This window comes from Pelobates fuscus, chromosome 9 (assembly GCF_036172605.1).
Source record: "Pelobates fuscus isolate aPelFus1 chromosome 9, aPelFus1.pri, whole genome shotgun sequence".
Lineage (NCBI taxonomy): Eukaryota > Metazoa > Chordata > Amphibia > Anura > Pelobatidae > Pelobates > Pelobates fuscus.
The window spans coordinates 103,190,912-103,479,269 of NC_086325.1; the positions used below are offsets into that span (position 1 = coordinate 103,190,912).

General features: G+C 41.3%; 2 protein-coding genes across 3 annotated transcripts; both read left to right on the forward strand.

The window, feature by feature from the left end:
- The first annotated feature begins 28,135 nt into the window (after positions 1 to 28,135).
- On the forward strand, positions 28,136 to 182,395 carry NHSL2 (NHS like 2). 2 transcript variants are annotated; one of them, XM_063432244.1, is made up of 9 exons: positions 28,136 to 28,869; positions 124,287 to 124,427; positions 146,341 to 146,492; positions 147,530 to 147,725; positions 155,399 to 155,446; positions 160,669 to 160,854; positions 177,172 to 179,448; positions 181,066 to 181,195; positions 182,060 to 182,395. In XM_063432244.1, the coding sequence occupies exons 1-9, from the start codon at positions 28,806 to 28,808 to the stop codon at positions 182,373 to 182,375; spliced, it is 3,510 nt and encodes a 1,169-aa protein (XP_063288314.1). In that variant the 5' UTR covers positions 28,136 to 28,805; the 3' UTR covers positions 182,376 to 182,395. The 2 variants fall into 2 exon arrangements, with proteins under 2 accessions (XP_063288314.1, XP_063288315.1); XM_063432245.1 differs by lacking the exon at positions 155,399 to 155,446 and having other exon boundaries at positions 28,137 to 28,869.
- A 72,359-nt stretch (positions 182,396 to 254,754) lies between these two features.
- On the forward strand, positions 254,755 to 262,840 carry PIN4 (peptidylprolyl cis/trans isomerase, NIMA-interacting 4). The gene is made up of 4 exons (XM_063431036.1): positions 254,755 to 254,867; positions 257,081 to 257,148; positions 257,983 to 258,102; positions 262,462 to 262,840. Exons 1-4 carry the CDS (start codon positions 254,831 to 254,833, stop codon positions 262,618 to 262,620), a joined length of 384 nt encoding a protein of 127 aa, XP_063287106.1. The 5' UTR covers positions 254,755 to 254,830; the 3' UTR covers positions 262,621 to 262,840.
- Positions 262,841 to 288,358: the final 25,518 nt, after the last annotated feature.

A 288,358-nucleotide genomic window follows, 5' to 3' on the forward strand; every position in this document is an offset into this window, starting at 1 on the left:
GATTGTGGGTATATCTGTGTATGAGTGTGGGGGTCTGTGATTGATTGTGTATGTTTGTGATTGTATTTGTGTGTGGTCTGTGGTTGTGTATATATATCTGTGTGTGTGTGTGTACATTTGTGATTGTGTATGTATGTGACTGTGTGTATAGGTATGTGATTGTATGTGTGTGTTGGTGATTATGTGTGTATAGATTTGTGACTGTGTGCAGGGCCGCCATCAGGGGGTGACAACCATAACGGTTGTCACGGGCCCAACGGCCCTGGGGGGCCCGGCCGCCCGGGCCCCACGTGTAGCAGCGGAACTGCGGCGCCCGCACGCTGATGGGGCCCATCGGGTGGCCTTAGGGCCACCCGATGGGCCCCATATCTTCAGGGGCCCGGTCAGCGCTGTGGCCGTGGTATAGCACGACCGGGCCCCTTTAAAAAATAAATTGCCGCAGCAGCGCAAGTGCTGCTGGGAGGAAGTGGTCACTTCCTCCCAGTTTTCACTCCGCGCGGGAGGAGGGAGCGCCCGCCCGCCCGCCTGCCCGACAATGAAGAGGGAGAGCCCCGCCTGCCCGACAATGAAGAGGGAGAGCCCCGCCCGCCCGACAATGAAGAGGGAGAGCCAGCCGACTGACAGTCCCATCAGCCCCAGCCAGCCACCCTCCTGCAAAGACAAGGTAAGAAACAGGAGGGTGGCTGGAAAATGAGCTATGTGTGTGTGTGTGTGAATGTATGTCTGTGTGTATGTCTGTCTGTCTGTCTGTGTGTATGTCTGTCTGTGTGTATGTCTGTCTGTGTGTATGTCTGTCTGTGTGTATGTCTGTTCGTGTGTATGTCTGTCTGTCTGTGTCTGTGTGTATGTATGTCTGTGTGTATGTATGTCTGTCTGTATGTATGTCTGTCTGTATGTCTGTGTGTATGTGTGTATGTCTGTCTGTCTGTGTGTATGTCTGTTTGTGTGTATGTATGTCTGTCTGTGTGTATGTCTGTCTGTTTGTGTGCATGTATGTCTGTGTGTATGTCTGTCTGTCTGTGTATGTCTGTCTGTGTGTGTATGTATGTCTGTCTGTGTGTATGTATGTGTGTGTGTGTATGTCTGTCTGTGTGTATGTATGTCTGTCTATGTCTGTGTATGTCTGTCTGTGTGTCATTATGTGTATGAATGTCAGTGTATGTATGTATGCATGTCATTATGAATGTGTGTATGTCTGTCTGTATGCATGTATGTCTATGTGTATGCATGTCAGTGTATGTATGTCTGCATGTCATTATGAATGTGTGTCTGTATGAATGCATGTATGCCAGTATGAATGTATGTCATTATGAATGTGTGTATGTATGGATGTCAGTGTCTGTATGGATGCCAGTATGAATGTATGTCTGTATGTATGTATGCATGTATGTCTATCTGTATGCATGTCATTATGTGTGTATGAATGTCAGTGTATGTATGTCTGCATGTCAGTATGAATGTGTGTATGTCAGTATGAATGTCTGTCTGTATGTCATTATGAATGTGTCTGTGTCTGTATGTCCTTATGCATGTGTGTCTGTATCTATGTTAGTATGTGTCTGTCACTATGTATGCCTGTGTGTCTGTATATGTGTGTATGTCTCAGTATTTGTGTGTCAGTATGTATGCCTATATGCGTATCAGTATGTGTGTCTGTTAGTATTTATCAGTGTGTGTGTGTGTGTGTATCTGTGTCCTTTTGTATCAGTGAATGTGTTTGTGTCTGTGTGTGTATTCCTGTGGGCGGGATTTGGAGACGGTCTCTGTGGGCGGTTTTGGAGGCGGGCCCCCAGGGGCCCAGACCCTGAGCTCAGTTAGGGGCCCCAAAATTTCTGGTGGCGGCCCTGACTGTGTGTAAAGGTCTGTGATTGTGTGTGTGTATTTGTAGTTATGTATGCATACGTATATACATGTGTATTTTTTTAGTAGATAGCTCCTTAATTTTATATCCTTAAATATGCTAATCCGACATAAGGATAACAAATAAGGGATCTACTAAACAAATGAAATATCAAAATTAAGAAAAGGGCTTTTAAAGATATATTACTTATATACATTATCTATAATCTATATGATATATTTGATGTGTGGCACAAGACAATTCCTCAGCGCTCAATGCGGCCCAGGGAAGTCAAAAGGCTGGACACCCATGTTCTACATGATATAAGCTTCCAAGGGATCTATTAACTAAACATTGACATGGAGTGATACAGAACAGCCAAACTGTGATTATAGCAGAATTGGAGATTACTTTACAAATAAGGGATTTTGGCTATATATTGCAGTTTGAGATTTAGTGAATAAACCCATACTTGTTCTTTACTATAGGGATATGCATCACTTTGAGACAACTGCATCATTCTAAAGCTTTAGTTGTGAATTAGACAGTTGCCTCACTATGTAAGCTGAAAAAATCAGGTAATTATGATTTATTTTTCATGTTTACCTGTTTATTCTTTCTTATTCTTTCCCCACCTACTCCTTGTAGGACACCGTTCTAACCAGGCTCGGACTGGCCATCGGGCACAGCGTGCAAATGCCTGGTGGACCACGGTGGCCATGGGCCGAGGCCGGCTGTGTTCCATGACAGGCTGGTGGGGATATTAGAGATCTCCCTCACCGGCCCACATGTAGTGTATTGCGGCCGCCGGCGGGGGGAGAGGGGGGGAGACAGGAGAGGACCCGGAGGAGCTCTATCTTGCTTCTCCGCTGGGTTATTCCAGCAAGATTTGGAGCATTGCCATGGCAATGCTCTGGGTCTCGCAAGAGTGAGCTCTAGCCCCACAGGCTAGAGTTCACTCACCACTAGCACCACCAGGGATGGCAGCACGGTCCCCTCAGTGTCCTATTCTTAAGTATGCTGGAAAAGTGCACTAGGCATGCCTGACAGATTTGCACATGTGCAGTTGGAAGATCTCTTCAACTTGCAACATCATGGCAGGGAGAGAAGTGTGATCATGCAGAGTAGGCGCCAATGTTAGGTTTTTCTATTCTACTGCTGCCCTATGATGCCTTGGGGGGGTAAGTGGGAGGGGGAGGCTGAAGACACTTCCCTAGCTGAGAGTTGTGCCCTACAATGCATTCTGACCAAATTTACAATACGTTTATAAACATTAATTATGTACTTTTCAAAGTTTTTCTTGCTTTATTCATCACATAGAAACATAGAATGTGACGGCAGATAAGAACTGCCCATCTAGTCTGCCCAATATTCTAAATACTTTCATGTATTTAAATGTTTCTATCATGTCCCCCCCCCCCCCCCGTCTCTTATTTCCTCCAAGCTATACATGTTAAGATCCTTTAACCTTTCCTTGTAAGTTTTATCCTGCAATCAAAGCAGTGGTAGTCAACCTTTTTCTTCATACCGCCCACTAATACATCTTTCTTGATGGAAAAAATTCCTTACCGTTCACCAGTTTTCGCGCAAGTTGCGGAATATTTTTTAGAAAGGAGGGCGTTTAAAAAAAATAAATGTACGTACATTTATCTTTTTATTTCTACTTAATGCATGTTTATAATGTTTTTAACTTTATAAAGTTTAATGAGAAAACAATAAAGTAAATTGAAATTACCTTTACTAGTGATTAATGAGATCCTTGCGGTTGATGCTGCGAGACTAAATATTTGATATCTGGTTCTCGTAAGGAACAAACGAAGGTCTCCTCTTTCGGTGATATTCAGACGACTTCTCTGTTTGCGCATAATATGATTTCTCATCTTTGCGTCAGCTCCCCTCCTCTTCCTCCTCAATTCCCCTCCCTACCTTTATTTTCCCCTTTTTTCTATTTTTTAACCTTACTTATAGCAATGCCCAGTAGGAAGGCTGAGCTAGGTAGCCCACTTACTATAGCCCACTATAACAGACAGGCACACATACAAGACACACATACAGACACACACACACACAAGACACACATACAGAGAGACATACATACAAACAGACAGGCACACACATACATACAGACACACAGACAGGCACACACACACACACGACACATACATACATACACACAGACACACACATAAGACATACATACAAAGACACACACACATCCACACAGACACAAGACACACATACATACATACACATACATAATACACACATACATACAAAGACACATACACATACACATACATACAAAGACAAGACACACACAACACATACATACAAAGACACACACACATACACACAGACACAAGACATACATACAAAGACACATACATAAGACACACATACACACAAAGACACATAAACACACATATAGACACACACAAGACATACATACAAAGACACACACACACGCAAACACACACATTATATTTACTTTCCCTGGGGTGCAGTGGGGGCTCAGGTGGATGTGAGTCAGAGTTCCCACTCTGACTCCCTGGCCTTCCTCCCGCGCAGCTCTCAGTGTTAGCTGGGAGGAGTGACGTGCAGTCACTTCCTCCCAGCTCTGTGATGTAATCACAGGAGGCCTGGTTGCGCTGTTAAAGCGCCCCGTGCTGACCGGGCCCCCTCACAATCCACAGCCATGGGGTGGCCCTGACAGCATGGGCTACCCGATGGACCCCTTGGACGGGGGCCCTGGCGGTTTGCCACCCGGGCCGGGGCCGCAAATGGTTATGGCGGTACCCGGTCGCATGGGTACCGCCGGCTCGCACCCGCCCGCCCACCCAATCTCTCCAAATGAGGAAATCCCTACCGCCCACCTGGAATCCTGAAACGCCCACTAGTGGGCGGTAGGGACCAGGTTGACGACCCATGCTCTAAAGTATCAATATACTTCTGGAGATACGGTCTCCAGTACTGCGTACAATACTCCAAGTGAGGTCTCACCAGTGTTCTGTACAATGGCATGCGCACTTCTCTCTTTCTGCTGCTAATACCTCTCCCTATACAACCAAGGATTATGCATTTCCTGCTGCTCTATTACATTGTCTACCTACCTTTAAGTCATCTGAAATAATTACCCCATAATCCCTTTCCTCAGACGTTAAGGTTAGGACTCTATCAAATATTCTGTACTCTGCCCTTGGGTTTTTACTTCCAAGATGCATTATCTTGCACTTACCCACATTAAATGTCAGCTGCCACAACTCTGACCATTTTTCTAGTTTACCTAAATCATTAGCCATTTGGCTTATCCCTCCTGGAACATCAACCCTGTTACATAACTGATTATCATCAGCAAAAAGACATACCTTACCATCAAGACCTTCTGCAATATCACTAATAAAATATTAAAGAGAATGGGTCCAAGTACAGATCCCTGAGGTACCCCACTGGTGACAAGACCATGCTTTGAATATACTGAACAAAAATATTCCTTGAGGCAGTCAGCTAGACCTCTTCTACATACCTTCCTTCTTTTGTTTTTAATCTAACTAATCCTTGTTTTACTAATCCTTGTTTTACTGACAGTGATATTTTCTCTTCTGTGTGTAATTTGAAAGCTCTTATAACTTGCTTAGCCTCTTTCTGCCTAATCTTATTCGTATTTATATAGCACCAACCAGAGGCGTAACTAGAAACCACTGGGCCCCACTGCGAAAATTGCCCTGGGACCCCCCATGTGTCCCCCCCCCTGCCACTCCATGTGACTTATTCTCCCCCCGGCCAGCCCCTCCACATGTCTCATCCCCCCGCCTGTCTCTCCACCGTCTCATTCCCCCCGCCTGTCTCTCCACCGTCTCATTCCCCCCGCCAGCCTCTCCACGTGTCTCATTCCCCCTAATTCCTCCACATGTCTCATTGACACACTGACAGATACACACTCACTGATAGACACATACTCACTGACAGACACACACATACACACACTGACAGACGCACACACACACAAACTGACAGACACACACACACAAACTGACACACACACTAACAGACACACACACAAACTGACAGACACAGATACACACACTGACAGACACACATTAACAGACACACATACGCTGACAAACACGCACAGACAAATTGACAGACACCACACTAACTGACAGACACATACTCACTGACAGACACACACATAATGACAGACACACAAACTGACAGACACACATACACACACACACTGACAGACAGACAGACATAGAGACACACTAACAGACACACATACACTGACAGACACACACACACTGACAGACACACACAGACCCATACACACACTAACAGCCACACACACACGCAGACACATACACACAAACTGACAGACACCACACTCACTGACAGACACATACTCACTGACAGACGCTGGTCTGTGTCCTCTCCATTGGGCTGTGCTTTGCCAGTTTCTTTCTCCTCCTGCGCGCTGTTTAGTATGCCGGTGCCGGAATGACGTCATATTCTGGCTCCTGGCATCACAGAGGGCGCGCAAGGGAGGAGAAAGGAACTGTCAGATCAGTGCTCCCTCACTGCCACCGAATGCTGCCTGCCTCCTGTCCTCCCCTTCTTATATATCGGCAGAGTAGGCACCGGCCATCAAGGTAAGCAGGTGCCTACTCTGCCTCACTGTCCAAGCGGCGCTTCAGGGGTGCCCTAGGTGGGCCCCCTGTCACAGTTCTTCTCTCGGCAGGCCCCGGTTGCAGGGGTCAGCAGGGCGACCGGGGCCCCCTGGAGTGACAGGCTCGGTCGCGCCTGTGACCCCTGCGACCATGGTAGTTCTGCCGCTGGCACCAACATATTCCGCAGCGCTTTACAATATGGAAGATGAAAATGTAACAATAAGAGGGACAATTGCAAAATGATACAGGAACAATAGGTAGTTGAGGACCCTGCTCAGATGAGCTTACAGTCTATTTGGTTTGTGCATTTGTTTAAAAGTATTTGCATGTGAGTGGATCTTACCAGCACATTGACTAGACGCATGGTTCCTGAGCTCTGGTTCAAGCGATAGTTATTAGTTATTATTCAACAACTTTTGGCAGCAAATGTAAACTTGAGAAGTTGATATCTGACATTGAGTGACATGGGGAAGCCTTCATGGAATTCTCGAGGACTGAGCGGTGATTGACCTCCTACTCTCACAACCGTCTAGGCTTAAAATGACGGACCGGCTGCCTGACTCACCTCAAAGTTGTACATTGCCCTCTGACAAGGAGGACCCGGCACCTGTGGAGCCACAGTCACAGCCCTGCAGCTGTTGGGTCTTACCACTGCGGCAATCCAAACCTCGGTTGGCCACTAAAATGGATCTAACCAGGATAATGACGGATCTCAAGGCCTTCTTTGAGTCTGAAAAAGTGGTGCTAAAGGAAAAACTGAGCATACCTTCACAGGACCACAAAGGAGGATATTCACAGCCTTGAAATTAAGCAGGACTTGGCTGCAGTTCAACAAGAAAAAGTTACTAAGACTTGAGCAGCGCTGAGTGCTAAGGTGGGGGAGCTTGAGCATAACACATGGCAATGCAACCTAAAAGTAAGGGGGATCCTTAATACTATAGACTTTGGCGAACTGCCACTGTTTATCAGGAGATAATTCTCTGCCACTTTAACAACCAAACAGGCTAAGGGACTATTCATGGATGGACTTTACCACCTACCTGGGAGATCTGCCAACAAGACATCTGTGCCCAGATATGTTATCCTGTGATTCAATTCAGGGAATGATAAAGAAATATTTTTAACAACAGCCTCTCTCACCATTTGTTTTTGAGCAACACTCATTAAGTTTATTCCATGACTTCAGCCGACCAATGCTTCAATGGAGCGCACCTTTAAAATAAGTGACCTCTCAGCTACAAGCTGCTGATATTCAGTATGTATGGGGGTCCCACTAGAAGTTGCATGAGGCGGCCAACGTTATAAGCTAACCTCATTGTTAAATGCTTACTCACTCCTGAAAACCTTTGAACTAGCTACCCCTAACTCCTCTCAGGCCATCAGACCTAGCCATCATTGGGACATGGATAATATTGCAGTATTCACACCTGCAAGCTCTACTGCTCCGGGCTGAGATGGCCCAGGGGAATACCCAACACGGCCAGATACACGTTGATTGTGTTTCTTTTCATGCTTTACATGTTTTTAGCTAATGTTTCCGTTTCTCTTATTTTATCTTTGATGATATGACCTCAGTAGGTTATTAGTATACCAGAGAAACATACTATTGTTGATTATAGACACCTGTGGCCCCCCTACCCATCTTTAGGGTAATGGAGATTTGTATTGTTGTAGTGCTTGTATTTTCTTTTTTACGCTTGTGACCTGCGTATGTATAGCCTTATATGCTCATCAGGTGATTATCCCCCAATGCTCTCTTTCCTACAGTAGAGCCTCACCTGAGACTCTCTTTGATTGTTATTATTTTAATTTAATTTTAATTATACTACTTAGAGACAGTGTCAAAGCTTAGCTCAGCAATAATATCATAATTCTCCCTTAGAGTCTGTTAGTATAGTAAACATATCTGTAAATATGGTACTGATACTGTCTCTCAAAAAAAAGAAGGAAATCCAAGCCTAGCACTCAATGTACGATATGCCATTTATTTATCTACTCTCCCTTATCCATGTGAAATGTCAGGCTAATGTACAAACTTGTACTGTGATTTCCTTGTGCCTCAATAAAAAAGTTAATTTAAAAAAAGTTTTCGCATGTCCCTTTAATATGTTAAAGCTTTTTGGCCAGGACAACACATTTAATATAGAACAGCTGTGCACACTGCATATGTTCATAGAATTATAAGTGACAATAGTCGGTTCTTTCTTAATTATTATTTTATAAGACAAATGCCAAAAAGATATTTTTGTCATGCAACAAATTTCGGTGTTACTTTTTTTTGTAGTTTAGCAGTGAACGTGTCAATTAATGGGTCCACATTATCTGAATGGATAAAGGTGTACTATGGATTGTGTTGACTGTTTTGGATCCGAGTGTTCTATATATGGCATAATAATGACAAGTTATTATTACTAATTCTTATTTTCATGTTTATAAATAAAATGGTTTATTTATTGAAAGGTCTGTTTTTAACTAATTAAGGAGAACACCATAACCACTGTAGTCTGCAGTAGTGATTAATGTGCACGGAGTCCCCTGGCATCTTCTGCCAATAATGGGTCAATCTGTTTGTGAATAGTTTGACACTTATCCCCCCAGTACTCACATTGTTCCCAGTCATTCCACTTTAGTTATTTCAATTTTGTGCAATATAAGTGATCATTTGTTGACTATGAATGTGATGCTCTCAGCTAACTAATAATCTTAAAAGTTGCACAAAACTGATATAACTAATGTGGAATGAGAACTTCTGATTAAGCCACATTGTGAAGACCAGAAGCAGCAGGAGAGCTAAGAGGACCCAGGAAAGTGTCCATCCTTAATGACAAACGTGTCGTCTGTTAACATCATCAATACACATTGCTGTCTGTAACCTTCAAAACAGTGATTTGAAGTGGTCATGATGCCTGGAGTCTGTATAAGCAGTGCTGCCAAATGTGTAACTCCACCATTGGTGCATTGGGGACGTCATTCCAGACTGTCTATAATCAATTATGTGCAAAATTGGTATCTGACACCAGCAAGACAGCCAGTGGCAGCTGAAGCAAGACAGACAATGGCGGCACAGCACCATATCGTGCCACCACAGTCCTCCCATCAGCCTGCTCTCCTTGACCTTCCACCCCATCAGAAGAAAACTGGGCGCAGGGAGAACTGAGGGGGGGGGGGGGGGGGGGCACATTCTGACCAAAAATAGCACGTGTGACCCCTTTGTATTCCCATTTTAGGTCTATTTGCTGCAGTTTCTACAGTGGTTGTGTTCCAGTTGTCAGTTCCAGTTCCACATCATCTTCCAAATATTAGTTTGTATGCTTAAACCTTACATTTATTTTAAACTAACCTCATTAAGTTCCAGGTGACAAGCATAAGCACATGGACTCACCCTTCAGAAGAAGTGGCTGTAAAGTGGAAAAACTTGCAAGTGTCTTGTGGCTCTTCAACTGAATGAAGCATATATATATAACACAAATTAGTAGTTTAACAAACGTAACAGCAAGCTGGGTTAAAGTGCAGGTTGTAAACCTCCCCTAGTGTTTCTTCCAATAAAAAACACATTTATAGGAGCGGTAAGGGCTAATGAGGTGCGTAAAAAACATGCTATGTCTGTTGTGATTTGTTCTGCAGTTTCCTCCTCCCAAACTCTGGCAGAAAAGCGGAGCGACAAATCATTTGAAAATTTTGGGTAGTTTTAGAAAAACAAAATGCACCATTCTCCCAGTATAAACCCTCAGACATGCTTAGTAGGCTCTAAGGAGTTCTTATGTTATCCATAGGGCCATCGGATCCTAGACAGGCCTGTGCATCGTCCTGTCTCGTAAGGGTGTTATTTGGTATCAAGGTATCTTGCTATCAGACCTTTTTAATGCAGTTATTGTTTTCCAAGTATATATTTATTGCATTGAACACGACAAGACTCATGTCAGCAGTGGAACACAAGGGGTTAAATGGGTAGAGGCCAGCAAGATTAAGGCAGAGTCAGTTACCATCTTTACATCACGCCAGCTGCCAAATTAATCAAACAGGATTTGGCTGACACAGGACGAATGATATCTCATTAAAGGGACACTCTAAACACGAATATGCATTCCTAATGCTAAAGTGCCCTAGTCACAGTTTAGGTAACCGAGCCAGAACTTCTAGTGTTAAAAATGTAGCCTACTTACCTTTTCTCCCTTGAAGCACCGGTTATCTCTTGAAACTCTGCCTCTTTGGTTTAGACCAGGGTTTCCTAATTCATTTTTCCCGTGGAACCCTTTGACATTGTATAGCAACAATGTGGAACCCGCCCCTCCATCCCCCCAAATAAATTGTGCCATAGAGAAGTGCCGCGCAAACCTTTCAATGAGCAGAGTGTAATGTTCTCTTTTGCTGGCAAATTCTTTTTCTATCTGTTCACAATTGTATTTGCATGTCGATTTCATTGTGAATTTCATGTTCAATTTCTGATTTTCAAGAAAATCCTTCAGTGTTAGCAAAGAGTTCAAATTATTTTGCTCAACAAAATATTAGGTCCAAAACTGCAGCTTACGAGACAGTGAAAATATTTTAGCTCTTGCATTAAAAATATTAGTGTTTTTTCCTTGGAGTGATAAACATACGTCATTTAATTTTGTGAATATGTCTGCAAGATATGCTACTTTGGATAACCACAAAATGTTTGTTAATCGATCAGATAATCCAAATTTATGATCCTGGAAATATGCACACAACTCTTTTGATGCAATTCAAACATTCTAACAAGGACTTTACCTCGTGATAGCCAACGGACTTCTGAATGCAATAGCAGAGCAGAGTGGTGACTACCCATATCTTCACAAATAATTTTAAATAGTCGTGACTGTAATGGTCGACTTTTTATAAAATTAATAATCTGGACCGATTCGTCTAGCACAGTTTTAAGCGAGATTAAAATATTTTTAGATACCAGTGTATGTCTGTAAAGAGCACAGTGATAACTGGTGCTGTTTTTTGCTACATTTCTTATTTGTGTCACAGCGCCTGCCACTTTCCCAACCATTGCTTTGGCACCATCACTGCACACATTTACACATTTGTCCCAATTTATACTGTGTGTGTTCATGAACTTCTGGATACAGTTAAAGATGTTCTCACCAGTGGTATGAGTTTTCAAAGTTTCACACAGAAGCAATTCTTCTTCAATCTATTGGTCAAAATTATATCTGTCAAAAACCAACAAAACTGAAAGTCCTGCAACATCTGTGGACTCGTCTAATTGCAGTGAGTACCAATCACATTGATGCAGTGGAGAAATTAGTTCAGTATGGATGTCATCAGCAAGATCATGAATACGGCGCAAAACTGTGTTGTTGGAAAGTGGCACAGCTTCAATTTTTTTTAACTCAAATTCTCCCTTAAAATACATGACACTATTTCTTTTGCATATGGTTTTATTAGTGATTCCCCAATTGTGTGTGCTTCTCCTGCAAGTGCTATGTTGTAGCTCACTCTGTAAGAAGCCTCTGTGGCTTTTTCATTAGCATTTTTACATTTTTTGCTCATAAACTGTTTACCCTTCTGATACTCCTTTAGCTTTCGCTTAAAAAAGTCAATGTTCACTATGGGCAGCCCACAAGGCAACAATCAGAGGAACGATAATTAGCGCAGCCAGCACCTACAGAAAACAAACACTTCAAGAACTGGAACACCACCTGACCTCCCTACGATTGAAGCCAAACACAAAAATACACCCTCCCAACCATTGCTGGAACAAATTAAAACCCACCAACAAGCAATAAAAGCCTACATGACTAAAGACAAAGCACTACAATGGACTAAACAATTATACTATGAGAAGTCCAACAAGACAGATACCCTCCTTGCACGCAGACTCTGGCAAAAATCCCTCCAAAAACGCATAGACAAAATCACTTCACCCGGGGGCCGCACCCACAACGACCCCGACCAAATAGCCTCCATATTCGTCAAGTACTTCTCCAAACTATATGACCACAGCCCCAACCACACCCACATACACCCGAATTTAGGTCAAGAAATACACAACTACCTATCGAAAATCCCCCTCCCAGCACTAACAAACCAGGAACGGGAATCCCTCGCGTCCCCGGTCACCGAAGAAGAAGTAGCCTTCACGATAAAGAACACAAAACCCAACAAAAGCCCAGGACCCGATGGCTTCACGGGCCTCTACTACAAAACTATTAGCACCACACTACTACCCCACCTGACCACACTCTGCAACTCAATAATGGAAGGCGAACAGTTACCAACGGAAATGCTCAAAGCTAACATATGCTTAATCCCCAAACCACACAAAACACACCTCGACCCTGGACACTACCGCCCAATATCCCTCCTCAACACAGACATTAAAATCCTCATGAAAACACTGGCCAACAGAATACAACGACTCCTTCCAAAACTCATACACCCAGACCAGGTAGGATTTATCCCCAACCGCCAAGCCTGTGACAACACCAGACGCACAATAGACTTAATATGGAGAGCCCAACATAGAAACATGCCCACCTTACTACTCTCAATGGACGCAGAAAAAGCGTTTGATCGCCTGCTCTGGCCCTTCCTATTCGCCACTCTACAAAAATTCCATTTCCCCGACACCGTCATTACGGCCCTCACAACCCTATATTCCAACCTTAAAGCGAATCTCCTCCTCCCCAACACTAGCCCACACGAGTTCACAATAAAAAATGGAACGAGGCAGGGTTGCCCGCTCTCCCCACTCCTGTTCGCCCTTTCCCTGGAACCCCTCCTCCAACTCATTCGCATCACCCCCGAAATCCAGGGCCTCAAAGTTAGACAGGAAGAATACAAGATTGCAGCATATGCAGATGATATCCTGCTAACCCTCACAGACCCCACTAACTCCCTGCCCCCACTACTCACACTTCTCCAAGAGTACGCCCATCTCTCAGGATACAAACTAAACCTAGATAAAACAGAAGCCCTCCCCCTCAACTTCCCACAACCACTCTTAACCCAAATAGAGCACTCACACCCATTCCAATACAACCAACAAAGCATCCACTACCTAGGGACACACATCCCAGCAGACCTCTCCAAAACCTATACACTAAACTACACCCCCCTAATCGAACGAGCCCAGTCAGATCTACAAAGATGGCAACCCATGCACACATCCTGGTTGGGCCGAATCGCGTCCATAAAAATTAACTTCCTTCCCAAATTCTTATATTTGTTCCAGACCTTGCCCATCCCCATCTCTAGACTGGACTTTAAAGCCCTCCAATCAAAAATAGACAAATTCATCTGGGCTGATAAAAGATAACGGATTAAACGGATAACTATGTACAAAACGGTTAAAACCAGAGGCCTGGGCCTCCCTAACCTCCTCCAATACTATCAAGCGGCCCAGCTAGCCCAAGTACAACACCTCCACTCCCCCCCAGGAACAAAACTATGGGTAGACCTGGAGCACGATCTCCTGGGCAGGAACCATCCCTCCCTCCTCTTCTGGCTCCCCAAAAACGACAGACCAGAACTCCCACCGACAACACCCGCCCTAACCACATCCCTACAAGTCTGGGATAGAACCAATGCATGACACCCCCTCATAAACTCCCCCTCACCACTCACCCCGATCCTCAGAAACAAGCACTTCCCTCCCGGCATGACACCACAAGACTATGCACACTACGAGGAAAACGGACTGATTAGACTTAGAGACTTCTACAGAAATCAACAACTCATACCATTCTCAGAACTCCCGCACACCACACCACTGAACACCTTCGACCACTTTCGCTACCTACAACTACGCAGCTTTCTGAAAGAACCCCAGAACATAAAAACAGCGACCACAAAACTCACACGATTCGAGACAAACTGCCTACAAGCCCCCCCACACAAGGGACAAATCTCCCTGATATACTCCCAACTAAACTCCAACTCTCCAGCAGACACGCTCACCTACACGAAGGCCTGGGAAAGAGACATAGGCCCACCAGAGGACCCATCAGTCTGGGTAAGCATATGGGAGGCAACCGCCTCACTCATCATATGTGTGAATCACAAGGAACAGGCGTACAAAACCATGCGCAGATGGTACCTGACACCCCTGAAACTCAAACAAATGGGGATAGCACACACAGACACCTGCTGGAAAAAATGCGGACAACAAGGAACCTACATCCACATGTGGTGGCACTGCCCGCAAAGCTCGCAACTCTGAACTGAGGTTGCCAACCTCACATCCAGAATATTGCATGAAGATATACCCATGGACCCATGGACATGGCTCCTCTCAAAACCCCAGCCCCATTTACCAAGAGCACAAAACAAACTAGTGGCGAAAATAGCTCTCGCCACTAGGCGCACCATAGCAGAACAATGGGGAAACCACAACACTCCTACACTAACAAAAATGATTCAAAAAACAAATGAAACCATGGAAATGGACAAACTCTCAGCCATCTTACACGACACGACAAAACACTTCCACAAAATCTGGGACCCATGGATTATGAGGCACCTAGTGGGGATGTAGGAATTGGGCCGGAGCGTGCGGCCGCTCCAGGACCTCCCTCTACCCCCCCCCCCCTTGCCCCACGGCACCAACCCCCTAATCCCCCCCCACTCATAAGTCACTCATAGTACACCCAAGATAAAACATACCCACTGAAAACCCCGCAGAACCTAATACGACAAAGGACACGCAAATTACCCTCGACTAGCTAACCAAGACGTGATTACCACCACAAACACAACACAAGCACAACCAGGACAATACCACCGCCAGACACGACCACTAGGAAACTAACCAATACGCAACAAAACAGACCCTGAGAACATAGGAGACCGCACACCCTACACAACACCAACAACCGACAAACACCACAAAACACCCAGAACACTCCCCACAAACACACTCCTGACCCGAGAGGGCACCCAAGCCCCCACAGGAAAGCAAATACCAGACATAGACCTTAATAGGACAACGACCGCACAACAACTCAGACCCAACAGGAGAGACCCGAGAAACGACCACCACCCTACACAAACTACTACCCTCCACAACACCACCATACAGGGCTATAAAACGGCTACTTCTAGCCGGAAAACTGCACCCCACCCCATATCTGAACCCTACCGAACCAAATTACATACCAAGACAAACTGTACAAAGGTAGGACAAAGCGTCCGTTCTGCGCATTGGAGACGAAGTGCACCATCGCTTGCGATACCCATCTCCTTCTCTCCTTGAAACTCCCTCAGAAAATCTTCAAAAGTAAGAATCAGTAAAAAAGGCACAACACACACGGTATGAACACACACTTAGGATACAAGGACTATACGAGTTACAAGCAGTACACAAACTACAATATGGAACAGACGCACAGACAAAAAATTAGGGTTATTACAATGTGCATACTGGACTGTTAAACTTGTCTGTTATTTTAAGTCAACTATTGTTTAGTTAAAGAAATTTGAAAAATCCCTTGGCGGATGAAGATAAAAACGACAATACTGTATGTAACGCTATGTCACAGAATGCCTCTCTCATCTCCTTTTTATTATTGTAATGATGTACATGTACACAAATCAATATGTGGCTTCTGCGCAAGCCTTCAAACTAACATTATATCACCTCGTCCGCCAAGACGGAAAAATAAAGAATTTATATAAAAAAAAAAAAAGTCAATGTTTTTATCTTTGTACTCTGCGTGGGTTTTGCTCAAAATTACAACGTAATTTAGCAGGTGCTAACGAACTGTTTGGCAATATTTTATTGCAAAGTAAGCATTGTGCTTCAGGACAATCTTCATTTCTGGCACTTGTGAATCCAAATGACAAGTAGCTATCATCATATTTTCCTTTTTTTGAGCAGAAGATTGGGTAGCATTGTGGGCTTTTCCTTTTTTCTTTGACTTGTCACTTGTCTCTGCTATTTGAGGAACAGTAGATTCAACTATTTCGGGCATGTTTTCGGGATTTTTAGTTGTATCTTCTTTCTCAGTTTCTATAAGTGCCGAACAGCTAGAAGTAGTAATAATTTTTCTCTGAATAGTTTCCTGCTTTAACCAGCTTTCCAAATTCATAGTTGTTTATTGGTAAAAAAAAAAAAAAAAAAACACTTTGAAAAATACAGATCTTGCCTCTGACTACAAAGGATACTGATTTTTATAAAGCTCTTAGAATTAACTTAAGCAGGATTTTTGAGTCAGACTTGGAGCAAAAAGATTTGAACACTTTGAAACAGATCTCACTACCTGACTAAAAAAGGATGCTGATTTTGACAAAGCTCTGAGAAAGAATTTGACGTAAATGCCTCAGTCTTGGAGTAAAACTAACACTTCAGGGGGGCGGAGCTGACCAGCGAGCTAAGCGATAGCATGCCACATTAGCTCCCGCTGCTACTTCCTAATGCCTCACCTCTGGCTGCTTTACACACCGGGCAGCGACATACCGGACGGCCAGAAGATCCACCACACCATGAGGGAACACTCCCGCATGTCACTTAAGGGCTGACCACAGATATAGGCCTGCTGCTTACTCAGCCGAGTAGGCCCAAGATGGCGGATCACAGGCCAGACTCATTCCAGGGCTCGCTTATGGCCTCGGACGATAAGGACCATTACCTCTTGGAAGCTCCAACTCTAACCCGTAAACACCAGGGACAGAGCCAGCGACAAAAAAAGCAGGGGGGGGGGGAGGGAGAGTCAGTGCTAAATAACAAGATAAAAAGCAGCAACCCAAAAAAAGGGAATCCCTCAAGACCCTTTATAAAACAAGCTAGAGGATGTGAATGGGGTAAGGGCTAATAACAGTAGTCTAAAACAATAGAAACCAGACCAAATGGTCTAAATGGATAAACAACAACAAGTAGGCCTATGTAGATAATAAGAACCGGTGGAGAATAAAAAGTCTCACTTCAAACAACAGAATAAAAATAGATAAGTCCAGATAGTAAAATATAACGTGGAAGTTAAAAAATCATATAAAAGTCTCACTAATATATCTGGATAAGGTGGGGGTATAGTCCTCGGGAGTTGATCCGTTCGGATTGATAAAATATCCGTATATGTGGAGACAAAAGATAAACACGATAAACAGCTGATATTGTAAAATCCAATGATAAAATAGATAAAATTAAGGTAATACACTCACATTTGTGAGACCTTTAACCAGCTCTGGGGTGAAGGGCGTTTAGCGGTATAATCCCCACTAAAGGATATACTGGAGAGGTGCGTCCGTCACTTCGGCCTGGTTAATTCAGTGCTCCAAGGTATATAAAAAAAACAGCAATAGTGCTCTCAGTATATCAGGATAGAGTAATAAAATATATATAAAATATACTCACAAGTATAGAGCAGGAGGTACTGCTCTATCACTACAGCGTTGGTGGAATGATCCCCACCTAGGATTTCTTGAGTCAGGATACAATAAAAGATGCCAGGGAGAAGAAAAAATAAAAAGTGCATATAAAATCCAATAAAATGAAAATTGATCCCAAAAGACTTTTATTGTTAAAATACACAATTTAAAACCATTAACGCGTTTTACCTTTAAGGCTTTTTCAAAATGTTTCAGACATCATACTTGGCGTGGGGAGTTTATGTAAGGATATGTAAATATTAAAATTGGCGCCAAAACTAGGATCAGCTAATAAAAAAACAACTATAACAATCATATTTAAAACAAGTAATGCTTGTATGGCTTCCTAGAGTTATCAAATATGTACATGGTGATATAATTATATTTTTAAAACCGAGTTTGTATAATAAGATATTTATAGAAACATGGCATGACGTGACAGGCATTATTTGGAGCAAAGCTCCTTTGGTAATGTAGTTTTGCCGGTAAACGTTAGCCGGCGAGAGGGGGGCGTGCATTACATTAGGGGAGGTGCGACGAGCGGCATGCTCTGGCCGCTCGTATCCTAGGACGACCTTCCGGGAACAGCAGGTAGCGGAGGCCATCTTGTTTGTGGCGAATTCTTGAGGAACACCAATTGGGAAACACTGGTTTAGACTATCGAGATCGATAAGCTTAGCCAATCAAATGTTTTCAAATAGGAAAGCAATGAGAAGCTATTAAGCATCTGCAGCAAACTACCACGCTATGCCATCTGATCGAAATAGCAGAGTTTTACTATGCTGTTGCGCGGTAGCGCCCCTAGTGGCTGTCAGTATGACGGCCCCTAGTGGCAGGTTACCCATACAAAGAAAACACTGCCATTCCTGTAGAATGTATTTAGATGCAAGGTTAAAACCGGGGACAAATGGCATCCAGTCCACTTTAATGTAGTGGATCTGGTGCAAACAGGCCCGGACTGGCAATCGGGCATACCGGGTAATGGGCCGAGGCCGACAGGGGAGGTCCCAGGACATCCCCTGCCGGTCTATGCAGGGTCGGCACTATCCGAGCGCCGGCCTCGCTGTTTGCAATGATGGGAAGGTGAGGGAGATCAAAGCTCTCCCTCACCGGCCCACTTGAGTAGACATGCAGCTGGGGAGGGAGAGGACCCGGCAGAGCTCTATCTTGCAGCTCCGCCAGGTTCCTCTCGCGAGATCCGGAGTGTTGCCATGGCAACGACCGAATCCCGCGAGAGTGAACTCTAGCCCGCAGGCTAGAGTTCACTTACCCACTAGGACCACCAGGGATGGTTTGAGAGTTGCTGGTCTTCCCCCCCTCCCTTCTTACCTTTAGCCTGGGAGCAGGGGAAGACCAGCAACTCTCAAACCATCCCTGGTGGTCCTAGTTGGTAAGTGAACCCTAGCCCGCGGGCTAGAGTTCATTCTCGCGAGATCCGGTCGTTGCCATGGATGGATATTATAACTGCTTAATTTTCATTTTATTTTTTACCCCCTGGCCCCCACTCCCCACACACACAAATCCTTCTAACAGCACTCTCACACCCATCACACACAGCACTCTCACACCCATCACACACAGCGCTCTCACACCCATCACACCCAGCACTCTCACACCCATCACACATAGCACTCTCACACCCAGCACTCTCACACCCATCACACACAGCACTCTCACACACATCACACACAGCACTCTCACACAGCACTCTCACACCAATCACACACAGCACTCTCACACACATCACACACATCACACACAGCACTCTCACACACAGCACTCTCACACCCATCACACATAGCACTCTCACACACAGCACTCTCACACCCATCACACATAGCACTCTCACACACAGCACTCTCACACCCATCACACACAGCACTCTCACACCCATCACACACAGCGCTCACACACATCACACACAGCACTCTCACACACAGCACTCTCACACCCATCACACACAGCACTCTCACATCCATCACACACGGCACTCACACCCATCACACACAGCGCTCTAACACCCATCACACATAGCGCTCTCACACCATCACACATAGCACTCTCACACCCATCACACACAGCACTCTCACACTTATCACACACAGTGCTCTCACACCCATCACATACAGCACTCTCACACACAGCACTCTCACACACATCACAGACAGCACTCTCACACCCATCACACACAGCCCCCACACATTACACACAGCACCATTCAAACACAGCATCCATCACACACACATACTGCACCCTTCACATACACAATAGATCCCTCACAGACACCCTCTGCACCCCTCACATATACACACTGCACCAAACACACACACACACAATACTTATTTATAATATGTGTGTGTGTGTGTGTGTGTATATATACCCGTGGGCCGAGGCCGGCAGGGGAAGGTCCCAGGATCTCCCCTGCCGGTCTTTGCAGGGCCGGCACTATCCTAGAGCCGGCCCCGCTGTATTCCATGGAGGGCCGGTGGGGAGATCAAAGATCTCCCTCACCGGCCCACATGCTGTCAAAGGCGGCCACCGGCGGGGAGAGAGGGAGGGAGCCAGCCTGCCAGCAGAGGAACCCGGCGGAGCTCTATCTTGCAGCTCCGCCGGGTTCCTCTCGCGAGATCTGGAGCGTTGCCATGGCAACGACCGGATCTCGCGAGAGTGAACTCTAGCCCGCAGGCTAGAGTTCACTCACCACTGGACCAGCAGGGATGGATGGCAGAGTGCCTGAACCCCCCTCCCACTCACCAGCGTGCCGGTCCCCCCCTCCCAGGCTAAAAGGTAAGAAGGGAGGGGGGGACATAATGCTTACTTATGTTTTTATTTTTTTTATTTACCCCACACACACACACACAATCCCTTCTAACATGTATACAGAGCACTCTCACACACATCACACTCAGCACTTACACACATCACCCACAGCACTCTCACACTCAGCACTCTCACACACATCATTCCCAGCACTCTCACACTCAGCACTCTCACACACATCATTCCCAGCACTCTCACACACATCATTCCCAGCACTCTCACACACTTCACACTCAGCACTCTCACACTCAGCACTCTCACACACATCATTCCCATCACTCTCACACACATCACACTCAGCACTCTCACACTCAGCACTCTCACACACATCATTCCCAGCACTCTCACACACATCACACTCAGCACTCTCACACACATCACACTAAGCACTCTCACACACATCATTCCGAGCACTCTCACACACATCACACTAAGCACTCTCACACACATCATCCACAGTACTCTCACACACATCACACTCAACACTCTCACACACATCACACTCAGCACTCTCACACACATCATTCCCAGCACTCTCACACACATCACACTCAGCACTCACACACATCATCCACAGCACTCTCACATCTGCACTCTCACACACATTACACTCAGCACTCTCACACACATTACACTCAGCACTCTCACACACATTACACTCAGCACTCACACACATCACACTCAGCACTCACACACATCATCCACAGCACTCTCACACATCATCCACAGCACTCTCACACATCATCCACAGCACTCTCACACACACATCATCCACAGCACTCTCACACACACATCACACACAGCACTCTCACACACACATCACACACAGCACTCTCACACACACACATCATCCACAGCACCCACACACACAAATCACCCACAGCACCCACACACACAGCACCCTCACACAAATCAATCACACACAGCACCCTCACACACCGCACCCTCACACACATCACACCTCACACACACATACTGCACCCCTCACATACACACAGAACCCCCCGCAACACTGCACCACACACATACACAATACTTCCAAACATATTTATATATATATATATATATATATATATACACACACTAGATTCCTTGTAAGCAAACACATACTACACTCCTAAACACACTCTCTACAAACACTACATCACTTATACACACACACTATAGCCTGCATGCACACTCTTTTTTTTTTTTTTTATAAATTCTTTATTTTTGCGGTGCAGGTGGTTACAGAATATAATCTTACGCCACAACAGCGTTTGTCAATACAGAAATGGAAATATATTAAGCAGTGGCTTTGAGTAAATGTGCACATTTTTTAAAGAATCAGTATTTTTCACTTTTAAACATTAAACCATATGAACAGTTGTACAGAAGTGAGAGATACGGGGTTAGTTATGATAAAAACAGGGGTAACAATGGTAAGGTACGACCTTGTGTTATCTTTGGACTAATCTGACATTTCAGTTTTGTTATTTCGTGTTATACCATCTATAGTAGGCCGGGATTGTTTCGGGGTCGTGTGTCCGACCTCTTAGTACAGGTTGAGTGTCTGTGTATCTGAATGGTGGGTCTCGGTGGAGACGTACGGTTCCCTGCTGGGTAGCGGGCCGTGCAGCCGGTCTTTCTATTGTTGCGCGTTGTGGTATGGCTCATAAGTCAGTGATGTCAGGGGTTCTGATGGTGGTCGTGTATGGGGGGAATGCTGGTGTAGGGGTTGCCTTTGTAATAATATTTGATGAGTGTGGTTGTGTCGGCAAGGCCTGGCAGTTGGGCATGGTGCAGAGGTCATGGGGTAGTTGGGTAGGTGGGTAGTGGTGGGTGCCTGACGGGTGGGGGGAGTGGGGCTGCCTCCTCGGGACCCAACCAGACCCCCAGTAGGGTGGGAGGGGTGGGGTCTAGATGGTGGTCGTTGCATCAGGCGTGGTGGCATAGCTGTATGGGATCATGGTATGTTACCGAGGAAGAGAGCTGTGTCCTTCTAGCCATGGGTCCCAGACTTTGTGAAATGATTTTGGGGTGTCATGTATTTGTGCTGTGAGCCTATCCATGTGGATGCTATCAATTATTTTAGTGTGTATTTGGGGATGGGTGGGAATGTGTTGTGTGGACCAGACTTCAGCGATTGCTCTCCGAGTGGCTAAGGCCACTCTTGCGATGAGTTTGTTTTCGTTACGGGTGAAGGTGTCCAAGGGTTTAGAGAGTAGTAGGGCCCATGGGTCTAGGGGTACAGGTTTGGTGAGTATTCTGGATAGGAGTGTCGTGATTGTTGTCCAGAGGGGGGAGAGTTTGGGGCATGTCCACCAGCAGTGGAGGAAGGTGCCGGTGTCGCCACACAGCTTCCAGCAGAGGTTAGTAGGGATTTGTTTCATTGCCTTTAGACGGCAAGGGGTGAGGTACCATCTGAAGAGCATCTTATATGCCTGCTCTTTGTGAGTGACGCAGGTGGAGATGGATTTAATGGATGACCAGATGTCCGTCCAGTCGGTTGAGTCTGCTGGGGGTCCTAAGTCGGACTCCCATGCTGTGATGTATGGGAGGGCTACCTGGGTGTGATGTGTGGTTAGTGTCGTGTATAGGGCTGATATTTGGCTTTTCCTAGTCGGTGAGCGAAGGGTGTCTCGTTCGAACCCGGTCAGGGCCGAGGTGGCTGCTATTCGAACTGTGTCTGTTGTGGCGAAGCTTCGGAGTTGAAGGTATCTGAAATAATCGAATGTGGTTAGGGTTTCTGGGTCGGGGATTTCTGCGTATTGTAGGAGTTTGCCGTTGGGGTAAAGGTGGCCTAGTCTGACTATGTCCCTGTCTTCGAAATGGGTGCTGCATGCACACTCTTGCTACATCCCCTATACACATTCTCTACAGCCCCTAGTCACATATGCATTACATTACACCAAAAACACAACACGCCTAAAACTGACCTTATAACACAATACCACACCACAATCAGCTCACTCTGCACACACACAATACCACAAGCAAGCTCCAAACACATGCACAATACTCTTTCCTGGCATTTTTGTCTCCTGGTGTCCATTTATAGAGACACCAGAGACAAGTTGCAAGGAAACACAGTGCAAGCATGTTATTAAATTTGCTTGCGCTGTGCAGAACAAATACAGGCTTTTTTCTCATGCTAGAGCTCTTCAGCAGAGCTCTGTGCATGGTCTGCCCTGGAAGAGCATTGAACCAACATGCTCACTTTGAGAGGGGGCGTGTTTGTCATTAGTGATGACAAAACACCCCTCTCTGCCCCGCCCCCTTCTTAGTGGGCCGCTGTGGTAAAAAAATGCCCGGGCCGAATTTTTTTCCCAGTCCGGCCCTGCACACAGACACACACACTATAGCCTGTATGCACACACTTACTACATCCCCTATACACACATTCTCTACAGCCCCTAGCCACATAAGCATTACATTACACCAAAACACAACACAACTAAAACCGACCTTATAACACAATACCACACCACAATCAGCTCACTCTACACACACGCAATCCCACAAGCAGGCTCCAAACACATGCACAATACTCTTTCCTTTTGTCTCCTGGTATCCATTTATAGAGACACCAGAGACAAGTTGCAATGAACCCGTTCGGGAACATCCGTTCGTCTACTTGCGTCTACAACCAGGGCCTGTGACGTACGTGAAGACTCCCGAACGGACGTCACGTACGCGCCCCGTTGACTTTGCCGAACAGCCGTTCGCCGATTAGAGTGTGCGGCCGCACACCCCTCCGTCACATCCCGTGAAACCGGAAGAGAAGAGCGCGGGCTGTGAGACCTCTCCAGCCCTCCAGCGCCATCTTGCCGATTGGGACAGCCATCTTGGGAAAGAATCACCTACCTGGAACCCCGACGCCTGGAACCTCTACCGGCTTTTCTTCTGCCACCGGAATTAATGGAATCATGCCGCAAACCAGCATCACTCAGTTCCAGACTTCTGGGAGCCACAGGTGCAGCCCTAGGACGCCTCACAGGACTTGGAGACAGTCTGGAAGGAGGCCTGCACAAGGGGAATCCACTTCAGGCACCGGTACCATGGGTTCAGAATCGGGAAGGACCCCCTCCAGCAAAGAGGCATAGGAATCAGCTCCATGGGTCCTATGGAAGGACTGTAGCAGGGTAAGTAGAGTCTCCCTAGACATATTAGCTTCACCAGCCATTGCAGAGTGGATAAAAAATAACTAGGAATATTGTAAAAAATAATTAATTAATAAATCTTTCTGACAGGGAAACTGCACACAGAAAAAGCACCACCAGGATCCCTCGGCTGTGCTATAGCAGAATAGTGAGTACTCCCAGAGTTCCTTGCACTTAGCTCCTGCAACATAACTTGTAACAATTTTTGTTACCATGACAACTACTCCAGCCAGCAGTCATGTTCCCCCCTCCTTATTCAGTCCGTGGGTTGGCCTTTAATTTTAGGGGTGTGTGTGGCCAGGGGAGAGGGGCTGTTTTGAGAATCTCTAGATCACTTGCTAGTAACAATGTATGCAACTAGCTAGAACAAGATTTACAATAAAAAAGATAGCGGCTGCTTTTTTGGGGGCATTATTGTTATAACTACTTTTATTAAATATTGGTGTCTGAGGAAGTCCCAGAGGTGGGACGAAACGCGTAAGACCATATCTTTTTTATTGTACCTTTTATACTACCAATAAACCCTTTTCAACCTATCTACCTGTCGGAGTCCTGCATGGTTCCTGACACCGGGTGATACCTGATCCTGAGAGGGAGACACTAGCCCCCCAAGACATCGTGGGAGGCACCATTAGAGTGCATATTACTTAAATTTCTTGTGAGTGCAATCTATAGCAGTTTATATTATATTTCCACTGACTGTATTACGCTATGATTCTTTAGGTATATCAGCTGAATCCCACCGTGTTTGGTACATACATGTTTGGCTTGTTTAGACAAAACACTATTTGGGAGGTGTTCGGTGGGAAGCTGTATGTGTTAAATTGATAAGTATATTAAACATTTTTGTATATCCCCTTTTGTTGTATCATATAAGTATAAACATATATATCAATACAAATTGCTCCCTGGTAAACACATTTAATTAGCAAATTCAGGGACAGGTATACATTTTAGTGAATAGTTGCAGTTAAGGGAGTTTTTCACCTAATTTGCGAGCTGCACACAAATAATAGACTACAAATTCTGACACTTGTGAATAACCATTATGGTTTCACAACAGACTTTTTTTTAGATGGCGATAGCCAGCCTTTACTATTACTACTAATGATGGAGAGAGCCACACTAGGTTTCTGATTAAACAGCTACATGTGATGCGTAGGATCAATGACATAATACTTTTGATATTTCGGTTTCCTGTAGTTTTGCCAGATGGAAGTTGTGAAATTAACATTTCCGTGACACGCCTGTATGTAAGGCATGACCGTTAAATTCATTTTAGCAGCTTAAAGTGCCAGCAATTGTGTATCATTCGATCTATCTATCCATAAATCATTATCTATCATTATCTATCCATCCATCCATCCATCCTGTCTGTAAGTCTGTCTATGTAATCTGTCTGTTAGTCTATCTATCTGGTGTACATCAAAAGTGAGGAACCACTTAAATAACTGTATAATGCTTACTGTTAGATAAATCATATAATTAACTAATATAATATTAAATGTACTTGTATTTGATCTGGTTCCTGACTTTTGACATATGTATCACCACAGTTAAAGCAATAATAATTAAATAAGTGATAACACAAACCATTTAAAAAGCCATAGGAGCAGCCCGAGCGGCATACACGCAACCCCAGCGGCACCACAGAGCGGGTGTCGGATGAACACGGACCACCCTGAGGACTGAGACCCAAGAACTTCACCCGAGCACAGCTTTCCGTGCTGCAACATGAACTCTCAGTCTGTTAAGTAATGCTAATCTGCTGTCTCCTTCTACTTACTTTCACACTGTTTTAATGTTATCGACCAAGAGCTTAGCAACTTTATTAAGGCCATTGTTACACCTAACATGATCCAACACATTTCACTACAGCCTTTAGAAATACTCACACCATCGTTAGCACATGACTCACACACACACTCTGACTTACCTGACATCCAGCCAGCATAACCAGTAGGTAAAGCACAACATGACAACTTCTGTTATAAACATGCCACTGCAGACAAAGATACCGCACACAAGCCCTGACAAATACCCCCATTATTAACTACGTAGACCCCAAACCTGACTCAGGGAGCGACAGCAACTAACCCCACGAAACTCCCCCCCCACGAGGTGGACCAAGCTAGAGTTTAACTAATTAGACCAAACGACTTATCAGAGACCAAACACTCAGATGATTATAGCCAGCAAACGTCTAACTTTATGTCATGCTAACTCCAGTGAAGCAAACTGTAATTCTTAGTCTTGCTTGTATTTATGCTCCTATTGCATAAACTGATGATACTAGCGGTGAAAACAGCTGGAGCACCAAATGCGTAATTCTCTAATGTTATCATAATATAAAAATTGTGCAGATCGTCTATATGCCATATGTGAAATGTATGTAGACACTGTGCTTGTGACTGTTATTGTCAAACATTTTCATTTTTACTGTGACTGTTATTGTGGCATCACGACCCGTTTTGTGAAATCTTGCACACAAAAAAAAAGAAAAAAAGAAAAAGCCATAGGAGCTTGTCGTTGTTGCGACACATGACATGTGTAACATGTCATGATTCCCTTTTATTCCAGGAGCTTGGTCCTTAAGGGGTTAAACCCTTGATGACATGTGACGGGTTTGCTTGTGATCACAGTCTGTGCAGATCCTGTGACAGCATGTAATGTTCTGCTTATTTATATGAATAGAACATTTAACGTTAGCACTGGATCTTTATCAACCAGTTTTTTATGATGACACAGTGACATTAGTGGATTCATTACGTCATTCTTATTTGGGTCATATCTCTTCTATATAGGACTCAATCTATCACTGTCAGGCCATTGTGTTTCTACCTGGGACTGACCCTTTAAGATCACAGGGGAGGAGAAATCGAGTGAACAAGGGAAGGGAGTATAGATAGATGTGCAGAGAGAGGAGACTGAGCAGAGGCAGGAAACCAACTGCATCTTCCAACAGTGCTCGCATCAGCATCTCCGAGACACATCCCTGCGGCAAAGCAATTCACCCCTAGTTAAAAAAAGGGATAATGAAGCTAGATATGGCACAGGGGAAAAGAGGGGAGGAAAGAGACACAGAGGTGAGGGATAGAATGAAGGTTACAACAACAGAGGAATACATTTAACAAAATAATAATACACACATGCACATATATATATATATATATATATATATATATATATATATACACAGCTATAGAAATATATTAATAATTGTTTGTGAGTGTGTGTGTGTGTGTGTGTATGTATGAACACATGTACATGCATCTGTATAGAAAGGCATGTTTAGTGGCAGCGATGTTGGGAGGCAGAATGGGAAAGAGCAATGATGAGAAGCAGAGAGATGAAGGGAGGGGGCTGTATGCAGTGGTGATGCAGGGAGGGGTGTTAGCAGATAGATGTATGTGAACAGAATAAGGCATTGAGATAAGACGGGAACCAGATACACAGTGAGGCAGAGAGACTGGACCACTGCTGACTGGCTGCTCACTGAAAGGCAAGGCCAGAAGAAGGAGAGAGGGAAAGAAACGGGCAGAAGAAGGAGAGAGAGAGGGGGAGTCGTAAGGTTAGAAATAAAGCAGGGGAAGATACATGAAAGGTGGGAGGAAGACGAAAAGGTGGGAGAAGGTGGGGAGGGAGAGAGGATAGGAGAAGACAAGAGGGAGAACGGTGCTATTAACAACAAGAACAGGGAGAGGAAGAATACACACGATTACAAATCAGCAAATAGAAAGGAAAGAGAAAAAGGTGAAAAGTAATTAAAAAATGGGAGAGCGGGAAAGGGCGAAAATTTTGGGAGGATGAAAAATGGAATGAGAGAGAGCTGAATAAGATAGAGAAAAAAAAGGGTTGGAGGCAGAGCAAGAGAAACAGAGGGAGGGAGGGAGAGATGCTGAAACCCGCAGACAGGCAGAGGTGATGTAAATACCTGGAGGGGGAGTGAAGGAGCGAAGAAAAGAGGGAAGAAGAGAGGAAGGGAGGACAAGCTCCTGCTGCAGAATGATGGGGAACTCACCGCACAAACAGAGAAGCAAAAAGCATCACAGAATGCAGCCAGCAACAGGTATCAACCTTCAGCTACCTCTACCTATTCCTACCTTATCGCCCTGTCTGCACTCTGGAGAGGGTTGTCTAGTTTGGGCTTTGCTGTAATCACAGACAGCACATTGATTAATTCACAACAGGTTTATGATGTGTGTTGGCCGTGGTCACCTATGGGAATGTCCAGATTATAGAAAATTTATTGAATTTGTTGTAAACCCATGAGATGATATTACAAGGCTCGTGATATCTGCAGGATGTACATGTATACTAGTGTCTGCAGAACCTCAGAAAATTCACAGAGCTACTGTCTTTTATGGGCAAAAGCTGCATTCTAGACATGTTATGAGAGGTTTTTGTGTAGTATGGTAGTATGGTTCTAAACAAAAGAGCCTTTACACTGGCATAAAACTGAAGCTGTAGTTACATAGTTACATAGTCTGAAAAGAGACATGCCTTCATCAAGTTCAGCCTTCCTCACATCTGTTTTTTGCTGTTGATCCAAAAGAAGTCCAAAAAACCCAGTTTGCAGAGCTTTCCAATTTATCAACAAACTATGAAAAAAAAAATCTTGACCCAAGAATGGCAATCAGATCTCTCCTAGGATCAAGAAGCTATTACCCAACAAATTAAACATTATATCCCTGAATATTGTGTTTTTGCAAGAATGCATCCAGTTGCTGTTTAAACATCTGTATAGACTCTGACAAAATCACTTTTTTAGGCAGAGAATTCCCCATCCCTATTGTTAATAGTTGCATATCATGAAATGAAATTTGCACATAGTGGCAATTCAAGGTGTAGAACAATAAAGTAGGCTTTAAGTTTGGTATTGGACCATACACCAAAGAGGCACCAGATGTTATGTCAACTATAGGGTAATCTGGAGTATTCAGTAATTACGTGCAATGTATGTTTCACTTCGTCTTTCTTCTGTGTGTATGTTAAAAATAGTACTGTTATAACATGGCTAAATTAAAAGCCTGCTTTTTTTTTTATTTTATAAATGATGCTATACATTTCTAATAAAATATATAATTTTTATGCACATAAAAAACATTTTTCTCTTACTGTAGTCCTCAGTGTTACCATTGATCTCCATATCTACCTTGCGACATCTTCTCAGTCCACTTCCTTCTAAAATGCCTATTTTAACTTATTACATCAACTACCTTTTATAATTATTAGCATGTATGTGGAACCAACTAAATATGCTCTACATAAATTCACATGATTAGGGAATATCAAAATGTATTGCAAAGACAGACAAACTGGTAGAGTATGTTTTGTCTTCTTACACCTTCTTGGCAGTCTCTTCTTCAAAAACCTTTTCATGTTTTACCCGTAACCCAACTCTAGAAACTTTCATTAAGTCTTCTTTGTTTACAGTAACTTACAACAATCCTAAACCCTTTTAAACAAATATTGACTAAAACCCATCTGCACATCTATTTGGTCCGCTGCCCCCTCTTACGTATTTTTTTTCAGACAATTAGGCTATATAATGTATTCTATAATGTCTTTTTACAGGTCATCAGCCAAAGATTCCTTGGCCAGTTTATACAACTTCAACCAACTACTCTATAAAAAATATCTTAGCACAGCTGACCCCCAAAAAGCCTTGCTATAAAACTAATAATTCAGTAGGTTTATAATGTTGGTTATTAATAATTCATAACTTCATAACTCTCTATACACTTCTTGTGTCTTTTCCTAGAAATCATCTCTAGGACACCTGAATTTGTAATTTGTTTTCTATATTTGTATTGCAAATAAATAGGTTATCATTTATACTTAGCTGTTTGTTTATGCATCCCTAGTCATACCTCCCTGCTTGCAATGTGCACAGCCTACCTAAACACTTCATGTAAAGTGAGATCTAATGTTTATACCTCCTTTATTGCATAGTCTGTTTAAGTTAGAATGTCCTACCTCCTACACTGTTAATAGTTCGCTAGACTTTACAGGAGCCTCATGTGTGTGAGTAAAGTTACATTTACAGAGCAGGAGATTAAAGTTCTAAAGTAAGTTAACATCAGATTAAAAATGAAACATTTTTTTTCATGCAGGCTGTGTGAGTCACCTGCCAGGGAATGTGTGGCTAGGGTTGGCTAGGTTTGCATGGACAGAAACAAAAGTTTAACTCCTAAATTGCAGAGAACTGAGCATGTAAAATTCAGAGGCATGATCTATGATCTCCAAAACTGCTTCATTAAGCTAAGGTTGTTTTGGTGAATATAATGTCCCTTTAACTCTGCCTTAAGGCTCAGAGCTGTCTGAAATCTGCCCCCTAAAAACACATTTATATATTCTTTTTGTAATAAATATTTTTAAAATATGTTTTCCAAGTGTACTCCCTACTCTTCTCTCTTTTTGAAACAACTATTTTCTAACAAAAAATAAAAATCTAGTCACAGAGACAAATTATATATTCAATTAAAAATTTTGAAATATTTACTCACCTCCCCTCTGGGCCAGCAATTTTGTCTAGGTATGTACCTTTTTTTTTTTTTATAAATAGGGAGCTACTGATTGGCTTAGAGCGTCTGCTGATCCCTCTAATCCAGTTAGTGGCTCTCCTACTCAATGCTGCCTGAGCCTTCTGTAATCTAGGATTTCATAAAATAGAAATATTGGGAAGCATATCAATCTGGTTCTGGAAGACAGACAGTTTGTGAACCGTTTAACCACTAAAGACGGGCTAACAATTGGAACCTCTATGAACCATAACAACTTAATGTTATTGAAGTTGTTATGGTGCTCATACTGGTTCATTAACACACAAAAAAAAATACTATTAAAATGTCTCCCTAAACATTATCATCCACCTAGAACCTGCAGTATACAAATATAACTAATCAGCCAACAATTCTCTGTTACGTAGTTATAAAGGCTCTAAGGAAGGCTCAAAGAAATAAAGGTCCAAGCACTCCTTGGTTCAAAAGAATAGGCACTTAAATGGAAGCACAGCAACGTTTCGACCAAAAGGTCGAAATGTTGCTGTGGTTCCATTTAAGTGCCTATTCTTTTGAACCAAGGAGTGCCTGGACCTTTATTTCTTTACAATATTTGGAATTTGGTGTTTGGTTCCGGTACAGCTAAACCACCCTGGCTCAGACTGATGGGAGAGTGAGTGAAGCTCCCTACATATTCTGCTAAAGAAGGCTAAAGTCCATCAAACCTTTTACACATCTGCATTACTGTTGTTGATTCACAAGAAGGTTAAACATTCAATTCAACTCAATTTGCAATTTTGCCATAAATTGGGGAACAAAAAGTGATCCTAGTTCCAAAACAGCAGTCAGATTTTTCTCAGACCAACAAGCTCTTACTCCACATACTGCCATTCTTGAATATTTTGTTTTTCCCAAAAAGTTTCCTGACGTTATTTAAAAATCTATACAGAATCTTGTAAAGCAAGCTATTTAGACAGATGATTCCATATCTTCATTGTTCCTATAGTAAAGAACTCATTCTTCTACCATGTGTAAAATCTTATTCCTTCGTGTCTAAATTGGTGACTTCATGTATTTTGTTCAGTCCATTTATAAACAGGTTACAAGACAGCTGTTTGTACTGGCCTTGAATATGTTTGTACAATGTTATCATATCCCTTCTGAGATGCCTTTTTGTCTCAAATAAACAAGTTCATGTTTTCTAGCCTTTCTTTATAAATCAAACCGTTTCTTCCCTTTATTAATGTTGCCTCTGCACTATTTCTAGTTCCATAGCATATTTCTTTAAAACATAAATTGCACCATATATTCAAGATGGGATCTTACCATTGATTTATAAAGAGGAATCACACTATTTTTTGTCCTGTGACTTAATATCTATTTTTATGCATGACAATACCTTATTGACCTTTGCATCTGCTGCTTGACATTCTCATTTTACATTTTATAAGCCAGTTGTCCTCCTATAAAACCTCCAAATCATTAATGATAGTTTTACAGGTTAACGTGGAAAAAAACATTACAAGTCTAATTCCTTGAGCAATGGGTTTTGCCTTAAAGGATCACTATAGTGTCACGAACACAAAGCGGTTTTCCTGACACTATAGTCAGGGCCGTCTTTAATTTTGATTGGACCCTGGGCAAGCATTTACTTGGGCCCCCCTGACTACATATAGATACACACAAATACACTACCTGACGCACATGCAGATACACACTGACCGCATATAGATACACACAAGAACATACAGATACACACAGACACTGACACACACATACAGATACAAACACTTACATACATGCAGATACAAAAGGTACACACACACTGACACACATTCAGACACACATGCAGATATACAGATACAAACACTGACACATACAGATACACACACACAAACGCAAATGGACAACATACAGATACAGAGACACATTCTGACAGACGTACTGACACAGACAGCCATACTGAAACACACATACACAAAGACATACAGATACACTGACAGACATACTGGCACATATACACACAGACAGATGGACATACTGAAACACACATACACTGACAGACATATTGACAAACACAGACATACAGAACCACACGGACATTGACAGACTCACACATAGACATTCTGTCACACATACACACAGACAGACATACTGAAACACATACACACAGACACTGACAGACATACACACATACAGACATTTTGACACTCACAGACAGCCATACTGAAACACACAGCCACACAGACATACTGACACACTGACAGACATTCTGGCACACATACACACAGACAGACATACTGAAACACACATACACACAGATAGACATACATATATACTGACACACACACACACACTCAGACATTCATGTAAAATTTGATAACCACCCTCCAGTTTCTTACCTTTTCCTGGATGGTGGATTCCCTGGGGTCCAGTGGGCTGGCTGGGGTGGCTGGGAGTTAAGCTCTCACTCTCTCCCGGCCTGGCCCCCTTCTGAGCAGCTGGTCCTCCTTCCTCCCGCGCGGTTCCGGTTTCTGTGGGAGGAAGTGACGCGCGGCGGTCACTTCCTCCCAGACGGCTGCCGAAAAGCAAGGGCCCGGTCGCGCTGTTAAAGCGCCATAGCGCCCGACCGGGCCCCAGCTGACACAGGCCCACCGGGTGGCCCTAAGTGCATGGGCCACCCGATGGACCCCCATAGTTTGCGGGCCGGGGCAAACGGAGCAGCTGTCTTGGGCCCCCCAGCAGGGACAGGGCCCGGGGCAGCTGCCCCGTTTGCCCCGCGTTAAAGACGGCCCTGACTATAGTGCCCTGAGGGTACCTCCTCCCTCAGGGTCCCGCTCCCGTGGCACTGAAGGGGTTAAAACCGCTTCAGCAGCTTACCTTATTCCAGCGCCGGGCTCCCTCGGCGCTGGTAACCTCTCCTCCCCGTCCGACGTCAGCTCCCTAGTGGAGCGGAATGCACAAGTGCCGCGCGCGCATTCAAAGAGTCCATAGGAAAGCATTTCTCAATGCTTTCCTATGGACGCTCTGCGCAATGGATGCAAAATTTGCATCCAGTGTCGCAGATGCGCCTCTAGTGGCTGTCCGGAAGACAGCCACTAGAGGCTGGATTAACCTCAACTGTAAACATAGCAGCTTCTCTGAAACTGCCATGTTTGCATCTGAAGGATTAAAATCTGAGGGACCTGGCACCCAGACCACTTCATTGAGCTGAAGTGCTCTGAGTGACTATAGTGTCCCTTTAAATAGCCAGTATTACCAAAATCATTATACCTTGCAAGATTACATTACTGTTATGGCTAAACACATTTTCTCCTCTTATCTGCCCCTTGTCCTCCCCCCCCCCCCCCCCCCCGAAAAAAAATCTGTAATTCAGTGTAATTGCTAATTGAGAATGACCCTCCGTATTTGTTTGTGCTATAAGACAAAATGTTCAAGTGAATGTGGTTGCCTTCATAATTTAAGCACATCTTAGCATGCACACACATATAGAGGTATACATATTCCTGATTTGCTTAAACATTTACTTAATTAAGTTACATATACCTCAGGCTCCACTTCGGCAGTGTACACTACATTTAATTATAAACAGGGTCTCTGTGGGATCTTAAATCTTTATACATATTTATAATGTCTCCCAAAGGCGAGCGATTCCTAGACTCCCTGATTCAAAAGAGGAATTTTCATGACAATGCATGGAATTTCTTACAGTAGTTCTATGTTCCTAAATTCTCAGAAAAAATAAACAACAATTATTTGTTAATTTAAAGCGTTTTAATTCTGTATTAGCCCTGCTGGAAATAGTGAAGTAATTTTAAGATGAACTTTTTTCATATAGAGTTAGCTAGAGGTAAAAACTGTGCAATTAAAGGGAAACTGTCCCTTCCAAGGATTTTTTAAATTATTATGTTTATACATTCCCTATATTTAGCAAAAATATATTTATAAAGTCAGAAAAAATTTACTTAAATATAGAAATCCACATTTCTATCCTGGAACTGAGTGCCTCCGTTTTTAAGGCACTCTGTCACTCATAACCATATACATTGCCTTTTTCTGTCACTGAACATGATAAATGGAAGAGAGGACACATAAACAATGTTCCTTTTCTTCTCCTCATATGCATTATGTGCTCTCTCTGTGTCAAGACCCAAATTGATTTTGTTGCCTTTTGCTGAATCTTTAATATAAATATCTTTAAAAGAAACACAGCATTGCATAAATAAATGTACACAAGTTATAATTGCTTTCAAATGTTTTATTCCTTGGTGTACTTTCCAGAGAAGTGACAGTTCTCATACTAATGTTATGGATTAGACTCAAAATATGTTCATGAACATTAGTGCAAATAATTATTTTAACATTACTTTGTAATTGTCAGCTATAAACTATTTCCCAAACTATTTCCTGATGGTTTTGTTTAGATGAGCCACCATGTTCCATGATGGAAACTGGGTTTGAGCTTAAAGGGTTACTTCAACCACCATGACTACTTCAGTGATATAAAGTGGTCATGTTTGTAAAAGTCAGCATGTGCAGTGTTTCAGCTTGCAGTATTTCAATTTGAGTTATTGCTAACTGTGTGCTGGGGGCTAGTTGCACCCCCAGCATACGTGACATTGGCAGCCCAGAACTCTGTTCCAGGCCTGCAATGTCAATTCTGTGCATAATTTACATGTGTTGTCAGTGAGCACTGCATGTTGATAAAAGACGTAGTAATCTACCCCTTGCAACTAGCTATTCCTTGCAGATACTTCCTCCCTGTGGTTGCTCCTTTCTACCTCCCTCCGTCACTCGTCTATTTGTTTTATTTTTATTAAAACCTGACTTCCCTCCTCTACACTAACTCCATCTGCCTCCCTTCCTTTGAAGGCCTGGAGCACACGCATTGGCACTGAGCCGTCAAAATAATCCAATCACAGGCTTCTCTGAGAAGCCTGTGATTGTCGGGCAAGTGGCACCAGAAGTGCCAGGAGGGAATGCGAAAGAGCAGCGTCAGGAGCTTCACCTGGTACTGGATTCAAGGTAAGTAAATCCTTTTTTTTTTTAAACAAGTTCTACAATGAACCGCGAGGGGTGACCTTCACCACAGTGCCTTATAGGGCCTTTTACACCAAAAAGGCCCCCCTATCTCAAAAGGGTTATAGTAACCCTTTAACTCAAAAGAAACCTAACAGTGAACTAATTTGGAAGAAGCTTGCAGATGATCAAAATATTAACAATTAAGTTATATTATAATTCTGAACATACATTATTCAATGGCCATATTTTACACTCTAGTCATGTCTGCTGTTTGTTCATTGATGCACGTGGGGAGCAAAGGAGAGCTATTGTAGCTCAAATTGCTAAAAAAAAAACGTAATGCTGACCATAATAGAAAGGTGTCAGATCACACAGTGCATCTTAGGTTGCTGTGTATGCGGCTGTGTAGCTGCAGGACGGTTTGAGTGCCCATAATGACCAATGTCCATCACAGAAAGCACTTTCAATAGAAATGTGATAATCAGAAGCCACTATCAATAGAAGAAGGTTGCCTGGTCTGATGAATCCCATTTTTTTTTTTTAGATCAGGTGGATGGCCAAGTGCATGTGTTTTGTTTGCTTGGGGAAGAGATGGCAGCAGGATGCACTTTGGGAAGAAGGCAGCCCTGGGAAGGCCACGACATGCTCTGGGCAATGTTCTGCTGAGAAACCTTGGGTCCTGGCATTAATGTGGATGTTACTTTGAGATTGTTGCATACCACGTACACCCCTTCATGATAATGGTGTTACCTGATGACAGGGGTCTCTTTCAGGCAGGATCATACATGGTGCCACACTGTAAAAATAGTCCAGGAATGGTTTGAGGGACATGACAAGGAGTTCAAGGTTTTGCCTTGGCCTCCAAATTCCCCAGATCTCAATCCGATTGAGCATCTGTGGGATGTTCTGGAGCAACAAATCCAATCCATGCAGGTCCCACCCTGCAACTTGCAGAACTTAAAGAATCTGCTGTTAATGTCTTGGTGCCTGATACCACATGACACATTCAAAGGTCTTGTAGGGTCCATGACTTGACACATCAGCGCTGTTTCGGCAGCATAAGGGGGACCCTCGCAATATTAGGCAGGTGGTTTTAATGTTGTGGCTGATCATTGAATGTATTAGGGAACTTTCTTAATCATTTCATCTATTCCCACACCCATGAGTGACATGTAAGAGGTTACATTTTACAGATAAAAGCCCAGCCGATCTGTTATTAACCAGGAGTGAACATGAAACTCCCCCAATATTGCCACACCCTTTGTTCTTTGGTTTGTGGGTTAACTTAATGGCATGTGTAGGCTTAATTATGCCTGCCTTCTCATGTCCCAACATTAAATCCCCCTACACAATGCAATGGATGCCCAGTTCACCAGCATGCATTATCAACACATTCACTTAAATACATAGCCTCTGATTTCAATTGCTGGACGTTAAATAGTGCCAAATCTCAAAGTGCCCAGTTTTGCTGGCTCAATGAGGCATTCCACCCCCAGTATTTCTACTTTGCCAAATCAAACGCCCATTTAGCATCGTTGAAAGTGCACGTTAACAAAATGAAACAATATTATCTGTTCCTCAGAAAATATATACCCATGTTTCATTATTACTGCCAATCACATTGCATTCTTTGTTGACATAAGAGTTTAAATTCCCCTTGCTACAGTATTGTGAAGTCATGGGTTAATGTAAGTAACTGTTGATAATTCCAAAATTATTTTGGAATCCACTCCTTAACTATTATTCACGGTACCTTCAAAGTGATGAAAACTGATTTTCTTCAGCATAACAGAATAAAAAATAAATTAAGGAAAACATTTAGCAAAATAAAATGAAAACAATAGATAAAATGGAATACAGCTGTCCACTATTTTTTCCCACACACATAATATAGTCAGAATTCTTTAAAACATATTTCTTTATATTTAAATGTATTTATTCAACAAGGGGTAACTAATTTTTCCCATGATTTGTCACAGGCTGGATACAATCATAAAGTTATTTGGCTAAACCTTTAAAAAATGTATTTTTAAATTTATTGAAAAATCTTTATGTATTTATTAGACATACATTATTAGCTATACACATGTGCCTGGCAGCTGTAATAAATTATGTATGACTATTAGTAAAGGCTAATAGTAATTATGGTGAATTTAAGATGAATTAATGGAAGTAAAGTTCCTAAATGCTTTGGGCTTAGTTTGTTGTAAATATCTGGCCTAGTAAATAACTCTTGAAGGGTTTTCATCTAAACAGTGACACCAACTTGCAAAATATAGTCCGAAATATAAAATGGGAGGGCCGACATCATTTGGCCTGGGGAGGACAATACAAACAAATAACTTTTTTTTAACTAGCAGATCCTAGAAAATATCCCAATTAGTCTAAACCTGGAAAACATTGAGATCATGGGCACCAGACCAAGTGCCGACAAACATCCCAAACCTCCCCCTCTTTTTCTCAGAAGAAGAACAGTTCTTTAAGGGAGAAATCCACAACTGGCAGCTAGTGGTCTAAGGGGCAGTTGCCTACTGGACACCTTGTTAGCCCTCCCCTAATATGGAACTTATGCAAGCCCTGGATGTGACTATCAAGTATATAATACTAACGAGTGTCCTTATATAATGTGGTTTATGGGCAGCTATTTTGAAAAATCTTTTTTTATTAAATGTTGATTTGAACACCTGTCTACAAAATATTCTGTCAACATTAAAGGATCACTATAGGGTCGGGAACACAAACATGTATTACTGACCCTATAGTGTTAAAACCACCATCTAGCCCCCCTGGGCCACTCATGCCTCCATAAATATAATAAAGATCTTACTGTATTCAAGCCTGAAGCTGTAACTCTGCATGCTGTTAAACTCAGAAAAAAAAGTCTGCTGACATCATCAGACGTGGTAGCCTGATCCAATCACAATGCTTCCCCATGAGATTGGCTGAGACTGACAAAGAGACAGATCAGGGGCAGAGCCAGCATGATTCAAACACAGCCCTGGCCAATCAGCATCTCCTCATAGAGATGAATTGAATCAATGAATCTCTATGAGGAAAGTTCAGTGTCTGCATGCAGAGGGAGGAGATACTGAATGTTTGGATGCATTTTAGGCAGCCATGACCCAGGAAGGATCTCTAACAGCCATCTGAGGAGTGGTCAGTGAAGTTATCACTAGGCTGTAATGTAAACACTGGATTTTCTATGAAAATACAGTGTTTACAGCAAAAAGCCTGACGGTAATGATTCTATTCACCACAACAAATTCAATAAGCTGTAGTTGTTCTGGTGACTATAGTGTCCCTTTAAACTATGTTGTCCTTTAAAGGTTATGAATATTCAACCTGAGAGAAAAACATATTTTTCTGCCATTTCAGAGGTGAAAATAAATTGCTGCTATATCTTGTTTCCACATTAGGTGTAGATGAACATAATTACCTCCAAGATGCTGACATTTGAATCACCAGAGAGCTGTTAGTATGTAACGCAATGTGAAAATGATTGTATATCTGCAGCCAAGATATATTGATGCATATTAAAGGGAACAAATTATATATGTATAACTTATTGTCAAATCACGGTGTAATACACAGTAGCACATACCAAACAGTCCCTTTATGGAAAAAATATTTTGAAATTTTAAGCTGCTTGAATGGAGTGACCCTCCAATCCAGCTGCAAGCCAGATGCTTAGATGTGTCAAATGCAAAACATCTGTCTCCGTATTCTTTATAGAGATTAGGTCTCCTACATTTTCTCATCTTGATTGAAATAATGGAAACTAAATTATTTTTAGAATATGAACCAAATGACAGCCACATTTAGTTCATAGCTCTTTTCCATTTAATGACCTAATGGGAATGTTTGCTAGATGTCTTGTTGAATAATTGCAAAATGGTCCATCATTTGGTCACCATTTCAGGAAATTGAGTTTTTGTCCCCAATGCCTTCATGTTGTATGTACAACATATATGTACATTGCACAAAATATGATAATACCAGTGGCGGAAATAATGTAGAAAGGGCCCTGTTGCATGACATTATTTTGGGTCCCCCCTTAGCGCGAGGATGTCCAAAAGGTAGATTCTCATCTGTCATACATATCTCACAAAGCTTTGCCAGCTGGGGTCTACTATTTGACCATCCTTTCAGGGTTTTATTTGTAGGTAGTGTTTGTATGTTAGTATGTTTTTGTATGGAGTATTTATGTGTGAACGTAGGGGTGTATTTGTGTGTAGTATTGGCATTTTAATGCGGGTGTGTTTGTATGTAGTGGTCGTGTTTGAATGAAGGTATGTATTTGTGTGTAGTTTTGATGCTTGAATGCAGTGGACTCCCTCTCTTTGCCTCCTCCGTCCTCCTAGGCCTCGTGGTTTGTAAGCTGACAGGAAGAGACAGGTAGTCACTTCCTCTCAGCAGCCCGCTGTAAAGGGCGTGGTCGCGCTGCTAAAGGGCCACAGCACCAAACCGGGCCCCTTATCACATCTGTCTGCTTATTAGGATTTGCCCTAAGTGGATGGACTACCCAGTAGGGCCCCAACACATAAGGGCCCTAGTGCAGCTGCATCAGCTGCGATGGCAGTATTTCTGCCACTGGATGATACGACAGTACCCTATGATACAATTTTTTTTATAAAGACTATAACAAATAAAATAAAAAGTCTACCATTCCTCAGTTTATATCAGCTTTATAATAGGAAATAACTGCAATGTTTTTGCCAGCGAATGGTCTTTGGCAAGTCACTGCCAACAGGTAATTACAGAATTCGGTCAAAACTTGGTTCGAATGATGCCATCCACATAAACTGGAGTGTTCTCTCCCAGGATAATTAAACCCAGCCTGAGGAAATATCTTGATAGGTCAGGCTGATCCAACCCACAGTCACTAGCTGCTCTATTCCATTCTGGTGGTTAGAGTGAAGTGGGAACAGCAACACAAGTGTTAAATTCCAGCATTATTTTAATAGTTTTCATTTTAGAAGATTTACTTAAAGTGGAGGAAAAATCCTTCTATTTTTCTGTCTGAAAAAGTGGCGGAAATATTCATAAATCTGTTGTCAGTGAAAAAAATCTTGCATATTAAAAATGACAGCGCACAAAAAAAGCAACAAATTAAAGAAATCTGAGAGGCTTCACAGGAAATAAGATGGAAAAGTGTTGGTGTCACTTTGATAAAGCTGCCCCCATAATTAAGTGTTCTTGCATAGCAAGACCATTTAATGTTATCTCACATATATATTATTATTCTTATTATAGCCAGATTTACCACCCTAACTCCTCCCACAGTTTTTACACTACATAGACAAAAATATACCAAAACGTGCGGATTGTTCCCGATTGGTGTGCTATTACTTTGTGGAACGTTTCGCCGAATGGTTCACAGAATATCGTCGTTCTCGAGGCAAAATTGGTCCCATAGGAATGAATGGCAAAATGTTCAAAGCTAGAGTGGGAGCTAGCAAAATCAGGACATGATTTCTAAACTGCCACCACTCCCTCATTTTCAGGCCCACCTACACAAATCTTATATCAAAACGTTCAGCTATCCCTGCTGCCACTAGAATTGTCCACGGCTAAGCCATAGTCCTGATAGTTATCACAATATGACCATTTGTTTGCAACTCACGCCTTCCATTGACATTCATTGAAACTTCACTCAAGCCAGCTCAAACTTGAAGGGCAATTTCTAAACTGCGACTGTGCCTTCATTGTTAATACTTCAGAGACATATGCATCAAAATGTAGGTCTAGGTCTTGTGATTCTCACAATACAAAGATCTTCGCTGTAGGATGTGTAGTTTTTAAAATACGACGGTTTGAAGATGGCAACCGCCACAATACTCTAACCTGTGCCAGGCTGCAGCAGCAAGTGATGTCATAGACAGGGCCTTTTGCACCTGCTAATGTTTTTATAACTGTATGTTTTAATGTAACTGTGAAGCACTTTGGGCAACAACGTTGCAATTAAATGTGCTATATAAATAAATAATACGTTACTCCGCCCACTCCAGTTGTAGACTACTGGTGGAGGCAAGAATACTTCACACAATTTCCCCAGAAATTTTAGCTTTTCTAGTTCTATTTATCCTCCTTATTTGCAGTGTTTGCACTGGCTTGCCTTGTCTAAACTGGATTATGATATCATTGCTTTGTCTGAACTGCATTATGATATCATTGCTTTGTCTGAACTGGATTAGGATATCATTGCATGTCTGAACTGGATTATGATATCATTGTCTTGTCTGAACTGGATTAGGATATCATTGCTTTGTCTGAACTGGATTATGATGTCATTGCCTTGTCTGAACTGGATTATGATATCATTGCCTTGTCTGAACTGGATTAGGATATCATTGTATGTCTGAACTGGATTATGATATAATTGCATGTCTGAAGTGGATTATGATATCATTGTATGTCTAAACTGGATTATGATATCATTGCCTTGTCTGAACTGGATTATGATATCATTGCTTTGTCTGAACTGGATTATGATATCATTGCCTTGTCTGAACTGGATTATGATATCATTGCTTTGTCTGAACTGGATTATGATATCATTGCCTTGTCTGAACTGGATTATGATATCATTGCTTTGTCTGAACTGGATTATGATATCATTGCTTTGTCTGAACTGGATTATGATATCATTGCCTTGTCTGAACTGGATTATGATATCATTGCCTTGTCTGAACTGGATTATGATATCATTGCATGTCTGAACTGGATTATGATATCATTGCCTTGTCTGAACTGGATTATGATATCATTGTCTTGTCTGAACTGGATTAGGATATCATTGCCTTGTCTGAACTGGATTATGATATCATTGCATGTCTGAACTGGATTAGGATATCATTGCATGTCTGAACTGGATTATGATATCATTGCATGTTTGAACTGGATTAGGATATCATTGCTTTGTTTGAACTGGATTAGGATATCATTGCCTTGTTTGAACTGGATTAGGATATCATTGCCTTGTCTGAACTGGATTATGATATCATTGTATGTCTGAACTGGATTATTATATCATTGATGGTCTGAACTAGATTAGGATATCATTGCATGTCTGAACTGGATTATGATATCATTGCATGTCTGAACCGGATTAGGATATCATTGCTTTGTCTGAACTGGATTATGATATCATTGCATGTCTGAACTGGATTATGATATCATTGCATGTCTGAACTGGATTAGGATATCATTGCTTTGTCTGAACTGGATTATGATATCATTGCATGTCTGAACTGGATTATGATATCATTGCCTTGTCTGAACTGGATTATGATATAATTGCCTTGTCTGAACTGGATTATGATATCATTGCCTTGTCTGAACTGGATTAGGATATCATTGCATGTCTGAACTGGATTAGGATATCATTGCTTTGTCTGAACTGGATTAGGATATCATTGCATGTCTGAACTGGATTATGATATCATTGCATGTCTGAACTGGATTAGGATATCATTGCTTTGTCTGAACTGGATTATGATATCATTGCATGTCTGAACTGGATTAGGATATCATTGCTTTGTCTGAACTGGATTATGATATCATTGCATGTCTGAACTGGATTAGGATATCATTGCTTTGTCTGAACTGGATTAGGATATCATTGCATGTCTGAACTGGATTATGATATCATTGCATGTCTGAACTGGATTAGGATATCATTGCATGTCTGAACTGGATTATGATATCATTGCATATATAAATATATAGCCATTGGCAGGATAGAAATAATTAATCTTGAGTGAAATATTAATTGTGTCATTCAAGGACTCCTCCATTTGCAGCACTTAGAGCCTTGCAGAACTTTGGCATTTTAGTTATCAAACTACTAACAAGACGAGTTGGATGCACAGGAACAGAGGGTGTAGAGGGCTTTGCTCAAACGAGTTTACAATCTAGATGGCGAATGTTCTTTTATGTGATTCGAACACCTCGAATTTATATTTTTATGCCCACAGCACTTTTTTTCTAATCTTCCTATGACCAGTTTTGTCTTATTTTGCCTATCTCAATCTTTAAATTTTTGTACCAGTCTGAGATATGGCCTTTTCTTTGCAACTCTGCCTAGAAGGCCCAGCAAACCAGAGTCGCTACTTTAATGTTGATGTTGAAACTGGTGTTTTGTGGGTACTATCCAAAGAAGCTGCCAATTGAGGATCTTTATGGCAAATGGTTTTTAAACCAGATACTCTAATGTAATTGGTCTCTTGCTCAGTTGTGCACCAGAGCCTCGTATTCCTCTTTCTATTCTGGTTAGATGCTGTTTGCACTATTCTGTGAAGGGAGTAGTACACAGTATTATGAGATCTTCTGTTTTCATCAATTTCTCACGTGGAATAGCCTTCATTTCTTAAAACAAAAACAGACTGATGAGTGTCAGAAGAAAGTGCTTTGTTTCTGGCCATCCTCAGCCTGCAATGGAACCCATAATTGCTGATGCACCACATACTCAATTAGTCCAATGAAGGGCAGTTTTATTTATTTTTTAAATTAGCACTACAGTTTTTAGCTGTGCTAACATAATGGCAAATTGTTTCTCACAACCAGTTATAAAATGATCAGTTATAAATGATAAACTTGAATTAGCAAACACAATGTGAAACTGGAACGCAGGACAGATGGTTGCTGATAATCAGCCACTGTACACCTATGTAGAAAATACATTAAAAATCAGATGTTTCCAACAATAACTTTGTAGGGCTTAGCTCACAAGTGATGCAAGTTCCTGCTTAGCGGCACCCAACAGAGACCAGGTAAGAAGTCAAACCATTTGAAAAATAGATTGACTCCTTACAATGGGGGGCCATCAGGGCACGTCTGGAAACATAACCACAGTTGCAAGTTGTAATGGTCTTGGTGCCTGGAGTGTTCGTTTAAGGCTCATAATGCAAAAAGGGATTAACTATGTGACAAGAAAGGTAATCTAAAAACAAATCAGATTAGCATAGAATAAGTTATATATATTAAGTGTAATTGCAAAATGAATTTAGCTTGTATTTGTAGTTATGGTCTGTATGTTAGTTATATATCTCCACAAGCTGCAGATACTCTGCTGTTTCATTGTTGATAGCCATGTATGGCTTAGCAGCTTCTATCAGTTCCGGTTAATGTGGATTATATAAGAATCATCTGAGACGTAGGCAAGTATCGTAAAGTAGGCATGTGCGATTCTATATGTTTTTATATAGATCTTACTGTTATGTTCTAACACAAAGCTGCCAATGATTTGTGCGTTTTAGCACTCTGACCGTTCATACCTGTATTCACAGGTGCTGTGTCTTATTGATGCAGAACTGGTCAATAATAATGCAACTAAATATGTCATACACTTCCTTGCGTATAATGAGAAACCTTCACAATTGATACAATCAACCACAGATGCAGTGCTGGGACCAGTCATTTAGGTATCACTACTAGACTTAGAGTTTAGTTTTGTTTTGTTACAAACTACAAATCATCCAAATTTGGTGATTGTCCCCAACTCCGAGACAAAATGTAGGCGAATTATGAACCAAGCAAATAGTGCAATGGACAAGCATGTTTGTTTTGGTGAGTGATCTTTGTGGTCTCCAATCTTTTTGATAGGAAAAAAATGATGATGAAAAAAGATGATGGCTAGGATGCAGCCACGGAATGTTGGATTTATCCAATCTATTTATATTATGTATGTATTTTGCAGTACACTGCACGACACATTTTGTGCACCTTTTTTTGGTTCACCTGATTCCTAAATCGTTTTTTCTATCCGAAAAGTGTCATATGGCCGTAATTTGGCCATCCTAAAAATGTTTTGGGGAAAAAATGGTTTGGGCAAAATGGATTTTATTCCTGTGCATTAGTCTCATCAATACTATATGGCTATGAATATATGTTGGATTAGAGATCATGTTTTAATGCTGCTTGTTTGCAATTGGATGTCAGTGGTGTTTGTTAATTAATATTTCATTGTAAGCACTATTACTGTAGATGCTATGAGGGAGTGTCTATTTTAAAAAGTGGTACAAAAATGTTAAAGGGGTTGAGTCACAAATGGAATGTGCTTGCTGGTTCACATTGGTTTTCATGGTGACTGCCCACTTTTTAGAATAAAATATCCCTATTGCTAAATATCCCTCTATTTATATTATATTGACAGATATGCTATATTGGTTAATGCGTTCACTATATTTGTCTTCAAAAAGTCAGAATTTATATTTTCTTAATATTTTGTTTAATTGTCTCGCTATGGATTATTCTATATGTTCTTTTCTCACTGTGAGTTACATTAAGTTAAGTGTTATCAGTTATTCCCTTGATTTATTTATTTTTTGGTCTGCTCATATCAATAGAATCTGCTATTGCTTAGCTTAAGATGAAGGGGTTGTTAAATGTCTTTCTCTAGCCCAGGGGTAGGCAACCTTCAGTCCCCCAGATATTGTGAAATGTGAATTGTATCTCTTCTGAATTGGGCTTAGCATTACGAGATGTAGTCTATAACATCTGAAGTGCCAAGGGTTGCTTAGCCATTTACATTTTCTTCCACTATGTATTTATGTTTTTTTTTTTCAGTTGTAATTTGTGATGTAAGCTATTTACACTGGAACATTTATTACTTATTGACTCTAATGGCCATCATTTTGATTCAGATTGTTCTATCCTCTTTATTTTGATTGTATGTTTATAAAGCCAATCAATTGACAAGTGCCATTATTTCACCACTGCCGACCTTCATTTGAAATGGAACTAGGGGCAGTATTGGTACTAAGATATATTTCAGTCTCTCTCTCTCTCTCTCTCTCTTTCTTTTTTTTTTTTTTTTTTAATTCTTTATTTTTGTGTGCATGAAAGTTACAAGACAGCCTACGTCGCCACAACAGCGTTTGTAAGCCTAAGCACATCATCGTTATTGTACAGTCATGGCATTGAAACAGTGCACATTTTTGTATAAAAGCTTACACATAGCTAGGTTCAGTGTTGGATAATTATAACATCGATATTTACCGGTTTGTTCTGCGCTGTTTGGTGAGAGTTATGCCTATGAGTTTAGTTCCATGCTTGCAAAGGGTTTATGTGTAGTGAGGCGTGTGATCGCTGCAAAGGGTACAAGAATACGGTATAGGTCTTTGTGATCTGTGTCGTTGTGTTGTATGTTACTAGCTAGAGTGGTTGTATCGCTAAACAGAACGCTACTGAAGTGCTCAGTGTATGTGGAGGCCGTGCAAGGTGGGTGTTCTAGTGTAGCGTGAGAGGCTGGGGGATGCAGACTTTAGGCAGGTTTAGTCACATCATGAAAAAAATATATAGTACATAACACATAAAAACATCATTGCTAACATTTGCAATTAAAACGAGTGTCGTGCTAACAGGGTTAATGCTCAAAACTTTAGATTTTGTGTAACCATGCGTAGTAGAGGTATCCTGCACATTTGAATATGTCATGTTCCAGTCACAGTGTGCAGTGCCTCGGTCTATTTTCTTTGTTGACTGGAGAGAGTTAAAATTAAAGATTAAAATATTTCTAATTAAATTACTAAGAAAAATACAAACGGCTTAACGGAGGCTTGGTGTGGGTAGCCGTACGATACCCCCAAGCTTACTGGGTAAGGCTAGGTATATTCAGTGCCGATAGTGGACATGCCTGCGCGTGTCCGGGTTAGGCCTAGGCACATTGGGAGGCTAGTGCGGGGGGAGGGGTGGGGGGGTAGTATGGTCTGTTGACCCTTCCAGTAGGGAGTAACATGCAATTCGAGATATACTCTAACTTATATACTCTAACTGTTAAACAGGTAACTTGGTGTTAAAGAGTTCTGTGGTAGTGCGGTGAAGCAATGGGGCAATCTGGGGCCTCAGGTGGGCTCAGTCCCGGTCGTGTTTACTGTAGATCTTTGGGGAACAAAGGATGTTACCCTGTCAGGGTTCCATCTGCTCTGCGGCTGGCTTGCTCCTTGGGGCTCCTCAGTAGTCAGAGCGTCCAGTGGGAGTCCCAGTGTTGGCAACAAGGCTTTGGCTTCCTGAAGGTCTCGTACCTTATGGTCAGTCCCTCCGTGCAGTATCCTCAGTGTGTGGGATTGGTGCCATTTGTAGGTGACTCCTTGTTTCTGCAGCAGCGTTGTGAGAGGTCGGAGTGACCTCTGCCATGCCAAGGTGCCCCCAGTGAGGTCAGTGTAGAAATATAAATCCATCTCATCTCTTCAAACGTGTACGGGGAGCAGTCTCTGGTCGCCGCTAGTACTGCGGTTTTGGTCGAATGATGCTGGAACTTCACGATTAGGTCTCGTGGTGCTGTGGCGGGCGCCGAGGCTGGTTTCGGGACTCTAAAGAAGCCATCTAGGGCAACTGCTTTAGTCTGCCTCGGTGGTAGCAGGGCTGTCAGAAGGCGCCTGAGCAGGTGTGGTATCTCGGCCTGTTGAGTGGCCTCCGGGATACCTCTAATCTTTACATTGTTGGCCCGGCGTGCGTCCTCCAGGGCCGCGAAGCGGTGTTCGTGTGCCTCATTCTGCCGTTGAAGCTCCTGGACCACTTGCTGGAGAGAGGTCAGTTGGTCGGAGCAGACGCCGGTGGTAACCTCCAACGCTCCCATGCGGCCTGTCAGGCCTTGTATTTCATTGCGAATTGTGGCGACGTCGGCTTGGATGGTTTTCTGAAGGTCCGCAAGGAGCGTCTTCAGCACCGCCGTAGTCACCAGAGAGGCATCCGCTGTCTGGGTTGCCGATTTCTGCTTTTGTACCGGGGTGAGGTCCGCCGCCTCTTCTCCCGAGGAGAAGTTGTCTGACATCTCTGAGTAGTTGTCCATGTAGACAGCCATCTTGGGCCTGGCGGTTTCACGTGTCTGCTGCAGGAGATCCACAATATTCGGTCCTGCCTGTCGCGGTCTGTCCTGCTTGAGTTTTTTTGTTTTTCGTCCCATTGTCTTATTTGTTGCTGGTTGTCTCGTTGGGGAGCCCAATATGCTGGTAATAGTGGTAATTGGGCAGTTTGTGGCCCGAAAAAGCTGGAGCACTTTTGCTGTGCGACCGTTCAGCTCGGCTGCTGGCTCCGCCCAGTGTCTCTTCCTTAAGGTAGATTCATTTGTATGTTTGTTGTTGCCCTGCAATGGCGTTGTATATATCTTTTCATATAATCTCATGAGTGTCAGAAGTATGTCCCTCCCAGGTGTACACACGATGTACTTATTTAATATTTAAATTGATTAGCTTGTTGTATTCATAATGTTTATATTTGTTAATTTAGTGCACGGCAAAATATGTCTTGGGCTTTAGAGCAACAATTTAGGTTTTCCCACCCCCATCTTCGAGGTGCCTGGACAATCCCAAAACTATTAACGAATTATGAAATAGCGAAATCCATTTTTGGAACTTCTGAGAAAGGAGGATTTACATAAACTCCTCATGTAACATCCATGAAACCAAGTTCCTGAAATTTTTTTCTGTAACAGCAGGGTTTATTACAAAATGTAATGGACTTTGTTCCCAATACCCTTTTTGTGGAAATTCATAAATGCATTGTGCAGACCTATATTTAAAAAAAATATATATATATATTTTAGTAGCGATGGTATAGCCAACGCAAATTACTGTATGTTTCTCCTAACTGTCCTTATATGTGCCTGGTTAAATCTCACCCTCAAACAATGAGTGGCATGGTTTAATTTGGAAGCTTGGACTATTTGGGAGAATATCCTCTCCTGCACATTGCAAAATTCTACTTGAATGCTTTTAGGATAGGATTTCTAAAGGTTCGATGACATCCCTTTGGTGAATCTTGATTTGTTAACTTGTTAATTTGCTTTTTGCTGTCAGCGATCCGATCCAGGTAGGACAGAGTCATTAAACAAGTGTTTGTTAAATGTTTTCTTACTAGCTAATTTATTAAACCTTGATCTTCTCCCTGGAGGGTTAAACCAACTGATTTTGCATATGGGAAATTTTATTTATTTCCTTGGTTAATCTACCACTTGTCAGCACCTCATCCGTCTACCGTTCCTATTCTAAATGTTCTCATCCCTTCCAGATATTTTCACTTTAATATTTCACTAAGGACTCATTTCTGTAGGTGGGGGCTTCTTTCTTTTATATCATACATAGAAGATATCAGCAAAATCACCCATCTCTGTAGCATTTGCATGGAACCAATTGAGAAACCTGCATTATTTTGCACGATTTTCTGGTGCCATTATAGAGTAAGAAGCCAAACCATTTTCAAATAATTTTTTTTTGGGGGGTGAGAAATAAATAACACCTTTCACTTGTTTATTCATAAATCAATTGTCAACACAAGATGATTATACGTGCACATTATACACATATTCATCAACTGTGTTTTGCATATTTCTGGGATACTAATTTATGGGAAAGGTAGAAACTTGAATGAGAAATAGTTTGTATAGTAAAATGGCAAGAGACGCCAGTTTGAGAGCGTGTTATACATTTCACGAGTTCTAGGATGTCAGAGTCTCCAATGGAACCCGCAATAAATAAAACTAAACTGAAAATGCATTTGCAATCCCTTTATTTACTTAAATGTAAATTGTGGTGAATTGAAAAATGTAGGCAAGAAAAACATGTGCTATTTCTAGCTTAATTTGAGCTAAAATGTAAATCAATCTCAATCTACATATCCCAAAATACTGAGAGTATAAATGCATTAAAAAGTTACATCTCAGTTATTGTGGCAATAACCTCTCAAGCCTTACCTGGATTGAATCTGTTGAATACTTCATCCACTCATTGAGCAAATTGACTGCAAAGTCAATGCAAGCGAAAGTTTAGTGGATATAGACCTCACTGCATCCACACGACAAAAGTGTATGAACATATTCAAAGCAAATCATCCCCTGCAAAATGAAATCTAAAATTGTACAAAATAAACACTAAATATATCCTTTCTGATAAAATACTTTGGTAATGATAATCAAAAAATTTCCAATAAAGGGCATAATTAGAAAATTATACAAATAGATGATTTCAGGATGGTTTATTCCAAATCGGATATTTGGAACTTAATTTTGCACATTTAATTTTTCAGTTTCACACAATTCATGGTTTAGCAATTTACGGTTTAGGGAATAGACTCTTGTGCATTATTTCTAAAGTTAAATAAAATGTAGCAGAAAAACACCTGTGTCACCTCTACTATTTATAGAAGATCTCTGTAGTTTGGGTAAGAGCGTGTGACAGCTGTCATGCTTGACAAGTTCTAAGTGTCTTTAATCGTTCTTTCCATTTCACTCAAAAAACAGGACCAAGCAGTCCTCAAGTAAATCAGGGAATGGTATATTAACCCCTTAGTGACCAGACCATTTTAAAATGTTCTTACCGTCAAGGACCAGGGCTGTTTTTACATTTCTGCGGTGTTTGTGTTTAGCTGTAATTTTCCTCTTACTCATTTACTGTACCCACACATATTATATACCGTTTTTCTCACCATTAAATGGTCTTTCTAAAGATACCATTATCTTTATCATATCATATAATATACTATAAATTATAAAATATGAGGACAAATGTACAAAAACACACTTTTTTTTAACTTTGACCCCCAAAATCTGTTACGCATCTACAACCGCCAAAAAACACCCATGCTAAATAGTTTCTAAATTTTGTCCTGAGTTTAGAAATACCCAATGTTAAGGTTTTTTTAGCTTTTTTTTTCCAAGTTATAGGGCTATAAGTACAAGTAGGACATTGCTCTTTCAAAATAAATATTTAAAAAATGTATCTATAGTGACATTGTAACACTGTTATCTGTCATAAATCTCTGAATCACACCTCACATGTACATATTTTTTTAAAGTAGACAACCAAGATTATTCAATATGGGGTATGTTCAGTCTTTTTTAGAAGCCAGTTAGTAACAAACACTGGCCAAAGTTAGCATTTATATTTGTTTGTGTATTAAAAATGCAAAAAAAAATTATGATCGCTAACGTTGGCCAGTGTTTGTGACTAAGTGGCTACTAAAGAAGACTGGACATACCCCATTTGCAATACTTTGGGTTGTCTTCTTTTGCAAATGGTATGCCATCATGGGGGAATTCTCATTCCTGGGCTACCATACAGTCTCAAAGGCAGCATAACCAATCTGGCAAATTTCAATGTGAAAAAAATTTAAAATCAAGCCTTATATTTGACCCTGTAATTTTCAAAAACACTATAAAACCTGTACATGGGGGGTACTGTTATACTCGAGAGACTTCGCTGAACACAAATATTAGTGTTTCAAAACAGTAAAAAGTATCACAACAATTATATCATCAGTTAGAGTGCCGTTTGTGTGTGAAAAATGCAAAAAACTTCACTTTCACTGACAATATCATCGCCGTGATATGTTTTACTGTTTTAGTACACTAATATTTGTGTTCAGCGAAGTCTCCTGAGTAGAACAGTACATGTATAGTTTTTAGGGTGTCTTGGCAAGTTACAGGGTTAAATATAGTGCTAGCAAATTAAATTCTCTGGACTTTCGACCTGGGTTGTCAGGCAGGTCCCCCAAATTGCAATCAATAAAATTACTTAATTATGTAAAAATATTACATAAATATGCACATAAAATGTAAATATATGTACATATTTATATATTTAAAGTCTACGTGTATATTTATGAAAATATTTATGTTGTTATGTATATGGACATATGTATATTTCGTATTAGTTTTATTTATTTATATTTATATATTATTTCATTCTAAGTGTATTTTGATATAAATATATATATATTAATATCAAAATACAGTTAGAATAAAATTAAACATATATATATATATATATTTAATTTTTTTATTATTTTTACATTTTTAATTTATTTCTTATAATATATATATGTATACACACAATATATAGTTATTATATATATTATATACGTGTGTAATTTTACTCTGTGTTTTTTTATATTAATATATGTATAAAAAATACACTTAGTATGATGTTTTATATAAGATATATATATATTTATATATATATACATATTATATATAGATATAATATATGTGTATATATATATATATATATATATATATATATCATATTATACACACACACACATATTTTGTCCTAGGAAAGTTAGCTTGTATCAACTTTGCAACTGACATGCATAATGCTGTTTGAAATTGCCTTCTCCAAAATTGGTTGTTTACTAAAGGTAATACCCTAATCCATATATAGTCAGGCTTCCCAATCGTCCAGATTTCGGTGGGGCAGCTCCAATTTTAAGGTCCTGTCCTGCCGTTCCAATTTTTTTTTGCACTTTTGTGGACACCAGAGAACTGTTTCCAGCCAGCATATTGTGAGCACAACATTAGACGCACTCGTGCTATGCTCAGAGCACTAAGGATCCGAGATAGTGCTCCCTGCAGGGTATGTTCTTAGTTGGCCGGCCTGTGGGATTGACAGGCAGACAGCCGTGCATTCACACTTGGCCGACCTGCCAGGTACGAGAATTAACCTGCTCCCTTTCTGCGTGGGTCACCATCTTTAACCCCTCTCACCAGCTTCTCGATCAATTTGGTAGAGTGGGACATTTTAGTTGACTTAGGAATAACTATGTATGGAAATAAAATGTAATTTAGAAAAAGAACAATGTGTGTTATTTACCCACACAAATTTGTAAACATTTATTAGAGTTTAAAAACACATTACTGTGAGTATTAATGTTGTGGTGCTCCGTTATATATATACACTCAGGTACATCAACAGTATGAAGAGAGGGACATACAGAGAGAAAAGAAGGACAGAGGGATTTGGGCCCAAAACAGACACTGTCCCTACTAAATATCTGTATGATTAGAGCCAAGGGGCTGGACACATCTTGTGTTGTACCTTAGGCATACATGGAGGGTGATTGTGAAACTATTATACAAGGCAAAGGAGGATCTCCAACACTATTAAGCTACTATTTAGGCCTAATACTTACTCAAAACCACAAAATATTAATGTATGTTTGCACAATTGTTTTTTTTTTATGCCGTGTCTGCCGAGTCCTTATTGGTGTTTAAATATCCATTAGCGTTTGCATGTATCCGTCACGGTTGATCCAAGACATTGTGCTACCTCAGTTCAAGGACAATATACTGCCCTTTCTTCTGCCACAAATAAAACTCCACCTCTTGAAGCTATACACAAATGAAGGACTTTCTACACTCCTTGAAACATAATAAAGCTCCTGTCACCACATTCATAATTTACTTCCCATGCTGTTCTCCCACAGTTAATACCCCATTGTTAACTAGTTTGTTCTCCCATTCTCAATGTCTCCAACATATGCTTTACCTTCAGTTGATGTGATCCATTGCCCTGCCTTAAAGTTGATATTTTAAACTTAATCCTGCCAACATCCCTAGGTTTGTTCGCCCACATCTTGTTTTCCTCAGAGATCTGAGAGACCTGCTCTTATCAGTACAGTTAAACATTTTTTAAAATTGTTGACCCCAGGAGGAGAAAAGCTTGGGGGGATTGCATGTGAACCTGCTGCCCCTAAGTCGCTGCGGTGCCACCCCATAATTTTCTGCCCTGATCCCATATTCCATCCTGGCCTCCTTATGGGCCAGTACTGGCAGAGGTGTATTCTTGAGGGAATCAGTTTGTGCGAATACAGGGCAGGATCAGTGTGTCAAAATCCAGGGGTGTATTTGCGTACCATCAGTGTGTTTGACTGCAGAAGTGTATTTGTGTACAGTTTCTGTGTGTAAATGCAGCGGTGTTTCTCTCTGTAGGGTCAGCAATTAAATGGAGCGGTGCATTCGTGTACGGGTTCTGTGGTTCTGCGTGCAGATTCTAGTAACTGAACCACTAAAGCACATTGCAGTGGCTATGTTGCCAAAAATGCCCTGCTTGTTATGGTAACAGTGGAATGGCAGATGTGTGTGGACGAAGCTTAGGTAACCTTGAACATTGAAATTCCAACAACATAGTTTGCTATCAGTGTTTTAGAATACTGAAATATTTCGTTTTTTTCCCCCGTATCCAATGACAATTACACCAGACAGCACTTCATTTTGCACCTGAGTTTTGCATTTCAACACTTGATATCTGAATATGTTTCATAAGTGGACAGTCACTGATATTTTTTCTTAATGCATTATTAAAATTCATCGAAGATGATTTATTAAAGCGTTCATTTTATACATGTCAATTGTTTTTCAAAAATTGCTGTTTTTGCATTACTTTACACAAGTGGCATGTTCTGGCACAAAAAGGGTTACTTTTATTCTGATTGCTTTCTGGCAGCTCAATAAAGTTTTTCCTGAGTTAGTTGCTAGGAAACAAATTCGATTATGGCGTGGGAGGATGCTGCACACGGACAGGGAACCGATAAGTAATCATAGAGAAAAGCATATGGAAAGATTTTATATGTTTGTTATATGGTGTTGGTTTATCCCTCCCATCAGATATGCTGACAGAAGTAGGTGTGAATGTGATGGGGATCTGTCCCTTCCAATTAAGACTTGGTGATAAATACAAAAGAAACATAAAGCCATGATGTTTAGACTTTCAAATGCAGTCTGGCATGTGGCTATAGACAAAAAAAAAAAATCTCATATGCAAGCACGGTAGGCCAGTGTAAAAAGCCATGTTTCTAAATAACAATATTAGGTAATTCTGACTACTAATTTTAACATAAAAAAATAATATTAGTAGCGGCTGCTCTCAATTTATGCACAGCTCAGTTCTAAGTCTAAGAGCTGTGACAAGGTGTGTGGCTGTGGCTTGGCTCTCTCTCAACAAGGAGGAGAGAGATCAATCCATTGTATGCATGCAACGGAAACAATTTGGCCAAAAATACACAACTTGGACAAATGTGACACAGGTAGCCCAGGATATTGAAATCCAGCTGCCTGACTGATAGCTCCTGGGGGCTGTCGGTCTTATAGGTGCAGTTAATTTTGATAATTGTTAGTGCAGAATTGAAGTGTACTTAACTTTCTGCACTGTACACATTGCAATAATTCTAACAGTGAACATTTATGCTTTATACCAGCTGATTGCAAATCTTTTCAATAACAGTTTAGGACTGGATATGTGTACCTGTATATGAAACCTTTTTGCAAGCAAAATTTCCCTGGACCCTCATAATCTCCCCTGTTTAGCGGTAATATTTTGCGTTGTGTGCAGGGAGCCATTCCCAGTACTAATGAGGCCGAGTTCACGCAGTAGGAGACAAGCTTGGCACCCTAGTGCCCCCACAAGCACCAACCAGCTGCCAGTGCTATGCAAGAGCCGACAGAAAGAGACAGAGAAACAGCTTCTAGGTACATGGGGCTGCCTCCTCAGGTGCGGAGTTATGTGTATGTTGTTATTAGGCTTGTGTGCGTGTCAGTGGGCTTGTGTATTTGTCAATCAGCCTGTCTGTGTCATTGAATGTGACTGTCATTGAATGTGTCTATGTGTGTCAGTGAGATTTTCTGACAACGAGCTTGTCTGTATATCAGTGAGCTTGCCTGTGTCTATGAGATTTTCTGGCACTGAGCAGAGATTGTTGGTGTGTGTCTATGAGATTGTCTATCAGTAACATTGTGAGTTAGCATGTTTGTGTATGTAAGCGAGTTTGCATTTTTGTCACTGAGCTTTTAGGTCAGCGAGCATATGTGTATGTGTCAGTGAGCTTATGTGTGTGTCAGTTAGCTTATGTGTTTGTATCAGTGAGCTTGTGTGTTTGTGTCGTTGAGATTGTTTGTGCATCAATGAGATTGATTATCCTTGAGCTTGTCTGTGCATATATATGTACATTGAACTGAAATTAAACAATATTTCAGTCCCCATCCTGAGATTGGGTTCTTTATCCACCCCTGCTCTCCTTTCACTTAATCTTATTGTCTTTACTCTTGCTGTTCCCAGTGTCATCTTTTCCCCTTCCTTCCCAGTGCAATACTTCAACTGTTTTTTCCCATTGTCATCTCTTCTCCAGTACTGTGCAGCAGGCACTTACCATATAGTGAGAGTTTCACCGGTGCTCTCTGCATGGTCTTGTGAGTCTGGCTGGCATTGGCTTCACCAATTATGCAATTTCATCCCCCGCTAAGGCCAGTCTGGCCTGATCCCATACCTTCTAATGTTAGTCCAGACATGGAGTCATAGCTCACTAACACAGGGGTCACAGGTTGGATGTCACGTTATAATGCCAGTGTGATACCAAGATAGATCTCAGCTATAAAATCATAGTTAGTATGTACATATATACCCTGCCGGAGCTGACGAAAGTCAGATTACTATTGTACTTTTTATAAAGAATATATGTATTTATTATGAACATTACATATTGTTTCAAGATTAAAAGCCGTTACAAAGACATAATGCTGATCCCCAGAATCTTAATCAACAGGTACATCAACTCTGTCACTGTTACAGAGATTTTGGCATATATTTCACTAAGTGTAATATAACAAAATACAACAAAATAAACTAATACTTTTTCCCAATTTAGATTATTCAGAGTTGACCTGCACAAAAGGTTTAATAAAGCAATATTGAATAGTAGAGTACAGAAAGGTTTACCAAACAATACTATTTGAATTTAATAAAAGGAAATGTCCCCAGAGTTTGTTGTTTCAAAAATCAGTTATTCTAATAAAAAAAGGTATTGAGAGATACCGCAATACAACATTATTTTGAATTTCTGTCAGTCAACTAATATTGGTAGTGTATACCTAAATTCTAATATTTCAAAGAGCACTGTTAGTACATAACTGAGCACACACAGTATAATTCTATGATGCTCTCTCACACGTAAAACAGCATTGTCACATCTGGTTTCATTTTTTCCAAACCCCTTGAAGGTAACAATTCTGCTTGTATGGTGGTGCCAGGAGGGAGATATATCTACTAGTATCTCTCTTTGGCACCAACATTCCATTCAACTTTCACATGTGTTCCTGGTGGTTTCACTTGAACTGAGACCTGCATACATCAGAGTAAAAAACATAGATCCAGCTTTTTTTAATGTGTCCTGGAAACCAGGGACCAAAGCAGTCAGCCAACAGGTCTGAAGACTCTGTTATTGGGATCCCTGAATAAGCCAACCAGGATATATCGGTTCCCAGTGGAACTAACACTCAATGCTTCATTTTCACTCAGGACTAGCCCATAAACGCATTACATTAAACTTATAGTGGCAAAGGCAATCTAATACAAATAACCAAATCATATATAAAAACATACAGGAACTCATAATAGCACAATAAGGTATTTATGAAGGAGTGACAATAACTAACAAGTAGCATCTCCCCTGCCTACAGAAATCATAATATGCAAATCTACCTGAATATTTAAATTAATGAGCCTTGCTATTCAGATAGTGCATATAGCTGTTTCAAGATCTTCACGACCAACAGATTGTGCTTTCTCTTTGTACATGGATTGGAGAGAGGTTCGCCCCTCTGGTTTGGTAGAACCTTAGGTAAAGTGTCCACATTATTTAACGTCTCAAATTCTCAAATGGAAAATTCTAACACTGCTGCAATATGAGACTTTTTTTTAAAGTTTTGTTAGCAGGGATATTAAGATCATTACAAACTATACTGTAACCCTATATATTCCCAACACATGTTTGGGACACCTATATAAGTATAATGCTGTACACACATTGGCAGGAGAAAGGCAAGTACTTGCTTTTATCTTCTCGATATAATTAGAATTTAAAATGGAATTTCACCTACACACAAATGAGGAATTAAATTAACACGTTACTGTTAATGAGCCGAAATGTTGCAAAGTGATGTGTTACAGCAGCTTTGTGTGTGAATAACACACTATTCAATAAATGTAACCCCTAGAGTATGTTGTAAGAAAGAAGTAAATAGAACCCTGGCACTATTTGATGCTACCCAAAAATCTGCCACCAGAAGAAAATCCCACATCAACTTGAAACCAAGCATTATGGGCTGGGTTCTCTTAGCAGAGCATAGGTTTACCCTACTCACTGAATAGTAATTCATCCACTGAAATGTATGGAGATATTGCTATTCAGTAAGCAGAGTAAACCCAGGATCCCGCAGAAACCAGAGTCTAACATCCAGTCCTGATATCCTGAAAGCAGGAGATTACGTTACACTAAAACAAGGAAAAAAAGCACAGTTTTTTGTATGTGTCGGTGTGTGTCTGTGTGTCAAGGTGTGTGTATCTGTGTTTGTATGTGCCAGTGTGTGTATCTGTGTGTACATACATACACACACTAACAGACATACACACACACATACACATACACATACACATACACTAACAGAAATAAACACAGACATACATATATACAAATTATTAAAATTAACATTTCCCACCCACCCAGCCTCCCTACCTTTTAGGAAAGCTGGCATGGATGGGTCCCTGGGGTCCAGTGGGGCTGCATTGAGGCGGGCTGCTCTCTCCCTGTCATGGGGGGGGAGGCACCTGATTGCCACCCCGGCGGGCTGCTCTCTCCCTGTCACACGTGGCGAGGGAGCTGTGTCCTCTCTGCTCCCTCTCGCCGCGTGGGTTGTCTACTGATGCAGGGAGCCGGAATATGACGTCATATTCCGGCTCCCTGCATCAGAAAACGGCGCGCGGCGAGAGGGAGCAGAGAGGACACAGCTCCCTCGCCACGTGTGACAGGGAGAGAGCAGCCCGCCGGGGGGGCAATCAGGTGGCACCACCATGACAGGGGGAACACAGGGAATTTGGGGGCGGCATTTTTTGCCGCCCCCTGAGTGCCTGCAGGGGGAACGGCGTTCCTCCTGTGAAAAAAGTGCAGGAACGCCGTTCCCACGCGTTCCTGCAGGACTCGAGCCCTGGTGTGTATGTGTATGTATCTGACACACAGTTACTCACACACACAAACACACTGACACATAGCGGCACACAGATACACACACTGACACACAGTGTGTATCTGTGTGTGTGTGTGTGTGTATGTATCTGTGTGTCAAGGTGTTTGTATCTGTGTGTCTCTGATACATAGCGGCACACAGATACACACGCTGACACACAGATACACACACCTTGACACACAGTGTGTATCTGTATGTGTGTGTGTGTGTATGCATCTGACACACAGATACACACACTGGCACATAGTGGCAAACAGATACATACTTACACACAGACACACACCGTGACACACAGATACACACACTCAGATACACATACACACACTCAGATGCACACAGTGACACATACACACACTTGCACCCACAGATACACACACTGACATACACACACAGGCACATACAAACACACTAATATACACTGGCACATACATACACACACATACTGACACATACACACACACAGTGGCACATACACAAACCTTGACACACAGATACACACACGGACACACTCAGACACACATACTCTTTGACAGACACACCTTCACTCTCACTGACAAACACACCTACTGTTTGACAGACACACTTACACTCGCACTGACAAGCACACATACATTCTTTGACAGACACACAAACACATACAAACAGACACACATACAATTTATAATTTTTTTTAATTTTACTCCACCCAGCATCCCTACCTTTGGTCCAATGGGGCTGCTAGGCTAAGCGTGCGGTCCCCGGGGTCAGGTGGAGCTGCTGAGCAACTGGTGTGTGGTCCCTGGGTTAAGTGGGGATGCTGAGCGGCTGGCGTGCGGTCCCTGGGGTCCAGTGGGGCTGCTGAGCGGCTGGTGTGCGGGCGGCGAGGGAGCAGTGATCTCCCTGCTCAGCTCCCTCCCGCACCTCTTAGTGATGTCAGAATGATGTCAAATTCCGGCTCCGGCATCACTAATGTGCGTGCGAGAGAGCTGAGCAGGGAGATCACTGCCCACTGCTCCCTCGCTGCCTGCGGCCATTTTGGCGGAACCCCATTTGTGTTCTCTGGAACACCAATTGGGAAACACTGGTCTGAAGTATGCCTTTTAGATGAATGTTGATTAATTGTGGGAAATATGAAACTTTGCCAGCAAACATTTTGCTTGACAGTGATGTTTTTTGGCTTCCAATGGCATTCATAAACTATTCTAATTGACTGTCCAGCATTATGAAAGTCCACAGTAATGGTAATGGTGCCAGGAGTGCCCTTCTGCCCTCGCAGGGTAAATAATGAAACCTATTGAGAATGAGGTCTACAGGGGGATAGACACCACTTTCCCTGCAGTGTTAAGCTCCTACAAGGAGCTTTCTTTTTAGCTCTATTGTCTTAAAACCAGCTGTGCAGGCATGGCTTATCAACTGAGAGCATCCACTGAGTACCTTCCTTGCACCATAAAAACTGCAACAGGCTATAATGGTTACCAGGGATGGCAGGTTCTGTTTGGGGTGCCTGTTTTCAGCACTTGTAATGTGCCTTTTTGGAGTTGAGGTGGACTGGTGGGGAGAGATCATTATAAGGAGCCTTGCCTAGTCTCCTCTGCAGTCCAGTCAGTCTGCTATGCTTCCAAGCAGAGCTGCAGGAACCGTTATTGTGGGTTTAAAACTCTTCCAGTGGTATCCTACCTCCTTCAGTGTCTGTGTGTAAGGCTGGACAGGAAGTGGAATGGATCACTTTCCATCTGCCCACTAACATACTCTCACACAGGGATAGGAGGCTGAAGTTGTAAATCAGGGGTGCCCAAAGGTATATCTCTAGATGTTGTAAAACTGCAACTCCCATGATGCTTTCCATGCTTTTAGAATGCCTTTTGAATGACAAAGAATCGTGAAAGCTGTCATTTTAAAACAACCGGGTGATGTACCTTCTGCCCACCCCTGTTGTAAATGATGACAACATGTAAGGGGAAACTGTAGGCATACAAATATATAATATCATTATTGGCATAATGATATGTTGGGCAGGCAGTAAACCTCAGAATCAATTAACCAAATACATTTTTGAATAAGTAATTGATGTTTTCGCCATCCTAAAGGTGTTCAGTGGGGTTGAGGTCAGCGCTCTGTGCTGGCCAGTCAAGTTCTTGCACGCCAAACTCTTCCAATCATGTCTTTATGCACTGTGCAAGTTGGAAGCATAGCATTGTCCAAAATGTATTAGCATGTATTAGTATGCTGACACATTACGATTTCCCTTCACTGGAAGAAAGGGGCCTAGCCCAAACCCTGAAGAACAGCCCTTTACCATTATCCCTCCTCAACCAAACCTTATAGTCGGCACAATGCAGTCAGACAGGTAACTTTCTCCTGGCATTTGCCAAACCCAGACCAGCCCATCAGATTGTCAAACAAAGAAGGGTGATTCATCACTCTACAGAATATGGTTCTACTGCTCCAGAGTCCAGTGGCAGTGTGCTTTGCACCACTCTATCCGATGCTTGGCATTGTACTTGGTGATGTGAGGCTTGCATGCAGCTGCACGGCCATGGAAACCCATTCCATGAAGCTCCTACAGCACAGTTTGTGTACTGATATTAATACCAGTGGAAGTTTGGAACTCTTCAGCTATGTAATCAGCCGAGTGATTCCGACGTTTACACACCATGCACCTCAACACTCTGTGACCACGCTCTGTGACATTAGGTGGTCTTCTGCTTTGTGGCAGAGTTGCTGCTGTTCCTAAACGCTCGCTTCCACTTTTCAATGTTACCACTTACAGAATACCGTGGAATATCTTCAGAACGACCCAAAAAAAAATAATTTTGTAAATGCAGACTGCATGGCTAGGTGCTTGGTTTTATACACCTGTGGCAATGGGTCTGATTGAAACCCCTGAATGCAATAATTCAGAGGTGTGTCCCAATACTTGTGTCCATTACGTTTGTGTAGAAGCCTAATTTAATGCTACTTTTTTTGCAGGCACATTTTATCACCCGATCTAAAGCCCCGCCTCCAGGGTCTCCGTATTCAGCCACATTATGTAAAGCTCCGCCTCCAGGTCCATCTACCCTATCCAAAGTTCCGCCTCTTGGGTCTTCATATCCAGACACCTGTTGAAATGCCTCTCAAATCTGTTTTCTTTATTTTATTTTTTTTATGCAACAGCCCTGACCGTTCATGAAAAAGGTGCCACTGAGTTCTGCCTGAAGTACAATTAGATGAACATCTAATTTTTATCATGTATGTGCATGAAGGGGGATGTTTTTTGTAATGAGGAGTTTGTGTGTCTGAAAGTTGCAGGTATTTGTGTGAACATGCATATTAGTATTTTCCTTGATCGATAGGTGGTTATTGAGTGCTATTTGAATGACTTCATTTTGATCTTTGCATGATATGTGGTTAATTTAGCAATGTACAATATAGATACTGCCTAGAAGATTAGGGGGAAATGAGTAATGGGAAATGGAGCTTTTTACTTAGGTACAATTTTATTTAGGTGTTTGCAAGGATGCATGTCTGTATGTAGTTACACACACTATATACATACACATTCACACACATACATACTCACATACGTTCACATGACTACCATTCATATGTGTTCAGTACATTTTGAAATGCAACTGTAAAACTTAATAAAAGTCAAAAGGCAAACAAAGTGAAAGATGTGTACATACTTGGTACTTACATGCAGTTGCATATTGTATCATCATATTTGGTGTCTTTGGTTGGTGCAGCGTGAGTAGAGCTGTAGAAAACATTTGTGGGTGGGTTTAGCGCTCTGGTAACTTGCTTACATGAGCTTCTGAAACATGTCTCTGGATTTTTTTATATGTTGTCAAATGTTTCTTCTCCCAGTACTGTACATTATCAAATGTATAACAAATGCGTATACTGTTTATTTGTCCCTCGGGGAGGAGGAATAACCTTTAATTTTCTTTAAACTATTTATTTTGAAATATAAATGTCTCTATTGCCCCCACACACGGCACCACTAACAGGTCTCTCCACACACTACACTGCAAACAGCCCCATTCACAGGCAGGCACCCTCACCCATGCACAACTCCTCCAGCAGCCTCGCCCATGCAAAGCCGCACACCCAACCAACAAGTAAAATCCACACATGCAGCTACTGAATACACACAAAATATCAGAAACAGCCTCCCCACACGTAGGCATACATAACACCACATGTAGTCTATGCCGCACACACAACACCACAAGCAACCTCCCTCCAAATGTATACAAAATCCCAAGCTGCCTCCCTATACACATACACACAACATCTTCTCCCAGCCCTGTCCTAAACCAGTGACAAGTCAACAGCAAACATAGATCAATCATGCAATTAAAGGAACACTAAAGGCACCCAGACCACTTTATCTCATTGAAGTGGTCTGGTTGCAGTATCCCTGTCCCCTACGCATGCAATCTAAAACATTGCAGCTTTAGAGGTACTGCATTGTTTACCTTGAAAGTGGCACTTCTGCATTTAGATGGAGTTTAACTCTGTGAAATGACACTGGACATCCTCACGCTTTGCATGAGGATGTCCAGAATCTTGAAAAAAACCATAGGAAAGCATTGCTTCAGTGCTTTCTTATGGGGAAGGACTAATAATGTAAGTGCTGTGTGTGTGAATTAGGCTCCCCAGTTGACGTGACTTTGTGGCGGTGGAGCCTGCGGGATTTCGGCATTGGAATCAGGTATGGGATAGAAGGGTTTTTAATCCTTGTACCAGAGTCGCTACTAGAAAATTGCATATCGCCCCCCCCACGGGTCCACCCCATACGTCTACCCCCTGCCATCCCTCCGTACGTCTACCCTCCCCCTCCCATACGTTCCCAGACAAACAGATACACATGCAGAAAGACATATAGACACACACATACATACAGACACACACACACAGACATACATTCAGACACACATACAGACACACATACAGATATACACATACATACAAGCAAACAAACAAAGATACACATACATACATACAGACACATACATACAAACACACACACACAGAGACACACACAAACAAACACACATACATACATACAGACAGAAACACATACATACATACAAACACACATACACACACACGCGCACACACATTCATACAGACACACATACACAAACACACACACACACATACATACAAACACACACACACACACATATACAGACACATATACAAAATGTTTTAGTCACCCTCCTGTATCCTACCTTTTAAGTGCAGGGGGGTGACTTTCCCTGGGGTCCAGTGGCTCAGCCTGATGGGATTCAGAGTTCCCACTCTGACTCCCTCCTCTCCTTCCTCCTCCTGCGTGGCTCCTAGTGGTTGATAGGAGGAAGTGACCAGGGCAGTGACTTCCTCCCTGCGCTCTGATGTCATCACAGGTAATAAGAGCCCATGCCCCGATGACAATGTATTTCCAGGGGGCCCGGTCAGCGCGGTGGCACTTTAACAGCGCGACCGGGCCCCCTGGAAATACATTGCCATCGGGTGGCCCTAACAGCATGGGCCTCTTCAATGCAGTCCCGGCGGTTCTACTGCGCAGGCTGGGGCCGCGTAACTTAGCCGGCCGGCACCCCAATCACCACAGGGCGGCCGGGCCCCCTGGAGTGACGTGCACGGTCGCAGCTGTGACCCCTGCAGTCCCGCCACTGCCTTGTACATTCGGTAATGGAGTATGATAGCAAGCATTAAGTTGGGCCATTTCTAGTTAATGTTAGTCATGGGAACCTCAGTGCAGGATACTTTACCAACTTACAGTACTGCTCATGTTGAAGGGAATAGTGAGCAAATGTGCAGCTTTGCTTTAAAGGGACACCATCTTTACCCAGACCTCTTCATTTCAATGAGGTGGTCTGGGTGTTGTGTCGCTATCACTTTAACACTGCAATGTTTACATTGCAGGGCTAAGTGCATCTATAGTGGCTATGAGTATCGCAGCCACTAGAGGCGCTTCTGCTGCACTGACCAAGTAAAGTATGGCCACGCCACCAACGTGATGTCATGGGAGGCAGAGAGATAAGCTCAAAAAAGGGTGAGTAAAATTATACCCAGGGATAGGGACACTATAATGTTTGGAATTTAACCGGAGTCCTAGTTTTATTTGCTTTTTTTCCCTCTTAATAAGTTAGTTGACTGCTTCTTGTCAAACTGGGTGTTAAGAAGTATTATTTTATATGATATCAGCATCAACAGGGCTCCCGGGGTTGGTTCACAGTGACCCCTCCTTATTATCAAGTCAATTGAAAACATATTATTGTTTCTATAGTCCTCTAGTATATAACAATGTAGATATGCTTCATATGACTGTAATCTAAAATTATTTATTTCACTCGACTTTCTTCTAAAATTGTACTGAACGTTGTATTAAAAACCAAAATCTTTGTGAATAAAGCACTAAGAATGTTCTCACTTGTCCTGATACACTGTAGGAAGGAGGTCACCCTTCATCAGATAGAAATGCAACATTTGCTTGAACAGTATCACAATGAAGGAAAACACTACGTGATGTGAAGGAAGGAAACATAGGGAGGGGGGAAACAATAGTTTGGGAGAGACGCTTAATAAAACACAAAGTTCCTGCTGCCTTCCTCTCCTCCCCCGTTTTCGCTGTTTGAGCCTGAATTATTCCTGCAGCCCTAACGAAAGGAGAGCTAATACACAGAAGATACAAATATTCACAAAGAAGAGCCTTTCTATGTCCATCTCATGTCTGCTGATGTCTGTGGTTCAGAATGACCCGGTCATAACCTAAATCTAGACAGTTCTAGAACAAATAGGATTTGCTGAAGGACTATGGACAGAGATAACAGGACACTTCCTATAGGGGATATGGCAAGGCCGGGTTACTAACCGCAACCAGAATCCTAAAATATAACTGTCTGTCCTACTGACTCTATCCATACTCATGCATATATCTGGCCATGTGTCAAAAAAACTATTTTTACATGTAAAGTTATCAGTCATATCTATATCAACTTGTATCAACGTCCTGTCTACCTCATCTTCGTTCTAACGCCTCTTTATATTGTGATCTTGTTTTCCTTTTTTGTTGTATGTACCGATCATTTTCTCTTTTCATTTCCCTACCTCTGTCCGTCTGTTTCTTTTTCTATATATATCTATATATCTTTGTGAGTTCAGGCAAGAAACACATTTCCATGTGAACAGCTGTCCTCTGGATCCTCCTTTTTTTTTGAGGATCTATCGTTGGGGAAAAAAAACACTTTGAAGGAGTAGGAGAGAGGACTGGGAGGAGAGAGCAATATCTTGGAATTTGTACAGATTTAAAAACTGAACTGATAACAGGCTGTTTGGAATATGGATAAAGCACTCCTGAGTATCTCACGCGGCAAAGGTAAGGTTCTAAAATTAGAAACAGAACAGTAATTATGAAGAGATAACACGATGGGCAAAAACATATATGCTAGCTATCTTAAAAGATATGTGTATTAAATGAAATATATATCTCTAGAATGTAAGCTCATTGAGCAGGGCCCTCCACCACCTCTGTTCCTGTATGTCCAATTGTCTGGTTACAATTACATGTCTGATAGTCCACCCATTGTACAGCGCTACGGAATCTGATGGCACTATATAAATAATATAAATATATATATATATATATATATAAATATATATATATTTACCCAATGATGCTAGGTCTGTCATGTATATACAATTGTGCTTCTGTAATGATTTGCTCAAATACTGAGCACCAAAACTTGGCAAGAGTTAAACAGGGGTCTTTTAGGGACAGACAGGGCTGTTCTCTAAAGTGAGAATTCAAACTTACTTTCAAATCTAAGACCAAAATAGCCAAGCTGGAAAAATTGAAGTCAGTCAGCTATGCTTCTAGTTTAACTAATATGGCCTTAAATCTGAAAATTCACTTTGAATTCTCAACTTAGTAAGTAACCATGTGAGAGTTTCCTAATTCCAAGGTTATTAACCCCTTAACGCCGTTATGGCGTTCTATGCCATCGCGGCTTTAAAGGGCTTTAAAACCGTTGCGGCGGCATAGAACGCCGTAATGGCTTGCAGCCCCTGGAGGTCCGGCGTACTCACCTCCGCCGCGATCACATGGCCCCCTATAGCTGGCTGTGGATCTGCCAGCAGGGGACTGTCTAAAATATTAGACAGTCCCCCTGCTGGTAGGTAGTGTAAAAAAAATATTAAACATGTTATAAAATAAATTAAATGCCTTTTTATATATATATATATAATATATGTATATATATTATATATATATAATATATATACATATTATATATATGTAACGTCATACGTAATGTATTTTAATATTAATATTAGTATATATATTAGTATTAAAATACACTTAGAATGACATTACATATATATAATATGTATATATATTATATATATATATATATATACGTATAATTACAATAATAGATAAATAAAATAATTAAATAAATAAATACAATATTGAAACAAAATTTTAAATAAATTATATATTCATATGTAATTTCATTCTAACTGTATTTTGTTATTAATATATATATATTGGTAACAGAATACACTTAGAATGACATTCTATATATATCTATCTATATATAAAATACAAATAACCGCAAATATATATATAGAGATAAATACATATAATTACATAAAAGATTACATTAGTATACACGTAGAATTTAAATACCTATAAATGCATATATATTAAAATTCTACGTGTATATTTAAGTAATTTTTTAACATATTTGTGTGATTTGATTAATTAAAATTTGATTGACATGCCTGACAACACAGAGAGAAAGTGCAGAGAATTTAATTCGCAAGCACTATATTTGACCCTGTAACTCTCCAAGACACCATAAAACCTGTACATAGGGGGTACTGTTTTACTCGGGAGACTTCGCTGAACTCAAATATTATTTTTTGCCTAGATAAGGTGTTTTTAAAAAAACCTTTTAAAAACGAATAAAATCTGTCAACATTGAAGTTGCTGTTTAGTAGATAGGAGAGTGCGCTGGATCTTGTGTATTGTTTATTGTATAATATGGCCCCCAGCAGCACCCCATTTAAGCATGTTCAGGTGAGTGCAGCCACCCCCCCCCATGTTTCAAATATTAGTGTTTAAAACTGGTAAATTGTATTACAACGATGATATTTTAAGTAAAAGTGACGTTTTTTGCATTTTTTACAAACAAACAGCACTTCTATGGACTATATTCTTGTTGTAATATGTTTTACTGTTTTAAAACACTCATATTTGTGTTTAGTGAAATCTCCCGAGAATAACAGTACCCCCCATGTACAGGTTTTATGGTGTTTTGGAAAGTTAGAGAGTCACATATAAGGCTTGCATTTAATTTTTTTGACATTGAAATTTGCCAGATTAGTTATGCTGCCTTTGAGACCGTATGGTAGCCCAGGAATAAGAATTACCCCCATGATGGCATACCATTTGCAAAAGTAGACAACCCAATGTATTGCAAATGGGGTATGTCCAGTCATTTTTAGCAGCCACTTGGTCACAAACACTGGCCAAATATTAGTTTTTTTGCTTTTTTCACACAAAAACTAATATGAACGCTAACTTTGGCCAGTGTTTGTGACTAAGTGGCTAATAAAAAAGACTAAACATACCCTACGTTCAATACCTTGGGTTGTCTACTTTTTCAAATGGTATGCCATTATGGGGGTAATTCTCATTCCTGGGCTACCACACCGTTCAAAGGTAACATTACTAATCTGGCAAATTTCAATTTGAAAATGGAACGTTCTATATTTGACCCTGTAACTTTCCAAAAACACCATAAAACTTGTTAATGGGGGGTACTGTTGTACTCGTGAGACATTGCTCATTACAAATATGTGCATTTTTTTGCAGTAAAACCTAACAGTATTATGACATTTACAGCTAAAATGTGAGGCGGAACTACAAATTAAAAAAAAAATTCAAGTTTCTCACAGTTTTTTTAATTTTATTCATAATAAATTATGTTTCATATATAAATATTTTATATGAAATGAAAGCCCTGTTTCTCCTGAACAAAATAATATATAATAAGTGTGGGTGCATTTAATATGAGGTGAATTACGGTTGAACAGACATATAGCGCAAATTCCAGTTTTTGTTTATGTTTTGTTTTGATCAGAACGTGTACTATTGACTCCGTCCTGAAGGGGTTAAGGCTTTGTTTGTTTATACAGATTGGGTGTCAGCTTACTTCAGTATGTAGGGTCTATGGTAATAATACAACTGCTGAAGGTCATCAGTGTCACTTTAACATTTGGCCACTTTAACATTTGCCTAGCAAACTGAGTATAGCCTGCTAGAAATAGTGTTTTCGAAATGCAGGTCCTGTCCTGTATAGTTTGTTGTGATAAACATGAGGTAAAAGTCAAAATGTATATACAACATTATTTTATTTAGTAAAAAAAGATTACAAATTGACTGAAAAAAATAAAATTTGTAATTGGATTAATTCTTTCTTGTGTTGACAAATCTGCAGTGGTAAAGTCAAGTGATGTGGTCAAGATTTGAACGCACAAAGAAATGACCAGAAACAGTTTATCACTGTCACATTTAGGGCTGACTTTAGCACCTCAGACATTTATCAACTACAAGTCTCATGATGCTCGGACAGCTTAGTGTCTGACTGAGCGTTACCGGAGATGTAGACCACAAACTTTGATGTCTTTGCATTTTCCTTGCTGTGTATTCAGTTCTCTACTGTCTGTATCAATTGCATTTGCAATCGAAACAGTTCTCTGCAGATTGTTATTGTGTGTCAGAAAAAGACACTAATGACGAGAAAAATATGACTATCGCTTTTGGAGTCAATATTTTTTCCCTTTTTTGAGGGTAAAAATGTCTTCAGTTATTTTTTATATATCCCGTTGATTCGTCACCTTTAACAAACTCAAATGTAGAGGTATATCCTAGTTTGTATTTATAAATATGCACTGTTTTTATTGTCTTTATTAATCATATATACACAAATTACATGGTTTGTGTATATATGTAGGTATACGTTCAAACATATCTGTGTGTGTAAGTGAGGTTTATTCTTGTTCTGTGTGTATGTCTGGCTAGCTGTGTCTGCATCAGCGTCTGGGTACCATTTTGTGCTTATAAATGTTTTAGCTGCAGCATCACTGTCTAGGTTTTTCTGCACATCAATCAAATATGTTCAACTTGACTTCATCGGGTTCTATCACTGTAGGTGAATGCGAAATCTGTAGATCAGAGCTCATGTCGACTTTATCCTGTATGTCTAAATCCTCTCTAAATTTGTTTTAGTCACCAAATATTTGTTTGTATTGCACATCCATGTGTGCAGTGCAGACCTGCTAAATAGTTTGGTGGTTAATAAATAAAATAATATAGTGTCACTGATGTATATTAATACTTGTAAATATGTGTATATTTGCATCATTTTTTATTATCAATCCTCTGTTTGTTAACTGTTTGCTGGAGCGGAGTTACCAGCAAGGACAAACTACTTGTCGGTCTATAAGTGCATTATGAGCGTACGGTGCTGAATCTGGTGTCTTTTAGACAGTGAAAGGGTTATTACAATTCTCCTATACATAGACACATGCATCCCTTCGTTACCCACTCCACCCTCCCACCTACATTATCTATCCAGATACTGCAAATGTTATACATGTATACAAAGATTAATGAATAAAAAATGCTATAATTCTAGGTGATTAGGTAAAATAATGATCCTGACTGGATGTCTGTACTTTTGGATTCTGTATACATTTGATGTACACATCACAGCCCCCTTACATGTGTTTCATTCTGCATGCTTTCTATGGTGTTTCTTGCTTTCTATTTTAGTATCGGGTCACTGGGGCCACAACACTCCCTCCTGTAATGGCTGTGCACGTTATGCCTGAGTTTATAAGAGAAGCAATGTGTCATTGCATTCGGAACTGTTGGAAATCTCATTACAGTGACATAAGACTATTAGCATACATTAATCTGTCTATAAGTCTCTGGTTACCTATGCAAAAACAATTACACTTTTATTGTTTTTACACTAAGCGGCTAATTACTAGATGCTATTTTAAGTAAGAAAAATTAAAGATTTGTTTTATTTAATGGGCAAACAAACACATAGATATTTTGGATTCTAAGGAAACTGCAGTTTGAATCAAGGTTTGATTAAACTTGAAAGTCCAGGACATAGATGGGTTTATTCACTAAATTGCAGAGGATTGAAAAGGAAGAGGAAACTGTTAGGCCAACATTTTTAGGAAAAATAAATCTCAAATTCAGTTATTTTGCAGTTTGGCTATTTTGGCTAATTGATTTGTTGTTATGTTGTCAATTCCCCACAATTTCTGGTTTAGAATCTTTAAGAATCAGAGAAGGCATACTCCATAGTGGATTTACTAGCCTTCTTTATTCATCATTCAGGTAATACACAGTGGTGTACAAAGAGGGGATTGGTCCACCGTGGGTGACAGTTGGAAGAAGATATATAAAACACCCCCTCCCCATACTAGCATTCTTTGTACTTGGCTGGGCAGGATAACGGTAGAGATTAGCATGTTTTTCTGCTTGGATTGTTATTGGGGCTCCATGCAATGAGGATAGGGGATAAGGATATGATGCTCATTTATATCTCCACCTGTCTGGTAATTCACTGCAATCTGCACCAATGATAGGGCGGGCAGTGAAATACGCAGATCCTCAGCCACAGTCAGAACTGTCCACAAAGAATTTTCCAGTGGTGGCAAAGACATACTTTGTATGGGCACTATCACTCTTAGGCCCCATTTAAATGATAATAATAACAAAATATTTAACCAGGAATGGTACATTCAGATTGCTCTGGTTTCCAAGTACGTCCTGGAGATGTTACTTTTGCCCAACATCCAGGGGAAGTTACTATTACCCAATTGAATGGTACTATTTTTATCTACCGGAAGGATGAAGGGCTGAGTCAACCCTGCCAGGATTTGAACCTGCGACCCCATAGGGTTGAATAGATTTTACTCATGATGCATTAGCCCACTGGCAAAGTCCACAAGGGCACTTGCTTTCATTTGCCCTATGCTGCAGATGTCCATGGCCAGAGTTCCACTCAGCTATGCTACAATAGGAGGTAGGATGGAGGCAGGTGTGACACATAAGGTATAAGGACAGTTGTTGGAAAAACACATACGTGGTAGGGAGGCTGGAGAGACATTTGAGAGGGTATGGAGTGATGGCTTGAGAGACACATAAGAGGGATACACAGGTTTTTTTTTGTGGTGGAGGGGTTTGGATGGAGAGAACATAAGAGCCAAGGAAGGTTAGCAGAAAAACATATCGAATAAGGAGGAGGGCTGAAGAGACAAAAAAGGGGTAGGAAGGTTGATGAACAGATTGATAAAGGATGGGAGTGTTGTTGACGATACAATTAACATTAGGCAAGGGAGCTCGAGAGACACATTAGGGAGGAAGCTGAAAGACAAAAAGGGGATCTAGGGGTAAGAAAAGGCACAAATAAATGACAATTCTGTCCTTAGTGTCATACTGCCTAGGAACACTTCTGCTTAAACATGAATGCATTTAAAAAATACTTCTGATTATATCTCTTTTCTAAAAAAATGTAAATGTTCCCAGCAAGGTGATCTCTTTTTCTTACCAATTCTTGGCAGTCGCAATCTCGGTAGAATTATTGAACTGACCATGACCATAAACATTTATTTTTTTAATAGATGCATTAAATAAGCTAAAAAAATATTTAAAAAATAAAATGCTTTTTGTTTAATGCATAAAATTACAGGAGGGGGTGTTCAGGTTTTTACCCTGGATTGTCTTTGCCTTGACAATTCCCAGTTCCTACTAGCTTTTAGTATTCATTCTCTACTTCTTCGAACCGCATAGTTCCCTCACAATCTTTTCAGAGCCTTTTCCCATTTTAGATATCTGTTCCGTTCTCTTCTTTGACAACAGTCTCCTTCTCCATCACCTTATCAGCGACCTTTCCCCCCACCATATCAGTGATTTTGTTACTACTGTATGAGTGATCTTCTCCTCCACCCTATCAGTGATGTTCTCTACCATCATATCAATGATGTTCTCCACCACCATATATGTAATATTTTCCTTCACCTATCAGTGATCTTCTCTACCACCATAGTGGTCTTTTCCACCACCTAATCAGTGATATTTTCCACCACCATATCAGTGATGTTCTCAACCACCATATCAGTGATCTTTTGTCCATCATATACATTCTTATTTCTACGAGTCTCCTCTGTTTTGTTTCAAAAACTCAACAAAATTTACCTGGAAACCATAACTAGAGAATTAAAAGGAATGAAAAAGATGAATTTACACAGACATATTTTATAACGTTTTAGATATTGCCCAGTGTGTGTACCTTTTCAGATAAATGCTACATCCTGCATATGAACAAGCAAGTTCCTAAGAAAATAAACATGTCATGTCAGTCCATTTATCTTTTTATCAAATATCTCAGCTTATACTTATTTTTTACTATTTCAGTCATTCCCCTATAAAACATTTGGTTAGCAATTGTTACATTGCATGTGTAGTGGATTCAGTGTATGTGTAGTGGATGCACTTTGTGTATAGTGTGTGTGTTTTTTTTTTGCATATATATATACACATACATACATACACACACAAATTGTGTTTGAATGTAAGCATGTTTTTGTATGGAGTATGTGTGTGAATGTTGGCATTTGAATGCAGTTGTGCATTTGTGTGTAGTGTATACACTTCCACACATACTGATGCACAGACACATACACGGACACACATGCAAATAAACAGACACACATATACCCACACTAACACACACACAGCTACACAGACACTCAAACATTGACACAGAATAAACACACTGACTAAACTGGTGGATGATTGCTATTCTTATGGTGCAGCTTAGTTTGAAATTTGTGAAATGTACAAAAATAATTATATAAAAGAATGTTTTTGTCTAAATATTATACTGCATTAAGGTTAATGTTTTCTTACAAGTTATTCATGTTACATTTCCGTCCCACCATTCTAACGGAGCTATATGACATAGAGACCGAACTTAAATGGTTTTATGGTCACCGTACCGTAGCTTGATAACTCCTGCCAGGCTTATTGCAATCCTGAGAGCTCCACAATTCCTGCTGTTCTAGCTGAAAGGATAAATAACATTTGTGCTTCAGATGGCATAGATTTTGATTCCTTTCCCCTGCTCCCTCGCCAGTATCTGCAGTACTGGTTACTGATAGGACATTACCCAAGCCCCAGAGATAGAAACAACTGCTCACAGGAGATACAAAGCTTCAGACTCTTGGATTTAGGATTCCAATATTCCCTTTTATTCAGGATGCTTACGATTAAAATGCATGCTTTGGGAATGTGTTGAATAAAACGTAGAGAGCAATGTTCAATATATAATGCTCCCAGTAAAAAATAGCAATGGTACAATCATATTTACACTCCTAACCAGGGCACTTTACACAGCTTAAGATCTGGGGTTGCCCACAGGGCTGACCCTGCAGAACCAACCCCCATTCTCCCCCCATTCCACCACTATTTCACAGGCATTTAGAGCTGTGGTAAGGATGTAGTTTGTGTTTGTAATGTGTGTATTTAGGGAATGTAGTGTGTTTGTATTGGCAGGGCCGCCATCAGAAATTTTGGGGTCCCTAACACAGCTCAAGGTCTGGGCCCACCAGTGGTCTGCCTCTAGCCCACCCTCAGGGCCCGCCTCCAAATCCCACCCACAGGACCCGTCTCCAAATCTGCCCACAGGGAAGCAGTGTTTGTACAGGCGTGTGTTTTGTGGATGCAGTGTGTGTTTGTGTATTGGCTACAGTGTGTGTAAAATGGAAATGGTGTGTGTTAGTGCATGTGTAGTGGATGCAGTCTGTGTGTAGTGCATGCAATGTGTGTATAGTGTGTGTGTGTATATATATATATATATAAATATACATATATATATATATATATATATATATACACACACACACACACACACACATATAGAGAGTAGGAGACTCTACACAACTCTACACATGTAGAGTTAGGATAGCAAGGAACAGACTAAAGAAATATAAACGTCTTACCAGGCCTTAGAGTGGCTGGACTTAACGTTAGACCGAGAAAAGCGTAGTTGAAATACGAGCCAAGGTCAAGGTAACGGAGAGACAGCAAAAACGATAACTAGCCAGAGTCAGGTACACGGTAATAATCAGAAGGGCAAACAAGACAGGCAAGGGTAAAAGAGAAACTCAGAGTCAGGAAACAAAGCCAAGGTCAATACCAGAATACAATACAAATCACTAGGAACGCACTAAAGGGTACTGAGAACAGAAACCACCATAGGGCACAGAATTTAAGGCCAGGTAAGTTTAAATACCTTTATTTTTAATTTGATTGGTCCACATCATGCCTGGGTCCCAAAACATGTGTGAATTGGGACGCCGGAATGACGTGGGCCAATGGGAGCTGACCGCAAGGTTAGGCTCCTATTACCCCTTTAAGAACATGCTCGCGATGCGAGCAGTGTTCTCAATACTGTACGGGCCACATGCCTGATTAAACTGTTCGGTGCAGTCAGCCCGCCAAGAGCAAGGAACTTCCAAGCCACACGCGGCTCGACTGGAGGCAGGAGTGCTCAAGCCGCGTGCGGCTTGGAAGCTCCTTGCTTGATCAGAGGACCCCTGCCGGCTCGCGGACCGGGTAAGTACCGTTACCTTACCCACCCCCGAAGATCCGCCCACCGGGCAGGAAGGACCAGGCTTGGAAGGTAAGACGAGGAGCGTGAACATCGCACAAAGAGACCCAACTACGCTCCTCAGGAACATATCCCTTCCAATGTACCAAATAATGGAGACGGGAATCAAGCACAGCAGCCACCTCATATTCCTCCTGGCCCTCAACAGACACAGGAACAGGAGGATAATTAGGTTTAATGTATCTGTTACAAAGGAGTGGTTTCAACAAGGAGGTGTGGAAAACATTAGGTATATGCATGTTCTTAGGAAGATCCAGGGCATAAGAAATTGGATTAATTTTCCTTGAAATACGGAAAGAGCCGATAAACCTGGGGGCCAGTTTCATAGAAGTACCCCAAAGACAAATGTTACGGGTAGAAAGCCATACCTTATCCCCCACAACATAAGAGGGAGCTGCCCTACGATGCCTCTCAGCCTAAACCTTCTGCCGGGACGCAGATTTCACCAAGGAACGCTGTACCTGCTCCCAACTACTATGTTTACCAGCCAAATGGTCATCCAGAACTGGCATTCCCTGCGAAGAAAATGCGGAAAACAACAGGATGCCGACCATACACAACATAAAAAGGGCTGTTACCAGAAGACTCATGTGCAGCATTATTGCGGGCAAATTCAGCCCAAGGAAGCAGGTCAGACCAATCATTCTGGTGATGGGAAACAAAACAACGTAGGTATTGCTCCAGGGACTAGTTGGCTCGCTCAGCAGCACCATTAGTCTTGGGGTGATACGCAGAAGAAAAGGATAAAGAAATACCCATCTCTGAGCAAAAGGCTCTCCAAAACCGGGACACGAATTGGCTACCTCTGTTAGATACAATGGAATCAAGTATACCATGTAATCTAAACACCTCCCTGGTGAATACTATAGCCAGCTCCTTAGAGGATGGCACCTTGACTAGGGGTATGAAATGAGCCATCTTAGAGAATCTATCTGTTATCATGAGGACGACAGTATAGCTGCTAAAAGGCGGTAAGTAAACAATAAAATCCATTGATACATTGGATCAAGGTCTATCAGGTATAGGTAAAGGATGTAATAACTCACAAGGAACTCCACAAGAATACTTCACATTAACACAAGTGACACAGACTTGCACATACTCTTTAATGTCTCTGCACATACTGTTTTGTATATAGCAGGGTATCCAGCCGTCTTACTATCATGAAAAAAGCACATTAACTCATGCCTTTCAGAAGGGGCTACAAACAATGTATCAGGACCTGTCCCTATGGGAGCATCATTTTGTTTGGATTGTATGTCTTTCAATACACACGAAGAAATAGAAAGCGGGGTGGTTGCAACAATCCTCTCTGGGGGAACAATAGGGGCGAGGTCCATCTCTTGGGTGTCTGTAGTCTCAAATTGTCTGACTGATAGAGTGTCAGCTTTGGTGTTACGGTTGCCGGGTCTATAGGTTATGATAAAGTTAAAGCGGGATAAAAACAGAGACCACCTTGTCTAGAAGATAACCTTTTAGCTTTGCTGAGGTAAGACAGGATTTTAAGATCTGTAAAAATGATAACAGGATCCTTAGATCCTTCCAAGAGGTGTCTCCATTCTTTAAGGACCACAATAATAGCAAGGAATTCTCTGTTGCTAATATCGTAATTTCTTTCTGCTTTAGACAATTGCTTAGAATGGAAGCCACAAGGATGCAAAGGCTTTTAAGGGGACTCTCTTTGGGATAGAACAGCTCCCACACCCACCTTAGAGGCATCAACTTTCAATATAAATGGCAAGGATGGGTTTGGGTGTTTCAAGATGGGAGCTGTGGAAAAGGCGGATTTTAGAAATTTGAAAGCTGAAAGTGCTTCAGAGGTCCAGGAATAGGAATCAGCGTCCTTTTTTGTTAAACAAGATATAGGTGCAATGATGGAAGAAAAGTTCTTAATGAACCTTTTATAATAATTTGCAAAGCCAACAAAGCGCTGGATGGCTTTTAGTCTGTATGGAAGGGGCCAGTCAATGACAGCAGAGAGTTTCTTAGGATCCATACGAAAACCAGCAGAAGAGACTAGATAACCCAGGAATTGCACCTCAGTCTGATCAAATAAACACTTCTCGAGCTTACAATAAAGAACATTGGCTAAAAGTGTATGTAGTACTTGTTTGACATGAATGTGGTGTGTATGCAGGTCATGGGAATAGATCAGAATGTCAGGTAAACAACAACAAAAGAATGTATAAACTCCCTTAGCACATCGTTGATAAAATCCTGAAACACTGCTGGAGCGTTACAGAGAACAAAGAGTATCACGGTGTACTGATGGCAGACCTGCTCTCAACTGCTCTTGTTGAAACACCTCCTAATCCTTATCTAATCATAAAATACAAGGAGGTATTTTTTGGGCTTGAAAACACCTGACTGCAGTACACTGCATCTTCATGCATGCCTCCTCTTTGGTCATGCCTCTTGCATTTTTCGTACCACCCAGTTTTCAAGGATTTCACTATTACTAAGCACTGGATATGAGCGTGTATGACTTGGTCAGTAAAACTGCATGTTACTGAGCGTCAATATGTGTGTGTATCCATTCTTCAAATAGAACATGAAATATTATGTGTGTGTTCCTTAAAATAAAAAAGTTTCATGAAGAAAATTTGTTTTAATCTATGTGATTTCTAAGAATATTACGCATTTATACATATATTTGTATGTATATTTATATATACATATATTAAATGTATATACATGTGTAAATTATAAAATTTTATAAATGTTGGTTCAGGGAGGAAGGGGTAGTGCCTTACAGTATTGTCAAGTAGTATATGCAACAACAAAAAAGGCAAAATAAATGGTGCTACAATTACATGTGTGAGGATCACCAATGAGATAATATACATACACTGGTTATCGGTCTCCTGAAATATACTGGTAGTACTCCAGTTAGAAAATTATATTCCAGCTTTTAATCACTTAAAAACATAAACATAAAACAAAGCATATTGTAAAACTGTTAGATAAAAGATAAGGTGATTAATGCACTCACAAGTGGTCCGCAACTAACAGTGGCCAGAAAGGCACATCAATAGGTCAAAAGACCTGCCACAAAGGGACTCCAAGATGTTCTGAGTCAGCTCCTGAATGCACCAAGGTTCTGGATCCCAAGGGGTAATAAAGGAGTGAGTTCTGGATAAGGATGTCCCAAATAGAGAGTTATGGAGGCTCCTTATGCGTATATGTTACAAGAATGGAGAAATAGGGACGTATATAGTGTAGTATTATTTATACAATGGGAGAATGAGTTAAAAATACACTTAAACACTTTTGGAGGTCTTGAAAAGTCCACTTGTTTGTGCGTGAGTGGAACAATCCCCGCTTATGGATTCTTGAAATTTTCCTCAGTCTCAGTCAGTGTACTGGAATGTATAAAAGATTTAAAAAAACAGAGCAAGACTAATCTAGTGTAATATATCTGGATGGTGTTGATAACGTGATAAAATGGAATTGCACTCACATGTTATAAAGCATGTGTACTGGCTCCTAAAAAGTAGCGTGGAGTTATGATCCCATACCTGGGGTCCAGGCGAGCAAAGGTCCTGTCCATATGTGTAGTATGCAATAAAACAGAAATAAAAAATATATATAGTGTACACTGTGATATTAATTAGTGCAAATAAAAATAAATTATTTACAGAAATGGAGCAAAATGGAATTTGCTAGATCCAAACAACTTAGATGGTATATTCCCCACCAAAGAAAGTAACGTCCAATAGGAAATGGAATAAAAGCAAGAGGGTCCATAGTGTCTAGAATAATTAAAGTAACTTTATTCTGACACACAATTAACTAAAAACAATAAATAGAGTAAAATGCAACACTAATGCATTTAACCAAATATGTTTTTTTTCAAAGTGTTACAGCAGGCTGGACAAACACTCCTTGTATAGGTACAATTACAATTACATTTGCCAGTCATGTCATCATCACATGACCTAAACACAATAACACATTTATATCTGTTATAAAACTACATTTTGACAATATGAGATCAAAAATTTAAGTTTAGCACTTCTTAGATATACATATACAATTAAAAATGAGCAAAATAAACATTACATATAACATTTCTTTTGTGAGGGAGTTCCAATATGGTGCCAAGTCAGATATCACGTGACCCGCAATACAAACAATTCCGAATGATGTATATTAATCCCTCACTATGAGGTAAAGGAAATTAATGAATTTTAAAAAATGTAAGTATAAAAAAAAATATTAAAAGAGGAGGGATTAAAAAGAGCAAATAGAGTTGGGTACTGGGTGTATAAGCATGGCGCTGATACAATCACATGATCGCATAATGGCATGTGTCTGGGGTTGTTTAACCCCTTAAGGACACATGACGTGTGTGACACGTCATGATTCCATTTTATTCCAGAAGTTTGGTCCTTAAGGGGTTAATGTAAGAATGGGGTAGCCTTACGGGGGCCATTTATACTGTAGTTATAAGTACCTGCCAGAAGAGGAACACATTTCTCTGCCAGCAGTCACAAGTTACTGATATAATGAATGTAAAGTTTCTGGAAATGTCAGCTCACCCTTGCTTCTAAATACTACAGGAGGTTTCACTGGGTGATAGCATTCTTACAGTCAGGGAGGGGAGAGAAATGAATGGACTCTACTATCTCACTGTCAGCATTACATTAGCAGTCCAAATGGTGTTAAAAATATATATAACATTTTTAAATGTTTTTTTTTTAAATATATGATTTAACTGTATTTACTGTATATTATGCTCAAATTCAGACATTCTTTTTACATTCTGTTGCAATTTTAGTACATTTTTAGTTGCACTAGAAGTACAAATACCTATAAGGAAGGTTTACCATTTTTATTTATATATTTTTGTCAAACCTACTGTATGTGAGACAAATTGCAGTGGCCTGTGGGTGCATCAGAAGCTGTCTGAAGCTGTCCCTAGCGGCTGCCACTTTAACTGTCGGCAGATTCTCTTAAGCTTCTGGCACTTCATCTGTCAATACACCGTGCTGCCATTTATAGACAATGTCTTTATCCTCACAGCCGTCACTAGTGATGGCTGGGGGAAATTACAAAACTTGACATCGGTAGATCCATCTTTTGTCAAGTTTTGCCAGGTGTAGGAAAAATACATAAGACAAAGTAGTCCCTCATTTGTCTTATGATAACTTTTGACTTCCAACACAGTTTATGTGAGTATTTCATTAAGATTTTATCTTTATGAAATGTTCTTTTTCGGTCGGGGTTGGGGGTGACAAAGCTGCTAAAATGTAGTTCTGGTGCAATCAAACAGTCCTTGTAGTCTGTCAATTGTAAAAAAAAAAGCAGTGTGAAAAAGCAGTGCTTCCATTTTTCCAAAAAAACACCTCTAGTGTCTACTACTGTTAGACAATTCTTGCAGGAACAATGTTTGGTGTCTTCAAGCTCTGCATGAAGACTCAAAATGCTCACTATAAAGATGCATTGAGTTATTGCATTTCTATGAGGACGTTGATTGACTCAAAGCAGAGATTGCAGCGCATGCACAGTATCCTCCCAGTGTTTGTCCGTAGGGTTTGGCTGAAATCATTGTCACTAATGACCTTAGCCAGGGAAGAAGTGGCAGCCCGGAGGAACCTATGCTGCAATGGTCTAAAGATAAGTAAATCTTTAATATTTTAGTATGGGGGCTAAATTTAAATAGTAAGGAAGTACCTCTAACGTCAGAAATAAGCCGCCTCCTTTACTTAATAAATTAGTTTATAGTTATCCATACCAATATTTAACAATTCAGGACACTTTAATATTAGCGGTGGTGTGGGGGCATGATCAGGGACGGGGCTGTTCTGAGAAATTATGGGTGACTTACTAATAACATTTTATGCAACTAAAATGTAATTTAAAACAAAAACAATGTATCTTATTTACACAGAGTGATTTCTAAAAACATTTGTTGTAGTTTAAAGACCCATTATTGTGAGTACTGTATTACTACAGTGTATCTCTGTTATACACTCAGACACACCAACACTAAGGAACTCCTAGAAAAGAGGAAACGTGGGACACTAGTGGGAAAAGAGGAATATATGAATTTGGGGATAATATAGGGACGGTCCCTCCTTATGATTATCGCAGCCAGGGGAGTGTATGTCTGAATGTTGCCCTGAGGTTTGGGATAGCCACAATGCACAGTAACAGCCACACTATGTATTATAGATATAAATGCACAATACTGGATTGAAAGCATGATATCCTTGTTGAAATTATGGGTAGATCATGATATATATATATATATATATATATATATATATATATATATGTATATATATATATATATATATATATATGTATATATATATATATATATATATATATATATATATCGTCATATTTAGTATTAATAGCATTTCATTGGAGATGTAAGTATTTTAACACTATAGTCAACAAAACAACTTTAGCTTAATGAAGCTGTTTTGGTGTATAGATCATGCTCCTGCAGTCTCTGCCGTTGAGTTATTAAGTCACTTTTGTTTCTGTTTATGCAGCCCCAGTCACACCTCATGTGGCTGTAAATCATACAGCTTGCATGAAAAGAAATGGTTTCACTTTCAATCAGATTATCTCCACACCTAGAGCCCAAAACAAACTAATCGCTAGGATCGCGCTAGCAACTAGAAGAGCAATCACAGAAAAATGGGGAAGCCCTGATACGCCATCCATAGATGTGGTACGGCGGAAAAAAAGAGACGCAATCAAAATGGACGAAATGTCCGCAATGGCTCATGACACGACCAAACACTTCCACAAAATATGGGACCCACGGTTCTATGAATTCCCACTCTCCGCATAACACAAACAACAACCTGCAATACACAAAAACGGACCAAAGATACACCAACCATAAACACTACACCGGGCCACGACCTCCCCCACCCTCTCTTCCTTTTTCTTTCTTTCCTTTCTCTCTTCTCTCCTCTCCCCTTCTCAATCTCCCCCCCTTTTTATTTTTCTTTCCCTCCCCCCACTACACCACTTCAACCTCTCTATGTCCTCCCATACTCCCCCCCTGTTCCCCCCCACACCCAACACCCACCCCAAACCACGGACTCATACCACGACCTCCACAAACATGCACGAACAGACTGCCAAAACTCAACACCACCCTAAGAGAACCACACCCCATGTCCACGGACATACGCAACATTACCATCACGAACTACCCCAATAGCGGAACGCAAGAGACTCCGCCACAGCCCGGCATTCACCATTTCATCTCACATACACCATAGCAAACCAAAAATTATGAACCCATGACCCGGGAAAACTCAGGGCACCCCAAGCACACACGCCCACCAGCCAAATAACATCACGCAAAGAACAAAACGCAGCACAAGTGGACACGATACCACACCATCAAGAAGCTATTCCTATATAGGATGAAGCGAAACCGCCCACAACCTTCAACCCTGAGACAACCCACGCACTACAACAGACGCATCCGACAGCATGGTCACTACCCTAAGACAGCCAGGGCTCAGACAAAATCCCAACGCCACTACTGCGCCCTAACTTTGAACACCCCACCAGACACAGCACGGAAGGTAGTCCGTGGACTATGCTAGCGACAAATAGCCCACTCCCTGATAACACGCACCGGACAGAAGACAAACCCACGCACAAAGACGAATAACACAATACCCGACCCACACGACAAACGCACGTGTACCTAAAAGGAACAACCAGAAGCACGAATTCTCTTATATTCCCCCCTCTCAAGTACTGCAGTGGTATGACTCCACACCCCAGTTACCCAGTTCACCCTAACCAGACACCAGAAATGTGCAAATCAATAACTCTGTTTGATGCACCTTGCAAGATGTATTGAATGTATAACCAAGATTGTAATATCTCCGCTATCTCAATCATCTGTGAACCGAAATCTTGTAACTACTGTATGAAAATGTTGACTCAGTTGCTGTCTAATTTGCTGCACAAACAAAATAAAGAATTTAAAAAAAAAGTTTTTATCTCCTGCTCTGTAAATAAAACTTTAATTACATTCAGGAGGCTCTTGCAAGGTCTAGAAGGCAATTAACAGAGCAGGAGATAAGACATTCTAAATGAAACAGTATTTTCAATACAGGAAGTGTAAACATTAGATGACTCTTTACATAAAGTGTTTATGGAAGGCTGTGCAAGTCACATGCAGGGAGTGTGACAAAGGTGCATAAACAAAATGATTTACCTCCTAAATGGCAAAGAATTGAGCAGTGAGACTGCAGGGGCATGATTTATACACCAAAAATGCTTCATTAAGCTAAATTTGTTTTGGTGAGTATAGTGTCCCTTTAAGTTGTGTCAAATACAAAACCCAAGTTATATCTGAGATATTTTGTATAAGTGCTGCATCGATTAGATATTAGAGCAAGACAAAAAAAAAGAGAAATTAAATGATATGGGAAACATATCTGCCTGAAATTGCATGGGTTTTATAATTTTATTAAATCACAGAAATTAATACTAAATTGTGCGGTGCTGGGAGGTGGAACCTTTGTTGTGTGGACTAATGTATGTTTATGCAGTCTAAGAGTACACGTTTGTGTGTGTGTGTGTGTATTCAGGCTCTGCAAAGTTTCCATGGAAACAAGGAAAGATGTTGGTTTTATTGTGTTAAAACCTGAAGACATTTGACAAATAAATAGTAGATGCCAGTGTTATTTCAGGAAACTCATGTATGCATGACCTTGCCATTAAATCAGCAGACTTATACCTCTTGAAATACTGGAAAATATGTGAAGTTTTAATATAGAAGGTCATTATTTGTAGGAGAAATTTCAGACTAGCAGTAAACATAACAAAGCACGCTTCCATAAAGACAAAGGCAACTTTTTCTCGTTTAAGTTAATGGTAAAAGCTTATTCATGTACATTGCAGCCATTATGTCATCTCATCTACCTGGAAAAAATGAATGGAAGTCGTGACTTTCCTTCACTCTTTAAAAAAAAAAATAATAATAATTTAATGTGATTAATATACTGGAATTAGCTGCAATGCACATATGTTTAATTTATTTCAATAATTACTGTACCTGCATCAGAATTCTTCTGTAGGATTTTAGCTAGTTTCAATTTGAGCTGATGTCACTGGAGGGTGATTTGAGCCTGGTATTAATGCAAAAAATATAAATTCATGTTTTTCTTAAAGGAACACTGCATTGAAAATAAATAAATAACAATCACTATTTAGTATACAGACCTCCAATGAAAGCATGCATGCATAAATACATTGTTTCTTTGAGGTACATAAACCCAGCATGAAAAACCTGCAGACCTCTTGTCTGTAGTATTTGCAAGCCCTCCTTTCTTTCCCAAGGAAATACTTTTTGTCTGTGCCGGGGCCTCTCCAATCAGATACTTCTCATTAAGAAGTCTCTTAACCCCTTAAGGACACATGACGTGCCTGACATGTCATGATTCCCTTTTATTCCAGAAGTTTGGTCCTTAAGGGGTTAAGCTGAAACTTCAGTGTTTTGGATTGCAGCGTTAATGGGATAGGGACGGTGCACGCAGACCACTTCAATGAGCTGAAGTGATCTGGGTGCAGAAAGTGTTCCTTTAATAAATGTGTCACTGGCTATGAGTGTGATTTTCTGGAGAGAGCAAAAGGAAATGTGTTTATATTACATCTCTTAAACTATTGGAGACACAGGTAACTGAAGGTGCAAATCTGTATATCTGGTTTCAGAGGGTGCATACCTGTTTAGTAAATAGCTAGCTAGTGGCATATTTCTATGGTTTCCTTGGGTGAGGTTTTGTTCCAATGAGAAGATATTTATTTACTGTCAATGCAGCTTGTATAACTATGTTGTGAGTTGTGAAAGAGTACATTTAGGCCGTTAGTGGTTGGATATGTGAATTTTTAAATCAATAGGTACTGAACTGAAGAGTACAAATATTTGGTGCCCAAATTTCAGGTGCGTTATTATAAAAAAAAAAACAACAACAAAAAACAGTTTATATGATGAAAGTGGCAAAGGTTTGACAGCATATGTAATGTATGGGCAGAGGCAAGAATGGATGAACACGTTACAGGTTAGTTGCTATAGACCACAAAAAGTGAAGCCTTAATCAAAAATGTACACAGTTGAATGCACACCACATTTAACCAATCTTCACAACATTGTCATGATGCTTTACAAAGCTGTAATTTATGGTAATGCAGTCAAGATGTATAACCTGGTGTAAGAGGCATAAAATGCTAACAACAAAATCCATGGTCTATCCCCCTATTTCCTACACGATGAGTTCATTTTTAAAGAAATGTCTGTTAGTTCGTAAATTCTCTGTGGGGTCTACAAAGGTATGGGCAGACAACTATTGGGATCGATAACTGTTTTGCATAATTTTTTATCATATTTAATATGAGGCTAACCTATGGTGGAAACACTGTTTCCTTATGATTCCAGGATGATAAAGGTTTTCTGAACACCAGAATGAAGTCCAATGTTTGTCAACTGACCCTACCTAAACTGAAAGGAGGTCTAGCTATCCTTGAATTTATTCTTTGTTACCATTCTTACCACTTGCTTAGGGGCATGTAATGGGGAAAAGGAAGTGTATGCAACCTGTCCACCTGTTGTGGATAAATCAGATTGCTATCAAGAAAGTAGTGTAATCACTACCATTCTTGGCTGGCACCCTATTGACTTGAAACATTACCTCTTCTCATTTCTATCTCCATAATCCTGTATTCATACTGGTGGTACTTGACCCTAAGCATTCCAAATGCTCACACATCAATCTTTATTCCAAGGTCGATACATCATGTGTCCAGGACAGGTTAGAACACTCAGGTTACAAATAGATAGAATAGATGATTCTTATTGAGCAAAGTCCAAGAGATAGCTTATAAGCTTTCATCATACTGGTACTGCACTCTACAAATACTAAGGAGAATACATCCACCAACAGATGGTTTATGCTGGCTTTGCAACACCAACGTGGCAATACTCTTGTATATCTGGTGGAGCTGTATCTTCATCGACTCATACTGGAAAATAATACATGCCATTATAGGCAAGTGTAGTGACAACCCCCACCATTTCTGCTAGTGTGTTTATGACTTCATAATACTATCATCATCAAGACATCTCTCACCATTCATATATTGAACATTGCTAAGAACATGAATCTTTTGTTCTAGAAAAAAGCGTGTCCCCCACTCATGTTATGGCTGACCAAACAAGAAGAAATAAAATCCATTAAGGAACTGTCTTAACGCTCTTTGCAGCCACATTGATGTATCCCCGCAGTCCAAGAAAATTAATGTGAAGCTATTCAGTATCGGATAGTTGAATGTACAGTCAGCCTGAAACTCTTCCTGTACATTATTGCACCATACATATACATAATCAATAAGATTCTTCATTCATACAAAAAAGGATATATTAGGATTTTGTTCTTTACTTTCACATTATCGCCAACAGGCATTTATTATACCAAACTAAAATATTAGATCATGGTAATACACGTCATTTCGTACATTAACTGTTATTTGTAATGGGTACTGTATTCACTATAATTCACAGTTTAATAAATACTTTTTACATAAAGATTTATGCAAGTGACAGCTAACATTTAAATATTTTTTATTGACTGAAGTGTTTGTTAAGGTTTCTTCTTCACATTTCTGAAAAGCTTGCATGAGTACTGGGATAAATTTGAGGGTGTAGGCAATGCAACTTAGTAGCCCATGACTTTGGCACCATCAAAATAGTGTTAGCAAGTACTGAATTTACCAACATATGCATTGATTTTATATTTTTATAAACTTTTCAAATAACTTAATATTTTGGGATACACTTTTAAAATTATTTTTTTTAAACTTATTAAAATATCAAATATATATCATGTAAAAAAAAATCTATATATAACAATAAAAAATAACATATATAAATGTTAAATATTTTTAAAATATAAAATCAATTTAAAAATGTATCAAAAAATATTAAATTGAGGCCAATTCAATAAATATAGCTTAGCAAGAATATATATAGCACTGTTCCATTGAAATGTGAGTTATATCCTGAACATGGCTATTGACTATGGTGGACCAGCATCCAGTCAAATGAGAAAACCATGTTTTCATATTTATTTGTACCTCCTTGCTAGCACATCCCAGGGGAATGTTTGTAGCTCGGACTTAATAAGATTGATGACCTCAGAATTCATGTGTGTGTGTGTCTGTTAGTGTGTGTGTGTCTGTTAGTTAGTGTTTGTGTCTGTGTCTGTTAGTGTGTGTGTGTCAGTGTGTGTGTCTGTTAGTGTGTTTGTGTGTGTGTGTGTGTGTGTGTGTGTGTGTGTCTGTTAGTGTGTGTGTGTCTGTGTCTGTTAGTGTGTGTGTGTGTCTGTTAGTGTGTGTGTGTCTGTTAGTGTGTGACTGTGTGTGTCTGTTAGTGTGTGTTTGCCTGTGAGTGTGTGTGTATGTCAGTGAGTGTGTGTGTCTGCTAGTTTGTGTCTGCTAGTGAGTGAGTGTGTGTCTGTTAGTGAGTGTGTTTGTCTGTTAGTGAGTGTAAGTGTGTCTGTTAGTGTGTGTGTGTTTCTGTTAGCGTGTGTGTGTTTCTGTTAGCGAGTGTGTGTGTGTGTATTTAGAATGCGGGGCGGGGGGAAAGGTTGGGTGGGGGTGGCGCCTGAGTTTTGTCCTGCCTAGGGCAGCACAAAACCAGGATACACCACTGATGGTAGGCACAGTGGGCACAGGGTCCATGCCTTAGCAGAGAGAATGACCTAGAATTTGTATTATACTTTACTACAGCTTTATAGTATATGATATGTGTATTTCTACACTTTACAACATAATTGTAATTTTTGATTCTTAATGAGGTCCTCTAATAATACATTTCCATCACAATTTTAAAGAGAATATTAGACGCTTTGCACTCCATTGCAGTTTTGCAGTTTTAACTCTTGACTCTACATGGACAGAACATATGAGGAATTGGCCCATGGTCTTCATGGTACAGACAGTTCCATCTAACATAGCAGTTTTGGCTTTCCAAGGCGATGCCTCCTGCCCATTTAACCTATAGCCGCCGCATTCATTATAGATTGTAACGGGGCAAGTTGGGAACACGTAAGACCACTGAGAAGTGCATTACAATAGAGATTAAATAAAGAAGCAAGTCCTTAAGTACTAGGCATGTGCATGGGGAAAAGTTTTGGTTCCGTATTCCGAAATTCGATATTTTCGCAATTCGGGACTTCGGCGATTCAACACTTGGGAACTTCGGCAACTTCGGAACTTCGGCACTTCAGCACTTCGGCACTTCTACACTTCGGAAATTTGGCAACTTCGGAACTTCGGCATTTCAGCACTTCGGCACTTTGGAAATTCGGCACTTTGGCATTTCGGAATTTGGGGACTTCGGCACTTCTATTGCAGCCGCTTAGTAGATAACTCCCTAATTTCCACGGTATTAGGGAGTTATCTACCAAAAGGCTGAAAGACCTAAATTTGTCTTTCAGACAAATTTACTAATACTAAGTAAAAATTACTTAGTATTAGTAAATTTTGCCCTTACTCGCTATACCGCGAGAAGGGGCATGTCTAGTAAACAGTGAGCAGCCTGTGGCTGCTCACTGTTTAAAAAAAAGAAATAGGGTCCCCCCTCCCGAGCCCCCACCACCGACGCGCGAGTGGGGGCTTTTAATCTAAAGGGGGGACCTATTGCCCCCCCGGCCCTTAATCCACCAATCAGAGAGTTATGAGTCAAATTACACAACGTGGGAAAATTCCAAAGAACTTTCCCACGCTGTGTAAAATGACACAGAGCACTCTGATTGGTGGATTTCAAACCAACCAATCAGAGTGCTGTGACAGGTAAATGTAGAGACTTACCTGTCAGTCTCTTCATTTACCTGTCAAAGCACTTTGATTGGATGGCTTAAACCCACCAATCAGAGTGCTCTGAGCCTAATTGCAGGGTGGGGCAAGGCTTTATAAGCCTTCCCCCGCCCTGCAGAGCTCAGTCTGCGTGGAGCCCTCCATGGGTGAAGATGGATTATTTTTTTTTTGTGCTCGTTTTTTTTTTTTTTTTGTAAGTGTGTCCGTTATTATGGCTTTTTATTTGGCCTTTTTTGGGGCTGAAAAAATAAGATTTTAGAAGAAAGAAAACATCGAATGGTAAGTTTTTTTTTTTTACAGGTACTTAAAGGTCCCCCCCCCTCATTATTTTTAGGTTTGGGGACCCTTTTTTTTTTAGGTTAGGTTTGGGGACCCCTAGTCACCTGGGAGGGGGGTTAACATTTTTAACACCGCTCAGGGGTGGGGGCCGGGGGGAGGACAATAGGTCCCCCACCCTATTGGTATTTAGGGCCCCCACCTGCCGCTCAGGGGTGGGGGCCAAGGGGAGGACATTAGGGCCCCCCTCTTTTTAGAATTTAGGGCCCCCACCCACCGCTCAGGGGTGGGGGCCGGGGGGAGGACATTAGGTCCCCCCCTTTTTAGAATTTAGGGCCCCCACCCACCGCTCAGGGGTGGGGGCCAGGGGGGAGGACATTAGGTCCCCCCCCCTTATTAGTATTTAGGGCCCCCACCCACTGCTCAGGGGTGGGGGCCAGGGGGGAGGACATTAGGTCCCCCCCTTATTATAATTTAGGGCCCCCACCCGCCGCTCGGGGGCCCTCCTTTAGTTTAAAAGCCCCCACTCGCGCGTCGTGGGTGGGGGCTCGAGAAAGGGGCTGCTCACTGTTTAATAGACATGCCCCTACTCGCGGTATAGCGAGTAGGGGCATGATTTACTAATACTAAGTAATTTTTACTTAGTATTAGTCAATTTGGCTGAAAGACCAATTTAGGTCTTTCAGCCTTTTGGTAGATAACTCTCTAATACCATGGGAATTAGGGAGTTATCTACCAAGCGGCTGCAAGAGAAGTTCCGAAGTGTCGACGTGCCGAAATTGTTGAAGTGTCGAAGCGCCAAATTTACAGAAATTCCGTAGTGGCGAAGTTAACGAAATTCCGTAGTGGCGAATTGCCGAAGTTCCGAATTTCGGAATGCCGAACCGAAAATTTTTCCCATGCCCTGGCCTAGACACTATAGCATTAGGAATACAGTTTTGTATTCCTAACACTATTAACTATTAACACATTGCTAACACAGTGCTGTCACAAATGCTATTGGAGGAGAGAAAAATATATTATACATTTACATTTGGCAGGGGCCAAAAGTTGCTGCTGCTGTGCTATTTCCAAATTTCCAAAATTGCTTTTTCCTTCTCTTTTCTGTGAGCACTCCATCCCTCCCATCCCCCCCTCTCCCCCTCCCCATGCCATGAGTCAATGATGGTCCCTTAATAAAAAGAGTCCAATAGCATGTCTCCACTCATGAGCAGCTGGGACAACTGCCTGAATGGCGAGTCAATTAGAAGCCTCTATAATTCAATTTTACAGGAAACTAGGCATGTGGAAAACCTGCTGAAACAGAACAGGTTTAAAACATGTCCCATTTTTGTATATGCCTAGTTGCTCTCAAGACAACTTCTCCAAACAGCCACCAATGAAAGGGGATGGTCCCTGCAGAACTGAAAACTATTATAGAATTAAAGAGACACAGTATTTGTTTTGGTTGTTTTGACACACACAAAGACTGTATGTTAATCTAGTCTATTGTAACTTGGTAGCCTTCCGAATCATTCTTTCTTTTTAAATTGAAAACAAAACAGAACGCACTAAAAACCTTCTACTACCCTCCTAGTCCCTCCTCTACCGTGGAGCTCTGGGATGAATGAGTCCCACATCTGGGGCTCCAGGTTCCAAAACCCCTCACCTTTGTCCTGAAACGTTCCAGATTATTGTTATTGTTATTAGCTTCCCTTTTATTAGTACCACATAATAACAGATAGCTGAATGACATTCTAGCCAACTGGCCCTTATCTGATACCTTGAGTACCAGGAGTCATGGATTCTATATCCCCTCGATTACAGTTTAACAAGCAGAATAGTGGGATGGGCAGAATATCTATTTATTGACTTGGGAACATACGCCATTCTTCCTTGCTCCCTTTTACCTGTGCAGTGAGATCCATCTCACAGATAGCACAGGTTCCTCTGCTGAGGAAGGTACCCCAATGCACATCATCCCACCTTCTAGCTTGTACATCATAGTAAAAAATGCTGAGCGGTAGGAACATTCCTATTTGTTACAAGACAACCACAACCACACATTTACCACATGTGGCAAATAGTCGTTGAATGAATATTTGGGTGAGCGAACTCTGCTTATATCTTTCTCGAAAGTAAATTTTCACATTTTACATTTCCAACCGTTATCTTTTTTATGCAAAGAAATGAATAAGATACTTGTATGTTAGAAAGATATAAAAAATATAAACAGAGATAGTAACTGTGTTGTGACACACCCTTCCTTTTAACCACACACAGGGGGAACTGCTGTCCCGTTCCTCCCCTAACATATTGGGCCTGGGTGTGTGTTGTTGTGAGGTTTCAGCCACTTGACATATGTGTTTTTGGGCGATATACTTTGTCACTGTGCAGCAACAGACTGATTCAAAAGTTTTAAATGTAAGCGGCTGAGCAAAAAGTTGAAGGAAAAGGTAGGAACAAACCTTCCACCCTGTGTGTTTGTGTTTTTTTTTTTTTACAGAGCTACAGATTATTCTAGTAACAATCTAATTTTGAGAACAAATTGTGTTTGATATGTTGATCTACATTGTATACATCTATACTAATTTGGGCAAGGCTCTACTCATGTTTCATTTGCTGTCTTATTTGCTGCTTATATCTACCACAGTTAAAACAATATGATGTAATATGATGGTGCTATATTAACAATATCATTTTTTTAAAGGGGGGTTTCAATTTGGGGTGTTTGGCTGGGAAAATCTATTATAAGGGGCAGCTGGTCTATAAGGATTGGAAAACTCTGATTAGACTCAAATAAGTCAAGGGTGTGGGGCACCGTAATGGTACTACAGTTTTATTCCAAGTGCCAATGACATAAATTTTATGTTTATGTGACTATATATTAAGACTTAAATACCAAGTTCAATGAATTTCAGTGAGCCAACATCTCATTAATAATGATAGGATCTGTAGTCAACAATGATGAAAGTTTTAGTCAAACAAAATATGGAGTTTTGCAAGTGGCCCAAACCTTGAACTATCCTTTGGCACTCCAGATGCTGTGGATTACATGTCACATAATGCTGGCAAAGTATCATGGGAGACTTAGTTCACAACATCTGGAGAGCCGAGTAAAATTGCTCCACTAAACTGCAAGTCAATGTAATTAACAGAGGCTGGCCCTTTCCTAAGGTATAACTATAATTGTCATGTATTTACATTTTAAAATATTTTCATTCTGAAGTAAGATTTCCTAATTTTTAATAACTGCAATCCAATAAGAGATGAAATGCATTTGATTCCCAAGATAAATACTTGCTCGGTTATTTGCATAGTAATTTTGCAGTTGATTTTAACTAAGAATACTCATTAAATTAGCTATCTTTCTGGAACACAGAAAAAAAAAAAAAAATCAAGCTTTAGAACCTTCCTAGCTACGCAAGGTTTTGCAGGGCTCAGCCAGTACCTGCATGGCTTCAGGTCACTGTCTATAAATCTCTATGTACAGTAAGTAAACAGATCAGAGAACATGCTATTTTTATGTGTACATTTTACTGCATGCGCAGTATAAAACATTCTGTTCTGTTGACATAGAAACTGCCCTATTAGGATTCCCATTGAGGACACAGCATAGTGTGAGAAGTGGAGTTGTTATGGGAACTGAAATCATGGATAATTGCAGGAATAATATGTATCTGAGTCATATGCTAGTTATTGAAACCAGTAAGTATATATACCGAGCAGAAAATAATGTGCTGTTGATGATATGAGAAACAGTCCTGGACTGGACAAGTGCACATCGCTAATTGTAGGGTACACTAATTGAAAATCATTAGCACCCTGAGCTGACAACAAGGGTGGCTTTACGAATCTGCAGCTCCCACTTCATTACTTAAAATGACTAGTCACGTAGTCAAGAGAAACAGTTATTAAACAAAGTAATATTAATAGTATTCACTCTATTAATATCACAATAGGTACTAGAGGAATATTATACTATTGTACTACCTATAAGAGGTAATAGATAATAGTATAATAGAATAATAGTGTCCAATGACATGGAGCAACAGAAATGTATAGCAGTCAATTACACGGAATGATAGAAATAGGTATAGTGACTACTCACAGGAATGCATTGAAAGTGATATAGTGACTAGTTACAAGGAACAGGAGAATTATGTATATTGCTGTCTTATATAGACCAAGAGAAATAGGCATTGGGTAATGACAAAGTATGCTAAAGTTATGCATTTGCACTGCATCACATGAGGTGGATATACTTTATTTAATCCTTATGTAATATTTCTTATTTTAGTCAACAGAGTGGGTAAATAAAGAGAAGATTTATTGAATACGAATGGATGGATCATTTGTTAATGCAACAACATTTTTAACCCCTTAAGGACAGAGCTTCAGAAGCTTGTCTTTCACTTAATGACAACGGCATTTTTTGCTGTTTGCGTTAATTTATTGCACCGACGCATATTATATACCGTTTTTAAAGGACAGAAAGGGCTTTAATTTGATGTAACATGTATATACATAAATGCTTATTTATTATTAAAAAATACAGAAAAATGCAAAAAAAATGAAACATTTAGATTTTTTTTTACAGTTTTTGCAATAATAATGTGTGCCTAATTAGTGCAGGTTAAAGAAAGAAATTAAAAATAAATTCATTTAGTTGTTCTGATTTACAGAATATATAATGTGTCTGGGATTTTAAGTTTTTTTTGGTAGTTACAGGTCACAAAGCACAAGGAGTAAAATAACTTTTAATGTGGAGCGATTTTAGAATTTGGTATGTTTGTCTTGTAAGCTTAATAGCCATAAAAGAAAACAAAATTGCCACACAAAAGTATATATTTAAATAAAGTAGACACCACAGGCTATTTACCTAAGGTTGTTTTGACACTTTCTACGTAGCCATTTCACCGCCAACCTCTGCTAAATATTGGAGTAAAATTGTATTTTTGGGGGGTTTTGGCACACAAACTTATAACAAAGACCTTCTCATGTGTATTTTGTAAAGTTGGTGTGTGCTATTCCTGTACAAAGTTTTATTTTGTATTCAGTTACATCTACTGAGTAAAATGACACCCCCATTGTATGTCTTTGGCACTATTTTGTGAAGCTACAGTGCCATATAGGAGACCTGTCCTTTTCAGTATTCACAGTCGAATTTTGAGAGACGGATTTAATGAGCCTATGCTTCCATTTGGGGTATTATAACAGTTTGACTGTTCATAAAAACCCCACAAAGGCCTACCATTTGTAAAAGTAGACACTCCAGGGTATCTCATAAGGTGCATATTGTGCCTTAGCTTGCCCCCATTTTTCCACCAATAGATGCCAAAGTATGTGGTAAAAAATTATTTTGGGCATTTTTTTACATACGGATTGCATTTTTGCTGGGCATTTTGTATATTTCATATGTGCCACTAAGTTCAAAACCCCCAAATTATGCTCAGCTAAGTCTTCTGAGTAAAAAGACACCCCCAATGAATGTCTTTGGCACTATTTCGTGAAGCTACCAAGCCATATCAGTTTTTACCGAACTTTGAATTTTGACGCTGGGCCTATGTGCAATTTCCAAGCATTTTTGCAGGTTTTAAATTCAAACTACTCCACAAAGGCCTACCATTTCTTAAAGTAGACACCCCAGGGTATTTCAAAAGGCATATTTTGAACCTTAGCGTGGGATAATTTTTCCGCTAGCGTGTACCAGGTGTAGTGGTAATAAGCGTTTTTTTCTGCCTTTTTGACACACAAAGTGAGTTTGCACAGTATATTTTGCAAACCATATGTGTACTACCACTGTATAATACTTCATATGTTGCTCAGCTATGTCTGCTGAGTACAAAAATACCCCCGTATGTACCTTTGCCAGGTATATGTGGACATCGGAGGGGCACATTTGGGACACAGCCATTCCATTTTTTTTCAAACTTTAAATTTTTACGCTGTGCCCATGTCCCATTTTAGAGTATTTTACCAGGCTATATAATCCAAATACCCCATAAAGCCATACCATTTCTTAAAGAAGACATCCCAGGGTATTTCAAAAGGCATATTTTGAACCTTAGCGTGGGATCATTTTTCCGCTAGCTTGTACCAGGTGTAGTGGTAATGTATTTTTTAACTTTTTAAAACTTTTTAAAACTATTTTTTAAACTTTTGTTTTGCTTATTAATTTTTGTAAAGTTTCCTAATTTTCGTAAAACTTTTTTTTACAGATTTAACATTTTTCTAAGCTTTTTTCTTTTTACCGTTAACCCCTAACTAGCAGTAAGCAGCACTAACAGTAAATTCCCCATTTTCCCATAACTCCCACCCACCCCAGCTAGCAAAATATTTAATTATACAATATTTAAATTAGTTAATTAAATAAATTTAACCCCTGAGGGTTAAAAAATAAATAAAAGTTAATCGTCAGGGGTTAAAAAAAAATTAGATCACAGTATAATACTGTGATCTGTATTTTGATCACTGTAGGCAGTGATCGACTGGCAGGGAAGGGGTTAATTTTTATTTGGACTGGGTAAAGGGTTTATTTTTTTAAATTTTTTACTTAAACGTTATTAAAACTTTTTTTAACTTTTTAAAGCTTATTTTAAAACTTTTTTAATGTTAACCCCTAGTTAGCCTAACACTAAATCCCCCAATTCCCCACTAACTTCCACCCTCCCCAGCTAGCTAAATGTATAATTTTAAAATATTTTAATTAATAAAATAAATTTAACCCCTGAGGGTTAAAAAAAAAAAAAGAATTAACCCTCAGGGGTTAAAAAAAAAAAATCAGATCATAGTAAAATGTAATCCCTGCCAATTGATCACTGTAGTCAGTGATCAATTGGCAGGGAAGGGGTTATTTTTTTTATTAAAATGGGTAAAGGGGGGTGGGATTTTAATTTAACTTTGTTTTTTTTTTTCACCAGAGGGCAGGATCAGCACTGATCCGTCTCCCTGCACTTCACACTGAACCCGGAAGTGCAGGGAGGCGGAGGTGAGTATACTGAGCACATGTGCCCGCTCTGACATGCTGTCAGAGCGGGCACATGAGCTGGGACAGCCGGATCCGGTGCTCCCGGTCTGCCTCTAATACAGAGGCAGACCGGAGCACCATTAACCCCGCGATCGCCGCAATTGCGGTGATCTGGGGTTAATTTTAACGGGTGACGGACGAGGTCCATCACTCGTCGTTAAGGGTTTCCCCTGAGTGACGGACCTCGTCTGTCACTCGTCGTTAAGGGGTTAATATGTATATCATTAATGGGTTACTCCAATCCTTCTGAGGGGGGGCCTTTTCAGTGCAATCTACCCAACAGAGCACTAGAAGAATGTTCTACCCCTCCCTGCAGTAAAACCTACAACAAAATGTGTCTAGAATCCAGTGCCGGGTGATGCTCCCGGCTCTGATGTCCATACCCCTTATGATGTTACAGGGGCCTCGCTCTGTCCAATCAAAGGTTTCTCAAAGAGAATCCTGTGATTAGACTGCTTTGCCAGCTCATAGCACAAGAGCTCTCTGCGCCAGCGAGGGAAGGGAGTGCTTTTTTCTAAGAAAAAAACCATATACTGAGTTCAATGGAGGAAGGCAGGAGGGAGCACACAGTGGGAGGGAGAAACAAATTATGCACAGAATTGACATTGGCAGTCCGGAACAGAGTTCTGGGCTGCCAATGTCATATGTGCTGGGGGTGCAACTAGCCCCCAGCACACAATTAAAAATATCTCAGTATGTGCAGGGTTTCAAGTAGAAACACAGCACATACTAACTCCTACCACTATCACCACTTCAAATCACTGTAGTGATTATGGTGACTAGAGTAACCTTTAATGATTGACAGAGAATCTTACCTTAGTGGTGTTTAAGCTGTTATAAGCATTTATGACGGCACAGTGCAAGGTGGATATACAATTGATATCTAATCTGGTAATGGGCATATATCAATCATCAATAGCAATCATATGAGAGGCAGAGTGCCTAGTCATATGGATCACTAGAAAAATGTACAATTACCAGTCAAATAGAACTCCTGAATGTTGTACAATGACCAGTCATATGGAAAAAATAAACCAGAAATTGTTGTACTGACCAGTCATCTACAGCAATAGAATTAGATAGAACGAACAGTTTCAGAGAGCAACAGGAAGAGTTATTGGTGTAGCCTTCAAATGATAAAACCTCACCTCTATAAAGATGGCACCCATTTGACTCTAACCACCCAAAGAACAGGACGATGGGTGATATTTGTGGGGACAACAAATTCCCCCCGAATAATAGAGACGATGAAGTTTGAAGTCTAAAGAGTGCTGTGCAGTAAACCCCAATTAGGTCAGGATTTTAGGTCACCTTTCACCTTTTCACCTCTAATGAATGAAATCTGTTTGTGTGACAAGCCTATCTGAACTGTCTGTTATATATATATATATATATATATATATTGCACTGAAACCCCTCCCCCTCCCCTCAGAAGGACAGGAGTAACCCATTAATGATATACAAATTAAAAACGGTGTTGCATTAACAAAAAAACGGTGTTGCATTAACAAATTATATATATAAATATAAATATATATATATATATATATATATATATATATATATATATATATTAGAAGGTAAAGGGAGCACACTAGGACTTCTTCTCAGTGGAAAAAAGTAGTCTTTACTGTATCATCAAATAATAGATATCCTGTGCAAAGTACAAAATAAATCGACGTTTCGACCCTCCTTGGGTCTTTATCAAGATGACCTTGATTACCTTCTATTGTATATTTTACGCGGGATTGCACCTAGGCAGTTTTGATTTTGGTTATATAAGTTACAGGAGGAGTGCCTTGCCTATCTATTTTTTTTTTAAATTCTTTATTTTTGGTGCAAATAGAATTAACAAACATTCCTGTGATGCCACGACAGCAGGCACAGGTGGAATAATGCCTTCAGGGTCAAGACGATATACAGTTGCACATTTTTTGTTATGAAATAGGTCGTATACGTAAGAGAGGTCATTGCGAGTAAAACAGTTACAACTCGTTAAAGGTTAAACAGGCTTATTGGTGAACTGTAAAATAACAGGCTTTGTTAACATTAGTATTCAGCCATTTTTAACATGTTTGAGTTAGTAGATGGGTAGTCGGTGGTAACAGTATGTTCAAGAAGGTAGTTAGTATAATAAGACGGAAGATGTATTTGTCAGTTAAGTGCCACATGGAGCAGTTGTCAGGCTGTTGTAGCCTCTAATAAAACAAGAGGTAATGCAAGGTAAACTGTGGTGCACTCGATTGAGTGTATACATGCTGAGTTCTAGTAGCTAGCCTCTGCTGGTATATTCCACTGGGACTTCCCTGCCCCTTACTGCTAATAGCTATACATGTGCGGACAGGTAGGTAGGTTAAGTGATGCCCAGACCCGCACTAGGAATTGTTACTTAAACATAAAAAAAAGGGGAAGCAATAATGATTTTAAATACCCAGAACAGGCCCATGTGGTCTTAGGTCACATTACCTTAACGCTGCGTAAAACATGCTAGGTGTAACGTTTGTCTGAGAGTAGGCAACATTCCCTTATTCAGAGCTGAACCCTTAAAATATATAGTAAGGAATACATGCTGAGCTGCAATAGCAGGCATTATAAGCGTGTATTCCCCTGTAAATGGACAGCGCACCTGTGGATGTCTCGTAGTAAGAAAAGTAGACAGTTGAGAGAAAAGACATTATTAGGTACAGGTTTGCCTCACGATTTAAGATGCCGATATAAGTTACTGTCCAATATGTGTGTTGCAGTTCGTAGAGGGAGATGCCTCACTTTATCAATATGTGAGTAGCAGTTAATGTTAAACGGAAAAGAAAAGCAAGAAAAGGATAATTGAGGAGTTGTTACGCCAGTCTCGGTTGTGTAGGTTGTTGTGGGGCTGGACAGCTTCCAGTACGGCAGAGGCATCTTGCAGGGCTTCTGCACCTTACCGAAGTGCGAGTGCCCTTTCAGCCTATGCCCTGCATAGGGAAGAGCTTTACGGGTGCTTTAAAGTCCTGCTGGGGCCGAGCAAGGGATGATGTTGTGAGTGTCGTTGGTGTTCTCGGCCACCTGTCGCTATGAAGACCTGTGCTGGTGTTGCCAGTAGGTTGTGTCTCTGTCTGGGTCACTGGGGCTCTCCTGTGCTGTGGTTGTGTTCGGTGCTGTGGAGTAGACCCGCTTGCTGTTGCTTGTGTTGTCGTTCTCAGGCCTGTGCTGGGTCTGGTGGGAGCCCTCGGGCCCTTTCGAGCTGGCTTCCCTGTGTGGTTCGCTCGTGTCAGTTTGCGCGCGTGCGGGAGAGTCCTCCGTCTTCGGCGCCATCTTTGAGAGTTTGTCGGGTGGGTACTAGCGTGACTGTAGCTTGTGCTCTCATTTTTTCTGCCAGGAGAGTTTGCCGGTTCGTTGGCCTGCCGCTCTCTGCTCGCCAGTTTTGCCCAAAAGGCGTCGAATATGGCGTCCAGCTTAGCCAGGATGGGGTGCTTTGCCGTGTTGCAGTTGTGGCCACACGTGGCGTCCGCCTCTGGGAAGTCCCATGTTATAAGGGGCATCCTGCGAGACTCAGCTTTCCGTGCTTGCTGTAGTACTGTTGCCTTGGAAGGTTGGACCGGGATCACCCCCGCCGGTCCTGAGGGGGGGGAGCGGGTAGGCAATGGCTCCGTACCCCCAGCCTTTGGGCAAGGAGAGCGGCCGTCTCTCCCCAGCTCCTTCGGCCGTAGGCCGCAGCCTGCCTCCTGAGGTCCAGGGTTGCGGGAAAAACTCGAGTCTGGTGTCGGTAAGATTACCAGGGTGCCCCTAGCTTGGGTAGCGTGCCCCGGTCTCATTGCAGGCTTGATATCAGTGAGTTTTCCCCCTATAAGTAGCATGAGTTGCGGGAGCTCCTCCGCCATGCGACTATACAGCTTGCAGGTCAAGCCCCGCCCCCCTTGCCTATCTATTTTTGTTTGTATATATATATATATATATATATATATATGGGCTCATTTCATATATTTATCTTTATTCAATATTTATTTACACAGAGCTATTACAACATTTTTGCTGTAGCTTTTAAGGTATCCAAGAATGAAACAATTAAAATGATCTACAACAGAAATAAAATTGCATTCTCTGTGCATGTAATTGTAGATAAAAAAAAACCCCAACAAACTGCAAATTCTCTGTCTACAATCTTCTTTATGCTATGCAGAGAACAACAATTGCTATACAAATAAAGAAGAAAACATGGAATATTTAGTGTCCAGCTTTCAGGTATATGAAGCGTTGTTTTGCACCCTTGGGGTAACAGAAATCTGTACAGGAAATTTGCAATAGCTGTTTAGCTGGGAGTGCTGTTGGCATTTGGTAACTACGTGACCTTTGCTATGAAAAAACACATGTAATTCTAAAGAGGCGTTTCATTCTCTCAAAGGAATAGCTAGTGCTAGCTACTTATACAAACCAGAGAATACTAGTTGCAAAGGTTTAGAATTTAAATTTGTTTAATTGTCAACCTGGGTTGACAAAAGAGGAACCGATTGTGTTTTGTTGGCAAATGTTTTGATCTCCGGAAAATGACTCTAGGAAGGAAATGGAAGGATTGTGAAAAAAAAAAAAAAAAAACCATAACAGAATAAACTGTCACTTCCCCAAACTGAAATTATGTGTATCATAACATTGTAATCTGCTGGTTCTGCCTTTTCTCTCTCAGTCCCAGATGCATCCAAGATGAGATAGCTCTCATAAGATATGTTCCGTAAACTTGTCCTCTTCGTATACACTCTCAATTAGAGTTAGTTATTATTTTGTAGATTGTTGTGAATTCACCAGGGAATTTGGAATTTTAGGACAAATGACAGAATTGGGAGATTTTCTCAAAACAGAAATGTCTCCACTCAAAAGATAAATTCTTTGGTCAGCTCTCAACATTTCCCACTTTAGGGAATAGCAATGTTAGAATTACAAAGTTTATTCAATAAATGGGAATCATGGGAAATGACAACACCAGGAATACTGGGAATCATGGGGAAATGACAACACCGGGAATACTGGGAATAATGGGGAAATGACAACACTGGGAATCATGGGGAAATGACAACACCGGGAATAGTGGGGAAATGACAACACCGGGAATCATGGGGAAATGACAACACCGGGAATCATGGGGAAATGACAACACTGGGAATCATGGGAAAATGACAACACCGGGAATCATGGGGAAATGACAACACTGGGAATCATAGGGAAATGACAACACCGGGAATCATGGGAAAATGACAACACCGGGAATCATGGGGAAATGACAACACCAGGAATCATGGGGAAATTACAACATTGGGAATCATGGGGAAATGACAACACTGGGAATAATAGGAAAATAACAACACTGGGAATCATGGGGAAATGACAACACCAGGAATCATGGGGAAATAACAACACCGGGAATAATTGGGAAATTACAACATTGGGAATCATGGGGAAATTACAACACTGGGAATAATGAGAATATTACAACAATGGGAATCATGGGGCAATGACAACACTGGGAATAATGGGAATATTACAACAATGGGAATCATGGGGAAATGACAACACTGGGAATAATGGGAATATTACAACATTGGGAATCATGGGGAAATGACAAAACTAAGAATCATGGGTAAATGACAAAACTAAGAATCATGGGGAAATGACAACACTGGGAATAATAGGAATATTACAACATTGGCAATCATGGAAAAAATGACAAAACTAAGAATCATGGGGAAATGACAACACTGGGTGGGAATCATGGTAAAAATACTACACTGGGAACAATGGGGAAATTACAAGAGAATCAATATTATTAAGACAAACAAGCCAAGCCTAAAAAAATTATGTATTTTGTATATTCTTTAAAAATTGGTTATTTTGGACTACATTTTAAATTTTTCTAGTGAATTCTCCAGAAGTGTGGTCTTAACCTGCCTCTTGTGAATTTATATCGTAGTATAGCGGATGGTCTTTCTGTCTGTGCAGTGATATGAATACCAAGTTACTCCCTCATTAAGGCTAATGAAATGGAAGCATCCCCTTATTCCACCGGCACATAAATACATAAATGAAAAAACACAGATGATAAACACGAAATAACTCTTTAAGTGCCTGAAGACTGAGCAAATATTTGCAAGTGTTTCAATAGTCCTGCAATGGTTTGAAGTCACATGGACATAATAACTATGTACGCCAATACAAAGCAGGGCAAATGACATAAACAGAAAAAAAGGGCTGCCTCAGACCCTCAGTATACAGGTGGAGTACAAAACCAATCAAAAACAGCAACCAGCTCATTGCAATAGTTACACTAACATTTTGGGGCCCAATCTTGACTCCAGAATCAGGACCCTACTATTTACATACATAATGCAAAGGTAAGCTCTTCTTGATTTGCTCAGACAGAACTGGCTTTTGAGACACTCAAATTTAAAGGGTCAGTTTAATCAACATAAACACTTTTACGTTTAAAAGTGGTTGATCGTGGCAATGATTTACAAAACTGCTGCAGCTATAAACAACCCACTAGGGCTGTCAATCAAGCAGCCTATTAGATACTGGTTGCTTGAATGACTGTTGTTCCTATATGTGTGTGAGACATTCCTGAGCCACCTACTATGCATGTACAGTCCTTGACTTAACTGAGGCTAAAGCACAGCCGGGTTCATTAAATAGTATACCAGGCTCTGTCTACGCTGATAATATTGCTGCTATCAATTTGGAGAGTCTTTTAAATCATCCTATGTTATGATTTGAACTGTGTTTGGGGTAAACTACTTTTCCCACAATCCCCTGCTAGTCAGAGAATAATGGGATAAAATCTGTCCCCATACTGCAGCATTAGGTGACCCATGTTGGAGCATCTTATCATAGTGTGAGAGGGGTATGCCTGCAGCTGCAGACAGACCCATTAAAGAGCCACATGGCTAGGAACTTTATGAGTTGTATATTTTTTGTATATTTTTTATTTTTTACATATTTTAAAAATATTTATTTGAATGTAGGTCATGAAAAGTAACATGTGCTTTGTTAGGGTTCAATCCTGGTGGTGGTCACAACGATGTGGGATGAAGCATTGGATGGCTTTACTTGCTCATGGTTTGAGAGGAATTTACATTACTGTCAGATGGCATACACCATCTGACATCTTATTAGTCAGTAAGGAAGTACCACATTTTATTTACCACAGATTATAAACAGTACTGTGATGGCATATTCACTTTCTCAGTGTGTAATAGAGCACAGGACAACAGACAGAAATCTGGGATAGTGGGTGCATTGATCCCGTGGTAGATCAACATACCCAATATTAGTCCCAGATCCTGGAGACCAGTCACAAACTGAAACTCATGTTCTACTTCCCAGGTTGTTTTTTTTCTGTTTTTTTTTTTTTTTTTTTTTTTTTGTTTTGTTTTTTCTGTGGTGCTACTCAATGCATCAGTGGGCTGCTCCTCATATGCCCAACTCTCTCTGTCCTGCTTTCATATATCATAGTATTAGGAACTTGAGATCACCATCATTCCCTCATCCTAATTCCAAATATACAATGGGGGACATGTTAACAATAACACCAGCAGCAACAGAACCTGTACAGTGCAAAATATTAATGCTCCTTCCTAAAAAAAACAACAACAACACTATATCTCTCATGCCTAGACCCTACACCCTGCCTCATTTATTTAAGAAGGAATGTTCTAGATTCTAATTTTTTTCACCACTCTGAACGCCATGTGAAAAATTGGCCTCTGAAAGCAATGCACCTGTTTGTGTATGTGTGTATTAGTTAATCTCATAACAAAAGAATTACGGATTCTGTAAGATTTTCTAAAGAATCTGCTGTGTTGTTATGAATGGAATGTAAACCACGATCATGATTAAGGAAGAGCGGGACTCTGCAGCTAATCTAAAAATACACAGGGGTTTTTATAACAAAGGGAGGTGGCAGAACTGTGTTATTAAAAATGTCATTATATATAAAGTGTCAGTCTAAGCTCCATGTGCAATACTCTGTGCTGTAGTGGTTATGGTGCCAGGAATCTCTTGTCACTGATCACTGAAATAGTTTGAAACTCATCTGGGTTCCCACAGGCCAGATCTGTTTTCAGATACCCTAAAGCAGTCATTTTTATTTTGCACTGGATATACCAATTTTGTCCCTTTTCTGGCGGAATTCATTGGCTAAGAGCAGCAGCAGACCAATGAATTCCATCCAAAGACATTGTGAATTTCTGTTATCAGACATGTGCAATTCGTTTCGGTCCAAATTTCGGGCAATTTGGATGTTCGGATGCTTCCGAATGTCCGAAATGCCGAATTTTGGAATTGCCGAACTGAACCCAATTGCTGAATTTCAGAAGTGCCGAACCGAAGTGCCGAAGTGCTTCAGATTTCTGAAAAGTGGCAAAACAAGAGAGCGAGGAAAAATTACGTGAATGATGACAGAGGTAGGGTTAGGGGTAGGGTAGGGGTAGGGTTAGGGCTAAGGTTACGGGTAGGGTTAAGGAGCCTGAATTGCCAAAGTCCCGAACTGAAGTGCCGAAGTACCGAATTTCGAAAGTGCAGAACCACCGAGGTCCTAAATTGCCAAAGTCCCAAATTTCGGAAATGCCGAACCAAACCGAAGTGCCAAAGTGAAAAAAAAATTTTTCTTACCCGAATTTCTGAACTGAACCGAGTTTTTTGATCATGTACATCCCTATCAGTTACCAATGCCAAACAGCAGAGGAACTACCACCAGTGCGGTTGCACTGGGGACCACACGCTCAGGCGACCCATTGAGTGGCCCGTGTACTTAGAAGCACAAACTGAGCATGTATTATTAGGGGCCCTGTCAAGGTCTGCGGGCCCCTCTCATAGCAGCAGCAATGCTGATAGGAAGTGAGAGTCAGTGCCACACGGGAGGCAGAGCAAACATGAGGAGAAGAAAGCAGAGGGGAGGCTGCGCAAAGAGTTGCAGTCAGTCTTTGACTCCCAACAGCCTTAGGCAGCAGAAGCCACCCTCCTGTACCCAAAAGGTAGGAAACTGGAGGTTGGCTAAAATATTGACCAGTATGTGTGTCTGTAGGTCTGTATGTGGGTCTGTATGTCAGTTTGTATCTGTATATGTGTCATTGGGTTTTCCGTTTGTCTGTATTTGTGTCAGTGTATGTATTTGTGTCAGTGTATCTGTATGTGTGTCTGTATCTCTATGTATGTCAGTGTGTATATCTATGTGTGTCAGTGTTTGATCTTTGTGTCTGTGTATCTGCTGTGTGTCATTGTGCATCAGTGTATCTGTACGTGTATCAGCGTTTGTATCTCTGTGTGTATTTCTGTGTGTATGTGTATCAATGTGAGTGTGTATGGCAATGTATGTGTAGGTGTGCATAGATCTCATTTAAATGCCAACACTACACACAAATAAACTATTGTATTCAAACATCAACACTACATACAAACACAGATCTGATTTTAAACACCAACATTATAAATAAACACACCCCTGCATTTAAAAAAAGCAACACTACACACAAATACATGCCTGCATTCAAATGTCAACATTACATACAAAGCCCTACATTCACTGACACATACGCCATACAAAATCATGCTTACATTCAAACACACAAACACAGCTCATTGCTGAATGCAACCTTGCAAGGATGAGCAAATGGTAGATCATCAGCTGGCAAAGCATTGTGGGAGTTGTACGACAGATGGGGATCTACCTCTTGGCCATCCTTGGGATGGGAAACTCAAAAAATTCTTGCACCAGGGCCCTCTCTATGTTAGGGCCTACTGGTGCAAAAATGGATATTTCGACTTTAGCGATATTTGGAGAGGGAGCCAGGCTAGGATGTCTGGGGGACTTAGTTTTGTGTCAAACCATACTAACTAGATATATGGATTGAACCAGGGGACTCCTGGCACTGTACCACTACAGCATTCCATAGTGATTATGATGCTGAAAGTGACCATTTGAATGCAACATATTCAAGATAAAGCACAAAGAAGTCCCTGAAATAAAACATATCTGTTTCTTCTTCAGGGTGGAACACAACACTAGTGTTAAGAAATACAAAATTACACAATAGGAAGTGTATCAACTGGCAGAAAATGTTGCAAGACAAGTCAAATAATAAACAACTGTCTGTTCTATGATAAGTGATGAAGCATAAATTGTGCAAACCTTTCTAACCAGTGTTTACCCGTATTTTTATGCTATGTGGTTAGCAATCACATAATGTGACAAGACATTATCTTATATGAGATTCCACAAAACCCTTCACTATCGAGCATTTTAATTACACAGATCAGTCTTCAGCAGTTAACAGCCAACCGAAAATATACTCCTTTCTTCTATTTTTCTTTTTTTAAATTCACTTTGTCATTTAATAGAACACATTTTGTTGTTCATTCTGGGGGATGACATGTAATACCCCAAGTAACAGTGTTTTCCATTAAACCAGTTCACATTATAATAAAAATGACATGACCAAGCCCAAGTCTTAATGGAAACCTGTAACATTAGGAATTTAACCCCTTAGGGACCAAACTTCTGGAATAAAAGGGAATCATGACATGGCACACATGTCATGTGTCCTTAAGGGGTTAAACAACGCTAGAGTGTTTTATTAACTTCTTTCATATCAAGCCCCCGCTCCCCCCTCCTTTAATTAAGCAAAATAAAACATTTGACTTACCTAATTTTCCCGAAAATTATGAACTCAGCCAATACATTGCTTTCCTATCGGAAGCATTTGGATGCTAGTGCACATGCGTGACAATTGCCATGCTGCACCAATCGTCATCTGGTGATAGAGATGCACTTTTCACACTAGCAAATATGTACTGCTAATGTATGGCTCAATTCGAATGAACTGCTGCTTGTTGAATGGCGCAGACTGACTAATTAGGCTAATTATGTTACAATCAAAACACTTTTATTTTGTACTTTCACCTTGTGCAGGCTTTTCTCTGAGGGGGAAATAGAGGTCAAGTACTCTTTTCCACAAAGGAAAACATAGTGGGCCTTTTTTAGCTAAGTGAAACTTAGAGTGCAGGATTTCAAGATTCTTTCTATACAAAATTCCATAAAATAAAACCAAACAAGTACCACAAGACACTTTAATTTGACATCATCCCTGGTTACCTGATCTTGGCATTAGAATAGGCCACGTACATCGCTTCTTCAGAATGGGCATTAGAAATTTTAGAATCAGGAACCTTTAAAGTCTAAAGTTTGGCTTTATTTCCTCTTGTCTAGAATCTGAGAAAATAAGGTGTGTATGAAAGAATAACAGCACTCCACATCCAGGGCCAGATTAACAGCCACAGTGTCTCCCAATGTCCCTTAGTGTCTCACTGTCCCCAAGTGTCTGTCATAATGTCTTCCAATGTCCCGTGCCTCAGTGGCCCCATGTCTCATTGCAGCCTTTCCATTCCCCCCATCCCTCACTTCCCTGAGCTGTAGGCTGTCTATGCAGGGTGGGAGTTGCTGTCTGGACTCTCTGTAGCTGCTCCCCTGCGGATCAGTGAGTAGAGATAGGCAGGGAGGGATATGCTGGAACGTCCTATCCCTGTCTCTCTCCACACACAGCGACCCCTCCTGGCCAGTGCTGATATTGCATCATAATCTCTATTTATACTGAGAAAAATACCAGCATTTGTATCGCCAGTATGACTGCAATATTGGCACTGATATTGCAGCCTCAAATACTGGCTGTGCCAATAAAATAAAAGCCAGATGAAAAGAGTAGTGGAAGAGTACTGGAAAAGAGTTATTTTCCCCGAAAATAAGACCTACCCCGAAAATAAGCCCTAGCTGAATTTTCGGGGTGGGCTGCAATATAAGCCCTACCCCGAAAATAAGACCTAGCCATTTTACCTTTGCGGCCCGGCGGGTCTTCCTTCTTCTATGAGGAGGAGGGGGAGGAGCGTTGCGGGCCGCGGCATCGCGCAGCGTGATGACGACGTGCGCAGCGTAATGACGACGTGCGCAGCGCCGTCAGTCTGCCTTCACGGATCTTCAGCGGAAGGATCCATTCCGGGCGGTGAGGCACCCAGTGGTCGGACTCTTTGAACTGTGAGTAGATACCGGTATTTTATGTCTGGGACTTAATTAATTAAAGGGGGGGGGGTGAATTAATTAAAGGGGGAGTGAATTAATTAAAGGGGGGGTGGATTAATTAAAGGGGGGTGGATTAATTAAAGGGGTGGTGGATTAATTAAAGGGGTGGTGGATTAATTAGAGGGAGGTGGATTAATTAGAGGGGGTGGATTAATTAGAGGGGGTGGATTTATTAAAGGGGGTGGATTAATTAGAGGGGTGGATTAATTAGAGGGGGTGGATTTATTAAAGGGGTGGTGGATTAATTAGAGGGGGTGGATTTATTAAAGGGGGTGGATTAATTAGAGGGGTGGATTAATTAGAGGGGGTGGATTTATTAAAGGAGGGGTGGATTAATTAGAGGGGGTGGATTTATTAAAGGAGGGGTGGATTAATTAGAGGGGGTGGATTAATTAGAGGGGGTGGATTAATTAGAGGGGGTGGATTTATTAAAGGGGGTGGATTAATTAGAGGGGTGGATTAATGAGAGGGGGTGGTGGATTAATTAGAGGGGGTGGATTTATTAAAGGGGGGTGGATTAATTAGAGGGGTGGATTAATTAGAGGGGGGTGGATTTATTAAAGGAGGGGTGGATTAATTAGAGGGGGTGGATTTATTAAAGGAGGGGTGGATTAATTAGAGGGGGTGGATTTATTAAAGAAGGGATGGATTTATTAAAGGGGGGGTGGATTAATTAAAGGGGGGTGGATTAATTAGAGGGGGTGGATTTATTAAAGGAAGGGTGGATTAATTAGAGGGGGTGGATTTATTAAAAGAGGGGTGGATTAATTAGAGGGGTGGATTAATTAGAGGGGGTGGATTAATTAGAGGGGGTGGATTTATTAAAGGGGGTGGATTAATTAGAGGGGTGGATTAATGAGAGGGGGTGGATTTATTGAAGGGGTGGTGGATTAATTAGAGGGGGTGGATTTATTAAAGGAGGGGTGGATTAATTAGAGGGGGTGGATTTATTAAAGGGGGGTGGATTTATTAAATGGGGGTGGATTAATTAAAGGGGGGGTGGATTAATTAAAGGGGGGGTTCAATGTACATACCGGTACCGTAAATAAATAAGCCCTACCCTGAAAATAAGCCCTAGTGTGTTTTTTGTGACTAAAATTAATATAAGACCCGGTCTTATTTTCGGAGAAACACGGTATATATTTTTTTAAATCAATGGGCCTATTCCAGAGCCTGGGCCTGGACCTGGGCCTGGAGCTGCAGCTCCATCAGCCCTTATGTTAATCCAGCCCTGTCCACAGCAATAACACTTACTGTATCTTAATTAATTTGTGTAAGTAAAGAAATAATATAACTTGCTTACTCAGAATATTTGCAGTGTTCGGAGGTATGATGATATCCTATCCAAGCACACTCTGCCCAATTCAGTAAACACAGAAATGTCGACATCAGAACCAGCTGTGGTTCCCTTAGCTTATGAGCCTGTACAATAGATCAGGTCACCGAAGGTACAGTACTCCAATAACTCAAAGTTTATATAAGTTCCTAGATCCTATTTTAAAACTCCCTGCGACTGTTCAAAAGAGACTCCCTCCAACTGTACGAAGATGTATGAGACTCCCTCCAACTGTACGAAGATGTATAGACTATATAGATGATATTCAGCAACATTTTTAATTTTATTTAAAACTATAAAGGAGCTAAAATGTTTTGGAATGGATCTCCCTTAAGACAAATTCCTTTTTTCACTCTGATCCCATTCTAATAACTTTGCCTGGAGTCTGTACATGTTGGCTATGAAATGCTGGACACACAAAGTGTTACCCCTTTGCTAAAGCAGGTGTAACATCATCTCCAGCATCGTACTTGGGGCATCATTGGACACCCCAGAACAGTTTCAGACTGGCTAATATCAATGCTCCCCAATGAATGGCCAGGTGGATCAACATCAGGACCCAGATAAGAGGGCGAACCTACTTAAAGGGAAGCTATAGTCACCAGACCCACTACAGCTTAATGTAGTGGCCCTGGCTGGAGTGGCTGCTATAGAATGTCCCTGCAGGCTCTTGATGTAGACGCTGCCTTTTCAGAGAAAATAAAGTGTTTACATTGCTAGCTAGTAACAACTTTAGTGGCAGTCACTCAGACGGCCACTAGAGGTGCTTCTTAGTTTGGTGCATAGAGACAGTAAACGCTCCCCATAGAGATGAATTGCTTTAATGCATCTCTATGAGGAGATGCTGAATGATGCTGAGTTCTGCTGCACACGTGCAATAACTTCCCCATAGGAAAGCATTGGTTTGGCTGAGGTCATCGGCGCAGCAAAGTCAAAAAGATAAGTTTAATCACCTCTTCACTGCAATCTGTGGGGTGGGAGGGTGGACCTAAACCATTAAATCTTGTACTTACCTGCAGGAACACCAGTCACAGCATTTTTAGATATAATTATCTTCTATGTCATTCACTTAGTAATGGTTTTCCTAAGCACAATGTTTTCAAGTATTTACACCAACTCTGCTACTATTACTTCCCTGGTGTATGACCTGAAACTAGGGACATTTTTCATGTTTATAAAGTCTGTAAGACCCTTTTACTTTATCTTTATTTTGTGCTTAATGAGCTACTTGTACAATGCTAATAGCATTAACATCCACACTATTCAATCATAGCACAGTTTACTTCAGGTTCTTAGCTGATGCTATTTAAACACAGTGACAATAAAATCAAATATACCCACTGCATCTACTATACCTGCATTATGTCATAGGAGCACTTACTTTTGGTGACATAGTTCACTTTAGATCAAAGCATTTCCCTTTCTAAGGTTCAATGTCTGCCTGAGCTTTGACAGTCCATATCAAATTCCAAACCCAAACAGCATGTTTTACAAATTCGTGTCAATAAACAATAAATTTGGAACTTAAAATGTTGTGTTCTGCTTCTAGCCATGACTTTAAAGTGACTTGCCACTTCAAGCCTAAATGTGTCCATGGCATGTTCATTTGGGGGTGTATTTGTACTTGCCAGGGTTGAAATTCCGTTCACCATTGGTCAAGTGAAAACTTAAAGGATAAAGGATCACTATAGGGTCAGGAACACAAACATGTATTCCTGACCCTATAGTGTTAAAACCACCATCTAGCCCCCCTGGGCCCCTCATGCCTCCATAAATATAGCAAAATCGTATTGTATTCAAGCCTGGAGCTGTAACTCTGCATGCTGTTTGCCTCAGAAAAACAAGCAGTCTGCTGACATCATCAGAAGTGGTAGCCTGATCCAATCAAAGTGCTTCCCCATAGGATTGGCTGAGACTGACAAAGAGGCAGATCAGGGACAGAGCCAGCACAATTCAAACACAGCCCTGGCCAATCAGCATCTCCCCATAGAGATGAATTGAATCAATGAAACTCGATGAGGAAAGTTCAGTATCTGCATGCAGATAAATGCAAGTAAATGATTGTCTTCTGGAGAATTGATAAAAATCTTTATTTAGAAAATAAATATTTTCCCTTAAAACACTAAACCTCCCAGCAAACACGTGATTCATTTTTTTGGTTATCTATGTACTAATTGTGTAACATGGTGATCTGTTCATTTTGTTTTCTTACTGTTGTACCAAAATCACTAAAAGGAGGGATTCACAGGGCCTTTTTAGTTTTATTTTTTAATGACCTCTATAGTAGCTCTTAGTTGCTGAATGAAAAAAATAATATTCCTTAAAGGGATACACTAAGCACCATAACCACTACAGCACTCTATAAGGGTCATGATTCCTGGAGACCCTGGTGCCATCCCACAGTAAGCTGTCAAGCCATTTGCTCTCTCAGGTGTCCACAGTAATTTCAGCCTGCAATTCTGTGAACAGAATTGCATATATCCACATTAGCATATACCAGTGCATAGCAGCTTTGGACTTTATTAATGGACTGCGAGCATTTAGCGTATGGATAGCACTTTAGCATATCACTGCAGAGTGAAAAGGCCTGTGGATATTTGGGTTCTGTAGTTGTTATGGTGCTTAATGTCCTTTAATGTAAGCAGGTATACTTTTATTAAATGCAAAATGTTGTAAGATGTTTTTTAAATATGCCTTTATTGTTATATGTTTGTGTATTTTACCAAGTGTATGTAATGGTGGTGGGCAATATATGCAAGGAATGGAGTTATTAAAACGAGTGTTGTCAGGGAGGAGGAAGAGGTGCATATTTAAGTAAGATGTTTTGCAAATAAAAATGCTTTAGAGTAAAACTAGATATTGTATTTGCTTAACATTTTTAGAAACCACCAAAAGGTGTACAGTCATGTGGATTATAGTAAAGAGAAACTACAAAATGTGTCTAAATGTAGAAGGCATGTGTAAATGTTAGTAGTATAAGAATATATAGCCATTGGTCACAAATGTAGAAGAACAGATACAGGAGTCACGACTCACCAAGGCTTATCCATTGTTATAAGGTCTTGATGATGATTTTTGTATCTCTTTGGTTTCAATGGAAATGGAGAGCTGTAATCATACTTAATTGGTGGTTCATGTAGCTATTAAACTCTTCACTGCCAAGTACATTTTATTTTAAAACTAATGCATAACATTTATTCAAAACATCGGATGCATTGCTGGCACAGAAATTTAGGACAAAACAGTATTTTGCCCACAGATTGGGGTTGAGCGATACATAAAAAAAGTTAATGTTGAAACTATTTATTCTTTACAGCAATTAAAGTCACCTGAACAACTTTAGCTTAACCCCTTAAGGACACATGACATGTGTGACATGTCATGATTCCCTTTTATTCCAGAAGTTTGGTCCTTAAGGGGTTAATGAAGCAGTTTTGGTGTATAGAACATGCCTCTGCAGCCTCACTGCTCAATCCTCTGCCATTTAGGAGTTAAATTCCTTTGTTTATGAACCCTAGTCACACCTCCCTGCATGTGACTTGCACAGCCTTCCATAAACAATTCCTGTAAAGAGAGCCATATTTAGGCTTTCCTTATTGCAAGTTCTGTTTAATTAAGATTTTCTTATCCCTTGCTATGTTAATAGCTTGCTAGACCCTGCAAAAGCCTCCTGTATGTGATTAAAGTTCAATTTAGAGATTGAGATACAATTATTTAAGGTAAATTACATCTGTTTGAAAGTGAAACCAGTTTTTTTTTTTCATGCAGGCTCTGACAATCATAGCCAGGGGAGGTGTGGCTAGGGCTGCATAAACAGAAACAAAGTGATTTCCTAAATGACAGTGAATTGAGCAGTGAAATTGCAGGGGAATGATCTATACACTAAAACTGCTTCATTTAGTTAACCCTTTCAGGACCGCTGACGGTTCAGGACCGTCAGCGGTAAAACGTGCGTTTGGACCGCTGACGGTCCTGAACCGTCATAACGGTCTGGGGCTACTTACCTGATCGCCATCGGTCCCACGGCGGCGATCAGTGCTCCACCCGGTCCAGGGGGGTTGCCTGTCTGCCCGGGCAGTCCCCCCTCGGCAGATCAGGACCCCACGGCCATGTGATCACTCGATCACATGACCGCAATAGGTGTCTGTGTATCTGCCTGCAGGGGGACTGTCTGTGCTGACAGGCAGTCTCCCTGCAAGTGAAAAATCCAAAAAATAAAGTAAAAAAAAAAAAACTGTGTAAAATCAGTGTAAAAAAAAATAAATAATATGTGTATATATATATATATATGATATATATATACATGTATTATATCTATATATAATATATGTATATGTATCATATATATAATGTCATATTAAGTGTATTTTTATATTTATATATACGTATATTAATATAAAAATACACTTATATTTAAATTACACACGAATATATACAATATATATATATATATATATATATATATATATATAATTGCTATATATATGGTATATATATATTATTATAAAATACAAATAATATGTTAATAAAAATAAATAACAAAAAATAAAAATAATTTTTAATAATTATAAAAAAATATTTATATATGCAATTTTTTCTAACAGTATTTTGATATATATATATATATATATATTTATATCAAAATATACTTAGAATGTAATGATATATATATCTATGTATAAATAAATAAATAAAAACAATACGAAATATACATATGTCCATATACATAATTACATAAATAATTTCATAAATATACACGTAGACGTCAAATATATAAATATGTATATATATTAAAATTCTACATGTGTATTTATGTAATATTTTTACCTAATTAAGTAATTTTAATGATTGCAATTTGAGGGACCTGCCTGCCAACCCAGGCCGAAAGTCCAGATAATTTAATATGCTAGCACTGTGTTTAACCCTGTAACTTTCTATGACACCCTAAAACCTGTACATGGGGGTACTGTTTTACTCGGGAGACTTCGCTGAACACAAATATTAGTGTTTCAAAACAGTAAAACATATCACAGCGATGATATTGTCAGTGAAAGTGAAGTTTTTTGCATTTTTCACACACAAACAGCACTTTCACTGAGGATATTATTGCTGTGATACATTTTACTGTTCTGATACACTAATATTTGTGTTCAGCGAAGTCTCCTGAGTATAACAGTACCCCACATGTAGAGGTTTTATAGTGTTTGTGAAAGTTACAGGGTCAAATATAAGGCTTGATTTTACTTTTTTTTTTTATTGAAATTTGTCGGATTGGTTAGGTTGCCTTTGAGAGCGTATGGTAGCCAAGGAATGAGAATTAGCCCCATGATGGCATACCATTTGCAAAAGAAGACAACCCAAGGTATTGCAAATGGGGTATGTTCAGCCTTTTTTAGTAGCCACTTAGTCACAAACACCGGCCAAAGATAGCGTTTCTTGCATTTTTAACACACAAACAAATATAAATGCTAACTTTGGCCAGTGTTTGTGACTAAGTGGCTACTAAAAAAAACTGGACATACCCAATTTTGAATACCCTGGGTTGTCTACTTTAAAAAAATATGTACATGTTAGGTGTGTTTCGGGGATTTATGACAGATAACGGTGTTACAAGGTCACTATTGATACATTTAAAATATATATATATATTGAAACAGCAATTTCCTACTTGTATTTATAGGCCTATAACTTGCAAAAAAAAGCAATAAAGCATGTAAACACTGGGTGTTTTTAAACTCGGGACAAAATTTTGAATCTATTTAGCAGTTTTTTTCATTAGCTTTTGTAGATAAGTAAAAGATTTTTCAAGTAAAAGTCCAAAAACATGTTTTTTTTTTTAATTTTTCACCATATTTTTTTTTTTTTTTTAAATACAATATTGGACATAATACAAATAATGGTATGTAAAGAAAGCCCCTTTTGTCCTGAAAAAAACAATATATAACTTGTATGGGAACCGTAAATGAGAGAGCGGAAAATTACAGCTAAACACAAACACCACAAAAGTGTTAAAACTGCTCTGGTCCTTAACGTACAAACATCGCAAAAACAGGCCGGTCCTGAAGGGGTTAAAGTAATTTAGGTGACTATAGTGTTCCTTTAATTTTTTTGGCAAGGGGGTGGGGGGGAGGAGATAAAAAATGTATACACAATATATTTTTCCTTAACTTGCACAAGGTCTGCAATAAATCAGAATTGTCAAATTACCAGGGGAGGATTGCAACTTTTGGCAACCTCCATCAGTATGACCCGCACAGTATGCCGGAACATTCACCAAGATCTGTTCATACCTAAGAAACTCTGACTCTGGTTCCCACTGACTCCATTCATGTCATGAATGACATGATCACTGTCTCATCTCAACCCATGGTCAATAGCAAACATGCTCAGGGACATCATACATCATACCGCAGCCCACCAGGAAATATACCAGTAGACTTCTGCAGAAATGTGCAGGCAATTCACCTTCTTACTTTTTCATAAGAATACACTGTCATTTTAGTGGTGTGGGTGGGTGCATGGCCATGGGTGGGGCCGTTGTGAGAAATTTTAGATGACTTAATAATAACAATTTATGCAACTAAAATGGAATTTGGAACAAGAACGATGTATCTTATTTACACAGAGTGATTTCTAAACACTTTTATTGTATTTTAAAGACACATTACTTTGAGCATTATTGCTGTGGAGCTCTGTTATACACTCAGACACACCAACAATATGGTGCTCCTAGAAAGGAGGGACATTATAATAGAAAATAGTTATTTGTCCCAAAATAGGGATTACACCTCCCAAATAGGGAAACTTACGTGGTGTAAGAATGGCTGACCTCCTTGGAGCTCCCCCTTGTGGTCAGACAGGTCTGGTCTTTTATACATGTTTTACCTTTTGATCTCTTCCCCTATACCAGAATATACTGCAAGAAGTGACCAGTTAGGGTGGATTCTTGGGTAGGTTGAGAATTCCTCAGGTTTGGGACCGGATGGTTTGATTAAACAAATACTTGCACTGTTACAATAAGATTTTAGTTACTCTGACATTCTCTGATCTCCTGATAACATGCATGGAAAACTGGTTGGCAGGAGAACTGCTGGAGGGATGTAAGCTATTGTTGTTTAAAATGGGTGCTGTAAAAAGCAACTGAAAGCTTTGATAATTATCACACTGTTCTCAAGTAGGTGATCCAATGCTGTGAAACCAGTCATAAACACAGAAAGTTATACAATATTTCAATGTCTTACAGGATAAACGTGGAAGGCTTGCAAATGATGTAGCACATCGGCAGCTTTTGCAAGCTGTCTTTTTATACACTCCCAAAGAAAAGATGCGGAAAGAAATACATGCATGTTTTCTTTGGGGTATATCTACTAAATAGTTTTTAAAAATTTAAATACATTTCAATGGAGTGTTCTTTTAACATATTACATATGTTTAATATTATGGTATAATATTGAATATTGGATTATTGACAGACCTAGGCATTATAATACATAATTATAAATACTGGGTAGTATTCATCATGATCCATATATTTTAGAGGAACATTTCCACCTCCTGTCTTCCTTCCTCTCAAAGCTCAAGTTTTCAAAAGATTCAGGATGGCGGCTGATATAACCAGAATATAAAAAACTCTGTAGTTCCACATTGTTAGCACTTGTTCTTTTAATTTAATATGTTGTGGTGTTGTCTGGACATTTTCACAGGTATAACGATGCCCTGAATATATTCTGTTTACCAGAAACCATCAAAATTTCAACATTTTAGCACAACCAAATATCTAACTAAACATTATCTTGGTCCTGCTGTTGTTTAGAATCCCTTCTAGTTTCATATATTTTAATCTACATGCTTTGCCGAGCAAAACCAGACAAATGTAATTCACAAAGTAAGTTAACACCGACAGTACCGTATGCGTAGCGCATGTACACGTAAGGCACTAGAGAAAACACACATGTACTTGTGCAAATAGACTCCATTGATGCCCAAGTGTGCGCAAGGGGGATGTTGAAGTCACCCAGAACACAGTAGTGCAGTAGAGGCAAGAAAGCTTTTTACTTTTAACCTCTGATTTATTCATCCAAGTAAATGCAGCAATATAATTTACTACATAGTTAAATAATCAGAAAAAAGATTTGCGTCCATCACCCAAGTGCGAGAGTATTACATCTACATAGCATATGGGAAATTAAAAAAAAAACTTGCCCTGCACACAGCAGCTCTGAAAGATTCTCTCAGAATACCTTTATAAACATACAAGTAAACACAGACAGCAACACCAGTTATCCATCTTTTCAACTCTCATTGCTGTAGGCTCCTGCTGCCTCAATCAGTAACACTTTTGTAGTTTGTATAGGCTACAGAGACAGTGTTAGTCACTATTGCGTCAACTAATCACATCACATATTTGATATGACCTATTATACACATTACTTAATAATTGCTGTGCGTTTTAGCTGCAAATGTTTTCACTTAAGCACAACAATGACACAAACATAGAATTGGTTATTCATGAGATGCTAATGACAAATAACTAATCCTACTCCTCTTCCAGAATCCCAAACCAGCTGTATTACACATTGCTTTATACTACAGTTGTATTACACATTGCAAATTACAACAAGATATACAACCAATGGAGTGGGTTACACATATACTTGTACATTTTAGACATGTGCAATTCGTTTCGGTCCGAATGTCCGAAGTGCCGAATTGCCGAATTGCCGATGTCCCAAATTTCCAAAATTGTCGAAGTGCCGAAGTGCCGAAGTGCCGAAGTGCCGAAGTGTCGAAGTGCTGAAGTGCCGAAGTTGCCGAAGTTCCGAAGTGTGAAAGTGCCGAAGTTCCGAAGCACAGTATTGCCTAAGTACTAATATACTTACCCAGTGAAAGAAGAAAAATTTTACATTGTATACAATTTTAAACAAAAAGTATACAACCATAGCCAGGATTCACCTGTAAGCATTTGCAACACTTACAACAATCAAGTAACATACATTCATATAAAATGTAAGTTACTTGGCCAGTCAGTTTAATGACAGGAATGAATAAGTAGATAACTCCCTAATTCCCACGGTATTAGGGAGCTATCTACTAAAAGGCTGAAAGACCTAAATTGGTGTTTCAGCCAAATTTACTAATACTAAGTAAAGATTACTTAGTATTAGTAAATTATGCCCCTACTTGCTATAGCGCGAGTAGGGGCATGTCTATTAAATAGTGAGCAGCCTGTGGCTGCTCACTGTAACCAAAAAAAAATAAGCCCCCCCCGGCCCCCACCCCTGAGCGGCGGGTGGGGGCCCTAATGTAAAATAATGGGGGGGGGCCTATTGTCCGCCCCCAGGCCCCCACTCAGGGGTGGGGGCCGGGGGGCACTATTTTTTTTAAAACAGTGAGCAGTCACAGGCTGTGCACTGTTTACTAGACATGCCCCTACTCGCGGTATAGTGAGTAGGGGCAAAATTTACTAATACCAAGTAATTTTTACTTAGTATTAGTAAATTTGTCTGAAAGACCAATTTAGGTCTTTCAGCCTTTTGGTAGATAACTCCCTGATACCGTGGGAATTAGGGAGTTATCTACCAAGTGGCTGCAAGAGAAGTCCCGAGGTGCCGAAGTCCCAAAATTCCGAAATGCCGAAGTGCCGAAGTTCCGAAGTGCTGAAGTGCCGAAGTTGCCGAATTTCCGAAGTGTCGAAGTGCCGAAATGCCGAAGTTCTGAAGTGCTGAAGTGCCGAAGTTCCAAAGTTGCTGAAGTTCCAAAGTTGCTGAAGTTCCAAAGTCTTGAAGTGCCGAATTGCCGAAGTCCCGAATTGTGAAAATCCCAAATTTCGGAATGCCGAACCAAATTTTTTTCCCATGCACATGCCTAGTACATTTTAAATAAACAGAAACAGTTGTAATTGTAACGGGACATATTCAGAAAAAATCCTCTCCTATGGAATAGCTTGCCTACTGCCATCAGACTCTCCCCTAGTCTTCAATCATTTAAGAAGGGCCTTAAAACCCATCTCTTCAGGAAAGCTTATGGCGTCCCAGAGTAATCTCTACCTTACATACCTGTCTCTTGCTCTCTCCTATGGGACAGTGCTTTGCTCTCTCCTCCAGCTCTGCTTCACTCCTCCTTGATATTTCCTGTCCTAATGTTTTTAATACCCCACCTCCTATAGTCTGTAAGCTTGTTTGAGCAGGGTCCTCTTCAACCTATTGTTCCTGTAAGTTTTCTTGTAATTGTCCTATTTATTGTTACATCCCCCCCCTCTCAAAATATTGTAAAGCGCTACGGAATCTGTTGGCGCTATATAAATGGCAATAATAATAATAATTATAAACAATTAATGATTTAGTTATGTAAATATTTCACATAATATTGTATCTTACATTAACTTCTTACATGATGATTTAATAGATTATAGTACCAGTACCAGTGAACTAATAGTGACTGTTTAGGAGTATATGCAGATTTCTTAGACGCTGTGGCGAAACCAACCTCGCCACTGTGAACTGGAGAAGCCTGGTTGCTAACCTCCTGCCCAGTGATTATGGCCCTGGACTATATTGCCCTGTAAAACTTACATTTGGGTGTGGCGAAACCGACCTCGCCACGTGTCCTTGGAGGGGGCTGATTGCCCGCCTCTTGCCTTTGGACTATGGACCAGACTTTATGGGAATGTGATACCCCAGATAGCCATACCATGGAGCCTATTCATATAATGAAAGACTATGGGAAAGACTTTAGCTCCATGGCAATTGTACTGTGTGAGTAGGATCTGCGCGCTATTCGGTAGTTTTGTGCGCGCAGATCCCAGCTATCTGGGGATAGGTGAAATGTCTGTGTGTTATGTGTAAATATGACATTATGTATTTTAAAGTGTTTTATGTCGTTTTGCAACCATGTGGTTAATGGAGTCTGCCTCTAGTCCTGGATAATTGGATTACTTCTCCAATTAACTCCAGGGCAGAAGGGAGGAAACCAGGGTGCATTGTGGGGATGTTTTTCTACCAGCCAGGAGGGACAAAAGATACTTTTAGTAACTTTTGAACCCCTGGTCGGATTCATGCCATTTTTTAATATGTTGTTCCCCTGAATGGATTGATTGTGGATATGTATTTTTATGGGAATGTGATGTATGGTTTTAAAGTTATGAAAGTTGTGTAAAAGTATATTTTACACTGTATGCATAATGGGATTATGTGTCACACTAAGGGGAGGGGATGTGTGGGAGGTAACATCTATGTCATTGGTTCTTTTATGCCTCCCCCTGGGTGTGGCCTGTATGTGTGAGTTGGAAATAAAAGCCAGGCTGGATGAGCCAGTCCAGAGTTCCTGTTTTACCCTCAAAGTGATGTGTCGTCTCATTATTGGGGGGAAGGATTTATTGCATGCTGTTCCAGTTGACTGCTAGGAGTACAAGCCTATTCGTATGGTTCCTATTCAATGGTCAACAGCATTCATATGCTTGGGAGAATTTAAAAGGTTTCTCGGATTCAGTGTTCGTGTGTCTCCAGTCGGGAGAATGGTGTTTGCAGTAGCTGCCTGTGCATCTGTAAAGGGGATTATCGCCTAAACTGGGTTTTATCCTCGTGTAAGTGAAACGGTCCGTTACAGATGCCTTTCACAGAACCAGGTGATCAAACAGCTATAACAGATTACTACTTTTATGGCACATGTACGCATTCATTACGAGTCATTATAATCTAGTTTTTTATTGTATTTTAGTCCGTCTTGAGCTGTTTTATATTCAGACACACCAGCAATATGTAGCTCCTATAAAATAGTGACATTAGGAGCAAAAAGAAATAGGACAGAGGAATTTTGACTCAAAATCGGGACTGTCCATCCTAAACAGGGACACTTGAGAGATATATTCTATGATTATATGATGATTACTATAACTAGTTTCTTCATATTATTAGTTTAAGGTGGGCTGTGACCAGGGCAGAGGCAGAATGGATATTCACAGGGCCCCAGATGAAATAAGAGATCAAGGGGACCCCCTCTGGTGCAAAGATTTTTTTTTCACTGGTACTTAGTGAGGCTGGGTATCTACTCTGCACCTCCGCCGGGTGCAGACCAAGTGTAACTCTCTTGCAAGCTCCAGCACTTACAGTGTCAGAGCATTACTACGGTAACCTGTAGGAAGGCTCTGGATAGTTGGAGATGGGGAGACAGCTACTCATGGTCTGGACCCAGCAGAGATGAAGACCAAAAGCTGCTTGGTTCCCCACCTACCCCAGCATGAGAGCGAGGCAGACTGTCTGGAGGCTTGCCCAGTTTGCTGCCAGGTGGTGTCCCCCTCCTAGTGTTGGGCCCTCGGTCCATGACCAAATGCCTGATGGAGCAGACTGCCCCTTGACCAGCGGCTGATCCAGAGTCCTAATTTGGGAGAGGCACTGCTGGAATTAGTATCAGATTTTATCTTTAGAAAATGGACACATTAATGGTAATTTACTAAAGTGAAAATTGTTGGGAACTCAAAATGAATTCAAAGTAAACTCCAAATTAAAGGTCAAAGGATTTCTGACAATTCTCACTTTAGAAAAGATCCCTGAAACATTTCCACAAACACTGATACACACACTTACAGTGACAATTACCTACATCTAAACTATCTACATCAACAGGATTCATACACATGCCCAAATGCAGTTGCATACATCCACTGACAGACAGATACAAAACAGGTTGATATATGCAACATGGATACAGGCGATTGGTTGTCATTCATTCAGCCCAGGCTGCAAGCTAGACATACACGCCCCTGACTTCTTGGAGAGTAAATGTGCCATGATACTCTTCCCTGGATCCACCACTGATTGTGACCTATAAATTATGTACACACAATAACATTTTACATTCTCTGTGTTTATAGCTGCTGCTGTTCCTGTGGACCATTCCAAGTCAGCAAACTGGCAGCAACAACCAGTGAATGTATTTTTATCTTCTAAACGGCCTCCTTGTGTCGAAGAACTTCATCAAGAGGCAGAACTCAACTTGCAGAGTCTTCTTCAAGGTAAGAATGCAAGTCATGGCTTTTTCACAATGTTCTTAGACCAAGGGTGAATTTTATGAATAAATGACACATGCCCATTCACAAAGTTATTCCTGACTTTACAGAGGTCCCTTCTCAGGCCCTGTCCCTTTACACAGCCCTCCTCACCCCCCTCCTAAGCTCCTGTCCCTCTTCCTCAGCCCTGTCCACCTCAGTCCCTTTCCTAAGCAGCCCCTGCCCCCCCTCCTAAGCCACTGTCCCTTTCCTAATCCCCTGTCCCCCTCAGCCCCTGTCCTTTTCCTCAGCCACTGTCCCTTTCCTAAGCCCCTGCCCCCCTCCTAAGCCACTGTCCCTTTCCTAATCCCCTGTCCCCCTCAGCCCCTGTCCTTTTCCTCAGCCACTGTCCCTTTCCTAAGCCCATGCCCACCCTCCTAAACCACTGTCCCTTTCCTAATCCCCTGTCCCTTGCCTCAGTCCCTGCTCCCCCCCCCTCCCCCCAGCTCCTGTCCACCTTACTCAGCCAAGTTGTTTTCATCTGAAATTCGAGATGACAGTTGCGCTGGAGGCTTCAGATATTGGATTCCATAGCTATGCACCATGCGTCAATGGGGATCCACCTTGTCTATTTGCGTACTTTAAATGCTTGACCCTAATATGTGCTACATTTGAGGACCTAAGAAAAAGAGGTGGCATTAAACATATACATATCCTGCAGATATTGTCATCCACTGTGATGAAGTACTCTATGAATTATGTTGAAGAGGTTTACAATGTATATTGTTCCCTGTAATGTACATCATTCCCTGTAATGATGTGTAACATGGTGTTTTGTTTCTCCTGTAGGAGTAAGAAAAGTTAATTTAGCATGTTGTGTTATTATCTAACTGTGTCATTAGCAGTGATACTATGAAGATTTTGAGGTTGTGGTCATCCAAAAGATGTACTTTGTACTAAGGTGTTTCATTCATAGTTTCTTAAGTGATGATTAAAGCCTTGTTCACGCTCCATTACTTGACAAATAGCTACATGTTAAAATATGCAAACAAGCCATTAGCAATTTCAATGTGATAACAGAAACATCTTTCATCTTTTTCCACCCAACATTTTATTGGAAAGTTAGCAGGTTCGCAACAACAGAACGGGTGTTTTCGTTACGTATCCGAACACCCTAGATGACAAATTCCATTTAAATACACAGGCTCCCTTGATAAAGGCTTTTTTGCCGAAACGTTGGGGGCTTTTTGATTGACTCTTTGATTGCTTCTCACAGGTCTGGTTTGCTTTTTGTATTTTTTCTGTATGTTGTATTTTTTTGGGGGGGTCTGTATTAGTATCTTACTTACTTGCCTAGGTTACGAACATTCTTGTCATTTCTTTATTACGCATTTGGCATTTATATATATACAGGAATTTTTTCTGGTAGTTGTTTGATAGCATTATGACTTTTTACTTTTTTTGTTTCATATTTAAAGAGATATTCTAATAGTGTGTACCCATTCAATAAAGATTTTTTTTGTATATAAATAGTTAAGGTTGTGCTCGTTACTCTATTTGTATTCACATGTATATGGGCTTTTGGGGATAGAGCCTAATGTAAGTGAGCACCCAATACTTTCTTATTGAGCTCCTTTTAGGGGCTATTTTACAGTAAATAGTTGAGTGTGCCTACCTTGCTTTATTTTTAGATTTTTTAAATTACATTTAAATTACATTAAAGCATCAAGCACTGTAATCATCTATGCATATGGTTCTCATTAGGGAGATGCTAAAGTTTAAAGTGGTGTTAACAAACAGTTAAAAACAGTGTGTTAATTCAAAAGAGACAAGCAGGTGTTTCAGGCTAGTTTGGTTCCGTTCCAAAGGTGCAGACATAACCCTCCAGAAATAAAATCAAAGGAGTAAGGGTATAATCCCACCAAAAGTCACACTTGATTGCTCCGTCCCTCCAACCCCCAAATCAAACAGGGGGTCGTTCTGGAGGATTTCAATAAATATTTCATATTTGTTTCAACAAAACTTTTGTCATTTTCAGTTCAGCAAAAAAGCAACATATAGGCAATATTAAGCAGTCAAGCTTGAGTAATCACAATCACTTTGAAGAAGATTCATTTACACAATAACGGAGTGACTTTCCACTTGATGATATCCAAATGATTTAATAAACCTATGACCACACTTGCACAAATTATCAAATACCCCCAAAATGATAAAACTTGAAGCATTTTATACATCATAAAGCCGGCATAATTATCACTGTGTTTGCCTTTAACTTTCCATTGTTGGCATATTAAATTGGAAATTGTGGAATTAACAATGATAACAAAAGTTAAGTGTGGTTTTGAGTTGATAATGATTTCTAATTTTGATTTTAATACCTATATTACAAATTTTGACTTGTAATTGTATTGAAAAAAATAGTTGTGGAAGTGCAGGATTTTGTTGCTTCTTCTTTGTGTAGTTTGCCATTTGCTCCCATATAGTACCCATTGGCTTTCTGTGTATTGGGGAGGTGGCATGATGCTGGCCTTGGTTCATCTGGTGGTTTTAACAGGCTTTGCTGATCACAACTTCAGTTTTATCCATGTTTTGTTTCATGGGGCTTGATGTAAAAATCTATTTGTGTATGTCTTTGATTGCTGTTGTGATAGGGGCTTCAAGTTTTATGTGATCTTCTGATACTCCAATGTAGAGATTAGTGTTAACAGTGTATCTTGGTGGGCCTCTATCTCTCAGGTCTGCAAGAGGTTTGGTATATTTGTTAGACAGTGCAGGTTTTACCTTAGCTATTGAAGTTTTGTTAACCCACTTTGTGGGTGCCATTGACCAGGAAGCTGATCATTCACATTTGGTGATAGTCCTCTGTGGCCTGCTAGTTCTTTTGCACATACTGTAGAATGCAGGCTAGTAGTTAGCAATGTATCTTCTGACTGACGTTTTCCATGACTTCTTGTTCTGTCATTGGGACTCCTGTGGGAGGGAGGTAAAGGGGGACTGGCGGGCTATTGCCACAATTGTCTGTCTGTTTGATGGCAGCTCAGCCTGGTGTGAATACACTCCAGGCTGGCTGTCAATCCCACACGCCAGCCAACTGAGGACAGATCCTGCAGGGTCCCCTGGGAACTTACTATAGAGTCAGATAGGCAGAGAGAGGAAGGGAGAGAGAAAGAACAGCTAGTATGCAATTAATATTTTCAAGCCCCAAATAGCTTTGCCGTTGTCACATCATATCATCCAACCACTGATCCTTAATGCAGAATATAACTGCAGCAGCCATAAAAGGAAGAAATAAAACTACTTTCTACCAAATGGGCTATACAGTTGATTTATAAAGAATGACAAAATGTGTTGTGTCTATAGTGCCATTTACCCCATTCTCGTTTTCATGGTAGACCTGGCATTGCAACCAGCCGAACTGTGATAGTAGGGAGAGTAGGACTATATAAGGGTTGATAGCCTGAAGCCTTTGTATTTTGTAACTTTAACCTCCCGCAGAGAAAACGTTGTGCCAAACTAATGCCCAAATCTTACCTACATCGTCCCAGGCTAATCCTTAACACCAACAAGACTTTATATGAGCTTCTTTGGTTACCCTTAAATTTAACACCAACATGAATATGCAATATAAAAACCACTGGCAATTTGGTCATGGGCCAATTTTACCTTCTGGGAATATGTGGATCCACTAGAGCCAAAACAGAGTGCGAAGTCACGAGGTACCCTCTTACCTTAAAGATTACTAAAGACCCCTAGAAAACGTCATCTCAATGCAGTTTAGAATATACGGCGATGCTTACATTGCAGAGTTAAATGTGCCTCTAGTGTCTGTCTGACAGCCACTAGAGGCTCTTTCACTGTGAGAATTGAGTCAATCTTGGTTCTCAAAGCTAGCCTCCAATAGGTGCGCAACACTGCTGCACATGCATTTACTCTTCTCTTCCTCTCTTAGAATCTGTTCTTCTTCTCTCCATTTCTGATATATTTCTCTTATGTATTTTTCCTACACTTGCCAATTTTGACAAATGGTGGAGCTTACGGCAAGCTTCACCCTTTGTTAGTTTAACAGAGGAAGTGGAGCTTTCCTTAAGCGCCACCGTGATGTCACAATTGTCTTTGAAAGTAGCTGATTCGCTGAGGACCTGCCAAAACTAGTGTAGATTGCCACTGAGGCAGGCTCATCATGTTACGGCTATGATATGACATCAAATTCCTGTGCGTTTTAATAGATCTATCAAATGCCAGAACTATATAACTTTTAAAATAGATTGTGTCTCCCCCATATGGCACAATGTTAACTTGTTTAATGGGTGGAAATCTATCTTCAAAATAAACATTAATATAATGGTGGTGAAATAAAACTTACTTTGACACCCAACACTCATTTAAATTCCCATATATTACTATGACATTAATGTGCCATAAGGCAGCTTAAAAAATACCCTATACACAGAAGCTTATGTTTTTACAACACTTGCAGAGTGCAATGCAATGAGTGCAAGCTGCAGTATAATTTTGCTTAGATTAGTTGCTCATATTTCTATTGGTTTCCTTGGTAACAGATTGATGCATTACATGAAGCAGGTTTTGGCTTATGTATGTGTTATACAGGGGTAGGCAACGTTCAGAACCCGAGATATTGTAGACTACCTCTCCCTTGATGCTTTGCCAGCATTATTGCTATAAGAGCAATATAGGAGATGTAGTCCACAACATTTGGAGTGCCGAACCCGTGGGTTAGGATGTACATGCACCAAATGTCGAACGGCATAATTAAATTGCTGGGTAAATAATAATAAATAAAAAAAATCAAAAATTAAAAGAAGCAGAAACCACAAGTAGTAGGCTATTGCTATGATAACCCATAGGAATTAACGACTATGTTACTCATTACCATATTGCCATGGCACTCTGGAAGGTTTGTGGAAACACAATATTCCAAATTTGTTATTTGTTTGTGACAGAGTTCTTTTTGGTTTGTATTTACAAGATGTGGATTGTTATACTAGAATAGATATCTTATGTGTGTGTCTACATAATGACACTATTTTGCCCTGAAGGGACACTCCACTGCCCAAATACAAAATAAATAAAATTCACAGTTTAGTAGATGTACCACAAATAAAATTGATTTAATAAATGTATTTATGCATTTTCTCACGTGGGTATATCCAATAACAGCTTGTAAAAGCTGCAGATCTCTTGTTTGCTGCCTTTGCCAGATCTCTCCTTCTAAACCCGCCCAGACTTTCTGTGACTGTCCAATTAAAGACTCCCAATGCAGCTCAATGAGAAGTATTTGCAAGGCAGGTGCACTAGGCAATGGCTGCCTTTAGCACCACTGAGCAAAACAACCAGGAAGTAACAGGACCTGTTGTCTACTTGAAAGCCAGGGGGGTGTAACCAGGTTAATTTATAAAAGTGTCAATTTCTATTGAAATCTGCACTTTTTGTAAAATAAAAAAAGAGACACTCTTTATACATAAAACTTCTCAGCTTTATTTCTTTAACAGGCCAGGTATTGGACAGATGAAGTATATTTATGTATATTTATATATATATATATATATATATATATATATATATATATATATATATATCTCACACACACAATCATCACATCATATCGAATTGTTTATTCAAATGTTTTATATTTAACTCAATCCACTGAGTATAATTTCATTAATTGATTGGAGGAGGGCAGAGTAACAGTGGGGAATCTGTTGCTGTGCTTTATAAATAAATACAGAGTTAAAATTAAAACAAAGGATAGGATTAAAAATAACAGCACTATGATTCATTTCCCAATCAGAATATGATTATTAAGAGACCTTTACATCCCTCTATTTTCAGCTTAATAAGTCAGCGAAAAAGGTCTGAATCAGATGACTGTGCGACATTTGTTCAAGTAATTCTAGCTTGGCTTGTTTATTGACACTTCTGGAATTGAGTTGTGTGTATAAATTACAAAAACTCATATTCTTAAAGTGATACTAACATCTGCAAACATACCCTTACTGTACCATCTCTGAAAAAATGTTTTCTGTGTATTATATAGATTTTTAACCTTTTCTTTAAGAAATACTCCAAGAACTATAACCACCACAGCCTGCAACTGCATCCTTTCTCAAATGCAGAAGCCGACTGTCTCTGTAGATTTAAAACACGGCCGATGAAGAACTGCACTAATTGGCTGAGAGTGCTCAGCTAATGTTTTTTAATCTAATGAGCACAGTCCTGTGTGATCTTGCTTTGTTTTATAGAGCAATTCAGATTACAGTTAGTTACAGATTAGTTACATAGCTAAAAAGAGACTTGTGTCTATCAAGTTCAGCCTTCCTCACATGTTTTTGCTGTTGATCCAGAAGAAGGCAAAAAACCCTGAAGTGCTTCCAATTTTGCAACAAAGTAGGAAAAAATTCCTTCTTGACCCTAAAATGGCAATCAGATATCTCCTTGGACCAAGAAGCTATTACCCCACTAATTAGAAATTATATCCCTGTATGGCATGTTTTTGCAAGTATTTATCAAAATGCTGTTTAAACATCTGTATGAACTCTGATAAAACCACCTCTTCAGGCAGAGATTTCCATATCCTTATTGTTCTTACTGTAAAAAAATGATTTTGCCTTAGACTAAATCTTCTTTCTCGCCTAAATGCATGACCTCGTGTCCTATGTATAGCCCTGTTTATGAATAGATTTCCAGATAAGGGTTTGTACTGGTCCAGAATATATTTGTATAATGTTATCATATCCACTCTGAGACGCCGTTTTTCCAAACTGGAGAAGACCAGATGCAGGAGATTGAGCCGAGATCACTTACTGGGACCCAGGTAATATGTCAAACTGGGTTAAATCAGTCAGACATCTTACTGTGGGATGGTGCCACAGTAATAATAGTAATGGTGCAAAATAATCACTACAGCAAACTGTAGTAGTCATGGTGCTTAGATTGTACCTTTGGCCAGGGCAAGACACCCTTTTATCACGGAATCCTTTTTATTTTTATATAAAATACATTCACCTCTTGCGAAATGTACTGTTTTCTTCTTCTGTCACTGTTCTGGAGTTATGAGACATTCAGTAGCCTCTGCGCACTATACAGTAGTGTAGCTGGTCCCAGGTGCGTTTTAAATTTTGTCTGTGCAAATAATTCACATATTTTTCTTATAGGAGCATAAGAGGAAAGGAAGCACATGTCTGGTACATTATGAATAAATCATGTATGATTTATCAAAGTAACTGACAGACAGCAATTTGTTTTCTATATATGTAAATATGAGATTTGGCAATTTGAATTGAATAAATCCATGACACTGAATAATTCAATTTTCCCACTAATTTGGAATAGATATCGTTTGTTGTTGTTGTTGTTAAAAAAACATTTATGTTCTACTACATGAATCTAAAAAAGATTACCCATCTGTGCAGCCACCTGTAAAAGGGTAGGACTGTATTAGAAAAATAAAGTTTATTAGAGAGTGTAGGTTTGTGAACCGTACTATGACTTATTTTTGGTTATGTTAAAGTAAACCTGTCATCAAGAAATTTGACATTCATCCTTAGTATGACAATTTAGATTCTGTCTTTGTGTTGCATGGTCCAGATTGCAAACATACAGTTGCAAGAAAAAGTATGTGAACCCTTTGGAATGATATGGATTTCTGCACAAATTGGTCATAACATGTGATCTGATCATCATCTAAGTCACAACAATAGACAATCACAGTCTGCTTAAACTAATACCATACCAAGAATGAAATGTTGCCATGTTTTTATTGAACACACCATGTAAACATTCACAGTGCAGGTGGAAAAAGTATGTGAACCCTTGGATTTAATAACTGGTTGAACCTCCTTTGGCAGCAATAACTTCAACCAAACATTTCCTGTAGTTGCAGATCAGACGTGCACACGGTCATGAGTAATTCTTGACCATTCCTCTTTACAGAACTGTTTCAGTTCAGCAATATTCTTGGGATGTCTGGTGTGAATCGCTTTCTTGAGGTCATGCCACAGCATCTCAATCGGGTTGAGGTCAGGACCCTGACTGGGCCACTTCAGAAGGCATATTTTCTTCTGTTTAAGCCATTCTGTTCTTGATTTACTTCTATGCTTTGGGTCATTGTCCTGTTGCAACACCCATCTTCTGTTGAGCTTCAGCTGGTAGACAGATGGCCTTACGTTCTCCTGCAAAATGTCTTGATAAACTTGGGAATTAATTTTTCCTTCGATGATAGCAATCCGTACAGGCCCTGACGCAGCCAAGCAGCCACAAACCATGATGCCCCCACCACCATACCTCACAGTTGGGATGAGGTTTTGATGTTGGTGTGCTGTGCCTCTTTTTCGCCACACATAGTGTTGTGTGTTTCTTCCAAACAACTCAACTTTGGTTTCATCTGTCCACAGAATATTTTACCAGTACTGCTGTGGAACATCCAGGTGCTCTTGTGCGAACTGTAAACGTGCAGCAATGTTTTGTTTGGACAGCAGTGGCTTCCTCTGTGGTATCCTCCCATGAAATCCATTCTTGTTTAGTGTTTTACGTATTGTAGATTCGCTAACAGGGATGTTAGCATTTGCCAGTGACTTTTGTAAGTCTTTAGCTGACACTCTAGGATTCTTCTTCACCTCATTGAGCAGTCTGCGCTGTGCTCTTGCAGTCATCTTTACAGGACGGCCACTCCTAGGGAGAGTAGCAGCAGTGCTGAACTTTCTCCATTTATAGACAATTTGTCTTACCGTGGACTGATGAACAGTAAGGCTTTTGGAGATACTTTTATAACCCTTTCCGGCTTTATGCAAGTCAACCATTCTTAATCGTAGGTCTTCTGAGAGCTCTTTTGTGCGAGGCATCATTCACATCAGGCAATGCTTCTTGTGAAAAGCAAACCCAGAACTGGTGTGTGTGTTTTATAGGGCAGGGCAGCTGTAACCAACACCTCCAATCTCATCTCATTGATTGGACTCCAGTTGGCTGACATCTCACTCCAATTAGCTCTTGGGGATGTCATTAGTCTAGGGGTTCACATACTTTTCCCACCTGCACTGTGAATGTTTGCATGGTGTGTTCAATAAAAACATGGCAACATTTCATTCTTTGTGTGTTATTAGTTTAAGCAGACTGTGATTGTCTATTGTTGTGACTTAGATGATGATCAGATCACATTTTATGATCAATGTGTGCAGAAATCCATATCATTCCAAAGGGTTCACATACTTTTTCTTTCAACTGTATGTATACATGCAACTTATATTTGTGAACCAGCATTTTCTTTTACAAATGATGACACAAAAACAACAATATATGTGAACACAACCCAGTGAAAAAAATGAATAGTTCAAAGCAAACCAGGACTTCCCTTAATATTTTTTAGGTAAAGTTTCCCGGTGAATCCCCGAAGACTTCCTCTTGTCTTCAATAGATATATGCACATAGGGTAGGGGAATATCTGCTAAATACAGACACAATAAAGAAACATAGCGTTTAACTGTGTGGGGACTGACACTGATATATAATCACAATTGGTCACTCACAAATTTGTAGAATTAAAACAGCCTTGAGCAGTATCTTTTCTTTCAGTGTCCAATGTAGTGTTGTCCCTCCTCACATGTTCATCATAAAGCAGATGTATGTATCTCAAAAGAGAAGGATATATACAAAAATGTAGTGCACTTCCAGAGTAAAGTAAAAAAGTATTTAATGACTTACATTTGAATATAAAAACAAACAGCTTGTCACCATACGTGAGATGTCAGCCAACTGGAGTCCAATCAATGAGATGAGATTGGAGGTGTTGGTTACAGCTGCCCTGCCCTATAAAACACACACACCAGTTCTGGGTTTGCTTTTCACAAGAAGCATTGCCTGATGTGAATGATGCCTCGCACAAAAGAGCTCTCAGAAGACCTACGATTAAGAATGGTTGACTTGCATAAAGCCGGAAAGGGTTATAAAAGTATCTCCAAAAGCCTTACTGTTCATCAGTCCACGGTAAGACAAATTGTCTATAAATGGAGAAAGTTCAGCACTGCTGCTACTCTCCCTAGGAGTGGCCGTCCTGTAAAGATGACTGCAAGAGCACAGCGCAGACTGCTCAATGAGGTGAAGAAGAATCCTAGAGTGTCAGCTAAAGACTTACAAAAGTCACTGGCAAATGCTAACATCCCATACGTCGTATGGTGACAAGCTGTTTGTTTTTATATTCAAATGTAAGTCATTAAATACTTTTTTACTTTACTCTGGAAGTGGACTACATTTTTGTATATATCCTTCTCTTTTGAGATACATACATCTGCTTTATGATGAACATGTGAGGAGGGACAACACTACATTGGAAACTGAAAGAAAAGATACTGCTCAAGGCTGTTTTAATTCTACAAATTTGTGAGTGACCAATTGTGATTATATATCAGCAGTGGCGGCTCTAGACTTTGTGAGGCCTTAGGCGAAACTCAAACTTGAGGCCCCCACTAACACCTAAAGTTAAAAATAGGGGTTGCATTGTGTGTATAAGGAGCTGTTGTTGTATTTAAGGACGAGCTTGCAGCGCTGGATACAGAGAGCTAGTCTCTGTATTCATCGTTCAGAGGCTTGCAGTGTAGCGGCTCCCTGTGCCGCCGCATTATGATCTCTCTGACTGTAGTTATGGCATAATATGCAAACTAACTTAATTTGCAATAAACAAATTTAATTAGCAATTATGCCAATCGTTTATACATGACTGAGGGGTATGGTTACATAGCCTTGCAGTCGTGTATACATAAGTGCCGGAATATGTATATATGAGTGTATCTGGCATTGTCTACCTATGTGTGACAGGGTTTGGGGTGAGTGTTGCACAGTTGGAGTACAGGATTGTAAGGGTTTATGGAATAGGGTGAGTGTGGCAGGGTGAAGGGGGTGAGTGGGACAGACTGATAGAGGATGAGTGACAGGGTCGGGGGGTGAGTGTGACAGTGCAAGAGAAGGTGAGTCTGACAGGGTTGATGGGGGGGTTAATGCAATAGGGTAGGTGTGGCAAAGCAAGGAGTATTGTATGGTTGCAGTGGGTGAGAGTGACAGGATTAGGAGGGGTTATGTAAGTTTGGCTGGGTGTAGGGGGCGGCAGTGTGTGGGGTCTGAACTGTTTGGGAATGGTGATAGTGTATGTGAAGGGGATGTCAGTGTGTGTGGTAATGATAGGGTCCGGTTGGGGAATGACAAGGTGTGCGGTGGAAAGTTGTGACAGTGCGTGTGTGTGGGAAGGCTGTGATTGGGTGGGTGTGGGGTGACAGGGTAGAGGAGCTGTGAGAGGGTAGGAGACTTTGACAGGACAAGGGGTAGTGGGGGGGCTGGAGCTGGGGGTGGTGGGGCAGGTGGTGGTAGGGGGGCTGTGACAAGATAGTGAGGTGGTAGGAGGACAGTAGGAGGGCAGAGGGTGGCTGGGGCAGAGGGTGGTAGGGTTCCCCTGGGGCAGGGGGGTTATGACAAAGCACGGGGTGGTAGGACGGCAGTGACAGGGTACGGGGTGGTAGGGTGGCTGTGACAGGGGGTTGCAGGAGGGCAGTGACAGGGTACGGGGTGGTAGGGAGCAGAAGGTGGTAGGGTGGCTGTGACAGGGCAGGGGATGGTAGGGGGCATAGGATGGTAGGAGGGCAGAGGGTGGTAGGAGTACAGTGACAGGGTAGTGGGGTGGTAGGAGGGCAGAGGGTGGCTGGGGCAGAGGGTGGTAGGAGGACAGTGACAGGGTAGTGGGGAGGTAAGAGGGCAGAGGGTGGCTTGGGCAGGGGGTGGTAGGAGGGCAGTGACAGGGTACAGGTAGTAGGGAGCAGAGGTTGGTATGGTGGCTGTGACAGGGCAGGGGATGGTAGGGGGCATAGGATAGTAGGACGGCAGAGGGTGGTAGGGTGGCTGGGGCAGGGGGTGGTAAGAGGGCAGAGGGTGGCTGGGCCAGGGGTTGGTAGGAGGACAGAGGGTGGCTGGGATGGTAGGGGGGCTATGACAGGGCAGGGGGTGCTAGGAGGACAGTGACAGGGTAGTAGGAGGGCAGAGGGTGGCTGGGGCAGTGGTGGTAGGGTGGCTGGGGCAGTGGTGGTGGGTGGCTGGGGCAGTGGTGGTGGGGTGGCTGGGGCAGTGGGTGGCTGGGGTGGCTGGGGCAGTGGGTGGCTGGGGCAGTGGGTGGCTGGGGCAGTGGGTGGCTGGGGCAGAGGGTGGTGGGGGGGCTGGGGTGGTAAGAGGGCAGATGGTGGCTGGGGCGGTAGGTGGGACTATGACAGGGCAGGGGGTGGTAGGAGGACAGTGACAGGGTAGTGGTGGGGTGGCTGGGGCAGTGGTGGTAGGGTGGCTGAGGGTGGCTGGGGCAGAGGGTGGTGGGGTGGCTGGGGCAGAGGGTGGCGGGGTGGCTGGGGCAGAGGGTGGCGGGGTGGCTGGGGCAGAGGGTGGCGGGGTGGCTGGGGCAGAGGGTGGCTGGGACAGTGGCGGTGGGGTGGCAGTGGTGGTGGGCTGGCTGGGGCAGTGGTGGTGGGGTGGCTGGGGCAGTGGTGGTGGGGTGGCTGGGGCAGTGGTGATGGGGTGGCTGGGTCATTGGTGGTGGGGTGGCTGGGGCAGTGGTGGTGGGGTGGCTGGGGCAGTGGTGATGGGGTGGCTGGGTCATTGGTGGTGGGGTGGCTGGGGCAGAGGGTGGCTGGGGCAGTGGTGGTGGGGTGGCTGGGGCAGTGGGTGGCTGGGGCAGTGGTGGTGGGGTGGCAGTGGTGGTGAGCTTGCTGGGGCAGAGGGTGGCTGGGGCAATGGTGGTGGGGTGGCTGGGGCAGTGGTGGTGGGGTGGCTGGGTCATTGGTGGTGGGGTGGCTGGGGCAGAGGGTGGCTGGGGCAGTGGTGGTGGGGTGGCTGGGGCAGTGGTGATGGGGTGGCGTGGCTGGGGCAGTGGTGGGGGGGTGGCTGGGGCAGTGGTGGTGGGGTGGCAGTGGTGGTGGGCTTGCTGGGGCAGAGGGTGGCTGGGGCAATGGTGGTGGGGTGGCTGGGGCAGTGGTGGTGGGGTGGCTGGGTCATTGGTGGTGGGGTGGCTGGGGCAGAGGGTGGCTGGGGCAGTGGTGGTGGGGTGGCTGGGGCAGTGGTGATGGGGTGGCTGGGTCATTGGTGGTGGGGTGGCTGGGGCAGTGGTGGTGGGGTGGCTGGGGCAGTGGGTGGCTGGGGCAGTGGTGGTGGGGTGGCAGTGGTGGTGGGCTTGCTGGGGCAGAGGGTGGCTGGGGCAATGGTGGTGGGGTGGCTGGGGCAATGGTGGTGGGGTGGCTGGGGCAATGGTGGTGGGGTGGCTGGGGCAATGGTGGTGTGGGGGCTGGGACAGAGGGTGGTAGGAGGGCAGGGTGGGGAGCGGAGGCATACCTTAGGATCCCTGGTGGTCCAGTGGGCGGCCAGGCTGTTTCCCTGGTGGTCCGGTAGGCTCCCTTTACGGTCTGCAGCTCCGCCGGGTGCAGAGCTGCAGACCACGTGGTAAGTTTAGTCTCGCGATCTCAGCCAGTCAGAGCGTTGCCGTGGTAACCCGCGGCAACGCTCTGATTGGCTGAGATCGCGAGAGCCACTCAGTCTGCAGCTCTGCGCTCGGCGGAGCTGCAGACAGGCTGGCTCTCCCGGGCAGGCATAGGAGGGGCCTCGCACCCGGCGGCATAAAGGGCAAGCCGCCGGGCACCCTCCTGTGTCGGGTCCTCGGTCTCTGACCGAGGACCCGACCTGTCACACTGCCCTAAGGCGATTTAGGCGGCCGCGAGGCCCCCATAAGCGCGAGGCCTTAGGCGGCCGCCTAAATCGCCTAATTAGAGAGCCGCCTCTGTATATCAGTGTCAGTCCCCACAAACGATGACACGTCTGGGGATACATGAAAATTAGAAACAGATGAGATATAACCATAGGTACTAAAAGGTTTTATTGGTAATTGATGTTACCATGTCACAAATGTAATGAGAAGTTTCATCAAGATGACTAAAACATAGAAACATAGACTGTGACGGCAGATAAGAACCATCCGGCCTATCTAGTCTGCCCAATTTTCGAAATACTTTCATTAGTCCCTGGCCTTATCAGAAATTAGTCCCTGGCCTTAAATAAATGTTTGTATAGTGCAAATGGGTTGTATAAGGATTATGGCAGTTTCAAGCCTGTAAACTAGGCTTAAAAAATCATGCAGTACTTAAAAAACACCCTGGGCTAAAAGTGGCTTCCATTTTCTTTGATATAGCTATGGCACTAAAAAGTAAAAAAAAAAAAAAAAATCATAACTAATAAACAGGGGCTTTGCTGGCTTCCAGAAACACTGGGGCTTGAGCCCAAAAAAGCAAAACTTAATTACCCAAAGTCAAATCCCCATGTCTGTGCACAAACCCTGCCCACAATGAAAGCTGAGATGTCAGTTAAAAAATAGCCAAAAACAAAAATATGCCGCATTGCCATGTATTCAATGCAATCCTGCCTAGCAATGTAAATCCTAATTAGCACTGCCCCTCTGCTCAGCATCCCCTCCTGACAGTCTCCCGGGGTCCATGCCCCATAGCAGCCTAGAGAAGCACTATGTTAGTGATCTTCTTTTATCTACTTTAAGTAGTAAAACTCTTGTGACCTGCTTTCCCCTCCCACCACACTACTGTAGCGTTCCAGAGCTAAAGAGACTCGCATGTGGGGCTTCAGCATCTAAGGCCCTCCACCCCCTCACAGTGTGTATGTTTATAAAGTTACTGTAGCTGGTTCTGATCAACAGGCAACCATCATCTGAGTGCACCACCCAGACCAGGAAGAGGCTCCATCAACCATTTTATCCTGCCTGGTCTGTTTCTTCTGATCTTATTCCATAAATTACTGTCCAGCAGGAATTTATGAAATATATGTGTGTGAGTATATATATATATATATATATATATATATATATATATATACACACTGATACAATATTCTATAAACAATGTGTTGGGTCAGTGGGGTTACTAATGTATAGAGGGACCTGGTGCAAGAAAGTTTTTTGGGCGCCCTCTAGTTCAAGAATGTCCAAAAGGTGGATCCCTATCTGTTTTACAATCCCAACAATGCTATGCCAGCTTGGGATTTACCATTTGCCCATCCTTGCAGGGTTGTATTTGTGAGCGGTGTTTATGTGTTTGAATGTTAAGCATGTTTTTGTATAGAGTATGTGTGTGTATGTACAGGTGTATTTGTATGTACCGTTGCCATTGGAATGCAGTGGTGTACTTGTGAGTAGTATTTTGAATGCAGGGGATGTATTTGTACGTGGTGATGGCTTTTTTAAAAGTAGGTGTGCTTTTGTGTGGTGTTGGTGTTTGAATGAAGGGGTGTTTGTATATGAATTTAGTGTTTTAATACAAGAGTGTGTTTGGATGTAATGTTGGCTTTGAAATACGGATGTACATTTGTATGTAGTATTGGTATTTGGGTGAAGGGTGTGTTTGTATAGAATTTTGAAGTTGGAATGCAGGGTTGTGTTTGTATGTGCATGTTGTGTTGGTGTTTGATTGCTTGGATGTATACACATACACTGTCACAGATATACATACATATGAACACAAAATACACACATACACATATATGATATTACAGGGATATAACCCTGTTCAGCAATACCAATCAGGTGGCCCTATGTGCATGCCCAATGCCCCCCTCCCCCCCCCCCCCCCCAGCTTACGACCCCACTGCCACTGCACTGGTTGCAATGGCGGCATTTCCCCCACTATCTTGGGTTTAGACTTGATATGTGATACAGTGTTCAGTGGAAGAACAACGTAGAGGTCAACAGGTGTCAGTCCTAGGGCCTTGTTAAATTTAAAATCTTCATTAGTGATATTAGCATTAGTAATTATGATATTTCAAAGAGGTTCCACAAAAATGTTTTGAGGGCATTAGTCATAAGAATAAAATAAAAAAAAACATTCAATATCTTAACATGTATGCCACGGGGAAGAGACAGGATGGGATACATGAAAGAAGTCTTCGAATGTGATAAGTAGTTAATTTAGGCTAATGAAGAAAGAATTAAAAAAAAAAAAAAAAAACACTGGAGGATTTTGACAACATGTGAAGAAAAAAGTTGACAGATACAAGGAGTAATATAAGAATCATTGTTAAATTACAAACCATCCACTTTTTCGGGTGCACACTACTTTGGAGACATCCACTAAATGTGTGTTAATGCTTCAATCATAACATTGCAGAATCTAATAAATTGCAAACTATTGATTGCAGGCTTAAAACCAAAGGGCCACTACACCCAGACCACATCAGTGAGATGAAATGGTCTGGGTACCTTTAATGGTCTTCTAATGAGCTGCCAAGATCCCTAGGCAGGTTACCGCTTTGGTAATCCTTCATTCTTTACATAGGGATGGTTACTGGGGTCTGGAGCCTACAAACGTTTGCCTTGAAAATTCCCTAATAATTTCTCTAAGTGTACCATTGCAAATTCAGAGATAGGTTAACCTTATCTTTTAAGGGTTGGAGGTGTTAACAAAACTATTTAAAACTAGTTAATTGATGTTTTCTTATAGTCTCTGAACCTGCATATGTGCTACTATATTATCTGGTATCTGTGGTTTAAATAATCTTTGTCCACATCTGAAGAGAATATGAAACAAATCCTGTCGTCAAGCCTTCCTGTACATATTTCACTCTATCCATTTAGTGAAAATGTCATGCACAGTCGGGCAAACAGCCAGATGCTACTGGAACAGCAAGTAATACTTTCAATATATTGATCATTTGACCCTTAATTTGTAAAGTCTAACTTTGTTTTAGCAAAGTCCAATTAATTTGGACTTCCATTCTACACATTTAACATGTGTTTTGTGTACTAATCTGGTATTTATTTGCTTATGATTCAGTTATATTTAGAGGAACACTCGGGTCACCATTGCAGCCTCATCTACATGAAGTTTTTATGGTGGCTTCAGGCCCCCAGACGCTCTCTTACCTTAAATGATGAAACTATTCTCAAATGGTTTGTAACCCCAAAGGCTTTCTCCAGTGCCAGTTCCACAGGTCCACCAGCGGCATCTGGCTTTTGAAACTTAGCTTCAGGGAGCACAGGGCAGGGACGCTGCTGATTGGTTAGAGCAGTGAATTGATGCTCTAAGCCAATTAGTAGCTTCCCATTCATAAAAAAAAAGCATGCAACTTTTTCTATGAATGTGAAGCCATTGATTGTTTTAGAGTGGACACTGACGAGCTCTAGCCAACCAGTGGTGCCCCTGCCCATCGCTTTCTGAAACCCGCTGCCAGACGACACCCTGGATTTCGAAACTCAACTTCAGAAGCCAGATGTCATTTGGGGCCCTGGAGATCAAGCGCTGGAAGAAGCATTTGGAGTTAAACCATGCAGTTTAACCCCTTAAGGTAAGAGAGCACCCCGGGGGCCTCCTGGCATCATAACAAATAAAGTTGTTAAGGTAATCAGAGTGTTCCTTTACTGATACAGTTGCTGTCCATTCTATAAACAGCTAGAGATGACTTGCAAAATTTAGACCATCATTTTATTTTCACTACAACTACCTATATGCAAGTATGTTGTCAACTCACTGCATTGTTTCACTTAACTGTTTTTGTTGTTTATTTATGAAACAAATCAAATAAAGCGACTCTGGTGTTTATGCAATAAACCAAGAATTATGAAAAACATGCAAGGGCATAACCAAACTGCAAAAAAAGATGAGTTTTAGATTTTTGCTATTTGGCTCCAAATCAGCTTTTTTTTATTTGGGTATATTATTTGTCGAAATTTAAATTTATACTTTTGTTGATAAGCCTGTGTATTATTTATTGTATAACCTGGATTGTTGAGGTAATATTAAAGGGTGTATTCAAAAAGAAATAAATGTTTATTAATGTTTTTGCATAAGCTTTTCAAATGATTTTAATATTTTTAGAGATAAACTTTTAAAATGATTTAATATCTTTGAAATATTTTCATATTTTGATTTTTTTTTAATACCTATAGAAATATATTTTTTTAGAAAAATAAATATATTTTTATTTGAAAAATGTAAAAATTATATATAAGGGCCTTTTTTACTTGATTTAGCAGAAAGACTCACTTACCCCATCTTGTGGGAAGAATTTGTCAAGGTTTTGCACTACATTAAGCAGACCATCTCTGTACTGGATAAATCAAAGGAAGTCTCCAGCAACTCATGTGCATTTAGTCGCAGTCAAGTTGAATCCTCATTGAAGTAAACTGCCAATGAATTCTGGAGAACTTGCAGAAGTTACAAAAACTTCTCATCAGATACTGAATCTACCAAGTGTTTACATGTCCCATGGTCAGAGTTGTGGCAGCTGACATTGAATGTGGATAATTGCAAGATAATGCATCTTGGACATAAAAACCCAAGGGTAGAGTACAGATTATTTGAAGAGCCCTAACCTTAACATCTGAGGAAAGGGATTTAGGGGTGATTATTTCTGATGACTTAAAGGTAGGCAGACAATGTGATAGAGCAGCAGGAAAGGCTAGCAGAATGCTTGGTTGTATAGGGAGCGGTATGAGCAGTAGAAAAAGGGAAGTGCTCATGCTATTGAACAGAACACTTGGAGTATTTTACGCAGTACTGGAGACCGTATCTTCAGAAGGATATTGATACTTTAGAGAGAGTTCAGAGAAGGGCTACTAAACTGGTTCATGGATTGCAGGATAAAACTTACAAGTAAAGGTTAAAGGATCTTAACATGTATAGCTTGGAGGAAAGACGAGACAGGGGGATATGATAGAAACACAGGGCCGCCATCAGGGGTGACAACGATGACGGTTGTGTATGTATGTATGTATGTGTGTGTCTGTATGTATGTATGTATGTATGTATGTGTGTATGTATGTGTGTCTGTCAGTATGTATGTCAGCATGTATGTGTGTATGTATGTCAGTATGTATGTATGTATGTCAGTATCTATGTATGTATGTGTCAGTATGTATGTCAGTATGTATGTCTGTGTGTGTGTGTGTAAGTCAGTATGTGTATGTATGCATGTCTGTCTGTGTGTATGTATCTGTATGTATTTCAATATGTATGTATATGTCTGTGTCTGTCTGTTTATATATGTATGTAGGTCAGTATGTGTGTGTGTGTATTTATGTCCTTATGCATGTGTGCAGTGTGCTTAGGAATTCGTTCATATTGTTTATTGTCCGGCCCCCAACAGTGTCTGAGGGACTGGCCCCCTGTTTAAAAAATTTGAGGAACCCTGTCATTATGTATGTATGTATATATGTATGTATGTCATTATGAATGTATGTATGCATGTATGTCAGTATGTCAGTATGAATGTATATCTGCATGTCATTATGAACGTATGTCTGTGTGTATGTGTGTATGGCTGTCAGTATGAATGTATATCTGCATGTATGTCAGTATGTATGTATGTCTGTCTGTCAGTATGTCTGTATATATGCATGTATGCCAGTATGAATGTATGCCATTATGAATGTATGTCTGTGTATGTATGTATGTGTGTATGGATGTCAATGTCTGTATGTCTGTCTGTATGAATGTATGTCTGTCAGTATGTCTGTATGTATGTATTTATGTATGTATGCCAGTATGAACGAATATATGTATGTGTGTATGTATGTCGGTGTATGTATGTGTATGTCCTCGTGCATGTGTGTCTGTATGTATGTTAGTATGTGTCTATCTGTCACTATGTATGCCTGTGTGTATGTATATGTGTGTATGTCTCAGTATGTGTGTGTCAGTATGTATGCCTATATGTGTGTATGTCTGTTTCAGTATGTGTGTCTGTTAGTATGTATCTGTGTCCTTTTGTATCAGTGTGTGTGTTTTTGTGTCTGTGTGTGTATTCCTGTGGGCGGGATTTGGAGGCGGACCCAAAATTTCTGGTGGCGGCCCTGTAGAAACATTTAAATACATAAAGCGAATCAATACAGTAAAGGAGGAGACTATATTTAAAAGAAGTAAAACTACCACAACAAGAGGACATGGTCTTAAATTAGAGGGGCAAAGGTTTAAAAATAATATCAGGAAGTATTACTTTACTGAGAGGGTAGTGAATGCGTGGAATAGCCTTCCAGCTGAAGTGGTAGAGGTTAACACAGTAAAGAAGTTTAAGCATGCGTGGGATAGACATAAGGCTATCCTAACTATAAGAAAAGGCCAGGGACTAATAAAAAGTATTACGAAACATTCGGCCCATCTAGTCTGCACAATTTTCTAATCTGCCATCACATTCTATGTTATCCCCTATCCAGCTTATCATTTCACTTCTATCCCGTCATATTTTGATGTGATAAGTGGTGGACCCAGGAAGGAAGCACCAGGGCAAATTCTCCTCTCTACCGTACCCCCCTTCCCCCATGAGAAGCCAGAGGGATTTTCTATTTTACACATCCAAATTGTTTAAAAAATGTCATGGTCCCCACTTGTCAAGCCTGCTAAACAAGGGGGCATTTAATTGGCATCAGGCAGGAATCAGGGTGTCAATGTCGTAGAAGCATGCCTAATTGTGTGAAGGTATTTGTCACTAAAGGAATATTTGAAAATTTAGCATCTGCATTTGTGTGGATGTATGTGTTCACGTTTAAGAGTTTGTCACAAAATTCACTAGTTCCTCTCCTAAGTGTGGACTCTAGATCCACCCACGTGATCTAGTTTATATTGGTCTAATAGCACTTCTTTTAGTTTTTGCTCTATATAGGGACCTACTGTTGCTGACAGTGCTTAAAAGCCCACACAAATAGATGTGGTTCTCATTATCAGATTGCTTTTAGAGTCAGTAACTTGACAGTCAGAATTTGTACAAGCATGATTTTTCATGAGGTCTGCCTCTTTGTCTCTCCCACTGATTCTGGGACATGGAACATAATGTCTTCCATACGTTATTGCGCAGTGTGGGTCAAATCGTTGGCCAATAGTGTATATTTATCTCCTTTTAGCAGGCTGAGATTAGCTTTTCTTCCCCACATTCATAATACAACAAGTGAGCAAAGTCAAAATAAAGAAGTTGCCAATTTCCCATAATTATCATGACAAAAAAAAAAAGGAAATGTATAATTAAAATAACTCGGAGGAAAACAAATGGAAGCCAAAGGAAAAGGAGCAATCTAGTGATAATTTCTACAACATGCAAACTTTAAAGCGGCACTGTTAACCCCACACCCTGCAAAATGAGAATTTCAAAAACATTAAATCTTTATGAATTCCTTATATTAACTGTGCTGGAAAGTCCCCATACTTTGACAGCTCACGTTATTAAAGCTTTAAGCATTATTGTTATGCTTTTAGTGAAGAAAGTCTTTGGGTGTTGCCCGCCATTTAAAAAATAATTTATCAAAAAAGGTGGTTTCCCAAACACCCAAAGCCAATTCTCTCTGATTTTGTAGAAATATCGCAGTGCAGTGCCAGTTCTAGCCTTGGTGCAGCCAATTGCAAGGTGAAACATAAAGAAGGTTGTCTTCACAAATACTTAATAATCTCCAACTTGTCTTCGCTAACAGAGCACAAATATCTCCGTGCATTTAGTATTCCGTTATTTTTCCATTTCACTATTCTCGTGCACCCTGCTAGTATTCCTTATTTTTTTATTGTATATGACACCTTACAAAAACAAAGTGTCTCACTGTTTCATGTTAAATAAATATATGTTTGCCACGACCTATTGCACATAGAATAACAATATTTCTACTAATCGTATTGTTATATAAAAAAAATCACAAAATGTCCATGCTCAGATGTCCTTCAAGTAGCTTTTGATAAAGTGTGTGCGCCCACAGCAAACTAGTACCAGTTTGAGCTGTAAGTATATAAAATGCAGGTATACAATGGGAAAAGAGAAAACCTAAGCTGAATTTTTCCTGAATAATATTACAATATATTGTGTTTTTGAACATAAGACCAGGACACTTGACTCCCTCAATAACTTTTTCTTAAACCTTTTTTTTTTTTTTTAATAGCTGATTGTTTTTCTGAAGAATTTGAAGATCGATATATAGATACAAAAGTTACAGGGCAGACATTTCGTTATTCAGCCCTCTCACAATCTGCGACACTACAACCAGAAACTCCTACAAGACATACACCCAGACGTCTTGAGTTTGTCTACCTGGTGAGTACTTTGAATAGAAAAACTGTTTATCAGTCTTGTCAGTCTATACCTGTGTCTAAAACATCAAATAATATTCAATCAACCACGAGTTGTTATAACTTTAGGTCAAAATACCGAGGTGGAATGAAGTCTTCAAATGAGCTATGTTAGCCTAAATTTGACAGATTGTTATGTGAATAGAGACCCACAGTGAGCATCCTTCTTGATAATATTCTTCATGAAACCTAGCCATCTGCCTGCCTCCATTATGATTTATCCATCTACCATTCTACATGCATATACTGTTTTGTATATGACTGGACATGGCTAGACAAAGTGAAAACAAACGTGATGTAACTCTTTTTAATTGTCTACTTCAACCTATGAACACATCCCAGTAGAATGTTGTAGATAGAGCATGAGACATATTGGACCTGAATTAACTGCTTTCTCCATGCACGGCCCTCTATTTGAATGTGTTAATATGTCACACTTGGACTGTGAAAATGAGTTACCTAGTTCATTTGAAGTCCTCTTTGAAGACAACCAGGTTGTATATTTTTAGATTTTGCATTGTGCCCATCAGTTTTATATAGAGCAGTAACATTCCAAATAATTTCTACGATTTACATTAACCACACGTTTTAAGTGTCAATTGCTGAAGATATAGGCAGCCTCTTGGTGATTACAAGTGCATTTTGAAGAAAATGGAGACATTATGACATTCACTAAAATGAGAATTGCAGGGAATTCAAGTTGAGTTCAAAGTGGATTTTAAATAAAAGGTCTACATAGGCAAACTGAAAACATTCTCCCAGTTAGCTATGCTTTCAGTTCGGCTTTTTTGGCATTCAATTGGAATTTCACAGTAAATTTACTTGGATTTCTCTGCAATTCTCATTTTGGCTAATAACCCTGTATAACTTTTGTAATATATTGGATACTTCGTCATAAATGGAGCATTTTTGTTGAATGAACATATGAGTCAACATGCCACACTAATGTTGGAAATAATAATTATTTTAAGCTATTCTGATGAATGTGATGTCTATTAACAGCCGGCTAACAGGAGGGTGAGTGAAGATGAGACAACCACAGTAGGAGTTAGGCCACGAGAGACGTGTTTAAGTCTACCAACCACGCCTGACAAGCAAGTGGCCTGGATTAAAGCATTCCCCTTTCCTATCCCAGAGGAGAGGCGATGGCATCAGTCTAACTCCATTCAGACCAATATTGTGCCCATTAACGTTTCAGGTAGGTGAAAGCAACCTTGTTTTATGCAGCGAAACTCAGCCATAATTCATCATTTATATGTAGAACACAAAGACATTTCACTTTACTGAATATACTAGATAGTTTGTATTATTTAATTTTACAGAAAAAATAGCACAATAGATTTGGGAGATTAACTCTGTCTACCTCAGACTTCAGTCTGTGTGATATAAATATATACACTGCAAACACACACACACACACACACACACACTTAAGTTAACAGTAAACAGAAGGATTAGAAGTAGGGGGACGGGGTAAACATTTGTCTTGTTATGTTCCATTTTGGTCTGTTAATTTTAAAATTATGTTTCATCCAAAATTCTAAAATAATAATAAAAAAAAATTCTGCCGCAGATTTTGTTAATTTTCGAAATGTGGATGGCCTTTATTCCCATCGGTGAAGGTGACTGTCACAAAGTTACCAATTAGCCCTTTTCTTAATTTTACTCTCTCACTTGTTTAGTAGATAGCTTCCTAATTTGTTATCCTTAAATATGATAATCCCAGGTAAGGGTTGCAAATTAGAGAGTAATCTGCTAAACAGCTGAAAGATTAAAATTAAGAAAAGCCTAAAACCTTAAACTAGATCATAAAACTGTCTCACCTTAAAGATACATGAACTCTAAACATCCACTAACCATAAACACATATTTACCCTAACAACACCCCAGATACTTAAATACTCATTAACAGACGAAGCCAAAAACCCAAACATCCTAAACATTAAGCGCCCCTAAAATCTTCTTAATTCTAAATGCCCCTTATTCCTAAAAAAGGCAGGTTGTGTTATCCTCACAACTAATTGCAAATCATAGGTCAGGTGTATTACTCACTGAAAGCAGCTTAGTAAAGTATGAGTAGAATTTAGGGGAGTAACCAAATGCTGACCGTGTAGTCGACCAATGAGAATAGTGGGTATTTGGTCGTTAATCAAATGCCAAGCAGCTCAGTTAATATTAGTTCTACCACTTGGCCTCGTCTGTCTGTCTATGCAGCTGATTGGGCACACCGTCAACTCACAAAACACATTTTATGATTTTATAAATGTAATCAAATGGGACTCATAACTTGTGAATGGAAGTGAACTGGATTATATCTGTGATATTATTTTATCCATATCACTCTTATCATTCTGTCAAAATCAAGCACTCGATTTTAAGACGTTTCCACAATTTGCTGAAATAGTCCAAACTAAATGAAAAGAAAAAAAAGCCATCCTGCTTATGAATTAGTTGCTTAATAAAAAATTGTATATAATAAAATATAACTTTATAAACATAATAGTTGTTAAATGAAAAAAATTATATGAAGAATTGATTTGATTCTATCAACAGTAAAATGTAATTCATAAAAAAAAAAATAACAATTCAACATATAGTGGTGAAATAAAGGTTGTACATTTTCTGTCAATAATGTCACTAAACAATACTTATTTCCTTTTTGTTTATTCAATCAAATATTGCACAAATTAAATGGACAGGACATAGTGTGATATAGGTATAGACCACATGTGCTTTTTCTGGTATATATAAAATAGTCAATTGGTAGCTTACTACAATTGAACATTTATGTGTATTCAGCCCAGTCATTTCATTCCCTTTTTTATTTCAATACAGTTTGTTAAATCTTTTTCCCATTTCAGTCTTCTCCCGCCATTTCTTTGAAATAATGCAGTGAGGAATGAAGAGGAATATTGGGACATTAAAGGGACACTATAGGCACCCAGACCACTTCAGCTCATTGAAGTTACATAGTTACATAGTTACATAGCTGAAAAGAGACTAGCGTCCATCAAGTTCAGCCTTCCTCACATTTGTTTTTTGCGGTTGATCCAAAAGAAGGCAAAAAAACCCAGTTTGAAGCACTTCCAATTTTGCAACAAACTAGGAAAAAAAATATTTCTTGACCCCAGAAAGGCAGTCAGATTTATCTTTGGATCAAGAAGCTATGACCCTACATTGAAAAATTATATCCTTGAATATTCTGTTTTTGCAAGTATGCATCTAGTTGATGTTTGAACATCTGTATGGACTCTGATAAAACCACTTCTTAAGGCAGAGAATTCCACATCCTTATTGTTCTTACAGTAAAAAAAACTTTGCCTTAGACAAAATGTTCTTTCTTCCAGTCTAAACGCATGACCTTGTGTCCTATGTAAAGTCTGGTTTGTGAATAGATTTCCACACAATGTTATCATATCCCCCCTCAGGTGACGTTTTTCTAAACTAAAGAGGTTTAAATTTGTTAACCTTTCTTCATAGCTGATATGTTCCATTCCTTTTAATAATTTTGTAGCCCGCCTCTGCACTTTTTCTAGTGCCATAATATCCTTCTTTAGAACAGGTGCCCAAAATTGCACAGCATATTCAAGATGTGGTCTTACCAGTGATTTGTAAAGAGGCAAACATATTCTCATCCCGAGAATGAATGCCCTTTTTCATGCATAACAATATCTTACTGGCCTTAGCCACTGCTGATTGGCATTGCACATTGTTGCATAGTTTGTTGTCTAAAACAATTCCCAACTTCTTTTCGTGTGTTGTTTTTCAACATTAAATGTCATCGGCCATTTGAGTGCCCAGTCCCCCAGTCTATCTAAATCTCTCTGCAGCAAAGTAATATCTTGCTCACATTGTATTACTTTACTTTCTGCAAACACTGAAACATGACTTTCAATGCTTTTTTCAAGATCATTTATATAGAAATAGAACCCTGAGGGACACCACTTGCCACTTCTGTCCAGCTTGAAAATTTACCATTAATGACAACTCTTTGTACTCTATTTTTAAAGCCCATGTTCTACCCAAGAACAAGAATTTTCATCTTGATAGATTTCTTTGAGTATGAACACTAATTTATTGTGTGGAACTGTATCAGATGCCTTGGCAAAATCCAAATAAATAACATCCACTGCAACACCCTGATCTATACTTCTACTTACTTCTTCGTAGAATGCAATCAAGTTAGTTTGACATGACCTGTGCTTCATAAAACCGTGCAAAATTTTTGTTGATAACCATTTTCTTCTCAAGGAATTCTTGAATAATATCCCTTAATAACCTTTCAAATAATATTCCAGCCACATAAATTAAGCTCACAGGTCTATAATTTCCAGGCAAGGGTTTTAAACCCTTTTTGAACCACATCTGCCTTCCTCCAATCCTCCAGAAAACTTCCTGAAAGAAAAGAATCTTGAAAGATTAAAAACAGAGGTTCACTTATTTCCTTAAGTACTCGTGGATGAATACCGTCAGGCCCTGGAGCTTTGTTTATATTAACTTTCTTTTGTTGCTGCAGCACCTTGTCTTGAGTTAACCAATTACAATTTTTGGTCTCAAATAATTACTTTGCAGTTTAAGGATACCAAGTAATTCAATCAACCATGCGTTGGTATGACGTGAGAATCAACTTAAGATCAAAATAGCAAAAGTGGAATGAAATCTTCCACTTCTGCAGGGTTAACTCCACCTCTAATGGCTGCCCTATCACTTTTGGTCACCTAAGAGATGCTGGAGGTCCTCACACTCTGCATAAGGATATCCTGAGTCAGCTACAATGACACACATGCAGATACAGACATACACATACAAACAGATATACACATACAGACAAATAGATACACAGACACACAGATATACATACAAACAGATACACACACAGACAAACAGATACACAGACACATGCAGATACACAGACACACATACACACATATATACACAGACACACAGATAGACAGACATACAGACACATGCAGATACACAGACACACATAAGACACACAGATATACAGACATTAATGCAGATATAGTGACGCACATAAATACACAGACACAGATATACTGACACACAGATACACACTGGCACATATATTCACATACAGACACACAGGTACACATATACACATATGGACACATACAGACACACATTTACATACAGACACAGATACCCATACAGGCAGACAGATACACACACACACACACACACACACACACACACACACACATACAGACACACACACACACACATATTCACATACAAACACACATGCAAACAGATGCACAGACACACAGACACATGCAGATACACAGATATAAATGCAGACACACAGATACACATGCAGACATACATTCACATACAGACACACATTCACATACAAACACACAGATACACATACATGCACACAGATACACATACATGCACACAGATTTACATACAGACACACAGACACAAAGTCACATACAGACACACACACAAACACAGGCACACATATACACATACATACACAGAGACACACACAGATTCACATGCAGACACACATGCAGACATACACATATAAACACACAGATACACCTACATACACAGAGACACACATGCAGACACACAGATACACACATACAGACACATAGATACACATACAGGCATCATCACAGGAGCTGGGCACGCTATTAAAGTGCCACATCGCTGACGAGATCCCTGAGGATACAATGCCATCAGGTGGACCTAAGTGCATGTGGTCCCGCTGCCCGCAATAATTTCATTAAGGAATTACTGTGCAGCTGCCCTGTTTGCCTCGCGTTAAAGACGGCCCTGCCGTCATTAGGCAATGTCGGAGGAGAAGGAGCGAAGGCAGATTAATCAATCAAAAGTTTGGCGTTATTGACCTTTATTCAAATAAATAGGTCTTGCAGATAGGACATACAAGGGGAAGCAAAAGGACCACCATTAATGCATTTCATGCCTTCATTAGGAACCATGAGCAGCAATCGCCTCACCCTGCCACCCAGTGCTTTTAATAGAGAATTAATGCCATGTGTGATGATGCTAAATGTAAAAACTTTTTAAAATGTAAGCCTTTTTCTAAATTTTTATATGTACTTTATTGAGATGTTATCATCATGTATGTCAACACAGAATTACATTTCATGTGAGATATTTTGTACAAATACAGTATAACTGTATGACATGAAGTAGTTTGCCTGAAGCAGTTACAACACGTAGTTATAGTGTAAGAAAAGCAAAATTGAACAAAAATTACAAACTAACAAATAGTAAGGACCTGATACTTATATCTTGTAATGTAGATATAAGTTATCCCCTTTCTTAATTGATCTGCATCACAACACTTAACTCACCCCTAGTGTATGTCAATAAGTAATTTGTCTATGTGACTTTAGCAATTGATGTGTATCTGACTCGGTCAGTTGGTCTCTTGATGCATTGTGACATTAATCCCAAAAGTGTCCTCATGGCTCTCAAACCCTTTTCCAATCTGGCTCTTTGGTAAATGGACTCCAGGCACATACCCTCAAGGGTATAATTACGTTAATTATGTCTATCCGGCTCAAATATGATGGGGCTAAGCGTTGTTTCCACTCCAAATACTATTAGGTGACATGCTGATAAAAGGGCATGTGAGGCTAGTATTTTCTAACTAAATTATAGGAATTCTCGCAGCAGGAGTAGGGGATAACTAGAAGGACTGAAGGGCAATTGGTGGTCAGATAGAGCTTGAAGCAAGTATTTTACCTCTTCCCAAAAGAGGATAATTTTGGGAAACTTCCAGCAAATGTAAAACATTGTTCCTACTTGTGTACCACATCTCTTACACAAGGGAGAGCCCGACGAGTATATTTTTTGTAACTGACTGGGTGTAGATACCATTGGCACTCTAATTTGCAAAGTGCTTCTATATGGTGATAGGATTGTGTTATCCATTGAGAGTATTCAATGACTGTACCCAGTCCACGTTAGATAGGGTTGTCTCACACTGCATTCCATCTATCCATAAAAGCGTATGTTTTGGCCTGTATTCCGTCCTATAAGCTTTATAACAGACTGATAATGTTTTAGGTTTCTGTGGATTACTTTCACATCTATCTGTGAATAATTGAATATAAGGTTTGTATGTTACAGTGTCCCCAGTATTTGTGTTAATTGTAGATTTCACTAAACTTTTAATTTATAGATATGAGAATATACAGGGAGTGCAGAATTATTAGGCAAGTTGTATTTTTGAGAATTAATTTTATTATTGAACAACAACCATGTTCTCAATGAACCCAAAAAACTCATTAATATCAAAGCTGAATATTTTTGGAAGTAGTTTTTAGTTTGTTTTTAGTTATAGCTATTTTAGGGGGATATCTGTGTGTGCAGGTGACTATTACTGTGCATAATTATTAGGCAACTTAACAAAAAACAAATATATACCCATTTCAATTATTTATTTTTACCAGTGAAACCAATATAACATCTCAACATTCACAAATATACATTTCTGACATTCAAAAACAAAACAAAAACAAATCAGTGACCAATATAGCCACCTTTCTTTGCAAGGACACTCAAAAGCCTGCCATCCATGGATTCTGTCAGTGTTTTGATCTGTTCACCATCAACATTGCGTGCAGCAGCAACCACAGCCTCCCAGACACTGTTCAGAGAGGTGTACTGTTTTCCCTCCTTGTAAATCTCACATTTGATGATGGACCACAGGTTCTCAATGGGGTTCAGATCAGGTGAACAAGGAGGCCATGTCATTAGATTTTCTTCTTTTATACCCTTTCTTGCCAGCCACGCTGTGGAGTACTTGGACACGTGTGATGGAGCATTGTCCTGCATGAAAATCATGTTTTTCTTGAAGGATGCAGACTTCTTCCTGTACCACTGCTTGAAGAAGGTGCCTTCCAGAAACTGGCAGTAGGACTGGGAGTTGAGCTTGACTCCATCCTCAACCCGAAAAGGCCCCACAAGCTCATCTTTGATGATACCAGCCCAAACCAGTACTCCACCTCCACCTTGCTGGCGTCTGTGTCGGACTGGAGCTCTCTACCCTTTACCAATCCAGCCACGGGCCCATCCATCTGGCCCATCAAGACTCACTCTCATTTCATCAGTCCATAAAACCTTAGAAAAATCAGTCTTGAGATATTTCTTGGCCCAGTCTTGACGTTTCAGCTTGTGTGTCTTGTTCAGTGGTGGTCGTCTTTCAGCCTTTCTTACCTTGGCCATGTCTCTGAGTATTGCACACCTTGTGCTTTTGGGCACTCCAGTGATGTTGCAGCTCTGAAATATGGCCAAACTTGTGGCAAGTGGCATCTTGGCAGCTGCACGCTTGACTTTTCTCAGTTCATGGGCAGTTATTTTGCGCCTTGGTTTCTCCACACGCTTCTTGCGACCCTGTTGACTATTTTGAATGAAACGCTTGATTGCTCGATGATCACGCTTCAGAAGCTTTGCAATTTTAAGAGTGCTGCATCCCTCTGCAAGATATCTCACTATTTTTGACTTTTCTGAGCCTGTCAAGTCCTTCTTTTGACCCATTTTGCCAAAGGAAAGGAAGATGCCTAATAATTATGCACACCTGATATAGGGTGTTGATGTCATTAGACCACACCCCTTCTCATTACAGAGATGCACATCACCTAATATGCTTAATTGGTAGTAGGCTTTCGAGCCTATACAGCTTGGAGTAAGACAACATGCATAAAGAGGATGATGTGGTCAAAATACTCATTTGCCTAATAATTCTGCACTCCCTGTATTACTAGAAGGCAATTCATATTGTTCCTGTAATTATGGGAATGGCATTACTTTCCCCCAGGAAAGTAGTTGTTTGATTGACGTGATACCTGCACTTTTCCATTTCTGTAGAGACAGCCCTGGGGTCTACTGTCGCTAGTGCTGTTATGGGGGATTCTGGTAAGTACTGTTTATATAATCCTACTAAGAGGAGGAATTGTTCCTACACATTAATGGTGAGCTCTGTAGTAGGAAATGACATAACTTTGATTTGTGTTTTATGTTTTGGGCTCCTAAGAGTGTCCATCAGTGAAGCTGGTTGTAGTTATCTTTCTCCATATCCACCCATTGTGTTGTGCCTCTATGACTGATGCCTTATAGTATATATCAAAATTAGGCATACCTATACCTCCCTCTGAAAATGGCTTCTGGAGCAATGAAAGAGGTAAACTTACCATGTGGCTGTCCTAAATAAACTCCAAGCATATTTTCTATAAGGCCTTATAGTAAAATGCTGGTATAGCTATGGGTAGGAGTCAAAATATATACAAGGAGTGTGTGGCCTGACTGTCATCGAGGACGGCAGTGTCATCTTACTATATGAAATACTGTCATCTTATATGACAGTGTCTATAAGTGTCATCTTACTATTTGACATAGAAATTTTATGTCCTTATGAAAGTCTGTTAGACTGAAACGTTGATATTGTGATGTAACGGAATTGTGAAAAATATTGAGACTTACTGAAAGACCAGTGAGTGCACTCCTTCATGGAAATATATATGTGTAGGGCTGGAGGTGTGCCAAGGTTTTTGGGAGGAGAACATTCTTGATGATATTTATTCCACCTGCCAATGGTAGATAAAAGGATCACCATACACCTAATTCTCTCTTACCAAACAATAGTAGTGGCAAATAGTTACGTTGATATAAAGTGTTTCGTTAATTTTAACACCTAGATAAGTAATGGAAGTGGATCTCCACTAAAACCTGTACATTTTGTGTATGCCTGTGACATGGGAGGTCCCAAGATTCATTGGTAATACCTGGGTTTTGGTCTGGTTGAGTTTGTAAAAAGACAATTGATCATACATATTTAGAAGCGAGCGTAAGGTGGGTATTATTATTTGATTATCTCGAATAGTGAGGGTAATGTAATCAGCAAACATTGATATTTTATAATTCTTCCTATTTATAGTAATCCCTCTTATGTCTGGGTAATTCTAAAAGTTTGTGCCAGGGGTTCTAGGGAGAAAATGAACCGCAGCAGAGACAGGGGATACCCCTGTCTAATGTTATTTGATATATTAAGGGGATTGGTAGAAATCCAGTGTTTTGAAATCTTGGTTAACGATGAGTTTTACAAAGCCTTAATTCATTTAGTAATGGTGACTGGAAAACCGAACATTATCAGTACTCCATGCATGCATGCCCAATTTAACCTATAAAAGGCCTTTTCCCTGTATAGCGGTAGGAAAAGGTACTCATTGTGTGATCTATCAAGATGTGACAAAATATTTAATATTTTCCTTGTGTTGTCTGAGCTTTGTTGAGTGATTTTCTTTTTTTTTAGTTTGGAGTATAGTGTAGCCCCTGTTTGTTGCATTATGAAAAGCATTTATGCTTTTACTGTGTTAATTGATACCTCTGGGGTATTATTTAGTGTAAAAAAGCTCTGTAGTTTCTTTTTAATTGAGGTTACTACCTCTTGATTTGTCAAAAGGGAGTTGTTTATTCTTCATGACCCTCAGGGCCGGCCTTAGGCATTTGGGCGCCCTGTGCAAAAAATCTTCACAGCGCCCCCCCTTCCCATCCCCCTCTCCCCCACTCCTTACCCCTTCCCACACACCCTGTCACACACACACACACGCAGACAGTCACACACGCAGACAGTCACACACGCGCAGACAGTCTCACACACACACACACAGTCAGACACACACACTCACTAACAGACAAACACACTCACAGACACACACTAACAGACACAGACACACACTAACATACACAGACACACACTAACATACACACACACACACTAACATACACACACACACACTAACATACACACACACTAACAGACACACACTAACATACACACAGACACACACTAACATACACACACACACTAACATACACACTAACAGACACAGACACACACTGACATACACACACACTAACATACACACACACTAACATACACACACACTCACCCACATTAACACATTTTTTAACATTTATTTAGACCCCCCCCAGCCTCCTTACCTTTGGGAATGCTGGGGGGGTCTCTTCCTCCCTGGTGGTCCAGTGGCTGCTGGGCTGGGCGGGCGGCGTTGGCGGCGGCTGGCGAGGGAGCACTTCCTCTGAGCTGTATGCTCAGCTCCCTCGCGCGCTGCAGAGTGAGGCTGGGAGCCGGAATATGACGTCATATTCCGGCTCCCAGCCTCACTCTGCGGCGCGCGAGGGAGCTGAGCATACAGCTCAGAGGAAGTGCTCCCTCGCCAGCCGCCCGCCAGCGCCGCCCGACCGCCCAGCAGCCAGGCATGTCTGTTAGCCGCAAGGCTAACAAGACATTTGCCTTGGGCATTTGGGGGCGGCTTTTTTTGCCGCCCCCTGGAAAATGCCGCCCAAGGCAAATGTCTTGTTAGCATTGCGGCTAACAGACATGCCGTGTGAGCTATGCGGCCGCAGGGCGCCCCCTGCACCATGGCGCCCTGTGCGGCCGCACAGCTCGCACACCCCTAAGGCCGGCCCTGATGACCCTGACCCTTTGCTGTTATATGCCTCAGTTTTTGTCATAACGATAGGTCTCACTATGTCATAAATCCAACTGGTCTATTCTCGAATACGTATTATAAACTGAGGTGTAGTATGTATTGTCAGTTTCGGTGGTGTGGTATATTCCCATTGGCTCTACAGAGATATGTTTGTGGAGATTATTACCAATTTGGACAATTATTATCTGCCTTAAACTAGTAGTCTGTAGAGTAACTCTGTTCAATGAGGAGGAGTCTATTTTGTGATCCAACAGAAAGTTTGTGTCACCTCTAGTAATCACCTCAGTAAATTGAAATCTGGACACTAGTGCAAATATTTGCGTTACAAAATGAGAGTGTACGGCAGATTATTAATATAGCATTGCACTATTAAATAACTACCTTCTTTATCCCCTATTTTATGTACTAATGAAAACACATCTTGGTTGCTAATGAGAATGGAAACCCTGCTTCTCTTTGCTTTACAGCATGAGTGATAGTCTATCGGGAAGGTTGGAGGATTGCATTTGTGACTTTCTTGATAAAAGGTGATATGAGCTTGATGTCTTTTGGCTTCAGCTCCTTTTGTGTAGGGAGTTCAGTCCTCTGACATTAATAGAAAAGTTATTTAAACCCATTTATACAATGTGCATTTGATGCTGGAGTGTACATTTGGCAAGGATTTGTGTTCTTTTTCTATAAGGTATCAAGCTCTGATTTGAGCATCGGGGGCTCCATTCCATTTGCACTGTACTTCTCTTATCCATTCCTCCATTTTTGCTAAGGCATTGAACACGTTTCACTGTTCCCTCTCGTTCCATCGCCATACATATTGACATATTATTGGTCACAATAACAATTATATAGTATTGTTTGCTCAAGCCCAACTTATTCATAGAGTTAGGACAGTAATTTTTACTAGCTGGCGTTATCATATATGTTACTCCCTCGTACGCTATTTTGAGCAGCGGGAATGTGTAATTGGGGTTTGTAAGTAAAAAACTATGTTGAAACAAAAACAATAAATAACTCTATACAGTATATTGTTGAGATGTAAAAGATATCTCTAGATTAACGAGAAACAGAAGACTAAAAATATCTTAGATGGGGGAGTAACTTGTAGCCTTGCAGGTAATGCTGCCAGGAGTGTACTTGGCGTTTTGTTGAAAGCCTGCTCCTCCAGAATCTGCAGTACACCAAGGAAAGGTAGGTCCAGCCTTTATGACAGTACCTAGAGAGTAAATATTTGGCTAGTGTAGGCAATAGCGCGTAATATACAGAATGAAGTATGCAGTATTTTAACTCCTGATTTGGTACAATACATGATTGTATTATAATGTATATTTTTATAATATTGGCTCAATTTAATATTATTTGATAAGCTTATTTGATAAATGGATACATTTTAACCCCTTAAGGACACATGACATGTGTGACATGTCATGATTCCCTTTTATTCCAGAAGTTTGGTCCTTAAGGGGTTAAAACATATAATATAATATATACAATATATTAAAAAAAATATCAAAATATTAGATATTTTTCACAAATATTAAATCATTTTAAGAACCTATCCAAAAATATTAAAGGATTTGAAAAATGTATTCAAAAGATTTAAATCAGGGCTACTATTAGCTAAATATTGACTGAATCTGGTGACCTAGGAGGTTCTGTTATCATAAATAGTGACTTTTCCCCGAAAGCAATGGCAATAATGAAACCAATATCAGATTATTCAGCCACAACAGAAATAGCACTACTAAAAATTATTTTAAAAATCATGTATCTATAGATTGAAAATGGGAGTCTTTACTGCCTCTACCCAGTTCATAAAAAAAAACTACGGAATTTTCTCAGTTTTTTTTTTTTTTTTTTTTAATGCTACATATAAGTTGGTCAATCATCTCATGTTCATCAAACAATCCAATTTAAAAAACTCCCTTTGAGCTCTCAATTATCTAAACTTTACTCTGGTTCTGGAGATATCTTTATTTGGAAAACCTGTTAAATTGAGGCCTTTGCAGAGTCTGGGTAGGAGACGGAGTGTGTGTGTGTAACAAACACACAACACACACGCTGTTACCGACACTCTGCAAACACACACACACAGACGCTGCTACCCACACTCTACAAACACACACAAACATGCTGCTACCCACACTCTACAAACACACACATGCTGCTACCCATACTCTACAAACACACCCACACGCTGCATCCCACACTCTTCAAACACACACATGCTGCTACCCATACTCTACAAACACACCCACACGCTGCAACCCACACTCTACAAACACACACAAACATGCTGCTACCCACACTCTACAAACACACACACACACACACGCTGCTACCCACACTCTACAAACACACACACACACGCTGCGACCCACACTATACAAACACACACAGAAACTATACAGATTTATACGTACATACATCTGCTGCACATGCACTATGTTTGTGTATATATACAATTTTTTTTAATCCTATTGAAACAGTCAAATTTTTGTTTGCTTGTTTTTATGTTTATTTGGAAGATGGGATTGCTTGAGAATGTTGTGTCTACAGATGCATGTAATGTGAATCCGGACGTGACAATGACCCACCATTTAACCTATTGTCTGTTCAATTTTATTGCAGGAGAATTGTTTGACAAACATGCAACTTCCCGCCACTCACTGTTCAACACTGAGACAGCGGTAAACCCCAAAACAACCCTACGGCGCAGGAGGACAATAATTGGGTTCTCACATCATACACAACAAGATCAAGGAGAAAGCAAGAGTTCCACTAGCAATGAGTCTAATGCAAAACAGTCGTCTGCAGGTTATTATAAATGACCCCACGTTTAAAATGAATGCCACCTCCTTCACTGCTGTGGTACTTTGCAAAGTAAAAAGTCTATTCTTTTTGCGTGAAGATTGCTTTTTACAATAAACAAGATCCAGCACACTCACTTATCCACTAAACAGCAATGTCAAAGCCCACAGATTGTATTAGTTTTTTTGAAAACACCTAATCTAGGCAAAAATAATGGGGGTTACAGTACATATACAGTTACAGTATATGATCATACATTGCATAAGCCTGCCGCAACGACAATGTAACCCATCTTTGGCAGGTCCTACTCTAACAACTTAATGTTTGCATTTGCAGAACAAGGTAGAACAAGACTGCTTTGTAGGGATATATAAAAAGATAAAATATTGTACAATGTCAGGCACATCCTGGCATACCAAGCACATTACTCCACCATGATGCCGTGCTTGTATGGCACATTTGACACAGATCACAAAACATGCCTGAATGGACCCAGGCATCATGGAAAGATGTGTTTTAAAGGTGTTTTAATACTTACCTTCATAGCTAGCACTAAACCATCCCCATATAAATACATGATTTCCACTTATTAGGGTGAGAGTAAGAGGAACAGGGGAAACATTTTCCAGTCAATACAATAAATGTAATTTCAGGTTTCATAATTTGAAATGGACAGTCCAGTATTTGGTGGGACAAAATTCAATAATACTGTGCATTCATAACAAAACTCTGCTTTGATTTATAATTTCTTCACCAAGTTTGCATGAACTACCCACGTGACAACCCATGAGTCAGGAATAACTAAGGACTTAGGACTTATGTTTAGCAGAATATGTTTAGTATTAACCATGAATAAGGCATTAGTACTGTGAAAATGAACTAAAAGTCTAAATAAATTCATATATATTTACCTTTGCTCCACTCTTACCAACTCAGACAGCATGAATGGGTTGTACAATATGTTTGCACAAAAGCTCCTTCTTTACTTGGCTAAATAAGTTGTAAAGTTATGCAATTTGACCTTTACTGGGCAGACCTCTGTCTTTTAGAATGGAACTTTCATCTGCCACTTATGAATGAATGACAAGATGATAATGTATTTGCAGTAATCAGAATTTGAATGTGTGAATTATAGAGAAAGTCAGAGAATATACTAAACAATGTTTTGTTTAGATCATTGTACAGGTAGATAGATAGATAGATAGATAGATGGATAGACAGATAGATTGATAGAACCTCTACTCACTTGAAATCTCTCTGTTATCAAACTACAGCCTTAAGCATGGTTTAAACACTCATAGGTATATGTGTTTGTGTGTTTATATATGCATAATCTTCATATCTATACAACAAAACATATTTTATCTAAATAATGCTCTCCCTTCTATTTTTCACTTTCACTCTAACCTCTCTCATTACTAAAATATCCCTATCCCTATCCCTATGGGGCCTGGAGGGGGTCTCTCCAACACTCTGGTTCCTATTCACAATATAGCAACACAACATAGCTCGCTGATACCTAGGCCAAGTTGGCTCCTCTTACCTTAATTACTGTTGCTGGCTGGCAGTCTGTGGGCTTGCTGGAAGGCTGTGGGCTTACTGGCTGCGGCTGGCAGGCTGTGGGCTTGCTGGCAGGCTGTGGGCTTGCTGGCTACTGCCGGCAGGCTGTGGGCTTGTTGGCTGCGGCTGGCAGGCTGTTGGCTACTGCCGGCAGGCTGTGGGCTTGCTGGCTGCGGCTGGCAGGCTGTTGGCTTGCTGGCTGCGGCTGGCAGGCTGTTTAAGAACAGTTTGACAACTTACCTGGGGTCTGCTGGGATATGAGGCTGTAGTAGGGTATAGGAGCAGTGGTGCAATGTGTAAGGGGTGCAGTGTGTGTGAAAGGTTCAGTGTGTGTGAGGGGGTGTAGTGTGTGAATGTGTAGGGTGTGTGGGGCAATGTGTGTATGAGGGGGCTGTGTATGTGTGTGGCAATGTTAGTATGGGGGGCTGTGTGTGTATGGGTGGGCAGTGTATGTGTGTGTGTGAGGCAATGTGTGTAAATGTGTATGGTGTGTGTGGGTGTATGACACTGCTACCCCTGCATCTTTATCTTTTGGTGGCCTTCAACTTACCTACACTCTGAATGTAAAGGTTGGTGTAGGGTGTTGCGGTCACCGGCCCGCCGAGCCTCACGGCCGTGCCCGACTGGCACGGCCACGCCGACAACACGAGCTTACCTGCTCGTCGGCGAGCCGGGAACCGCTCCTTCCGTTCTTCCGGGCATCACGCCCGAATCAAACATGGCGCCGACCACGTGGTCGCGCCTAAGAGTAGCTCCGCCCCTGAAAATTATACCAACGTGTGCGTGACGTCACGACGTCAACGCACACGCACGTTTTGGGGTCAGAGGTCGCCCTCTGACCAATCATAGCCTAGAGAGGGGTATTTAAACCCCTAGCTTTTCCCATTACTTTGCCATGTCGTGGTTTCAGTTTCCTGATTTCCTGAGAGTGCTATTTCCGTGATTCTGATTTCCTGGTATCCTGATCCTTGGCGTTTTCCCTGGTTATTCTGATCTCTGGTTTCCCTGACTTGGCTTGTTTTATCGGTATTGAGTATTTTCTGGCTTCCTTGACCTCGGCTTTCCCTTTGACCATTCTCTGTCTCTAGCGTATTAGTCCGGCCATTCTAAGGTCTGGTTTACGCTCTATCCTGTTATTTTCCTTTTCTTACCTATGTATATGTTTACATAGTTTCTGCGTGCTGGACCACATTACTAGTCGTGACATTACGACATGGCCATGGATCCTGCAGAACTATGCAAGCATATGATCGCCTGTGAGAGTAGGGTGGAGGATATGGACCACAGGTTAGACCAATTTGCCCAGGCATTTCAGACCTTGCTCCAGAGGACTGCCTATTTAGAGGTCCCTCCGGTACCACCTGTGGTTCCGCCACCTGTAGTGGTTCCCGTACCACATAAACCACCGTCCATAACCTTGTCACCGCCCCCTCGCTATGGAGGTGATTCTAAGGAATTCAGAGGTTTTTTTAAACCAAATTGAATACCACTTTGAGGCCCCCCCAGGTTCATTCCCAACAGATAGATCTAAAATAGGCTATCTGATGAACCAATTAACTGGAAAAGCCTTGACCTGGGCTAACCCCTTATGGGAAAGTGGTGACGCAGTAGCCCGTGATTACAGTACTTTTCTTACGGCCTTTAAGGCTACGTTTGAACCTAAAGGCAGGGAGAAGAACGCTGCCAAAGCCCTTATGAGAATCAAGCAAGGCAGTCGTTCTGTAGCCGATTATGCAATAGAGTTCAGGACATTAGCGTCTGAGGTTGATTGGACCAATAGTGGTCTGGTGGCTGCTTTCTCTGAAGGTCTAGCTGAGAGTATACAAGATGAGACTGCAGCTAGAGACCTTCCGGTTAATCTTAATGAGTTTATTGCCTACATGATAGACATTGATAACCGGCTCAGAGAGAGAGAGAAAAACAAACAACGTAACAGACGTTCTAATTTGTCCATAGCTCCTCGTTTCTCTAACCCAGTGGTGAGTAGCCAAACGCCTCTTCCAGAACCTGAACCCATGCAATTGGGTAGCGCTAAACTCACTGAGGCAGAGAGACAACACAGACGTAACGAGGGGTTATGTATGTATTGTGGCAAGAAGGGACATCTAAGATCGTCATGCCCGGTTCGGCCGGAAAACTTGCACACCTAAGGCACGTACGGGGACCGACCTTAGGTGTGATGTATATGTCCCCTAAATTGACTAAGAACCGTTTCCTTGTCAAAGTAACCTTATCTTTCAAGAACACTACTGTTCAGTGTGAGGCTATGATTGACTCTGGGGAAGCGGAGAATTTCCTAGACAAAGAATTCTCTGCAAAACATCTCCTGCCCTTAAGACATAAAGAGAAACCGATAGCAGTCGAGGCCATTGATGGAAGGCCTCTTACCCAGCCTTTCATCACACACGAAACTCTGCCAATCACTGTTTCAGTGGGTATTCTCCACTCTGAAGAAATTACCTTTCAAATCATATCTTCACCTACAGTTCCGATAATACTCGGTTTCCCTTTTCTCCTGAAACACAATCCACGTTTGGATTGGATTGAAGGAGAGATTGTGAGTTGGGGTGAGAGATGCAAAGGTGTTTGCTTTAAGCAAATCCCACAACCTATTGGTACCATTAATGTTCCTGTTGCACCTCCCTTGACCACACAAATTCCACCGCAGTATATGGATTTGAAAGAGGTATTTAACAAGGTCCAGTCAGAAGGGTTACCTCCTCATAGACCTTATGACTGTACCATAAACTTATTACCAGGGACTATGCCTCCCAAGGGAGGAGTCTATGCCTTGTCCCCCCAGGAAAATCTTTGTTTGGAGGAATATATTAAAGATGCTCTCAGAAAGGGTCATATCCGTAGGTCCTCCTCACCAGCCGGGGCTGGATTCTTCTTTGTCTCTAAAAAAGAAGGGGACCTACGCCCTTGTATTGATTATAGGGGTTTGAATAGGATTACCATAAAAAATGCCTACCCTATTCCCCTTATATCAGAGCTGTTTGACAGATTGAGGGGAGCTCGAGTCTTTACCAAGCTCGATCTCCGAAGCGCATACAATCTAGTCAGGATTAAGGACGGTCACGAATGGATGACCGCATTTAACACCAGAATGGGACATTACGAATACCTGGTTATGCCGTTTGGATTATGTAACGCTCTAGCGGTATTCCAGGATTTTATTAACGATGTCCTAAGAGAGTACCTTCACATGTTCGTTCTAGTGTACTTGGACGACATTCTCATCTATTCCCCAGACCTAGAGACACATCACGAACATGTGAGAATTGTACTGAAAACCCTGTTACAGAACGGCCTTTACTGTAAACTGGAGAAATGCCAGTTTGACCAAACGGAGATACAATTCCTTGGATACGTTATATCTCCGTCTGGTTTCCAGATGGATCCCCGTAAACTGGAGGCAGTCTTACAGTGGCCATTACCCAAGGGCCTTAAAGCCACTCAACGCTTTATAGGTTTTGCGAATTACTACCGCAAATTCATAAAGGGTTTTTCCTCCGTGATTTCCCCTATAACCAATTTAACCAAAAAAGGAGCAAATTGTACATCTTGGCCCAAAGAAGCAAGAGAGGCATTTGAACTGTTAAAATCTTTATTTTCCTCAGCACCTGTCCTGACCCATCCTGATCCAACCAAACCTTGTATCCTAGAGGTGGATGCATCAGAGACAGGAGTTGGAGCCATTCTGTCTCAAAGAGAAAGTCCTGATACACCTTTACATCCTTGTGGATTTTACTCTCGCAAACTCACACCTGCAGAGAAGAATTATGACATAGGGAATAGGGAACTTTTGGCCATTGTACTTGCCCTTAAGGAATGGAGGCATCTCTTGGAAGGTTCCAAAGAGCCACTTTTGATCTTTACTGATCATAAGAATTTGGCTTATATTGGGGACGCTAAGAGACTGTCCTCTCGTCAGGCTAGATGGTCATTGTTCCTCTCCCGATTCAATTTCATAATTACGTACAGGCCTGGTACTAAAAACACCAAGGCAGATGCACTTTCTAGGCAGTTTGAGACAGATGAAGCTCCGGAACAGGTGATATATCCTATTATACCTCCTGAATGCCTCATTGCCACTACAGTTACCGAAGTGTCTTCTCCACTCTTCTGTGCCATAATAGCAGATCAAACTCAGGCACCTGTGGGAAAACCTCCGGACAAACTGTATGTGTCACCTCAGTTTCGAAAGAAGGTACTAGATTTGTTCCATGACAACCTCACAGCAGGCCATCCTGGAGTCCATAAAACCCTCTCTGCCATCTCCAGGAGGTTTTGGTGGCCTGCTCTTAGAAACGATATCAAAGAATATGTTGGGGCATGTCAAATATGTGCCGTTTCTAAAGTTCCTCCTAGATCGCCTCCTGGACTCTTACAACCACTGCCCATACCCAGTGCTCCTTGGACCCACTTAGCCATGGATTTCATTGTGGATCTACCCAGTTCAAACGGGTTTAATACAGTCCTTATGGTTAAGATGGCACATTTTGTCCCCCTTAAAAAATTACCATCTGCTCAAGATCTAGTTCAAATATTCTTGAGAGAGATCTTTCGGTTGCACGGTGTACCTAAAAGCATAGTATCTGACAGAGGTACCCAGTTTGTTTCTAGGTTTTGGCGTTCCTTTTGTAAGCAATTAGGCATTGAACTCTCCTTTTCGTCGGCGTATCACCCTCAAACTAATGGAGCAGCAGAGAGGGCGAATCAGTCTCTAGAAGCCTATTTACGTTGCTTTATAAATGCCAATCAGTCTAACTGGTGTGAGCTCTTACCCATGGCTGAGTTCGCCAGGAACAACACCACTCATGAATCTTCTAATCATAGTCCATTCTTTGTAAATCAGGGTTATCACTCCGCTGTTTTTCCTTCTGAATTCTCAGACACGGAAATTCCTGCCTTGAACACCCGTTTGGAATCAATTCATGATACCTGGGATTCCGTCCATTCAGCTCTGCAGAAAGCTTCATTACGAGCAAAGGCCCAAGCTGACAAAAAACGGGGCGCTAATCCTGTATATCTTCCAGGTGACAGGGTGTGGCTCTCCACAAAACATATCCAGCTTAAGGTCCCGTCCATGAAATTTGCCCCTCGGTACATAGGTCCCTTTCGAGTTACCCAACGTATTAATCCAGTGACCTATTCTTTGGCACTTCCGGCTCATATGAGAATTGTAGATTATGCTAACGTAGTGTACCTATAATCTTAATTTTAATAATGACAGGAGGCGAGTATTTTGCATAACTTTCTTTACTTTATGCCTCCAGCAGCACAAGTCAATCAGAAAACTTTAAACCAATCAGTAACAGGCATCACATCCATATATAAAGCCCTGACAGTCACATGATTTCCTCTTTCTTTAATGTGAAAACAGTCCATTATAACGTCAGGGAATTCAAATAACAGTCCTGAGTAACGGGTAGAACATAACTTGGAACACGACTTGAAAAACCTTCCAGCTTTATCTTGATCTTTATCTTTATGATGGTTACTCTGAAAAGAACAGAAATACGTGAAAGGTGGTGGAACCCAACTGATGTCCACATTAAAAAAACAGTACTATATGCATCTATATTTATATTACGTTAAAAATTTTTTAACATTAAACAACCATGGTTTACTATAATAATCGCCACGGCTGTAACCTCCGTCAACTATAAAAGCATCCCATAAATATACTGAAATATCCAAATCTTATAATTAGACTGAAAATGATAACCAGAAAAATTCGAATTTCCCAGAGTATAGGGAGGGAAACAGGGAGGGAAAATACTCGCCTCCTGTCATTATTAAAATTAAGATTATAGGTACACTACGTTAGCATAATCTACAATTTTATCACATGACAGGAGGCTTCGTATTTTGCATTTTTAAAGCTTGGTATGAGCAAAAGGATGCGCGTGTGGTTGACGAAATAAATATACGGAAGTTGTCTCGCCGTGTCCAATTCGCCGCCTGTAAAAAATTTAGAGGCCCCTCATGAAGGCCGGAGAAGCAGCCGTGCCTCGTACCGAATGAGTACCTAAAGCACGTCTCCTCCCCCGTTAACGATGACAACCAGTGAACCCATCTAGATGGAGTGTTCATGGTAACTGGCTTGTATGGTTGTTATAAACCCCACCGATGTCTTAATGTGTAAATCTAAGTGTTGTCGGGATCTCCATATAACCAAACACCGCTATAACTGCACAAAGACTGTGAAAAAAACGCCGGGAACAGGGTAAAACACGGACGCGAAAAAGATTTAGTTCTACGAGAACCGTAGAGGTCCTTCCTTCAGGTGATACCGAAAAACCATATACGTCGAACTCCAGAAGATCTGATATCCGACGAAAATCCAACATAATGTGATTATGACTGACGTCGGGATAGGTTCGTGTTATCTGACTAGTTCCGAAACAAACCCAATCAAAGTCTCACAACAGTGATACTTTAACTCATGGTTTTTGGACCGTATGCTACCCCACGGAAAAAACGGTCTATCAAAGGTTCTTGATCGACCGGAGTGTCGTGAATCGTACTATGCGCTGTCGAAATAACGGAACGTATCCCGTTAATGGAGCGGTCGAATCGTTCCGATCGGCCCGTCGTGAAAAAATTATGGGCAAGATTCAATATCGAGGTAGCTAGGGGTAATAAAGGATCGTAGTCCCTTTCCATACCCCCGTGACTTCCAAGTGTTCCATGTGGATAAATCATTTCGGGGAATACCTGTTGTCCATGAGTCTCATGACTCTAGTTGGTTGCGATAGTCCCTTGACATACCCGTCCCCCTTGGAAGACACCAATCCACCAACTCTAGCCGCTCCTGCGTTAACAATCGATGATGTTCTCCCTTTGATCTGCCCGAAGGCAAGTTAAAACTGAAGAAGCAGAGGATGATCCCAATTAAAGACAATCATTCTAGAAGTCCCGCTTAGCTCCTTTACCTCTGTAACGAGTACTATCGAAGTCCTTGCCGTTCTGATCCCAATTTCGTAGGTGTGCCCGGATCTCATGCAGTGAGCTTTCAGCCGATGTCTGGCCCGTCAGTGAAGTGGTCCTGGGAAGTAGTCAAGGTACTATGGAGCCTTTCCGTCATATCCGTCGAATCTCCTTACGAAAGTCGTTATCGCTGATGTGGGGAAGGTGCAATCCGTCCAATGTGGCATCTATTCCGAAGTAGAGATATGTAGTTACTCGGAACTGGAATCGAACCGACTCCGCTTCGATCACTATGAATCCCAACAATTCCAGGAACTGTGACAATAAATCTCGTTTGTCTACACAGTTAGGAATTGGGCTTGCCAAGGGTCAGCAAGTGTTACGGCGGATACCCTTTGCTCTTCAGTGCGTCCTGACCAGCTTCCAAGACTTCTTGAGGGACTAAGTGAGCCAGTAGGTAAGTGTCCTTTCAAATCTAGCCTTGCAGAAAAACTTTTTCGAGGAGTAGGTCTCCTAATAGATGTATACCTTCCTTCTTGAGATGTCGGTACGTCCCCAAAACCATTGGGTTGTCCTATGTTGATGACGGTGAGAGTCTCCTGTCTTCTTCTTTACTACTTTACGTGGACCTCGGTCTGATCGTGGCATGAATATCCCTGTAGTGACACCGAGCTCACTGTTGAGGATTATCTTGTTCGTTCCTAGATGACATGGGTATTCCATCCTGAGCTTGTTTCGTACTTCTTTTCCCCAAAGCCGGAGGTTTGCAAGGTGTGCCCGGTGCTTCGGCAAAACCCCTTTTCGGATGATCCTGGGTGTCTGGTGGTACGCGAGTCAACCGAGGTTTTCCAGTGTGCCAAAAGAAACTTTTCTTGCCAGGCGGGTTCTGACTTTTCCTCTTCCGATGGAGACTCTCCGTTCTCTTATGATCTCCAGAGAAGGGGAAGAATGGAGTCCTCGTACCCTGATGAAGGGGTCTGAGATGTTCAATGTGCAGAACGTTCTTAGAGACGGTTCCGCTAAGTCGGGGTGTTCTCTTTCCCCTTTGGGGAAGTCGCGTTGGCCCCTTCCCATGGTGTTTAGGTGGTAAGGTGTCCGACTTGTTAGCCAGCCTCTTGGAGAGGGCTTCTTCCCCCGGAGCTGCCCTGGCGGCTTAATCTTCACCTGGAAATTTGGTCGGTGAATTGAGGGAAATCTGACCTGTTGGTTCACACCCTTTCGGTCTGTGGAGTCAGGATTGTACAACAGTACGCGTATTGCCCCTCAGTGTGTCTCTGTGTATAACCGGGGTCACCCAGCATTTCGATTAATCGGTACCACTTTCGCAGGATCTGGGTAGTGGTCTGAGAATGAGGACACCCTCCGTAGGACCCGGGACGTACCCTGGTATGGGAGACGTGAAAGTCTCCCTATGTATAATCTAATGGTTCATCCTTATATGTCCTAGAGTTGTGGAGTTTGGCGGTATAGTGAGTTCTCCTTCTCGGTTAAGGGAAGGGCGTACGGGTCCTTCAATTGGGGCGTAGAGGTGTCGGAACACATGCATGTAGTGTGCCCTGGTCTGTGCATGCAATGCCAGAGCATATTCTGAAGGTAGAAGCCCTGGACAAGGGCGCGGTGGTCACCCCTTCGTACCTACGCCACTAGCACCGGGTAAGACTATCCTGGGGTCATGTTGGGACCCTCTTCCGGTCTGTGGGGTACCGAGACAGGTGTCAGGTACGGTAATACACTTATTGCCACTAGTGGGTCTCCACATACCGCTGGGGTTCTCCGGGAACTGTTTCTATCAGTACCACTTAGAGATTTCCTGGAGTGGTCTGAGGAGGGGGTTGCCCTCAATAAGACCGGGCTGAACGGTCAGGAATGTCTGGACGTAAGCCCGTATGGGGAGGTACGGTAGTCTCCAAATTATCCAAGGGGTCACCCTTATTGGGTATAGTACTGGAGCTTTGGCAGCACCGTGAGCTCTCCTTTCTTGGTGCTGTCGACATACATGTATCCATTGTGTTCCGATCTGGCATACAGTAACAGATCGTACTCCATGGTTATCAGCCCGTCCTAGGGCGTGGGGATTAGACCCCAATATCTATATGTCCTTAGCCCTTCCGGGTCTTGGTTGGGTTCTCTGACTTCCTGAGGTATGTCTTGCCAGACCTCCTCCTCCGAGGGAGAGTCCTCTCCCCTCCGTTCGTCTATGATTTCTGAGGACGATGGAGATAATGGTTCCTCATCCTCTCATGAGGGTCTTGTGGAGTGTCTGACATAATGGTAGTATGATTTTTTCCCGTCTGTGGGGAGACAGAGTATACGTCAGTGCGTATGTGTCTACACAGTGGCTTCCACGTACAACTGGGGGGTACCCAGGTACCAAATAATCAGTACCACTAGGAGTTTGACTAGTGGTCTGAAGAGGGGTCACCCTCTTATCGACCGGGGTGAACGGTCTTTAATGTTGGGACGGAGCCCGGTAATGGTCGGGACGAAGCCCGGTAATGGTCGGGACGGAGCCCGGTAATGGTCGGGACGGAGCCCGGTAATGGTCGGGACGGAGCCTGGTAATGGTCGGGACGTAAGCCCGGTAATGGTCGGGACGGAGCCCGGTAATGGTCGGGACGTAAGCCCGGTAATGTGAGGTATCGAAGACCTCAGTACGCTTTTGCAAGGAGTCACCCTTGTGTATGGAATTTTGTGGAAATTTTGCCATTGTGGATTGTGCGTACTTCGTTATAAGCCCTTGGTTGGGCGTGGAGGTCACCCTTGTACAACAAATTGTTGTTGTTGATTGTTTGTATGTAGTGATTTCTGGGTAGTTCTTCAGTGCTTTGTAACAATCATCATTGCCTTCTGAGTGTTCATCTAATTGGGCAGTGCAGCCTGAGCCTGATGGGAATTGTTCCTGGTTTGGTGTAATACAATCCCAACGGTGAGTTACCTGCAGTGGTCCTTTAGCACAGAGCTGTAGGAGTTAACTGCAGTGAGGAGTGTGCTTAGCCTGATGAGAGTTGTTCCTGGTTTGGTGCAATACCATCCTCACGGTAAGTTATCTGTAGTGGCCCTTTAGCACAGAGTTGCAGGGGTTAACTGCAGTGAGAAGAGTGCTTAGCCTGATGGGAGTTGTTCCTGGTTTGGTGTAATACCATCCTACTGGTAAGTTATCTGTAGTGGCCCTTTAGCACAGAATTGCAGGGGTTAACTGCAGTGAGAAGAGTGCTTAGCCTGATGGGAGTTGTTCCTGGTGTGGTGTAATACCAACCTACTGGTAAGTTATCTGCAGTGGCCCTTTAACACTGAGTTGCAGGGATTAACTGCAGTGAGGAGTGTGTTTAGTTACACATTATATTATGTGAGCATGAAGAATTAATTCAAATAATAGGATAAACAACAAAACTTCTCAGTGTACATGACAGAATATTTTGTCAGCTTCAGTGTAAAGCAATCATAATTTTTTGCTCTTTCAATCAAGTGGTGTACCTGTGATGGCACACATACTGTAATACTTTAATGGCACATAAAAACGTGAATAGAAGCAGAAAATCTGTGCCAGTTCATGGGAATCACGAACTGGCGAAACTAAGATGGCCGCCGAGGATCTCGCGGTATCGCGAGATCCAAGATGGCCGCCGTTCGCGCGCAAATTTGCTGCGCAGTCCGCGACCGCGGCCCGCAATTGCGGTCCGACGGACTCGGTCTGCACCCCCTCGCGCCCCCCTACCCACCCCTCGGTACCCTGGGACCCTTAGAGGAGCCTGGTGGTCCCGCGCGATCGCGGTAAAATGCCGCGAATCGCGAGGGACAAACAGGCAAGCCAGCAGACAGTAACAGATCCCAGCAGGGGAAACACAGTGGGAAAAAAACCACCTAACAGTCCAGGGAGAAGGATGGATTTAGCAGGGGAAATAGAGGAGGCAGATGAAAAGGGAGGCCCCAGACAGGGGGAAGAAAAGAAAAGGTACAATACCAAAATCGGTTAAAGGGACCACAAGATCAATATGCATTATATATAGAAAAACAGTTGAGAGCTTAATACTCTGACCTGTGCCTTGGCTGGAAGCAGCAAAGAAAGAGGAAATCATGTGACTGTCAGGGCTTTATATATGGATGTGATGCCTGTTACTGATTGGTTTAAAGTTTTCTGATTGACTTGTGCTGCTGGAGGCATAAAGTAAAGAAAGTTATGCAAAATACGAAGCCTCCTGTCATGTGATAAAATTGCAAATACTTTCCATGTGTCTCTGCTCAAGCCCCTTACTTGCAATCGCTACACCAGGTTATCCACTCCTCCTCCGCCCTTGGTAGTGGGTGATCAAGAAGAATACGAAGTCCGTTCTATCATGGACTCCAAATTATCCAGAGGTGTCTTGTCCTATCTCGTTGACTGGAAGGGTTATGGTCCCGAGGAACGTTGTTGGGTTCCTGCTGACCGGGTCCATGCGCCCCGTCTTATCCGGTCATTTCACAACCGCTTTCCTCTTAAGCCGGGTCCTTCCCGCCCGGTGCGCGGTCTTCGAGTGGGGGGTACTGTTGCGGTCACCGGCCCGCCGAGCCTCACGGCCGTGCCCGACCGGCACGGCCACGCCGACAACACAAAGTTACCTGCTCGTCGGCGAGCCGGGAACCGCTCCTTCCGTTCTTCCGGGCATCACGCCCGAATCAAACATGGCGCCGACCACGTGGTCGCGCCTAAGAGTAGCTCCGCCCCCGAAAATTATACCAACGTGTGCGTGACGTCACGACGTCAACGCACACGCACGTTTTGGGGTCAGAGGTCGCCCTCTGACCAATCATAGCCTAGAGAGGGGTATTTAAACCCCTAGCTTTTCCCATTACTTTGCCATGTCGTGGTTTCAGTTTCCTGATTTCCTGAGAGTGCTATTTCCGTGATTCTGATTTCCTGGTATCCTGATCCTTGGCGTTTTCCCTGGTTATTCTGATCTCTGGTTTCCCTGACTTGGCTTGTTTTATCGGTATTGAGTATTTTCTGGCTTCCTTGACCTCGGCTTTCCCTTTGACCATTCTCTGTCTCTAGCGTATTAGTCCGGCCATTCTAAGGTCCGGTTTACGCTCTATCCTGTTATTTTCCTTTTCTTACCTATGTATATGTTTACATAGTTTCTGCGTGCTGGACCACATCACTAGTCGTGACATAGGGTTTCTACTCTCGCCTCACTGCTCCTTCAAACCTCTACCCACACCCCTTTCCCCCTCTTTCTCATCATTTGAAATCCATTCAATTCGCCTATTTAAAACCCCACTCTGCTAACATTGCTGTTATTTATCACACACCCCCGTTCCCCTCTCCTCTTCCTTGACCACTTTGCAGCATGGCTACCCTACTTCATCTCTTCTAATATTCCATCCCTAATTCTCTGGGACTTCAATATTCCCATTAACCCACCTTTGACCTCAGCAACCTCTAAACTTCTTTCAATTACATCCTCCCTTGGGCTATTGCAGTGGGCTAATTCTCCCACCTATGTAGTTGGCAATATCCTCAACCTCATTTTCTCTTATGCATGTACAGTGTCTAATATCTCCAACACTCCATTTCCTCTCTCTGACCACCACCTGTTGTCATTTGCTCTCGAGTACCCCCTCACCCAACAACCTCAGCCTCACCCCCTCAACTCAAGAGGAGCCTTAATTCTAGTGACTTCCAGCAGCTGTTAGCTGATATTGATTCACAACTCCTATCCATGCCTTCCCTCTCCTGTCCCTCACTGGCCATCTCCACATATAACACTAGCCTCTCCCCTGTCTTGAACACTGCAGCCCTGCTCCAAACATGCACCTTGAGGAGGACACGCCCCAACTCTGGTATACTAAATCAACACGATACCTGCAAAGATGCCCCTATTGTGCTGAACGCTCCTGGAGGAAGTCTCTCACCCAGTCAGACTTTTTCCATTATAGATTCATATTATGTTCATACAGTGCAGCCCTTGCCCTCTCCAAACAGTCATACTTTTCCTCTTTCATTAGTTCATGCTCCCACAATCCCAGGCGTCTCTTTGACACCTTTAACTCTCTTCTTCGCCTTGCTGTGGCCACCCCTCAAACTAACTTTACAACCGATAGCTTTGCATGCTACTTTACCGACAAGATTGAACAGTGTCTTGAACACTGCAGCCCTGCTCTAAACATGCACCTTGAGGAGGACACGCCCCAACTCTGGTATACTAAATCAACACGCTACCTGCAAAGATGCCTCTATTGTGCTGAACGCTCCTGGAGGAAGTCTCGCACCCAGTCAGACTTTTTCCATTATAGATTCATATTATGTTCATACAGTGCAGCCCTTGCCCTCTCCAAACAGTCATACTTTTCCTCTTTCATTAGTTCATGCTCCCACAATCCCAGGCATCTCTTTGACACCTTTAACTCTCTTCTTCGCCTTGCTGTGGCCACCCCTCAAACTAACCTTACAACCGATAGCTTTGCATGCTACTTTACCGACAAGATTGAACAGCTAAGGAAAGAATTCTCCCCACCCTACCTTTCTTTTTCGCAACCACACGTAGCTCATGCGTTTCCTACCCTTCAGACTTTCCCCCTGGCTACTGAACAAGAGGTGGCTGCACTTCTCCTTTCCCCTCGCTCACCACTTGCCTGCTTGATACTGTCCTATCTCACCTTATCAGATCTCTCTCCCCTTGTCTTGGGCCTTCCTTAGCCCCTTAAGGACACATGACATGTGTGACATGTCATGATTCTCTTTTATTCCAGAAGTTTGGTCCCTTAACCCCTTAAGGACCAAACTTCTGGAATAAAAGTGAATCATGTCACACATGTCATGTGTCCTTAAGGGGTTAAAGGACCACTATAGGCACCCAGACCACTTAAGCTTAATGAAGTGGTCTGGGTGCCAGGTCCATCTAGGGTTAACCCTGCCTGCTGTAAACATAGCAGTTTCAAAGAAACTGATATGTTTACATATGGGTTAATCCAGCCTCCAGTGGCTGTCTCATTGACAGCCGCTAGAGGCGCTCCCGCGCTTCTCACTGTGATTTTCACAGTGAGAAGACGCCAGCGTCCATAGGAAAGCATTGAGAATGCTTTCCTATGGACTGACTGAATGCTCACGCGGCTCTTGCCGCGCATGCGCATTCAGCTGATGACGACCGAAGGAGGAGGAGAGTCCCCAGCGCTGAGGGAGCCTGGCGCTGGAGAAAGGTAAGTGATTTAACCCCTTCCTCCCCCTTCAGCCTGGCGGGAGGGGGGCCATGAGGGTGGGGGGGACCTATTAATACTACAGTTTGTTTTCCTGGCACTATAGTGGTCCTTTAACACACATCTTCAACTGCTCTCTCTCTCTTCTGGCATTGTCTCTGCTGACCTTAAACATGCCACTGTAGTACCTATCCTGAAAAAAACATCTCTCGACCCGTCCTCCCCCTCTAACTATTGTCCCATATCCCTGCTCCCTTTTTCCTCGTCTTTACCCGTATGTCTCATTTCCTCAATTCCAAATCTCTCCTTGATCCTCTTCAATCTGGCTTCTGCCTCCTCCACTCTAATGAGACTGCTCTTATCAAAGTTACTAACAACCTAATTGCAGCTAAATCCAAAGGCCACTACTCCATTCTAATTCTTCTTGACCTCTCTGCTGCCTTTGAGACCATTGATCATGCTCTTCTTCTTGAAACTCTTCAATCAATCACTAGGTCTCTGTAACTCTGTTCTCTCATGGCAATAATGGCAATAATAATAATAATGATTAATAGATAGATAGATAGATAGATAGACTATGTACTCACTCTCTTTTTTTGATGAGTATCAAAGTTTTAGTGTAAATATATACTTATATGTTATTCTCTGTTTTAGGCAATGTGAATGGTGTGACATGCAGTGAACACTCTCTATCTAGAGAAAAATCACCCCCTCCTAAACCTGAGACATCTCACGGGAGACACCCTGGGGGTAGAGCAGCTACTCCACATCCTCAACAGCTGCCTTTGAGAAAAACATTCAGTGATCTTGGACATATTTTGCAAAACCCTACCAGCACAGAAAGTACAGGTGGAATGTATGCCAGCCCCTCCTGTAATGGAACAAAAGACGCTGTTGCCTTGTCACAGGAAAGCACATTCAACTATATGACTCCATCTAGCCCAGTGAAAAGTCAGCAAAGAACTGGAAGTGACACCACAAAATGTTCCACTTTGACAATGTCCTCTCCTGGAGTTTGTAAAGGGGGGGGATCCTATAAGGTGAGAAAAGAGAATGTGACAAGGAGCAATGGAAGTGGTATGTGTTCAAGTGCCACCCTTCCAACTACATCATTTGATCATACAAAGGAAGCAGAATCTAAAAATATTTTCCATTCCGGACAATCAGGTATAAATATCTCTTCTACGATGCCGACAAGGTCTGGAGAATGCACATTTCGGGAGAGATCACTGTCTATGCCAACAGACTCAGGTTCCCTTTCCTCAGTAGATATAGCTTACTCTGAGAACAGGAGAGGCAGTGGTGATTATGCCCTGAATTACCCTAGTGGAAGCTCAGAGGAGAGCACAAGCACAGAGAATGTATCTGTTGCTACTGAAGAGAACCAGGAAAGAAGGAGGTCTCGAAGCATCTCCTTGAGGAAGCCAAAGAAAAAGCCATCTCCTCCTGCACGCAGTGTTTCCTTGATCAAGGATAATAGTGTCCAGAAATTACAGCCGGCAGCTACTATGCCTAAAGACCAGAGGCCTAAGAGTCTCTGTATTGCATTTGATAGCCAGGGGCATAGTTACATTCAAACATCCCTTCATGGTAATGCCACAATGCCAACAGCAAAAAGCATGCACTTTACCCACAGCTGGAATCAAAGTGATGGCAAATCCAATGATTTGTACAGGTCATTGTCTGGTTCTAGTACTGCAACAGGAACCACTGTGATTGAGCATACAAAAACACAGGGAAGTTCAGAGTCTTTAACATCTCCTTCCAACTCCAGAGCCACAACTCCTTCTCAGGTTTCAACAGAACCAGAGTCAAAGATTTCATCACCTAGGAAACCTCTTGCTTTGATGTCTCCTTCAAGTGGTTACTCTAGTCAGTCAGAAACTCCAACTGCAGTCCCGTCATCAATGATTCTTGGACACTCTCCTTACCAAAGCAACAAGGTAAGACCTGTTGTTCCTGAGAGAAAATCATCACTGCCAGCTGTTTCACCCATTGACAGAAGTCCTAAGATAAGGCAGCCTTTCGATTTGCCATTGACTCCACCTACCCATCTAGACTTGACTGCAGTTAGGAGATCTTCAAAAAGTAAAGTAAAAAACAACAGGAGCCATTCAGAGTCAACTTTTGGTACTAAACATAATCAAAAGAGTAGTCCAGTTCAGCCTATAATGCCAATGGTGACACAATCAGATCTAAGATCTATACGGCTTCGCTCAGTAAGCAAATCAGAGCCTGAAGACAACTTGGATGGTATAGAACCCATTGATGAACTTGCAGATGAAGCTTTTCCTTTGCCAGATAAAAAAGTAAAGCCTCCAGTAGCAGAGAAACCTCCTATGTCCAGAAGACCCACCAATCTGGCTTATAGATCCCCTGCTGTCACACCAGAATCTCCTGTGATGTCTCCACATTCTCCTGGAACATTTGTTAGAGACCAGTCATCTCCTCAGGATGCCTACATGGTCATTGGGACAATTAGGCACAGGAAAAGCTATGATATAGATACTCGTATGGACACGCCACCTTCCATTGAACCCTCACCTCCTTCTGAAAGTTGCTTTCTTGGAGGTCCACCAGGGACAATTAGCTTCTCCCATAGTAGTGCTGATGAAGAAGAGCTGACAAGAGGGAGACAAATGCCAGAGAGAATCACAATCCAAAGTCTAAGTTATTCAGATAAAAGGAGAGTGAAGGTTCCACCACCTATTCCAAAAAAACCCAGTGTGTTACACTTTCCAGTTGCTAGTCCACCTCCAGCAGGTCAGACTGAGTGTTCCAATTCTGAACAAATGATGTCGTCAAGCCCAGTTATTGCTGTGGATTCTAGAGCCAGGTCGTATCCTGATATTATTGAATTTCAGAAATATGACCCTGAAGGTGCAATTTCAGCTGCCCAACCGGACCTTGTATCTGTTGATCGATTGTCAGGTGAATGACATTAGCTGTGTTTATATGTTTGTTTGTTTGTTTGACTGTCTACTTTAGGAGGAAACATAAATGTAAAGGTTCTATCAGAATTACAAGTGAAACAAAATATCAGTGTTCATCAAGCAAATTATTATTTATCTGCTTGATATATGGTTTACACAAAAATGCAAAATACACTTAATCCTTAATATGACCCCTTTGTCTCCCTTTTTCAAGAAGTGGTAAACCTGCTTATTCTATAAACCCATCTACAACAGGTCTGGCTGAGAGAAACACAAGTAAAAGTACCCACATAAGTTAACAGTACCCACACAATGTCTCCCAGTGACTTTTTATTAATGAAACTAATCACCTGCAGGTCTGCCTTGTCCTATGCAGCTCTCAATAGAAATGTGTGATTTGCTTCTGACTTTTTGGAGCTCTGCCATTGAAAACAGTATGAATACTCCGTGACAGTTAGCAAAGTTTTAGGATAATGCTAGACCCTACCCCTTGAATTTGACCCGGGCACTAACTCGTTAACTACCGAAGCCTGTATACAGAAACTACAACCCAATGAGAAATTAGTCCTTTTCAACACCTATGATACTGCTCTTTATATTAATTGACATAGGCAACATAGGGAATTATTCAAGGTGTATAACGCTTTGTAGTGAACTGACAACTGAAATGCAAAATGTGTGATTTTAACACAGTTGGAGAATTTTTCCAAACCAGCCCATTTTGCCTACATTTTTCTGTTTGTTTTTCAATTCAATGCAATTCTGGGTTAGTACATACATAGTCTTCTCAAAAGTGCAGTATAGTAACCTGGACCCTCAAAAAGTATCCTTTAATGCCATCTAGAGGGCAATACATGTAATATAAGTATAAAAAGACCATAAAGCCTTTTCTGTAGTGCAACATTGGCTGGAGCCAATCAGAAGGAGGGTAGGAGGGACCCTGCCCAAACATAGGAAAGGCAGGCTGAACCTTCATCAGGTTCTCACAATCAGTCATTTTGGCTGTGTGTAATGAGTACAGTGAATAACTAGTGCTCATGGCCTGTCCTTCTATAAAGGGAAAGCCAAGACCAGATTCAAGACTGACTCCCCCTCCTGCTCTTATTAGCCAACAGCTGTTCTGAAAATTCAGACCAGTATGCAATTATTTATTTTAGCGTGTGAGTTAATGGATTTATTGATATTTGACATATGTGAAGAACTGCTAAACATGCTATAGGGGATGTATAGGAGTGTATAGAAAGAAATGGGAGCGTTCTTTTGTTAAAAAAAAATACTTACAAGCTTAATGTTTCTCATCGGCTTCTCATGCTGCCATCAATAAGGGGTGAGTAAGGGGCAATACTAAAAATATATTAATAAGATACAACATAGGTTTGTTTTTTCCAACACACTTATCTGTAGAATAATGTTAAGTTAAATCCCCAATAGGAAAAACTAGTAGTAGTCTTTACCAAACCAATATATTGTATTTTTATGTTATTGCAACCAGAAATGGTTGGTCGCTGCCCATATTGCATTGAAGGTCAAGCTTCCACTGGGAGTTTTAGTTATGAATGAGATGTGGTCAGTACCTGATTGGTAATTTCATTTTTTTCATATCTACATGCTATAGGACCATTTACAGATATGTCGGGTGATCATAGAAGTGTATCAAGGAAAACAGCTGAATCCATTACTGAATATGATGATGAAGTGTTTGTGAGTTCCCGTACAACTGAAGACCTATTTACCGTCATACACAGGTAAGACCAGAGAGCTTATTTAAGCTGTGCTTTATAGATCTGTGTTGATCATCACATTTTACTTTGAGAATTTCAGTGAGATAGGCCAAAATATCAGAATTTGAAGACTAATGTTTATTCAGGAAAGTTGTGCTAGTCTTATTCTTGTGCACCTTGCAGTGTGGGTGTAGGTTCCTTAGTTTGCTATTGTGTAAATACACTAGAATTTATTATAAATGAGTGATTAATACAGTGTTAATCACAGAATATTAAAACAGTCAGCAAACCTTTATGTTTGACACCTTAAAAACAGCTCAAATAATGTATTGCCCCAAAAAGAAACCTAGCAATGTTGTTTGTAGGTCTTGATGCAGCAGTGTGTTCAGAAAAGAAATAAAATATAATATTATAATTCCACTTTATAGAGTGGTACAAAATATAAAAAAAAAGCAAGAGGTCTTACACTTACATGTGAAAGAGCTAAAACTCTTCTCTGAATTAAGCGCAGTGGTGTAATAGGTCCCCTGCCTAGGGTATACACGTGGTCTCCAATATCACTACATATATGAAAACGTATTGTATGGCTCTCACAATTGTAACAGCAGCCTAAGGTATTCAACTAACATGATGATGAGCTAACTAAGCTCAGATTTGATGAGCCCCACCACCCGGGGTGTACATATGGGTATAATTCTCAGTGGGTATATGGTGAAAAAAAAAGGCCAGCAACTCTAATAGTGTAATACTGTTAAGTTAGTAAATTCATTAGCTGTCTTTTTTGATCGAAAGCATTAAATGATGCATGAAAGGTTGAATTATATTAATTTGAGTATTTTGTCATCCTACATTACTATGTAACTATGGAATATTTTTTCTTTTCCATAGGTCTAAAAGGAAGTTGCTAGGATGGAAAGATTCTGGAGATGCTTTTGGGAGTAGGCAAAGTTCAGTGTCACCTGTTAAAAGTTCCTCGAGTTCCACACTTAGTGATTTTTCAACTGGAACCCTGAATATAACGCGGACCTCCAGTAAAAATGAGGACTTTAAAGCCCTTCTCCAAAGAAAGGGCAGCAAGAGTAGCCTGGGATCCCGTCCCTCAGCTGCAGAACTTTTGAAGACTACCAATCCATTGGCACGAAGAGTTATGAATGAGTTTGCTCCGGAGATTGAGAAGAGTGGAAATATGAAAACTTTACCGTGAAGTAGACAAATGTGAATCTGTGAAATACCAGTGCGGAATGGAGATTTGCTGACAAGGGAGAACAGATGTTTACCATCATCCCAGTTTGTCCAATCTGGAGCCTGGAATCATTTTTCTAATCAAGGATTTTATCTGGTGGCTTTCTGTGTTTAGAAAACTTAACACTTCACCATCGGTTTCCTTAAAGATATATCTGATGAGTGTGTTTACTTTTAAATGCACAGTGATGGATTGCCTCTTGGGATATACACACACTACCTGCATTAGTTGACATTATCCCGAAAGCAAAGGATTATCTTTGAAGTCATATTGTGCCAAATGTGGACTCATATATATATATATATATATATACAAAGTTTATGTATTAATAATGGAATATCTATTGGAGTCTCTCTACTGGAATGTACAGGAATCTCTGCATGTAAACCAGAATATATTTCACAATAATATGGCGCTTTGCTTATTTTATTTTTTATTTACTATTTTGTGTTTCATTATACATGTCATTTATTGTTGAGATTGGAACATTTGCCGCAATCAACTTAAACAAATTATGTCAATAATTTACACGGTCTAAACTTAAGGTAAACTTTTAAATACATGGATTGATCTGCTTGTCTGTTTGTGTGACTGTCTGTGTGTCTATATAACTAGCTAATTAGCTAGTTAATTAGGTATCTACCTTATTTGTGTATCTTAGTGATGCACAAAATCCAAGATACAATTAGGAGTTTAGAAAAAAGTTTAACAAATGCATGGATGCATACACACACACATACACATACAGTATTTTAATTTAAAAAAACAACCACCCAGTTACTTAACTGACATTCTGCACCTTTTATCATGGGTTCATTAAACATTTTCCAATGAATCCTGCATGGCCATTGGGTTGAGCACTGAAAGGGTCACTACACACATCCGGTTTTTATCAAACTGTTTTTAAGTGATTTGCCAAACAATGGAGTGTTTGCCGGCATCTTAAGCCTACAACTAGGACAGGAGATGTCATAGTAAACAATAGAAATTCCTTTTTTCATTGCCCATCAAAAATCTTTTTAAGCCATGAGCATATATTGCATGCTCATGCCATACGACGATAGTCTTTAAGCACTGGCGTATAGGAGGGATCAGCCACAGTGAACCTCTGAAGACTTCCCAACAGGGCTAAATCACTGGCAATCCGTTTGGCACCGCCAAACCGATACGTGAAGCCAAAGCCTATCCTTCTGGCAGAAAGGTCATAATGAGGACTTTTGAAATCTGTCCAAAATATTTATGAGAGACTGTGGGCACTTGGATTATTGGAGGACTCTGCCTTGCTGAATTGCTATTGCCTATTTTTCCTCCACTGACTTGACACAGAGACAGTGGAGATGCAATCCAGTCAAATTGTCCAAACATCTCACTTCGTATCCTTCTTTTGCCTTTTCTTAGGTTATCAGGATTGAGTTTTTTATATTTTATATTTATCCATTCTGGATTTGGTTGGACTCTAACAGTATGGATTTCGTGCGTAACTAATCTGTCTGTTTCTTTCTGACAATATATTATTTAACTCAACACAGCGGGAAATTGTGACATATAGTATATCCTACACTTAGAGAGCCTTAGGAGCAAATTGGTTCATACAAAAGAAATGGCCTACATTTAATCTGATTATATGTTCTGTATATTTGTATTTATTTTACAATTCTTTTACAAAGGCCTTTTACAAAACCCTGTTACAGGTTAATGCACTTGCATTGAATGCCAGCTATTGCTGCCAATTATGAGTAATTGTGCATAAAAAACTATTGCCAAACAGCTTGCTACAATGCTGTATTTGTTTTATATGGTAACTGTGGATTGACAATCAGGAGCTGGAGGTAAAGCATTACTATGTTAGTGTGTTCTGGGTTATATTACTTGAGGTAGGTACTTATTGTATAGTTCTAGCAACTCAAAGACAGTACAGTTCTTTAAAGGATCAGTAAACACCTTCAATTTGTCTCAAGGACTTTGTAGATCAGTATTAATGATTTATGGAATGAGGTTTGTCAGATGATTAAAACAACTCTTTAAAATAATATGCGCAAATGTTTTGAGAATAATATAAATATCATCAAGAGTGTTGGGCTTTAAAGCCAAGTTTAGAAAAAAGTGAGTGGAATATATTTATCTAAATTGAGTATTTTGGCCTAAATCAATGGTTCTCAGCCCATTTTACAAGACGCTGGTTCAGAGTCTTGCCATGATCTCCGTTAAATAGAACTGTGAAATGTCTAAACCCGGGACTGCTGGTGTGTTTTGAAGACTGGTTTGGAAAACACTGGCTTAAACTTTATTTTAGTTGCCAATTCATCACATCACTGTTTAGTTTATAACCAATTAGAGTTTTTATATTTTATACCTTGCATATAAGTTTGACTTTTAATAACTCTAGACCCTTAAATATTCTGTGCATACATTTCGATAATATTTTTTCCCCTTACTTTGAATTCAGTAACCGATGGATCTTGGTTATTAAAACGCAAATAAAAATACAATACTTCGGGTCTAACCAAGATGTTATACATTTAATCTAACAATGCAGTTTGTCTCTTATCACCAGCATTGTATCTTTATTACAGTATCTACAGACATGTCCTTGTTTCAAAGCTAAACAAGCTTCAAAATCAGTTGTTATTGACTTGCAAACTTTTTACATTTCCATTTTATGGTATCATAGGTCTGGCATTTACAAGGAGCAGAACATTTTACAATACAGAACTCATTTACAATTTCTCTAATCCGTCTTTATCAGGCCAGAACCATATTATCCCAGGTATATATTTTTCTGTCGTTCTGCCACAGTGATATAAATACACACAGCTACAATTGTTACTCATTAAAGCAGAGGTCCTCGAACTCCGGCCCCCCAGATGTTGCTGAACTACAACTCCCATGATTCTCTGGTTATCTATGTAAGTCAAAGAATCATGGGAGTTGTAGTTCAGCAACATCCGGGGGGCCGGAGTTTGAGGACCCCTGCATTAAAGGAACACCATAACACGTCATGATATGAAATGACCTGGGTGCCTATAGTGTTCCTCTAATGTCTTGTTTAGTTCCAGAAAATGGCCTCTAGCTCCAAATATTAATTGTCTAGCATATATGTTATCAAGTTAAATTTCCATGAGTAGCCACTGTTAAATATATACGACTTAGGTTGCCTTAAAAATAATGGAGGCACAAGGAGACATTAAAATAATTTTAGCACCAGGAATATGTGATCACGCATTCCAAAAAGATTTATTGGGCTATTATATGTAATTAGTGAACTTTGGTCCATAAAGTGACAAACTGCAGGCACACTGCAGTATTCTACAAATTGAACAATTAGAGAGGATGTCTAAGCAATATGCTTATGCTGCCAATTGTCTCTGGGCACAGTCCCCCAGTTTTATGGTAAACCATTTGAGAGTGCTTTGACAAACAATGAGCCTCTCTCTAGTACCCACAGACAGACCATCTCCTCTTCAGCTGAATTAATTTTGAAATCACACTTCTGCATTATCAACACTGTCCAATTAATAATCATCTCACTCTCTTATCACCGCTGCTTTTTGAATATTTGCTAATGAATCTCCCAATTCTTTACCAGACTTGTTATCCCTTCTTTACATCATGCCATGCGAATGCTTGGAGTTTCACGTAACTTTTCGTCTTATCTTTTCCCACATCCTTTATCACACTGTGTTTGTTATGATTACTTACCTTTGGCGCCTTTGTCTATATCTAAGACAGTCTCCCATATTACTTTTCAATAAGACCTGATCAGACATGAATACCCCTGCAGATCTGAAATAGTCTGTAAGAGAGTCTAGGTTCTGCCATCCAGAGGCCTAGGCAAACTTATCGAGAGCATATCATTACCGTTAGGCCATGGATGCAGAATAAGGATTTTGGCGTTATAAGCACTGGTGGTAGTCTATTAAAATGCATGTGTGAACATATTTGATTTGTGAACAATAGTTATCCCAAACACTTTCCCAACATGGCTGCATAATTAAAGGGTTACACCAAGCACCATGACCACTTCAATGATATGAAGTGGTCATGGTGCCTGGAGTCTGTATGTGCAGCATTTTGCTATGTAACTCCTATGTGCACATACGGAATTTAACCCGTCTGCTGCTGGAGGTGTAACTCCACCAACTGCCATTACACAGAATGTCAGTCATTAGCTGAGAATGGCCAGCTGGCTGCTGCATTTGGCTTCCGCAGCTTTGCAGGAGCCAGAAGCACATAAGCCTTGGAGTCCGGCAGGGAGCCCTGGAGTCCAGTGGGGATCCACTTAAGGAGCAAACCATTGCTGAACGTTTTGCCCCATTACTGTGGAACCAGGCAAGGGAAGCTTGGAGTAACCTTAGGCTAACACTCATGGCTGAAGAGCAACAATCTGAACTCCCAAAAGCCTTGCACATTATAGAAAAAAAAACAACATTAATTCAAACTATGCAAAAGTGTTGTTTTGGAAGCACAGCAAATTGAACACTGCCAAAATAGTGGGTGGGATTTACATCACTGTATTTCTAAGTTCCCTGTATATATGTAACCATTGTTCTGCTGATATAACAGGGAGAGAATATACACACACACACACACACACACATATAGATTATATGAAGCCCACACTTTTAATGTCTGTGCCACTAGCTAGGTCAAAATAATACTCACTATCTCATTTTGGAACACAACTGCTGGTAATGGACAGGGCAGAAGCATGCTCGGTCATCCTGTCCCTTACAATGACTTGCACTGCCTCTGACCATCCTTAGCACAGTACAAGCTTGGAGTTACAAGATTCTTTGCACAGCTGCTTGAGAACTCAATAATATTAGTAGTCTCTACAACAATGCCATAAAGGCTAAGAATCTCAGAAAAAGGTACCTACATTTTAAAGTTTGAAAAAATTTTCAAGCTAGCACAATACATCGTTAAAAGTATAATCATGTAGTATATGATTTAAAGCAGTGCTCCTCAACCCTCTCCACAAGGCACACCTAACAGTCTAAAAAAATCAATTTATAAACACCTTAGACACACCTGGGTAATCCCTAAATCCTGGACTGTGTGCCTGGAGGAAAGTGTTGAGGAGCACTTATTTAAAGGGACACTAAAGTCACCAGAACCACTACAGCTTTTTATTAATGTAGTGGTTCTGGTGTCTACAGCCTGTCCGTGCAGGCTTGTCAATGTAAATGCTGCCTTTTCAGAGGCTGTCACTCAGACGGCCACTAGAGGTGCTTCCTAGTCCAGTGCTGCACCTATGCTCACATTCCCCACAGAGATGCATTGATTCAATGCATCTCTAAAAGGAGAGCTGATTGGTGCAATCGCCTCTCAATACTTTCCTATGGGAAAGCATTTGATTGGCTGAGATCATCATGACTGCATCACAGCTTCGGCGAGTGAAAAAGGTCAGTAAAATCACTTTTTTATTTTTTTTTTACTGAGATTGGAGGGGGGACAGTCACCTAAACAGTCACTTCAGGACTATAGCATTAAGAATACATTTTGTATTCCTAACACCATAGTGTTGATTTACAAAATGTTAGTCACAGTGATGGTAGGAGTCCAACACAACATTCAGTACACCATGACTAATTCACTTATCCTTTAATTTTGAGACTCTAACTGTAATCTCTTTCTCCTATAAATCTCAATGCGTGTGTGTGTATATACATATATATGTACACACACACACACAATATGTCACAAATTCTATTATAAAACCATGATTTGCATTTATATCTCTGAGCATGTCAGTAACTTTATATTCAAACATGCATGGAAAGTTAGATTATCCATAGCATTAAGTTATAAAATGTATTAATTGTATGAGTTGCAGCATCAAGAAATGGAATCGTAAACCTAATCAAACTAAAATGTAAATGTATTTGGTAATATGACCCTGCTGCAAGTTTCTGATAATTCAGAGTTGAGCGAAAGATATTCTACTTGGCAGCCCTAATAAAGGTATTATTAACAACACAACAATGTAAAAATGAACCCTGTTTACATAACTGTGGATTATAGGCCATGTTACCATAGTAACTTCCATCCACATCTTTGTACAGTAATGTATTTTATAAATATATATATATATATATATATATATATATATATATATACATATATACAGTATAAATATATATAGTCCTGGGTGTTGTACTTTGTAATTATGGCAATCTCTGATTACAGTGTAATCTTCGGAGCTTCGAGCTATGATGATGAATTTAGTTAGCTAGAGTCCATTTGGTTCCCATTTGGAAAGAGGTTGACCCTACCAGATGATAATGGTCACATTTTTGTTAATGAGGATCATACTCAAGGATTGTCTCTTTGAAACTGATGATGATTAAATGAATTTGTGTACAATTTCAAATGTATCAATCCGTATTGCTTTTTATTTTGCATCCAGGTAATAAAAATGTATCACTTTACTAAATCTTTTAGCAGCATTGTTTTTTTTTTTTTAAATCTTTGCATACATCATATTGCTTGCTCCCATTGATATAATTACTTTAAAGGGACACTATAGGAACCCATGGGCGTCCGCAGGGGAGGCAAAGGGGGGGCACTTGCCTCCCCCTGGATTTTTCAGCTTGTTCTGCCATTTTTCGTGTGAAATACACTGCAATACTGCGCCAGCCAGTAGGTGGTGCTGTGTGTGGAGAGAGACAGGGAAAGGAAGCTACATATTATCCCAGCTTCTCTCTACTGACTGAATCCACAGAGGAGCAGCACATGCAGCCAGAGACAGCCTACAGATCAGGTAAGTGAGGCATGGGAGGTGGGGGGGGGGGGGCAGAGAGAGCCTATAGATCAGGGAGGTGAGGCATGGGTGGGGGGCAGAGAGAGCCTACAGATCAGGTTAGTGAGGCACGGGGGGACAGAGAGAGCCTACAGATCAGGGAAGTGAGGCATTGGGGGGTGGAGGCATGCAGGGCAGAGAGAGCCTATAGATCAGGGAAGTGAGGCGGAGGGGTAGCGAGAGCCTTTAGATCAGGGAAGTGAGGCACGGGGGGGGGCAGAGAGAGCCTACAAATCAGGTAAGTGAGGCGGGGGCAGAGAGAGCCTATATTTTAGGGAAGTGAGGCATGGGGCGGGCAGAGAGAGCCTATAGATCAGGGAAGTGAGGCATGGGGGTGCAGCCTATAGATCAGGGTAGTGAGAGATGGGGGGGATCCACCTACAGATCAGGTAAGCAAGGGATGGTGGGGAGACAGCCTAAAGGAAGGGTCAGCAAGGAGAAGGAAGGTAAAGTAAGAGAAGGAGCAGAAAGGAGAAGGAACAGAAATGAGCAGGAAGGGACATCAAGGAGCAGGAAGGGACATAAATGAGCAGGAAGGGGCAGAAAGGGTCAGCAAGGAGCTGGAAAGGGCAGCAAGGAGCAGGGAGGGTCAGCAAGGAGAAGGAAGGGTCAGCAAGGAGCAGGAAGGGTCAGCAAGGAGCAGGAAGGGTCAGCAAGAGGCTGGAAAGGGCAGCGCGAAAGGTAAAGTAGGAGAAGGAGCACAAAGGAACAGAAATGAGCAGCAAGGAGCAGGAAGGGTCAGCAAGGAGCAGGAAGGGGCAGAAAGGAGCAGTAAGGAGCTGGAAAGGGCAGCAAGGAGCAGGAAGGGTCAGCAAGGAGCAGAAAGGGTCAGCAAGGAGCAGAAAGGGTCAGCAAGGAGCTGGAAAGGGCAGCACAAAAGGTAAAGTAGGAGAAGGAGCACAAAGGAACAGAAATGAGCAGCAAGGAGCAGGAAGGGTCAGCAAGGAGCAGGAAGGGGTAGAAAGGATCAGCAAGGAGCTGGAAAGAGCAGCAATGAGCAGGAAGGGTCAGCAATGAGCAGGAAGGGTCAGCAAGAAGCAGGAAGTGGCAGAAAATTTCAGCAAGGAGCTGGAAAGGGCAGCAAGGAGAAGAAAGGGTCAGCAAGGAGAAGGAAGGGTCAGCAAGGAGCTGGAAAGGGCAGCACAAAAGGTAAAGTAGGAGAATGAGCACAAAGGAACAGAAATGAGCAGCAAGGAGCAGGAAGGGGCAGAAAGGATCAGCAAGGAGCTGGAAAGGGCAGCAAGGAGCAGGAAGGTAAATTAAGAGAAGGAGCAGAAAGGAGAATGAACAGAAATGAGCAAGAAGGGACATCAAGGAGCAGGAAGGGGCAGAAAGGGTCAGCAAGGAGCTGGAAAGAGCAGCAATGAGCAGGGAGGGTCAGAAAGGAGAAGGAAGGGTCAGCAAGGAGCAGGAAGGGGCAGAAAGGGTCAGCAAGGAGCTGGAAAGGGCAGGAAGAGTCAACAAGGAGCAGGAAGGGTCAGCAAGGAGAAGGAAGGGTCAGCAAGGAGCTGGAAAGGGCAGCACAAAAGGTAAAGTAGGAGAATGAGCACAAAGGAACAGAAATGAGCAGCAAGGAGCAGGAAGGGGCAGAAAGGATCAGCAAGGAGCTGGAAAGGGCAGCAAGGAGCAGGAAGGGTCAGCAAGGAGCAGGAATGGTCAGCAAGGAGCAGGAAGGGGCAGAAAATGTCAGCAAGGAGAAGGAAAGGGCAACAAGGAGCAGGAAGGTAAAGTAAGAGAAGGAGCAGAAAGGAGAAGGAACAGAAATGAGCAGGAACATCAAGGAGCAGGAAGGGGCAGAAAGGGGCTGGAAAGGGCAGCGCGAAAGGTAAAGTAGGAGAAGGAGCACAAAGGAACAGAAATGAGCAGCAAGGAGCAGGAAGGGGCAGAAAGGAGCAGTAAGGAGCTGGAAAGGGCAGCAAGGAGCAGAAAGGGTCAGCAAGGAGCTGGAAAGGGCAGCACAAAAGGTAAAGTAGGAGAAGGAGCACAAAGGAACAGAAATGAGCAGCAAGGAGCAGGAAGAGTCAGCAAGGAGCAGGAAGGGGTAGAAAGGATCAGCAAGGAGCTGGAAAGAGCAGCAATGAGCAGGAAGGGTCAGCAAGAAGCAGGAAGTGGCAGAAAATATCAGCAAGGAGCTGGAAAGGGCAGCAAGGAGAAGAAAGGGTCAGCAAGGAGAAGGAAGGGTCAGCAAGGAGCTGGAAAGGGCAGCACAAAAGGTAAAGTAGGAGAATGAGCACAAAGGAACAGAAATGAGCAGCAAGGAGCAGGAAGGGGCAGAAAGGATCAGCAAGGAGCTGGAAAGCGCATCAAGGAGCAGGAATGGTCAGCAAGAAGCAGGAAGGGGCAGAACATGTCAGCAAGGAGCTGGAAAGGGCAGCAAGGAGCAGGAAGGTAAATTAAGAGAAGGAGCAGAAAGGAGAAGGAACAGAAATGAGCAAGAAGGGACATCAAGGAGCAGGAAGGGACATCAAGGAGCAGGAAGGGGCAGAAAGGGTCAGCAAGGAGCTGGAAAGAGCAGCAATGAGCAGGGAGGGTCAGCAAGGAGAAGGAAGGGTCAGCAAGGAGCAGGAAGGGTCAGCAAGAAGCAGGAAGGGGCAGAAAGGGTCAGCAAGGAGCTGTCAGGGTACCTGAAGCCTCTACCTCTGAGAGAGGTAGAGACTTAGAAGTTTATCCGTCCGGACGGCATGTCTCCTCGGCCTCTCGCGGTTCACTCGGTCTTGCTAACGCCGGCCGCGAGGGAGTCACTTCCTTTTATAGCAGGAGGACCGGAGGTCGACGTCATGACGCCAACCCGGAACATCTTGTCACTCAAATCTCGGGAGACGAATCAGGACTCGCCGGAGGCGTGTCTTCTCCCTCTAGCCAGGATACTTAACAGTGGCTCTCTCATTTACTCATTGCCCTGTCGTGGTTCTAGTCCGCCTAGTCACACAGTGCTTTGTTATTCTCTTGCCTTTTGGTTCTGATCCGGCTTTGGTATTTACTCTCCTGTCTTTCTGTTGTCCTTGACCCGGCTTGTCTCTCGCTTACCTGTCTTCTCGTTCCCTCGACCTCGGCTTGTTTCGTAGTTATACGTTAAGTCCGGCCATTCTAAGGACCGGTATACGTATCTGCTACTCTTTGTACTCTGCGTGTTGGATCTCTGACCCGATCCTGACATTACGACAGGGCCATGGATCCTGCAGGTACAAATTGTCAGCTTGGTTCTCCTGATCCTAGGTTTGACGCCATGGATCATAGGATGGATCAGATGGCTCTAGCACTACAGGCGCTGCTATCTCGTCCTATTAATCCACCTGAGGAGATGCGTAATATATCTGCTTCTTCTGTGGGTTCAGGGCTAGAGGTAGCTACTGTAGGTGCTTCTTCCCGAGTTACCCCACCTGTACGTTATGCTGGTTCTCCGGAGAGGTGTCGTGGCTTTTTGAACCAGATCAGTATCCATTTCGAACTACTGCCCCGTTCATACCCTACTGATAGGGCAAAAGTGGGATTTATTGTTACCTTACTCATTGAGAAAGCTCTGAGATGGGCTAATCCGTTGTGGGAGAATGATAATCCATTAGTCTATAACTATAATGCCTTTGTAGCTGCTTTTAAAAGAACTTTTGATCCCCCTGGCAGGAGGGTCAATGCAGCCAGGTTACTGTTGCGCCTTAGACAAGACAACCAAACACTTGTGGATTACGCACTAGAGTTCAGGTCTTTGGCGGCAGAGGTAAAATGGAATGAACAGGCCTATATAGACGTATTTTTAAATGGATTATCCGATGTAATACTTGATGAGGTAGCGACAAGAGAGCTTCCCGAGAACCTGGAAGACTTAATTTCCTTTATCTCTCGTATTGACGAACGTCTAAGGGAGAGGCAGAATACTCGAGATAGAACCGGTAAATCTTCCTTTAGACTAGCACCATCATTTCAAATTTCTGAAACCAAAACTCCACAGGTTTCAGAACCTATGCAGTTAGGCCTTACTCGTCTCTCAGAGGAGGAGAGACAATACAGGAGAAGGGAGGGACTGTGTATGTATTGTGGGTCCAGAGGTCATGTACGTTTGAGCTGTCCCAGTCGTCCGGGAAACGCTCGCACCTAAGTTTCTCTAGAGGACAGACCTTGGGTGTTTCGATTTTGTCCTCTACTCATAACTACAAAGAACATAGACTCCTATTACCGGTCTCTTTAACTTGGGAGAAGGGAACTTTAGAGACTATGGCATTGATAGACTCCGGCGCTGCTGAGAGTTTTATCGACCAAAAGTTTCTCACCAAACACACTATCCCATCCCAGTTAAGGAAGACACCCTTGGCTGTTGAGGCCATTGATGGTAGACCTTTAGTTGAGCCTGTGATTTTCCGGGAGACCACACCTCTTTACTTAACTACTGGTATTCTACACAAGGAGGAAATATCCCTACTACTCATTTCATCTCCTTCTGTTCCCATAGTCCTGGGATACTCCTGGCTTAAGAGACATAACCCCGTTATAGATTGGAGATCAGGGGAAATAGTTTCATGGGGTCAGGATTGTCAAGAGAATTGTTTAAAGAAAGTGTCACCTCTTTGTAGTGTCAACTCACTTAATAACGCTACCGACTCTACCAAAGTACAGATACCGTCTTTGTATCAAGATTTAAAGGCAGTATTTGACAAAGGAAAGGCTGATACCTTACCACCACATAGGCCTTTTGATTGCAAAATTAATTTACTTTCTGGTACTATGCCCCCCAGGGGTCATGTATACCCTTTGTCTACGAATGAAAACTTAGTTCTAGAGGAGTATATTCGTGAAAACCTAGACAAGGGGTTCATTAGAAGATCCTCCTCTCCTGCTGGGGCTGGATTTTTTTTTGTTAAAAAGAAGGATGGTTCTTTAAGACCCTGCATTGACTACCGAGGTCTTAACAAGATAACCATTAGAAATGTGTATCCGATTCCCTTGATCACCGAGCTTTTTGATCGATTAAAAAGTTCTAAGATTTTCACTAAGTTAGACCTTAGAGGTGCTTATAATTTGGTGAGAATTCACGACGGAGACGAGTGGAAAACTGCGTTCAATACTCGTTATGGGCACTATGAGTATACTGTAATGCCTTTTGGTCTCTGCAATGCCCCGGCGGTATTTCAGGACCTTATTAATGAGGTTCTTAGGGAGTTTCAAGATGACTGTGTGATTGTATACCTTGATGATATACTTATACATTCCAGGGATATTGAAACTCACCACGGACAAGTCAGAAGGGTTTTACACAAACTTCTTCAGCATGGCTTATACTGCAAACTAGAGAAATGCAGCTTTGACCAATCCCAAACTACCTTTCTTGGTTATGTGATTTCTGGGGAGGGGTTTGAAATGGATCCGGAGAAGCTCCAATCCATATTAGATTGGCCTTTACCTAAGGGTCTCAAGGCTATCCAGAGATTTATTGGTTTCTCCAATTACTACAGACGTTTCATTAAAGGATACTCCTCTATCATTGCTCCCATCACCAATATGACCAAACAAGGGGCTGATACTAAGAATTGGTCTACTGAAGCACTTCTGGCTTTTAAGACACTCAAGGAGCTGTTTGCTTCCGCACCAATTTTAGTTCACCCTGATACTACACTACCTTTCCTACTCGAAGTTGACGCTTCTGAGACAGGTATAGGTGCTGTTCTGTCCCAAAGGTTGGGTATAGATAAACCATTACATCCTTGTGGATACTTTTCCAAAAAATTGTCAGGTACTGAAAGCAGATATGACATTGGTGACAGGGAACTACTAGCGGTTATAATGGCCTTGAAGGAGTGGAGACATTTATTGGAGGGTACTTTGCATCCTGTTACTATTTTGACAGATCATAAAAACGTATCCTATATTGGAGAGGCTAAACGACTATCATCTAGACAGGCTCGTTGGTCCATATTTCTCACTCACTTCAACTACGTACTCACATATAGGCCAGGTTCTAAGAATTCTAAAGCCGATGCCTTATCTCGCCAATATGAACCTGCTGCCGTATCTGAGCCGGTTTTGTCCTCTATAGTACCCAAGTGTAACATTATCGCTAACACTACTCTCAAAGTTCATTCTCCGCTACTTGATCAGATAAGGAGCTTGCAGCATCTGGCACCTAGACTGACTCCGGCTTCCAGACATTTCGTTCCTCCTGAACTCCAATTGGAGCTCTTACAGTGTCTTCACGAGAGTAAGGTGGCTGGTCATCCGGGTGTTCGCAAGACGTATTCTCTGATCTCCAAGGAATTCTGGTGGCCTTCGTTACGGAAGGATATTAAGGATTTTATCGGAGTTTGTGAAGTCTGTACTAAAACTAAACTTCCGCATTCGCTTCCTTGTGGCCTTCTACAACCTCTGGAAATTCCTGACAAACCTTGGTCCTGTGTGGCAATGGACTTTATTGTGGATTTGCCTGTTTCTAAAAAGCACACTGTTATCCTCACCGTAGTCGATAGGTTTACCAAGATGGCACATTTCGTACCTTTGCCTAAACTCCCGACTTCTCCTGAATTGGCGGAGATCTTTGCTAAAGAGATTTTTCGCTTGCATGGGATTCCTTCGGAGATCACTTCTGATAGAGGCTCCCAATTTGTTTCACGTTTTTGGAGATCCTTCTGTTCTCAATTAGGCATCAAATTGAATTTTTCGTCCTCCTATCATCCTCAGTCTAACGGAGCTGCCGAACGAACCAACCAGAAGATTGAGCAATACTTACGTTGTTTTGTTTCCGAACACCAGGACGATTGGGTCGGTTTGATTCCTTGGGCGGAGTTTGCGCACAACAATCTCGTTTGTGACTCTACGCATTCAAGCCCCTTCTTCATGAACTATGGCTTTCATCCATCTATTCTTCCCTCGGTTTCTCCTTCCCAAGGAGTGCCGTCGGTTGATGTCCATGTGGCCAATTTGAGGAAGTTGTGGGATCAGACTCGACAGATTCTTCTACACAATTCTATACTGGTTAAGAAACATGCTGACAAACGTAGAAGGGCGGCTCCGAATTTTGTTCCAGGCGATAGAGTTTGGTTGAGTACTAGGAATATTCGCCTAAAGTTCCTTCCATGAAATTCGCTCCTCGTTATATTGGTCCCTACAGGATCTTGACTCGAATTAACCCAGTGGCGTATCGTCTAGCTCTCCCAGCTACTTTACGCATCCCGAACTCCTTTCACGTGTCACTGCTGAAACCTCTAATCTGTAACAGATTCTCCTCCACAATCGCCCCTCCGCGCCCTGTTCAGGTGGAGGGTCAGGAGGAGTATGAGGTTAACTCCATTATTGACTCTCGTGTCTCCCGGGGGAGAGTACAATATTTGGTTGACTGGAAGGGTTATGGTCCTGAGGAGAGGAGTTGGGTACCACAAGAGGATGTTCACGCTCCTCGCCTTCGCAGGGCATTTCACTCCCGCTTTCCATCTCGCCCCGGCTCCTTCCGCCCGGTGGGCGTATCTGAGAGGGGGGGTACTGTCAGGGTACCTGAAGCCTCTACCTCTGAGAGAGGTAGAGACTTAGAAGTTTATCCGTCCGGACGGCATGTCTCCTCGGCCTCTCGCGGTTCACTCGGTCTTGCTAACGCCGGCCGCGAGGGAGTCACTTCCTTTTATAGCAGGAGGACCGGAGGTCGACGTCATGACGCCAACCCGGAACATCTTGTCACTCAAATCTCGGGAGACGAATCAGGACTCGCCGGAGGCGTGTCTTCTCCCTCTAGCCAGGATACTTAACAGTGGCTCTCTCATTTACTCATTGCCCTGTCGTGGTTCTAGTCCGCCTAGTCACACAGTGCTTTGTTATTCTCTTGCCTTTTGGTTCTGATCCGGCTTTGGTATTTACTCTCCTGTCTTTCTGTTGTCCTTGACCCGGCTTGTCTCTCGCTTACCTGTCTTCTCGTTCCCTCGACCTCGGCTTGTTTCTGACCATTCTATCGTAGTTATACGTTAAGTCCGGCCATTCTAAGGACCGGTATACGTATCTGCTACTCTTTGTACTCTGCGTGTTGGATCTCTGACCCGATCCTGACAGGAGCTGGAAAGGGCAGGAAGGGTCAGCAAGGAGAAGGAAGGGTCAGCAAGGAGCAGGAAGGGTCAGCAAGAAGCTGGAAAGGGCAGCACAAAAGGTAAAGTAGGAGAAGGAGCACAAAGGAACAGAAATGAGCAGCAAGGAGCAGGAAGGGTCAGCAAGGAGCAGGAAGGGACAGAAAGGAGCAGGAAGGGGCAGAAAGGAGCAGCACGGAGCTGGAAAGGGCAGCAAGGAGCAGGAAGGGTCAGCAAGGAGCAGAAAGGGTCAGAAGGAGCACAAAGGTAAAGGAGCAGAAAGATTCAGAAGGAGCACAAAGGTAAAGTAGGAGAAGGAGCAGAAAAGGGTAGCAATGAGCAGAAAGAGTCTGCAAGGAGCAGAAAGGGATCAGAAGGGGGAGCACAATAAGCAGAAAGTAGCAAAAAGGTAAAGGAGCAGAAGGAGCCATGGTGGAGAGAAGACAGTGTCAGAAGAAAAAGAAGACTGTTAAATGAAGGAGAAGAAATGGAGATTGGAGCAGGAAGGACAAGTGAAGTGAACCCTTCACTTTATTCTAGACACCACATCATAATGCTTTGGTATCTGGGCCTGTCAGGGAAACTTTGGACCGTCTCGTCTCCCCGGGTAAAAAAAAATATCAGTGTTAATGTGTTCACTTTTATTTACTGAGTGTCAGGAAGCACAGAGTGCCGCTGGCTAGGGGTGTCACTGATTGGCTAGAGCGGTCAGCTGGCACTCTAAGCCAATTAATAGCTCCCCATTCATAAAAAAGCAAAGCATTTTTATGAACCGGGAACTAGTGATTGGCTTAGAGCGTCAATTGACCACTCTAGCCAATCTGCAGCACCCACGCCTGACGTCAATCTGCACTTCCTGACACTCTGTTTCAGAAGCCGAACACCACTGAGCAACCTGGAGATCTGGAGCTGGAGGAAGCCTTTGGGGTTAAACCATTTGAGAGCGGTTTAACCCCTTAAAGTAAAGAGAGCACCCAGGGGCTTTCTGGCATCATAGCATTTTCATTTAGATGAAGTTGTTATGGTGACCAGAATGTTCCTTTAATTTGCTTAAAAGAACACTATAGTGTCAGGAATACAAGCATGTATTCCTGACACCATAGTTGTGAAAATGCAATTCACCCTGGCTTTATGTGATTATAACTATGCCCCTTCCCTTTCATGACACTGTCAAAAAGGTAAAAAGGGACCAAGCATGGATGTCATTACAATTATGTAATATAGGCACCCAGACTACTTCAGTGGTTTGGGTACAGTGCCCCTATTGCCCTTAGTCCTGCAATGTAAAACATTGCAGTTTTAGAGAAATTGCAATGTTTACATTGCAACACAAAGACAGCCTCTAGTGGCTGTCTACCAGACAGTCATTAGAGGTGCTTCCTGCTTGCTAGGCAACTTTTGGTCTCCTAACTGACGCTGGACGTCCTCACGTTCTGCATGAGTATCTCCAACGTCAGAGAAATCCTGATATGAAAGCATTGAACTATATATTATTATACATTCTGATATAAAGTTTTTTGGTTTTTTTTTTTAGGAAATAGTGAGTATATAATCTAATTAATCTAGGGGACAAACTTTTCTCTTACTTCCTGGTGTATCATAATAAAATTGCAGTACTGTATACTGTACCCTGCTCACGTCTAGTGGCTACTGAAAGTTCTTTTATATGGCATGCTAAACTACATTCAGTCATGTTTTCTCCTATAGCTTTCTGATTTTACAGGGTGTTTGACTTTGTGAAGAAGTAATTTAGATTTAAAATTTTTAAAATGTAAATAACTTTGATTGAATGGGACACTCCGGTGTTTTTGGCCATTACTTTTAGTTTGTATTAAAACACATTTTAATATTTATTTAATAAAAAGTTATGGCTTAACTATTTCCCTGTAACCCCAGGGCTCGAGTCCTGCAGGAATGCGTGGGAACGGCGTTCCTGCACTTTTTTCACAGGAGGAACGCCGTTCCCCCTGCAGGCACTCAGGGGGCGGCAAAAAATGCCGCCCCAAATGCCCTGTGTTCCCTCTGTCATGGGGGGGCCACCTGATGGACCCCTCTCCCACCCCCGGCGGGCGGCTCTCTCCCTGTCACACGCAGCGAGGGAGCTGTGTCCTCTCTGCTCCCTCTCGCCGCGCGCCGTTTTCTGATGCAGGCAGACGGAATATGACGTCATATTCAGGCTCCCTGCATCAGCAGATAACCCACGCGGCGAAAGGGAGCAGAGAGGACACAGCTCCCTCGCTGCGTGTGACAGGGAGAGAGCTGCCTGCCTCACTGCAGCCCCACTGAACCCCATCCATGCCAGCTTTCCTAAAAGGTAAATGTTAATTTTAATAATATTAATAATTTGTATATATGTATGTCTGTGTGTGCATGTCTGTTAGTGTATGTGTTTATGTCTGTTAGTGTATGTGTGTGTGTATGTCTGTTAGTGTATGTGTTTATGTCTGTTAGTGTATGTGTGTGTGTATGTCTGTTAGTGTATGTGTGTGTGTATGTCTGTTAGTGTATGTGTGTGTGTTAGTGTATGTGTGTATGTATGTTAGTGTATGTGTATGTGTATGTATGTGTGTGTATGTGTGTGTATGTCTGTTAGTGTATGTGTGTGCATGTCTGTTAGTGTATGTGTGTGCATGTCTGTTAGTGTGTGTGTGTGTGTATGTCTGTTAGTCTATAAATGTGTGTGTATGTATGTTAGTGTGTGTGTGTATGTCTGTTAGTCTATGTATGTGTGTGTATGTATGTTAGTTTATGTCTGCTAGTGTATGTGTGTGTTTGTGTCAGTGTGTGTGTGTGTGTATGAGTGTATTTACGTCTGTTAGCGTATGTATGTGTGTGTGTATGAGTGTATGTGCTTCTGTTAGTGTATGCATGTATGAGTGTATGTGCTTCTGTTAGTGTATGCATGTGTGTTTGTGTGTATGTGCTTCTGTTAGTGTATGCACGTGTGTGTGCGTATGAGTGTATGTGCTTCTGTTAGTGTATGCACGTGTGTGTATGTGCTTCTGTTCGTGCATGTTTGCGTGTATGTGCTTCTGTTAGTGTATGTTTGTAAGTGTCTGTCAAATCAGTGAGAGTCTGTTTGTCATTTAGTGTGTGTGTGACTATTAGTGTGTGTCTGTCAGTGTGTTTGTCTCTCTGTCAATGAATGAGTGTGTGTCAGTGAATGTGTGTGTGTCAAATCAGTGACGTCTGTGTGTTTGTCACTGAGTGTGTGTGTTATTGTCAGTGTGTATCTGCCAGTGTGGGTGTCTGTCAGAGAGTGTGCTTAAAGGGACACTATAGGCACCCAGACAACTTCAGCTCATTGAAGTAGTCTGGGTGCAGTGTCCCTGTCCCCTTAAACCTGCAAGTGTAATTATTGCGGTTTCTCAGAAACTGAAATAATTACCTTGAGCGGTAATTCCACCTCTACCAGACAGCCACTAGAGGGACTTTCGGGTGCTTAGGTGACCAAAAGTCGCCTAACTGATGCTGGACGTCCTCACCCTGTGCATGAGGACATCCAGCATCTGCTAAATACCCATAGGATTTTAACCCCCATAAGTGTCGAGTGGGGGAGGGGAGGACATGAGGGAGGGGGGCACTATAGGGAATTATAGTGCCAGGAAAACAGCTTTGTTTTCCTGGCACTAAAGTATTTCTTTAAAAGGAGCAGGAAAAGGTGGATTCTAAAGAGGAAGGGGTGGGTTCTTAATCAGGAAGGGGTGGTAAATTTAGATTAGGGGGTGCTCAGGTATAGTCATGCCTAGGGCAGCACAAAATTAAAATACACCACTGTGTGAGTGTCTGAGTATGTGTGTACGTCTGTGAGTGTCTGAGTGCGTGTGTGTCTGTGAGTGTATGTGTGTGCACGCGTTTATATATGCCTACGAGTGTTTTTTGGGGAGGGTGGGGGGGAGTTCCCACACTTTTTTCCCCAGGACTTGACCCCTGTGTAACCCAAATTGTTTTCATGAACTGTGCTATAGTCCAAAACATTAGAACAATGCAAATTACTCATTATTTTGTAATTATATTGCACATTTCAATGAAATTGACTTAAGCTTTTTATAAAAATTCTATCTTTATAGAAAATACTTCAAACACAATAGCATATATTAATAAGAGCAATAAAAGCAACAAGAGCAATAAAAAACCCCACAGGATATAAAAAAGAGTCCACAATAAAACTTGTAAGAATAAAATACCAAATGGTACGGCACAGTGGTGGCAATAGATATTCTAGTTCTAGTATGGGACTTTCTTGGTAGCTTTGCTTAATAGCAGTATATGAAAAGGAAGCAAAAACAGAGGCAAACCAATAGTGCAATATGGTCTTACGTAGTAGGACAACAACACTGAGATAAGATGTCAACTCACATATGGTAGAGCTGTAACTAGCTCTAGGTAAAACAGCATGCAATGGTTTATAGTCCCCACTTTCAGGATATCCCTCTGGTTTTGGTACACAGTAGACACAGATGGTAAATCACAAAATAGAGTGAGCAGACTAAACGCTCTATGTATCAAGCCTTGGTGGTATAATTCCCACCAAGGATTTCCTTGGTTGCGTGTCCACAGTAGGTAATAGGTCCAGATGTCAGGTAAAAGTATAAAAATAAATAATAATTAGTACTAAAAATATATGGCTAAAAGGCAGGTAGTGAGGTAGTCAAAATACTTTATTTAACAACAGCATAAAAACCACAACGCAAGGTTCTCTTAATTTATTTTTAGATCAATTAAATTCAAATGACAGATGCGTCATTTTAAATCATGAATACAGTAAAGAAATTATAAGCTTTTTAGATCCCCACATTTTTATTAAAGATAGTAATATTAATACCTTTTTTTTTAAGTATGTACAAACACAGTGATAGATCAAATTAGCTGCCACTATGCTCCTTGGCTTCAAGGCGCTCCCAAAAGCCAATTTTTACGGTTAAAAAGAAATTGCTCCAAGCCAGAGGAATTTGAACAACAAACTACAGTCTTAAAAAAGAAATATTTTGAAAAACATTATTCAGAAGAAAAACTGGATAATGTTATTAAACAAGTCAAATCAAAATAAAGAAACAACCTTCTAAGATATAAAGAAAAAAACAAAACTGCACCTTCTGTTCCAATAATATTTTATTTTTAATAACAAAAATAAAGAAGTTCAAAGAATAAATAATAGGGGGCGTGGCCTGACTGCAGAGCTAAGAGTAAGCTAGCCTCAGCAGCTCCTGCTGAATGAAGGAGAAAAAGCTGAATTTCGCTCACAAAAAAGCAATTACCCGACACGGGAAGGCCACCAGGCAACTGATGACAACCAGGTGATCAAGATGACACCACCCAAGCGACATTCTGAGCAGTGTTCACCCGAAACTCCCATGAGGCCTACAAGCATGGCAGGCGCAGGAGAGACGGCCGCTTTCCAGCTGCCATGACATGCTGAGACAATGAGTCTGGGCCCGCGTCCCCCCCCTCTGGACCGGCGGGGGTTATCCCGGTCTACCCTCACATGGTCCCCAAACAAAGCAGTGGGATCGCTACATCGACCCGGAACCCTGAGCCTACTTCCAGCGAGGCCTACAAAATGGCGGATGCTCCCCACACCACCGGCCTACGCAGCGCATGGAAGGAAACGGAACTCCGGCTGAACACAATCTTTGCCTCCTTTTGGGAGAAATTGGAAGCCCACATGGGACCCCCAATACCAAAGACTCTACCCAATAACCTTCCACAGAACCCAACACGAGTGGTCCAGGGTAGCAAAGCAAAAATCCCCCCTAATGGTACACCCGCGAGAGGCCAGCACCAGCAAGGGGCCCCCTTGGGACCATATTTCAGGAGCCTAGCAGAGAGCAGCGACAGACCAAGGCTGGCTTTTGAGGCCCTGATGGCCCCTACGAGAAGGCGACCAAAACCACCTCTCCTGTGTGCTGAGTTACGGCATACACACTGGAGGGCCATGGCCACCGTGAAGCTCCTGGGGAAACGACAGGGTAAGAAGCTCAAGGTGGCGACAGCATCAGGCAGGCACTTCCAAAGACGGAGCAACCCTCGTTTGAGCCAAGGAGCATGGAGAACTGCAAAGAGGACTTTGTGCACCCCACCAAGCTCACATCCTCACAGTCATGGGACTCTGCACCCCCTCACCTATGAGACACCGAGCTGGACGCAACAATCTGCACAGTGGGATCGCACTCAGCTTCTGCAGGGTGTTGGCTGACCGAAAATGGTGATGAGACTCTATATCAGGCAAAGTGCCTGCTGCATATTCCCTAACCTAAGTTGAATAACCCTAGGCGTTTTATTTAGGCTACAGTGAATCTATTGATCTATTGATTTTTATTTTTTTTTTTAATGGGGGATCGTGGGGGGGGTATTATTAGTATTATTTTCACTTATTTGCTTAAATGCCAACTGAACCTACACAGGGCTTGCCACACAACCACGCATCGCATGTACACTCACACGCTTCTAAACACTGAGATAAAGTCTTAGTTTACAAGCATTAACTCACCTCACTCTCACATCGAACATGCTGCTGTGTATTAATCTACAAACCTGCTCATGTAGACATCGATCTTACGTTTATATTGTTTGTGTGTTTATTTTTTCTCTGAATGCATGCATTTTTATTATCACATACTGCGCTATGATGGGGCAACCCAGGGGCTACTTTCACGAGAAATACTATAAAGGCACACCTGACTAGGTCCCGGTATGTTTAAACTCTAGCAAAGCACAGCAAATATGATGTTCTACTATTGCCTGCTCTCAAAGTTAACCAATTGTGTTACTCGTTATTAGTTTGATATCCAGCAAGGCTTAACTTGCATAACTTCTTGGTATTCTACATTTACTTAACATGATTGCATCACATTTAAATGTCAACTAAGGTAGTTTATTGAAGCCTATACTGCATACTGTTAACCCCCTACATAAATCAATAAGCCTGTTTATAATGCCTACACAAAATGTACACTAACCTAGTTAATTAAGCATAGCCAAACGTAGATTATCTACCTTACTCTGACGACACAACTACTTAGATATTCCTGGCATATGCAAGCTGCATGATCTCACTACGACCAACCTCTCCATAAGTATATTAAAAATGTGCACAACTAAGTAAGCATTACTAGCAAAACAAACCTAGCACTGTTAAATGTTGATTATTCCACTCTATTCTAATGACCTCACTGTTTAGCCAAGCTGGTGTTTGTTATAACTATATAAAATTGTGCAATTCCTCATGCCACTGTTCAATCTATGTACATCCTCAGACACGCTGTTGTGGCGTATGTCATTGCTATGTATAACATGCACAACAAAAATAAAGAATTAAAAAAAGAATAAATAATAAGCACTGGTACATTTTACAAGAAGATGGCATTTTCAAACAAATTCTTCCCACCAAACCAAATGTTATATTTAGAGGTGCCCCAATTTTAAAAATATTCTTACAAAATATGTTACTAAAAATAATACATATAAGTGCTCTACGTTATCAAATGTCAAAGGTTTTCCTAAATGCGGAAAGTGGCAATAATAGTGTGTGTATAATATGTCCAGCTTAGAAAAAGTAATTAAACATAAATTAATTTATGTGTCTTGATTTATAGAGTACATCATACGTATAGGATTTCAGCTTATTTCGAAAGTTACAGGTCACAAAATAAAAGGACTAAAATAAAATTTCAATTTGCAAAAATTTTAGAAGTTGGTATGTTTGTCTTGTAGGTTTAGTAGCCATCACATAAAAAAAAAAATGCCACACAAAAGTATATATTTATATGAAGTAGACATCACAGGTTATTTACCGAAGGTTAGTTAGACACTTTTTACGTAGCCATTTCATTGCCAATCTCTAAATATTAAAGTAAAATTGTAAAATTTAAAGTAAATATTAAAGTAAAATTGTAAAATTGTGTTTTTTCTATATTTTGGCATATACACATATAACCAGGTTTTTGTAATGTGTATTTCGTAAAGCTGGTGTGTGCTATTCCTGCACAGAACCCCATATTGTGTTCAGCTACATCTTCTGAGTATAACGATACCCCCATTGTATGCCTTTGGCACTATTCTGTAAAGCTACAATGCCATATAAGAGACAAGGCTATTTCAGTTTCTATAGTTAGAATTTGCGTAGATGGATTTGATGGGCCTATGTCTCATTTTACGGTATTATAGCAGTGTGACTGTTCAAATAACCCCACAAAGGGCTTTCATTTGATAAAGCAGACACCCCAGGGTATCTTATATGGTGTATATTGTGCCTTAACTTGTCACCATTTTTTCACCAATGTATGTCAATGTTTGTAGTGAGGAGAACAAAATGGCATTTTTACATATATGTTACATTTTTGTATTTCTTACACTTGATATGTACCACTGTCATAAAAAAAAACAAATTATGCTAAGTTACATCTTCTGAGTAAAACAATATCCCCAATGTATGACCCAGACACTATTTTTTGAAGTTACAGTGCTGTAAAAGAGACGTAACAAGTGTGAATTTTCATGGCGGGTGTGAATTTTCATGGAGGGTTTTGATGCGTTTATGTCCCACTTTGGAGCACTTGAGCAGGCTACATATTGCAACTACACCATAAAGGCATACCATTTCTTTAATAAGATATCCCAGGGTATTTCAAAAGGCATATTTTGAACCTTAGGATCATTTTTCCACTAGCTTGTATCAAGTGTAGTGGTAATAAGCATTTTTTCTGCCTTTTTGACACACAAAGTAAGTTTGCACAGTATATTTTGCAAACCTTATGTGTGCTACGTAGGATAAAAGTATAAAAATACAACAAGGGGAAATACTTCCCCTTGAATAAATAGGAAGGAAAAACAGTGGTCTAGAGAGAAAAAGGGGGGATATCCACTAAACAACTGATAAAACAACCCACAACCTAGGTTGAGTAAATAAACAATAAAAGATAAAAAGCAAATAGAAAAACGAATTGCTCAAACCAGGAGTGGATACCAACACCCAAAGGATACTAGATATGTGTCAAACAGAGAGGAGAAAGGTAAATTGTAACAATTTAAAATACCACTTTAAATAAGCAAATAAGAGCAAACCTTGGTAACAGTAGAAAAAAAAATGTCAATGTCTCAATAAATAAATAAATTAATAAACACTGTGTCAGTGCAAATAGAAATTGTTCACAATCTTAACCCCTTAAGTACAGAGCTTCAGAAGCTTGTCTTTCACTTAATGACAACGGCATTTTTTGCATTTTTTGCTGTTTGCATTCAACTGCAATTTGCATTTTACTAATTTATTGCACCGGCGCATTTTATATACCGTTTTTTTTTTTTAATTCTTTCTTTTTGTTGTGTTTAAAGATAATACACAGGATATCAGTAATCATGACATTGCTTAGTGACAGAAGTATCCAATATTACATGTCTAAAAGAGAAACTGCACATTTTTTGTAAGGAAGACAGGCATACATCATACGTCTAAAGCGATTAGTGAGTACTAAGTTAGCATGGAAACGAGTCAATCTGGACATAAAGATTAAGAACAAGAAAATAGTTTATGATACATTCTTAGTTACGCATAGTTAGTATAAATAAAGGGTAGGATAGTTAAGGGAGCAAGCTTGTTCAGATACGGCTCACCAGTTGTGACGCGTTTAGGTAGATCAGGCAAGACATATACATCAAGGTGTGATACTTTTAAACTGTCTGCCCAACCAGAGATACAAAACAGGAGAAGTAGCGGGTACTATGTGGGTGCCGGATCATTTAGTTCTAGCAGGTTAGGCTTGAATGGTGAATCCCCCAGCCTGGTTCTGTTGGCCCATTACACTAAAAATTAAAGAGCTTGGTAGCCAGTACAACAAGGCAACAAGGGGTAAGTTTATGCTTAAGGCATATCTGGTTGCACGTCGCGTAACTATTGGGATCAAAAGGCGAGTAGCTACGTCTGCATGTCAGCATGTCTGGTATATATGAGGCATCAAAGCCATGGTGGGAGACATAAGTTATGGATGAAAACTGAATTAATGAAACCCGATAAACTGACAATATAGTGCTGCTGATGTCGGGCAGTCCTTCAGTGGGGTGCTCCAGATAAAATGAAATAAAATGAACAATGTTTGGTGGGTCAAGTAGTGCCATATGGCTCACTCATATTAAAATGACTTAACGGGGGATAACAACATAATGGGAGCATATATCCGCTGGTGGTAACCTATTGGGTCAGGCTGGTGGTCTCTAGTGCCCGAGAAAGGATCACCTATGCCTCTCGTACCAAGATTCCCATCCCTTAGCTGTATGCATCATGTAAATATAATAATAAGATAAAATGCAAATAAAGGAAACATAATAAATTGTTATGTAGTGAAAGCAAAACAATACAGTCCGGGCATAGAGTCTTTATCTGCAGGCATTGCCTCATATTCCTCATATGTCTTTTGCAGCCGCGCAGCTGGTTTGCGGTAAAAGTCATGAGTCACCTGCTCGTTCAGGTCTGCGGGGGGTTGTATGGGTGCTGTCTGCTCCGTTTCCTCTCAGCCTTACTGATGCTTCCCCGGTTCTTGGTCTCCTGGTTCTCTGTCTCTCCCGCCATGGGCGTCTGCTGCTGCAGTTGGAGGGTCTGGATAAATCCTGCAGGATCTTCGTCTGCGGACAGGGTGAGTATCGAGTCCTTTTGTGGGACCACCAATGTGCCTGTTGCGCCCCACCGATACCGGATTCCCTTATCTCGCAATTGTTGGGTGATCTGCGAGAATTTCCTCCGCTCAAGCAGAATTGTAAATGGGATGTCTGCGAAGACTCTTACTTGGTGGTTGTCCACGGTGACGGTGGGGGTTTTCCTGGAGTAGGCCATCAGCGCCGCTTTAACTGCGACGTTTCGGGTAACTGCTATAATATCTCTCGAGGCATCCGCTGGGGCGGTCGGGGATTTCCGGATTCGGAACGCGGCTGTTATCGGCCTTGTGTCTCCGTCTGGTTTTGCTCCCATTGCCGCTGCCACTTGGTTTGTGTAGTCCAGTAGGGCCTCTGAGTCTATGTCTTCAGGGGCTCCGCGTATGCGGACATTTAGTTTAGGGTGGCGTGTTTCCATCATCGTAACCGTGCGCGTGAGCCCCTGTAGCTGGAGTGTCAGAGCCTCCACCTGCCTTCTGGTGTCTGTCAGGGAGTCGTCTCTGTTACCCTCTCGGGTTTCTATTGCCTCTAGGCGCCCCTTCAGTCCAGTGACCTCCGTCTTCACGCCGGCCAGGTCTGATTTCCACGTCTCCCGGAGATCGATGAGGAGCTTCTTGATGTCACCTTTTGTTGAGGGTGAGTCATCAGAGTCCGAAGTCTCCGACCCGTATAATGCGGGTGTCGGGGTTGCGGTCTGGGATTCCTCCCTCTCCACCGATGAGTCAGACTCACTGTCGCTGTTGGGCCTGCTCGGCGCCATTTTGGCCTGCATAGCTGGTTGCGGCCTTTCAAAGGAGCGCCTAATGTCGGGCTGGTGGGAGCTCTCTTGGCGGACGATTTTTCCCCATCTCTCTGCAGGGGGTTTGGTGCTTGTTGCTGCTTGCTTTGTGGGTCTCGGTTCAGCTTTTTCGTGGCTTTTGGGTCAGTTTTAAATTAGTGAAGCAGGAGCTCCACATAAACACGTCCAGTGTGCTGCTCTGCTAGCCACGCCCCCCCATATACCGTTTTTTAAAGGACAGAAAGGGCTTTAATTTGATGTAACATATATATATACATAAATGCTTATTTATTATAAAAAAATACAGAAAAATGCAAAAAAAAATGAAAAATTTAGATTTTTTTTACAGTTTTTGCAATAATAATGTGTGTACAATTAGTGCAGGTTAAGGAAAGTAATTAAAAATAAATTCATTTAGTTGTTCTGATTTACAGAATATATAATGTGTCTGGGATTTTACGTTTTTTTTTTTGGTAGTTATAGGTCACAAAGCACAAGGAGTAAAATAAACTTTTAATGTGGAGCGATTTTAGAATTTGGTATGTTTGTCTTGTAAGCTTAATAGCCAGGGGTCAAGTCCTGGGGAAAAAAGTGTGGGAACTCCCCCCCACCAAAAAAAACCCCACTCGTATGCATATATAAACGCGTGCACACACATACTCAGACACTCACACAGTGGTGTATTTTAATTTTGTGATGCCCTAGGCATGACTATACCTGAGAACCCCCTAATCTAAATTTACCACCCCTTCCTGTCAAGGGCGCACCGCTTCCTAAATTAAGAACCCACCCCTTCCTCTTTAGACTCCACCTTTTCCTGCTCCTTTTAAAGAAATACTATAGTGCCAGGAAAACAAAGCTGTTTTCCTGGCACTATAATTCCCTGTAGTGCCCCCCCTCCCTCATGTCCTCCCCTCCCCCACTCGACACTGATGGGGTTAAAATCCTATGGGTATTTAGCAGATGCTGGATGTCCTCATGCACAGGGTGAGGACGTCCAGCATCAGTTAGACGACTTTTGGTCACCTAACCACCCGAAAGTCCCTCTAGTGGCTGTCTGATAGACAGCCACTAGAGGTGGAGTTACCCCTCAAGGTAATTATTGCAGTTTCTGAGAAACCGCAATAATTACACTTGCAGGTTTAAGGGGACTGGGACACTGCACCCAGACCACTTCAATGAGCTGAAGTTGTCTGGGTGCCTATAGTGTCCCTCTAAGCACACTCTCTGACAGACACCCACACTGGCAGATACACACTGACAGTAACACACACACTCAGTGACAAACACACAGACGTCACTGATTTGACACACACACACACATTCATTGACAGAGAGACACACACAAACACACTGACAGACACACACTCTAAATGACAAACAGACTCTCACTGATTTGACAGACACTTACAAACATACACTAACAGAAGCACATACACGCAAACATGTGCATACACTAACAGAAGCACATACACTTATACGCACTCACACGTGCATACACTAACAGAAGCACATACACGCAAACATGCATACACTAACAGAAGCACATACACTCATACACACACACGTACATACGCTAACAGACGTAAATACACTCATACACACACACACACACACTGACACAAACACACACCAACAGCCATGAACTAACATACACACACATACATAGACTAACAGACATACATACACACACATAGACTAACAGAAATACACACACACTAACAGACATACACACACACACACACATACACTAACAGACATACACACACATACATAGACTAACAGACATACACACACATACACTAACAGACATACACTAACAGACATACACTAACAGACATACACACACATACACTAACAGACATACACTAACAGACATACACACATACACTAACAGACATACACACATACACTAACAGACATACACACACATACACTAACAGACATACACATACATAGACTAACAGACATACACTAACAGACATACCCACATACACTAACAGACATACCCACATACACTAACAGACATACACACATACACTAACAGACATACACAAACATACATACATACATAGACTAACAGACATAAACACATACATATATACAAATTATTCAAATTAGCATTGCCCACCCACCCAGCCTCCCTACCTTTTAGGAAAGCTGGCATGGATGGGTCCCTGGGGTCCAGTGGGGCTGCAGTGAGGCGGGCTGCTCTCTCCCTGTCATGGGGGGGCACCTGATTGCCTGCCCCCCCGGGCTGCTCTCTCCCTGTCATGGGGGGCACCTGATTGCCTGCCCCCCCGGGCTGCTCTCTCCCTGTCATGGGGGGGCCACCTGATTGCCTGCCCCCCCGGGCTGCTCTCTCCCTGTCATGGGGGGCCACCTGATTGCCTGCCCCCCCGGGCTGCTCTCTCCCTGTCACACGCGGCGAGGGAGCTGTGTCCTCTCTGCTCCCTCTCGCCGCGTGGGTTGTCTGCTGATGCAGGGAGCCAGAATATGACGTCATATTCCGGCTCCCTGCATCAGAAAACGGCGCGCGCCGAGAGGGAGCAGAGAGGACACAGCTCCCTCGCCGCGTGTGACAGGGAGAGAGCAGCCGGGGGGGGGCAGGCAATCAGGTGGCCCCCCCATGACAGGGAGAGAGCAGCCCGGGGGGCAGGATATCAGGTGCCCCCCCATGACAGGGAGAGAGCAGCCCGCCGGGGGAACAGAGGGCATTTGGGGGCGGCATTTTTTGCCGCCCCCTGAGTACCTGCAGGGGGAACGGCGTTCCTGCTGTGAAGAAAGTGCAGGAACGCCGTTCCCACGCGTTCCTGCAGGACTCGAGCCCTGTTAATAGCCATAAAAGAAAACAAAATTGCCACACAAAAGTATATATTTATATAAAGTAGACACCACAGGCTGTTCAAAAAAAACCCCACAAAGGCCTACCATTTGTAGAAGTAGACACTCCAGGGTATCTCATAAGGTGCATATTGTGCCTTAACATGCTCCCATTTTTTACCATTACATGCCAAAGTATGTGGTAAAAAATAATTTTGTGCATTTTTTACAAACGGATTGCATTTTTGCTGGGCATTTTCTATATTTCATATGTGCCACTAAGTTCAAACCCCCCAAATTATGCTCAGCTAAGTCTTCTGAGTAAAAGGACACCCCCATTGTATGTCTATGGCACTATTTCGTGAAGCTACAGTGCCATACAGGAGACCTGTCCTTTTCAGTATTCACAGTAGAATTTTGAGAGACGGATTTAATGAGCCTATGCTTCCATTTGGGGTATTATAACAGTTTGACTGTTCAAAAAAAAACCCACAAAGGCCTACCATTTGTAAAAGAAGACACTCCAGGGTATATCATAAGGTGCATATTGTGCCTTAGCATGCCCCCATTTTTTCACCAATATATGCCAAAGTATGTGGTAAAAAATAATTTGGGACATTTTTTTGCTGGGCATTTTGTATATTTCATATGTGCCACTAAGTTCAAAACCTCCAAATTATGCTCAGCTAAGTCTTTTGAGTAAAAAGACATCCCCAATGAATGTCTTTGGCACTATTTTGTGAAGCTACAGTGCCATATTTGAGACCAAGCCATATCAGTTTTTACAGAACTTTGAATTTTGACGCTGGGCCTATGTGCAATTTCCAAGCATCTTCACAGGTTTTAAATTCAAACTACCCCACAAAGGCCTACCATTTCTTAAAGTAGACACCCCAGGGTATTTCAAAAGGCATATTTTGAACCTTAGCGTGGGATAATTTTTCCGATAGTTTGTACCAGGTGTAGTGGTAATAAGCGTTTTTTCTGCCTTTTTGACACACAAAGTGAGTTTGCACAGTATATTTTGCAAACCTTATGTGTGCTACGACTGTATAATACTTCATATGTCAGCTGAGTACAAAAATACCCCCGTATGTACCTTTGCCAGGTATATGTGGACATCGGAGGGGCACATTTGGGACACAGCCATTCCATTTTTTTTCAAACTTCAGATCATAAAAAAAAATCAGATCATATTCAAATGTAATCCCTGCCAATTGATCACAGTAGTCAGTGATCAATTGGCAGGGAAGGGGTTAATTTTTTATTAAAATCAGTAAAGGGGGGTGGGATTTTAATTGTACTTTTTTTTTTTTACACCAGGGGGCAGGATCAGCACTGATCCGTCTCCCTGCACTTCACAGTGAACCCGGAAGTGCAGGGAGGCGGAAGGTAAGTATACAGAGCACATGTGCTCGCTCTGACATGCTGTCAGAGTAGGCACATGTGCTGGGGCTGCACTATCGGGTGCTCCCGGTCTGCCTCTAATACAGAGGCAGACCGGAGCACCATTAACCCCACGATCGCCGCGATTGCGGCGATCTGGGGTTAATTTTACAGCGTGACGGACGAGGTCCGTCACCCGTCGTTAAGGGTATCCCCAGGATGACGGACCTCGTCCGTCACCCGTCCTTAAGGGGTTAATTCAGATATTTAACACACATATGATCAGTCCAAAAAGTCCTTATTTATGTAAGCTCATATAAGTGAAACCTGGCTAGTATACCCTCTACACAGACAGCAGGGAAACTGGCCAATATGAGCTAGATATGATCTAGTATCAGACTAATAAAGCCCTTGCTAGAAGTGTGATACTTAGAAGGAAAAAGGAAAAATAAATATTGTTTATGTAGAAGTGTGAGTTAAACAATTCCACATCTATTGTCAATAAATCATGAAGATTTAATCTCCTAATGCCAATCGTTGAACTGTGCAATATAGAGTTCAAAAGCAGAAAAATCTTCTTATGAATAGACTTTATTGTGCAAAAAGCATACGTAATAAAGACGAGTAAAAAGTATATTTGATAGTTCACAGATAGCATAAAAAGAGGGGAACCTTCCTTCGGTGTCTTCCTCCCAGCAGCTTGGATACTCTGGAAGTGCCGCCTCGTCAGAGCCGGCTTCAGAGGCAGCTTCCGAGTCCTCGTTGGTAGCAGCTTGTCGGGGAGATTCACCGCGTGCGTTCCACTTCACTTCCGTATGCGTTCCACTGTGATTGTGTGAATAGATGCAGCCTTACGCGTTTCGTGACGTCCTGTCACTTCATCAGAGGAATGCATCTATCTTGTACTGATGGATTTATATACCCATCTGGCCGTGTTAACCTTCCCTGGGGTTAACCCTTTCATTGCTTTATGACTGTTAACCCTTACAGGCCATGACACATATATAATCTAACTGAAAACCAATATACAACTAGCTGAAAACTAATATGCATATATGCATTTTTAAATGTATTTTTTAACTTTTTTAAACTTTTTTACTTTTTAAAACTTGTTTTTAAACTTTTTTTGCTTATAAAATTTTTTACACTCTTAAACTTTCTTAAACACATTTAACATTTTTATAAACTTTTTTTTTTACTATTAACCCCTAACTAGCAGTAAGCAGCACTAACAGTAAAATCCCCAATTTCCCATAACTCCCACCCACCTCGGCTAGCAAAAGATATAATTTTTAAATATTTTAATTAATTAATGAAATACATTAAACCCCTGAGAGTAAAAAAAATAAAATAATAATAACCCTAAGGGGTTAAAAATAGATAAATCGTATCACGGTATAATACTGTGATCTGTATTTTTTTTTATTCTTTATTTTTTGTGCAAATATATAACATCGTTGCAAGCTTAGCCACAACAGCAATTACTCGCAGGTATCATAGACATTCAAATCAATCGTGGCATTTAGTAACACTGCACTTTTTTTTTTTTTTAATTCTTTATTTTTGTAGTGCGTATAGTGGATACAGGCATACATATGGTACCCCAACGGCATTCCATATGCAGGTTTCAATACATTAGTTATAGTATGGGGTAGATAAACAATGCACTTTTTTTTTTGTGTACATAAATTATTGAACGCATTACTGGAAACAGGCTTATATAAACATGCTTGAAGTACACATCTAGGCTATGCTTCCGACATAAGTTGCAAAGGATGAACGATCTAGACATGTATATAAACAGGTTGAATTAAATAATTAAAGCAGGTTTAACGAATCTGACACAAAATAAGCTATCTTAGCTGAGTCGCAGCAGGATTTTAAAGCAAGGCATAAGTAGTAGGCCAAGGTTAACGGCTATGTGTCGTTTTAAGCTATACATTGCAAAAACAGCCTGAGTAGGCACGCCATTGACTGAATAAAGCATTGATCTGTCACTGTTAGATATTACAGGTTACACAATACAGAGGAACATGCATGTCTATGAGTGTTACTTGTGTTATGCTAGGTAACTGCAGTGTGTGGAGGTACATGTGTTCACTAAGCAGTTTGAACTATAAGTGTAGGTGCTGAAAATGTGTCTGCATGGGCTATATGACCGTTTCATAGTCATGGGCGTCAGGTTCTGATGTGTGTTTCACTCTGTGACCTGTGTGTAGTGAGGTGCTGAAGGTTAGGGTATGTTGTTCCGTGCCAGCGTGTGGATGCCTGCCTGTGGAAGGAGTGTTCCTGCTCTGTTTTGTCTTGTGCAGAGACTGTGAGACTGTGCTTGCATGTAAGTATGTAGGGGATCAGTGGGGCAGTCCAGCGTGTTGTGCTAGGGGTTATACCCCAGTTCATCCGATACCCTGGTCTGTTAGCCGGCATGTCCGCGAGAAGCAGAGTCCAGGTAGGTCCTCCTCATAGCCCCGGGCATTCCCGCTGGTGGAGGTTGCATGATGTTTTTCGCACGTAGGAGGCAGCGGTTTCTCCTGGCTGGGGTCGGTTGCGGGTCCGGTTAGGATGGCGTCTTCTACGGTGACAGTTATACCGTGTCAGAGGTCTCGGTTTCTGATTTTCCTCCCCGTTGAGCTTCAGTTTGAGTAAGTCCTCCGTGTACAGCTGAGTGTCCGTTTGATGAGAAATGACCACATGGGTCCTGCTCCTTTTTTGCCTCGCTGTTCTCTGTTTGCTACAGGTAAGCTCTATCAGTAGCTTCGTGGGGATGGCAGTTGCTTGGTCCCAGGAGCTGCCTGTCATGGTGGCCAGATGCTGCGGCAAGGCTCCCTCTGTGCGCGGCCTTACTTTGCTCATTAGGTTGGCACGTGGCTGGTCTTCGGCGGCCATCTTGAGGGGAGCTGCCCGGGAACCGCTCCACGGCAGGGCGGCTGTTCGGACCCAGCTCAGAGTAGTAGGAGCTGCTTGTGGGGACCGGGATAACCCCCACCGGTCCAGAGGGGGGGGGGACAGCAAGTCGCCGGTCGGAGACCTGGGAGAGCGGCCGTCTCGTCCCAGCTCAAGCTCCATCAGGCCTCAGGCTTTTGTCGGGTTACTTCAATTCCAAACAGGGTCGTATGTGGTATCCCCGTGTGCATCAGCAGCTGGGGAGCAATGTGGTCGCCACCGTGTGTCAGTGGCTGCCTTTGGCTTTCAGTTGGCACCGATTTTCCAAGTTCTGATGTGGGAGCTCAGACAGAGTGTGTCTGATCCGATCAGCAGTCAGGCTCCGCCCCCGAACATTGCACTTTTTATAATGCCTTTAACTTTATACGAAACAATAGTGGTAACATCTGCTTGTCCTCTATGGGTATGTGTAGAATGTAGTGCTACAGTCTATATGTCTGCCCTAGAGGGTTTTACCCCGTGCCGATATTCCGTGTGGGTATATTAGCGTGGTTCTTCGTGTGTCAGCTAAGTGGGGTGGGGGGTTGGTAAGACATGACATAGGCTTGTGGCTATGTGGCACGCCTTTGCGGTGTGCATCTGCCTCCTGTTATGGGTATTTGAAGTATAACCATGGCGTTAGGTGTTTGTATACCCTATTGTATAGGCTAATCGGTCGTGTCTCGTTGGGGTGGTGAACTCGTAGAAGGTGAGTAGCAGGTTATGTCAAACTGAAACAGAAGGGGGTTATGTACATACAACAGAAAAACCCATAAGATAAAGAATGAAATAGAGGAGAAAAAAAACCAATAAAAAAAAAAACCAATGCAATTGTTTCTAAGCGGACCAGGAGATCCTTGGTACACTTGACTTGAGTTAGTCTCTAACTTTGTAAAAGTCTCCATATACATATACGGTGGTCGGTGGAATTAAAAGGAGAGGAGAGTTCCATAGGCTAATTGGTCTCTGCTTCCTCAAGTGGGCAAACCACCATGAGAGGCTCCGGAGGGATTCCGTGGGGCAAATTCTCGGATGGTAGCCGGATTTATCTGGGATAGTCCCTGTCTAGCTGGCAATGACGCTTGCATTATGCCTGTTGATTGCAGATGAGTTTCAAGTTCTCGTTTATCTTGCGCTTTGTATACAGTCCCGTTGTGGTTGAACATTATGGTTCGAGGAGTGCTCCATCTGTAGGGAATTTCCCTGGACCGGAGGTGGTGTAAGAGGGGTTGCATATTTTTTCGCCAGGCCAAGGTACTCCTGGTAAGGTCTGGGAATACTGTTAGCGATGCCCCTTCAAACAGCAGGGTTTTTTTTCCCGTCATTGCAGTCAGAAGCGAGGTCTTGTCGGCCAGAGTCTGAAACCGCAGTATGAGATCAGCTGTCGCTGCCGCCGGTGCTCGTGGTGACTTCGGCAGTCTGAACATCCCATCCAGCTTCATTGACTTTATTTGTTTTGGAGGGAGCAGGACCCCAAGGAAATGCCTGATGTAGTGGGGTAAGTCCGCAAGGACTACCGATTCTGGTATCCCCCTTATTTTCAGATTATAGCGTCTCCTCTGGTCTTCCATGGCGTCTAGCCTGTCGGTAGTGGTAGTTTGCCATTGGACTAGATCTGAGATTTGTTGTTCTACCTTGTTAAGTCTTGCGTCGTGGATGCTTGAGCTGGCCTCCAGCTGTGTGATTTTCGTTGTGGCCCCTTCAATGGCCTTCCTGTAATAGGCCATATCTGCCGCCAAATCTTTGCGGAGCTCCGCCAACATTGCTTTGAGCTGGTCGTCCGTGACCGGGTCCCCGGTCGTTGGGGGCGCATTTCTGCAGTCCGGAGGGTGCCTACGGGACGCTTCCTCTAGGATGTCTGTGGCAAAGTCCTCTGAGGAATACAATGAGAGTTCGTCGGTAAGCGCCATTTTGGACCATGCGGCCTGCTGTGTGGTCCGGAGCATTTCGCCGATATCTCTCCCGTGGGGGCTTTTTTCAGCTTTTGCTTTTTTTGATTTTCTGCCCATGTTCTTTCTGCTTGTGCCCGTGTCGTTTGTGGGGACTTTTGGGCCCAGATTCCACCATATATCCCTGTATTTTCAAAAAGTTAGAGACGGAGCTCCAAGGAGTGTGTCCGCTCTGTTGCTCTGCTAGCTCCGCCCCCCTGTGATCTGTATTTTGATCACTGTAGGTAGTGATCAATTGGCAAGGAAGGGGTAATTTTTATTAGGACTGGGTAAAGGGGGTGGGATTTTTTTACTTTTTTAAACGTTATTAAAACACTTTTTAAAACTTTTTAAAAACTTTTTTTAACGTTAACCCCCAGCTAGCCTAACACCAAATTCCCCAATTCCCCACTAACTTCCAACCACCCCAGCTAACTTCCACTGTAGTCAGTGATCAATTGGCAGGGAAGGGGTTAATTTTTATTTAAAACGAGTAAAGGGGGGTGGGATTTTAAACCAACTATTTTTTTTACACAGGGAGAAGATCACTGCTGATTCGTCTCCCTGCACTTCACACAGAACGCAGAAGAGCAGGGAGGCGGATCGTGAGTCCCTGCAGCACTCCCATCACTGGGCGGCTGCAAATGACTACAGTACACATCAGCCCCAATATATAGTAAAAAACTAAGAAAAACAAGTTACCTGCGCTCTCTCCTTAATCCCTATGTATTTTTAAACAAATGGAGTTTTTTTAGTTACCTCCAATGGCCATGAGAGGATGAGCCCACCTGCCAACGTCAAGGCAGACCCCCCTAGGTGGGTCCTAACTCTAACCATTCACCTTGCTTCCTTGAGCCTCTGGCAAACATCTCTACTGAGACAGAAAGGGGTATTTTTTATATACACCCCTATACATTATTAACCCTTAATAGGGAACACATGGGATGGGCGGCTGCATTGTAACAAGGCTGAGTGATACAAAAAATGGATACAAATGCAGAAAGGTAAGTCCTGCGCTCACTCCCATCACTGGGCTGCTGCAAATGACTACAGTACACATCAGCCCCAATATATAGTAAAAACCAAAGAAAAACAAGTTACGTGCGCTCTCTCCTTAATCCCTATGTATTTTTAAACAAATGGAGGTTTTTTAGTTACCTCCAATGGCCATGAGAGGATGAGCCCACCTGCCAACGTCAAGGAAGACCCCCCTAGGTGAGTCCTAACTCTAACCATTCACCTTGCTTCCTTGAACCTCTGGCAAAAATCTCTACTGAGACAGAAAGGGGTATTTTTTATATACACCCCTATACATTATTAACCCTTAATAGGGAACACATGGGATGGGTGGCAGCATTGTAACAAGGCTGAGTGATACAAAAAATGGATACAAATGCAGAAAGATAGTCCTGCGCTCACTCCCATCACTGGGCAGCCTGTCAGAGCGATCACTGCTGCAGGGAGTGCTCCGGTCTGCCTTGAATACCGAGGCAGTCCGGAGGAATTGCGGCGATCGCGGGGTTAACTTTAGCGCATGATGGACCCGGTCCATCATCCGGCGTTAACTGCTTCCCCGGCATTACGGACCAGGTCCATCATCCAGCATTAAGGGGTTAACGGGCATTGTATCAGTTAAATTAGGCAGGACTAGGCCGAGTGACACTCTGGCTAAGAGGCCCAATAAGGAACTTTCAAATCCGCAGCCTATGGACAAAATTACAGAACTCAATGATGCTAATTAATGTATCTTAAGTAATTTGTATAACAGGTAAGTGTAACTTATTTATACTTGGATTTTGCTTATGGGTCTAATTGCAAAAATAGAAAACAAGCTGGAAGACAAAATGTTTCTTTAATTAAAAAAAACAAAAAAACACAAGTTTGTGTCTGTAAAACATATTTTATTTTTTAAATGTCTTTGTATTCACATTTTTGATGCTTGGGTCATTTAATACAATGCCGTCTTATTCTTAAACATGTAGGTATTAGTAATAATCAGCTTTACATTTTCACATTACTGGGTACACACTAATCTTTTCGTTGAATGCAGAGTGGGAGGCAAATGGAACATTTTGATAGAGCTGTCAGTGTAATTATAGTGAGAATTATTCCTCCCACGCTCGCACATATTAGACCATAGGAAGAGACAGTTGTAAATTGCCTTTTTGCTAAAACTTTTGGTGGATAAAACCTAAAATCCTGAGTTAAAGAAGCACTTGTGCCACAGACTTTTTGAGAGATTTGAAGGCAACCCTCTTGACCACAAACTATAGGCCTGGTCCTCAGAGCCTAAAAGGTGCTCTTGTCACTGTGGAGGGAATATGGGGGGATCACACAATAACTGTGCTTCCCAGCTGTCTTGAGGACCTCTAGGGATTGCCTGGACACATTATACACATTAGCTAGGGATAATGTAATTAACTCCAGGGTCCCTGGTGGCAGCAAGGAAGCTGATCTGCAAGAGGTACTCAGTCGAACTATGGGAACTCCATCACATTCTGCATTGCACACGTTTAGTTAACATGTATTAACACTAGGCTATATTAAGTGAGCCTATCTCAGAACAACAAGATATATTCTTTAACCCCTTAACGCCGTTACGACGTTCTATGCCATCACACTTTAAGTGGGCTTTAAAGCCGTTGCGACGGCATAGAACGCCGTAACGGCTTTGAGCCCTGGAGCGCCCGGTATACTTACCTTACCGGCGCTCCGCTTCGGGAGGACTGCCTCACAGCCCAGGCAGCCCCCCCATGGCAAATCAGGCCCCCGGGGGCCATGTGATCGCTCTCAAAGAGCGATCACATGGCCCCCTATAGCTGGCTGTGGATCTGCCAGCAGGGGGACTGTCTAAAATATCAGACAGTCCCCCTGCTGGTGGGATCTGTAAAAAAAAATATTAAACATGTTTAAAAATAAAATAAATATATTTATATATATATAATATATGTATATATATTATATATATAATATATATGTATATTATATATATTTAACGTCATACATAGTGTATTTTAATACTAATATAAGTACATATATTAGTATTAAAATACACTTGGAATTACGTTACATATATATAATATACATATATTATATATATATATAATAGATATATACACATATATTATATATATAAATACGTATAATTACAATAATAAATAAATAAAATAATAAAATTAATAAATAAAATATTGAAACAAAATGTAATATAAATTATATATACATATGTAATTTCATTCTAACTGTATTTTGTTATTAATATATATATATATTGGTAACAAAATACACTTAGAATGACATTCTATATATATCTATCTATATATAAAATGCAAATAACCGCAAATATATATATATAGAGATAAATACATTAAATTACATAAAAGATTACATTAGTATACACGTAGAATTTAAATACCTATAAATGCATATATATTAAAATTCTACGTGTATATTTAAGTAATCTTTTAACATAATTAGGTGATTTGATTAATTAAAATTTGATTGACATACCTGACAACACAGGGAGAAAGTGCAGAGAATTTAATTTGAAAGCACTATATTTGACCCTGTAACTCTCCAAGACAACATAAAACCTGTACATGGGGTGAACTCAAATATTAGTGTTTCAAATTGGTAAATTGGATTACAACGATGATATTTTAAGTAAAAGTGACTTTTTTTGCAAACGAACGGCACTTTTATGGACTATATTATTGTTGTAATATGTTTTACTGTTTTAAAACACTAATATTTGTGTTTAGTGAAGTCTCCCGAGAATAACAGTACCCCCCATGTACAGGTTTCATGGTGTTTTGGAAAGTTAGAGAGTCACATATAAGGCTTGCATTTCATTTTTTTGACATTGAAATTTGCCAGATTGGTTATGTTGCCTTTGAGAGCGTATGGTAGCCCAGGAATGAGAATTACCCCCATGATGGCATACCATTTGCAAAAGTAGACAACCCAAGGTATTGCAAGTGGGGTATGTCCAGTCATTTTTAGTAGCCACTTAGTCACAAACACTGGCCAAATATTTGTTTTTTGCTTTTTTAACACAAAAACAAATATGAACGTCAACTTTGGCCAGTGTTTGTGACTAAGTGGCTACTAAAAAAGAGTAAACATACCCCACTTTCAATACCTTTGGTTGTCTACTTTTTCAAATGGTATGCCATTATGGGGGTAATTCTCATTGCTGGGCTACCACGCCGTCTCAAAGGTAACATTACCAATCTGGCAAATTTCTATTTGAAAATGGAACGTTCTATATTTGACCCTGTAACTTTCCAAAAAACCATAAAACCTGTTAATGGGGGATACTGTTGTACTCGTGAGACCAGTGGTGTATCCTGGTTTTGTGCTGCCCTAGGCAGGACAAAACTCAGGCGCCCCCCTAACCCGCCTTCTAAATAAATACACACACACACACACACACAGTCACTGACAGATACGCATACATTAGCTAACAGACACACACACACTAACAGACACACTCACACTCACTGACATACACACACTCACACACTAACAGACACACTCACACTCACTAACAGGCATACACACACTCACAGACACACTCACTAACAGACATACACACACACTCACACACTAACAGACTGACACACACACACTAACACTCACTGACATACACACACAGACACACACTAACAGACTGACACACACACACACACTAACAGACACACACACACACTAACATACTGACACACACACTAACAGACACACACACACACACACTCACTCACTCACAGACACACACTCACTCACACACAAACAGACACACACACTAACAGACACACACTAACAGACAGTCATATATACACACACACTCACTCACTCACTCACATTAACACTTTTTTTTTATTATTTACCCCCCCAGCCTCCTTACCTTTGGGAATGCTGGGGGGGGGGGTTCTCTCTTCCTCTGAGCTCTCTGCTCAGCTCCCCCGCGCGCCGCAGAGTGAGGCTGGGAGCCGGAAGATGACGTCATCTTCCGGCTCCCAGCCTCACTCTGCTGCGCGCGAGGGAGCTGAGCAGACAGCTCAGGGGGAGCTCTCCCTCGCCAGCTGCCCGCCCTACAAACAACAAGCCCAGCAGCCCGACCGGCATGTCGGTTAGCCGCAAGGCTAACAAGACATTTGCCTTGGGCATTTGGGGGCGGCATTTTTTGACGCCCCCTGGAAAATGCCGCCCAAGGCAAATGCCTTGTTAGCCTCGCGGCTAATACGTCCCTGCGTGAGACATCGCTGATGAGCATTTTTGTGCAGTAAAACCTAACAGTATTATGACATTCACAGCTAAAATGCCAGACGGAAATACAAATTTAAAAAAAATCTTATTTTCTCACATTTTTTTCAAATTTTATTCATAATGAATTATGTTCCATATATGAATAGTTAATGATAAATTAAAGCCATGTTTCTCCTGAACAAAATGATATATAATAAGTGTGGGTGCATATAATATGAAAGAGGGGAACTACGGGTGAACAGACATATAGCGCAAATTCCAGTTTTTGTTTACGTTTTGTTTTGATCAGAACGTGCACTATTGACTCCGTCCTGAAGGGGTTAAATGAAACATGAATGCTTTATCTTCTATTACAGGGAAATGATTCACAGTCACAGACTACATTGTGTTCCTTTTTTTGTTACAAAATATTTCTTATCTTCCATTCTATGTCCATTGGACCCTTGGCATCACTTACCATAAGCCCAGTGATAACTGGCATGCGGTTCCTTTTCCATGTACGTTGTTTCAAAGAAGCTGAAAAAATGTAATATTACATTTAATTAAAATGGAACAATCAGACCAATGACCAGTTATGATTGTGACTAACAAAATAACAATAGGGTGTTTTAGTTCACTCCCGTGTTTAGCAGTGAGCAAACATGCCAACCACTGATCGAGTCCACCAATTAGCATTTGCTGCTGACAAACTGGAAGTACATCAAGAAAAAAGCATGTTTTCCAATTCATTGCCTTGGGAACTCCATCAGGACAATGTAAAAGGCTTCCTCGGTGCAGGCTTATTTTACCTGCAATCATCTGACCAAGTTGCTGTAGTTACATAGTTACATAGTTAGATAGCTGAAAAGAGACTTGCGTCCATCAAGTTCAGCCTTCCTCACATTTGTTTTTTGCTGTTGATCCAAAAGAAGGCAAAAAAAAACAACTCAGTTTGAAGCACAATTTTGCAACAAGCTAGGACAAAAAAATCCTTATTGACCCCAGAATGGCAGTCAGATTTATCCTCGGATCAAGCAGTTATTACCCTACATTGAAAGATTATATCCTTGAATATTATGTCTTTGCAAGTATGCATCTAGTAGCTGTTTGAACATATGTATGGACTCTGATAAAACCACTTCTTCAGGCAGAGAATTCCACATCCTGATTGTTCTTACAGTAAAAAAACCTTTCCTTTGCCTTAGACAAAATCTTCTTTCTTCTAGTCTAAACGCATGGCCTCGTGTCCTATGTAAAGTCCGGTTTGTGAATAGATTTCCACACAATGGTTTGTATTGGCCACGAATATATTTGTATAATGTTATCATATCCCCTCTCAGGCGACGTTTTTCTAAACTAAATAGGTTTACATTTGTTAACCTTTCTTCATAGCTGATATGTTCCATTCCTTTTATTAATTTTGTAGCCCGCCTCTGCACTTTTTCTAGTGCCATGATATCCTTCTTTAGAACAGGTGCCCAAAATTGCACAGCATATTCAATATGTGGTCTTACCAGTGATTTATAGAGAGGCAAAATGATATTCTCGTCCCGAGAATGAATGCCCTTTTTCATGCATGACAATACCTTACTGGCCTTGGCCACTGCTGATTGACATTGCACATTGTTGCATAGTTTGTTGTCTATAACAATTCCCAAGTCCTTTTCGTGTGTTGTTATCCCTAATTCACTTCCATTAAGGGTATACGTTGCTTGTGTATTCTTTACGCCGAAGTGCATAACTTTGCATTTTTCAACATTAAATTTCATCTGCCATTTGAGTGCCCAGTCCTCCAGTCTATCTAAATCCTTCTGCAGCAAAGTAATATCTTGCTCACATTGTATTATTTTACAAAGTTTTGTGTCATCTGCAAACACTGAAACATGACTTTCAATGCTGTCTTCAAGATCATTTATAAAAATGTTAAATAGAAGGGGTCCCAGAACAGACCCCTGAGGGACACCACTTGCCACCTCTGTCCAGCTTGAAAATTTACCATTAACGACAACTCTTTGTATTCTGTTTTTAAGCCAATGTTCTACCCAAGAACAAGCATTTTCATCGAGACCGATTTCCTTGAGTTTGAACACTAATCTTTTGTGTGGAACTGTATCAAATGCCTTGGCAAAATCCAAATAGATCACATCCACTGCAACACATCCACTGTAGTGTTTCCAGCCACCACATTTCACAGTAATTTATACAACGATATTAATAATTAGAAGTTATATAACACCTACATATTTCTGTACAACAGAGGGAATACAGAAAAATAATGAATACGTACTAAAGAAAAGAACAGGGGGCGGGGCCGGGACCTGAAGCTGAGCGGACGCCATAACTGCGGGCTCCCACCTTGACATTTGAAATCTGCAAATATCTTGAAAAGCACCCGGCATCCTGAAACTGTGGTCAGGACCAAACACTGAACCAGCAGATGCCTTTCCGGTACACACCCAAGGCCTACCATGCACCGAGCATCCATGGCCTCGAGCAGCTACTCGGCGGCTCCTACACACAAGGTGACTCCGACCCAGAAAACGACTTCTACCCATACTTATTGGAGGCTCCCGAGCCCATGGGGAAACGCACGCAGAAAACCCACACTGGCTCCTCCACGGCACATGACATTGGCACCTTGTTACAGCGGCAGGCACCGCCCAAGACCACCTACGCACACTAGGGGTGCCATACCGATGGGGACCACAGAGATCCCTGCTAGTCCCTCACAACGATGTCACCCACAAGATAACATCGGACGATGAGGCAGCCGCGCTTTTGGCGAAACTAGGACTACCAGACCTGCCTGCCAACCTACCACAAGAGCCCCAGCATGGGATAGGAGACCCAGCCACCAGCATACCGTTTACCCCACGAGAGGGGATGCCACCGAGTTCACAACCCTGACAAAAGAAGACGGCACAACCACAGAGACCAATGATACCGGGTCGAAGTTGCTAAGATTCAGAGACAGTGCTCTTGCAAACCTTTAAGCACACTGTTTTAGCTATTGACCTGGACTATGGAACTAAATGTTTGAATTATCTATTGTTTAAATTGTATGCTTGAAACCACAGTTCTGACCGGCACAGGGAGGGGATTGCAACCACACCACCACGGCTTCAGATATGCAGACTGAGCCGTCACGCCACCCCCCCCCCCTCCTCACATCCCCTTTCCCCGCTGCCCCCTTGTTTAGGGGTAACACACCAACGGAAAGACCACCCAGGCTATACACAATCCACCTCTCACCAAGACAGGTCTCACAACCTACTAAGGGTGTAACATCCTGCACTACTCACATACCTTACAATCCTCAACCCTACTCGCTCTCACATCAACACCCCATGACCATACCTAGATACGCAGGGACTACACATGCTCATATGCAACAGCATGCAAACGCCACACTATGACTACCATTTGTTGACCTAAAAATTGTGCAGACTCTCAACTTCAAATCTACCTAATATGTACCTCAAAAGTTGATCTTAATGTTCTGGTGATTAATCAGCATGGTAGGCAACAATAGATGGTCAGACTAGCCTGTTTATACTAAATAGCATGGAAATGTAGCACTGGATCCATGGCGTATTACCTAAGCCTGTATAGCATATGTTAACCGTTATAAGCTCTCGAAGTTACTCAAAATGTCTATCCTACCGTTTGCAGCTACCAGCTCTATTGAAATTAATGTAATAGACATCTATACCTAGCGTGATTCCTTTTATAAAATTGTGCTGTCGATGACAAAAAATGTACATGGTCAAATAACAGGCTTCTCATGCATGCTCTGGGTCAATGAAGAGAGGGAAAGGGAGTGAAGGCATTTTTAAAAAAAATAGCTATGCAAAGGAGGGAGGTGGGAGGGAGTTCCCTAGGAAAAATGCACAGAATGAACATTGGCAGCTCGGAACAGAGGGCAGCACACAATTACTAATATGTTTCATGCTGAAACATTGCACATACATTCCTACTACCAAGAACACTTTAAATCACTGAAGTGGTCATGGTGATTGAACTAACCCTTCAAGATTAGAGACAGCCAAATGACAGGAATGGGGAACAGGAATGGGGAACAATGGCGGAAAATGGGGCAGCAATGGTGGAAAATGGGGCAAGAGGGATAGTGAAACATTTTCCTTCAAATCATTACCACCGTTAAACCATCTAAAACATATGTAGACATTATTCATCTTGTCAGTTGTCAGACATAAATATAATTCTGTCTTAACTTTATGTAGTTAAATATTTAAACTCACATGTGATGAGATGTGTTCCTCACTTTTAAAAATGAATGTTACTGTGCTAGCTTTGGCAGGACAAGAGTTTAAGAGATTAGAGAGAGTGTGTCATGATCGAAGGAGATCTAATGGGAGGTAACCCATAATTTGCAAGCATTACCTCCTGATCTTGTTTACACCCCACCTCCCCCAGGCCGGCGGTGGTTATCTCGGTCTCCACCAGGCAAGATACCATCAATACACCGCTACAGGGCAACTTAACGCTGAAAGTAAACAGCTCCCACGCGGCCTCATTAAAATGGCCAACGGCAGCTTACCTACTCCACTGGCCCAAACATGGAGGACCCCCTAAGTCGCTCGGAAGCACAGCTGGTGAACCACATAGCCTGAGCAGTGACCACTCCTGATCAACGACCGCAGACAGGAAAGAAAAACGGTTGCCTGCATTTCGTATCGCTACTCACACGGCACAGGCAATCTCCAGATGACAGCTCAGTGCCTGCTCCACCACAACGCGCCTACCCAGTGCTCCCTACCACCGGGACCAGAGACCAAGAAGGGGGGAATACCCAGAGAGGGCATACCCAAGCATTGACCCCAATACAATGCAGCCTGCACCTGAACACTTTGGCGTAAATGGCACCGCGCTCATACCCACCCGACGACCGGGAGACCCGTTAGCGGCGATCCGCAACCAAGGTGCCCTATGGCGGGACTTTGGGACTCAGAGGACCTCTCTTTAGGGACTATCCCCATGCATGGGAAAAGCTGCCTTCCAACATCTCCCACACTGCCAGAGCCGGAGGCGACCCCAACATCCCACAATGACTAGTACCTAAGGCACACATCGCGGAACCTACCGACAGCCTCAAAAGCAGTTATGGCGGTTGCATCCACAATTAAACATACTGCAATGCCATTAATGTTATAAATACCGTTATAAGAAAAACTAGTTTGTTTCTATGCCTAATGCTGACATAGTATGCCCCAAACCCCTAGTCACCCCTGTAATGGAACCTTCCGTTAATGGACGCTTCCTAGCCTGCGCCGAGGACCACAAGCACCACACTGGACACCACAACCACCGCTGTCATGCCTTAACTCCCGGTATTTCCTTGTCTCTTCCGGGTTGACGGAGCTTAGCCACACCCCCTTTTCTGACGCGGTCTCTCTACGCTACATAATGCGACTGCGCCAGGTACAAGACGCTGGATTATTGAACAGCGTTACCGTGATATCAAACCGGCTAAAGATTTTCTTCAACCTCTACTTGTGAACCGAACCGGACTGGAATTCTACAGACCCTCCTTCTCCTCTCCTCGACCTCGGCTAGTATCTGGACCTTCCTCATCCTGTTTGATAACTTCCCTCCCCGGAGGAGAACTCCGGGAACCTGATCTCTCTCCCGTGGAAGCTAAGTCAATTGCTATATTTGTAATAGGAACTTACCTGCTTTCAAGCCCGCTAATCCTTTCTGCTAAAGCCTGCTCTCAAGTCCGCTAAGCATTCCTGCTACAGCCTGCTCTCAAGTCCGCTAAGCATTCATGCTACAGCCTGCTCTCAGGCCTGCTATCTCTAACTCCAAAACGAATCACTCCTGCTTCAACTTCATTTCTAATTTCTCCGTTTCCATAAAACTTGCAAACTCCAATGTGCTATACTGCAAGTATGTCAGAAGCTGCTTACTCCGTTTAACCAAACAGCGAAGTAATTAAAGATACAGTACCTGTATTATCCATAATTGAATAGACTGTTCCTATTCTGTTCTCTAGTATCCTAGTCAACAATCTAAGTCCTAGGAGATCTGCAGTTGTGTTCCATATAAATATATGTAAGCATTACAACCGCATACTCCACAACCGCCATAGCTTAACTGGAGCCTCGCCGTCTTCCGTCCACCCTGGATCAGCTTCTGTCCTCCAAGACCGTGTGGGGAAGACCTCTCCTCCAGGAGAGCGTATCAGGAACAAGCTCTTAAAAGAGCTAAGTGATTCAAACTCAGGGGAGAATGCAGAGCATAGCAATCCCCAGTGTGATTATAGCAGCTCCCTCCAATAACGAGACAAGGCTACGTATTGAGGGTCAAACAGGATCTCATTTACTTGGCACCAAGGGGCCTTCTTTTATGCAGGTTTTCCCTACATAGGACCACCCACAGGGTTTTACAGAACAACCAATAACACATGTACATTACAGAAAACACTCCCAGCAATAATATACAAAATCCTTCCCCTCTGCCTGTGATATAATTATGGTACACAATAGGTTAACATAATTATCACAAGCAGGAAAAATACAGTTTTTATACATGTACTGTAACTTTAAAACCACACATCCAATCTTCATAAAAAAACACATATTATTAATCAGCATACTTGAAATATGAACAAACTCAAAAATCATGCAGATCCTTCCATTAGTTCAAAAGTTAGTCGGAAGTCCTTTGTGACCGGTCGGTCAATTTCACACTGAAAAAATAAAGTCCTATTCGAACGTACGTTCGAATCTTCGAACGAGACTTAGTCTATGTGGCTGAAAACTCAGTGCAGGAGAAGGCAAGGGTCAGCGGTGTTCCCCCCGGCCCCCACCCACCGCTCAGGGGTGGGGGCCGGGGGGAGAACAATAGGTCCCCCCTTCATCACTTTACTTTAGGGCCCCCACCTGCCGCTTATGGGTGGGGGCCGGGGGGTGGACAATAGGTCCCCCCCCCCTTATTTTACTTTAGGGCCCCCACCCGCCGTTCAGTATTAGGAAATTTGGCTGAAAGACCAATACCGTGGGAATTAGGGAGTTATCTACTTATTCATTCCTGTCATTACATGACTGGCTAAATAACTTACATTTTATATGAATGTGTGTTACTTGATTGTTGAAAGTGTTGCAAATGCTTACAGCTGAATCCTGGCTATGTATGTATACTTTTTATTTAAAATTGTATACAGTGTAACATTCTTCTTCTTCCACTGGGTAAGTATATTAGTACTTAGGCAATACTGTGCTTTGGCACTTCGGCACTTGGGCAACTTCGGAACTTTGGCACTTCAGCACTTCGGCACTTCGACACTTCGGAAATTCAGTAATTTCGGAACTTCAGGACCTTGGTAATTCGGCACTTCTGCCCGAATGTCCGAATTTCCCGAAATTTGGCCGAATTCATATTCTGCCCGAAACTAATTGCACATGTCTATTTAATGCTTCCTGCTGTTAGCTGCTGACATACATCCTAACACTCGCTTACTATATCACACTAACTACTGGACCAAGCTAAATGTTATTTTATGTTTGCTCAGCATCTCTCATAAAATGTGCACGCTTTATCTCTTACCCTAATGTAACTCGTGAAACCAAGTCGGAGGAATGCCGTTGGGGTACCTCAGGCATGTCTGTACTAATCTTTGCATGGCAAAAAAAACAAAAAACAAAGTAGAGAACACAAACACATAGTTACCAGTTCTCCAATATATAAAATATAATTTTAATCAACCTTTAAAAAGATAATATCTAGTTATCTATATACTCCATACTAAAAAGATATGTATAGGTTTAATCAGAATAATTTGAACTACAAAGAAGCAAGAGAATATTCATTTGAACCAATCAAAATTGGATGAACAGTAAAAGTTCAGTGTCTCCATGCAGAGGCTGGAGACACTGAATGTGTGCAGCACTGCCCCAGAAAGCTCTGAAAAGACAATGTTTACTGCAACAAGCCTGCAGGCAGGGACGATTCTGGGCAGGTGCACTGGGTGCACTGTGTCCAAGCGCCCAAAGCAGCGTTATTATTTAGTAAGGCAGAGTCGGACATTTTAAAAAACATAACAACGAAGACCCCAAAGGTTTAACCTTTCTAGGCATTCAAGAGGTATAAAAATTGCGGTGGTAATCACATTTTAAATATAGGAAAGGAAAAAATGAAATGGGTATATAAAGTGGATACGTTAGAACCTAAAGGACGTAACATTGAATTTGATTTATATAATTTTATGTAATTTTTTAAAAGCAAAATATATATATTTTTTGACGTAAATGGCTTTTATGTAAATGTACCTTTTATATTTTTAAGGTTTCTTTTTTTTTTTTATATGATATTGACGGAAAAGCATATATACGTTAACATATTGATTTAGCAGAGAGACACGCAGGTCTCAGGTATGCTTGCATACAACAATGCAACTGGTATAACAACATTGTACGGGCTCGCTGGCTCCATTAGTAGTGGGTTCCCTTGCGGTTCTCCTGCCCCCTCTGACCCCTATCTTGGCTATTATCTTATCCAGTCCCTCTGTCCCTTGTGAATTCCCGTGTCCCTCGTGCTACGAGTCGTCTATCAAGGGTAGGTTGCTTCATCCTTTGGCAAGCTAGGGAGCTCTATATAAGCAACCGTGAGGTACGTGAGGTCGTAGTGTTGTTCCCATGCGTGATTTATGACCACTTTACAGGGTCGTGGGCTAGTGTCGTACTATGGAACTTCACTGGCTCTGCGGGGGAATGTCACGTCGAAAAGATGTCTAATGTGTGCGTTTCGCATCCGTTAGTTGTAATGTGCTACCTGAGTATTGTGTACTCAGTCTTCCATAGTTTTGTAGGTGACTCCCATTCCCAGGGATCTCCGTGGGGGCTTGGGTGCGCGGTTCTCCTCCTCGGCACGCCCAGGCCCGTTCCTCGTTCCGCTCTGTGGGTTCCGTTTCGTCACCACCTGTGCGTCATCAACTACGTTATGTATAAGAGCCAGGACCTCCAGGTCTCTGTATGCTGTTTATTTTTAAGGTTTCATATCTTTGCACTGATGAAATTTGTTTCTTCTTTTTCCCATTGAGCAGGTATTTTCTTTTTGTTCCGTTTTTATTTAAAGGAGCACTATAAGGTCAGGAACATAAACATATATTTATGACCCTATAGTGTTAAAACCACCATCTAGCCCCCCTGGGCCCCTCATGCCCCAATCATACATGCAATTATGTACTGATCCGCCCCTCGGGACAGACTTGAATAGAGTGACAGGACACTTTGAATGCAGATCTGATGAAGCCGGAAACCCAGCGAAACGCGTCATCCAGCACGGTGTGAGACGTCATCACGTTTTCCTCGTCTCCCAGAAGGACACTAATGCAAGCCAGAGAAAGTGAAGCCGGCGGCATCTAGCATAGGGACTGATACACGGAACTGTGTTGTGGGGTTGTATGGAGGTTTAGCTGCTTTGCACAGCTTTTTATATTTGTTTGAATAAAGTCTGTTTTCTGCACTGGTGGCTTCAAAGTCCTGATCACTTGGATGTTTTATCAAGGCGATTACAGTTAGAGTAGGCCTTATATGCTCTCTGTTTGTGAGTGGTTCCATTCATATACTTTCCCTCTAACTTGTATTTTAACTATATTGCACTATATATTTTTTCTTTCCTTTCTATGCACATTGAATATCGTGAAATCATTAAGGAATATTTTAAGTAAGTGTTTTTATTCTATGCATGACATAGAGCTTTTTTTCCACACAAAATTGCCTTTATATAAATTGCACTTTATAAAAAGTTTTTGAGCACAGAGTAAAGTTTTTGGTATAAATTATGCACATATATTTTGCATTATAACTACTACACTCAAACGAAAAGAAACAGAAAAGGCCCCTATAAAAAGGGGACTTGTAGTGTGTCCTGAGGATTACTGACAGGGGGTAACCGTTAAAAAGTTGAAGAACAAACACCAGTGTGATCCAGGGACAAGAAGTCCTAGGAACACACAGAAGAGTCATCAGAGTATTGCAAGTAAATTTATAAAGTAGATTAAAAACACAATTTTATTATAGATCATAAGATACAAAAGTAAAAATAAACAAAATAACTAATCACTCCACATCTAAATCCATGAGGAGAGCTAAAAAGCTCAATAGACCTTGTGGGGATATGGGATTGGCGGGTTATCAGGGGTAGCTAAATGGCAAACGTTGGTAAATGGACAACTTAGATAGAGAGACTTGATAAGTGGATAGGAATATATACAACGGTAGGTTCAAACAATATTTAAACAAGTCAAGCCTGAGTGAACTTAAATACTTCTAATAGAGGTATAGCAGATGATGTTATACAGCTTTCTCCTAGAGTATAGACACTTTGATTCCTGTATAGACTGTATTCCTGTATAGAGTATAGACACTTTGACAGACAACAGGAGTCACCAGGTCCAGTAATTGCTTGTTGTGGGTGGGCTACTCGACTTACTCAGGTACCGACCGACAGAAGGTCAGGTAACTGGTTAGTCTCCCCCAGGATGGGAAGATGTGTGACGAAAGCAGCTTCGCCACTGGTTTTTGAAGAGGACAACTTGTCAGCCTTTTAACCTGTGACTATGGCCCCTTTAATTTATTTTGGCTGAGAGACCCTAATTGTGCCTATTGGGACTTTAAACATTTGGTTCTTCGGACTCCCAGACAGTCAAAGGGGCCGCCATTCGACATTCGAACACGTGGTGGCGGCCATCTTGTTCGCATTGGCTAAAACCGCGAATAAACTTCAGGGGGACTTAACCGCGAATACCCTGGAACTATTTTCGGCATGAAAACCTTGCGGTTCTCGGTTGGTCCTCCAGCGGGACTTAGCCGCGATTCTATGGAACTGTTTTGGGCATGAAATCCTGTGTTTGCCTGGGCAAAAATATGACTTCCATAAAATTTCTGGGGGGGACTATACTAAACATTAGCAAAAAGGGGGGTTTCAAATTCATGTTGCTTTCCTAGATTTGAAGAGCAGAAAGGGAAATTCCACTAAACAATATATATAAACAGGCCAGAAATGTGGAAAAGGGAAAATATTAGGTCCTAGTTATGTTCTAACATAATTTGCCTTCGAGGGCACCCCTCTAGAACCCCACATCCACTTGTAAATTGTTTGATGAATGGTGATGATTAAACCATAAACATATAAAACATATATGTGGTGAATAAAGCAAGAAACAAAAAAATAAATCAGTTTGTGTGCTTAAAGAGACACTATAATCGCCAAAACAACTGCATAGCTTAAAGGGACTCTCCAGTGCCAGGAAAACAATCCATTTTCCTGGCACTGCAGGTCTCCTCTCCCTTCCACCTCCCATCCCCAGTTGCTGAAGGGTGAAAACCCCTTCAGTCACTAACCAGAGGCAGGGACATGTGCCACGTCGCTGCTTCTTCCTCCGCCGCCGCTCCTCCCCTTCATTACATCAGCCGGCGGGGGAGACTGAACCCGCCCGCCGGCTGGGGAGACCTATTGCCACGCATGCGCATTAGACCTCTCCATAGGAAAGCATTGAAAAGAAGAAGTGGTCTGGGTGCCTGGAGTGTCCCTTTAATGAAGCAGTGCCACTGGAGTCTCACTGCTCACTTTTTTATGCAGTCCTAGTCACACTTCCCTGCATGTGACTTGCACAGGCTTCCTAAACACTTCCTGTAAAGAGTCATCTAAAGTTTACACTTCCTTTATTGCACCTTCTGTTTTGTTTAGAATTTCTTATCTCCTGCTCTGTTAATAGATTGATAAAACCTGCAGGAGCCTCCTGTATGTAATTAAAGTTCAATTTGACTTCCCGTAAAATATAGGGCTCAATTTATAATTCTGGTTCTTGCTTATCAATCTCTACACAATGTTGCCAACCTATCTATCCTCCCTACACAAGTATGTTCTGTGTAGGCCCCTATGTCCTGCCGAAGACCTACATCTAGGAGCATTCCTGGCACCATAACCTCTACAACTTGCTTTTGGTGCTTGTAATGTTACTTTCATGTATCAAATAGATATTGAAGGTATATAAAGATTTTAAGACTGAAGAAATAATTCAAGACAAGGGAAATATTCTAATGTTTTTGAAAACTTCTTAGGCATAGATAATGAAGCCCCAATGTATTATTGGCCCAAACATTTGACCTAAGGCTTCGTGTAAGTATCTTGGAGGACGTGGACATTATACCTTGTGACTGCTGAGGACACCACTGCTGTCATGAAAAAACTCAGTATGGCCTGCTGCCATCTTGCCAGCTCCTGGCATTTACTTTGTGTTTCCTTCACGATTCTGTTTTATGTTGTATGTATTTGTGAAGTTATGTGTTTGTGAAGTTAGTTCACCATAAACGGATACCAAAGCCATGGAAAACTGCTGTGGCATTATGTCCATTTCATTGTGTAAGTTTATCATGTAGCAGGTGTCTTTGTTCTGGTTTTTTTTTTTGTTTTGTTTTTTAATTCTTTATTTAGTTGTGCATATAGGGTACAAGTAAGCAAGCAATGCCCCAACAGCAATTGCTAGCGTTTCAGTCAACATTAGTAAACATTCGTTGGCATATAAAGACATAGCACATTTTATATTATGATTACATTAAACAAGTCAAGAGTAAGTGACAACGGTTGTGGTACCCCTTGTGGGTGTGAGAAAAGTAGAGGGCAACCTGATGGTGTCTACGATAGATTTCTACCTCCTCCCACCAGGTTATGTGTTCGGCATTTTAAGGTTGGGTCTCTGGAAGGAGGGGGGGGAAGCAGTAGTAAATGAGCGGCAGTGGTTACTTGGCCGTGCGCGTGCAGTATGCAAGGCGCTAGTGAACGGATCAGTGTGTCCTCTCATGTGCTCGTTACCCTCTCATGTTACAGTGTGATTGGCCGCTTGTAGGACTATGAGGTTTTGTTAAGTTGTGATAGGATACGCAATAAAAAGGAAAAGAAAATTGAAATAAAGAGAAGAAACGTAGAAACATGAGAACATCAAAGCATATTAACGAGAGAGAAAAAGAAACATTCTCTAACTGTGGCAATCATGGGAAATATGATTGGTGGAACGCAAAAAAGTCCCCATGGGTGATTCAAATTCTGCTCGCTCAGGTGATGGAGCCGTTTGGTGAGGCTCCTCGGTGCCCTCTCGGGGTAAAGTCCCGAATGGTGGCCGGGTTCAGATGGGATAGTCCCGGTTTATTCGGCGGTGATGTCTGCCAGATGCCTGCAGCTTGTAGGTGTGCTTCCAGCTCCCTATACTCCTGTGCTCTGAGGGTAGTCCCGTTGTGCGAAAACATGATAGCTCTTGGTGTACCCCATTTATAGGGGATTTCTTTGGCACGGAGGTGTTGCAGGAGAGGTTGTAAGGATTTCCTCCAGATAAGCGTGCCCCTGGTGAGGTCTGGGAAGACTGTAATTGAGGAGCCCTCGAATGAGATGGGCGTTTTATTTCGCAAGGCTGTTACGAGTGTGGCCTTGTCGGAGAGTGCTTGGAATCTGAGGATGAGGTTGGCCGTCGCTGTTGCCGGCGCTCTGGCAGCCGGAACATGCCATCAAGCTTCAGGGATTTAGCCTGCTTTGGTGGAAGCAACCCTCCTATGAAGCGCCGCACGTAGTGAGGTAAGTCAGCGGTGTCGACCGAGTCGGGTATCCCCCTGACCTTCAAGTTGTATCGCCGCCTCTGATCTTCATTAGCGTCCAGCCTGTCTGTTGTGGTTAGTTGGTGCCGTGCCAGGTCTGCTACTTGCTTTTCCACCTCTGTGAGCCTGGTGTCTTGGGTGGTAGAGTGGGTCTCCAGCTGGGAGATTTTGGCTGCGGCCTCTGCTATGGCCTCTTTATATCCAGCCATATCCGTGGCCAGGTCTTTGCGGAGATCCGCCAGCATCTGTTTAATTTGGTCTGCAGTGACCGGGTCCCCAGTCCTCTGAGGCGCCGTTTTGCGTTCTGGTATGCAGCCATAAGGTGGTCCCTCCAGGAGGTCTGGTGTGAAGTCCTCCGAGGAATAGGAGGTTAAGTCGTCGGCCGGCGCCATTTTGGACCACGCGGTCTGCTGCGAATTCCGCAGCATGTCCCTGATGTCTCTCCCCTGGGAGCCTTTGTCCGCTTTCGCTTTTTTTGTTTTACGTCCCATATCGCTTCAGCCAGTTGTAGGCAAGGTCTGAGGTGACTTTGACTCTCGGGTTCCACCATAGAAGCCTTGTTAGGGCGAGTTAGAGCAGGAGCTCCACTAGATGCGACCGCTCTGTTGCCTGGCTGGCTCCGCCCCTCGTTCTGGTTTGTTTTTAACCAAAAGTTCCCTTGTCTAGTCCCCTAATCACTTTAAGGCAGCAAGAAAGATTTCCAGGCACTCAAAGTGTTATGGGCAAATGCAAATATTACAAGTTTTAGAATGAAATGTTGTATTTCTTAAACTGTGTACTTTGTCTTTAAGAGATATTGCAAACTGACAAGGTGTTAGAAATGGAACATATTGTTTTTCATAGATGTTTCTTTAAGCAATAACCCCAGGTCATTACATGTTTGCGCCATTTTGCCCCAGACGAATTACAATAACAATAATGCATAAACAAGCTTCAAGGCTATACTAAGACTCTTTCAGTACACAATATACTGTGGTAACCCCAAGTTAATGGAACTTCCCCAAATCCGGGAATCTCCCACGACTGTGCACTTACGTCTTAGTATAAACAACAGATAAGCTATTCAGACTTTGGGAAGCCATCTTGTCTCTTGAACTTGATGGAAGTTCCCCAGGTCCGGGAGTTTCCCATGACGTGTGCACTTGCTTTTAGTTATGGACTTTTTCATATTTGAACTATGGTGACTCTAAAATGACGACACTTAAGGTATAAATAGGTGTACTTTTAAAATGTTAGGAAACAGAGGAGAGACTTGGAGACAGACGCTGCTCCATCTTAAAATGACTGAGAGGCTGACATGATGACATGTTCAGAAGGGTATGTTAACCTATTAATGATATTTGCAAGCATTTAATTTCATCTTATAAACTCTGCTATAATGGATGTTATATGTCTATATTTATATTTTTATATAATAAATATCTAAAAGACAAAACTATTGCTTCCAAGACAATCCTTATTTTATATTGTATTCTCAATTATTTACATATGTTAAATAGAGGATCTCTTACTAACTATATAACATTATGGCTAAGATATCTGTATGGTTAGCCCTGCTAAGTTCTATGCTTTAAGACATTATAGAGGTAAATAAGGGAACCGCAAGCGGTTACAGTTGGCGACCATGAAGGGACTTGTACTTGGAAGCGTTAAATAAAAAATAATAAATACCTAGGTAACCTCTTATACGTAAGAGAAGACACAATACTTTGTCATGGCACAAGTCTTGAAATATCAAGAATCTATTGAGCTATTTGCAGCCCAGACTCAGAGAGATCATCATTAGAGATGATTTTAATGTGAACTTGTACAATGCACTTTAAGTTCTGGTGACAGGTACATTGTAATTAGCATACAATGCTGAAATTGTGGATCTTAATATCATAAGAGAGCAAATATACATATTTGGTAAACTCCCTGATATGCCTAATACACCAGCACAGCATTGCCCATTAGTTCCAGGACAGTGGATTGCAGGCAGAGGGGTATGTTCTCTTTGTAGCTGCGTAGTATGCATGCGCAGGAAAAAGATTAATGCAAAATGTTGTCAAAAGAAAAGTGATAAGACAGAGAGCGATTAAATTTGAAGTCTAATTCCAAGAATGCAAAGAAAATTGCATTATGGCTTAATGAAAACATTCATGCAACAGACAGACAGGACTTTTAATTATTGAATTACTGCGTTCTGGATTCTAATGTCCACTATATATGAAAAGTTTCATAAAACAGTGATAATTTCCATATTGTCAGTTATGCTAGCTGTTGATTGAAAATCAGGAATTATAACAGCATAACTATTTTTGGAGTCTGGAGTTTCCAGCCAAGGTTGCGGAGATACAGAGACATGTAAACATTCCAAGGAATTGAGAAGTCGTTGGTTTATATTCCAAATTATGAACAACATTATTACATACAGCCATAAAGAGAAAGACATGGCTTTTAATACATTCAGTGCAGTACACTGCAGCATATATTTTATATAATATATGCTAACTAGCTCATATTTGTTCCTAAACAGAGTTGAAATTATACTACATTCCTAGAAAAAAGTGCAACAGGTGGCTATACATCCTTTGCCTCTCTAAATGCTCTGCAAAAATAAATATTTATAAAATGATTAAAAATAATATATATGTAAGATAAATCAGGGCAAAATAAAATTGTAATTATACAGGATATGATAACTTTTAAACTGAAATTATTAAATACTTATTTAAATAAAATGTTAAATACATTTACAGCTTTAAATGTAACCAAAATATACTAAATGATGTGTTAAGCAGCCAGCCCAATTCACTAGAATAGCATAAGTATTCTACTATTTAAAGTGCACAATCCCTGCACATAATGACTTTGCTTACTCAGGTACAGTCTTTAGTCTATTGCAATGACAGGATTAAAATCCACCAATTTTAAAAGGGAAAGCTTACTTAAATAAGTGGTACTATCCCACTGTACCTGTATTGCTAGCAGTAAGGAAATTAGAACAATGATATTGTACTACTGACTGTAATCAGATCAGACACATTTAATCTCAGTGAATTTCATAAACTAGGTTTTCATAAAATAACATAAAATAAATACACCAATGTTGTTTATAAATAAATGTATATAGACTAGGTAGTAAGAGCATTTACATGCATTCAGCAGCCTGCTCTCTCAGAGCCAGAAACAGATTTATACAAAAATAAAAATAAAGAATAGGTTTTAAAAAAGTCCACAGTCAACCACACATGATGGGTGAAATAATTGCTTCTTTAAAAGCTATATGCTCCTGCAATTATGTATATAAATACAGATTAGGGCACAGTGTAGAAATAAAAATACAGTTTCAAATCTCATATATGGGGATTCAGTTCCACCACATATTGGTGTATCTTACACTAATTCCAGTGGTAGATAGTGCTAATGCTGAAGGAGGCTAATTTTAATAATAATGAGTTGTAGGAGCATTGTAAATATATATACTGCAAAATTAGTTTGATATTGCAAAGCCAGCAATATTCTAAACAGACATTAAAAATGAAGAAAAAAAGAAAAATCATAATGCATAAAGAAAAATGCAGTGTCAATTAAAGTGATAATGCTCTGATATAGTAAATCCCATTGCATATCACATATCTGCTATATGAAAAGTATAATTAAAGTGACTTTACTGTCCAAAGCCCCCTCACATCTATTTTATAGAATCTATACTTTTCTGTGGTCACCTCCAAAGGGGCCTCTGAAACTGGGGGGCTGAGGAGGGGTGCTCATCCTAAGAGGAATCAGATTTCACACTTAAAATAAAATAAAATAAAAAATATAATAATAGAAGAGGTATTGTGGGAACATCCAGAACATGCATTTTGTATATAAACTTAATTTGCAGATATTTATGCCTTAAAGACATATAAAGGATATTTCATTAAATATGCAGGTATCTTTAAAAATTAAGCAATGTTAAAAATAAATAAATAATAATAAATATATATATATTTTTACCACAATATAAACAGTTTTGTTAAACAGATTTAAGTACAAGTATTTATGTCAAGAAATATACAGAATACATTTACAACAGGCAAGTTTAGCATAAATGCAAAGTTGTTGTTTTTTGGGGGATTTATTATTGCCCAAGAAATCTCTGAACATATTCAGAATTTTTGAGAGCAGCAAGTAAGACAGCAGATTGCAATGGACACCATTACAATATTGCTTTACCGATTGAGGTCAGAGCTTTAAAGAATAAATAAATAAATATTCTATGGCCCGCTAGACCACTGGCTTTTAATGAACAGTTTGCACAACACTTATAACATAGTTTGTTATACTGCACATTATAGCTGTGACATAATATACAGGGTAAAAATACTATTTCACTGTTTAATAGACTTACCCAGTATTTAAGGACGACATGTTTCTTGCAAAGTCAACGGGACTTTGAGGGAGTTTCTAACTACGTTTAATTAATTAATTAATTTACTAAAGAGAAAAAGGTTTTTTTTTTTTTCCCCTGCAAGTGAAATTTCAGCGCAAGGTCATTTTGTGTTCAGACTATTCGGTTTTTAAAAAAAGCTGTTCTTTATCTCACACTACGAACGGCCTTGTAATTCCTATGCACACTAAAAGTTGGCTTTGAAATGTTATTGTTTTAACTTTAATATTTCATAGTTAATACAGAGGATAAAGTAATTTAAAGAAAGTATATTGAAAGTATATTAATTGATAGGATTTCATTTATCTATTTTGGTCCACTGTAAACTGATCTCGAGTCTCAGTCTGGTGTTCAAATAGTTTTTCTTACGATACGTCGTGTGTTTATATCCACAACTGCATGTTGCTTTGTGGAAACAAATTGAAAGCCTGGCATTGTAATACGTGTATGGACATGCTTATAACAAAGCATGGGCCCTCTCCTCATATAGTTGGTCATTACCAGGCACTTTGATGCAATGTGTCTACCAACACTTTTCTGTGGTCACTGGATCACATCGCATACCCTATCTCTCAGTCATGATGCAGAGTTTATGCTTGCAAGGATATCCAGACCTTATCCACCTGGTATCCACGTAAATACTCCTATCGTTTAGAGGGGTTAATTACATAATAACCATTGAAGGTAATATGTTGGTTGTTCTTCCTATAGAGGAAAGATAGACTTGCCCAAAAGCTTTTTCATGGCTAGGACAAGCTCTTATAGAGAGAGGTAATCTACTACTAACTCCTGAAAAGGAATATTGATGGTCCAATATGGGAAATACTGTAATTCATGTGTTTAGTAATCATAAGCATTTGCTTATTGTCACATTACTGATGTACTGTTTATTGAAATACTAATATCTAACGTACTGTTTGAATTACTATAAATTGGAAGTTTGGCAACATCTCATGGTTATAAATATGTTTTTGTATGTGTTGATGTATGTACCAGGTTTACTTGGATATATCCTGTGCGAAGTGCAACCTCTGATGCCACGTTTTCTAGTCTCACTTCCTTAGTATGCATTTGATAATCCCAGGACCATCCATTTGGATGGTGGTCCTGCAGTTACTGCAAAGGAATCCTAAAACTGGGCAACCACATTTGGGTTACTTTGGGATTTCAGTGCCCCAGCCACCCCCAAAGTAGTGGGGTTGTGGTCTGGGAAAATGCTGAGGTTAAATGATTATTAACCAAGTTACTAGTTGCTTGCCCCACACAGTGGTATCTATTTATTCCTATGGTACAGATAAGCATTCACAACATACCTGATGATACAAATGGTGAGACACCATATGAAATGTTACATGTTTTTCACTGACAAACTTATTTCTGCACCAGGGAGAGCTTAGAACCATTGGTTCTATAAGAGAAATTTAGGGAATTTTTTTTTCCAGCCCACCTCACCATGCACCACCACCTATTTCCTACTGTTGGCCAGCTTGTCCTGGAGAGGGTAACTGCGAGAACTTTTACTACAGAGAACAATCAGAGCCAACAGAGAACAGTGAGTTTTTATATTTTACAACCTGCTAAATACTTCCAAGATGTTCACAGAATCACTGACTGACACAGTGAATGCTGTTAAAGATGACAAGATAAAACAAATAGAGGACGACAGAAAAGTCACCAGAATCATAGCCACGTAACAGACTGAATCGTGATCTGACATCTGAACCTGCAAATGTGAAGGAGAAGGATGAACAGACAGATTCCAGTGAACATGGAATGTATGAAAAATGAATCATCAACATCATTATAAGAAAGACTGGAGAAAACAGACTGAACCTGAATTATCTTATACAGTAAGAAAGAAATGCAAAGATATAAGCAAAAGGATGCTAGAAAATTGGTTATGGTGCCTCCTTCTCAATCTGCAGCATCATCATAACATCAACCCTAGCTGTCGTTTTAAAACTGCATTGGGATTATGTTAACAAGCAGGAAGCACCTGAACTGAATTGGACTGCACACTATACAAGTTCTTTGATCGTGAGGACTACCTCCAAGAACCTTCTCAAAAGGAGAGACACAGCTCACAGTGAAATGAATACACTGGTATTTCACAAGGAACCTATTGAGATCATTCCAAAAACTGATTATACATGAGAAAGATGTGATTGGACTATTTCAAATCCTAATAATGGACTCAACGATGATGGCAAAGCATGCTGAAAACAGAAAAAGATGGGACAGATGCTTGTGAAAGACTTTGGATGCACCTATGAAGGTGATGTAAGAAAAGACTATGCAATATAGTTTATCATTGAATGACTACCGCAAACAGCCTTCTTATGCTGAAAAGAAGTGCTATGTTAATTCTGGACATTGCTATTATCCAGACAGAAGATGACCGGAAAAAGAAATAAAGGCTGATAATTGTCAACACCCAGCTGTTTCTCAAGATGGAACATGGTACTGAGAAAACCTGATTGACTATCAAAGCGCCTCACAGTACAAGACACAGATTGTTGCCTACAACTCAGAAAACGTGGTTAATAGGAAGGAGCAGAAGAAGAGGAATATAGATTTCGTACTGGAGTGAAAACCATGCTGGAACAACCATGCTGGAACAATATTCTGTAACAATGAACTTTACAATGACAATACAATCTACATATTATTTACATACTTGCAAAGCAAAGAACTCCTGTAAACATAAACACAGAGACATTGATACAACAAGGAATCTGTCATGGTTCTGTTGCAGATGTGATCTACCGATGTACTCCTTGCTCTTTTGGTATAACTATACCAATCAAAACGTTAAATGGCTCCATAGAATCAAACGACAAAGGATTTTTGCTATATTCTGGACTTCCAGGAATGTGGTGCATGGACAGAAAAATTATAATTACTAAAGCAATCATGCTATTTTTTTCCCTGTATCAGAAATGTGTCAGTGACAATGTGTAATATAATACAGATACTATAATTAATGGTATAAAATAAACACATAATGTGTTAATTACAAAGGTGGATAGACTTTGTGAATATCTGAAACGCAATTGAAAATTATTGCTAAAATGCCAAATGCAGCTGCAGTATGGCCTACAAACAAATATATTAGATAAAGTATAAGAGCATAACAGCTAATTACCCAGATGAATAATTGAATCATGATAGTTAAAGATCATATGATTGCAATAACAACTGCAATAATGAATCATGTTTTAACCTTAAAAGAAAGTGTAAACTGTTTTTATTAAATCAGAAACTACTCGATATTCGTTTAAGTTTGCAGAGTGGTATAATTAATATAATCTAATTAATATAAGTGAAGTACTTCAACAGTTAAAATGTAACTGAAAGACAGGCAGAAACTTTACTTCACCTATCATAAAGTTTATTTACAATGATCAACATATTCAGTCTGCCATAGCTAAGGCCAGCCAATGGAAAGTAAAAGAGTATTATGAATTAACCCGCCCAGGTGATATACATGATGATTTTGGAAATTGATTATTTAGGTCACCGATTGCAAACAGGTGAAAAGATGTCAGATATAAATTCAACATCAATACCACTCTATGTATATATATTAAAATACACATAATCAAATATGTTATCGTTTTTTCAAATACCAAGGAAATGTTATTTGCTTTGTGATGTTTAAAGGTACATAAAGCCACCTATACAAAGGTAGAGTTATAATAACCTTCAATATTGTATCTGAGTGCTTTCTTAACTCACGTTTAGAAATAATAAAACATTCAAATCATCATCATTTTTCACACCCAACAGCCACTGAAAAATATACTTAAACAATTAAGATTCACATTGTTAAGCATCCAATGTCACGAACGTAACTTTCCACAATGGCTGTCAGATCTTGGTAAAAAAATAAAAATAAAATTCAATATTTGGGTGTTTCTGGTATTTTAAGCCACTAATAACTGTAGTTATTATATTAAAAAACCGTAACTTAGGGAATAAGTTGTCTTCTCCCTAACAGGACAAAGAAAGATGAATAATGTCATATTTCCAATTATCAACTATTCTAAATATATTGAGACATTTTGAATAAAAGAGTATTTTTATCATTTAAAGAGAATGTAATTTTACATACCATTGTGAACAAAGGCGGTAAATACTGTTTCATATTATCCTTATATCTCTAAATCATATACAATGGTTTATCTTTAAAACAAAACACTATAAAGATTAACTATGTTACTATTTCATCTATCATTATTATACAAAGTATAACAACAAATGTAAAGATTTTTCCACAGATTTTACCTGTTAACATTTTTAGCACAACAGCACCTAATGTCATTGAGATGTCTATCACTGAGATGTTACAAAGATTCCAATCCAGCAAAAAGAGGCATTCTTGAGAATCCACTTCGATTGCTGTATCAACATAACATTTACTATAATGGGATCCATGTCACTTAAGACAATGTCTTGGAAATGCTGTAAATTAATTTATTCCGTAAAAGAATATTGGAGAGTATCCAATCTATACACATCATAAACGGTGTAAAAATGTTTCATGAAAAAAACAAAATAAAAAAACAAAAGACAAAGACAAATACCAACACCATCACCACAGTGATAACAGATAATGCTGATTCAAAATCTGCAACCAATTCTAGCCAAATATTTGGAAAGCTGGACTCTACAACCTATACTCTACAACAAATACCCGGGTATTCTACAAACACAACCTCCAGCAATATATCTAAGGAATGTAAACTTCTACAGGCCTTTACAGACTTTGGATTACAAATACAATTACTACTTTTAACTTTGGATTACAATTCGTATCCGGATCCATCCAAGAATATCTTACTCTGGAACTTGGTGTTCTTTTCAATTCTTTCCTAGACAAAAGCTTTGCTCATTTTAATCAACCACCTTTACAGGCAAAGATCACACTACGGATGTTTTACTGTTACAACAATGATCAAAGATGCTGGGAGCACAAAAAAAACCTAGACTGTTGGAGAACTTTGGTTCACTAATTTAAGGAAGAAATGGTCTACAATGCCCACAGTTTAATGGAGAGGGTGTTATGGGCAAATGCAAATATTACAAGTTTTAGAATGAAATGTTGTATTTCTTAAACTGTGTACTTTGTCTTTAAGAGATATTGCAAACTGACAAGGTGTTAGAAATGGAACATATTGTTTTTCATAGATGTTTCTTTAAGCAATAACCCCAGGTCATTACATGTTTGCGCCATTTTGCCCCAGACGAATTACAATAACAATAATGCATAAACAAGCTTCAAGGCTATACTAAGACTCTTTCAGTACACAATATACTGTGGTAACCCCAAGTTAATGGAACTTCCCCAAATCCGGGAATCTCCCACGACTGTGCACTTACGTCTTAGTATAAACAACAGATAAGCTATTCAGACTTTGGGAAGCCATCTTGTCTCTTGAACTTGATGGAAGTTCCCCAGGTCCGGGAGTTTCCCATGACGTGTGCACTTGCTTTTAGTTATGGACTTTTTCATATTTGAACTATGGTGACTCTAAAATGACGACACTTAAGGTATAAATAGGTGTACTTTTAAAATGTTAGGAAACAGAGGAGAGACTTGGAGACAGACGCTGCTCCATCTTAAAATGACTGAGAGGCTGACATGATGACATGTTCAGAAGGGTATGTTAACCTATTAATGATATTTGCAAGCATTTAATTTCATCTTATAAACTCTGCTATAATGGATGTTATATGTCTATATTTATATTTTTATATAATAAATATCTAAAAGACAAAACTATTGCTTCCAAGACAATCCTTATTTTATATTGTATTCTCAATTATTTACATATGTTAAATAGAGGATCTCTTACTAACTATATAACATTATGGCTAAGATATCTGTATGGTTAGCCCTGCTAAGTTCTATGCTTTAAGACATTATAGAGGTAAATAAGGGAACCGCAAGCGGTTACAAAAGTGTGAAAGCCGCAGGCAGATTTATTGAAACAAAAAGGAGAACAGCAACGTTTCGACCTACTAAGAGGTCTTTTTCAAGCTGGTCCTGTTCCGGAGCACCGGTGGGAGTGAGTGCGGTTCCTATGATAATTTTCCCTAATCATTTTAGTCATATTTACCTCTTCAGCCACAATTTTTAGCTTTGTCAGGATACTAATAAGTCCAACGTGCAGAACCAAGGTAGAAATAGAGAATGTGGATTGTTGCGTATTACTGGTCCTTAGATTTTTTTTTTTTTCAGAGACATTCCGTGCTCCTTAACTCTGGGTTATTTTACCATCTACGTGACTCTGTAATCATAGACCTTGGCTTGTTCTCACACTCTCCTATATTGCGTGTTCTTCAAGCTGCTTTTTATCTGCTAAAAGCTGTGGAGAGATAAATAAGACTAAAATTAATAGGAACTTTTGGTTACACACAAGAAAGAGCAATATGATAAAGTTGCACAATGAAATGGACAGAATGACAGAGCAGTTTGCCATGTACACTGTATCTTTCTATAGTGAACTAACCTCACAAACACATACCTTGACAATAGACAAGCAAATATCCAGAGTCAGAATACCAGAAAATGAAACACACTTTCTGGGATCACTGCCAGGGAAAAGCGAGACAGAAAAAACATGAATGTGCAGAATGGGTTCATATAGCCCTAGCAAGCATCTAAAAGGTTAATGTAATTTCTGCAATGCCAAACAGTACGATGGCAATGTTGCACACATGATGCAGGTTATGTGTATGTGAATATTGAAGTAGGATAATAGTGAAGTAATATAAAACAGGTTCACAGGGACCAACATCCAAAATTGAATGATTTTTTTTTTATTCATATCTTCAGATTAGACATGGAAGCATTACATTTTACACTGTTATGTCTTTCCCTTTATTATTCTTGAATGAATTTAATCCAGATTGGATTTAGACTAATCTCTAAAGTGTGGACAGCCTACTCATTCTACAAAGATATTTAATAGTTTTGTTCAAACATTGGGTCTGCCTGTACCATCTGCTAAAAAGCTTGTTTTAATATTTGACCAGACACATTCCACATACATATAGATTCACATCCATAAATACAAAATACTTCAGTAAAGAGGAGTAAGGATTCTAATTTTTGATGAACTCATACAAAGAACAAAGAGGCACAGAGAACTCTTTGTAAAAATGGAAGTGAGTTGTACTGGAATCAGGATGAGATTATTTGACTACTGTTAGCACATAGAGAGCTATATATTGCCCAACACATACACACAGAAATGCATACTCTTCAACAGAAGTGTAACTAGGCCCCAGTGTGAAAATTGCACTGCCCTTACCCCATAAAGTGTCTCATTCCCTGTGTCCCTCCAAGAGTCTCAATTCCTTCCCCCAGCCCCTACCTGCATCTAATTTCCTCCCCAGCCCCCTCCATGCATCCCTCCCCCCAGCTCTTCCATGTGTCTCATGCCATCCACTCCAGCCCCTCCATGTGCCTCATTCCATTCCCCCCAGATCCTTAATTTCCTCCACACCAGCCCCTCCATGTGTATCATTCCCTATACCCTGAGCCCCTCCATGATGCATCTCATTCCCTACCTCGCTCGGCTCCTCCATATGTCTCATTCCCTCCCTCCCCCCAGCGCCTCCATGTGTCTCATTCACTCCCTCCCCCCAGCCTTCCATGTGTCTCATTCTCTCCCCCCTCTCTCTGTGAGCACTTCCTGTCAAACCGATCCAGTCATTCATGTTACAAACAGCGGCAGGAGGACAGCAGCACAGAACAGTGCAGCCCTCCTGCCGGTCAGCCCGCTCCCGCGGCAGTGCACCAGCCCTAAAGGTATGCAGGCGGCCCACGGATGCAGGGGTTGTAGCTGTGGCTGGGCAACCTGGAGTGACGGGTGGTAGTTATGCCACTGCTCTTAGACATACTCATGTAAGCGCACAGAGATAAATACTCCAAAACACACACATGTATTCATCCCTTCGCACTCAATTAGCCATCACCCACAACCATCCCTAACCTATTCCACCATCAATTAACCATTACCTATATCCATCCCTTCTCTACTTCACTCAGTTAGCCATTTTACCCACATTCATCCCTTCTTTATCCCACTCACTTGGCCATTACCTGCATTCATCCTTTCTCTACCCCAATTCCATTAGCCAAGCTATCACCCACATTCATCTCTTCCCTGGAAGAATTCATTAGACATAACTCCCATTCATCTGTCCCCTTTCCCATTCTGTTAGCAATTAATACTGTCTTCCATTTCATAAGTCACCATTTCCATCCATCCCTGCTCAGTTCCCACTCCATCAGACATTATTCCTGTGCGACATTGCACATTTGCACCTTGTATCTTTTTCAATGACAACTAGTTAAAATCATCTCTCCCTTCCACCAATGTACCACTCTTAATATTCTTCGTTATCTCAGTCTACTTGATATTGCTCTCTCCTGGTGCTCCTCCTACCTCTCCTAGTACTCTTTCAGTGTTTCCTTCTCTGGCTCTGCCTCTTCCCACCAACCCCACTCTGTTGGTGTTTCCCAAGGTTCAGTCCTTGGTCCCCTACTGTTCTTGATCTATACTGCCTCCCTTGGTAAACCCATCAACTCCTTTCGGCATCCAATATTATTTCTATGCGGATGACATGCAAATCTATCTATCCTCTCCTGATCTCTTGCGACCCCTCTTGACTCGTGTCTCTGACTGCCTCTCTGCCATTTCTAACTAGATTGCTGCTCACTTCCTTAAACTCAACCTGTCCAAAACAAAACTTATGGTCTTTCTTCCCTCAAGTGTTGCTACTCCCATTTCTGTCTCCCTCTACGTAAACGGCAGACTCGCTGCCTAGGTGTTCTCTTTGACTCTGACCTCTCCTTCACTCCTCAAGTCCAATCGATTGCCAAATACTGCTGCTTTGATCTAAAAAACAATGGACGCGGCTAAGATGCTGGTGCATGCCGCTATCCTCTCTCGCTTTGACTACTGCAATCCACTTCTCAGTGGTCTTAGGTGCTCCCAACTTGCCCCGTTACGGTCTATAATGAATGTGGCAGCGAGGCATATCTTCCTGTCCGCCCGCACCTCACCCCTCTGTCAGTCCCTGTATTGGCTTCCCGTAAAATATAGGGCTCAATTTATAATTCTGGTTCTTGCTTATCAATCTCTACACAATGTTGCCAACCTATCTATCCTCCCTACACAAGTATGTTCTGTGTAGGCCCCTATGTCCTGCCGAAGACCTACATCTAGGCTGTACCATCCGTAAACTGCATGTAAGACTTGCAGAACACTTTTGCAATATTAAAAATACGAAAATCTGACCATAGTGTGCCAAGACACTGTGCTAGTTGTCCACAATTCCGATGGAAAACTTTTCTGGCCTTTGGAATAGATAAAGTAGAGAGACACTGGAGAGGGGGTAATATTTCTCAATACGAAAGAAGCCCAGTGGATTTTTAATCTTTAAGTACGGTCTTAACCAGGAAATAGATCTGGCAGGACTAATTTAGTTTTATTTTATTTTTGGCAGGACCTATCCAGCTAAAGTATTCTAGTTTTTTCTACATCTTTCTTTTACCTCTTGTATATGTCTGTGTATATTGTACGTTTCTCCACTAATTGTACAGTGCTGCGGAATCTGTTGGCGCTTTATAAATAGCAGTAATAAATAAATGTTTGGTTTATTCATATTAGTGTGATATTAATACAAGTTTTTTGAGTTGCAGAATTATGGGTCACAATTCAAGAAGGGTTCCTATATATATGTGATATTGATATCTAATTATATATTCACTTGTGATTTTGTGTTATACATATTTTTACTATTTTCTTTTTATTATTCATTTTATTAATCATTTTTGTAAAAGGTTTAATACGACAGTCGTATACTATACTGCTGCCCTAGACAAAGATCCATTTTGCCGCTTCTTCATGCCACTCACTCACTGACACACACAGAAACTCACTGACAGACATACACTCAATCACTGACAGACACACATACACTCACTCACTCACTCACTCAGTGACACAGAAACTCACTGACACACACACACACACATTCACTGACAGACATATACTCACTCACTGACAGACACACATACACATACACTCACTCAATGACAGACACACACATTCACTGACAGACACACATACACATATACTCACTCACTGACAGACACACACATTCACTGACAGACATATACTCACTCCCTGACAGACACACATACACACACACACAGACACTCACTCACTGACAGACACACACAAGCAGACACTCACTCACTGACAAACACACACAGACACTCACTGACATACATACACTCACACAGACACTCACTCACTGACAGACACACACACAGGCACTCACTCACTGACAAACACTCAAACACTCACCTCCTTGGGGTCCAGCGTGGGGCAGCTCCTCACTCCTCCCGCCCGCTGTTTAGTATGCCGGGGGCCGGAATGACGTCATATTCCGGCTGCCGGCATCACAGAGGGTGTGTGACGGAGGAGTGAGAGGCTGCAAGAAGAGTCTCCCTCGCCGCCTGGCTTTTCCTTCCCCCTCTCCTCCGGTCACCGGCATTTGATGGCAGAGCAAGCACCTGTTATCAAGGTAAGAAGATGGCTGCTCTGCCATACTGTGACAGGGCTCCCCTGGGCGCCCCCACCTTCAGGCGCCTGGAGGAGCTGCACAGCGCTGAGGGAGGGCGGCTTTAGAGCCGCTCGCCCAGCGCTGCGGCCCAAGAGAGGGGGAGCTCACCAGAAAATATTGTATATCCCTTTATGGCAAGACCACTTACTATTATCTCACATATTATATATTATTATTTTTATTGAGCAATTTGGAGCAGTTTGTTTCTAACCGCTCTTCTCTGCCCTATTTGAAATCTATTAGATCCTGTTGGCAGTTGGTGGAATGTTCGAGGGATTTGAAAGATTTGAAAGCTCTTCTCTGCCCTTGCTGTAGAGTGAGTGAACCACACTCCAACCTTTCCACAGTTACTCCAGCCACTCCACCCAGTTACTCCGCCCACTCCACCCAGTTACTCCGCCCACTCCAGTTGTAGACTACTGGTGGAGGCAAGAACACTTCACATAATTTCCCCAGAAATTGTAGCTTTTCTAGTTTTATTTATGTTTACGTTTGATTTTATACCAGTGAGCACTATTTTGTGCTTTATTTTTTGCATACTAATCTACAACGATGACCCACTGTTTGGATCCAAAATAAAATGTATAAAAAAACGATAGCGGGGGGCGCGGCCTGACAGCCAAGATGGCCGGTTGTGCTCTCTGAGAGCTCCTGCACCAGCTGGCACATAAACGCGAATCCCATCAAAACTAATAATGCCAACAGCACACGATGCCCAGAGAGTGATGCAGGACCACAAGAGGAACAGACAGATACCCGTCTGGCACCGATACGCACTGAAACCATCTGAACCGGCCACGTGGCCTACTCTGGAGCGGAGCCTGAAGCCTGGGGGAGGCGGCCGATCTCCTGGCACGGGATCCGCTCACAAGCGAGAAACTAACACAGCCCTGCTACTCCCCCCCCCCCCTGGACCGGCGGGGGTCATCCCGGTCCTCGCTGGGGGCAATTACCCCCGCAACACAGCTTGAAACCCAGCGGTCTCGATGTGGCCCTGGGTTTGCAGCTAGGACAGCACTCAAGCAACCCGGGGAGAGCACGGAGACAATGAACACAAGCCTTACCGACAAAGCTGACTACAAAGCACGGCTGGACGAAATCTTCGCAGCATTCTGGCTCAAGCTAGAAAGGCGCCTGCAACCACACGCAGAAATTAAACATGGCACCCCCTCACCACCACAGCCACGAGGAAGGCACAAAATGGACGCTGCAAAACAATTGCGACGCACACAAGGCCAACGAAACCGCCCAACCCAGCATAACCGACAGCGATTTCACTTCCCCGCTCGGAACAACAAATCTCCTTCTGGGCAGGGAGGCATACCGGAACAAAATCCAACCCACTGTCCACACACCCAAAGGGGCTTCAGGAGAGCGAGGCTCCGGAGGGCCCATGGTCCCACCACGTATGGCATAGGGACCCGAGGACACAGGGAAGTGCTTACCGCAACACCCCGGGCTGGAGGATCTGAGCGGGTGCAGCCCCAACTCAACAACCTTCCGGAACGCCGGCCAGGACGCGACCGACCAAAGAGCTCTGAAATAGACGGCCGATGCCACACGGCAATAACACCAGCATGGCCCGCAAGAGGGGTCGGTTAAACGAGGGTGAGATACACGGCCCGCGGCACGAACAGGGCACAGGGACATTCCGTGTATTGCCAAACCGAGCAGCAGGACACAGCTTACAACGAGACAGGTCTCCGCAAGTGGTTCATCAATATGTGACTGTAATAATTATATGCCAGTGGTAACCAGACCAACCCGACATGAAACATATATGACTCACTGCCTAGCTGACAAGTTCACCTGAATCAGTGTTGCATTCCCTCATAGAGGTTACATGCCTGAATTGCTTATTATTTTTTAAACGCTCCGTGGTGCAAGGTAGGCTAGCTGAGGAGTGACGCTTAAATATCTCGACTTAAGGCTGCAGACAAAAAGCCCATCAACACTAGCCTGACTGCTTGCCTAACAACACATACCTGTACTACTCAAGCTGTTATTAACTTAAAGCCTTATAGCCTGTTTATAGCTTAAACGTACAGCCACAGCCAAAGTTAGGCTGTAGGGTCCGCTTATAAGATAAAAATGTACGACCGATACCTGTGTAGTGACTCACAAGACCTAGCCTGTAAACCACTTAAAATTAAAACGCACTAGTCTTTTTAAATAGCTACAGTTATATGTATGCAAACCCTGTGTTTGCCATTGACTAGTTTAAACAATGTTCAAGCATACTCACAGTTTAAAACTACTCTCACCAATTGAATACATGAGTAAATAATTATATACAAATGTGCCTGATAATCAATTGTCCCGCATGTTTAGCGGAGAAAATGCCTGAGGACTGCTCTCGGGGCACCTCATGCCTGCTTGTAACCCTTAATGCGCACTGCAAAAATAAAGAATAAAAAATAAAAAATCCGATAGCAACAATATCAACAATCCTATAAGAGGACAAAGCAGCAGTTACAACATGCACCTGCAAAAAAAAATGAACTACTAATAAAAAAAAAAAATGATTTACCTGTCAAATCCTACTCTGAATTATGGCCCAGGTAGGGGTAGAATTAGTGAATGCATATAGCGATTAATAAATAACAGTATGGTTCTGCAATTAAATAAAAAGAAAACCAATCTCTGCAGTTTTTTTTCTTCTAATATTACCCTATATCTGTAGTGGCAGGATTAAATAACAACTCTCCTATCTAATATAGTCATCTATCTCTACAGGGATTCATTCTTCCTGACAAGATATATATATATATATATTACATATAAAATAGTATTATATCCAGGAAGCAGTGCAAATGTCATTGCAGATTGCTATTTGTGGCAGGGTGAATTAAAGGAGTCTAGAGTCTCTAATCGATTCTGGGGATTTGATAGGTGAAGTACCACTCCATAGCTTGGTAATGCCAGTAATCTCTTTAATATCAGGACTCCAAATGGAAAAGCTAGGTGCTATGCATTCTGCTAGTTTTTCCATTCACACAGACTGAGGAAGAAGGTCCAGTTTGGCTGTGTAGGTTTATAAGATGTACACCTCCAGCAAGCAGTGTGTCCCAGCTGTCTCTCCAGCATGGGCTTGTTGCTGTCTCGACCGATGACGTCACACACGCGCGACGGAACTCTTCAGCACGTTTGTTTTCCAGCAGTCTGCCAGCTATTCTGCGGGGATCATGCCACCTAAGGGCAAAGGGGGGAAAGGGGCAAAAGGTAAACGCAATATCTACAACTGGGAGGATATTATGTAACTAATTAGGACGCTATGACCATAAAAAGACCTATATTTGAGCGTTTATTTCAGCTTTGCATTTACTGAACTCACATCTTGAATATTCCCCAAATGACTGAGCTACAGTCACAATTTAAAAGTTTTAGCCTAAATTTTGAAATTGTGATTTTTTTTAATTTGCTATCATTCGAAGTTTAGTGAAAAAATCCCATGGGTTATTGCATTTGTGTATGACACTAGATCATTGGGATGAATAGCATGATCAGGGTCCATGGCTAGCCTTAGCATATTTTAAGTAAAGGTCCATGGTTGTGGTAACTGTAGTAGAGTCCATGCTTGGATGTTATGGTCACTAAGCGCTTTTAGTGTTAGTAGCTAAGTAAATGCTTTCTAGGCTCCAAGGCTTGCAGTATAAGTCAGTATTGTATGGTTTGCAGGGTTCATAGTAGTTCTAGTTCATGTTTATGGGATTAGCTGGTAGTTAGTTGAAAATATGATGATTTACTGGTATATCAAAATGATGTAATTTTATATGTAAATCCATAACTGAATGCCATTTCTGCTAAAACAAATATAAGCAGAATATTTGACCTATTTTTTTATTTGTGTTGCAACAAGCCACCATGGACACTTATGCTTTTATTATTATTTAATATTATTATTATCATTTATATAGCGGCAACAGATTTTGTAGCGCTTTACAATGTTATGTGCCACCACACTTTATTCCACTTCGTTTGTGTATATAATTGTATCTCAGAGAGGGGGGATGTAACTATAAATAGGACAATTACAAGAAAACTTACAGGAACAATAGGTTGAAGAGGACCCTGCTCAATTGAGCTTACAGTCTATAGGAGGTGGGGTTTAAGACACGTTAGGACAGGAAATATCAATCAAATAGGGTGGGAGTGAAGCAGAGCTGGATGAAAGTAAAGCACTGCCCTATAGGAGAGAGCAAGAGACAGGTATGTAAGGAAGAGGTTACTCTGGACGCCATAAACTTTCCTAAAGAGATGGGTTTTAAGGTACTTCTTAAAGGATTGAAGACTAGGGGAGAGTCTGATGGGGGTAGGCAGGCTATTCTATAGGAAAGGAGCCGCCCACGAGAAGTTCTGCAAGCGTGAGTTGGCTGCACGGGTGCGAGCAGCGGTCAGGGGGTGGTCACGGGCAGAGCGGAGGGAACGAGGAGGGGCATACCTTTTGGATCTGTGAAGAGATGAGGGTCTAGAATTGGTCAGTGCTTTAAATGTATGGGTTAGCACTTTGAATTGACTCCTATAGGATACAGGGAGCCAATGTAAGGACTGGCAGAGGGGTGAGGTGTAAGAGGACCGACTAGAAAGGAAAATAAGTCTGGCGGCGGCATTCATTATAAACTGTAGCGGAGCAATACGGCTTTTAGGGAGACCAATCAGGAGAGGGTTACAATAATCCATGTGGGAAATTACTAGAGCATGGACAAGAAGTGGTCATGGTGGTAGAAGACTGCATGTGCAGCGTTTCCGTTTAAAAGGCTGCATATTCAGAGCAATATGCATTTATTTGCCGGGGCAAAAATTTACATCTACTGTTCACATGCACAACATGAAAAATTTCGACCCTTGCGGTTGGCACCTATCTTGCCTCCCCCTTCATTTTAGTTTTTTTGTTTTTTTTTTAACCCCTTAAGGACCAAACTTCTGGAATAAAAGGGAATCATGTCATGTGTCCTTAAGGGGTTAAAATATATTCCCTCCCTTTCTCAACCCTTACTGGCCCAGAATGTGTGCACAATGGAATATTTTTCCTCTTAAATTTAAAACATTAAAGTATATTATAACAAAAAAAGTGTCATGGAGGAGTTAGAGACTGTTCTAAATGCAGGGAAGTAACTTCATTGATGCTATCCTGCAAAAAACCTAATCTTTAAATATTCCTATATCAAGGTGAAATGTGGACTCCCTAAAGAATTTCACAAGTGCCTTCCTGACACATCCATCTTCTTCCCCAAATATCTGCAAATTAAAAGTTACCACTGTTTAGTAATTTGATGAGGTGAATTAAAATCACTTAAATTTTTTCCTTAACAGTAACAGAATTAATTTTAACATGACTATTTACCTATTAACATACTATTTACCTCTACAAAGACCATGGGTAGAGTATACCAAAATGAATAAACATTGAATGTTCTTTTTTTTTTTTGCTGTAGGTGGAGCAACTGGGGGTGAAGCACCTGATAAGAAAGCTCCAACACCAAAGGGCGGAACGTCGGTCAAGGTAATCATATTATTTTATAAAACTTTTAATGTGAAGAAGCGATCAGCATAAATACTATTATCTATTTCAACGTCACAAAAATGTTCCGAATATACTGTTCAAGCTATAAGCACTCAGAAATACTACTCTTGGTTTTGTGCATGTATATGTTTAAGATGAGAATCGTGTATCTGTTAATCCTCAAACTCCGCCCCCCCAGATGTTGCTGAACTACAACTCCCATGATTCTTTGAATTACATAGATCAGAGAATCATGGGAGTTGTAGTTCAATAACATCTGGGGGGCCGGAGTTTGAGGACCCCTGCTCTAACGGATTTCTGTATGTAGGGTTTCTAAATTAATTAGGCAGGTTGGGATAAGGAGTTAATGGGTCACTCAAGGTCCATGGGACACCCATTCATTTTTTAGTGCATTTAAAAAAAAAAAAAAAAAAAAAGGTGATAAAGCTGTAAACCACAAGCTTCATTAGTGAACTTTTTCTTGAGCATAAAGTGAGTGGGCCGAACATGATGCATTTTACACCCCATATGCCTGTGTGATGTCTGAGCACTAGAGTATCACACCCTCGTGGTGCTCTGATGGACAGCTGGGATAGACAAATAGACATAGTGATTTGTTGCAGGGACGATTATGATGACCTAGTGTATCTCAGATTGCTGTTTGTGGCAGTGTAAATTAACTTGTTTTTGATAACACATAGTTCAGTAATGCAGGATGTATAGAATTGATTATCTTGAGAAATGTATCTGGTGTTTCTATAGAACCTTTTTCTTTTTCCCTCTGTGGCCTCAGAAACTGTAACGAAGTTAAAGTTAACTTATTTTTTCTCTCAGGTGAGGCACATCCTGTGTGAAAAGCATGGGAAGGTTATGGAAGCCATGGAAAAACTAAAGTCAGGAGTGCGATTCAGTGAAGTGGCGACACAATACAGCGAAGACAAAGCGAGACAAGGGGTGAGAACTTAATATTTAGACTTTAAAAGTCAAACTTGATTAGCAACTGATGTAGCTAATTTGCAGTTATGTTCATGGGTGGCAAAAAAATAAAAAAAAAATTATACTGGATAGAAACATAGAATGTGACGGCACATAACAACCATTCGGCCCATCTAGTCTGCCCAATTTTTTTTTTAAATATTTTCATTAGTCCCTGGCCTTGTCTTATAGTAAGGATAGCCTTATGCATATCCCACGCATGCTTAAACTCATTTACTGTGTTAGGCTTCCAGCTGAAGTGGTAGAGGTTATTTCATGCATCCACTACCCTCTCAGTAAAGTAATACTTCCGGATATTATTTTTAAACCTTTGCCCCTCTAATTTAAAACTAGGTCCTCTTGTTGTGGTAGTTTTTCTTCTTTAAATATAGTCTCCTCCTTTACTTTGTTGATTCCCTTTATGTATTTAAATGTTTCTATCATATCCCCCCTGTCTCGTCTTTCCTCCAAGCTATACATGTTAAGATCCTTTAACCTTTCCTTGTAGGTTTTATCCTGCAATCCATGAACCAGTTTAGTAGCCCTTCTCTGAACTCTCTCTAAAGTATCAATATCCTTCTGGAGATATGTCTCCAGTACTGTGTACAATACTCCAAGTGAGGTCTCGCCAGTGTTCTGTACAATGGCATGAGCACTTCCCTCTTTCTACTGCTAATACCTCTCCCTATACAACCAAGCATTCTGCTAGCATTTCCTGCTGCTCTATTACATTGTCTGCCTACCTTTAAGTCATCAGAAATAATCACCCCTAAATCCCTTTCCTCAGATGTTGAGGTTAGGACTCTATCAAATATTCTGTACTCTGCCCTTGGGTTTTTACATCCAAGATGCATTATCTTGCACTTACCCACATTAAATGTCAGTTGCCACAACTCTGACCATTTTTGTAGTTTACCTAAATCATTTGCCATTTGGCTTATCCCTCCTGGAATATCAACCCTGTTACATATCTTAGTGTCATCAGCAAGAAGACACACCTTACCATCAAGACCTTCTGCAATATCACTAATAAAAACATTAAAGATAATGGGTCCAAGTACAGATCCCTGAGGTATCCCACTGGTGACAAGCCCATGCTTCGAATATACTCCATTGACTACAACCCTATGTTGCCTGTCACTCAGCCACTGCCTTACCCATTCAACAATATTGGAATCCAAACTTAAAGATTGCAGTTAATTGATAAGCCTTCTGTGCAACAGTGTCAAAAGCCTTACTGAAATCTAGGTAAGCAATGTCTACTGCACCACCCTGATCTATTATATTAGTTACCCAATCAAAAAAATCAATAAGATTAGTTTGGCATGATCTCCCTGAAGTAAACCCATGTTGTCTCTGATCTTGAAATCCATGTGTTTTTAGATGTTCAACAATCCGAACCTTTAACATGGTTTCCATTACTTTCCCCACTACTGAAGTAAGGCTTACTGGCCTATAGTTGCCCGACTCCTCCCTACTACCTTTCTTGTGAATGGGCACAACATTCGCTGTATGTCTGTATATTATTTCTTATCCTTACCTCTTATTATACACATAGTTACATAGGCTGAAAAGAGACGTTTCCATCAAGTTCAGCCTTCCTCACATTTGCTTTTTTGCTGTTGATCCAAAAGAAGACAAAAAAAAAGTTTGAAGCACTTCCAATTTTGCAACAAACTACTGGCAGAATGGCAGTCAGATTTATCCTTGGATCAAGAAGCTACTACCCTACAGTTGGGAAAAAATAAATAAAATAAAAATATATATATATAATTGAATATTCGTTTTTTGCAAGTATGCATCTAGTTGCTGTTTAAACATCTGCACGTACTCTAATAAAACTACTTCTGCAGGGAGAGAATTCCATATCCTTTGTTGTTATGGTAAAAAAACCTTACACTAAATCTTCTTTCTTCCAGTCTAAACGCATGACCTTGTGTCGTATGTAAAGTCATGTTTGTGAATAGATTGCCACACAATGGTTTGCATTGGCCCGGATATATTTGTATGTTATCATATCCCCTCTGAGGTTTAAATTTGTTATCCTTTCTTCATAGCTAAAACGTCATTTCTTTTCTTTTTATTAATTTTGTACCCTGCCTCTGCACTCTTTCTAGGGCCATAACATCCTTCTTTAGAACAGGTGCCCAAAATTGCACAGCATATTCAAGATTTGGTCTTACCAGTGATTTATAAAGAGGCAAAATTATATTCTCATCCCGAGAATGAGTGCCCTTTTTCATGTATGACAATACCTTACTGGCCTTAGCCACTGCTGATTGACATTGCACATTGTTGCATAGTTTGTAGTGTATAACAATTCCCAATTCCTTTTCATGTGTTGTTATCCCTAATTTGCTTCTATGAAGGGTATAAGTTACTTGTGCATTCTTTACGCCGAAGTGTGTAACTTTGCATTCTTCTACATTAAATTTAATCTGCCATTTGAGTGCCCCGTCCCCCAGTCTATCGTAATCCCTCTGCAGCAAAGTAATATCTTGCTCACATTTTATTACTTTACAGAGTTTTAAGTTATCTGCAAATACTGAAACATGACTTGCAATGCTTTAATGCCCTTTTTCATGCTTACCTCTTCTGGTTGTCTCCCTGCTGCCCACAATGCTCCCTTACTTCAGCTGTGGGGATAGCAGCATCCACAAACAGTTCGGAGCTGATGTGCAAAGAAATCTGGTAACTTGTTGGCAGCCCTTTTTATCTGGCCTTTGGAACTACCTTTCCTGGACATCAGGAAATGTGGTGAATGTATGTCTTGCGTGTCAACAAAGAGGCCTGTTTTACACATTCATAGGTTCTTCATTGCAGCCCTTTGGTTTGGCATCCCTGTGTAAAATTATAATTTTACACAGAGATATCATGTAGGCGATATGGTACTGACATAACAGACATTTATTTTTTTCTTATATCTATATGGCTTAGGGTATATACCATCACTCCCGATTCTGTGGACTAATGTATATCATATCTCCAGAAGGATATTGATACTTTAGAGAGAGTTCAGAGAAGGGCTACTAAACTGGTTCATGGATTGCAGGATAAAACTTACAAGGAAAGGTTAAAGGATCTTCACATGTATAGCTTGGAGGAAAGACGAGACAAGGGGGGATATGATAGAAACATTTAAATACATAAAGGGAATCAACACAATAAAGGAGACTTATATTTAAAAGAAGAAAAACTACCACAAGAGGATATAGTCTTAAATTAGAGGGGCAAAGGTTTAGTTTAAAAAAATAATATCAGGAAGCATTACTTTACTGAGAGGGTAGTGGATGCATGGAATAGCCTTCCAGCGGAAGTGGTAGTTGGTAACACAGTAAAGGGGTTCAAAGGAACACTATAGTCACCTAAATTACTTTAGCTAAATAAAGCAGTTTTAGTGTATAGACCAGTCCCCTGCAATTTCACTGCTCAATTCACTGTCATTTAGGAGTTAAATCACTTTGTTTCTGTTTATGCAGCCCAAGCCACACCTCCCCTGGCTGTGATTGACAGAACCTGCATGAAAAAAAACTGGTTTCACTTTCAAACAGATGTAATTTACCTTAAATAATTGTATCTCAATCTCTAAATGGAACTTTAATCACATACAGGAGGCTCTTGCAGGGTCTAGCAAGCTATTAACATATCAGGGGATAAGAAAATCTTAATTAAACAGACCTTGCAATAAAGAAAGCCTAAATAGGGCTCTCTTTACAGGAAGTGTTTATGGAAGGCTGTGTAAGTCACATGCAGGGAGGTGTGACTAGGGTCCATAAACAAAGGGATTTAACCCCTAAATGGCAGAGGATTGAGCAGTGAGGCTGCAGGGGCATGTTCTATACACCAAAACTGCTTCATTAAGCTAAAGTTGTTCAGGTGACTATAGTGTCCCTTTAAGCATACGTGGGATAGGCATAAGGCTATCCTAGCTATAAGATAAGACCAGGGACTAATGAAAGTATTTAGAAAATTGGGCAGACTAGATGGGCTGAATGGTTCTTATCTGCCGTCACATTCTATGTTTCTATTATGAGTTTTGCTTGCAGAGAATGACGAGATTTTATTAGCAGGAACTGTCCATGCATGTTAGCATGTATATCAGTGCACCTTCACACTCTAATGATGCCTGGTTATATCATAAAGTACATCGTGGTGTCAGAGCTTTGGCACGTGCCATATGTTCTGTTCTTTACAGATATTGCTTCTATGAATGCATAGCCATTACAATGGTGCGATAATCGTAAATTATTCTGATCAATAACCTAAATCTATCAATTTCTCTCCACACTGTCTGTAAGATACCTTTGTGATTTTACTTTGTTTTGTCAATTCCTTTAGGGAGACTTGGGCTGGATGACGAGAGGCTCCATGGTAGGACCTTTTCAAGAAGCTGCATTTGCTCTAGCTGTCAGCACAATGGACAAACCAGTGTATACTGACCCTCCTGTGAAAACCAAGTTTGGGTACCATATTATCATGGTGGAAGGAAGAAAATGAAGAAAAAACTATTACATTGTGAATCTTGTATTATTTGTTTACTCACTAAGCAGTGAATGGAAAACTGAATTGAAAATTCTACACCACAGCTATCATCACAACTTGGCTATTTGTCTTACATTTGCACAACAATTCTCTGTTTTGTGAATAAATCCCTGCGTGGTCTTCCTCAAAGTGAATTCCTATGGTTTACACCTGTAATAAAATGAAAGTGTGGAGATCCTTTTTTTTTTTCTGCTGTTTGAGGCTCCTATTACTATTTTATGAGAAAATGTTAGATGAGCTACATCTTAAGGCACCATTCTGGGCCCTACAACCGCTTCACCTCAATAGTCTTTTATAAGGTCTGGACGGCATGGGTGCTGTCTTACCTTATAGAGTTAAACCGTTTTTGAATGGTCCAAATTTCTCTTGATGGTGCTTGACCCTCTGTCTCTGCCTCCAATGCAGCTGTTGGGCACCAGAGGACCATCTTTATGGTTAAACTGTTGGAAAGCAATTAAACCCTTAACGGCAAGACTGCCCATTGAATCTTCTATTCTCATAACTTCATTGAGCTTAAGTTGTCATGGAGATGTTTAAAAAGTGTTCCCTTTTAAAGGGACTTTCCAGTACCAAAATAACTTGAAATGAACATTCCAAGCACAATAACCACTACAGCTTACTGTAGTGGTTAACGTGGCAGATTTTAAGAAGAAGGACTGTTTTTTTTATTTTTTGTTTTTTAATTCTTTATTTTTGCTGTGCATGAATAACATGAGTGTGTCAGTAATGCCACAACAGCATTTCAGACAGTTTGAGCATACAGATACGTTAACTGTTATATATTTAGATGAAACGCACACATTTTTGGTTAATAAAACAGGCTAGGTACAAGCTGGGGGGAGCGAGGTTGGATCAAGGTCTTCCATCGCCTTGTGAGTATTTTGGCCCGCTTGCATGGTCGCTGCCGGGGTGCCGGTCTTTTGGTTGCCCTCTTCCCCGGACGGCAGGTGCCGGTTGTGGCGGGTGCTGGGCGCCGCTGTGTGTCATTTTGTGGTCTGCGGCCATTTTGTGTCCTCTGCCTCTGGGCTTTTGTTTGGGGTTCCCGTTTGGGATTTGTTGCTTTTGCCGCCAGCTTCGCCCAAAATGCATCCAGGATGGCATCAAGCCTTGACGCCAGGGTCCCCTGGGCCACTGGACCGCAGTGTGTGGCTGCTCGCTTTTTTTGGCTGTGGCAGGTGCGCCCGCCATTTTGTGTGTTGCGTTGCTTTTCAAGGTTTCGCTCTGTGTTTTGTTTGGGCCCAACCACTCCGTGGGCAGTGGAGTGTAGGCTGGGATATCCCCCCCCGGCGCAGAGGGGGGGAACGGGACTCTGTGTGGTCCTGCTGGGGTAAGCGACAGTGGATGGGAGGTCGGCCGCCTCTCCTGCCCAGAGTCCTCTCTAGGCCGCAACCGCTCTGCCTGGTTGTTGGGGGTCGGCATCCTGGTTTTCCATAATACAAAAAGAAACATTTACCAGTATATACACCTCCCCAATGTGATCACAGCAAAAATTTTGTAATATTACCAATATAGGACCAATATGGGACTGGACTGTAATGCAAACAGCGTGGAACTGGACTTGGGTATAAACTACAATAGAAAAACAATAAAAAACAACAACATAGTGTAAACTGTATAATAAAAAATGTGTAGTAGGTAAGTATGTGACTCTCACTCACATTCTCCAGAGCCGTACCAGGCTCTGTAAAACAGGCTCAGGGGTGCCAATACTGGCTAACGATCCAGGTGATCCAGATAGATGCGACTCCAGAATTTGGATGCAAAATATATTTAGTGTATAAAATTATTTTAAAAAGGTATAGGCACTAATGGGCACTATGGGGGTGGAACCCAAAACAGACAATAGTGTATATAGCAAAATTGGAGTTCCACTTACCCCTATCTTTTAGCAGCCCAGAGTGTCAAAAATACACATAAAATAACAAATATAAATATGCAGAAGATTGAAGCAGACGCGTTTCGGCTAACAGCCTTCCTCCAGTGCTTGTCTTCATGTTCTGTTGGGTCTTCTTTTATAAGTCCTATCTGTCCCGTTCACCTGGATTCAATTTCGTACCGGCGTCGCGTTTTTTGCCCCTCTATAGATAATACGTGGCTTGTCACCAATAATTTCCTTCAGATTCGGATCTGATTTTAGGATCCGCCAATGTTTGTTGATAATATGCTTAATTTGCTTGGCATCTTCACTATAATTTAAAATAATTGGTACTTGGTCTGCACCCTTCCTCCCCTCACTAGACATCTTTTTCTTCAGAGTCTTATTTCGGTCCATCTTTTTAATAGAATTAATACAACTATCCAATTCCTTGGCGTCATATTTCTTCTCTACAAACCTGTCTCTCAGGCAGACTGCCTGTTCCTCAAACACTTCAGCATCACTACAATTCCTGAACTGGCCCTTAGGGATACTTCGTAGCCAGGATTCATAGTGGCAGCTGGACATTTCTATGTACCCATTTACGTCGACCTTCTTAAAGAAAGTCTTGGTTTTAATGGCTTCATTATCTACATAGATATTTAAGTCTAGGAAGTTGATATTAGATGTACTGTACTCGCTTGTCAATTTAATGTCTGGATGTTGAAAGTTCAAGAATTCTAAGAATGGCCGCAGTGATTCTGCATCACCGCGCCAAATAAAAAAGATGTCGTCTATAAAACGACGATAAAGGACCAGGTTACGCGCCCAGCTACCTTCCTCCGTTAGGAACGGGTTCTCCCAATGCGCCATAAATAAATTGGCGTAGCTGGGCGCGAACCTGGTCCCCATCGCCGTCCCCTTAAGCTGCAAAAAAAACTTGTGATCAAACCAAAAATAATTATTGCAGAGGATAAGTCTAATTCCATCTAGGATAAAGTTCACCTGCAATTCTTTCAATTCGCTATGATTTTTAAGGAAATATTCGACTGCTTCGCAGCCAGACAAGTGTGGTATACTCGTATACAGACTTGAAACGTCACAAGTCACCAATAGCATATTGCTATCCCATTTGATCTTTTTCAGGGAGTCCAACAGTGACATAGAGTCACGTAAATAGGATGGTTGTACAACCACCAAGGGTTGTAATTGCTTGTCTATATATTCTGACAAGTTGCTCAGAAGTGACCCCACCCCTGACACTATGGGCCTGCCAGGCGGATTGTCCTCACTTTTATGTATCTTTGGCAGGGTGTAAAATACCGGGGTCCTACCTATGGTAGAGTCCAAATATTGGAACTCATCCCTATTTAGGATTCCCAGTACCTTACCCCTGCCCAAGAGAGATGCGTACTCCTTTTTTATCTGTCCTATGGGGTCACCTTTTAGTTCTTTATATGTGCTTAGATCATCCAATTGTCTGTAGATTTCCTTCACATATTGGTCTCTCCTTTGTATAACCACCCCACCCCCTTTATCAGCGGGTTTTATGATTATTTCTTTGTTTGTCTGGAGTTCCTTTAGTGCTTTCCTTTGAAGAAAATCCAAATTATCCCTTTTATAATTCCTCTTACTATTATTATTTAGATTCCTCACATCGTCCATCACTAGACGCTCAAATACCTTCATCCCCCCATTTATCAGGTGCCTGGGAAAAAATGTGGATGTCTTCTTGAGCTGGGTATGATGGAACTCTTGGAGGCCTTCTAAGGGCTCTGGAGGGGATATTTTGTCGAAAAATAATTTGATACACATTTTCCGAGTAAATTTATTTAAATCAATAAACGTGTCAAATGGTTTATTAAATTCTGATGGAACAAATTTAAATCCCTTTCTTAAAACTTCAATTTGTGGTTTTGTAAGAATCATATCCGTTAGGTTAAAAATACCTATTGATTTAGTATCCTCCCCCTTTTCCTTTCTCTCCAAGATTCTTCCTGCTCTATTCCCTCTCCGATTTCCTGATTTCTCCTTTTTTGGGGAAAACCCGTCATCTCCCTCCTCAATGGGCCCTGCCCTAAAAAAGGTGATGATGTAGGGTTTCTTGTCTCTCCTGGGGAATTTTCAGATAATACTCTGAATCTATTTTGGTGTGTAAACTTCGTATAGTTATAATCTGTCCCATATTGGGAACCCTGTCTCCTTTGGTATGATCTATTCTTGTCTTGGTAGGGTCTTTTATTTGGTGTATATTGGTCACGAAATTGTTTATGTTTTGTCACATTCTGTCTTCTTACAGGATATTTGTTAGCTGAAATATATGATTGTGGGGATTCCTTCCTCTGAAAGTGTACCATCCTATCCCTAGAGCGAGATCTACTTTGTGGTTGAAATTTCTTTGAGAAAGAGCGGACTTTTTTATGTGCATAGTCGCTCTTATCCCTCAGAAATTTTCTCTTTTTAATAACCACAGTTTCTTGCTCAACCTTTTCAACACAATCCTTTATTGTTTCCAACGATTTCTCTACTTCCTCACAACCTTTTAATGGTTTTCCATGCCAGAACGCTCCGGCCGCCATCTTCAGCAATTAAATCCCTTTGTGGGTCGATTAGTGTGCGGCAGGAGTCTCGGTTCGATATTTGGTTGAGTACTTTGCTAGGGAGCTCCTGCAAGTTGCAACCGTCCGCCATGCTGGTCAGGCCCGCCCCCCCGAGGGACTGTTTTTTTTGAGAGGATGACTAGGTAGTTGGAAGAGGCTTCGAAGTAAGAATGGGTGGAAGTTGTAGAAGTATAAATGTGATAGATTTTATAGAAATTCAGGAGTGAAGTTGGGGGGAGTGGTAAGATTGGGTAATAGAAGGACTAAAAGTAACCTTTAAATATAAAATCCAATTAGAAGCCAAGTGTTTAACCCCTTAAGGACACATGTGTGACATGTCATGATTCTCTTTTTATTCCAGAAGTTTGGTCCTTAAGGGGTTAAGGACACATGACGTGTGACCTATCATGATTCCCTTCTATTCCAGAAGTTTGTTCCTTAAGGGGTTAAGAAATGGTATGTGATTATACAAGTAAGAATGTGGAAGCCTTATGGTTAGAAATTTGTATGGGAGGAAACAGGCTGTTCAGTAATTGTAGAAATATATGCTACACGCCCCCAAAAATAAATACAGATAGGGAAGAGGTACTGTTATCACAAATTTATGAGGTATCACATGTGCGTTATTCTTTAGTGATTGGATGTTGAACATGTTATACAGTCAGGTCCATAAATATTGGGACATCGACACAATTCTAATCTTTTTGGCTCTATACACCACCACAATGGATTTGAAATGAAATTAACAAGATGTGCTTTAACTGCAGACTTTCAACTTTAATTTGAGGGTATTTACATCCAAATCAGGTGAACGGTGTAGGAATTACAACATAAATGGAAGGTCTTTAAACAAATATTTCAAAAGTTCACTCAACGTATATAGTTGGAAAACCAATTTTACAGCTGTTAAGTTAACATTTCTCAACGTATACCATTGGGAAAACTAGTATTAAAGTAGCAAGTTAAAAAGAATATGTCTTAGGCAAGTCATTAGTAAGTAATAAACAATAGCAAAAGAGCATTTAAAATAGTTAAATCAAAAGTGGCAACAACATTGTAAAATAAATACACAGGCCAACAGGATTTGCAAAAGGGCAGTAAGCTAAACTAGGAAATGAAAAGCTTGTACCTTATTGGCATTATTCTTCAGGGTCCTGCTCCCCCCTCCCACCAAGCTTGAACATGTTTTTTTTAATGTGTAAAAAAAAAATTATTTTATTGAGACAAAAGCTTTATACAAATAAAAAGTATACAAGCAGGTATCACATTTGGTATGAAGGATCAAGGCGCATTATACATTGCACAGATAACTTTGGGTGATAGACATGTTTAAGGCCGTAAGGCCTGTATTTGTGGGAGGAGTTAAGCGTTCCATATAAACGCTACTCCCCCCCTTCCTACCTGCCGTACGCACGCTGTTCACCTCGCTTTCGTGACAGCCGAACTTCCGGGTTCACTGGTCCTCCTCGATGACCCCGCACTTCCGGTTTCCGGCCACACGTTCCGCCGGTTCAGAGCTCCCCCCTCCGTTCGGGGAAACTGCCGAAACGCTTCCAGCTGAAGTCCAGGTACCGGCGGATATAGCCACGTTCGGGCTATTCCCGCCGTTCGCATTTTAAAAAATTACCATTGTGCAAACCCTGACTTAAAACTCTGCTCTGTACTGTACTACACTTACATCTATACCTTTTGTAGGCTGTTAGGGGAATTTATAAATGTGAAATACCATTACATGACTGTTCTTCAATGAATAATTCTGTTACAAGTTCCTTCTACTGATGCAGCTCCATCTATACACTCAGTGCAGCATCAATACACTATATAAACAGACTGTTTACAAACTCATCAGGATTTTAGGAGAGTGTGGGCACAGGATGCTCAGAGCACCTTTCATGCTAATTCAATATGGGGGTTACTGCCTAAACAGTGACTTGATCAGACTTGAAAAATTCAGGCTAAAATAGTCAATCTCTGACTACAGCTGAGATTTCTATCAGGTCGGCAATATCTGTAACAAGATCTAACCAGGAATATAGAGGGATGTCGTATGTATGCTCCTTCCCTCTTTACAATCCTATAATTGTTGGTATCGTCGGCATACCTCCCCTAACACTATGTTACACTCTGTTATCCATGTCTTACATAGATCCACCTGTTACTGCTTAAATAATATCTCACTTGTGAATAGGATAGCGCAAGGTTATATCCACAGATGGTAAATAATGTGAGCATCATTTTCAAACATGTTTTACAAATCATTGATGGCATTTGCTATCTGCATGGTTAGTACAGGGTTTATGTAAAGTTGGCTTGGATAGTAATCTACTATAAGTGTTAACCCCTCAAAGAGCAGTAAGTTTTGTTAATTTGCCGTCACCAACCAGCTTAAACGATTTCCCTATCTGGTTAAATTACATGCGTGTCGATCAAGTAAATACACGCATTTACTAAGCTACGTATTTAACTTAAATAATACAGTTAACTGCTGTATTTCACTTGTTTCTCTATCTACCATTGTGGCGGTTCTAGTGAACAAGCTGTTTACCTATTGCAGCATTTGGTTGGGACAACAGTCTTGTCAACTTAATCTATGCTAAAAGGTTAGGTTGTATTTTATGTATTTCGTTGCTACTTGGTAGTCACATAAATCTTACCGGGGTCCACCCACGCTCCCCTCACGCCAGCACCTGGGCGGTCACTTTCAATCACCCGTATGGGGGGTCGGGGTCCTACACCCCCCCCCCCCCCCTCACCCCTTCACGGACTCATTAATTTCCGGTCCAAACGTTAATCTTGCTATGGTTATATATATTAATCCACTTGGGTTAAGACTCATGTTGTTATAGAGGCTATGCTTTTCTACGGAGAGGGTAAAGGAAGGGATGCCAGTAATTTTATTATATCATGCACGACATATTGGCTACGAAAATTTTCACTCCTACTTTCCATCATGTTTTTCATATATCAGTGCAATATTTCTAAATTGGAGATTTTGGGCATACTTTCCATTATGTTTTAATGTATCAGTGCAAAGTCCTAGTTTATTCGGCTGGTATCCCCACCTAGTGGTTTGATGGTATTTGCTGTTTTATTCTGTATAATGTGTAGCTTCTCTGCCGTCCTGTTTTCAGGTTGTTAATGGTGTTTCTTCTATTGGTGCATCCCACGTAATACCACTAAATGCCTGACGCTATGCATGTACTGTTTTATTGGGTCAAGTTAATCTAACTAACTAAACACTGTGTATATGTTGGATTGTTTTATCTCCCAGATTACGCCAACCCTTATGCAACTCCTGTTATACATGCATCGAATTACCTCAGGTTCAGGCGTAACCGCCATTTGACATTCCCCGCTGATTTATATTAATGTTGCATACTGTCATTTGTTACCATTAGACAATCACTAGGTCACTATTATCGCCTATTTCTATCAGGTACAATTTTGTTTCGTCCACACTTCAAACAACTGACTCGACAAGGCCACGTTGTTACACGATGGGGTATCGAACCGACAATCACAATTACTATTTGTTTCATTTTGTCATCTGCTAGCAGTAGACAATTACTGGTTCGCTATTGCCGCCTGTTTCTATCTGGTATAAATGTGTTTTCGTTCACATTTCCTACAATTGTTACACAATTGGCCTTTGTTAAACGATTATCACCTGTTTCTATCAGGTTTGGTTTCATTGTGTTTCCAAACAACTGGCTCTACTAATTGTTACATGTTTGGGGTACGGGGGCTTGATTCCTGCCTTGCCTCGTCAGGCCACGGCTCCACTCCACAACTCTTCATTCGTACTCACTACCCGTAACAATCGTTTTGTTACTCACTACCTTGCTAATTTCACCCTCCTCTCTCCGTCAGCTGCTACGACGTTTTCTTGGCACAATGCCTTCATTCATCTCCTTTCAGGTTTATATAGTAACCATCACGAGAATCTTCAGCACCCTCAGGGTCTATCGATACTGCACTATCAGCTATATCTCCATAGTACTTTACTATACTGCACATTATTTTCCTTCCCTCGACTTCAGTTCCTTCTTCTTTCTTCCTCCTTTCTCTCTCTTCTTTTCCTCTGTCTCTATCTGGGAATATCCGGGTACCTATCATTTACTACAACTTGGGTTTACAAGCACGTTACGTTACCCCCTTATCAAGCCCCCGTCTAGGGTCAGAGAACTGGCTATCTAGGGTTAGGAGCTGGCCTTAGCTGTACAACATAGCTGGTCCCGCGAGGCCAACTCCCCAATCTCAACACGGAGATTTTCGCCCCTCGGCCCAAATCATAGTTAGTGCCTCGCATTCACCCACCTATCGGGTTTATAGTTAGGGCCTCACCTGACACGGCCACACGTTTTTGGATCTTTACTGTCACCGAGAGGCCACCACCCCGCCACCACGTTAGTGGCTCGAGCCCCACGCCCAAATCATAGGTAGAGCCTCTCACCAGCCGCTTGGCTACTAGCAGGGCCTCACTTGTCACGAGGTAGTGAGCTTTTTGCTTCGGCACTAGTTAGCCAGCCAGTTCTATTTTACTTAACCGTATTGTTGTTGTTTGAGTTCATTGTTGTTGTCATTTTCTTTTTCAGGATGTCCTACAAACGCAACGTCAGACGAGGGATTGCAGCATTTTCGTGTCTATTAGGGCCGACTATCCATGAGTCGCTCAGTCTCGTACCTCACCCAACTCACATCTCTCAGGCATAATCCGCATTTTGGCATCCCCTTCCGGTCACTCGGCTGTTGGGGCTCGACACAAGTTATCATCTAGAACATTATTCGTTTGCTCTAAGAATATAACAGAATCGTGACATTCTTCCAAGAATCAGTGGAGCATGACTTCCACAGGCATACTGATCACCCTGTAGTCTTTTCTACATTTTTGCCACCTTTTATTCAAACCTTCATACGTACATGATCGCACTATTCCGAACTGACATACACGTTTCTGACAAGCCTTTCAAACCATACCCCATTTTTTACACAAGATATCAAAGATAATTGGTTTATCGCTCCACAGTAACGTACGTACACAGATGGGAATACCGGGCAGTATCAGACTCCCAAAAACAGCATTCGCGCCACACAACCAGGTCTTAAATCTATGTGCCTGCAACCATACAAGGGTTCGGGAACCCTACAACTCCACGATCACAACTAATCGGACAGGTAAGTCATGTCTCCCCAAGGAAAATTTAAGAAGGTACAAACACTACACCGCGTCACGTCAACGTTCGAACCAGACAATCGAGACACTTGACCTACTAATCATTCCCTAACAACTTCTAAATACGATTCTACATTCACACTCCTGTCATTAGAGTAAGTAGGACCACTGGCTTCTATTTTCACATCCATTCTTTTTTTTTTTTTTTATTTATAATATTTTATTAAGTTTTTAACATAAGTATATATAATCATTCATACAAAGACATTATCATTTTTACAAAGAGTTGTGGCACAAAAATTACATATTAAAGTTCTTTCGATTGCAGTACAAATTCTATTATTCAGAACCAGTCTTTTTGTATTTTCCCCTTCTTTTCTAACAATAATTCCATATCATGCAACAAACAGATACAAAAAATCAATACATGTATTCTCCAATGTTGACATTACATATGGATTTCTGGGTATCCGGTTCCGTTTTCTACCATCATTCCCCCTCCCCAAATGTCAAATTTACAAAAATACCCCAATTCTTTTCTATTAAATTGCACTACCTATCTTAATGAGGTGCTCATACTTTATCTGCCTATACTAAAAAGCACCAAGCTCTCTATGTCAAATTTTTCCCTTATAAAACAACAATACACACACACACACCTTTCGCTGTACCAAGATTCAAGGGGGAGAGGGTTAGGGGAAACAATCTTTTTCAAACGCTATGAAGTACAATAACCAGGGTTCAAAAGGTGCTTGTCTCCATGGAGAAAAGGACTGGGGAAGACTCTATGAAACATATTGCGTTTTAGTCATAATTTGGCAATTTTCGTTCTAAAGAAGATGGAGTTAAGTATCTATATTAAATTGTTAGGGCCCTTTCCTTTTCTAATTCCCCTTTCCTCCTTCCTCTTAGTTATAAGTCCCTTTCTTAAATGTTTCTACATTGCCCTAAATTTCCCAATTGCCCTGACCCTCTATTAACAAAACGTAAGAAAAAAAAAAAAAAAAAAAGGTCCCGCGCCCGCCGCCCGCCGCCGAGGGTCAGTCCCGAGTCAGTCTTAAGAACCCGAAAGGCAACACTCATCCTTATAACTACTGATCAGGTTACTCATAAACACGGATATCTTGAGAGTGGACGCACAGGGTTCACCCCCAACCACAGATCCATAGCATATACATCTTATTATGAATTAAGAATCGTTTCTTCTACCTAATTTTATAGTCCATTTCTGCCATTGTTCGATTCGCGGGTTAAAGTAGTGTTCTTGTCTTAATATCCCTATTTCCATTTTACAGTTATTCAAGACCTGCTGTTTTATCAGCTCCCAAGTCGGGGAGTCTGGGTTTTTCCAGAATCTTGCAAGAGTAGCTTTAGTTTCAATGAGAATGTGAATTATTAACTCTTTTTTATCCTTTGGAATTATAGGCCAGCCCAGATGTAATATCATAGAACTACAGGTGTAATCAAGATCTACCTCTATTGCTTCCCTGCAGAATTTCGCTACCTTTTGCCACAATGGAGATATGATCGGGCATGACCACCATATATGGACGTAGTCTGCTCTCAATGAAGCGCAGCGCCAGCAGAGATATTGAGATCCTGGATATATTTTTGTTAATTTAGTTGGAACATAATGCCATCTATTGATGACTTTATAATGACTTTCCGTTAGGTTTAGACAGTGTGAAGCTTTCAGTACCGCTTTATTGGCCTTAAGCCATTCCTTTCTCGTGATTGTAATTTGTAAGTCTCTTTCCCATGCTTTTAGGGCTGGGAATTCAGGGATTACCTTATATTTACTAAAAAGTTTTGAGCTTTTAGAAACTAAATTTTTATTATGTCTGATGTTTATCAAATCCAAAAAAGGTTGTAATTCCTCAGAAATCTCAGTTATTCTATGTCTCATTAGGAAATGTTTTATCCTTAGATACGCAAAACTTTCTCTATAAGAAAGCAGAAAAATTTGTTTAATCTCCTCAAAGGGTCTGATTTGTTGCTGTTGGAATAGCTGGTCTATTCTATTAATACCTTTGCTTAACCATGGCTCTAGATTTAGATCCTCAATATTATTGGCCAATACATGCAGTGGTAAGTCAATGATAATTTTATCTTCAATCTTAAGTCTTTTTTTCCAGATTCTCCATTGGGCCAATAGGTTAGCTAGGATTAGACCCATATCATCTTTCTCAAACTTATCTATACTCCAGAATAAAGTCGTTAAGTCCGGAGCTGCCGCTTTCCTAGCCTCAATTTTTTCCCATGGTTCACCACTAGAACTCTCTTTCATAGAGGAAATAACATGCGCCAATGAACAAGCTTCATATATATCCGTAATATCAGGGATTCCCATCCCTCCCAAATTAGGCTTTAAATTAAAATTGTTTTTATTAACTCTGGGTTTTTTCCCCAGCCATATATATTTGTCTAAAGCAGCTTGAATCATCATGAGCCATGGTTTAGGCATTTTCAATGGTAACATACGGAATATATAACTCCATCTAGGGACCAAATAAGACTTTACGATGTTGATTCTACCTGTCCATGATATCTCTGCTGTTCTCAAATCCTTTAGTTGTTTATTAATTTGCATCATTAGAGGTAGAACATTATATTCCATAATCCTAAAAGGATTACTGGAAATCTTAATGCCTAGATAGGTAATACATTTTTTTTGCCCATTCGAAACTATATTTCGCTTTAATATATATTTTCTCTTCCTTCTTTATATTTTTGGCAAGAATAGTTGTCTTATCTACATTTAACTTGAAATTGGAATAATGCCCAAATTCATAAATCACCTTTAACAGTTCGTCTATTGATATTATAGGGTCTGATATAGTGATTAGGACATCATCTGCATAAAGTAAAGTTTTGAGTTTCTCTTGTCCTATTATTATTCCCTTTATTTTCTCATTAGACCTGATGTCACAGATCAGGGGTTCTATATATATCAAATATAGCAACGGGGACAGGGGACACCCCTGTCTTGTCCCATTTCTTATGTTAAACCACTCGGAGGTTATACCCCTACCAATTGTTCTTGCCATTGGGGAGCTATACAAAGCCATGATAGCGCTCAGAATCCAACCTTCGAAACCAAAGGCCTTTAATGCCTCACAAAGGAAGTCCCATCTGACCCTGTCAAAGGCCTTCTCCGCGTCCAATGACAGGGCCAGCAATGGAGTGCCTGATTCATGAACGTATTCCAAAATGTCAATCACTGTCCTTATACTATTGTTTGATTGTCTGTCCTTCATAAATCCAACCTGATCTCCATGGATTATGGACGGGAGGACTCTTTGTAATCTCTTTGCCAAAATACTTGCGTATATTTTTATATCGGAATTTAGTAAGGATATAGGACGATAATTCCCCACTAATTCCGTTGATTTATCTGGCTTTTGTATGGGAGTTATATTAGCATATAGTAATTCGTTGGGCAAATCTTTTTCTCTAGCTATGCTATTGAAAAGATCTTCAAGGTGTGTTACCAACACGTCCTGGAACTGTTGGTAAAATATGTTTGGAAAGCCGTCCGGCCCCGGGGTTTTTTTTTTTTTTAAAGACTCTATTGCATTTATTATTTCTATTTTTGTAAAAGGTTCATTAATAGAATTCAATTGTTCCCTTGATAATTTTTTTAGGGTTTTATTTTGAAAATATGTTTCTGGTTTATAGGGGGAATCAGGTAGATTATACAATTTTTGATAAAATGAATTAAATGCTTTACCTATATTTTCAGGCGTTAATTGAATGCCATCGTCTGTAATAATTTTTTGTATTAATTTGTTTAATTTCGCACCTTTAACTCGATTTGTGAGCATTTTATTTGCTCGGTTTCCTTTATAGTACCATTTTATTTTTAGATATTCGAGTTTTTTTGAGGTTTGTAAAAGTAGGATTTTATTGATTTTATTTTTTATTAATCCTATTTTCTCACTTATCTCTATGTTTGGATTATTTTTATTAAGTTTTGTTAATTTATAGAGGGACACATATAGTTCTGTCAGGGAAGCTTCTTTTTGTTTTTTCTTGATTGTACCTAATTTAATAAACTGTCCCCTCAACACGGCCTTATATGTACACCAAACTATGGCGTCTGGAGTTCCTTTATTTTTATTCTCCTCAAAAAAATTATTTGTTAATTCTTTTATGGTGTTTATATCTTGGGCCTCCCTAAGAAGAAATTCATTTAGTCTCCAGCTATTTCTAATTTTAATATCTGGTGAGATAGTGAGATCAAGTATTACTGGGTTATGATCTGACCAGGTTACGTCTTGAATCAAAACCTTTTTAATCTTATATGAAACCTCTAAAGAACCCAAAAACAAATCTAGTCTAGAATAGGTACCGTGTGCTTTCGAAAAACAGGTATAGTCTTTTTCTGATGGATGATTTATCCTCCAAAGATCTAATAATTCATACTTATTTATCAACATTGAGAATTGCATTGAGGATTTCTTTCCCCTTTTATCTTGCATTACCCCAACCAATGAGTTCCTATCCAACGTGCCATCCAAAATACAGTTAAAATCTCCTCCTATAATAATTTTACCCTTTTTAATTTTTTCTAATTTACTCAGAACCATTTGTATAAACTGAACTGGATTAGTATTAGGAGCATAGATGTTTACAATAGTGAATTCTTCATCTTGTACTTTACATATAGCTAAGATGAACCTGCCATTTTTATCTATATCCTGGTATGTAACTTGAATATCTAGATCATCTGTCGCTAGTAAAGCTACTCCACATTTCTTTTTATCCTCTAGTGAGGAGCAGAGTTGGATTTTAAAATTTTTGGGGATAAAACGTTTTATATCTTTCCTTAACCAATGAGTTTCTTGAAGTAATACAACTTTTGCACCTTCCTTTTTAATATATTGATACACCATGGCTCTTTTAGTTGGGTTATTCAGGCCCTGTACATTCACCGTCATAAACTTAACCATAGTCTAAGCATTTGAGACTCGAGACCAAACCCCCCGGCGGGAGGGAAAAAAAAAGAAAAGGAAAAGAAGGGGGGGAGGAAAGCACATAACAATTACATTCATATGACCTCATGTAAGTCAAACATGAGACCACGCATACCCACATTCTTGATAAGAAATTCCGTCTCCACTCCCACTTAGTGGAAGACAGACAATGCATCCCAGAGCTCTGGGAATACATCCACAACTCCACAACAAAATATGGAGTTACTTGGGGGAGCATGAGAAAAACCCTCCCCGAGAGTGCCGCTGATGTCCATATGTACCCAGCAGGAAGAAGAAGGGAAGAAAAAAAAAAAAAAAAAAAAACACTTTTTATATACATATCATAAACCACACTGTGAAAACTACTTTCAGTATAATTTCAATTTCTTATGATACATCATGCTTTCCTTATGATCTAAAAATTACTCTAAACCAATAACATCTCGTGTACACCGTTATGATTCATCTTACTATTCAATTTGCTCCAATAGGTGTCCTTATATATATATTGTCCCGTTCCCCTTTAACCAAAAGTGCCTTTAAATGTGATTATTTCAATTTCTTTATATCAGTTTTATGTTACTAAAATCTGTCTTTACAATCTAAAGTGTTATCCATACAATATCTTGTGGACCAAATAGCCAATTTAACCCTTAAATTTACCCCCGAAGATACATTAAAAACAAAACAAAAAGATGAGAGAAGAGAAAAAAAAAAAAAAAACCAAAAACACATTTATGTGTACGTTCTCCTAATCTTCACTAGTGAGGACAATTTGTGATGTGATTACTTCCGTTACTACATAGTAACTTTATGTTAGTGATTTCAATACTTGTGCTTTATAGATTCTTTTAAACCAGTGTTCTATCATACAATGGATTCCTATCAGTTTAGCTATTCAAATTACACCCGAAAGTGTCCATATCTGTCATTATCTGTGGGTGGTCTCATTCTCCTCAAAGAGGATATACTTTCAAGTGAGTGTCATTTATGTATACATTAACCTATTCCCCTGTAATGTAAAAATTATATAAAATATATAAAAATTTTTGCAATATAGATATTGCAATTTCCCATATACCAACTGCTATAATGAACACCTTTATAAGCTGTAGATAAACCAATCAGATCAATGCCTTATCAGCCATTTACAGTATAGTATATCTAGTTATTATGATTACATCAGAGGAGAGAGAAAAAAAAAAAAAAAAAAAAAAAAAAAAAATGTCCATCCCTTAGTCGATCTGCTGGTATGTCCCGACTTATTACTTAATTTTACATGTGGACCTCCTGTAGCCAATTCCTGGCTAAATCTGAGTTGGCAAATACCAGAGTTTTTGCTTCATAAGTGATGATTAGTTTTGCTGGGAAAGCCCAAAAGTGTCTAACATCATTTTTCCTTAGTGTCTCCAGGACCGAAGCGAATGATCGCCTTTTCTTCCTCGTTTCATATGATAAGTCTGGGAGAACTTTTATACTCGCATATTCTTCTTTTTTACTGCCTTGCTTTGAAGCTTTTCTTATTTCTTCTCTAAATAGGTATGAGTTGCAGCAAACCATAATATCTCTGGGAGCTTCCATTGTGAGATTTTTAGGTTTTGGAATTCTATGATATCTCTCTAGGAATTTATAATTATCATCCTTCTGAATGCCCAGTTCCAAAAAATATGAATCCAAGAATGCTTTTGTTTTTTCTTGTGTGATACTCTCCGGGATGTTCCTTAATCTTAAGTTGTTTTGTCTTGATCTGTCTTCAAGATCATTTATCTTTGATTGTAGCTGTTGGATTTTCTGGTTTATTTCTCCCTGTTGCTGCTGTTGATCTTTGATTAGTGAGTCAATAAGATCCATTTTTCTTTCGACTTGGTTAATTCTGAGGACTATCTCTTTAATTTCCTTTTTTAAATCCTCATTATTACTGAGAATTTCTTGTTTTATTGCTAAAAGTTGCTGGTCTAGGCAGTTTTTTAAGAATTCTGGCGTGACCATCGAGTTTTCCATTTGTGATGTTTCTAATTGAAATATTTTTTTCTCTCCCGCTGTCAAGTTAATTTTTTTCACAGAACTTTCTGGCAATGCTCTATCTGTTTGAGGGGAAAAGAAGTTAGAGAGTCTTTTCTCCGTCTTATTCTCCTTTCTTTCAACCTTCTCTTTATGTTCTTTATCTTTATCTTTGCCAAGGGACACTTTGTTTTCTTGATTTCTTCTGGTTGACATAATCCTAGTGTTATCATGCGGCACAAAAAAAAAAAAAAAAAAACAAAAGAAAATCACCAGGAATATATCAGCTTGTTTCCTTGTGTGAGACAGTTAGTCAATATAAACGTGTTTCTGCAGCTTTAATGACGTTTTGGTTTATGTAACACGTTACACCCTTAGATAATTGATTGATTGATTAGAATTAGTTTTTCTTCTCTCTGCTTCATCTTCATAGCTCTTTTATTCTTAATTTCTTCTGGTTGACGTAATTTTAGTGATATCATACAGCCCAAAAAAAAAAAAAAAAAAAAAAAAGTCGCCAAAAATATATCAACGTGAATCAGTTAGTCAATATAAACGTGTTTCTGCAGCTTTAGTAACGTTTTCATTTATGTATCACGTTACACCCTTAGATAATTGATTGATTAGAATTAGTTTTTCTTCTCTCTACTTCATCTTCATAACTCCTTTTATTATTTTTTTCTTTTTAAAAGTATGCATTCATAGGTGGAGGTTCTTTACATACAATCTTTGCTTTTTCCAAGCTATGATATTTAACATTGTTCAGGTTTAGGACAGGTTATGGGAAATCATGGGTTTTCCCCCTCCTTCACTTCAAATGCACCGTTTTCCAATTCCTTCTATATTTATGAAGGTATATAATGTAAAAAGAAAATTAAACTAAGATATCACCTTCTCTCTCTTACTTTTCCTCCCCTTTCACTGTCCGTTGAATTGTTTTACCACCCCACGTTTGGCTAAACCTGGGGGGAATTAGTGCAGCGGGGAAAAAAAAAAAAAAAAAAAAAAACTCTCAAGATACTGTATTCATTTGTCAAGTGCTGAGTGCTGAATACCAATAGTGTATAGTTGGTATAATTGGTATAATTCTCACCCGTCTTCCTTGAACTGCATCCACCAATCAACCTTAAATTACAACCAGCAGCTTAGGCCTGTAATTATAAGTAAGAAGTCTAGTGCTCTCAGATCTCTGCCTCGACCGCAGCAATAATGGAGCGCCTCTAGTTCTCCCGCGGTACGTGCATCGACTCGGGTCAGGAGGCACAGCCGGGCTAATCCTCTACGACAGCTTTCTTTTCTTTCCCCAAAAAATATATCATAGATCTCGCATGCCAGTTAAATCTCCTCCGTCCGCCATCCGACTCCCACGGCACTCTCGGCGGGCTTCACTCCCTCCACCCCCCTTACGTAGCGCGCTCACGCACACGCGTCCTACGTCATCCCACTCCCTACACTTGCAGGTTTTAACTGGCAAGGACAGTGCACCAAGACCACTTCAATGAGCTCCCATTTTCCCCTATTTTCACATCCATTCTATAAGAACGACATCCAGTAGCAGTACGCCGGAACAAACAATTAGAGGCACTAGGAATCGGCTATATATTATACAGGAACATTCCCAACGCAGGAGTAGCAAGACAACGGATTTTATATAGTGCTATAAGTGTGTTTTTCTGGCATTCCCTTTTGCCCTCTTTTTCAGGCCTACCCTCTACGTCGGTTCCGGCACAACACACCGACTTAATTCAAATCACAAGGTACTTCACTATACGATATTAACCGACCACAAGTTTAAGGCCGTAAGGCCTGTATTTGTGGGAGGAGTTAAGCGTTCCATATAAACGCTACTCCCCCCCTTCCTACCTGCCGTACGCACGCTGTTCACCCCACCCACCTCTCCCTCTTATACAATTCATTCAGGGGGGCCCTCTTTTTCAGGCCTACCCTCTATGTCGGTTCCGGCACACCACACCGACTTAATTCAAATCACAAGGTACTTCACTATACGATATTAACCGACCACAAATTCTTTTTAAAAATAATTGTAAGAGTAGTCGATTGACTAATTGCTGGACAAGAAATGCTTACAATTATACAAAGCTCAAATATAGTAGCTAACAGAGTACAGGAATACTGAACAATTAATCAATAATCAAATATTTCCAGGAGGCTAGTATAACATTGAGTTACATAAAAGAAATATGTGTAAAAATCAAAGAAAAACTTCAACACCAAAATGAACTATGTGCAGAGGATGTGTCAAACAAAACTATACAACTCCCTGTCGGAAAATGAAAGGAGACCAGGGAAGTGGAGAGTCAGTAGAGACCCCTTATCACCAGGCTCAAAAACTAAAGAATGGGGGGGGCGTGGTCTGACCGTCGATGAGACTAGACGTGTCTCACTAGAGCTCCGCTTAACCGCGCATAAAAAGCTTACAAAAGCGACCTTTTTTGTCCGCAAAACTCCCCAAGATAATCCCTGCCATGGAGAAGAGACTCTCCAAGAAACAACCAAAGAGGGGCACTGAATCTGGGGGGACAGTCCTCGACCTAATGTCGGCGCAAAGGCTAGGCCGACAAGGGACCCAAGATGGCGTCGACCAGTCACCGCAGTCTTCGCCTCGTGTGGGTAGGGAGGAATCCCCAAGGGGCCAAGACACCATCCTGGCGAAACTAGCAGAGGTGAAGGCCTTTCTGGCCGGTGAAATAGCTAAGTCCACCGCGGTTTTCCAGGCTGAGATCGGGGGAATTAGGTGACCGCACCGCCAGACTCGAAGACTGCATGGAGACAACCACACTGGCCCACAATGCCGTGATTGAGCGGTTAAACCGGGTAACAGCGCACCTGGTCGAGACGGACCTAGCCATCGAGGACATGGCGAACCGCTCTCGGAGAAATAACCTCCGCCTACGAGGCTTACCTGAAGGCCCAGATGGTGTTCCGTGGGGACAGGGCGCACATCCTGGCCCCGGGAGGTGATCCGCATCGACTGCTCCGTGGTTTGGGCGTCCAGCCGCCACCCGACCTCCCCAACGTAGCGATGTATCCGGAGGGCCTTCCCCAGCTGCAGACGGAGTGGCGCGAGTCAGGACCGAGAGGACACAACTAATGGCGGAGGGTATCGTATTATAGGGCCGCAGAATGCCACTCTCTCCAAGGGGTATCACGCCCAGGGGTGTCCGGGGGATGGCTATGTCTTATTGGGAGGGGGATATGTTGAGGGGTGCTCCTGTTCCAGCCCCGGGCCATAGCCTTTTCACGACTCGATTTTACTCAGTAACCATCCTTGTAAAATCCGAATACAGGGGCTACTGGCCATGAAGGCCTAGGTGGACGCCTCTGCTCCTTATACTCATGGGTTGCAGTGGGACTAAGGTTATATACTGCCTTTATTCGGGGTCTTGCTCAGGCCGCAGTGGCACCGTTGGAGTGGTGATCATTTGGGGTGGGGGGGGACGGGGGGATACCGCCCAAACTGCCCGTGTTTTTTGGTCCGCCCGGTCTGGGTACCGACACTCTACCACGAGCCATGGGGTTACATGTGGACGGACCCCCCAAGTGGGACTTTCGCTTACTATTGACATTGTTATGCAGTTTTTCGTTATTGTTTTTACTTTTCTTATACCCGGGTTTGTATATGGGACCCCCATGGGATGCGGCCCGTATGTTAGCCACGGCCTTTACATGACCTTTTGCCCACCTTGAATGGGAGCTTATAGTTAATAGTTAATAGTACGGCCGAGTGGATTGGGACCCTAGCATACCCGCAGGGTTTTTGAGCTTTGTTAACATTGTAGGGCGACCCTTAAAACACACATAAAAACGAAACATGTGAGGGGGGAGAAAATAATAACAATACAAAAAAAAAAAAAAAATTAAAAATAAAAATAAAATAAAAAAGTGACTAACACAAAAACGACAAAATTAAAAAAACAACAAAAACATACGTAAATACGAAAAAAGCAGTTTGCGAAACTCTAAAAGCATAAAAATATATAAAAATAACATAAAAATATAAAAGATGTATAATGTAAATAAACATGATTTACAGCGTTATTACGACTGTTGCCAGAGGCACAGCAGACAGTGAAGGGATGAGCAATCCTGCTATACTTCATAAGCTGTTTATATGAACACAAAACACTACGTTATACTGTTGCTTTGTTGTCAGGGGGGGGAGGGAGGGAGGGGCGCCCACAGGTAACACCTTACGTTGGCGGGGGGATAACACACGACTGTTTCGGAATTATGGTTATACGGGCATATACGAATTTAGTTGACACTACAGTTCACCACATCCCAGATAGGCCAGGCTTTAGAACCCTGAACTGCCCATGTTCCAAAATACACATAGCCTTAGCACTTACAGGGTCAAAGGGGAGTGGAAACCTATAATATATCACCCAAAATGGGCGTTAACCTTATGTCGCTACCCATTAGTTCCAAGTTAGATTCCGAGATACCCCTAATCCCAACGTCTGATGCTAAAGGCCCTATTGCCCGGCCCTGAGCGGGAGCACCTTTGGTTTCTTAAGGGAGATTTGGGATGCCCTAAGATGAGTGGGTTGGTTGCCAAGGGGGGCCACTGGGAGGCGGGACACCTGTGCACTCATGTCAGCCCTTGCTGAGGTCAAGCGTAGCGGGACTGGGAACCTGGCGCACATACTATCTGTTGGGACCCCTATTAAGGTAGACGGCACTGATCTTGGCTGCCTCAAAATGGTATAGGGGCACTGCCCCGAATTGGGTAATATGTGTTCTAACGAAAAAAGCATTTTGATATCTGTTTCACCGAGTTTATTGGGTTATGTTATGCCTTCCATTTTTGTATTAATGACAGAGGATTGATTTGAATATACTCAAGCCACGCATATGGTCACTGTTACTGTTATATCTGATGTAGCACAAGATTAGGACCCTAGACGGCCTTAATCGCTTTAACACACCACCTGCCTAGTGTGAGTCTAGGGGCCCCCATAGGTGTGAGGAGAGACCGAGTATAGAGGCGCGGGAGTGGAGGTGGAGACTGGAGAGCCGCCTCACCTCCATATCCCCCTACTTTCCCCCTATGGGGAGTAGGGATTATGAGCTTAGGTTCCCCGGAATTCACTAAGCAACTGTCGCAGTAGAGAGTAGCCATGTCGGAGGGGATGGGGATTTGCTCCTTGAAGCCTAGAGGTCAAAACCGTATTCGATGCGCGCGTAGGAGTAGGAGCTTTGGGGATCCTCAGTTTCCTCCTTGCGTTGAGCGTGGCGGAGACGTGGGCAAGCGCTACCCACTACATTCTGGCGATTAGTGAGTCCAGAATCACTGTTGCATCCGGCTCAGTCCAGATGCCATTATCTTTTTTCTCTTCTCCTCCTTCCCTATCTTTTTCTCTCTCTTTTTCTCCCATTTTCCTTCTCTCGGGGGTGGCGATCGGGGGGTTGGTACCTCGTGAGAGCCCTGGGGCGCAGCTGCAACTCACCAGACATATACAGAGAATCAGTAGCATTGTAGTACTAAACATACTCCATGATGGAGCTCAAGGTCACCACATTGAATGTTAAGGGCTTGAACGCCCCCAAGAAGTGGCGCCTCCTCTTTAAGGAGTTAAGGAGGATGAACTCGGAAATAGCCTACTTACAAGAGACACACCTCCCTAAACAGGCCGCCTTTAGACTTCGGGACCATACATTCACGGGTTCATTCGAAGCTAGATCACGTCGTAAGCGTAATGGAGTGGCCATTGTTATTAAACGTACTTGCCCCTTTCAGATGTCAACTCAAGATGCCGACCCAGAGGGACGCTATCTATTTGTTTCTGGCACTTTGCACTCACACTGCGTACATCTAATTAATATTTACGCACCGAACCAGCCGGACGCCGCTTTTTGGGATGTGATTAGAGGCAAGATTGCCGCACTGCCTCATGGATTGATTCTCATGGGGGGGGATTTTAATGCCACCCCATGCCCGGCTACGGACAGGAGCTCGAGAGACGGAGGCCCGAGGTCACAGGGGATGGGAGGACAAGACCGGATACTGAAAAAATGTATTGCAGGTACAGGATTAGTAGACGTCTGGAGGGCACAACACCCAATGGATCGGGATTACACGTTCTACTCGGCCCCCCATGGCACCTATTCCAGAATAGACTTGTTCCTGGTCAACGCAACGGGATTGTCCAGGATAGTTCGATCGGAGGTTGGAAATATATCATGGTCGGACCACGCAGAGGTCTCCATTACACTTGGAAACCTATGTATAGCGAACCCTTGGACCTGGAGACTAAACGCATCACTATTGAGGGACACTGGGATAATGGAACAGATTCGGAAGGACATTTTAGAATACTTTGTCACAAATACCACCCCAGACGTGAGCGTTAGTACAATATGGGCGGCGCATAAGGCAGTGATTCTGGGGAATCTCATTAAATTGGCCACAAGGAAGAAGAAACTGAAGCACCATCAACTCGACACTTTACTGAAACAACTGAGGAATCTAGAGCAGAAACACCAATCCGCGCCGGATGTTACGACATACGAACAGCTGGGGGCGGTTAGGAGGAACATACGTACCCTACTGCTGGACGATACGGCCAGATCTATGGCGTGGTCGAAACGCACGTTCTTTGACAAAGCCAACAAAATGGACACCCTGCTGGCTAGAACGCTACGGCCTAGACAATCCCGGCCCCACATCACGGCCATTAGACACCCGGACGGCACGACTAAAACTAATCCGGCGGAAATCGCGCAGGTTTTCGAGAAATTCTACGAACATCTATACAATCATACTCCAGATGATAGCACCCGGGAGGAGCAGGGGGAGGGCGACATCTTGCGCTATCTGGAAGACCTCGGTCTGACCAAACTGACCGGAGAGGCAGCGGCTAACCTAGCGGTGGAGATCAGAGAGAATGAGGTCGATAGCGCTATCTCGAGCCTGAAGGGTAACAAAGCGCTGGGACCGGATGGCTTCGACGGGTCTTACTACAAGACCTTCAGAGAGGAGCTTGTCCCTCACTTGACTGCACTATTCAATCGTTTGAGACAGGGGGAACGTCTAGGCCCGGAGATGGCACTAGCCACTATTGTATTACTGCCCAAACCTGAGAGGGACCCGCTCCATCCTGAAAACTACAGACCCATATCGTTAATAAACCATGACCTGAAAATATTGGCAAAGATACAAGCGGAAAGGTTGAATCCGCTTCTGAACTCTCTTATACATGCGGACCAAGTCGGATTCATTCCAGGACGGCAATTATTCGAGAACACCAGGCGGAACGTCGACCTTATTTGGAAACAAGTGGCCACCGGAGTTCCTTCTCTAGTGGTCTCCATTGACGCTGAAAAGGCCTTTGATAGGGTCAGGTGGCGATTCTTGTTCTCAGTATTGAAACATCTTGGTTTCCCAGAAGAATACATACAAGTCACCAAAGCGATGTATCACAACGTACGGGCACAGATACAGATTGCGGGGGCCCCACTACACCCGTTTCAGCTACACAACGGAACCAGGCAGGGGTGCCCTCTCTCTCCCCTACTATTCGTGCTGGCACTAGAACCCTTACTACAGGCAATATGTAAACGTCCGAATATTAGAGGGGTCAGAATAGGGGATAAGGAGTTTACAGTCTCCGCCTATGCCGATGACGTCCTTCTGACAGTCACGAACCCGATCGAGTCCTTGTCTGCATTACAGGAAGAGATATGTGTCTATGGGGAACTATCCGGGTACAGGGCGAATATCCAGAAATCCAGTGCAATGTCAATAGGGTTACCGGTAGGTGATATCTCCCTAATAAAGGAAAAGTATCAAATCCGGATGGAATCGAACTCCTTAAAATATCTAGGCGTTAACCTAACGGCAGACCCCGGAAGGCTATACGCAGAAACTTATGAACCCATGTTACGGACACTGATAGGGGACCTAGACAAGTGGACGGATAACCCTATCTCCTGGATAGGGCGTATTAACTCTGTGAAAATGAACATTCTACCCCGTCTCCTATTCCTGTTTCAGGCTCTGCCAGTACGAATCACAAAATCTCAACTGGTGCCATTACAGAGGGCGATAGGCGATTTTGTCTGGCAAAATAAGAGACATAGGATAGCCAGACAAGTCTTATATAGGAGAAAGGATAGAGGGGGTCTAGGGTTGCCGAACCTGTACTTCTATTACCTGGCAGCCCAGCTAACCCAGGTGGCCATGTGGCACTCCCCAATGGGGGAAAGAAGGTGGGTGGAGATAGAATCCATGATGGTGGGTCTAGATGTCCCCCAGTTTACCTTATGGGTCCCGAAGGACAAAAGGCCGATGATAAGGGTAACATGCCCGGCCATACTTAATTCCCTTTACCTATGGGATGCTAACAGCGTCAAATATGGGCTTACTTCATCCCCCTCCCCTATGGCTCCGATACTCAGGAACAGAGACTTTCCTCCTGGGATGTCCCCTAGAAACTTCCGAAACATTGAAAAGACTGGATTACAACGTATCCACCAACTATATAAAAACGGGGAACTTATACAATTCGAAGAAATTCAGCAAGGCAACCACTTGACCCCAGCTGACTTTTTTCGCTATATCCAGATACGAGACTTCGCTAGGAGACCTTGCATTAAAGCAGCAGCCCAGCGTAAGTTGTCTTTCTACGAAAGATTATGTCTAGAGGGTACCACACCCAAGGGCATGATCACGATTCTATACGCTCACCTTTGCACTGAAACTAAGGAATGGGGCAGATTGAAATACACTGATAAATGGGAAGCAGACTTGGGGGAGGAATTGGAAGGCACAGAGTGGGAGGAGATATGGGAAGCAAACAGAAACGTCTCCATCTGTGTTACGATGCAAGAACAGGCATGGAAGACCATGTTCAGATGGTATTCTACACCGGTAACCCTACACAAAATGCGGAAAGTAGATACAGACGGAGGGGATGCGGATTAAGAGGCACTTACATCCACATGTGGTGGGAATGCCCCAAAATACAAGGCTTTTGGAAATCTGTAGAAGGTCTGCTGAAACAAACGTTCGGTAAGCCTTTGGTCATGAACCCGTGGATCTACCTACTCAACAGGTCCATCGAGG

Coding starts and splice junctions, on each gene's coding strand:
- PIN4 (XM_063431036.1), top strand. CDS start 254,831: ATGCCACCTAAGGGCAAAGGGGGGAAAGGGGCAAAAG. Junction 254,868..257,080: donor AGGGGGGAAAGGGGCAAAAG/GTAAACGCAATA, acceptor TTTTTGCTGTAG/GTGGAGCAACTGGGGGTGAA. Junction 258,103..262,461: donor AAGACAAAGCGAGACAAGGG/GTGAGAACTTAA, acceptor CAATTCCTTTAG/GGAGACTTGGGCTGGATGAC.
- NHSL2 (XM_063432244.1), top strand. CDS start 28,806: ATGATGGGGAACTCACCGCACAAACAGAGAAGCAAAAAGCATCACAGA. Junction 155,447..160,668: donor TGCTGTTATGGGGGATTCTG/GTAAGTACTGTT, acceptor ATTTTATTGCAG/GAGAATTGTTTGACAAACAT. Junction 179,449..181,065: donor ATCTGTTGATCGATTGTCAG/GTGAATGACATT, acceptor TACATGCTATAG/GACCATTTACAGATATGTCG.